Source organism: Macrotis lagotis, chromosome 6, assembly GCF_037893015.1.
Source record: "Macrotis lagotis isolate mMagLag1 chromosome 6, bilby.v1.9.chrom.fasta, whole genome shotgun sequence".
NCBI classification, from domain to species: Eukaryota; Metazoa; Chordata; class Mammalia; order Peramelemorphia; family Peramelidae; genus Macrotis; species Macrotis lagotis.
Window position 1 is genome coordinate 23868 of NC_133663.1, and position 277567 is coordinate 301434.

Genomic DNA, 277567 nt, shown 5'->3' on the forward strand with positions numbered 1-277567 from the left:
AAAGGCAGGAACTCCCTGGGGCTCTCCCTTTAAATAATACCTTTTAATAATGACTGTAAAATGATGGAATGCACAAAAAGATGGAGTGAAGGGGCAGCTAAGTGGCACAGTGGATAGAGCACCAGCCCTAGAGTAAGCAGGATCTGAATTGATAATTACTAATTCCTAATTAATAATTACCAAATTATTAGTATAAGGCCTCTTCAATATGTATGAAGGCTGTAATTGAGGCAATGACCGGTATATGAACTCACCATTTGGAGTATGCCTTATGTGATTTGGCTGTATTTCTGACATCCCAGGAACTAGCCATCCCTGGGAAAGACAAAACAGGATTGGGAGGAACTGGCTATTCTCCCAATGGTGATATTTAATAAAAAAATAAACCTTACAGCCCAATAATGGCATTTCCTTAAAAAATAACATATTGATTCAATCTATACCTGAAGCCAAAAGGGAATTGGATCCCATTCAACTTAGATGGCTCTGAGCCTTCTTTGTCTTCAAAGGTATAAAACTTGTAAGCCCCTTCTCCTCTTTGGAATCTCACCCATGGAGGAGAAGTCCTGCCTGTGATATTCAATCTCCCAATCAGAACTCAAGGGTTGATGAAAACTGGGGTTCCCCAACCTAACATCTCGATAGTTGGTGCTCCCCGAATTGGTGATGTTTTCTTTATCTTTCTCTTCTATTTTGATTATAGTATTAATAATCCTTTGTCTTTTATGTATTATCTGCTGTATTGGATGCTATTGTAAGCAATCCATTCCTTGTATTGTATAATTAAAATACTTTCATTTTTAACTGAGTGAGAGCGTCATTTGCAGGAACGAATCCTAACCTTAATGAAATCACAAAACATAAATTGACGTCACGAACAGGATTCATTGTGCAAATGCCTCTCTTTAAGAAAAGTACAGAAACCCCTGTCCCTGTCGAAGTACTGGGGTGGGAGGATGCCCCATTCTCTTCTTTAGCAAAGGTTTGGGCACAAAATACGGGTTCTTGTGAGGATTGGGGTAGCTGAGTAAGAAATGGCAAGCCACCCCAATTAACAGAATGTTTGTCAAATATTCCTGTGGAAAAAGGGAAAGAGATAACAGGTATGTGTAGGAGGGGCTGGGCTTTATTAACGGAATATTGTAAAGTATGCCAAGAGCTAGATAGAAAGGAAGAAGAAAAAGTACAGCTGGAGAAAGAAGTAGCTGAGCTGCAAGGGCGAATGTCTATGTTACAGTGTCAAAATTTTATTCTAGATGATCAGGCCAGGAATTATCAGAATGTTGCAGTAAAAGCAGTGGTGCGAGTGGCACAATATAAATATAGGAATAGGAGAGGAAAGGTTAATAAAAAGAAGGTTCATGCTGTAATTGCTTCTGCTAATATGGATTGGGATCCTGATAACTGGGATGCTGATATTTGGGATGAAGATGAGGAAAGATGGGAGGAAATCATTGAAGGAGATATACCTGATGTAGGAGAAGAAGTAAGACCCATTGTTAGGAGAAGAAATGAGAAAGATGGAAATAACTCCCCCCCCCAAATTTACTGAGATCGCTTAAGATTATTCACAACAAGAAATAACAGATTTGTTAAGTAGGTTTTCGCAGAGGCCAGGCGAATCTGCTATCTCTTGGTTTGTGAGACTGAGTGATGGAGGGGTAGGAGGAGTTTGGTTGGATTCCAAAGATTGCCTTAAGTTTTTAAGTTTGACTTCTAATCCTTTTGTTCAGCAGGCAATAAGAGATCATAGCCAAACTGCTGTAGGACAGCAGGGAGCTGGTACTAATATGCTGGCATTAGTGGCCTCTGGAATAAGTACTCAATACCCTGATACTTCCATGTGGCCAAATCCATCCCGTCCTTGGTATACATTGAAGGATGGAATACAGAGATTGAAGGAGGACATTATGAAAACAGCTGTTTTGGTGAGGGAAGCAGATTCTTATACAGACACCCCTGTTATTGCCATGCATAGAGCCCCCATAGTGAAAACTGCTCCTCCTGCTTATAAACATCTTATTTTAACTCTGTTGGTAGCCTCAACTGGGGAATCCCTTGGAGAAGTTATTGATAAACTGTCTCAATTAGGAGACTTGGGAGAATTTAGGGATATAGGAGACCAGACATCTAAGGAGTGGGCAAAACCTAGAACAGGGTCCAATAATAGGGTGTCTAGGAAGGAAATGTTTAGTGCGCTTTTAAAGGCAGGAGTTAAGAAAGAGGGAATTGATGGGATCACCACTTCAGACATGTTACAATTATATAAAAGAAAAGTGGGAAATAAAGTATCTGCTCTGAATGTTGCTCCTTCAGCCCCACCTGCCCCTTTGTATCCTTCATTAGATCATTTAAAAGGGGAATAGGATTATGGCCAAGCTTTGCGTGTCCACACGCTGCAGATGGATTACCAACCTCATGTCCCTTTAAAAATATTTTGGAAGAATGGTTCTGTTACCAAAACCCAAGCTTTGGTGGACACGGGGGCGGAGGCCACCCTAATTTATGGAAACCATACTAAATTCAGGAATGGAATTCCCATCACTATTTCAGGTTTAGGTGGACATGAGGTTAAAGCCAAACAAGTGTCACTTTCTATGCAAATAGGAACCTTCCCTAGAAAGGAATATAAGGTAGTAATAGTGCCTATTCCAGAATATATAATTGGAATTGATGTTCTAAAAGGAATGACCCTACATTTACCTGATGGTCAGTATCAATTTGCCGTGAGATCATTCAAGATTGCAGTGATACTTGGAAAACTATTGATGACTCCAGTATCTGTTCCCTCTCCTGCTTCACTAGTTAGTCAGAAACAATATAGAATACCAGGGGGAACTGAAGAAATTACTCAATTAAAGAAATGTACAGGCTTGGAACAATCCTGTCTGGCCAGTAAAGAAGTCAGATGGGTCATGGAGGATGACAGTGGATTATAGACAGCTAAAAGTTACCCCACCTTTATATGCAGCTGTACCAGATACTATTACTTTGATAGAAGCTGTACAAACACACCCTGGTTCATGGTATGCTGTAAATAGATTCAGCAAATGCCTTTTTTATCATTCCCATTAACCCTGAACAATGGGACCAGTTTGCTTTTACTTGGCAAGGCAGACAATATACTTTTATCAGACTTCCCCAAGGGTATCTACATAGTCCCACTATTTGTCATCGCATTGTAGCTGAGCATTTAGATGAACTTAAATGGTCTGATGTAAAGATAACTCACTACATTGATGATATTATGATACAAGCTGGTACAATGCAGAGTGTTGAGCAGAGATTAACTCAGTTTATAGAATATATGAAAAAGAAATGTTGGGAGATCAATCCTGATAAAATACAAGGGCCTGCTCAAACTGTAAAACTTTTAGGAATAATTTGGAATAAAGGTCATAGAGAAATACTGCCCAAGGCCCGACAAAAAATATTAGACTTTTTCCCTCCTCGAGATAAGAAAGAGGCACAAAAATTTATAGGATTATTTGGGTTTTGGAGGAACCATATTCCTCATTTAGGCCAAATCTTACAACCCCTTTATAAAATAACTAGGGAAAAAGTATGAATTTGAATGGGGAGAAAAAGAAACCAAGGCTTTTGAAGAAGCTAAGGCAACGATTCAAACTGCTTTGGATTTGTGGCCTGTGAAAGAGGGGACAGTGGAATTATAGGTATCTGTTTTAAATGGATATGCTGATTGGAGTTTATGGCAGAAGCAACAACAAAGAAATGTCCCTCTAGGATTTTGGTCTAGAAAATTACCACCTGCAGGTCAAAATTATACACCTTTTGAACAACAGTTATTAGCTGCATATTGGGCTTTAGTGGAAACAGAATATTTGACATTAAATCATGATGTTATCTTAAGACCTGCAATACCAATCATGGGATGGATTCTAGGGACCCCTGCCTCCCATAAAATTGGACATACCCAGGAGTCTTCTATTATTAAATGGAAATGGTACTTACAAAACAGAGTAAAGACTGGGAGGCAGGGAGTGTCGGCTTTGCATGAAAAAGTACTAGAGTTACCTGCTCAACAAGAAAATTTGGAAAAACCCAAAATATATGTACAGTCTCCAGTTTCTTGGAATCAGGGGCATGATACTTTAACTGAGGAACAAAAGAATCATACCTGGTTTACTGATGGTTCTGCCAAATATATCGGTTCTAAGAGATACTAGAAATCAGTAGCTTATAATCCAAAGGGAAATTTTATTCTGGAAACTAAGGGAGAGGGTCAAAGTAGCCAATGGGCTGAACTTATGGAGGCACATCAAGCCCTGCAACATGAGGAAGAGGGCCAATGTCATCTGTTCACCGATTCATGGGCAGTGGCTAATGGTTTGGTGGTATGGATGCCTATGCGGAAAGAACATAATGGGAAAATGAGGGACAAAGAAGTTTGGGGTAAGAAGCTATGGCAACAAATTTGGGACTGGTGCCAGAAAACTAACGTATCTGTGTTTCATGTAGATGCGTATGTGAAAACGGATTCTGTGGAACATGAGTATAATGCTCAAGGAGATGAACTGGCTAAGACAGAAGGGAAAACACTACAAGTAAAATCTACAAAGGAAGATGATTTAGTACTGGGAAAATGGATCCACACTACTGCAGGACACCTTGGTGCACTTGCCTCTTACGGGTGGGCATTGGATAGAGGAATTAATTTACCTCTTGACATTTTTAAACAAATTACCCAAGAATGTTCTCAATGTCAACTCTTCAGTCAGCGCCCTCTTCCAAGGAAGGTGACTGGAGAACTAGCTCGAGGAAATTTGCCTGCTCAAATTTGGCAAATTGACTACATAGGCTCATTACCTGTGAGCCAAGGGTGCCAATATGCCTGTACCTATTCTGGAATATTAATTGCATGCCCATACAAAAGAGCTACTCAAAATAATACATGTAAAACTTTAGATATTATTTCAGTATATTATGGTACCCCTATGAAAATTCAGAGTGATAATGGGACCCACTTTAAAGGAAAGGAAATTGAAACCTATTGTAATTATTATAATATTGAATGGATCTGTCATATCCCATATTACCCACAAGCAGCTGGACTAATAGAAAGAATGGTTTACTTAAGGAAAAATTAAGAAAACTAAGTGATAATAATAGCTTGAGTAAATGGAAGGAAAATCTTTTTGAAGCCCTCAAACAATTAAATAATGGACCACTGGCTGATGGAGAGAGTACTCCTTTATCCCAAAAGATGACACCTAATTTACAAATAAGGAGACTGTCAAATATTTCCACCATACAATGGTGGAAATTTCATGATAATGTTAGGGAACCTTGGAGAACCTCACTTGGGTCAGCAGGCTATGATCTATATGTAATACATGATGTGGAAATAAAACTTCAAGGCCAATTGTTATGTAATACTGGTATTGGAGTTAAATTACCTACTGGGTATTATAGTCAGCTGTTCTCTAGATCCAGCTTGGCCAATAAGTCACAAGTACATGTATTGGGAGGAGTAATAGATAGTGATTATAGAGGAATAAATTAAAGTTTGTCTACATAATTCCCATGTGTCTGAAACCTACTCCTGTAAAACTGGGGAAAGGATATGTCAAATGGTTATATTACCACATTTTATTGGACAATGGACAGAAAAAACCCAATCCCCTGATAAGACTACTAGAGGGGATCAAGGATTTGGAAGCTTGGATGAAATGCGATGGGTAGCTGAGAAGGTAATCCCAGGAACTAAAGTATGGATAAAAAGACACCCTACAGACACTCCTAGGCCAGCTGAATTAATAGCCCAAGGGAATAATAATACTGCCATTGTATGTTATCCTGGAGATGATACTTGGTATTATGTACCTCTAACTCAAATGTTTTTACTAAATTAAGTGTTTTGTAGTTCTTACACGTTGCTGTTGGATTGTCTGGACTTGGACTCCAGGAGCCAGGTTGAGATTCTCCGGGAACAAGATCCAACTGAAGTGGTGGTCATTTATTGTTCCTTCACAGGGAAATTACACCTGCCCTGCACTCACCTTTTGTAACATTGCTAATTGGACTATCACTAATGCTACATTTTATCAGACTCCTTCCTCCTATATCCTGAAAGGGCCTTCTTCTGTGAACTTAAGTTTTACTATCTCCTGGTTAGTTAACATTTCATCTTGCGTTACTACTCTTCCCTTCGCATCCCTGGCATTGCAGTATAACCAATTAGAGGGAAAATGTCCATATCTGATAGAGCAAGAGTTGGTTAAAAATTGTATCACATGGAATATAAACAATTCTACCCATAATGTGAAAATTTCCCTTAATAACCAGTATTTAATTTGTTCTAATGCTTCTGAAATAACCAATCACAGTGCCTGGATACAATATCTATTATTATTATTATCCAAAACACCACCCACCAATCATCCTCCATCTATTGTTCGTGTCGCAAAATCATGTGTTAATACCTCTATCTCTCAGCATAAAATTGTACTTCATTATAAGGTGTCTTTTCCACCTTTATTGCCCTGTAATAGATTTAAAAGAGCCTGGTATGATACCCTACTTGGCGGAGCTGGAACTGGTTTGGGTATAGTAAATTCTATCGATCTTGAGACCTTGGCCAGCAGACTGCGCAGTGCTGGGCAGGATGTATATCAAGATTTAACAGTTAATGCTAATTGGTTGCCCACGACGATCCGGCCGCACCAAAATACATTAAGATATCAAGGCCAATTTTTGCAAGTATTTAATGACAGTGTGTTAGCCAATTTTAAGTTTGATGATAATGTCACTAGACTGTTTAAATGGACCAAATGTTCTTTGCAAAACATGTACACTTTAATACAAAAAGAGAATGCTCAGAGGTTGTTACAAGTAGGAGATACCCATATTTGGGACAGTGTACTCCCTAGAATGGTTAAATATTGGAAACAAAACAAACCTGAACAAGCTCAATGTACTCCCTTTGGTGTAGTGGGACTGTAGTATATTATCAAGTTCATATGTGGAAAATTATGTGTCAATTCCATGTGACTCCTTTTGTGCTACATGATCATTTTGTTTTGCCACATGTACATAGCAACTACGTAGATCAAGACAATGTAACTCATACTTTCCAGGACTGTACTTTTACTAACCAAGGTATTGTGTGTGGGATGATGACCCGGCAGATGGAGCCCTGCCTTCTCTCACACTCCTCTAACCTATGTGACTTAAATGTATATCCTCTTTCTAACTTTTCAATGTTATATGAAGTATCTTCCCAATACATCTGTTTACCCTCTAATAATAGTACTGATTTAGCCTCTGTCTCACAAAAACCTCCCTTTTCTGGATATCTTCTTAATGTTTCTTTCTTACACTGGCAGGGTGATGATTTTTACTTTTCCCCTGATACAGATGTTGTTAGGAATTTGACTTGGGTACACAAATTGTTACCTCTTCCCTATACTTCTTTATCTCTACAACCTTTAATTGCTATTCTTGATCAATCCCATGTCCTAAAGAAACTATTAGAGTCCAACCAGCGTGCTTTGAATGAACATCGAATACAGACTCATACTTGCAGGACATGTAATCGAGGCTTCTCATTTAGTAACTTCTGATACTAATCATCATTGGTATGATTTCTTGTTTAAATCGAAAACTGCTACCAAATATTTTAACAGCTTAGCTATTCCTATATTACTATTATTGGTTTTCTTATTATTATGCATTTGTAATTGTTATATGTATACCAGAATGAAATAAATTTATAATCAATTTACTCCTGTAGTCCCATCTTCATACATCTCTCGAGGCCTTAAGGCCAAGTGAATTGATAATTACTAATTCCTAATTAATAATTACCAAATTATTAGTGTAAGGCCTCTTCAATATGTATGAAGGCTGTAATTGAGGCAATGACCGGTATATGAACTCACCGTTTGGAGTATGCCTTATGTGATTTGGCTGTATTTCTGACATCCCAGGAACTAGCCATCCCTGGGAAAGACAAAACAGGATTGGGAGGAACTGGCTATTCTCCCAATGCTGATATTTAATAAAAAATAAACCTTACAGCCCCATAATGGCATTTCCTTAAAAAATAACATATTGATTCAATCTATACCTGAAGCCAAAAGGGAATTGGATCCCATTCAACTTAGATGGCTCTGAGCCTTCTTTGTCTTCAAAGGCATAAAAGCTGTAAGCCCCTTCTCCTCTTTGGAATCTCACCCATGGAGGAGACGTCCTGCCTGGGATATTCGACCTCCCAATCGGAACTCGAGGGTCGATGAAAACTGGGGTTCCCCGACCTAACATCTCAAGAGTTGGTGCTCCCCGAATTGGTGATGTTTTCTTTATCTTTTTCTTCTATTTTGATTATAGTATTAATAATCCTTTGTCTTTTATGTATTATCTGCTGTATTGGATGCTATTGTAAGCAATCTATTCCTTGTATTGTATAATTAAAATACTTTCATTTTTAACTGAGTGAGAGCGTCATTTTCAGGAACAAATCCAAACCTTAATAAAATCACAAAACAGGATCTGAGTTCAAATGTGACCTCAGACACTTAGTAATTACCTAGCACAAGACCTTAGGAAAGTCACTTAACCCCATAGTCTTGCGAACAAAAAATAACCAAACAAAAAAGATGGAGAGAAACAATTTTTCTGCTGAAGACAACTTAGGAGGTTGGTAGGAAAGCCTATTGCACCAGAAAGGCATTAAGCATGCCAAGACCAGGCCTTGAGACACACTGAACAGCAGCAGCATGAGCTGCCAGAATTCTCAGCCTATCAGGGCATCAAACAAACCTAAACAAGTTTAGGACATTACAGGGTCTCTTTGCTAGCAGGTCTCTGGGGCTTTTCCCAAACTGGGACCCAGGGTACAATCCTGGGGGGCAGGACCAGAGGAAGGAGAGGAGGAAATATCACAGCTTGGATCATAACACCTTGGAAAACTTGAAAACAGGCAGGTCCCAGAAACAGCTTTGAAAGCAGCTGCAAAAAAACAGAGAAGCTTCATATCCCACCCTAGAGGCAGAGCCCTACCTTAGCAAAGGGTCAGTAAGCATAAATACAAGCAGACAAGCAACTTCCCCACTGGGCAAGGAATGTAGAAACCACACACAGGTGAGGGCTTCAGATAGCTTCTGGAGACAGCATTTTGGTTGAAATACCTTGACAAAGGAAGTCTGCAGAGAAGTATCACTAACCCATGAACCATTGTCCCAAGCTGTAAGCATGTATTATGATGTTGTTTTTAATTCATCAGAATCATGAGAGGTAAAATAAAGATGAATGTGGCACCTGGAGAACCTCATCTGCCTGCTATCAGGGACATTCTTAGTCTCAGCGGAAAGATGTACAGGGATCTGCTTCAGGCAAGGGAGGAAAAGGTTCCTCATAGGACTATGCCATTCTTCAAAGCAAAGCTGCCCTAAAAGATACTTTACTTCTATGAGCCCAAGCTTCATTCCAGCAAAGAAAACATTCCCTTATCACTTAAAAAAAAGTCAGCAAAACACCCTAGCTGGGGATGTAAGATATTGGATGTGTCTTTAGTAAGTTCAAGTTCATACTGCATCTGACACTGGGTGGACAAGTCTGGACAATTCACATAACCTCACAGTCTCAGTTTCCTCATCTGTAAGACAATACTAATATATCCTATATTCATATAATATTAACAATTAAGTAGCATTTATCTAATATTATAAGTCTTATAAATCACTTTGATAATAAAAGTTAACACTTAGTTTCATTTGAGTCTCATAATAAGCAAGGGAGTCGAGTTCCATTATTATCTTTCTTTTAAAGTTGAGGAAACTGAGGTATCTTAGTCTGGTTTAGAACTCAACTCTTCACTACACTAGGAACAGGGTTTTAGACCTTATTTCACTTGTCTAATTTTAGTGACATGTATGTATTTTATGCACTTAAAATATGATTCTGGAGCAGCTAGGTGACTCAGTGGATAGAGTACCAGCCCTGGAGACAGGAGGATGTGAGTTTAAATCTGGTCTCAAACACTTAATAATTACCTGTGTGATCTTGGGCAAGTCACTTAACCTATTGCCTTGCAAAAACAAAAACAAGATTCTGAGATGTGGTTGATGAGTATTACTGGCCTGCTAAGGAGTCTGTGACACATCTTTGAAGAAGGGCTCCTAAATCCTCTGAAGCAATAAATCCTAAATGATTCTCTATATTCAGTATTCCCAATCATCTCTAAGAGATTTCCAACAGAATATTCATCATTTCCAAAACAGAACTCATATGGTCTTAGATCTTCTCACCTTTTTTCCACTTTTGTATTGAAAGAACCTGCTGGTTCCCTGCCACTCAAGTTCCTTAACTCCTAGTTATAATTCCCTCCCTTCATTCTCATTCCCAATCAAATCAGTTTTCAGAAATTATTAGTTTTAACTGTATCTCTTCTGTTTCTTGTTTTCTAGATGCATAGAGCTTCCACCATAATGTATGCAGTCTTTTAATCTCAACTGTACAATTTCAAGAATTATTTCTATACTCTCCCAGTTGGCTTTCTGACCTGAAGTCTCTTCTTTGCTCAATCTATTCTCCACACAGCAGTCAAATTATATTTCTAAATCATCGATTTGGTTATTATCTTGGTCAAGAATGCCTCCTTAAGGCCTTTAGAATAGTTTTTGAAATCTTCTGATATATGAAGCTTTATATACACTGAATCAAAAATCTTTATAGCAAAGACTCTGTGACTCACTCTTCCAGTGGGGGCAAGGTTGAGTCTCCAGAGCTTAGTGCTCCTCCTTCACTCAGGATTTTTTAAGAAGGAGGAGGAGGTGGCAGGGGATTTTGGAGTGTGAGAATTTATGTGCCTTCATCATAGTGCCATTCCCATGATTATCAGCTCATAGACATTTCTCAACCAGAAATAATTACCTTGTAGGGTGGTATACTAAGTGTGGTCAAAAACACACTTAAAAGTCTGTGATACTTTCTCCACAGGCACATGTGTAAGTCAAGAGAAATTAATCACAAGTTCCGAGTGCATATATGGACAAGGGGATAACTCACAGATCTCTCCTGAAATCATTTTTCTGGAGTCCTCAAGGTGTTTCTCCTCAGGTAAATTGTGGCTTTCCACTGATCTTCCCATGGAGTCTTGAAGTGGTCTTTCCCCCAGTAAATCAACATTATCTTTGATCATGAGTATGATGATGCTGTCAGTAGTCACTGTGGTCCTGGAGACACTCCTGAATTGTCGAGGTTTGAGTTGTTGGAATCCCTGAACCTCACAAATTCCTTTTCCTTTGGGGAGACAGAGGTAAAGATTGCCTCAAACCCACATCAATATAGGGCCCTGTCAGGAGACTCACTAGAACTTCTCTCTGATCTATGCTGCCAAACAATGGAATGTTTCCAAACTGGCTTGCTATTTTCCGTAAAATCCATAGGACAAACTCTAATTTGCTTCAGCCAAGTAAATTATTTTCCTATTACACTCGATTAACATTCTTTTGAGTGACCTATTATTTAAATAAGGACACCTGGGCCTCATTCACATTTAGATCACATTTGTGATTGAGTGAAGAAATGGAGAAACACAGATGACTAATTCTTACAGGTCATGCAAGGTTCATGTCACAATCCTTTCCCAAGGGAACTGGATTTTTTCCTAATATTTCTGGCCAATTTGCCATAATTAATTGTTGAAGTATTCTGTATTTATTAATCAATGATGGTTGACACATTTAACATAATTATTTGACATGCAAGACAATATTAAAGTTCTATCATCCTTCAATGTTATATTTCTATTCCATCTTCATATCATTGCTATTTTCTGCAGTTCTCAGGTATTCTTTCTTTTTACTTTATTCAATTAATTTTCCCTCTTTCATTGAACCTAGCAAGGTTCAATATCTCACAGACACCCCCAATTCTAATTCTGTCATTGGTTCTAATATTATTTCAAAGAATTTCTATTCTGCAGAGTTACCTAACATCCTCCACCAAAAAATCTCCAGTTTTTTTGTCCCATACTCTAAGATTTATTCGTTAAAAACTCAAATTTCTATCATTGATATTTTGACATTTTCACATGATTGCTTTTCATTGAAAAATTATTCTACATTCTACATTCTACATTCATTGAAAAATTGTTCTACATTCATTTCAGCAGGACCTCTGTAGGCATTTTCTAGCATGTCCAATTTACCTAACAAGGAGGCATGCTTCTTCTCCCCTACTATTTTGACTGTGCATCTGAATCAATGTATACTGTTCAAACATCCAAATTGTTTTCATCTTTGGCTTTCCAGGATCCTCGAGCCTGTGACTGCTTATAAAAGGAAAAGAAGACATGCAGTTTATGCATAATATGAACCCCATCAACTGAGCTGGAAAGGGGGGGCCTCTCTCCCAACTCTCCCTTTTAAGCTCCATGAGTGGATTCTATTTTGTATATTTTGTCCTTTGTTCCAGGAGTTGAGGGGGATCCTCATTGGATTCAGGAATTGGAATCAGGGTCTCTTTGGAGCCAGGATTCCAAGAGGATGGTAATGTAAGCTGGCATGTTAGGGAAACCCTAAGACCTAACCATCCTTGAACCCAAAACTAAGTGGAATGGAGATTCCATAAACTGGTAGAGTATATTTGTATCAATAGGTTCCATACCTTTGAAGTCAAGACTCCTTTTTAAGCTAAGCTGACTGGGGAGCAGGAGACAGAAGCCCAGAACTTGAGGAAACTGAATTGTGATCACAGGAGGCAATGGCAGATAGCACAGAAACAGTAGGCTTTGAGAACAACCCTGGAGAGCCCTGGAGAACCCTGGGACAATAGGAAGATTCATCACACCAACATCCAAGGCAGTAGGAGGCCAAGGTACTTAGGGTTATATTCACAAAACTGGTTCTTAGACCTTTCTCTTCCTTAAGAAATTTATATTCTATTTTCTTTATTGCAAAATACTTCATCATTGAGATGATTATTTTTTCTAATTATGAATATCTTTCCTTGTAAGACTCTCATGTCACTACTAATGTTCCTATGGTATGTTTGCTATAATTTCATAATTTAAATATTTTTCATTCAGTTATCCATTTTTGAAGGGCCAACTTTTGGGTGCCCCTTTCACAATCCCTGTGCCCTTGTTTTACTTCTTATGATCCATCAGGTTTAAATGCAATCATTGGCTATTAAAGGATTAAACCTGATAGGTTTCTGAAACCACTATCACTGGGAGAATCTCAGAAAACAGTCTAGGTAGAACTCTCCACCAGATTTCTTGTCCTGCTCATTCCTGGTTCTACTTTCCACTTTCCTGGACCCCCTTTACCAATCTCTTACTTCTCCTGCCTATTGTCTATTTCCATTCTTACAATAGTATGTAGTGTTGGAAAAACAAACACATTGAAGCTCCCAATATCTTTCAGCATTATCAATATCAAATCAAAATGAATACATGACTTCAATATAAAGAGAGATATTACAAGAAACTTTGAAGGACACAGAACGTATTAACCAGCAGTTATAAGAGATGGAGCTATGTAAGTTGTAGAATGAATTTCAATGACATTAAATTAAATGGGTTTCAGATAAATAATTTCAAGATCAGAAGTAAAGCAGAAAGTTGAGGGAAAATTCATTGGCAGTTGCTCAGAAAAAGGTCTCATCTGAAATAAAGAACTTTATAAATTCTATAAAGAGTCATTCTATAATGGATTAAATGCTCAATGCAAATAAGCTGATTTCCAATAAGGAATTGAAAAACTATACAATCTAATGAAAAATGTTCCAAATATTCACTGGTTAGAGAAATGCAAATTAAAACTCTTGAGCTGTCATTGTATACCTATTGTGTTGCTTTAAATGATGAAAGGGAAAAGGGACAAATAGTGCAGGGGATGTGGAATAATTGAAAAAATAATTCACTATTGGTGGAGCTGTGAATTGATCCAACCATTCTGAAAGAGTAATCTGGAGTAATTTCCAAGGATTTATTAAACTACTTATATCCTTTGACTCAGCAACAATACTTTCAGGTCTGTTTCCTAAGATGATTAGGGAAAAAGGGTAAAAAACTCTTGTGGAATCAAATAACTGAAAAGCATAGGGATGCCTGTCAAATGAGGAATGGTTGAACAAGTTGTGGTATATGAATGAGATGGGACACTCCTGTGCTATAATGGTGACCATGAAGATTTTAGAAAAACATGGATAAACTTGAACAAAATCATGAAGAGCAAAATGAGCAGAACCAAGATAATACTGTATACACTGAAACAATATTGTTTTAAGAAAAAATGCAGTGACTATTGTTTTTGGCAATGCTTATACTTTTTTTCATTAAAGCCTAACCTAAACAAATTTTCGATACACAACTAAAACTTGTGATGCCTTACAATCTGGCTGTCAGGAAAATAAAGCAGCATCTTTTTGTTTAGAAGAGGTGGAGGTCAGACTGAGATGAAAAGTTGCTTTGCCCATAATTTCTATAAAACCTAGAGCAGGGTCTTTCAATGGTCTTTCTATCTCTGTAGTGTGTGATGGCCTGCTCACATATAAATTGATAAAGGATATGAAAAGCACATTATAGATACAATAAAGAAGAAATGTGAAGGAGTGGCTAGGTGGCAAAGTGGATAGAGTACCTCCCCTGAAGTCAGGAGTACCTGAGTCCAAATCCAGCCTCAGACATTTAATTACCTACCTGTGTAGCCTTGGGCAAGCCACTTAACTCCATTGCCTTGCAAAACCTTAAAAAAAAAGGACAAAAAAGAACAAAAAAGCTAAATGGGAGTTTTCAATATTCTGTGTAGTTCTCGTCTGGCTTTCTATTTTTTCTCCTAGCAAAAGGAAGGAGATAGTTTGGGTAGATATGTCTGTTGTCTTCACTGATGATGATTCCTTCTAACCTCAGGAAAGTTCTTCTCAATTCAATATAGTTCAAATTTAAAAACAGTAAGGGAACTGGAAGGAGTACAGAATGGCAATCTGACACTGTACTTAAAAGGTTAGTAAGCATTAAGTGACTCTAAGGGCAGGGGACTGGAAAAATGAGAAATGAATAAATAGCCTCCTCCCTTAAGGAACTCAAAGATTAATGGCAGGGATACAACCCAAACATTAAGTACAAAACACAAAATAAATCAGAGATAATAAAATAGAAGAGAACTTCCTGAATGAGAGACTACAAAAGCTTCTTGCAGAAGGTGGGATTTTAAAGATGTCAGAGAAGGCAGAAAATCAAGCTACAAAATGATGATATTGTGGACATTATTAATGTTGGAATTTTGGAAGTGTCAGAGAAAGAACCAGGAAGGAAGACAATGCCATTACATCAGAAGCAACATGAAGAGGGTTAAGTTACAAACATTCTGGAAAAATAGGAAAGGACTCTTAAAGGTCTTCCTCATCCATTCTGTGCTGTGACCCCAGGCAAGATTTTTTTCTTAGCCTGTCTATAAAATGATGACAATTGTATACATCTCATGCAATACAAAAAATGAATAATCAAGTGCGACTATCTATGCATAACATGTACTCATTCATATCAACATTGTAAACATGTGATGTGCTCATACTTACACATATGAATACAGCTATGTAAAGTGAATGGAAATGGAAATGCATTTCATTATCTTTGCAAAGAAAAACCTATGGATAATATTGGCATGACCCCATGGGGTCTCAAAAAATTAGATATGACTGAATGACTAAGCAACAACAAAGACATTTAGATATAGAATTTAATTCTGTAATACCTTATCACACACACTCATCGTCAATCAACACTAACTATTCATATCCACACTATAAACATATAGCTAAATCATCAGATTTTGGTCATCTATGTATATATGTGACACTTTCATTTCTGTTTATCATACACATATTTATTCAATAATCATTTATTAAGCACATACCTTGTTTCAAGCACTGCACTATGTGGTCAGGATATAAAGAAACATGACTATCACCTGGCTACTGACACCAGAAGTTAAAGACATCAAACTTATAAACCAAGTCATATTTTTAAAATTCAATGACAAAACCTGCAGATTCATAAAGCAAAACAATAGAACCTAGTAAATGAATAAAAGCCATGATCAAGTGGATTTAAAGATACTGGATACAAATAAAATCACACTATTTTCACTATTTTAATTTGTTTTTGCTTTTTGCTTTTTCCTTTTCAAGTTTTCCTTTTATTTTGATTCTTCTTTAACAATATGACTAATGTGAAAATATGTGTAACACAATTGTATAAATCCTATCAATTTGTCAGATTACTTACTCTCATAGTGGAAGGAAAGAAGAGTAGGAGAGAGAAAACTACAAAAATGAATGTTCAAAATTATCTATATAACACTGGATAAATACATTTTAAAAAAGAAAAAAACATGTAAATTTAAAAATTACACAGAATAAAAACTCTCAAAATATAGAGATATAACAAAAGGAATGGAAACTGTGGGAGGGGACAAGGAGAATTAAATATCATGCATTTTATCATGTCAGCTACTAGAATTGTCAGGTGTTTCAGATAATCCATAGATGATGATATACCTTTACTTATGAAAATAAAAATCATTATTTTCATTTCTATACTATTCAGGTGAACATTAGCCTTGAAAAAAAATTCTTGACCTTATGATCATTTCTATCAGTACTTAATTGCCAATAGATGTCACAAAAATACAAAGTGTTTAAAAGATTTCTGTTCATGTCACATAAGTTCAGGAGGAAAACACCTTCTACATTTTCATCTTTAGAATAATATGTCTGGGACCTCATTGATGAGAGTACTGTGTCAGAAGCCAGAGTAGAATGGGTTCAGATGGATGTTTTTGCTTAGCAAAGACATGAACTTAGAAAGGTGCTTAACTTGTCTCCTAAGAATCATCACTGCAGTGTAGTTTGCTTTTTTTACTGCAGATTTCCAGTGGCAGAGAATAGGGTTTTAAAATTTTTTATATCTGGTTTTGAGAACTAGATCAACAAAATAAACTTTAGATTTGTGAAATACAACAAAGATGCTGAGTCCAACACCATGGCAATGAGGGAGCATCATTTTAATGAACATGAGATCAGCAAAGTAACCTCTCACTTTACAGATGAGGAAATTGAGGTCTAGAAAGATTACTACCCCAAGTCACTTACCTGACAAATGTTGGAAACACTTTCTGAATCTTGATCTGCCAAGTCCAGACCTATTATTAATGTTCATGAATTTTATTCAATTGAATACAAGAGCCAAAGTTTCAAATACAAGTCATAAAATGAATGTTTATTGACCCTCTTTTATGTATTATGCACATGCCTAGGGAAAACCTAGAGTAATTGCAATTTCATGGCATTTAAAATTGAATATCCAGTACAGCATCCCCACATATTTCTGGGACAATGTGAGCCTGTGCATTAGTCATTTCTATGGATGAATACACAATGAAACTCAAGCTCCTCAGACTCATCTCTGAGGATCTTTCATCTTCTCTCCCCCCACCAAGGATCAATATCCAGAGGAAGAAACAGGACCCTCATTTGCTTTTCAGCTACACAGTTTGCTCCCAGATCAATGCTGCTAGGATCTCTCTTCAGGAGGGTCTCTGTATTAGGGTTGGCTAGATGGATGCTTCTCTAGTTAAGAAGGGTTAGCAGAGTAGCCAGGATCTCCTCCTCTGCCCTGTCTCTTTGTTCTGTACCTCAACCTGGCCCCTCATCCTGTCCCTCAAAACTGTCCCTCGACCTGTCCCTCAAAACTGTCCCTCGACCTGTCCCTCAAAACTGTCCCTCGACCTGTCCCTCAAAACTGTCCCTCGACCTGTCCCTCAAAACTGTCCCTCGACCTGTCCCTCAAAACTGTCCCTCGACCTGTCCCTCGACCTGTCCCTCGACCTGTCCCTCAAACTGACCCTCATCCTGTCCCTCAAAACTGTCCCTCAAACTGTCCCTAGACCTGTCCCTCAAAACTGTCCCTTGACCTGTCCCTCAAAACTGTCCCTCGACCTGTCCCTCAAAACTGTCCCTCGACCTGTCCCTCAAACTGTCCCTCGACCTGTCCCTCAAAACTGTCCCTCGACCCTGTCCCTCGACCTGTCCCTCGACCTGTCCCTCGACCTGTCCCTCAAACTGACCCTCATCCTGTCCCTCAAAACTGTCCCTCAAAACTGTCCCTCAAACTGTCCCTCGACCTGTCCCTCAAACTGTCCCTAGACCTGTCCCTCACAACTGTCCCTCTACCTGTCCCTCAAACTGTCCCTAGACCTGTCCCTCAAACTGTCCCTCGACCTGTCCCTCAAACTGTCCCTCGACCTGTCCCTCAAACTGTCCCTCAAACTGTCCCTCGACCTGTCCCTCAAACTGGCCCTCATCCTGTCCCTCAAACTGGCCCTCAAACTGTCCCTCAAAACTGTCCCTCAACCTGTCCCTCGACCTGTCCCTCAAAACTGTCCCTCAAACTGTCCCTCAACCTGTCCCTCAAAACTGTCCCTCGACCTGTCCCTCATCCTGTCCTTCAAATTGTCCCTCAAAATGTCCCTCATCCTCTCCTTTGATCTGTCCTTTGACCTCTCCTTTGTCCTGTCCCAAATTCTTTCCTTTGTCTTCTTCCTCTTCCTCCTCCTCCTCCTCTTCTTCTTGTAATCTATTCCCTTGGTCCCTTTACCTAGAAAATGAAAAAGTAGATTATAAAAATAAACCACTTCAAAGTCTTCAGATCAATTCTGATCCCTCTAAGTCTCCTCTCCATAGGCCCCAGTGAACTGGCAGTGGTTTCAAGTCATTACCTCCCTCTAAGCCAGGGCTAAAATCTACCTTGAGTTCGTTGGAAGGAGTATGTTCTGAAGCTCTAAAGCCTTGCCCTATTTATTTTGAGATTCAATTCTGTTGAGAAGATTTTGGACCCCAAAACATTTGTGTGTGAATCTAGTTATATAAGAATGGGTGAAGGCATGTATATTTTCACACGTGTATGTATGTGCATGTGTGTGTGCAAACACCTGTCTGATGTGCATGCACAAATGTTGGACATGCATAGATAGAGGTGCCACTAAATATGGCTATCTATACTTACCCACACATATGTTTTCATTGAACTATTTCTCATAGAATGGCATGTACATATTTCAAAAGCAAATTTATTTACTTGGCTCCTATAGGAACTCTTGCAATATCTTTCATTCATTTGTGCAAAACCTCCAGGATTTGTCATCAGAATCATGAAATGGTAAGAAATCAGACTTTGTATAACTAGTCATTCCTCTCAGAGAGGAGGCAGCTAGAGTCAGGAAGACATCATCCAGCTTCAGACAGGGCCTGACTACAGGATTTGCCTAGGCAACACACTTGACTGCCATTTGCTTCAGCTTCCCCAACTGTAAAATGGGAGACATAGAAGGACATATCTTCCAGGGAGAAAGATCAAAAGAGATAACTATAAAGCTCTGAGACCAATGACTGGCACAGAGTAAGAGCCAGTCATTGTTATATTTGCTGCTAGTGTGATCATTACATGCAAAATATCCTTTAATACTGCACAATATAGACTTTAGTATGAGTGAGTCACTGACAATCCAGGAGCTCCCGATAAAATTTTTCTTTGCATGTAATTGGAAGATTATTAAAAAATAAATGTTGAAAATTATCTCTACATATACTTGGAAAAACAAAGGAATGAACAAACAAGTAAATACACAAAAAATAAAAGTATAAATAAATGTAGCTCATCCCTAAAACAAGGGCAAAGCAAAGGAACTGATATAACTCACTCCATTTGAACTGAAGGTGGATAGAGTTAATTTGGTTACGCAGTTCATGATTTGTTCCTAGAGAAAATAAGGTGGAAAGAAATTCGAAGAAAGAGGATTCATTGAAGAGTCATTTACTGATGGGCTATAAAAATTGCTCCTGCTGTGGTGAGCTTTCAAAAGAAAATCCTCCTACCAGCAATCATTGGATGTCATCAGCTAGTCATCCTTTTCTCAGGTCATCGTGTCTCTATATACCTTCTCTTCCCCATCGGTCCCTTTTATATACTTCAATCTGACACTCTCATCTCTAATACACCCACTCTAGTTCCTTCAATTTGTTCTATGGCCTTCCTTATCTCTCCCCTCCTGCTCTTCTTCTAATGCTGACCAATCCCCATTTATTTCTCCCAGAGAAAGCACAGTGATTTGTCCATTTTTGCTTTTCCAAAACTCACTTTTGGGTCTCAGTATAGCTCCTAGTTCAGTGATGATGAACCCTAATGGTGGACCAGTGTGAATTCCAGCCTAGTAAAGGGCACAAGACCATCTTCCATCTTTCATTGTATGTACCTTTGAAACAAAGAGTAGAAAAGAATCACTTGAAGGATTTAGGAGAATAAAGACTCAGAAGCATCTAAAGTCTCTGATGTATGTCTCCTGTTCAGATGAGAGTAAAAGGCCTCAACAGCCACTATGGTGACATTGCAAGATACATGAGTTTTCCTTTAGTCCAACCAATACCTGAAAACAATGTCCAATAATACAAACAAGTGGTTATCTCACCTTAGCTTAAAGTTTTCAAATGAGGAGGAGTAGTCAATTCATCCTGAAGCAGTAGGAAAGGTATAACTTCTGAGATTTTACTTCATATTCAGTGTTTTCAAGTTGCCCATTTTTATTGTTCCTATTTTGTCCAATGGGTCCAAACTCTGCCAAACCCTCTTCCACATGCCAACCTAGCAATGCACATTAAAATAATTGTCACATGTTTTTCTGGCTTCCCCATTCTAGATTCAAAATTGGTGGTGCATTCACTTAACTCTTAAATAGTACATCCTCATGGAATTCTTTATTATTTTGATTTCTCTCCTCCAGAGAATCTTTGATTTCTCCATATTCTCTGTAAATATTCTTCAAAAAACTTAACCCAATAATATGCAAGGGGCCTAAACAACAAAAGGCAAAGGAAGATGGAAGGGAATAAGCATTTCTACAAAATCCTAAGTGACAGATATGGGTTTTTTAACATTAGCATCTCTAAAATATGTGATATTGGGGCTTTGATGACTCATTTTTTCAATTTAGAAAACTGAGGAAAGCAGGGTTGAGGTCACACAGTATCTGAATCTGTACAAAGGCATTCTCCAAAGCAGGGCTCTATCCACTGCTCTTCAGAATCCACAACTGCTAATTCTGGAAATTAAAGCAAGTTCCATCAATACCATTCATTAATTTTTGGGGTTGTCATATCTATGCCTCTCAAATGAACTAGCCCTGAAAATATTCTTCTTGGGTTTCTTCCCCACTCAGACCTATTTTCTCTCAAGTGTCTAACCTTTCTACCTCTCCATACCAAAATTACCAACAAAAGAAGGGCTCTCCCACCTAGAGGCCTAGTTCCTTCTCTCCTTCCAGCCCCCTACCTCATGGGTCAATGCTCTCTTTCAGGAAGTCTTGGTCTTAAATCCCACTCTACTCAGGAACTCACTGCTTCCCTTCCCTCACTTCTCATCATAGGGAAACTTGACATTGCTGAATCGTGGGATGTCCAGAAAGGATCCTACAAGTCCATCTGATCTGATCAAGCCCTGTGTGGGATAAAGAAGCTGTGCCTTAGAGAAATTATGCAATTCCTCTTAGATCACATGAAATTCAGAAATAAATCTTTTGATTCGAAAGCTGTGATCTTACTGACTCGAACTTGGAATGTGACCAAACCCAATGCTACTAAATAGGAAAAGAGCTATTTCAGTGGTCTCTGAGACTGAGCTAAGGGGGAAACAGGAAGATTTGGGGTACAGGTAAGTGCAATGAAGTTAGTAGGTGGTAAGACTAGGTAGAAGGGGCTTAGAAAAATAACCTATGTCCTCAGCAAGACTTGAAAAAAGAAATCTTAAATAGCAGATAGGACTTTGTATTGCTGTAACTAGATAAGGCATTCCCAGTTAATCATCATAATATTGCTGTTACTATTTACAGTGTTCTCCTGGTTCTGCTCACTCCGATTTGTATCAGTTTAAGTCTCTCCAGGTTTTCTTGAAATAATCTTCTGCATGTCATTCCTAACAGCATAATATTCTATTGCATTCATGTACCACACTTTCTTCAGCCATTCCCCAACTGATGAGCATGAACTCCATTTCCTAATCTTAGCCCCCACTACAACAACAGCTAGAAATGTTTTTATACAAATAGGTTCTTTTCTTTTTGTTTTAACATCTTTATTGGATACTGACTTAGTAGTGGTCATCTATCCTCTGTAATTCTGCAATTGCTTTTTATTCAGCTCTTCTACTCTCTTCACATCCACTTCTTTCAATACCCTTTCAATAAACCTTCGATAAAATATTCCCACTTCTCCATTTTGCTCTCAAAAAAATAACACTATCATACCATGCTTTTTTCTCTCAAATGGCCACCTCAGGACCACTGTCATCTCACTCCTTATCACCAAAGTACCCAATAAAGGACTGACATGTTCTCCCAGCATCTTAGGTGGAAAGGTTGACTCTTCATCTCAGTGAATCCTTGAGACTGAAACACATAGCATATACAAAGTATGAATGATTCAGGCCTGATGCTGAATGAAGTGAGCAGAAATAGGACAACACTGTGAATGATCAACTATGATAAACATAATTTTACTCAGTAATGGAGTCATCTAAGTTAATTCTAAAATTTCTTTATGATGGAAAATGCCATTTACATCCACAGCAAAATGGAATCTGCACACAGATGTAAGCATACTATATTCAAAATCTAAAACATGTTTAATGTTTGATGTTTTTTCCTCTTCTTCTGGTATTATTTGAAAATAGGTCTAGCATAAATGTATAACTTATAGGATTTCCTAGAAATTGCAAGTGAGAGGGCAGGAAGAGTGTGAAAAATGTGAGACTCAAAAATCTTACAAAAATTATTAAAATTTTTCTGCTCTAAATCATTGTTCATTAGAGAAATGCAAATTAAGGCATCTCTGAGGTACCACCTTGCACCACTCAGACTGGCCAATATGACAAGAAAGGACAATGTCCAATATTGGAAGGGATGTGGGAAATCTGGTACACTAATACATTGTTGGTGGAGATGTGAAATCATTCAACCTTTCTGGAGAGCAATTTGGAATTACACAGAAAGGGCAATAAAAGTGTGCATATCCTTTTATCCAGCAATACCACTTCTATACCCTGAAGAGATCATGAAAAAGTGTAAAAACATCACTTGTACAAAAATATTCATCCAACCCTGTTTGTGGTTGCAAAGAATTGGAAATCAAGGGAATGTCCATCAATTGGGAAATGGCTGAACAAATTGTAGTGTATGTATGCTATGGAGCACCCCTGTTCTATTAGAAATCAGTAGGGAGGCGAATTCAGAGAAGCCTGGAAGATCTGCATGAAATGATGCTGAGAGAGATGAGCAGAACCAGAACAACCTTATATGCCATAACGGCAACATAGGGGTGATGATCAATCTTAATGGACTTGCTCATTCCATCACTGCAACAATCAGGGACAATTTTAGGGTATCTGTGATGGAGAATGGGGAAGACCATCTATGTCCAAAGAAAGAATTGTGGAGTTTAAACAAAGATTAAGAATTTTTTAAAAAGGTTAATCTTATTATGTAATTTTACTATCTCTTATATTTTATTTTTTTCCTATAGGATAAGATTTCTCTATCAACACATTAAATTTTGATCACTATCTAGAATAGAAACAATGTAAAGACTGTCAGACTGCCTTCTGTGGGGGTGGGGGTGGGAAGCAAAAATAGGTTAAAATTGTAAAATTCAATAAAAATAAAAATTAACAATTAAAATTTTTCTTTGATTGCAATCAGAAAAAAATCTGCAAAGATAAATGTTAAAAATTATCTCTACAAATAACTGGAAAACAAGCTAATGAGTGAACATAAGAAAACAAAAAATGTGGAAATAAATGTAGCCCATCCCTAAAACAGGGGTCTAAACTATATTGGAACTTAAGCTAGGCAGAAAAAATTTGGCTAGGGCAGTTCATAGTTTGTGTGTAAAGAATCTAAGGAGTGAAAACTAACTGGAACAAAGAGGGTGCACTGAAGAGTCTTGTGCTATGGGGATAAAACTTAGTTTCCTCCATTGTTGAGCCTTGAAAAGAAAATCCTCCTTCCAGCAATTCATTGACTATGTGATCCACTGGTCCTTTGGGTCTCAGATCAATGTCCCTTTCATCTCTAATACATCTACCCTGGTTCCTTCAACTCATTCTACTGCATTCCTTATTTCTCCCCTTCTGCCTTCTACTGCTGAACAATTTTTTTGTAATCTCCCCATTTCTGATTTTTGGGCCTCAGCACAATTCCCAACTCATTATTCAACCAAAATGGTGGACTTATGGGCATTCCAGGCTAGTGAAGGGGGAAAACTCCACCTCCATCTTTCATTCTATGTACCCTTGAAACAAAACACCATCATATTGCTTTCCACTTTATATTCCCAGGGTGAGCAAGGCTCATGTGTGGAGAGGTAAATGGCCAAAGGTGCACAACCTGTGTGCTTAAAGCACATCTGTGAAGGGGCAGACACGTGAGAAACAACTGTGACTAAAACACACTTGGATTGTTAACTCACCCCTCTTAGATTCCAGAGCTGAGCATGAATTCTGGTGATGTCATCACACCCTTCTCTCCAGGTCTGCTCCCCACTGGTCGATGCTAGTGTTTAGTCCTTCCAGGTTGGTGGTCCAAGTAGGAAATGGGGCAAGTGCTGCTTAATGCCCACCAGGCATATGAATCTAGCTGTCATGCCCATGAGGCACTGCCTCCCACTGCCCCAGAATGGCCACTGCCCAAATTCCTTCCACTTTTCCCTTTGACCCACGGGAATGAGAACAGAAGATCCCAGGATCTCTAGGTGGAATTTCAGGTGTTTTATGACTAAGTGATGGGGAATAAATACAGGTCTCGAGGTTGGGGATCCACCCAATGGTGGGAATTCATGGATTCTTTACACATCCTCAAAGAGAATTTGAATCCTTTTGTTGTTTCAGAATCTCTGCCTATCTTCTTCAAGATTGATATAGCTGTGAAGAGAGACAAGGAAGGAGGCCATACCTTCCTGACATTGGCCCAGAAGGGCTAGCTCATTTCCCATTGTGTTCTCTCATTTACTCAGTCAATTTTACTCATAGAATCTGAGCACTGACTTGGGATTGTAGGAGGTCTTTATGGTTTGGGAAGAGCTCTCCTGAGGTGGTAACTAGGCTAACAAGAGGCCAGTATCACTGGATTGCTGGAAGACTAACAGAAAATTGCTCCTTAGTCCTGAATTCTTATATTACAGGGAACTCTTGGAATTCACTGTACCAGATGTAGAGCACTTACAATCCCTTTTATATTTCCTGATCTTCCCAGACCTTCGGATATGTCTGCAAATTTTTCTGCTGAAGGGAAGAAGCTAATACTCCTGAATGTTTTGTGCCAGACCAGCACAACATCCTGGTCATGAGTTTCCATCCATGGGTACTTTCTTGGAACTCTTCCTCCAGGTTTTGTATCCACAGATGTAGAGGTTGTACACACCAATTGTGAGAGTTTTTTATAAGTAGAGGTTCCTGTCTGGGATCAGTCCCAAGAGAGGAAGCCATAATTGAATGATGGTCCCATGCTCATCAGAATATGTCTTGAAATCTCTCATCTCCTCACTAAGGAGCAATATCCAGAGGAGGAAATAGGACCCTCATTTTTTTTCCAGTATACAGTCTGCTCCCAGTTCAATGCTGCTAGTAGCTCTCTTGAGTAGGGTCTCAGGGGTGACTAGTCAGCTTCTTCTGTAGTGAAAAAGGGTCAGCAGAGTAGCCAGGATCTCCTCGTATGCCATGTCTCATGCTGTCTTTTTTTTCTTTTTCTTCATTGTGAACTATTCCCTTGGTCCATTTACCTAAAATCGAACAAAGTAGATTGTAAAAACAAATCATTGCTTAGTCTTCAGATCACTTCTCATCCCTCTACCAAGCCTTCTCTCCTCTCCTTCCTGAACTGGCAGTGGCTCCAAGAAATAGCTTCCCACGAACCCAGAGCTACAATCTACCTTAAATTTATAGGCAGGATAGTGTTATAAAGCTCTGAGGCCTTGTCCTACTTATCTTGAAATGCAATTTGGTTGAGAATATCTTGGACCCCAAAAGGACTATATGTGAATATAGCTGCATATGGGAAGATATGTCCACGTGTTAATATATACATGTGAGTTTACTTGTGCATGTGTATGCATTGGAAATAGATCACATGCATAGATGGGTGTGCATCTCTACACATGGATGCATCTAGATACATACACATACATGCATACACATGTGCACATTTTCACTGAAAGTATTTCTTTCTCATGGGCAGTTCTGTGTCGATCTCAAGAAGATTTGTCAATTAGCTTCTTCAGGTGCCCTTTGAAAACTTTCAATTTCTATGTGATAAAAATCCATCTTCCTTCATCACAACTATGAAATGTGTAGAAAAACGTTGTGAAGCTAGTCATTCTTAGTAGATGTACATGCCCAAAGAAGAGGCAGTTAGCTGGCTCACTGCATAGAGCATTAGGTCTAGAGTCAGCAAGACACGAGTTGAAATCCAGCTTCAGAAAGGGACTGGTTATGAGATTTCCCTAGGCAAGTCAATTCACTGCCATTTGTCTCAGTTTCCCCAGCTGTTCAATGGGAATCACAATAGCACACATCTTCCAGGGAAAAATAACAAAAGATATATCTGTAAAGCTCTGAGACCAATGGCTGGCACAGAGTAGCAGCAATACCAAAGCTAGTCATTCCTATTGTTGGTACTAGTGCTAACATTATATGAAAAATATCCTTTAAGGCCCCACAAGACATACATGAGAATGAGGGGGTCATTGACACTCCAGGAGTTCCCTGTAATCTGAGAACTCAGGAGTGAGGAGCATTTTTCCCTTGATCTCCTGGAAATCCAGGGAATATCTCTTCTTTGATAGCCTTGTTACTACCTCAGGAGCACTCTTCCCAAACATAAAGACCTTCCACAATCCCGAGCCAATGCTAAAATTCTGTGAAACTAATTCCACCCTTAGTATACAAATGAGGAGGGGGGAGTGTCAGAAACAGAGACTAGAAAGAAACAGACAGACTAGGGGGTGGGTTGTTCCATGACAGGTAAGTGAATTGGAGTTAAAGGAGTCAGGGCTGTGCAAAGAGACCAGTCTCCCTTCCTCTTCAGGAGGGGAGGGTTGCAGAAGGGTGAGCAGAGGAGAGGAGAAGAAGGAAAGGAGGAAGGAAAGCAAATAAAGAAAATGAAAGGAGGAAAAAAAGAAAAGAAGATAGGAAGGCATTGAGTAGTCCATTTGAAATGGTAATTGGGTCCCCATTGGGATACAAAGCTACTCCAGTGGTTTTTATTAGAAGGTATTTTGAAATTTTTTAAGTATGATACAAATGCTAGCCATTATGTTATGAGGTTATTTTTTTCTACAGATTCCATATCCCTACGTGATGTCCCCTAACCAATCTGCACAGTGTGGGTATATCCACTTAAATCTCTCTTTTCTCAGGAACTTAATATGTGTATTATCTTGTCCCTCATTTTGCATCTGCCCTTGGCTCCTCCAAGGTTCAAACTGGCCATGGGAGAACCTCTAGATGTTTTCCCTCTAACTCAGAATTTCCTAATTTGTTATCCTCTTCTCTCAAGGATGGGCCTTGTAAAACTTCCTACACCCTTAAGGTCTCAAAGCTCTGCTTACTTTGGCCCACACTGACCTCCAAGTCCTCAGGCAAGATCTGGTTCTTTATCTCAGTGCATCTTTGAATCTGAAATGAGTAAGAAATATAAATTATGAATGATTGAGAACAAAGAAATCTGATGTAAGAGTGATGCTGAGTGAAGTGAGTAGTACCAGGACCACTTTGTACACAGCAATAGCAACACTGGGTGATGATCAATGATGAAAAATTGAGCTCTTCTCAGGAATGAGTAATCAATGTCAATTCTAAAAGTCTTCTGGTGGAAAATGCCATCCACCTCCAGAGAAAAATTGAGTCTGAATGCAGATCAAAGGTAATTATTTTCACATTTCTAAGACTTATTTTATGGATTTTGTTATTTCATGGTTTATCTGCCACTTACGCTATGACTCTTCTTTCACAACCTGACTAATATGGAAATATGGTAAACATTGTACATGTATTACCTATCTTGGATTTTGCTATGCTGTTGGGGTGGGAGGGGAAAAGGAGGGGAGGAAGATAAATGCAGAACTCAAAAGTTTACAAAAAAAATGTGAAAGTTGAAGGCTATCTTTTGAATGTAATTAGACAACATAAAGTAAAATAATATTCAAAAATAACTGGGAAATAGAATATCCCAGCCTTCTGCTGAGACGCCAGTGAGAATCCAACCATGAAAAATGGTTCAAATGAGAACTACAGTTTTTGAGAGCCATTGCCTGTGACTCAGAGAAGGCTGGGCATTAAAATAGAATAACAGGGCAGCTAGGTGGCCCAGTGGATAGAGCACTGGCCCTGGAGTCAGGAGTACCTGAGTTCAAATCCAGCCTCAGACACTTAATAATTACCTAGCTGTGTGGCCTTGGGCAAGCCACTTAAACCCATCGACTTGCAAAAAGATAGAATAACAATGATAGAATCTGAGCTAAAATATACCTCAATGGTCCTCTAGTCTAACACAAAACTAACAAAAATATTTCCTCTAACCCATACTTCTCAAGTGGAGATTCAACCTTTACTTGAAGAATTCCTAAGAGAAGGGTTGTCTTACCTTGTCAGAAAGCAGTCCACTACCCTTTTGGATGGCTTTAATGAATGAGACATTTTCCTGAGAAAACCTAAATTGTCCTTTTATAATTGCTCCTCATGATTCTGTACTCTGTCCCATTATTCTATCAACTTTTTCTACAGCTAATTTAGAAAGGCAAAAGAAGCCCTAGGCAAATGGCCCAGGGAATAAAAGCCCCATGATTTTCTGCATTGGGAGGGGTATTGGCTATACAAAAGGAGAGGGAGGGGATATTCTCTCAGCCTTGGATATATAAGAGCAGAAGATCCCTGTATCCCTCAAAGGAACTAGAGACATTCTAAGACTGCTTGAAGGGAAATAAGAACAGGTGTCCTTTACTGGATCCTAGATTATGAGATGCTCACTCAGTAGTAGGAATTCAGGGTTTCTTCACACATCAAAGAGGGTCAAGCTTTGTCAGAGGCTCCATTTCCTCTCATCATCAAGATGACAAATCTTTGCAAGAGTCCAAAAGCATAGTCCTGAGCACTCTCATTATGGTGAAAGGGGACAAGGAAGGAGAACTTATCTCCCTGGCATGGGACTGGATGGGATAGTTCAACTCTACTGCATTCTCTTGCTTCCTCAGTTCATCATATAATTATAGTCTGTGATAGAGAAAGAGAACCTCCAGTACCTTTTATACTTCCTGTTCCTCTTGGACCTTCTGATGCCCCTGGAATTTCTCATGTTGAGGAGAAGCTACTGATGGCTATCAGGCACAACATCCGGTTCATGAGTGGCCAACCTTAGGGGCTTTCTTGGGACTTTGATCCTCTGGATTACAAATGTGGATGTCATCTCTTTTTCTAGTTTATAATGTTATACACATCAATTGTGTAAGACAGATGTTATCTCTTCGTGGTTTAAAGAGTTGTACACACACACATACACATCAGTTGGGTAAAGTTTGTAAAAGCAAGCAGAGAGCCCTAGATCATGGGTGCCTACCTGGGATCACATGACTCAAGAAGCAGGCACAAGTGAAAATGGTCCCAGGCTCAACATCAGAATCAATATCCAGTGGAGGAGTTGAGACCTCAATTGTTTTTCAGCTAGACACAGATCAATGCTGTGAGTATCTCTCTTCAGTAGGGTCTTTCAAGGATGGATGGGTGGTTGCTTCTGTTGTGCAGAAGGGTCAGCAGAGCAGCCACAATCTCCTCTTCTGCCCAATCTCATTCACCTTTCTTCCTTCTCTTCCTCTTCTTCTTGTTGCAATGTATTCCCCTGGGCCCTTCACCTAGAATATGAGAAAATATACTTTTTAAACTAAACCAGTTCAAAGTCCTTATGACCTTTCTCATCCCTCATAGGCCCCTTGAAGCTGGCAATGGCTCCAAGTACTCACCTCACTCTAACCCAGGGTGACAATCTACCTTGAGTTCATTGGAAGAATAGAGTGCTGTCAAGCCCTAAAGCCTTGTCTTATCTACTTGGAGCTGCAATTCTGTTGAGAATATCTTGGATCCCAGAAGAATTGTGTGTGAATATGCATATGAATAGGCATCTACATATGGCTATATACACACACAAGTCAGTATGCATGTGCACGTGGATATTCAATATTATGCATGCAGAAGTAGATGTGCAAATAGACATTCATCTAAACATGGCTGCATTTACAAGTATATATAATGTAGAAAGTTTATCTTTCTCATGGAAAGGTGCATACACATTTCAAGGAAAAGTTTCATTATTTAGCTCTTTCAGGTGTCTTTTGAAAAACTTTCAATTTATTTGTGCTAAAAAACCAGCTTTTACGGTCACAATCAAGAAATGGAAATAAATCAAACTTTGCATAACTAGTCATTCCTCATACAGAGGAGGCAACTGAATTCAGGAAGACCTAAGTTCAAATTTGACTTCAGGGATGAACTGGCTATGTGATTTTCCTAGGCAAGTCACTTAACTGCCATTTACCTCAATTTCCACAACTATAAAATGAGAGTCATAGAAGCATATATCTTCCACAGAAAAAGATCAAAAGAGTTATCTGTAAAGTTCTGAGACCACGAACTAGCACTGTGTAGAAACAATGCTAGAGCTAGTTATTATTACAATTTTTGCTACGGCTGTCGTTCCCTGCAAAATATCATTCAATATCACACAATATCGACATTAGTATGAGGGAGACACTAACACTCCCGGAGCTCACTGAAATGGAAGAACTCAGCCTGAGGGACCACTTTTCACTTAGTATACCAGCAATTCAGTGAGGTTTTCTTCTTAGCCTTGATACCACCTCAAGAGATTCTTCCCAAACCATAAAGGCCTTCCACAAGCACAAGCCAATGCTCAGATACTGTGAGATTTATCCACCCCTAGAAGACAAATGGGGAAGAGGGAAAGAGGAAAAGACCAGAAAGAAAGAGAAACAAGAGAAAGGAGTTCCATGACATGCAAGTGATATTAATTAAAGAGAGTAAGGGCTGAGGAAGAACATGAAAGAAGGGGGAAAAGAGACAGGAAGCTAGGTAGGAAGTAAAGAATTGTGTTGTCCATCTGATATGACAGTCAGGTCCCCCATTGGGACAGATTCAATACTCAGCAGTTGTTATTCAAAAGAGATATATTCCTATAGATTCCACATTCCCCCTACATGGTGTTCTCCCAATCAGTCTACACAGAGCAGGTAACTCCACTTAATCCACTCAGTTATTTTCTCAGGAGCTTATCTTAGCATGATTTTTTCCCTCTTTAGCTCTGCCCCTGGCTCCTACAAGGCTCAATCTGGCCACAGGGAAAGAGAGAAATGCTAGATGTTTCCCCTCAAACTCTTCATCATTCTAAGAATTTCCCTCTTTGCTACCCTCTTCCTTCAAGGATTTGCCTTATAAAACTACTTACTCCATGTAAGTGTCAAAGTTTAACTTACCTAGTCACAAACTGACCTCCATATCTTCAAGTTTATTCTTCATCCCAGGGAATCTTTGAAGCTGAAAAGAATGGCACATACAAATTATGATTGCACACTAAGGGCCTAAGGTAGAACTGATGCTAAGTGAAGTGAGTCTTACCAGGAAAACATCATATGTGGCAATAGCAACATTGAGTGATGACCAACTATGATGAACTTAGCTCTTCTCAGGAATGGGGGGATCAAGGACAGTTCTAAAAGACTGGTACCTTTCACATCCAGAGAAAGATGCACTCTGCATGGCAAGGAAAACATACACTTTCCACATGTTAAAAACTGTTTTACATTTTATTTTTTCACTCTCATGGTTTTGTTTTCCCTTTTGTTCTGCTCTTTCACAACATAACTTTCATGGAAATATGTTTAATCTCTTAAATTACTTGCTTTAAAAGGGAAGGTGAGAGGGAAAGGAGGGAAAATATATAGTAAAAAGAATACTAAAATTATACTTCCACGTAATTTGACAACATACTTACTTAAAAATAGATGTTGAAAATTATTTCAGCAGATAACCGGAAAAATAAAGGAAGAAATAAGCAAGTAAACAATCAAAAAGCCTACAAATAAAGTGAACCCTTAAAACAGGAGTGTAGCAAAGCAGCTGCTATAACTTAATACTTATAAGCTTAAGGTAGATAGAAAACATTTGACTAAGTCCATAGATTGTGCCTCAAGAGGAGAGGGGAAAATATTGGAACAAAGAGGAACCACTGAAGAGTCTATACTATTGGGTTAGAAAAATTATAAAAATATTATGGTGACATAAGATACCAAGATGTCAAAGAATAGTATAATTCAAAGAGATCTACTCCTACAATACTAACAAAGGGTTGGCTCACCTTAGCTTAAAGATTTGATGTGGGGAGGAAGCAACTATTCATCCTGAAGGAGACCATCCACCTCCAGAAAGGAATACATTTTGAGTCATTTGTTTTTTCTTACTTCATATTCTTCTACTCCTTGCTGGTTACCCATTTTTGCAGCAGTTCATATTTTGTGCCTGGATTAGAGAGAGTGGGAAAATAATTGGAAAAGAGAGGGCTCACTGAAGGGTCTTAAACTCTTGGGTTTATAAAAATTAGTCTACTCCAGCTTTGAGCTTTGAAAATAAAATACTCCTACCAGCAATCCATTGGATGGGATCACATGGTACTTCAGTTCTCAGGGCATCAAGTCTCTTTGTCCCTTCCCTTTCCCATTGTTCCCTTTTACATATTTCAATTTGATACTCCTTCATCTCTAATAAACCCACTCTAGTTTCTGCAGCTCATTCTACTGCATTCTTATTTCTCCCCTTCTGCCTTTCTTCTAATACTGAACCATCGCCATTTTTTTCTCCCAGAGAAAACACAGTAATCTCCCCATTTCCACATCTCCAAAATTTACTTGAGGACCTCATCACTGCTGCCATTTAAATATTGATGAATAATAAAAGTGGCCTAGAGGGAATTTCAGTCTAAAGAATGGCAAAACCCCAACCTCTATCTTTCATGATATGGTAATTTGAAACAAAGAAGAGGAACAGAGATTAAGGTAAAGAGATTGAGAGAGTAAAGACTTGAAAGTTTCTAAAGTCTCTGATAATGGTATAGTGGGTTCAAGCAGGAGAGCATGTCTCCCCTTCAGATTAGAGTGAAAGAACTGAACAGGCTCATCTTCTTGTTTGAGAAAGTTGTTGACCTAGGAAACCAAGATGTCATAAACAGAATTCAAAGAGCCCTCAGTGTTCCTTTAGCCCAACCAATAACTGACAACCCAGTGACATAAGACAGACAAGTGATTATCTTACCTTATAGTTTTCTTGTGAGGAAGAATCAACTATTTGTCCTGAGACAGCCCATCCTCTGAAAGGAAAGGAATTAATTTTTGAAGTTTTGGGGTTTTTTTTTTACTTCATGATGTTTTATTCTTAGCAGGTTGCCCATTTTTATTGTTCCTCTTTTGTCCATTAGGTTCAAACTCTACCAAACCCTCTTCCAAATGACAATCTATCTAACCACATGAAAACAGCTGTAACATATTCTCCTGTTTCTAAAGTCTCTAATAATGTTATATTAGGTTCAAGCAGGAGATCATGTCTCCCCTTAAGATTAGAGTGAAAGACCTGAACAGGCTCATCTTCTTGTTTGAGAAAGTTAGTGACCTAGGAAACCAAGATGTCATAGAATATTGGAATTCAGAGAGCCATCAATGTTCCTTTAGCCCAACCAATAACTGACAACCCAGTGATATAATACAGGAAAGTGATTATTTTACCTTAACTTAAAGTTTTCTTCTTAGGATGAATCAACTATTTGTGCTCAGGCAGACCACCCTCCTGAAGAAAAGGAATAAATTTTTAGTGTTTTTTAAACTTCATAATCTTTTATCCTTGCCCAATTTTATTATTCCTCTATTGTCCATTGGATTCAAACTCTACCAAACCCTCTTCCAAATGACAACCTATCTAATCACATAAAAATAATTGTCATCTCTTCTCCTGGATTCTACACTCGAGTAAATGTCAAAGGTTCTTTCACCTGATTAAATGGAACATCCTCATGGACATTCTTGGTTTCTTTTCAGTTTCCTCCCTTAATGAGTCTTTACCTTATCAGCATTCTCTCTAAATATTCTTCTAAAAACTCAACCCAATGTCATTGAAGGGGCCTAAACAATGTGCAAAGGTAGATGGAAGGGAATAAGCATTTCTATAAGCTCTTATGTGAAAGACTCTGGTCTTTGACTCATTTTTCAGTGGAGAAAGTTGAGGTAAGTTGCATTTAAGTGATTTTCTCAGGGTTACTCAGTTTCTAAATTTGTACTCAGAGGTTTAAGTCTACACCTAGAGTACTAGCCACTGGGTCCTGACCATCCACAACAGCCTACTATAGAAATTATGCCCTAAAGCAAGCCCCCATCAATACCATTAACTTTGGTGGCGATCCTATCTTCTTGAATCATACTGAGCTTAAAGGCCTCTAAAACATCACCATCTTCATCAGAATGATTGCCACCATGGATAGGCTCCTCATATGAACTAGTCCTTGGAACCATGGCTCCTTAGGTTTCTTCCTCATCCAGAGGTATTCTCTTTCAATTTTCTATCTCTTTGAACCTCTCTCTACAAAAGATAACAACAAACCAAGATCTCTTCAAAGTACAGGCCTGTGCTTCCTTCTCTCCCTTAAACCCCTCACCTCCCAGTTCAATGCTCTCACTTAGGAAGTCTTGGTCTTAAATCCTCCTATACTCAGAATCCCACTGCTTCCCTTCCATCATTTGCCATAATTGCAAAACTTCATTATCACTGGATCATGGGATACAGAGAAAATATACTGTAAGTCCATCTGGATCACTTAGAACACAAAAGATTCAGAACCAAACCATTCTGTTCCATAGTCATGGACTTAATTAGAGTATGAAAATGCCCTCTGCTACTGAATAATAAAGGAGAAATTCCAATACAAGTCATGGCAGAACTGAATGGGAACCTGAAGAAAATAGTATTCTGGGTAAAAAAAAAGTGCTATCTATGAAGGTAGACTGAGATAAGACTATCCTGAAGAAATTTAGTAGACTAATAAGCCATGAAAATTCAACCACACAAAGATTTGAAAAATGGGAAACCCTAAGCAGCAGGTTAAAAAAATGTTAATTTGGGGAAAAAACTAGGTAAGTCACTTCCAGTTAATCATCATATGCTATTGCACTTAATGATTGCAATGTTCCTCTAGTTTTGCTCATGCAAATTTCTTTCTCTTTAAATGTTTCCAGGTTTTACTGAAGTCATCTTCTGCATGTCATATCTAATACCATAATATTCTATAACATTCAAATGCCATTTTTTATTCAGCCATTCCCTCAATTGATGGGCATGCCTTTAAGAACCAAACATTAGCCACCACTACAAGAGCTGCTAGAAATATTTATGTACAAATGGGTTAATTTCCTTGTTTTAACACCTCTAGTGGATCGTGACCTAGTAGTGGTCATCTTTCCTCTGTAATTCTGCAATTGTTTTCTGATTTGACTCTTCTATTAACTTCAAACCTTTTTCTTTCAATAACCTTGTTTCAAATCTTCCCACATGTCCATTTTTATCCAAGAAACATAACACTGTATCTTACCTTGCTTTTCCCCCTAAAATGGCATCCTGAGGACAACTCTCATCTCTCCCCTGATCAACAAGGTTGTCCATTTAGGGATTGATACGGACCCCCAGCATCTTAGATGAAAAGGTTCAGTCTTCATTTCAGTAAATCCTTGAGTTTGAAAAACATTCCAAATGCAAGGTATGAATGATTGAGATCAAAGGACTCTGATGCAGACCTGATGCTGAATAAACTGAGCTGAAACAGGACAACATAGTACACAGCAATAACAACACTCTGTGAATATCAACTAGGGTAAACTAAGCTCTTCTGATGAATGCAGTGAGTAAAGTCAATTCGAAAATGTGATGTCATCCACATCCAGAGAAAGATGGAATCTTCATGCAGATCAAAGCACGCTACCTTCACAATGTAAAAGTTATATTTTATATTATTTAGGCTCTTATGGTGTTATCTTCCATTTTGCTGACTCTTCTTTCAAGACATAACTTATTCAATAATAAGTTTAATTATTCATATACAATTTATACTTTTTGCTGTAAAGGAGAGTAAAAGAGAAGGGAGACAGGGAGAAAAATGTAGACTCAAAAATCTTACAAAATGATTATTAAAATTTTACTTTGCATGTAATCGGAAAAAGTTATAAAATAAATGTTTAAAATTATAACTATATATACTTGGAAATATAAAGTTATGAACAAAAAAAGCATGAAAAAATATATAAATTATGAAACCCATTCCTAAAACTTGGGCCTAGAAAAAGAGCTGAGGTAACCTAATACATTTGAATGGAAATTAGAATTAAATTGGTTATAGAGCTTCATAGTTTGTAGCTGGGAAAGACAATGTGGGAAAAATAATAGGAAGTGGGTAAACTTAGGAGTCTTATCCTGTTCAGATATAAAACTTGGTTTCCTTCAGTGTTGAACTTTGAAAAGAAAATCATCCTACCAACAAATCTTTGGATATGTGATCTGCTGCTCCTTCACTTCTCAGGTCATCAGGTTTCAGCCCAGTGAAGGGCAGAAGCTCAACTTTCTTATGCCACTGTATGTGCTTTTGAAACAAGGCAGAGTAGCCATGAGTATATTAAGGGGGTTGAACGAAAAAACAAGTCAAAATGGTATAAAATCTCTAATTTGATATATAGGGTTCCAACAGGAGGGCATGTCTCCCCTTCAGATGACAACAGAGGACCTCAATAGCATCTATGGCAACATAGGATACTAAGGCATCATAGAATAACAAATTTGAGGAGACCAAATGTTCCTTTAGTCCAACCAACAACTGAAACCCTAGTCCTGCAATACAAACAAGTAGTTATTTCACCTTGGGTAAAGTTTTCTAGTGAAGAGGAATTAACTCTGTATCCTGAGGCAAATCATCCTCCTCCAGGAAAGGAATAATTTTTGAATCTCCTTTTTTTAGCTTCATTTTCTTCTACTCCTTGTAGGATGCCCATTTTTACAGCAGTTCATAATTTGTGCCTGGATTAGAGAGTAGGAAAAATAATTGGAAGAAAGGGGATTCCCTGAAAATTCTTATACTCTTGAATTATAGTAATTAGTCTCCTCCAGTATTCAGTTTTGAAAAAAAAATACTCCTGCCAGCAATTCATTGGATGGGATCACTTGGTACCTCAGTTCTCAGGGCATCAGTGTCTTTGTCCCTTCACTTCTCCATTGTTCCCTTTTATGTTTTTTCCATTTGACACTCTCCATTCATCTCTAATAAACCTACTCTGGTTCCCTCAGCTCATTCTACTGTATTCCTTATTTCTCCCCTTCTGCCTTTCTTCTAATGCTGACCCATCACCATTTTTTTCTCCCAGAGAAAGTACAGTACTTTCCCCATTTCTGCTTTTCCAAAACTCACTTGTGGGCTTCAGCATAGCTCCCAGTTCAATATTTATGAACCATAATAGTGGACTGCTGGGAAATCTAGCCTAGTGAATAGCAAAAGCCCAACCTCCATCTTTTCATGCTATGTTCCTTTGAAGCAAAAAGGCACGGAGATTAAGGTAAAGAGATTGGGAGAGCAAAGACTTGGAAGTTTCTAAAGTCTCTGATAATGGTATAGTGGGTTCAAGCAGGAGAGCATGTCTCCCCTTCAGATTAGAGTGAAAGACCTGAACAGGCTCATCTTCTTGTTTGAGAAAGTTGGTGACCTAGGAAACCAAGATGTCCCAAACAGTTAGAATTCAAAGAGCCCTCAGTGTTCCTTTAGCCCAACCAATAACTGACAACCAAATGCAATAATACAGACAATTGATTATCTTTCCTTAAAAGTTTTCTTGTGAGGAAGAATCAGCTATTCATCCTGAGGCAGCTCATCCTCCTAAAGGCAAGCAATAATTTTTTAGTTTTTTGTTTTTATTTCAGGTTTGCAGGTTGCCTATTTTTATTGTTCCACTTTTGTCTATTAGTTTCAAACTCTGCCAAACCCTCTTAAAAATGACAACCTATCTAACCACATAAAAATAACTGTCACCTCTTCTCCTGGCTCCTTCACTCGAGACTCAATGTCAAAGGGGCTTTCACCCAACCATTAAATGGTACATCTTCATGGACCTCCTGGATTTCTTTTCAATTTTACTCCAGTGACTCTTTACCTTTTCAATAGTTACCTCTGTGAATATTCTTCTAAAAATTCAACTCAATAACAGACAAGGGGCCTAAACAACAAGGGTCAAAGGAGGATGGAAGGAAAAGGCATTTCTAAAAGCTCCTATGTGAAAGTCTCTCATCATTTAACATTAGCATCTCATAAAATCTGTGAAAGCATTGCTTTTATGACTCATTTTACAGTGGAGAAAATTGAGGCAAGTAGCATTCAAGTCACTGAGTGTCACTCAGTATCTGATTCTGTATTCAGGAGTTCTGAGTCTAAAGCCAGAGTACTAGCCACAGGGTCCCTAGCATCCTCAACAGCTTACTACAGAAATTATACTCCTAAAGCAAGCCCCCATCATAGAATGGGGGCTTGTCCTATCTTATTGCTCATACTCAGCTTGAAGGCCTCTAAAGCATGGACATCTTCATCAGAATGATTACCATCCATCATGGATGGGTTCCTCATCTGAACTAGCCCTGAAAACCATGGCTTCTTAGGTTTCTTCCTCATTCAGAGGTATTCTCTTTCAAGTATCTATCTCTTTCAACCTCTCCCTAACAAAGTTAACACCAAACTAAGGACTCTTCAAACTAGACACTTGGTTCCTTCTCTCCCTTAAGCTCCTCACCTCATGGTTTAATGCTCTCTCTTAGGATGTCTCGGTCTTATATCCCTGCCTTGGCCTTATATCCCACTCTACTCAGGAACTCATTGCTTCCCTTCCATCATTTCTCATAACTGGAAAACTTGACATCACTGGATCATGGGATATAGAGAATGTATATTACAAATCTATCTAGTCCCCTTAGAGCACACAACATTCAGACCCAAATAGTTTGATTCCAAAGGCTTGGTCTACCTTCCCTATGCTACCGAATGAAAAAGGAGAAAATTCATTACATATTTTGGAAGAACTGAACTGAAACTATCAGATAATAGTCACTTGTGGAGCAAACAAATGCTCTAAAGGAAGAATAAGGTAAGACCATACTGAAGGAATTAGTAGACTAATAAGCTATGTAAATTCAACTTCACAAAGAGTTGTAAATAGGAAACCCCAACCAGCAGATAAGACTTAGTCTAGTAGAAACTAGGTAAGTCCCTCCCAGTTCATCTTTGCACAAAGTTGCTGTTACTATTTACCATGTTACCCTGAGTCTGCTCATTCAAATTTCTATCATTTTAAATCTTTCCAGGTTTTCCTGAAATCATCTTCTGCGTGTCATTTCTAATACCATAATATTCTATTACATTCATATTCTATTTGTTCAGTCATTTCCCCAATGGATGGGCATGGCTCTAAAAAACAAAAATTAGCCACCACTACAAGAACTGCTGGAAATATTTTTGTACAAATGTGTTTTCTTTTTTTAACACCTCTATTGGATCCTGACCTAGTAGTGGTCATCTTTCCTGTGTAATTCTGCAACTGTTTCTGATTTGGCTCTTCTATTGATTTCACATCTTTTTCTTTAAATTACCCTGTTTCAAATCTTCCCACGCGTCCATTTTTTTCCAAGAAAAATAACTCTATACCACCTTGCTTTTCCCTCTAAAATGGCATCCTGAGGACAACTCTCATCTCTCCCCAATCACCAAGGGTATCCATTCAGGGACTGATATGTTCCCCCAGCATCTTAGGTGGAAAGGTTCAGACTTCACCTCAGTGAATCCTTGAGGATGGTAATCATAGTAAATACAAAGTATGAATGATTAAGAGAAAAGGACTCTGATGCAGGCCTGATGCTGAATGAAGTGAGCAGAAACAGGACAACATTGTACACAACAACAGCAACACTCTGTGAATATCAACTAGGATAAACTAAACTCTTCTCAGGAATGCAGTGAGCAAAGTCAGTTCTAAGAGACTTGTGACATCATCCACATCCAGAGGAAGAAGGAATCTCCATGCCAATCAAAGCACACGACCTTCACATTTTAAAAGTTTTTGTATGTTTTATATTATTTTTCCTCCCATGGTATTATTTTCCCTTTTGTTCTGATTCTTTCACAACTTATGTGGAAATAACTTTAACATACTATACCTTTTATAACTTGCTTTAAGGGGAGGGGGTAGAAAAGAGAGCGAGAAAAATGTACCACGCAAAAATCTTATGTAAATGGATATTAAAAGATGTCTTTTCATGCAATTGGAAAAAATTATTAAATAATACACTTCAGAAATTATCTTTATATATGACTGGAAAAACTAAGAAATAAAGAAGTGAACAAACAAAACAATAAGATTATAAATAAATGCAGGCCTTCCCTAAAACTAGCAAAGCAACTATTGCTACATAATACATTTGAACTTAAGGTAGGTAGAAAAATATTTGGCCACAGCAATTCATAGCTTGTTCCTGGAGAAGAAATGGTGCAAAAAGTAAATGAAAAAAAGAGAGTACACTGAACAATCTTATATTATTAGGCTACAATTAGTCTTCTTGAGTGTTGAATTTGAAAAGAAAATTCTACCAGCAATTTAGTAGATATGTGATTAGCTGGTCTTTGATTTCTCAAGTCATCACGTCTCTATGTCCCTCTCTGTGTGATACTTTTGAGGAGGGACATGGTGAAAAGACAGATAAAATAGAATAAATGGAGGAGGGGGTAACAGGATGGAAAGAAATACAGCTAGCAATAACTATGGAAAAATTGAAACAAGTTTTTCTGAAAAGACCTCATTTTTCAGACATTGAGAACTGAGTCAAATTTATAAAACATTAGAGCCATTTCCCAGTTGATCAATGATCAAGAGATATAAACAATTTTCAGATGATATTATCATTACAATCTAAATAATTTTTTAATGTGCTACAACACTTTTGATGGGAGAAATGCAATTTGGAACTATTCTGAGGTACTATGATGTTCTTATTGGAATGGCTAATAGGACAGAAGGAGAAAATGACAAATATGGGAAAGGACAGTGGCAAATTGTACCACTGATGCATTGTTGGAGGAATTGTGAAGTGATTCATTCTGTTGTGCAATTTGGAACTATACTCAAACTATACCCTACTCTTCAGCCTAGCAGTGCCACTGTAGAGCTTTATTCCAGAGGAGATGAAATATGGGGGAAAAAGAATCTATATGTATAGGGATATTTATAGCAGCCATTTTCTGATGGGAAGGAGCTGGAGATTGAGGGTTAAGGATTTGGGGAGGGCTGGGTTCCCCAGCAATTGGGGAATGGCTGAACAAAGTGTGGTATAAGATTGAGATGAGATGCTGTTCTGTTATGGGAAATGATAACCAGGAATCTGTAGGTAAAAAACCCATATGAACAGATGCAATAGGAAATGTGACTTAAGCAAGGTAACAGCAATTTTGCAGGAAGATCAGCTGTGAGGGATTTGCCTTTGCTCAGCAACATTGTGACTGAAGAGAACTCTGAAGGACTTATGCTAAAGAATGCTATCCATCCCAAAATCAAGGTGGATGGAAGGTCATCTCAGAGGAAGGCACAAACAGTGGATGAGTGGGTGAGGTACCGGGAAAGGTGTCTTGAAGAAGATGGGTCTGAGCTAGATTTGGAAGGAAAACAGGGAAGGCAGGGAACAGAAAGAGGAGGCAGAATGTTTTAGACATGGTGGACAGCAGGAGAAAAGCACAGACTAGAGAGATGGGGTCATTTGGAGAGAATGGGCCCAAGTCAAGTGACCCTCCATACAGATGTAAGTAGAGGGCAGAGTAAGGTGTAAAAAGACAGGAAACCTTGGAAGCACTCAGGTTACAAAGAGTTTTAAAGACAAAACAGAATTTGGCATTGGATCCTGGAGGTGAACAGGGAGACCCTGGAGTTTGCTGAAAGTGGCACTGCGCTGGATTTGTGAAAGGGTCAAACCTTTATTTTTGGGGAGATCCCTTTGGCAATTCTGCTTTTTAAAGCATACTTCTCCTCAGTAAGTCTTTCAACTGTTTTATCCTTTTGACCTAAGCTAGTTTTTAACACGTTATTTTCTTCAGCATTTTTTGGATCTACTTGACTAAGCTGCTAACTTCTTTTTCATGTTTTTCCTGCATCTCTCTCATTTCTTTTCCCAATTTTTCTTCTATCTCCCTAACTTGATTTTCAAAGTCTTTTTTTTTTTGACCTCTGTCATAGCCTGAGTCCAATTTCTGTTTTTCTTGGAGTCTTTAGATGCAGGAGCTTGTGCTTCCTCATCTTCAGACTGAGTGTTTTGATCCTTCTTGGCATCACAAAGTATTTCTCAATGGTGTTCCTCTTTTTTCTCTACTTACTCATTTTCCCAGCCTGAGCCTGGTTTTGAGGTGCTTCCTGAGCTTTTGAGTATTATAGGGACACACCCCCCACAAGGATCCCTGTGTGTGAGGCTCTGACTTCCCTCCTGGTCTGTGAATGACCATAAGCGCACCCCTCTGCCAGGGGGCTGAGGTGGGGGGGAGCCCTCCTGTTCTATTGGGGGGGCTAGACTGCGATCAGGATCTGAATGTGGTCAGAACCCCGGAGTCCTGTTCCAGGGACAGAGGACAGAGCTGGAGAGTGTCTCTCTCTACTCCCCTCCATAGGCTCAGCATTCATGTCCTGGGGGCTCCTGCTTACCAGCTCCACCTGCTTCTGGTTCCTGGATCTGGACTGCCCTGGCAACACTGCTTGCTGTGTTCCCTGAGGGCTGGGCTTCACATGCTCGCTCTGGCAGAGATCCCCCTGCTGATCCCCCAAGTTGTGGCTGGTGCTCCCCAGGGTATAGGTCAGGAAACTGCCCTCACTGTAGTGAGCTAAAGTTCCCAGTGCCCTGGGACTGCCTCCAGGAGACTGAGCTTCCCTCTCTCTGGTGGGCCACCCCTATAATCCTGGGGAGCAGAGCCTTTCCACTCTTTACCAGGTTAACTTGGGCTGGGGAACTCCCTTACTGTAACCCTCTGTGGGTACTGTCTATCAAAAATTTAGTTAGAGTCCTTAGCTTATAAGTTTTAAGAGAGAGCACCTAAAAGAGGATCCTCTCTTGTCACCACCTTGGCTCCGCGCCCTCCAAACGCTCTTCCAAATGACAACCTAACTAACCACATAAAAATTACTGTCACATATTCTCCTGCCTCCTTTCAGGCTCAATGTCAAAGGTTCTTACACTTAACCATTAAATACTACATCCTCATGGTGTCCTTGATTTCTTTTCAATTTTCCTCCTTCAGTGAGTCTTTACATTTTCAACATTTTCTCTAAATATTTTTCTAAAAACTCAATCCAGCAACAATCAAGGAGCCTAAAGAAAAGGGGTAAAGGTAGATGGACAGAAATAACCATTTTTGTAAGCTCCTATGAGGCAGACATCTCAGAGGGGCGGCTAGGTGGCGCAGTGGATAGAACACGGGCCTTGGAGTCAGGAGTACCTGAGTTCGAATCAGGCCTCAGACATTTAATAATTAACTAGCTGTATGGCCTTGGGCAGGCCACTTAACCCCATTTGCCTTGCAAACACATAAGAAAAATTAGTCTCATAAAATCTGTGAAAGTGGTGCTTTGATGACTCAATTCACAGTGGAAAAAACTGAAGCAAGTAACATTCAAGTCATTTGCTCAGAGTCACTCAGTATCTGTATTTGTACTCCGGAGGTCTCAGTCTAAACCCAGAGGACCAGCCACTGGGTCCTGAGCATCCACAACAGATTACTACAATAACACTAAACCTAATGCTAATTATCCTCCTAAAACTAATTCACATCAATACCATTAACTTTAGGAGCCATCCTATTTTCTTGAAGCATACTGAGCTTAAACTCCCCTGAAGCATGGACATCTTCATTAGAATGATTGCCATCCATCAAGGATAAGCTTCTCATATGATCTAGCCCTGAAAACCATGGCTTCTTAGGTTTCCTCCTCATTTAGAGTTAATCTCCCTCAAATATCTTTCTCTTTCAACCTCTCCCTAACAAAGTTAACAAGAAACCAAGATCTCCTCAAACTAGAAGCCTGGTTCCTTCTCTCCCTTAAGCCCCTCGTCTCATAGGTCAGTGCTCTCTCTCAGGAAGTCTTGACCTTTTTTATAAATTACAGAGAATACTTAGTCCAGAATGATTAAAATGTCTTTATTAAGATTTCTTAACAAAATGGTACACCTCTCTCTCATGGTGGAAGAGGGTTGGGGGAAATCCCAAAATAAAAGCTCTGTTATGGATCTTGAAAGACTTTGTTCCTACCCCTTCCTGCCCAACATAGCCTAGGGTCACAACTCTCACTGATTCAATGGTTCCTATACAAGGTCCCACTCTAATGAGCAAGAACAGATTGATCACCTTGAGCATGTTCAAAGGACAAGATCCAGACTCTAGGTTCCTCTTGGCTAGTTAACCACTAGTTTCTTCTCATCTTTGACATAGGATTAGAACTCTCCCAGTTTTGGAACTGGCTGGGGCCATTCCCCCTTTGTAATTGATTTCAAAGGGGCCCCCTTCCACACCCTGCAAAGACCAACTACACCCTTCATTCTTCACAGCCTTAAATCCCACTACACCGAGGATCTCTTTGCTTCCCTTACCTCATTTTTCATAATTGGAAAACCTGACATCACTGGATCCTGGGATATATAGAGAAAGTATGCTATAAGTCCATCTTTTAGGTTCCTAAGCTGTGGTCTCACTTGGAATATCAACATACCCTGCACTACTGAATAATAAAGAAGCAAGTTCAATAGACTTTGTGACAGAGCTGAATTGGAAACTTGAGATAATAGTAACTGGTGGGGTAAACATGTGTCCAATGAAGGGAGAATAAGGTCAGACTATGCTTAAGGAATTCAGTAGGCTACAAAGCTATGTAAATTTGACCTCACAAAGATTTGGAAATGGGAAATCCAAAGCAGCAGATAGAAACTGGTAAGCCTGGCAAAAACTAGGTAAGCCACTTCCAGTAAATCATCACACAATATTGCTCTTGCTGATTATAATTTCCCCTGGTTCTGCTCACTCAAATTTCCACCATTTTAAATCTCTCCAGGTTTTTCTGAAATCATTTTCTGGTGTGCCTTTTCTAATATCATAATATTCTGTTACATTCACATACCCCTTCTTATTCATCCATTCCCCCAACTGATGGGCAGGTGTTTAAAAACAAAATATTACCCACTACTTAAAAACTGCTAGAAATAGCTTTGTACAAACAGGTTCTTTTCCTTTGTTTAACACTTCTATTGGATCCTGACCTAATAGCGTTCATTGTTCCTCTGTAGCTGTGCAATTGTTTTTGTTTCAGCCCTTCTACTGTCCACATCTTTTTCGTTCAATAACCCTGTTTCAGATCTTCCCACGTCTCCATTTTATCCACAAAAAATAAAACACTGCCATACCTTGCTAGTCCATCTAAAATAGCATCCTAAGGACAACTCTCCTCTCTCCTGATCATCAAGGGTGTCTATGCAGGGACTAATATGTACTCCCAGCATCTTGGGTGGAAATGTTCAGTCTCCATCTCAATTGATCCTTGAGATTGAAATAACATGTGAAATACAAAGTGTGAATGATTGACAGCAAAGGACTCCGGGGCAGACCTGATGCTGAGGGAAGTGAGCAGAACCAGGACAATACTGGACAAGGCAATACCAATACTGTGTGATGATCAACTAATATAGACTTAGCTCTTTTCAGGAATGGAGGTATCAAAATCAGTTCTAAAAGACTTGTGATGCCATCCACATCAAGAGAAAGGTGGAATCTCCATGCAGAACAAAGCATGCTACCTTCACATTTTAAAACTTGTATGCTTTATATTATTTTTTGTCATGGTGTTATCATCCCTTTTGTTCACATTCTTCTTTCATAATATGGACCTCCTTGATTTCTTTTCAATTTTGCTCCAGTGACTCTTTACCTTTTCAATATTTACCTCTGTAACTCCTCCACCAAAAAAAGAATGGAGTCTACAGAAACTAATGACTCCATGAGACAGCAAGAGTCAGTTAAACAAAATCAAAAAAATAGAAAAAATAGAAGCAAATGTAAAATACCTCATCAACAAAACCACTGACCTCAAGAATAGATCCAGGAGGGGCAACCTGAAAAATTATAGGACTTCCTGAAAACACTGAACAGAAAAAAAGCCTGGACTTAATATTACAGGATTTAGTGATGAAAAACTGCCCTGATATCATGGAATTGGAGGGCAAAGTAGTTATTGAAAGAGTACATCGATCCCCACCAGAAAAAGATCCTAAAATGAATGTTGTGGCCAAACTGCAGAACTATCAGATAAAAGAGAAAATCCTGCAAGCAGCCAGAAAGAAACAATTTAAATATCAAGGAGCCACAGTAAGGATCACGCAGGATCTGGCTGCATCAACTTTAAGGGATCGAAGGGCCTGGAACGAGATATTTCAAAGAGCATGGGAGCTTGGAATGCAGGCAAGAATCTACTTTCCTGCAAAGCTGAGCCTTCTCTTCCAGGGAAAAAGATGGACATTTAACAGAATGGAAGAATTCCAAAAATTTCTGATGAAAAGACCAGAGCTAAACAGAAAATTTGGGCATCAAACAGGAGGTTCAAGAGACACATGAAAAGGTAAAAGGGGGGGGGCAGTAAAAGAAAAAAAATGCAATCCAGTAAGTTGAAACTCGCTATATCCCAGCATGGAAGTAAAAAAAAAGATTCTCATAAACCATGAGAAATGTAACTCTAACAGAGAGAATACACCTAGCCAGAAATGATGGACATTCATGACCTATCCATGAGACTACTATCTAATGGGAGGCAACTGGCTTTAACCCCACTTGGAAGAAAGATTCTAATAACTCTCAGGAATTTTGACTCTATTTGATAGAATATAGAGAACTAAAAGGGACAGACACTTAGAATTTTCTATGACTTAGATAGAATGATCTAAAAAAAAACACTACTGCCCTAAAAAGGGGGACAGGAAAGAGATGGGAGGAGGAAGGGGATTGAATAGGGTAAATCTCATTACACTAAGAGGTACAAAAAACCTATGGTAATAGTGGGGAAGAAGGGAGCAGAGGAGAAACACCTGAATCTTCTTCTCATCAGACTTGGCTTAAAGTCAACCTACACATACTCAGTTAACTTATAAAACATCTAACCTTACAAGTATTAAAAGGGGAAAGGAGGAGGGTGGACAGAGAAAGGGAAGGGGAGTGGGGGAAATAAGGGGAAATAACAAAAGGAAGGGAAGGGAAAAGGGAAAAAGGGAAAGGGGAAAGAAAGGGGAGGGTGTGATATAGGAGGGCAAACACACTGAAGGGGGTGGTTTTCAGAAACAAAAGACTGGGGAATATGGATGAAAGGGCGGGAAGGGGGAAAAATACAAACAGACGGAAGATAGCATGGAGGGCAATGAAGAATTAGTAATCATAACCTTGAATGTGAATGGGATGAACTCTCCCTTAAAACGTAAGCAAATAGCAGAGTGGATTAAAAACCAGAGTCCTACAATATGCTGCTTACAAGAAACTCATTTGAAGCAGAGAGATACATATAGAGTAAAGGTAAAAGGTTGGAGCAAAATATATTTTGCTTCAGCTGAAGTAAAAAAAGCAGGGGTAGCAATCCTTATCTCAGACAAAGCAACAGCAAAAATAGATAGCATTAAAAGAGTTAAGGAAGGAAACTTTATCCTCCTAAAAGGTACCATAGACAATAAAGGCATTTCAATATTGAATATATATGCACCCAGTGGGACAGCACCCAAATTCTTAGAGGAGAAGCTGAAAGAATTACAGGAAGACATAGACAGCAAAACTCTACTAGTGGGAGACCTCAACCTCCCGCTATCAGATCTAGATAAATCGAATCATAAAACTGAATAACCTCATTTTAAAAAATGAGTGGACCAAATAACAAATCATAGACAGAATTTGCCATTTTATCCTAGATAATGATAATAATGAAACAACATACCAAAACCTATGGGATTCATTCAAAGCAACTCTCAGGGGATATATTATAGCTCTAAATGCTTATATGAATAAATTGGAGAAAGAGGAAATCAATGAACTACACATGCAACTAAAAAAATTAGAGAAAGAACAAATCAAAAATCCCCAATTAAGTACCAAATTATAAATTCTAAAAATTAAAGGAGAAATTAATAAAATTGAAAGCAAAAAAAACTATTGAATTAATAAATAAAGCCAAAAGTTGGTATTATGAAAAAAATCAATAAAATTGATAAACCTCTGGTCAATTTAATTTAAAAAAGAAAGAAGTAAACCAAATTTCTAGTATCATAAATGAAAAAGGTGAACTCACTACCGATGAGGAGGAAATTAAAGTAATAATTTGAAATTATTTTGCCCAACTCTATGCCAATAAATTTCATAATCTAAGTGAAATGGATGAATATTTACAAAAATATAAGTTGCCCAGGTTAAATGAAAAAGAGATTAAATACCTAAACAACCCTATCTCAGAAAAAGAAATTCAACAAGCCATTACTGAACTCCTTAAAAAAAAAATCTCCAGGGCCTGATGGATTCACAAGTGAATTCTACCAAACATTTAAGGAACAATTGGTTCCAATCCTATATAAACTCTTTGGAAAAATAGGGAAAGATGGAACTCTGCCTAACTCTTTCTACGAAACCAATATGGTACTGTTACCTAAACCAGGAAGAGTTAAAACAGAGAAAGAAAATTATAGACCTATCTCCCTGATGAATATAGATGCAAAAATCCTAAATAAAATCTTAGCAAAATGATTACAACAAGTCATCACTAGGATAACACATTATGATCAAGTAGGATTTATCCCAGGAATGCAGGGTTGGTTCAATATTAGGAAAACTATTAGTATACTCAATTATATCAACAACAAACATATCAGAAATCATATGATCATATCAATAGATGCTGAAAAAGCTTTTGACAAAATACAGCATCCATTCCTATTAAAAACACTAGAGAGTGTAGGAATAAATGGACTGTTCCTTAAAATAATTTGCAGTATCTATCTGAAACCATCAACAAACATTATATTCAATGGGGAGAGGCTAGAGGCATTTCCAATAAGATCAGGGGTGAAACAAGCATGCCCATTATCACCACTACTATTCAATACTGTATTAGAAATGTTAGCATCAGCAATTAGAGAAGAAAAAGAAATTAAAGGAATTAGAATTGGGAAGGAAGAGACAAAACTCTCACTCTTTGCAGATGACATGATGGTCTACCTAGAGAATCCCAAGAAATCATCTAAAAAACTACTGGAAACAATTAGCAATTTTAGCAAAGTTGCAGGTTATAAAATAAACCCTCATAAATCCTCAACTTTTCTACATATGTCTAGCAAGAAACAGCAGGAAGACCTAGAAAGAGAAAGCCCATTCAAAGTAACCTCAGACAATATAAAATATTTAGGAGTCTATTTGCCAAGACAGACTCAGAATCTTTTTGAAAACAATTATAAAACACTTCTCACACAAATTAAATTAGATTTAAATAACTGGGCAAATATCAACTGCTCATGGATACGTAGAGCTAATATAATAAAAATGACAATTCTACCAAAACTAAACTATCTGTTTAGTGCCCTACCAATCAAAATTCCAAAAAATTACTTTAATGAGTTAGAAAAAATTGTAAGTAAATTCATATGGAGAAATAAAAAGTCAAGAATTGCCAGGAGCTTAATGAAAAAAAGTGCAAAAGAAGGTGGCTTAGCCCTACCCAATCTAAAATTATATTATAAAGCATCAGTCATCAAAACTGTTTGGTACTGGCTAAGAAATAGAGTGGTAGACCAGTGGAATAGACTCGGCATAAAAGCAGGAGATGATTATAGTAAGCTGCTGTTTGATAAACCCAAAGAGTCTGGCCATTGGGATAAAAACTCCCTCCTTTGATAAAAATTGCTGGGAAAATTGGAAGTTAGTATGGAAGAAACTTAGATTAGACCAACACCTCACACCCTTTACCAAGATAAGATCCAAATGGTTACAGGACATAGAGATAAAAAACAATACTATAAGCAAATTAGAAGATCAAGGACTAGTCTACCTGTCAGATCTATGGAAAGGGGAACAGTTTATGATTAAGGAAGAGTTGGAGAACATCACCAAAAACCAATTAGATGATTTTGATTACATTAAATTATAAAACCAATGTAACCAAGATCAAAAGAAATGTAGTAAATTGGGAAACAATCTTTACAACTAATGATTCTGACAAAGGACTCATTTCTAAAATATACAGAGAACTGAGTCATATTTTTAAAACAAAAAGCCATTCCCCAATTGACAAATGGTCAAAGGATATGCAAAGGCAATTTACAGATTAGGAGATCAAAGTAATCCATAGCCATATGAAAAAATGCTCTAAATCATTAATTATTAGAGAAATGCAAATTAAAGCTTCCCTGAGGTACCACCTCATGCCTCTCAGATTGGCCAGTATGACCAGGAAGGATAATTATCATTGTTGGAAGGGATGTGGGAAATCTGGGACACTATTACACTATTGGTGGAGCTGTGAACTCATCCAACCCTTCTAGAGAGCTATTTGGAACTATGCCCCAAGGGCAACAAAAATGTACATACCCTTTGACCCAGCAATACCACTACTGGATCTATACCCTGAAGAGATGAGGAAAAAGGGTAAAAACATTACTTGTACAAAAATATTTATAGCAGCCCTGTTTGTGGTGTCAAAGAATTGGAAATCCAGTAAATGTCCTTCAATTGGGGAATGGCTTAGCAAACTGTGGTATATGTATGTCATGGAACACTATTGTTCTATTAGAAACCAGAAGGGACAGGATTTCAGGGAAACCTGGAGGGATTTGAATGAACTGATGCTGAGTGAGATGAGCAGAACCAGAAAAACACTGTACACCCTAACAGCAACATGGGAGTGATGTTCAAGCTTGAAAGACTTGCTCATTCCATCAGTGCAACAATCGGGAACAATTTTGGGCTGTCTGCAAAGGAGAGTGCCATCTGTATCCAGATAAGGAGCTGTGGAGTTTGAACAAAGTGCAAGGACTATTCCCTTTAATTTAGAAAAAAAAAACAGATAGTTTATTGTCTGATCTTGTTACCTCTTAGACTTCTCTTTAAGGATATGATTTCTCTCTCATCACACCCAATTTGGATCAAGGTACAACATGGAAACAAAGTAAAGACTGACAGAGTGCAGTGGGGGGGGGAGGGGGGAGGGAAGCAAGATTGGGGGAAAAATGTAAAACTCAAATAATATCTTTAATAAAAATAAATTTAAATTTAAAAACTTGTTGTATGCTTTATATTATTTTTGTCATGGTGTTATCTTCCCTTTTGTTCTGATTCTTCTTTCATAATATAACTTTTTTGGGGAATAAGTTTAAATTAATTATTTACATGTAAAATATTTTTGCTGTAAAGGAGAGTAAGAGAGGAGGGAGGAAGAAAACAGTGGACTCAAAAATCTTACAAAATGATTATTAAAATGTTCCTTTGCATGTAATTGGACTGAAGAGTCTTTTACTGTTCAGATATAAAACTTAGTCTCTTCCAATGTTTAACTTTGAAAATAAAATCATCCTACCAGCAATTCATTGGATATGTGATCTGCGGGTCCTTCTGAAGGGCAGAAGCTCAACTTCCTTCTTTCACTGTATATACCTTTGAGTCAAAGAAGAGTAGGAATGACTAAATTAAAGGGAATGGAAGAAAAAAGACTCAAAATTGTATAAAATCTTCCCTATGTGATATAGGGTTGCAACAGGAGAGCATGTGTCCCCATCAGATGACATGAAAGGACCTCAACAGCACCTATGGTGACACAGGCTACCAAAGCATCATGAAATAAAAAAATTGAGGACACCTAATGTTCCTTTAGTCCAACCAACGACTAAAAACCGAGTCCTATAATACAAACAAGTAGTTTTTTCCACCTTAGTTTAGTGAAGAGGAATCAACAATTCATCCTGAGGCACACCATCCTCCTAAAGGAAAGTAATAATTTTTGAGTATTTTTTTTTATTTCATAACCTTTTACTCATTGTAGGTTGCCTATTTTTATTGTTCATCTTTTGTCTATTGGTTTAAAATGTGCCAAACCCTGCTCCAAATGACCGCTTATCTAACCACATAAAAATAACTGTCATCTCTTCTCCTGGTTCTTCATTCAAGACTCCATGTCAAAGGCTCTTTCACCTACCCATTAAATAGTACATCCTCAGGGAACTCCTCACTTTCTTTTCAATTTTCCTCCACCTACTAGTCTTTACCTTTCCTACATTCTCTCTAAATATTCATCTAAAATTTCAACCCAATAACATGGAAGGGGTTTGAATATCAAGGGGTAAAGGAACATGGAAGAGAATAATCATTTCACTAAGTTGCTATGTGGTAGACTCTGGTATTTTAAATTTTGCGTGTCATAAAATATGTGAAAGTAGGGTTTTAATGTTGCATTTTACAATGGAAAAATTGGAGGCCAGTTGCATTTTAGTCAGTTGCTCAGGGTCACTTGGTATCTAAATCTGTATTCAGGAGTTCTTTGTCTAAACCCAAAGTTCTAGCCACTGGGACCTGAGCATCCAAAATAGCTTATTCCAGAAATTATGCTCCTAAACCAAGCTCTATGAATATCATCAAATTTGGGGCCTGTCATATCTTGTTAACTCATCCTGAGTTTGAAACCCTTTAAAGCATCTAGATCTTCCTCAGAAGGATTGTCATGAATAGTATCCTCTTATGAATTAGCCCTGAAACCATGGCTTATGAGGTTTCTTCCTCATCCAGAGGTATTCTCTCTCAAGTATCTATCTCTTTGAACCTCTCCCTACCAAAGGTAACAACAAACCAAGATTTCATCAAAGTACAGGCCTGGTTCCTTCTCTCCCTTAAACCCCTCACCTCCTAGTTCAATGTTCTCTCTTAGGAAGTCTTAGTCTTAAATCCTCCTATACTCAGAATCCCGCTGCTTCCCTTCCGCCATTTCTCATAATTGGAAAACTTGACACCACTGGATAATAGGATAAGTCCATCTGGATCCCTTAGAACACAAAAGATTCAGAACCAAACCATTCTGTTCCCTAGTCATGTTCTTAACTGGAATGTGAACATGCCCTGTGCTACTGAATAATAAAGGAGCAATTCCAATAGACTTTATGGCCGAATTGAAAGGGAAGGAGGAGAAAATAGTAACTTGCTGGGTAAATATAAGTGCTGTCTATGAAAGAAGATTGAGATAAGACTATGCTGAAGGAACTTAGTAGGCTAATAAGCCATGTAAATTCAACCTCATGAAGATTTGGAAATGGGAAATCCTAAGCAGCAGATTAAAAGACTGGTAAGTCGGGCAAAAAGCAGGTAAGTCACTTCCAGATAATTATCATATGTTATTGTTCTTAATGATGGCAATGTTCCTCTGGTTTTGCTCATACAAATTTCCTTCACTTTAAAGGCCTCCAGGTTTTCCTGAAATCACCTTCTGCATGTCATATCTAATACCAAAATATTCTATTATATTCAAGTGTCACTTTTTTATTCAACCATTCCCCAAATTGATGGGCATGCCTTTAAGAACCAAACATTAGCCACCAACACAAGAACTGCTAGAAATATTTTTGCACAAATCGATTCTTTTCCTTTTTTAATACCTCATATGGATCCTGACCTAGTAGTGGTCATCTTTCCTCTGTAATTCTGCAGTTGTTTTTGATTTGGCTCTTCTATTGTCTTCACATCTCTTTCTTTCAGTAACCCTGTTCGAATATTCCCACATGTCCATTTTTTATCCAAGAAAAATAACACTCTGTTACCTTGCTTTTCCCTCTAAAATGGCATCCTGAGGACAACTCTCATCTCTCCCCGATCACCAAGGGTGTCCATTCAGGGATCAATATGGACCCCCAGCATCTTAGCAGAAAAGGTTCAGTCTTCATTTCAGTAAATCCTTGAGGTTGAAAAACATGCCAAATGCAAGGTATGAATGATTGAGATCAAAGGACTCTGATGCGGGCCTGATGCTGAAGGAAGTGAGCAGAAACAGGACAATATTGTACACAGCAATAACAACACTCTGTAAATATCAACTAAGTTAAACTAAGCTCTTCTAATGAATGCAGTGAGCAAAGTCAATTCTAAAAGACTTGTGATGTCATCCACATCCAGAGAAAGATGGAATCTCCATGCAAATCAAAGCACGCTACCTTCACAATTTAAAAGTTGTTATATGTTTTATATTATTTTTCCTATCATGATGTTATCTTCTCTTTTATTCTGACTCTTAAGAGCATAACTTATTCAGTAATAATTTTAATTATTCATATACAATTTATATGTTTTGCTGTAAAGGAGAGTAAAAGAGAAGGGAGATAGAAAATTGTGGATTCAAAAATCTTACAAAATGATTATTAAAATTTTACTTCACATGTAATTAGAAAAATGTTATAAAATAAATGTTTAAAATTATGTCCATACATACTTGGAAAAATAAAGTTATGAACAAACAAGCAGAAAAAAAATAAGTATACAAATTATGAAGCCCATTCCTAAAACTCGGGCCTAGAAAATGAGCTGATGTAACCTAGTACATTTAAATGGAACCTAAATAGAATTAATTTGTTTATAGAACTTCATAGTTTTTAGCTGGAGTAGATAAGGTGGGAAAAATAATTGGAAGTGGGTAAACCTAAGAGTCTTGTACTGTTCAGATATAAAATTTGGTCGCCTTCAGTGTTGAACTTTGAAAAGAAAATCATCCTACCAGCAATTCATTGGATATGTGATCTGCTGCTCCTTCACTTCTCAGGTCATCAGGTTTCAGCCCAGTGAAGGGCAGAAGCTCAACTTTCTTCTGTCATTGTATGTGCCTTTGAAACAAAGCAGAGTAGCAATGAGTATGTTAAAGGGATTGTAAGAAAAAAGACTCAAAATGGTATAAAAATCTCCAATATGTTATAGAGGATTCCAACAGGAGAGCATGTCTCCCCTTCGGATGACAGCAAAGGATCTCAACAGCAACTATGGTGACATAGGATACCAAGGCATCATAGAATTACAAATTTGAGGAGACCAAATGCTCCTTTAGTCCAACCAAGAACTAAAAACCTAGTCCTGCAATACAAACAAGTAGTTGTTTCACTTTGGGTAAAGTTTGCTAGTGATAAGGACTCAACTACGTATCCTGAGGCAGATCATCCTAATCCAGGAAAGGAATAATTTTTGAGTCTCCTTTTTTTAACCTCATTTTCTTCTACTCTTTGCAGGTGGCCCATTTTAACAGTAATTCATAGTTTGTGCCTGGATTAGAGAGTGGGAAAAATAATTATATGACAGAGAATTCTTTGAAAACTCTTATACATTTGAATTATAAACATTAGTCTCCTCCAGTATTTAGTTTTTGAAAAGAAAATACTCCTAGCAGCAATTCATTGGATGGGATCACCTGGTACTGCAGTTCTCAGGGCATCAGAACTCTTTGTCCCTTCAACTCCCCATTGTTCCCTTTTACATGTTTCATTTTGAGACTCTCCATTCATCTCTAATAAACCCACTCTGGTTCCCTCAGCTCATTCTACTACATTCCTTATTTCTCCCCGTCTGCTTTTTTTCTAATGCTGACCCATCACTATTTTTTTCTCCCAGAGAAAAGTACAGTACTTAGTACTTTCCCCATTTCTGCTTTTCCAAAACTCACGTGTAGGCTTCAGCATTGCTCCTAGTTCAATATTGATAAACCATAATAGTGGACTGGTGGGAATTCTAGCCTAATGAATGGCAAAAGCCCAACTTCTATCTTTTCATTTTATGTTCCTTTGAAGCAAAAAAGGCACAAAGATTAAGGTAAAGTGATTGGGAGAGTAAAGACTTGGAAGCTTCATAAGTCTCTGATAATGTTATACTGGGTTTAATCACGAGACCATATCTCCCCTTCAGATTAGAGTGAGACCTAAACAGGCCCATCTTCTTGTTTGAGAAAGTTGGTGACCTAGGAAACCAAGATGTCATCAACAGTTAGAATTGAAAGAGCCCTCAGTGTTCCTTTAGCCCAACCAATAACTGACAACCCAGTGACATAAGACAGACAAGTGATTATCTTTCCATAAAAGTTTTCTTGTGAGGAAGAATCAACTATTCATCCTGAGGCAGCCCATCCTCCTAAAAGAAAGCAATAATATCTTAGTGGGTTTTTTAATTTCATAAACCTTCACTCATTGCAGGTGGCCTATTTTTATTGTTCCTCTTTTGTCTTTTAGCTTCAAACTCTGCCAAACCTTCCTCCAAATGACAACCTATCTAACCAAATAACTGTCACTGTCCTTCACTCAAGACTCAATGTCAAAGGTGCTTTTACCTAATCATTAAATGGTATATCCTCATGGAGCTCCTTGATTTCTTTTCAATTTTACTCCAGTGACTCTTTACCTGTTCAATATTTACCTCTGTAAATATTCTTCTAAAAATTCAACTCAGTTACAGACAAGGGGCCTAAACAAGAGTCAAAGGAATATGGAAGGGAAAAAGCATTTCTAAAAGCTCCTATATGACAGACTCTGGTCCATTAACATTAGTATCTCATAAAATCTGTGAAAACATTGCTTTTATGATTCATTTTACTACATTGAGGCAAGCAGCATTCAAGTCACTGAGAGTCGCTCAGTTTCTAAGTCTGTATCCAGGAGTTCTGAGTCTAAACTTAGAAGACTAGCCATTGGGTCCCTAGGATCCACAGCAGTTTACTACAGCAATTATGGTCCTAAAGCAGGCCCCCATCATAGAATGGGGGCTTCTCCTATCTTATTGCTCATACTCAGCTTGAAGGCCTCTAAAGCATGGACATCTTCATCAAAATGAATACCATCCATCATGGATGGGTTCCTCATATGAACTAGCCCTGAAAACCATGGCTTCTTAGGTTTCTTCCTCATCCAGAGGTATTCTCTCTCTCTCTCAAGTATCTCTTTCAAATTCTCCCTAACACCAAACCAAGGACTCTTCAAACTAGAGACCTGGTCCCTTCTCTCCCTTAAGCTCCTCACCACATGTTTCAATGCTTTCTCTTAGGATGCCTGGGTCTTATATCCCACTCTACTCAGGAACTCACTGCTTCCCTTCCATCATTTCTCATAATTGGAAAATTGGACATCAGTAGGTCATGGGATATAGAGAATGTATATTACAAGTCCACCTAATCCTCATAGAATGCACAAGATCCAGACCCAAATAGTTTGATTCCAAAGGCTTGGTCTAACTTAGAATGTGAGCATACCCTGTGCTACCAAATGAAAAAGGAGCAAATCCATTAGATATTTTGGAAGAACTGAATGGAAATTATCAGATAGTAGTCACTTGTGGGGCAAACATCAGTGCTATGAAGGAATAAAAAGGTAAGAACATGCTGAAGGAACTCTGTAGACTAATGAGCTATGTAAATTCAACTTCAGAAAGAGTTGGAAATAGGAAACCCAAACCAGCAGATAGGATTTAGTCTTGTAGAAACTATGTAAGTCCCTCCCAGTTCATCATTGTACAATATTGCTCTTACTATTTACCATGTTATCCTAAGTCTGCTCACTCAGATTTCTATCATTTTAAATCTCTCCAGGTTTTCCTGAAATCATCTTCTGCTTGTCATTTCTAATACCATAATATCCTATTAAATTCACATTCTGCTATTTGTTCAGTCATTCCCCCAATGGATGGGCATGGCTCTAAAATCCATATATTAGCCACCACTACAAGAACTGCTACAAATATTTTTTGTAAAAATAGGTTCTTTTCCTTTTTATAACACCTCTATTAGACCCTGACCTAGTAGTGGTCATCTCTCCTCTGTAATTCTACAATTGCTTTTGATTTGGCCCTTCTACTGTCTTCAAATCTTTTTCTTTCAATAACCCTGTTTCAAATCTTCCCACATGTTCATTTTTATCCAAAAAAAATAACTATCATACCTTGCTTTTCACTCTAAAATGGCATCCCCAGGACAACTCTCATCTCTCTCCTGATCACCAAAGGTGTCCATTCAGGAATTTATATGTACCCCCCAGCATCTTGGGTGGAAAGGTTCAGGCTTCATCTCAGTGAATCCTTGAGGATGAAGACCATAGCAAAAACAAAGTATGAATGATTAAGAGTAAAGGACTCTGATGCAGGCCTGATGTTTTATATTATATTTCTTCTTGTGTAATTTACCTTTTGTTCTGATTCTTTCACAGCAACTTATATGGAAATAACTTTAACATAGTTAAAGATATATAAATTTTATAACTTGCTTTAAGGGGAGGGGGTAGAAAAGGGAGCAAGAAAAATGTACCACTCAAAAATCTTACATAAATGAATATTAAAGCTTTTCTTTTCATGTAATTGGAAAAAATGATTAACATACTTTGGAAATTACAATTCTGACCAAATTAAATTACTTATTCGGTGCCATACATACCAATAAAACTACCAAATAACTACTTTACAGAGCTAGAAAAAAGTAGCAACAAAATTCATCTGGAGCAACAAAAGGGCAAAAATGCCAAGAGAACTGATGGAAAAAAAATGTAAAGGAAGGTGGCCTAGCTCTAGCACATCTGAAAACTACACTATAAAGCAATAGTCATCAAAACTGCCTGGTACTGGTTAGGAAATAGAGGAATGAAACAGTGGATTAGGATAAGTTCAAAAGAAACTGCAGTAAATGACTACAGCAACCTACTATTTGACAAACCCAAAGACATCAGCCTCCAGGACAAGAACTCACTATTTGACAAAAATTGTTAAGAAAATTGGAAAACAGTATGACAAAAACAGGGCAGAGATCCACATCTCATATCCTATACTAAAATAAGGTCAATATGGGTGCAGAATTTAGACATAAAGAGTGAACCCTAGAAAAAATAATAGACAAAAATATACTTTATCTGATCTATTGGAAAGAGATAAATTAATGACCAAACAAGAATTAGAGCACATTATCACCTGCAAAATGAATTATTTTTGACTATATTAAATTAAAAAGTTTTGCACTAAGAAAGTCAATGCTGCCAAAATTAGAAGAAGAGCAGAAAACTTGGAAACAATCTTCACAACCAGAAGCTCTCATTTCTAAAATAGAGAGAATTGCATCAAATTGATAAGATCATAAGTCATTCCCCAATTGATAAATGAGCAAAAAATAGAAACAGTGTTTTCAGATGAAGAATTTAAAACTATATATGATCAAATGAAAACATGCTGCAAATTACTATTGATTAGAGAAATGCAAATTAAAACAACAATGAGGTATCATCTCACACCTATTAGAGTACCCTAGATAAGAAAAAGGGAAGATGAATAATGTTGGAGAGGGTGTGACAGGATTGGGACATTGACTCACTGGTGGAGCTGTGAATGGATCTAAACTTTCTGAAAAGCAATATAGAGGGGCAGCTAGGTGGCAAAGTGGATAAAACACCAGCCCTGAAGTCAGGAGTACCTGGGTTCAAATCTGGTCTCAGACACTTAATAATTACCTAGCTGTGTGGCCTTGGGCAAGCCACTTAACCCCATTTGCCTTGCATAAATAAATAAATAAATAAATGAACAAGCAAACAAATAAAGAAATAATGAAAAATAATAAAAAAAAAAAGAGCAAAATGGAACTGTACCGAAAGAAAAATAAAACTGTTCATACCCTTTGACGTGGAAGTTCCAATTCTAGGACATATTCCAAAGAAATTGTAAAGAAATGGAAAAGTCCTACAAATTCCAAAATATTCATAGGTGCTCTTTTGGTAGTGGCAAAGAATTGGAAATTGAGGGGATGCCCATCCATTGGGGGATGGCTAAACAAGTTATGGTACATGAATACTATGGAATATTACTGTTCTATAAGAAACCATAAATGGTCAGACTCTAGAGAAGCCTGGAATGAATTACAGGATCTGATGTTGAGCAAAAGGCATAGAGCCAAGAGCACAGTGTATGCATAGACAACATTATGAGATGAACAACCTTGATGGAAGCAACTCCTCTCAACAGTCCAGAGAACTAAGACAACTGTATTTGACTAGTGATGGACTATATTAGCCCCAGGCAGAGGAAACAAAACAAAATACACAGAAAAAAATATAACCCTTCCAAATCTGATGCACACTTTATAAAAATTATTGTTGGAAGGCCAGAAACACTCTTACCAAAAAAGACTAATTTATGGAGAACTCACAAAGGACAAGCATTCACAAGGGGATAGAAGAAGCAATGCCTGGACACCCTGAAGGACTCTATCAAGAACATTCGAATTGAGAGTACGACATAGGAGACACTGGCCCAGGACTGCCCAACATGACAAGCTTTCCTCAGAGAGAGGGCTGTGTGCAATGAGAAGAGCAGAATGGCTGTAGCTCAAAGGAAATTTGATATATATATAGTACTAGAAAGAGTACCCTGGGTGTTCACAAGAATGATTTGTACCCACACTGTGGTTGATTGGTCTGATCAGCCACAGTTGGACAGTCTGGGATTAGTCTCAAGCTTAATGACATCATTTTAGTACTCTTCAATAAGGAAGGAAAAGAACCAACCATCACCCTGCAGTTCTCTGGGCCCTTTGCAATTCTCTGCTGTCCTCTAAAGTTCTCTGCTGCCCTCTGCAGTCTTCTGCTGCCTTCTGCACTTCTCTGCTCTTCTGTCTCCCTCTGGCAGCCTCTGGGTCCTTCTGCAGTTCTCTGAAATACTCAGTTGCCCTCTGCAGTCTTCTGCAGTTCTGCTTCCCTCTGCATTTCTCTGCTGCTCTCTTGCTGCCACCTGCTCTTCTCTGCTGCCCTCTGCTGTTCTGCTTTCCTGATAGGGAGCTGCCTAGCCTTTTCAGGGTTACTTTCCACCTTTGATGTCTGCCTGAGCCACCAAACTCTCATTTGTGGCTCCACGGGATCATGATGACTTTGGAAGAGAGTGTGATGCCAAAGACTTCATACGACTCTACTTCAGTTAAATCCAATTTACGTACTCATCAAAAAATATCGCCCAAAACACAAACATTCTTTCAAAGTCCTTGGAATACAAACAAGTGATGAAGCACACTGGAAGCTGTAGTCACAATCCTGCACAGAGGCACCCCAGGCCATAGGGTCCTTTCCCTACTGAAAGTAGCCCTCTGGGTGACTGAGCAGCCCTTTGAGGGATCATACTGTTCACCTCATGGTGTATGGAAGGGGCTAGAAAAGCGCTAAAAACTGTCTGCTTACCTAACCCTGGCCTGATTGTCTCAGCAGACAGGGATCCCATAGTATGGTTGAGACAGAAAAAGATCGAAAATATCTTCTTCAAAGAAGATTACACATGCCATCGGTGCATGGAACAGGCACACACTCATAGACAACACAAGAGCCAATAGATCTATCTATATATTTTACCTCTATAAAGTGAAAGGGAAAAGATTGTTCTGTGACAATCACAGGGGTGTTTCTCTTTTAAACATTGCTGGCAAGATTCTTGCCAGATTACTTGTCAATAGGCTGATTCTTCACCTGGATGACAGTCACCTACCTGAGAACCAGTGTGGCTTCAGAAAGGGTAGAAGATCAGTCGACATGGTGCTTGTTGCCCAACAACTCCAGGGATCTGACCAAGACCTGATAGCATCAAGGTTTATGAAAATGGTCAGATGAAAGAATCTTAGAAACTGAGTCTAGGGAGGAGAAGGTTCTCATTTGTGACAATTATCTTCATATAGTTTGATAGGTTGGTATGTGGAAGAGGGTTTGGCAATATTTGGACCCAATGGACCAAATAGGAGCAGTAAAAATGGGCATTCTGCAAAGAATAAATGGGTATGAAGTCAAAACTAACCTCAAAAATTATTCCTTTCCTATTGGTGGTTGTACTCCATCAGGATAAATAGCTGATTCCTTCTCACTAGAAAACTGTAAGGCAAGGTGAGATAATTACTAGGTTGTATTGTAGAACTGCCATTTCTGTTACTGGTTGGTCTAAAGGAACATTGAAGGCTCTTTGAATTCTAACATTCTGTGACATCTTGGTATCCTAGGTCACCAACTTCTCAAACAACAAGATGGAAGTGTTGAGTTCATTTGCTTGTATCTGAAGGGGAGACTATAAAAATTAGTCTTCTCCAGTGTTGAGCTGTAAAAAGAAAATCCTCCCTGAATTCCCATCCCTTCTGCTTTCTAGAAAAAAAAATGTTATTGTAATTCTGCTATATATCACTCTTTATGTTTCATCCTTGGGGATATGATTTCTCTCTCATCACATTCAGCTCAGATCATTGCATACTATGGAAACAATGTCAAGCCTTCTGGGGGGGAGGGGGGAGAGGGAAGAAAGATTAGGAAAAAATTGTAAAATTCAAAATAAAATCTTTCTTTAAAAAAAAAAAAGAAAATCCTTCTACCAGAAACTCATTGGATATGTGATCAGCTGGTCCATCAGGTTTCTATGTCCCCTGTCTTCTACATTGTTCACTTTCACATTTCAATTGGACATGTTCTCTAATACAACCACCTTGTTTCCTTCAAAATATTCTACTACATTCTTTATTTCTCCCTTTCTGCTTTTCTTCTAATGTTAGGCCATTTCCATTTTTTTATCCCAGAAAAGGCACAGTAATCTGTGCACTTCTGCTTTTCCAAAACTCACTTTTGGATCTCAGGACCATTCCTAGCTCAATACTAATGAAATTCCAGGCAAGGAAAGTGTTGTATCCAGTTTTTACATACCTTTGAAACAAAGAAGAGTTGCAGAGATTAAGTTAAAGTTACTAGCAGAATAAATACTCAAAAGTATCTAAGGTCTCTGATAAGAGTATAAAGGGATCAGACAGGAGAGCATGTCTTCCCTTCAGATGAGAGTTAAAAGACCTGAGATGCTTGGGGATCCAGGATACCAATATGTCATAGAATATTAGAATACAGACAGATCTCAGTTTTTCTTTTGCCCAAGCAATAACTAAAAATCCAGGACTACAATGCAAAAAGTGATTATCTCACCTTAGTTAAAATTTTCTAGTGAGAAGTAATCAACTATTCATCCTGATGGAGTCCATCCTTCTATAGGAAATAAATAATATGTTACTTGTTTTAATTTTTTAGCTTTGACTTTTTGCAGGTTGACCCTTCTGATTGTTTCTATTTTTGACCATTGGGCTCAAACACTGTCATACCTCTTATACATGCCAACCTTTCAAATCACATAAACTTTGGCAAATGCTCCTGGTTTCACCACTCTAGACTCAATGCCTGAGATTCTTTGACCTGACTCTTAAATGGTACATCCTCATGGAACTCTTTCCATTTTCTTCCACTACAGAGTCTTCAGCTTCTCAATATACTTTCTAAATATTCTTTTAAACTCAACTCAAATATATACTATGGGCCTAAATAGCAGATGGAGAAAGGAGGGGAATACGTATTTCTAAAAGTTCCTATGTGATAGACACTGAACTTTCAATATAAAATATGTGAAATTAGTGCTTTCCTGATCCTCATTTTATAGTTGAGAATACTAAGACAGCATTTAGGTTACTTCCTTAGGGTCCCTCAGTATCTCAATCTGAACTCAGGTGTTCTAACTACAAACCCATTGCTCTATCCCCTACTCCTGAGTATCCAGAACAGCTTATTCCACATATTATGCTCCTAAGGCAAGCCCCCATTGATACCATTAACTTTTGGGGTTGTGGTGCCTTGTTGTCTCAAACTGAGATTCTAGGCCCATAAAAATAGACATCTTCAGCAAAATGATTGCCATCCATCATGGACAGAATCCTCATATGACCTAGTTCTGAAAACCAGGCTTCTTGGGATTCTTCCTCACCCAGAGGAATTCTCTCTCTCTCTCTCTCTCTCTCTCTCTCTCTCTCTCTCTCTCTCTCTCTCTCTCTCTCTCTCTCTCTCCCCAAAAGTTACCAAAAAATCAAGGGCTCTTCAAACTAGGGAACTGGTTCCTTCTCTCCCTTAAGGTATACTCATCATGGATCAATGTTCTCTCCTGGGCAGACTTGGCCTTAAATTCCATGACTCTGAATGGGAAATATGAGAAATTAGTAAGTTTTGGGGTAAAGATAAATGTGATGAAGGAAGTGAGAGGTAAGACTATGTTGAACAGGCTTATGTAAATTCAATTTCACCAATGGTTGGAAATAAGAAATCCTAACCAGTGGATAGGACTTTGTATTGTTGAAAAGAGGTATGTCAATCCCAGTTAATTATCAGACAATATTGCTATTACTGTGGACAGTGGTCTCCTGATTCTGCTCAATCAAATTTGTTCCAGTTTAAGTTGCTCCAGGTTTTCCTTTAATCATCTTCTGCATGTTTTTTCTCGTAGCACAATATTCTCTTACATTCATAGTCCCCAATTTCGTCAGCCACACCACAATTAATGGGCATGCCCACATTTGCCATGTAAGGAATCAGGTTGCAGAATCAGGTCAACATTGTACACAGCAAGAGCAACATTGTGTGATGATCAGCTATGATAAACTCAGGAATGCATCATCTCAGGAACGCGTCACCTCAGGAATGCAACAAAGTGATCAAAGTCAGTTCTAAAAGGCTTGTGATGGAAAATGCCATCCATATCTAGACAAAGATAGAGTCTGGATGCAGATCAATACATACAATCTTAACAGTTTACAACTTCTTTTATGTTTTCTTTTTTTCCTCTCATAATGTTATTTTCCTTACTGTTTTGATTCTTCTCTCATAATAGAACTTTTCTGGAAATAAAGTTAATATAGTTATACATGTCTAACTTACATTGTTTTCTTTAAATGGGAAGTGAGAGAGAAGTGTTAACCAAAAAAAATAATGCTCTTTCATTCCTTGCTTTTCTCTCTCAAATGGCCTCCTCAGGACAAGTGTCATCTCACTCCTGATCACCAAGGTTGAGCAAGTGGGGATTGACATGTACTCCCAGACTCTTAGGTAGAAAGGTTCACTCTTCATTTCAGGGACTCCTTGAGGCTGATGAATATAAAAAATACAAAGTATGAATGATTGAGAGCAAAGAACTCTGATGCTGAATGAAAGTTGAAGAAAGAGGACAACACTGCACACAGCAATAGCAACTTTGTGTGATGATCAACCTCTTCACAGGAATGCAGAGATCAAAGATGGTTCAAAAAGACTTGTGATGAAAAATGCCATACACATCCAAGAAAAATGGGATCTGCATAGTGACATCAAACTCTACTTATCATCAAAATATAAAACGTTTTTTGATGTTTTATAGTTTTTCCCCTCGTATGGCATTATTTTCCTTCTTGCTCTGATTCTTCTTTCACAACATAACTTGTTTCAATAGTACAGTCATGTAAAACTTATATTGCTTGTTATAAAGTCGAGGTGAGAGACCAGGAAGGGAGGTAGAAAAATGTAGAATGAAAAAAAATCTTAGCAAAATAGATATTAAAATTATTTATTTCATGGGCTCAGAAAAAAAAAATCTTAAAATATAAAAGGTGAAAATTATCTCTTCATATAACTGGGAAAAAAACAAAGGAATGAGCAAACAAGCAAGTAAACCAAAAAAAGAAATGTATTAGTAAGGTAGCTCTCCTTAAAACAGGGTCCCCAACAAAGATGTTTTAAGTCACAGCATTTGAACTGAAGGTAGATAGAAAAACAATTAGCTACAAAAGTTCATAGTTTGTACCTGGAGAAGAAAAGTAATTGGAAGAAAGAGTGTACACTGAAAAGTCTTATAAAAATTGTCTCTTCAGTGAAGGGGAAAATCTCTGCCTCTGTCTTTCATTGTATGGACTTTTGAAACAAAGAAGAGTAGCAGAGTAAGGTAAAGGGATTAGGAGAATAAAAACTCAAAAGTTTCTAAAGTCTTTAATGTGTTATATTGCATTCAAATAGGAGATAAGGTCTCCCCTTCAGATCCTAGCAAAAATACCTCAATAGCTTCATCTTACTTGAGAAGGGTGATGACCTAGGCTGCCAAGATATCATAGACTATTAGAATTCCAAGAGACCTCAGTGTTCCTTGAGCCCAAACAATAACAGAAAATGCAGGCCTACAATACAACCAAGTGTTTCTCTCACCTTAGCTTAAGGTTTTGCAGTGAGAAGGAATCAACTCTATATCCTGAGGGAGTCAATCCTCCTAAAGGAAATGAATAATTTTTGTGATTTATTTTGACTTCATACCCCCTTACTCTTTGCAGGTGCCCATTTGTATTGTTCCTAGTTTGTCCATTAGGTCCAAATGCTGCCAAACCCTCTTCCACATAAAAATAACTGTCACATATTCTCCTGCCTTCTCCACTCTAGACTCAATGTCTAATGTTCTTTCATCTGACCATTAAATGGAACCTCCTCATGGACTGCTTTTATCTTTTCAATTTTCCTCCTCCATAGAATCTTTAGCTCTTCAACATGTTCTATAAGTATTCTTCTAAAAACTCAACTCAATAATATGCAAGGGGCCTAAACAGCAGAAGTCAAAGGAGGAAGGAAGTGAATAAGGAGTTCTCCAAGCTCCTATGTGACAGACAATGGTCTTTCAATATAAGCAGCTCAGAAAATAGGTGAAATTGGTACTTTGATGACTCCTTTGACAATTGAGAAAATTGAGGGAAGAAGGGTTTAAGTTACTTGTTCCCAGTCACACAGCATCTGAATCTGTACTCAGGTGTTCTAACTCCAAACCCCATCCACTGAGCATATACAACTGCTTATTTCCAGAAATTATGCTCCTAAAACAAGCCCCCATCGATACCATTAACTCATACCATATCGATACCATTAACTCATACCATATCGATACCATTAACATCACATCTTGTTGACTCCTACTGAGCTTGAAGAACTCTAAACCATAAACATCTTCATCAGAATGATTGTCATAAATCAACAACAGGCTCCTCATATGAAGTAGTCCTGAAAACCAGAACTTCTTAGGATTCTTGCCCACTCAGAGGTATTCTCTATCAAGCATCTATCTCTTCCTACCAAAGGAACCAACAAATCAAGGGCTCCTCAAACTGGAGGACTAATTTCTTCTCTCCCTTAATCCTAATTCCTCTTAGGTCAATGATCTCTCTTGGGAAGCCTTGCCCTTAAACACCATGACTCTACTCAGAAACTTACTGCTTCCCTTCCTTCATTTCTCATCACAGGGAATCTTGACATCACTGGATTGTGGGATATAGAGAAAGGATTCTACAAGTCCAAATGGACAACCACTTTGTGAGATAGATAAAGAATCTGTGACCCAGTGAAATTAACTAATTCCCCTTAAATCACACAAGATTCTCAAATCTTTCCATTCCAAAGTTGTATTCTATCTTAGAATGTGAACAAACCCTGTACTTAATAGTAAAGAAGCAATTTCAAAAGACTGTGAGACAGACTTGAATGGGAAGGATGAGAAAATAAGAAGTTTGGGGGTGAACCTAAGTGCTATGAAGGAAGTAGAGGGTAAGACTACAATGAAGGGTCTTAGTAGACTAACCTACGTAAATTCAATCTCACAAAAGGTTGAAATTGAAAAATCTTAAAAGCAGATGAGACTTTGTCTTATTGAAATTAAATACATCATTCCCAGGTAACCATCACGCAATATTGCTGATACTGTTTACAAAGTTCTCCTGGCTCTGCTTAAATTTTTATCACTTTCAGTCTTTCCTGGTTTTCCTGAAATCACAATCTGCATGGCATTTCTTATAGCAGAATATTCTAGCACATTCACATAACACAATTCGTTCAACCGTTTTCTCAGTTGCTGAGCATTCCTTCAGTTTCCAAGTATTAGCCAAGACAACAGTGTGAGAAATATTTCTGTCCAAATAGATTCTTTTCCTTTTTTAACATCTCTATGGGATCCTGAATTAGTAGTGGTCATCTATCGCCTGTTATTCTGCAGTTGTTACTTTATTCAGTTCTTCTACCCTTGTCACCTTGATTTATTGGAATAACTTGGCTTGACACCTTCAATATCTCCATTTTCATCCAAGAAAAGTAGCATTCTCTCATACCTTGCTTATCCCTCTCAAATGGCTCCTCAGGACAACTGTCATCTCACTCCTGATCAACAATAGTGTCCAAGCAGGTATACACATGTAGCCCCAGACTCTTGGGTGGAGAGGTTCATTCTTCAGCTCAGTGAATCCTTAAGACTGAAAAACATAGCAAATACAATGTATGAATAATAGAGAGCAAAAGATTCTAATGCAGGGGGCAAGAACCAATCATGTCTTAGGCACTCTTTCACAAAACTTATAAGCTAAGGACTCTAACTAAATTTTTGAGAGACAGAACCCATAGAGGGACCCAATGAGGCAGTTCTCCTACTCAAGGTAACCTGGAAAAGAGCAGAAAGGCTCTGTTCCCCGGGGTTGGAGAGGCAGCCCACCAGAGGGGTGGCCCGATAAAGCGAAAGAACTTCAGCCTACTGGAGGCAACCCTAGGGTGCTGGAAGCTGCTGTGAGCTGTGGAGGAGTTTCATGAGCTACGCCCCAGGGAGCACAAGGTACAAATTGGGGGAACAGCGGGGGACCACTGCCAGAGCAAGCACATGAAGCCCAGCCCTCAGGGCACACAGAGAGCAACTTGGCCAGCACAGCTGAATCCAGGAAACAGGAGCCCCCAGGCCATGAGCCCATTGAACCTAGGGAGGGGAGTGAAGACAGAGACTGCAGAGCTCTGTCTCTGGAACAGGACTCTGGGGCTCTGACCACATTCAGATCCTGATCACTGATCGAAGTCTAGGCCCCCCATAGAACAGCAGGGGCCCCCTCCACCTCAGCCCTGTGGTGGGGGAGGGGGGTGCATATGGTCATTCACAGACCAGGAGGGAAGATAGAGCCTCATACATTGAGACCCTTGTGGGAGTGTCCCAAAAGCTCAGGAAGCACCCCAAAAACAGGCCCAGGCTGGGAAAATGAACAAGCAGAAAAAAAGAGGAACACCATTGAGAAATATTTTGCATATGAGCCCAAGAAGGATCAAAATACTCAGTATGAAGATGAGGAAGCACAAGCTCCTGCATCTAAAGACTCCAAGAAAAACAGAAATTGGACTCAGACTATGACAGGGCTCAAAAAAGACTTTGAAAATCAAATGAGGAAGTTAGAAGAAAAACTGGAAAAAGAAATGAGAAAGATGCAGGAAAAACATGAAAATGAAGTCAGCAGCCTAGTCAAGGAAATCCAAAAAAATGCTGAAGAAAATAGCATGCTAAAAACCAGCTTAGGTCAAATGGATAAACAGTTCAAAAAGTTATTGAGGAGAAGAATGCTTTAAAAAAGCAAAATTGGCCAGATGGAAAAAGAGATAAGAAAACTCTCTGAGGAGAACAAATCCTTCAGACAAAGAATAGAACTCAGGGAGATTGATGAATTTATGAGAAACCAGGACTCAATACTTCAAAACCAAAAAAATGAAAAATTAGAAGAAAATATGAAACATCTCATTGAAAAAACAACTGAACTGATATGGAAAACAGACTTAGGAAAGATAATTTAAAAATTATTGGAATACCTGAAAGTCATGATCAGGAAAAGAGCCTTGACATCATTTTCAAAGAATTACTACAGGAAAATTGCCCTGATATTCTAGAAGCAGAGGGCAAAATAGAAATGGAGAGAATCCACCAATCCCCCCGAGAAAGAGATCCCAAAAAAACAACCCCTAGGAATATTATAGCCAAGTTCCAGAACTCCCAAGTCAAAGAGAAAATATTACAAGCAGCCAGAAGGACACAGTTCAAATATCGTGGAGCTGCAGTCAGGATCACACAGGACTTAGCAGCAACTACTTTGGAAGCTCATAGGGCTTGGAATACAATATACTGGAAGGCAAAAGAGCTTAGAATGCAGCCAAGAATGAACTACCCAGGAAGGCTGAATGTCCTCTTCCAGGGAAAAAGATGGACTTTCAATGAACCAGGGGAATTTCAAATGTTCCTTTTGGAATGGCCAGAGCTGAACAGAAGGTTTGATCTTCAGATGCAGGACTCAGGTGAAGCATGGAGATTGGAGGAGAAGGGGAAAATGTGAGGGACTTAATGATGAACTGCATGTATTCCTGCATAGAAAAATGACACTGATAATACTCATATGAACCTTCTCAGTTAATAGAGCAGGTAGAGGGAGCTTTTATAGTTGAAGCACAGGAGAAAGCTGAATTCAAAGATAAAATATGGTGTAAAAATGGAGTCAATAGAAAAAAGGGAAATGTAATGGGAGAAAGAAAAAGGAGAGGGGGAATAGTCCAAGATATTTCACATAATAAGATTTTTTTATTACAATGAGCTATTGCAATGATATGGAAGCAGGGAGGCAAGGGGGAATGAGGGAACCTTTGCTTTCATCAGAGATGGCTAGGAGAGGAAACAGCAAATATACTCAATGGGTTATAGACATCTGGAGTAAGAAGGAGGGGGGAGCAGGGGGGGAAGGGGTGGGGATGTGAATAAAGGAGGAGAGGATGGACCATGGGGGGAGAGTGGTCAGATATAACACATTTTCTTTTTTACTTCTTGCAAGGGGCTGGGATTGGAAGGCCTGCCCAGGACCATAAGGTCAGGTGGATTCTGGGCCTAAGGGGTGGTATGGGGGCTCAGGGCTTCTTGGCCCCAGGACCAGGGATCTGTCTGCTGCACCACTCAGTGACCCTACAGCAGAGTCAGAGTGAAAGGAGAGAGAAAATATAGTACATGGCAGTGGAGAAATAAGAAAGGAGGGAGTTGCGATCAGCAATGGCAACGTTGGAAAAATATGGAAGTAACTTTTGTGATGGACTTATCATAAAGAATGTGATCCACCCGTGACAGAGTTGTTGGTGTTGGAACAAAGACTGAAGCACATTTTTTGTTATTATTATTTGGGAGAGAGTGCATGGCAAGTGGGGCTGGGTGGCCTGCCTGGGGCCACATAGCAGGGTGATCTTTGGGTGTCTGGGGCCGGATTTGGACCCAGGTGCTCCTGGCTCAAGGGCCAATGCTCTGTCGGCCACCCAGCCACCCCTACTATTATTACTATTTTATTTTATTTTGGGTCTTTTTTTTTCCTTCTTTTGGTTTTTGCAGGGCAGTGAGGATTGGGTGGCTTCCTTGTCACATGGCTGGGTGATTGTTGGGTTTACGAGGCTGGATATGGACTCGGGTGCTCGTGGCTCCAGGGATGCTGCTTCGTCCATTGCACCACCTGGCCATACCTACAATTATTACTATTATTTTTTTAATTTTAATTTTTTTCTCTCCCCTTTACTTTTTTTTTTGCCCAAACAAGTCTATCTATATTCAGGGGGGGGGAGGGTATTTTGTTTACTTGTAAACAAGAATATTTTATTAATGTAAAAATAATTTGTACAAAATGAGAATAAAAAAAATTAAAAAAATATATTACAAAAAAAAGTACTGGAAATAGTTAACAATTTTAGAAGAATATGTGATAAGCCCCACAGCATGTCTACATATTACTAATAAAATACAGCAACAAGAGGTTGAAAATCTCATTTAAAATAACCTCAGATAACATAAAATACTTGCAAGTCTACCTGCCAAGGCAGACTCAAAAACTTTTATGAAAACAAGTATAGAACACTTCACACAAATAAAATCTGATCTAAATAACTGAGAAAATATCAAGTTCTCATGAGTAAGCCAAGCCAAAGGAATAATAATGAAAATTCTACCTAAATTAAATTACTTATTCAGTGTCTTATGAAACTTCCAAAAAAATATTTTAGTGAGCTAGAAAAACCATAACTAAATTCATACAGAGGACCAAAAGGTCAAGAATATCAAGGGAATTCATGAAAAAAAAAATGCAAAGGAAGGTAGCCTAGCCATACCAGACCTAAAATTATATCAAAAAGCAGCAGTCATCAAAACAAATGACAGTAAATGACAATTGTAATCTACACTTTAATAAACCCAAAGATTCCAGCTTCTGGGATAAAAATTCATTCTTTAATAAAACTACTGGGTAAAATGGAATGTTATGGCAGAAACTAAGCATAGATCAACATTTCACATCTTATACCAAGATAAATTTGAAATGAATATAGGATTTAGACATAAATGGTGTTATTACAAGCCAATTAGGGGAACAAGGAAGAGTTTATCTGTTAGATCTATTGAAAGGGGAGCAGTTTATGACCTAAGAAGAGCTAATGAATATTATTAAAAACAAAACTATTGTAATTAAGATTAAAAAGAATCTAGTAAGTTGGGAAATAATTTTTATTACTAGTATTTCTGACAAAGGACTCATTTTAAAATATGTATAATTTTAATATAATATATATATAATTTTAAAATATACAGATAAAAGAGTCAAATTTATATAAAACTAGTCATTCTCCAATTGATAAATGGTCAAAGGATATGTAAAGGCAATTCTCAGATGAAGAAATCAAAGCTATCTATAGTCATATGAAAAACTAATCTAAATCAGTTTTGATTAGAGAAATGCAAATTAAAACATCTCTGTGCCTACCATCTCATACCTTTCAGATTGACCAATATGACTACAAAGGAAAATGAACAATGTCGAAGGGACCATGAGAAAATTGAGACATTAATGCTTTGTTGGTGGGGTTCAGAACTGATCCAATCTTTTTTGGAGAGCAATTTGGAATGATGTCCAAAGGGTAACAAAGAAGTGCATACTCTTTGATCCAGCAATACCACTACTGGTCAGTAACCAGAAGATATCACAAGAAAGGGTAAAAATCCCACATGTACAAAAATATTCACATCATATTGCTGAACCCAAAGAGCAAGACGGAGACCAAAATTGGATAAGTTTGAAGATCTTTAATTTCTTGGGGACTTCCTGGGGATGAAGAGGACTCAAATCAGACAGTCCCTGAGTGTTCAGGGGATAGGGTTTTTATAGTGTTTTGGGAGGGAGGGGTACTGAGAGCAAGCAGCATCCAGAAGCAAAGACAGCAGTTAGGTATATTTTCTTGTCATACTACTACAAACATATGTAAACATATGGTCCACTATAGATAGGGGACTAGACAGAGTGGGAAAGGGTCAGGGTCTCTGTGTTATATCTGAACATATTTCCTGAGACTGAGGGAGTGACATATTCATGGGCTTCCCACACGTTTGAGGGAGTGGAACTTACTGTCTTATGGTTCCAGCCACATCTGGGGAAGGGGAGGATGTCCTGGGAGGAAGCCAGAATTTTACAGATACAGCAAAATAATGAGGCTAACAAGGGGGCTTTGTGAATATTAGACAAATTGATAGAATATCTCTGACCCCCAGAGTCAAGCATTTGGGTCCTGTCAGATTATTTTCAGACCCAAAGGCACCAGCCAAAGTTCTATTTCTGAGGAGTTTCTCAGGGCTCCTTCTATACAGGGATTACACAAATATTGATATTGTACTTCAATATCTTTTTGCAATGGCAAAGAATTGGAAATTGAGGGGATGCCCATCAATTGGAGAATGACATAACAAATTGTGGTTTATGGATGTGATGGAACACTATTGTTCTATAAGAAATCATGAAGGATGAGATTTCAGAAAAACCTGAAAAGACATGCATGAATTGATGCAGAGTGAAATGAGCAGAACAAGAATTTATACACATTAACAACAGGGGATGATGATCGACCATGATGGATTTGTTCATTTCAGCAGTACAATAATTAAAAGCAATTTGAAAAGACTTGTGATAGAAAATACTATCCATATCCAGAGTAGGAACTGTGGAGTTTAAATAAAGACCAAACCTTATTATCTTCAATTTTTAAAAGTTGTCTTATTTCTCTCTAATGTTTTCTTCTGTTTGGATCTGATTTATCTCTCACAACATGATCAATATGGATCTGTGTTTAGCATGTTTTTATTTTTTATGTTTTTTGAATTTTACAATTTCCCCCCCCATCCCCATAGAAGACAGTCCAATAGTCTTTACTTTGTTTCCATGCTATACCTTGATCAAAATTGAATGTGTTGAGAGAGAAATCATATCCTTAAGGGAAAAATAAAATATAAGAGATAGCAAGATTACACAATAAGATACCTTTTTTTAAGTCTTTGGTCTTTGTTTAAACTCCATAATTCTTTCTTTGGATACAGATGGTATTCTCCATTGCAAATACCCTAAAATTGTCCCTGATTGCTGCACTGATGCAATGAGCAAGTCCATTAAGGTTGATCATAACTCCCCATGTTGCTGTTAGGGTGTACAATGTTCTTCTGGTTCTGTTCATCTCACTCAGCATCAGTTCATTCAAATCCTTCCAGGCTTCCCTGAATTCCCATCCCTCCTGGTTTCTAATAGAACAGTAGTGTTTCATAAGGTACATACATATACCATAATTTGTTCAGTCATTCCCCAACTGATGGACATTCATTCAATTTCCAATTCTTTGCCACCACAAACAGGGCTGCTATGAATATTTTTGTACAAGTGATATTTTTACCCTTTTCATGATCCTTTCAGGGTATAGACCCAGTAGTGGTATTGCTGGGTCAAAGGGTATGCATATTTTTATTATCCTTTGGACAGAATCCCAAATTGCTCCCCAGAAAGGTTGGTTTCATTAGTGTCCTATATTTCCCACATCCCTTCCAACATTGATCATTGTCCTTTCTAGTCACGTTGGCCAATCCAGCAAGTTTTTTAAAATAGAATCTAGGGATGGCTGGGTGGTGCAGTGGATAGAGCACTGACCCTGGTTAGGCGAGTTCAAATTTGGCCTCAAACACTTAATAATTACCTAGCTGTGTGGCCTTGGGAAAGTCACTTAACCCCATTGCCTTGCCCAAAAAAACCCAAATAAATATAGAACCTATATCATATTGCTTTCTGTCAAGGGGAGGGGAAAGGGAAGGGAAGGAGGGGAAAAAATGTAAAATTCAAAAACTTACCCAAAAAATGATTGGCTAAAAACTACCATTGCATGTAGTTGGAAAAAAGAAATCACAAGGCTCTTGACTCAGGAGAATAAGAAAAGGCATAAATTTAAATTCAAAGATCACTGCAAAGAGTTACAAGTTAATTTACAGAATTCTTTAGGAAGGCAACAAGGTCAAGAGAGTTTTCTGAGGAGATAGTAAAGTTTCACCTAAGAGGAATAGTTACACCAACTCAGTAGGAACATCAAAGACAGTTAAGGTGGGGAAAAGGAGCAGTCACAAGATGGGTGTCTGGGCTAAGATCAGTAGAGATCCAGGCTGGAGGAGAGGATAAGCAGAACCTTCATAGGAAGCCTTGCCCATACCTTGGCAGAATTACAGTTGAGGGAAGGGGCTGAGATTGAATTTATGTTTCAGAAAAGAGTTAGAAGGAAGAAGTCAGAGACCCACAGAAAATGCCAGACAAGCAGGGATAATAGTTCATTAATAGTACAGAAAAGTTTGTAATGTAATCCTAAAATTAGGGAAAATATTTCCCTAATATTTCTCCTTGGATGAAGGGATGGTATGTGAAATTATATCTTGGCTTTCTTTATAATTATATGGGTTTATTGATATTTAATAGCACTATTCCCAGAAAGGGTCAGGACACAAAAGTAGTTAAGTACCCCCATACACAGAGTTTCTCTCCAAACCTTGCTTTAACTCAGGGATAAGAAGATTCCAAGACCTGGGGGATTTCAGAGCAGAGAGTAATCACAGGATTTGAACACAGACTAGGATGATCCCAGTTTTAAGAAATTCCTAGAATAGAAAACTTCCCTAACCTGACCAGTTAGCAAGCAGTGATGTTTCTGCATCTCAAGATCTCATCGGTTAGGGCAGCACAAAATGTAGAACAAATATTATGTCGAAATTAGGAATGCCTCCTTTCTCCCCTCTGGGATCTCAACTCTGCTTCTTGTGAAGCCAAAGATAGGGAAGAAACCTGGGATCTCTTCCCTCTCTGCCACCCTGTTGTGGGGTACGTGAGGCAGGCCATCTCAGGCCTCAGTTTTCTCATCTGGCACTTTAATGTATCATTTGATACAGCAATGTATTCTGATACATTGTAACTAAAGAGTTTATGTGTACAAGTATGAAGACATCAATGGTTCTAATAAATGATCACTGCTCTGCTGGCCTCGTTTCCAAGGGCAGATGCCAGCTATTTCCAAGGCTTTGCTCAAAGTGGGCTGTTCACCTCCAGCCAGTCATCTCCCTGCCTAGAGCCTCATAATTCTCCCATCTATTTCCCAGAAGACCTGGGAGCAAGGAATACAGCTCAGTGAAAAAGCCTCAGGGAAACTCCAAACCTCCCACTGGGAACTGAAGTCACCCTGTCGGTGGAGGACCAGCAGTAACCATCCAAAGCTCTTTTTCTGATAACAGCAGTGTGTGAATACCAACAGGCCTCCTAGAACCCAGGATCCCCCCACCAAGATGAATTAGCAACATTTCCCAGACTCCTTGATCCCTGTCCTCAGATCTACATAACTATCAAATATTTAACAGACTTTACTGGTTTGGGAAGGGTACCCCATTCCCTCTGGGGACCCCATCATGGTATTCATGTCTATCCAGGAGTCCAGAAAAACCTGTTTGCATTGTATTCTTTGACTTCCCATCATTTTGTGACTACCTTCCCCTCTATAAAGCTGATTTGCTTTAATATCTTGGAAATTCTGTTTCTATGCACTGGGTCCTTGGGATTGTTGTGGGAGAAATTGAGGTCCCCATTAAAGATTGAGAGCTCTTGATGGTGAAAAGAACATTACTAGCCCTGGTCTTGAAATAGCTCAAGATTTTTATTTTACTAGTCTGCAAAGTTCATAGATTAAAACTTTTTTTTTCTGAAAAGATAGTAAGCTGCTTGGAAGTGACTTGAGCACAGGCTGATTAACAAAGCTCTAGGCAAGGTGCCTGAAGGTAAGAGAGGAAGGGAAAACAACCATAAGAACTGGTTGGCTTAGACTGAGGTGAGTCTGGCCACATGGAATAAAGACCGTAATTCTCCAGCAGCCTAGGCTAGGAACACATGGTTCTAGCTTAGAGAGAGGAAGTGGACATCCTGTAAAGAAGAGGAAAGAAGGAAAAAGAGAATTTTTTTTCCAGGATGCCTTTCTTAAATGCATTTCTATTGGGTGGGACAATAGTGGCATTTGGGGAGTGGTCTGACACCTGGCTCCAGATATTCTCCACCATACATGCCACAAGGCCAGCCTTCCAAGAAGTGACCAAGACGGTACTCATTGTGCTTGGCTGGCATCAGACGCATTAGTCTTTCCTCTCCCAACGTGTGTGATGTTTTAAGTCCAACAAAAATCATTTCTTGTATCCTGCATCAAGATCCTGGACATTTTTTAATCTATGCTAAGAATGTTGGGTAGGGATGAGTCCCTGGGCATGGGGAAGTCACAAGACAGAAGGTTTACTAGAAAAAGACATCAGGGAGGAGGAGAGAATGTCCGCTTCATAACAGTATTCTACATTGAGCTGTCATTGATGAGCCTGTATCATTTCATCCTTTCCTGCCTGAAAACTCCTCAGTTTTTAGGGTTCCCATTGCATCCTATATTACCTGATCAGTAACTGCCACTGTATCCTGGATATGCCAGAGCACTGCCTGGGGAGCAAGTACCTGAAGAAAGGTAAGTGAGATCAAAGGATAGGAGACACTTCCAATGTCCCACCCTTTTGACCTCAATGTTACCTCTCTGCTAACCCCATCTTTGCCTCCATCTTCTCCCTGAGATTCCCTCTACAGTCACCCCAGACTGTGCTTCTCTCCTAATCCTTGTTTTTCTTCACCCACCTCTGCTTTCACCTATCCCTCAGCAGCCAAAAGGGTCAAGACCTTCTGCTATGAAGAAAGGAATTTGGAGAAAGGAATATGAAAAGGAAGCAAAGCAAATATCAAAATTACTAGATGTTTTCCATATAACTACTTCCAATTTTTAAATATAAAAGAGAATTTTGGTCAACTAACCTGAGCCTGTTAGTATCCTCAGGCAGCATCAGTTCATGAGACTGTCTTGCCCAGCCCCTGCTGCATCTGAACTTGTTCTGTGTACATGAAATTAATGTGTGTATGAATTAAAAGGACTAAAACATCTGTTATACTATACCATCCCTTATGTTTCTCAACATCATTCCTTTGGGGCAGTGCATTTAGTACAACCTATTCCCCCTTCCTACTATTAACTGTGCATTGGCTCAGTTTTCCCTCTAAGTTAGCCACAAACTGTTCCTGCTCAAAGAGACACACTCTACTCTCTTGATATTAATTCTTCTACTAGTCATTTTGCCTTGGGGCCGCCACTTTGGTTGAATAAGCTGTTGTTCATTTGCCATCCTTGTTTCACTCAGGGTTGCTATTTGGATATGAGTTCTCTCACAACAACAGATGTTGGTCTTTCAGGTCTATTGGATATGAATAGTCCATGAGTGTGCACACATTCTATGCATTGAAGGTGAGGGGAATTATCTTTGAAAAATTTTTGATAGATTATTTTTTGTGACTTAGTTGTACTATAGGATCCCCACATATTTGCCTACCTTAGTAATCAGGTCAAGGTTGGGTAAGCAGGAAATTTTAGGGTACCTTTTCTAGTAACCCCCTCACATCAGGAGGTGAGTAGTGCTATCTGCCAAATCCCACTGCTGCTTTCAGTGAGGAAAGGTGGTCGGGACCACCTGTGTGCAGGGTTGTGACTGCAGCTCCCAGTATATCTGCCTCTGCTGCTTCACAGGACTTTGAAGAAAGGGAAAGTATGGTTGATGCTTTTTGTTGCATGCATAAATTGGATTTAAGTGAGGTAGAAATGCATAAAGTCATCCGCATCACTCTCTCTTCCAAAGTCATCATGATCCAGCATGACAAGACAGAGTCAAGACAATTGGGGATGGCTATAAGATACAGTGGATGACCTTGGCATCTTCAATGTCTAACCAAGCTCTAAATGCTCCACAGTACCTGCTTCAGCTAGTTTTCTCACCATTGGAATGAATTGTTCTCATCCATCCATTCCACCAGTGGAAGACTTCACGTGCTTGGGGTAGAAACCCCCCATGACTCTCCAATAAGTTTGAGACTTCCTCAGTTACCCTCAACCTGGTTTAGCCCACCTGCCAAACCAGTTTACCGGTATGTAACCAATGTGCATATCACAGCTTCTTAGAGCACAACTGAGAGTTAGATGGCTCTGGTGGACATCAAAGGTGGAAAGCAGCCCTAAAAGGACTCAACAGCCCTCACACCAAGTTACTAGTCTTAAACACACAGGGACACATAGACAGACACAGAGGAGCACATGGACAGACACAGAGGAACAAGACAAATATACAGATAGGCCTTCTGAGAGTCACATAGACAGACAGACAACCGGCATTCTGAGGGCCACACAGACAGATAGACCAAATGGAACACATCCCTGGGAGGAAGATGAAGAAAGAGAAGAGGGATAAAATGGAAAGGGGGCCTGCCAGGCTGGATATAAGCAGGATAGGGGAAAGGTAACAGCACCAATCCACCTCTGTTTGCCTGCACCTTGCCAGATTTCCAAAGCTTTCCCACTTTTGCAATCCCATCTTGCTGCTGCTGCTGCTTCTGCTGCTGCTGCTGGTGGTGGTGGTGGTGGTGGTAGCAGTAGGGGCAGTAGGAGCTGCTGTAGTTGTCTCTTAGCTTGACTTCAACTTGGCATGCTCCCTATCTTATTCTGCCCTCAAGAATCCTGGGATGGGGGGTGGCTAGGTGGTACAGTGGATAGAGCATCAGCCCTGGAGTCAGGAGTACCTGAGTTCAAATCTGACCTCAGACACTTAATAATTACCTAGCTGTGTGGCCTTGGGCAAGCCACTTAACCCCATTGCCTTGCAAAAAAAATCATAAAGTCTTGGAATAGGGAAGGACCTGGAATATCATTTGGTCTAATCTAAAACAACCTAAAAAAAAAAAAAAGAATCATGGGATGCACAAGCAGGATCCTCTTTTTTAGAAAAGAGGCTAATGGATTTGGAGCTTAAAGGGCCCTAGACATCATCAAGCCCAATCTTCTCATTTTACAGAGGAAGAAGTTAAGGTCCAGGAAGGAAGAAAGTGCCCCGAATCCTAACCTAGTAATCTTTCCACACAGCTCCAATGAACACGCATTTCTAATGCCCTACTACAGGATAAACAGGAAGCTGGGGAATCAAAGAAAATAGGAAAAATGATTCCTGCCTCCAATAAGTTTTTATTTAAGGAGAGGATACCTCTTCTAAACAAGTTAGCACAAGATGATTCTAGAAGGGTGAGAATTGTAACAAGTAGGGCAAGCAGGGAATGACTCCCAGGGGAGATGACACCTGACTTGAAACTTTAAAAAAGCCAAAAGGTGGAGAAAATAAAAGGAAGAGCCTTTCAAACATGGAGGACAGGGATGGATGTTGGAGACCAAGTGCCAAGGTCAGGAAATAGCAAGTAGGTTGATCTGAATGGAGTACTGTCATTGGTAAGACATTAAGTCTTGACACACTCTTTGTGACCCTATTTCTATGGGATTTCTTGGCAAAGATACTAAAGTAGTTTGCTCTTATCTTCTCCAGCATCCCAATTTTAAATTTGAAGGAACTGAGGCAAATTGAGGATAAATGACTTACCTAGAGTCACACAGTTAGTAAGGATCTGAAATTTGAACTCAGGTCCTCCCATCTTAAGGTCCAGAACTCTGTTCCGCTTCACCACCCAACTGCCCCCATGAATGGAGTTCAGTAAAATGAAATATCAGGGAAAGGTTGGTGCTTTAGTTGTCAAGCAATGGAGTTTACATGTTATAGTAGAATGAATAGGGAGCAATTGAAGAGAATTTTAGGGCATGAGTGGGGCAATTAGAAATTTCTGTTTCCTTTTTGAGAAGAATATTTTGGCAGTTGGTTGAAGGATACATCACAGAGAAGAGTGAATATATGGAGGAAAAAATAGGAGATTATCACAAAAGTCTAGGCAAGAGGGAATAATGCCATAAATAGTGTGGTAGTCCTCTGGGTAGAGAAAAGATGGAGACTAGAGATGGTTAGGAAGGGAGAAAGAAGATGATTGTAAGCTTATGAATTTAGATAAGTCAAAGATTGTGGGGCCCTCAACTGAATTTGGGAGTTTACCAACTAATGGGAGAGAAAATGAATAAATACATATATACAAAGCAAGCTAGATATGGTATAAATAAGAAATAATAAATTGAGGGAAACACTAAAATTAGGATTGAGGAGGGCTCCCTGTGATAGGATTTCAATGATGATGGGAGGTGATGCCATGACATGCACAAGAATAGGATTTGAATGAGGGAGTGGAGGCTTAAAGGCAGCCAGAGAAGTCAGTACAGATGGAGGGTGATGGGAAAGGGAAAATATCCTAGCAAAACTGTCATGGCTTCACCTGCCTGAGAGCATGGACTTCTTTGAGAACAAAGGACAAATTTCACCTGCATTAGCAGACACTCAGAACTAGGAAATGGATCAATGCAACTTTGGAGAGGATCCTTAATAACTCTTAAGAACTACTATACTGACAAACCCCAGGCCACTTGCACTATCTAAGGGCAATACCAAAAGATGAATAGTTACTATTCAAAAAGAAGGGGAAAAAATAGATAGCCACCCTCAGAGCACATGGTAATCAGGATAAAAATGCCCAGAAATCCTTTTAGAACAAGTGGCAGTGAAGTGGTACAGTGGATATAGAAGATTGAGATTGGAGTCTGAAAGACCTGACCCTAAATACTCACAAGCCACATGTCCCTGGGCAAGTCATTTTCACCTGTTTGTCTGGGTGTAGGTGGGGGGGGGGGGGTGTTGTTGTTATTCTTCAGAAATTTCAGTCATGTCAAGTACTTCACAATTCATTTGAAGTTTTCTTGGCAAAGATACTGGAGAGGTTTTGGGAGCCAGGGTCTCTAAGCTGCTTGACACAGTCACAGCAAGAAGACTCAAGGTGGCCACACTGCCTGACGGAACAACATTTCCTTCTTCAATATATATAGGGATTCCATGTATGCCAATATTTGTAGGATTAATATTGACTGCAAAACTTACTCATCCTAATAGTGGAATGACTATAAAGGAAGTATTCCAGAGAAATTCCTTGAATAAAACAGATTGTAAACTCTGTTCAAATTTAACAGGAATGCCTCCCCCAAGGCATACAAAAGGTTCTAACATTATGAAATCTTTGGAAAATACAGCACTGGGAGACATCAGAATATATAGAGGGAAAACAGATACAAGATGGATTAGGTAGAATTTCTTGGAAATCAACAGCTTTGTCCCCCTTACCATATACAGGAATATATGATAAAGATGGTGAAAGAATAGTCAGTATAAGTGAACAATATGTGAACTTTAACAGCCTTAGTTTATTGGGAAAGAATAAAAAAGTCAGAGAAACTGTGGTTTCTATCAACAAGGGCTGAAAGGAAATTGGTTATTGTAGGAGTCAACGGATGGGTGGACAAACATAACACCCCTTACTATAGGTTGTCAAGGGAGCGACCGTATCGAAAAACATTACATACACAGAAACATAAAAACATTCCATTAAATGAATTATATCAGAGATTATTATTAGGAAGGCTCTGCTTAATTAATAACTTTAAACGAATTGCTTAATTAATAACTTTACAATGCAGCAATAAATTAGGTGACAGACAGGTTAAGGTCATCACAGTCTGAGCAGGGATAAGATTAAACTTGTAACCACATAATGAAACTTGTAACTACATGAACTACATGATTAAATTTGTAACCACATGAATTATATGATTGATAATGAAAATCGTAAACTTTTGTAACCAAGGAAATGATCTTAGCTTGCTTGCTTGATGCTTATATGATTCTGAGACTATAAAAATAAATCTGAGCGCAGACAGTCAGTCAACCTGCTTCTGCCTTCAAACCCTTGTGTTGACTCAATTCCTTTAGCCGACTCTATCCCTCCTGTCAGGTTCCAAGGACCCCGCAGAGGCTGGACCACTGCAGAGAGGTTAGCTGGGTTCCAACTCATTTTAAGAGATAAGGAAACTGAGACAAACAGGATTAAAGGGTCACACTTGCCTAAGGTTCCTCAACTGAAAAATGAGGACAATAACAGCACCCAGCTACCAGGGTTGTTGTCAAGACACTATTTGTAGAGAACTTTACGAACTTTAAAAGGTTTTATAGATGTTAGCAATGATAATAGACTCATTCTACAAATTGGCCAAGCCCCAAAAGTAGACTCAACAGACTTCCCTGGGAAGGAACTCATCCTATGCCTTGTCTGACTTTGAAATGAACTGCAAGGTTCGTGATAGTGATTAGGAGCCGGCCATCATCACCAGAAATTACAGATGACTTGGTCTGTAAAGGATGAGTCTTGGGGACAAAGGATCCAGCCCCAACCATATTATGATGCATTTACTCATTCTACCTTTAGCTCCACCAGTGCTCTGCTTCCAGAAAGGGGGGGGGGCAGCCTTGCTCAGTCTTGCCCTTGGGGTCTGAAATTCCTGACCTTTCCTTTCTCTCCTGGGATTAAGGCCTGGGATCTTTGAGGTTCAGAGAGCTGGATCTTCAGGGTCCTCTCTCTGGTATCTCAGGACCCCTAAAGCTGAGTAATCTGAGGCAGAGTGCTTCAGCAAAGCCAAAATATTCTCCCTTGAGGCTTTTCCAACTTTATATTTTTTTATATTGTTTTTTAGGTTTTTTTCCAAGGCAAATGGGTTTAAATGGCTTGCCCAAGGCCACACAGCTAGGTCATTATTAAGTGTCTGAGACCGGATTTGAACCCAGGTACTCCTGACTCCAGGGCTGGTGCTTTATCCACTGTGCCACCTAGCTGCCCCCCTTGAGGCTTTTCCAAAGAAAACTTTCTCTCTTGCTGCCTCAGAACAGAGAGACTTCTGGCCTACCTGTATCTTTTCTCTGGTCTGACTGTTGGGTTGAAGGACCCCCCTTTCCCACTGCTCACATGAATCTGGAGCTGATATGGAGGTACAGGAGGGTCTATCACCCCCTCAGAAAGTCATCTTGGGGGGTGGAGCCAAGATGGCGACAAGAGCGGATAGTGTCTTAGGCACTCTCTCATAAATCTTCGAAACTAAGGACTTTAACTAAATTTTCGAGAGACAGAACCCACAGAGGGACCCAGTGAAGCAGTTCCCCTACTCAAGGTAACCCGGAAAAGAGCAGAAAGGCTCTGTTCCCCGGGGTTGGAGGGGGGCCCCATCAGAGGGGTGGCCTGCCATAGCAAAAGAACTTCAGCCTCCCGGAGGTAGCCCCAGGGTGCTGGGAGCCGAGACACAAATTGGGGGAACAGCTGGAGGACTTCTGCCAGAGGGAGCATGTGAAGCCCAGCTCTCAGGGCACACAGCGAGCAGCATGGCTGCAGCAGCCCAGATCCAGGAACAGAAGCAGGCAGAGCTGCTGGTAAGCAGGCACCCCCAAGGCATGAACCCATTGAACCTAGGGAGGGGAGTGAAGAGAGAAAGACTGCAGAGCTCTGCCCCTGGAACAGGACTCTGGGGCTCTGACCACATTCAGATCCTGATCGCAGTCTAGGCCCCCCCATAGAAGAGCAGGGTCCCCCCCACCTCAATTCACAGACCAGGAGGGAGGACAGAGCCTCACACACTGAGATCCTTGTGGAAGTGTCCCAAAAGCTCAGGAAGCACTCCAAAACAGGCTTAGACTGGGAAAATGAGCAAGCAGAGAAAAAAGAGGAACACCATTGAGAAATATTTTGCCTGTGAGCCCAAGAAGGATCAAAACACTTAGTCTGAAGATGAGGAAGCACAAGCTCCTGCATCTAAAGACTCCAAGAAAAACAGAAATTGGGCTCAGGCTATGACAGAGCTCAAAAAAGACTTTGAAAATCAAATGAGGGAGTTAGAAGAAAAACTGGGAAAAGAAAGGAGAGAGATGCAGGAAAAACATGAAAATGAAGTCAGCAGCTTAGTCAAGGAAATCCAAAAAAAAAAAGCTGAAGAAAATAGCCTGCTAAAAACCAGCTTAGGTCAAATGGATGAAACAATTCAAAAAGTTATTGAGGAGAAGAATGCTTTAAAAAGCAGAATTGCCCAGATGGAAAGAGATAAGAAAGCTCTTTGAGGAGAAAAAATCCTTCAGACAAAGAATAGAACTCAGGGAGATTGATGAATTTATGAGAAACCAGGACTCAATACTTCAAAACCAAAAAAAATGGAAAATTAGAAGAAAATGTGAAATATTTCATCGAAAAAACAACTGATATGGAAAACAGACTTAGGAAAGATAATTTAAAAATTATTGGAATACCTGAAAGTCATGATCAGGAAAAGAGCCTTGACATCATTTTCAAACAATTACTACAGGAAAATTGCCCTGATATCCTAGAAGCAGAGGGCAAAATAGAAATGGAGAGAATCCACTGATCCCCCCAAGAAAGAAAGAGATCCCAAAAAAAACAACCCCTAGGAATATTATAGCCAAGTTCCAGAACTCCCAAGTTAAAGAGAAAATATTACAAGCAGCCAGAAGGACAGTTCAAATATCGTGGAGCTGCAGTCAGGATCACACAGGACTTAGCAGCAACTACATTAAAAGCTCATAGGGCTTGGAATATAATATACCAGAAGCGAAAGAGCTTAGAATGCAGCCAAGAATGAACTACCCAGCAAGGCTGAATGTCCTCTTCCAGGGAAAAAGATGGACTTTCAATCAACCAGGGGAATTTCAGATGTTCCTTTTGGAATGACCAGAGCTGAACAGAAGGTTTGATCTTCAGATACAGGACTCACATGAAGCATAGAGATTGGAGGAGAGGGGGAAAATATGAGGGACTTAATGATGATTAACTGCATGTATTCCTGCATAGAAAAATGACACTGATAATACTCATATGAACCTTCTCAGTTAATAGAGCAGGTAGAAGGAGCTTTTATAGTTAAAGCACAGGAGAAAGCTGAATTTGAAGATAAAATATGGTGCAAAATGGAGTCAATAGAAAAAAGGGAAATGTAATGGGAGAAAGAAAAAGGAGAGGGGGTAGGCCAACATATTTCATATAATAAGATTTTTCTTTATTACAATGAGCTATTGCAATGATATGGAAGGGGGAAGGGGAGGCGGAATGACGGAATCTTCGCAGAGGTGGCTAGGAGAGGAAACAACATATATACTCAATGGGGTATAGGCATCTGGAGTAAGAAGGAGAGGGGGGGACAGGGGAAAGGGGGGGTGTGAGTGATGGAGGAGAGGGTGGACTGTGGGGGGGGAGAGTGGTCAGATATAACACATTTTCTTTTTTACTTCTTGCAAGGGGCTGGGGATTGGATGGCCTGTCCCAGACCATAGAGCCAGGTGGATGCTGGGCCTAAGGGGTAGTAGGGGGACTCAGGGCCTCTTGGCCCCAGGGCCAGGGATCTGTCTGCTGTGCCACTCAAATACCCTACAGCAGAGTCAGAGTGAAAGGAGAGAGAAAATATAGTACATGGTAGTGAAGAAATACGTAAGGAAGGAGTTGCGATCAGCAATGGCAATGGTGGAAAAATATGAAAGTAACTTTTGCAATGGACTTATCATAAAGAATGTGATCCACCCACAACAGAGTTGGTGGTGTTGGAAAAAAGACTGAAGCACATTTTTTATCATTATTATTATTTTTGGGGGGTGCAGGGCAAATGGGGCTGGGTGGCCTGCCTGGGGCCGCATAGCAGGGTGATCAGTGGGTGTCTGAGGCTGGATTTGGACCCAGGTGCTCCTGGCTCAAGGGCCAATGCTCTGTCCGCCACCTAGCCACCCCTACTATTATTACTATTTTATTTTATTTTAGGCCTTTTCTTTTCTTTTTTGGTTTTTGTAGGGCAGTGGGGTTGGGGTGGCTGGCATGTCACACAGCTGGGTGATTATTGGGTGTACAGGGCCGGATATGGGCTCAGGTGCTCCTGGCTCCAGGGCTGGTGCTCATCCATTGTGCCACCTGGCCATTGCTACAATTATTACTATTTTTTTATTTTAATGTTTTTTCTCTCCCCTTTACTTTATCGCTCAAGTGAGTCTATATTTTTGGGGGGGAGGGGTATTTTGTTTACTCTTAAACAAGAATATTTTATTAATGTAGAAAAAAAACATTATTTGTACAAAATGAGAATAAATAAATTAAGAAAAGCCATCTTGGTGGGGAGTCCTGGAAATAAATTGAATGAAATAGCCCCTAACTGCAAGGTCCTTGTGTTGTCATGAGAAAGACAACCAGTACATACAGAGTAAATCTCAATGTAAGTGGGATGTGTGTGGTCAGTGTCTACATAAAGACACCTGGGGCATGGAGAGATAGCCCATCTCAGGTCTATCCCAACCTATCTCCAAGAGGGGACCTCTTTTTCTATCTTTGTAGGGAGAAGGAGGGCTGGGGTTGGACCTGGCTCCTGTCCTCACCTACCTTCCAGAGGGCTTAATGGGCCCACTCCCACATATCAAAAACAATCATAGCTGCATTTATGTGGCACCTATTGTATTCTAGACATTGTTGAGAACATCATAAATATTAAATAGTTTTATCTTCATAATGATCTTGTGACGTATCATCCCCATCTTAGAGATGAGGAAACTGAGGTAAATAGAAGCTCCCTGGTATGTCAACCAAAGTTCTGATCCTAAGGAATTACAAATAAAAAGCATTGGGCGGGAATCGCTAAACAACATCATCAAATATCACTGTAAGATGTTACAGAAAATGTACCCCAATATGGAGAACATGGGAAAGCCTACCTCAAAGCTGCAGAATGCATCGAAGAGAGAGAGATAAGAAGAGACCCATTGACTTCAATGACTGATCACCACAAGACAATTTAAAATGAATGTTGGAAATCTCAGAGAGAATAATCATGACTGCAAAGAAGAAATTCTAAGGAGACCACTCCTTCATAGAAGGGAGATTGAGGAGCATAAAGGGAAGGGAAGAGGGAAAAAGGGGTATCTCAAGGGTGTAAAACATTGCATCGCTCCAATTTTTTCCATGTATTAGTGGATCTGCTGAATTTTGTTTTCTTTTTCCTTTAAAAAATATCCTTTGTGATTCAAGAATGACTCTCCTCTTGAGTCTGGCACAGTTCAGGTGAATTCAAAATCTTTCCATGGTCTCTCCCTTTTTCCTTGTCCATTCAACAGCGGCCTAGATCTGAGCTGCAGAGGTTCCCCACTAGGCTCTCCCCATGTATACATACACACATATGCATGGAGAGAGAAGGAAAGGTCCAATGGGAACCCCAGTCAACTGCTTGGCTAACATGTTTAGTTGGCTAATCATCAGCCCACCCACCTTAGCCCCCTGCAGCAGCAGGAGACAAAAATCAAGTCCTCACCTATATGGGCTGTTGGTTAAAGTAAAACTGGGAGAAAAAAATGAGCATGCCAATTAACCAATTAGAAGAAATGATACAAAATCTAAAGGAAGAAAATAACTCTATTAAAGGTAGAATTGGGAAAGTGGAATTGGAATTAGAATATCCCAAGATAAAATTAAACTTGTTTTCTTTTTCTAGTCTTAATAATTCCAGTGCCTATCTAATAAATCCTTCCTAAATTGAGATATAACTTCCTGAGGGGCTGTAGTTGTGTCACTTCAGTCTCATCAGACTCCTTGTGACCCCTTTTTGGGTTTTTTGGGGGAAGATACTAGAGTGATTTGCCATTTTCTTCTCCAGGTCATTTTACAAGTGAGAAATGTAGGCAAAAGGCAGTAACTACCCAAGAATCACATAGTAAGTTCACAGTTCATATTTGAACTCTGAAAATGAGTCTTTTTGGCTTCAAGCCCAGTCTTGCCAGGAAGGGACAAGAGATTTAATAATCTTGTTAAAAATGATGATAGTCTCTGAGGAACAGTTTGGGTAACTTAATATTGGGCGACTTTCATGGTTATACCACAAAGGAGATTAATGATTTTCCCTATTCTCTGTTTCTGTATAAAAATCAATCAATTCCCAGTCCAAATGTGGTCATTTCATGAAATTACATCCACCTTAAGGTTAAAAGGTAAGATCTTAAGAGAAGAAAACTTAAAAATGTCTAATCTATATTTTCTATCATTTTATTTTAACCCTAAATTTTTAAGGTTCTTAAATTTTAGGGTTGACAGACCTTACCCTCCATAAAGCCCCATAGGCCAGCCTACTGTCCAGGAAGAGAAGGCAAAGACCTTTCCACCTCAGGGTCCTTCTTCCTCCTCAGCTCAGTCTGCAGAGGACCAAAGCCTGACACAAGCAAGGAGCCGGGAGCCAGAGGGAATGGTTTCTGGGTGCTCCAGAATCCCAGGCCAGGTGAGTGCAATCTGACCAGAGATATAACCAGTACCAGTGATTGAAGCCATTTCCAAAGACATGGAGCATGTCTATGGAAGCTGACACCTTACTTAGGAATCATTTCTTTACAAAAACTGGCAAGAGGGGCAGCTAAGTGGCGCAGTGGATAGAGCACCAGCCTTGGAGTCAGGAGTACCTGGGTTCAAATCTGACCTCAAACACTTAATAATTACCTAGCTGTGTGGCCTTGGGCAAGCCACTTAACCCCACTGCCTAGCAAAAACCTAAAAAAAAAAAATTGGCATGAAATTGAATCCAGTAGTAACCCCCTGCCCTACTCTCTGTTTCTGGGTTTCAAACTGATTCTGTAGCACCTGGTATCTTGACCACTAACTCCTCTCCCCCAAATGGTGCCCCCCCCATTTGTGTTTTAGCTCTCCCTCATTTCAACTGACTCACAAGGACTTTGACTTCACTCTTTGATCTCTGTTTCAGAGGATCATGTCTTTTCTCTCTTTGTGCCTGCCTAGCATCCTTCCCCAAATCCATAATTCCTCCCTCCCTCTTTTGTTTGGAGGGGAGGAGAAATTAGCCCATCAAAGTTACATAATCTCCACCACACTCTATATATCCACCACACTACATATATTCCTTCTAGTTGCTCTTAGAGTAAAAAAAGTTGTTAAGATAATAAATAATATCTTGCCATGTAGAAATATAAACAGTTTAACCTTATTGAATATCTTCTGTTTCCTCTTCTTTCCTTGAGTCTTGTATTTGGAAGTTCAATTTTTTCCTCAATTGTAATGCTTGAAAGTCATCTATTTTATTAAATGTATATTTTTCTCCTGAAAGATTATATTCACTTTTACTGGGTAAGCGATTCTTTGGTGTAATGCTAACTCCTCTTCTTTCAGGTATATCACATTCCAAGCCCTTTGATTCTGGATTGTGGAAGTGGCCAAATCTGTATCATCCTGACAGTAGTTTTATGATATTTGGCTTTTTTTTTGTCTGCTTATAGTGTTTTCTCCTAGATCTGTGAGCACTGGAATTTGGCTAAGATGTTCCAGGAAGTTTTCATTTTACCATCCCTTACAGCTAGATCAGTGGATTCTTTCAATTTCTGTTTTGCCTTCTGGTTCTAAGATATTCAGGCAATTTTCTTTGATACTTTCTTTAAAAACACTGTCAAAGTTTTTTTTGGTTGTTGTTTTGATTTGGTTTTTTTTTTTAATCAGGATTTCCAAATTATCTCTTCCAGGATCAAACATAAAATTTGCTTGATTTTCAAAGGCCTTCCTAACATGGCCTCCTCTTACCTTTGCACCCTGCTTCACCTTGCATTCAGTGTCATAGACCTACTCACTTGCTCACACTTGGTAGGCCCTACCTGAAATATTCTCTTTTCTCTCACCTCCTGGCTTCTCTGGCTTGTTCCTTCAAGACAGAACTTCAATGTCACTTTCTGCTTGAGAGGACTTTTTTCCTGGCCTTGCTGCTGCTGCTCCTCCTTCTCCTCCACTCCTCCCCCCAGTAGCTTTCCTTGGATACTCCCATGACCCCATAGGGTTAAGGACAACATAACTGGTGGTGGAGTTGAGGTACAGGAAACAATCTAATCCACTGGAAGACTGGTACTGAAGGCTGCTCCCTTGATGGAGGAAGGCAGAAGCAGCTTTATTAGGACCTGCCCTCTGAAAGAGCAATTATAAATATTCCCCAGAGCTCCATTTTGGGCCCAGTTTTCTAGCCAGATTCTATGCATGTATAATCTATAAATTTAGAGAAATTTAATAAATGTACATTTTACCTGATTCTGTTCATTCTTGAGGCTAAATTCTAGAGGCTAAGGATGGTCCTTTGTTAGGGCTCTGGAGGTTAACCCCATGTATTTTAATTTTTTATTAAAGAAAGGTCATCTGAAAAAGGGTAAAAACATCACTTGTACAAAAAATATTCCTACCAGCCCTGTTTGTGGTGGCAAAGAATTGGAAATCAAGTAAATGTCCTTCAATTGGGAATGACTTAACAAACTGTGATATATATATATATATATATATATATATATATATATATGTGTGTGTGTGTGTGTGTGTGTGTGTGTGTGTGTGTGTGTGTCTCATAGAACACTATTGTTCTATTAGAAACCAGGAGGGAATGGGAATTCAGGGAAGTCTGGAGGGATTTGCATGAACTGATATTGAGCAAGATGAGCAGAACCAGAAAAACACTGTACACCCTAACAGCAACATGGGGGTGATGATCAACCTTGATGGACTTGTTCATTCCATCAGCGCAACAACAATCAGGGATAATTTGGGGCTGTCTGCAATGGAGAATGCCATCTGTGCCCAGAGAAGGAACTGTGGAGTTTGGGCAAAGACCAAGGACTATTGATTTTAATTTAGGGAAAAAAAAAACTGATAGCTTATTGTCTGATCTTGCTATCTCTTATACTTTATTTTTCTTCCTTAAGGATTTGATTTCTCTCTCATCACATTCCATTTAGATCAATGTATAGCATGGAAACAAAGTAAAGATTGGCAGATTGCCTTCTGGGGGGGTGGGGGGAGGGAAGTAAGATTGGGGGAAAAATTGTAAAACTCAAAATAAAGAAAATCTTTAAAAAATTTTTTTTCAAAATAAAGAGAAGTCATCACCACAAATTCCTAATTTCCACCCCTCCAGTCAAAAAGTGTACAGTGGGGAGAAGATTCTGTTTTTCTAAGTGAAGCAATGCCAAAAAGTGTATCCAATTAAAGTATCTATCACAATAGCAAAGTTTATCAGGCCTTTAAAATTTTACTCAATAATTTTCTTTTGTCTTCTCTGAGAGCACCTGGGCCCAGGTGCTTAGTTCTCTGTTAGAAAACTATTTGCATCCTGAATCTGTGTCTCCCTCCTAGGAAAAGGACAGGAAGTGGCAATGGAGTTTGTTATTCAACAATTCATGAGGAACATGTGAATTGGATTTGGGGGGGGGGGGGGCTGTGCTAAGTCCGTCTCACTTTGCCTTCCAGAACAATCTGGGTCCAGTGACCAGATATGGATCAGGATGACTGGAGGGGACCCTAGATGGGAGGTAATCAGGATTAAGTGATTTGCCCAAGGTCATAGAGCTAATGTCAAGAGTCTGAGGCTGGATTCAAACTCTTGTCCTCCTGACTCCAAGGTGAGTGCTCTAGCCACTGTATCATCTAGCTATGGTCACATCACCTGGGGATGTTTTGCCAGGGGAACAAGCATGAAGCACACTAAATTTTCTTTAACTTTATTTTTCTTTCTTTCTTTTCTTCCTAGTCCCCATGGGTTTTTTGGTTTGTTTGATCTGTGTTGCATTTGTGTAATCTATAGCTTCTTCAGGGAGGAGGGGAAGAGAGAGAGAGAGAGAGAGAGAGAGAGAGAGAGAGAGAGAGAGAGAGAGAGAGAGAGAGAACACATCTGAAACTTTAAAAGGAAAAAAGATGTTCAAAATTGCCTTTAAACATCATGGGGGGGGAGGGAGAAAATATCAGTCACAAAATCAAATAAACAAAACTAATGTGAAAATTGTTATTCCATCAACATGGGGGGGGTGAAATGTAAAAATTTTTACTTGTGCAAACCAGACCCCACAAAGAAATGACTGAAGGGCAGAGCCATAACTGAAAAACCTGGGCAGAATTCCACAACCCAAAGCAAAAGGAAGTGAGCAAAAGCAGGTAAACAATGGGCAAGCTTGGCCAATGACGTGCCAGGATGGCCTGAGCTTGGCTCTGTTCTTTTCAGGAGCTTAAGGATCCAAGACAGTTATGAAGGTTTCATAATGAAAAATGCCAAGCACTACAGAAAAAGATCTCATGGGGGCTCAATACAGATGAAAAAAATACAATTTCTTTCATTCTTTCTTTTTTTTTCTGTCTTCTCCCCCACCTTTTCCCATTTGCTTTTCCTTTTGTTTTTAGATCTCTTTTGCACATGATTAACTTGTATGAAATTGAGAAGAAAAGACAATATGGTAGTAGGGAAGGAGGGAGGGAGGGAGAAAATGAATCTGAAACATTTAAAAGTGAATATTAAAGTTATTTTATATGTAATTAGACAATATCAAGTATGAAATAAATATTGCATATGGTTGGTTAAAAATATAAAATAGGACAGGATAATGATTCTTTCGGTGGGGTCACGCAAAATACTTTTCCACCTTAAATGAAGAAATAAATAAAGCAAAATAAAAATCAGCAAAATAAAGTGAAAAACAATTGACTTTTCCTCTGCACTCAGACTGATTTGGCTCTCTTCTCCCCACCTCCACTCCCCTTTTTCCTTTTGAAGTTGAGAGCCCAAGTATTGGCTTGAAAATTAGCAAACCACAAGAACCAAAGTGGTCAGCCCCTGGCTGAAGAGGGAGGATGCATTTTCTAGAAAATGGGGAAAGGAATGAGTGTTTGGGAAGAAATTCAGCAAGTGGATCACAAGACTTGGCATGTCTGTATCAGGATTTGGAGGCCTGGGCCCATCACATTTAGGGGTGCCATCCCTACCCAGCTACAGAAATGCTTTCCCTGCCTTGGAATGTTGGGGAGAGAACTTAGGGAGTGAGTGCTTCCTTCTTGCAGAATCTATTGTTTACCAAGCTGACAAAAACAAGGAATTCTTCCCCTGGCTCTCTCTTTCCATGGCCCCAATTGCCCTAAGTCCAGGTCCTTAGTTCTGTTTTGCATCCTGTATCTATGCCTCACTCTTAGTAAAAGGAAGGGAAGTGGCTATGGAGGTTTTTTGTTTTGTTTTTTTGTTTAGGTTTTTGCAAGGCAATGGGGTTAAGTGGCTTGCCCAAGGCCACACACCTAGGTAATTATTAAATGTCTGAGGCTGGATTTGAACTCAGGTACTCCTGACTCCAGGGCTGGTATTCTATCCACTGTGCCACCTAGCCACCCCTAGCCAATGGAGTTTTAATGCGCGTGTTATTCAACAAGGAAAAAATTCCAAAGCAAGCATGGCTGAGTGGATCAGACCTCAAGAGCAGAGAAGGGTCTTAGTTCTCATTCCTAGCCCCACCTGAAACCTTCAGAGGAATAGCAAGGGCAGGAATCCCAGTCCAAAGGGCAGTTTCCACTCCTGTCCCTCTGAATCAGTGGAGCCTTCCAGATGGCCCAGCAGCAGTCTTCTGGAACTCCAGGTGGGGCAAGGCCATAGTCCAGTGCTCAGACTTCACCCCTGTTCAGAAACTGGTAGAGCTCAGACTTAAAAAGCAGTAGTGGCAATGGCAGCAGACATTCCCTCCAGAAAAACAGAGCCAATCCTAATATTAAGTCTGAAATCAGGAAGTAGGTTGATGCGCTAACAGAGATCCTCAAGACACGAATCCAGAAGAGAATAATTCAAAAAGAATCTGTTAACAAGTTTTTACTGAGTCTGAGCATAGCTGAGTAGCCAGAGGCAGGGCCAGTAACCCAGCAAGGAAGTGATTTACAAATCACAATGGTGCAGTCTGGAACTCAGGTTGAGAGCTAGGGTTCAAACAAAGAACGGATTTCATAAAGACTCACAACTCCAAAGCTATAAGGGACAGATTTGTTTGAATACACAGGTACAAGGTTGATGCAGATGGGCTTCATCCCTAAAGAATAAGTATCTAGCAGAGGGAAAAAGTAGGATTTATATAGGGTTCAGGGGATGGCCTACATGCTGGGGTTAGTGCAAGTGGATTCTAAAATATTATGTTAGGATATTCAGGTGTTACAAAGGTTCATTTTGGAAAACCAAGTGCTAACCTTTTGTTATCATGATATACTATGATGGGCTCTAGCTTCTACCTCCCTGTTCTTATAGTCTCTTTTCTCAGTGGCAGTATTCCCAGAGAACTGTTATCAATTCAAAGTCTGGTACAAAAGAGGCAGTTAGGGATGTTATGACAATGTTTCTATAACATACTATTTCTTAGGAATGGTGTGACATAGTTTGCTCTATGACATACTTTTCATAAGGCATAAGGTTGATGGCCAAGGTCAGCCTTGGAGTCTGACTCTGGAGGATCCTAGCACCCTGAAGCCCCTATTTAGCTTCCCCCCTGAACCAGCAAAGGTGGCTAGGAGTACTCTGCCCCCTCTCTGATTGGACCCAGAGAGGATCTCACCTTCCCTGGATCTATAGCCGGCATGGTTCCCTTCTTTTTTTTAATTTATTTAAAGCAATGGGATTAAGTGACTTGCCCAAGGTCACACAACTAAGTAATTATTAAGTGTCTGAGCACTCCCATCCTCCTGACTCCAGGGCTGGTGCTCTATCCACTGTGCCCCACCTGAATGGCTCCCTTTTCCAAAGTGCTTTTGGTCAGTCCTGCTATAATTCTCAAAGAGAAGTGCAAAACTTCATGTTCTTATTTTACAGATAAGGAAACTGAGTAACAGAAAGATTTTGGGAAGCAGAATTTGATGACTTCAGGTCACCTTCTCCAGTCTTTCATTTTTAAGATGAGGAAGCTGAGTCACAGACAAAAAACATCAAAGGCAGAATTCAGATTAAGGTCACATGATTCCAGGACCAGTGAGTGGCCTTTCCACCTCACAGGCTGCCTCTCTCCTTGCCCAAGGTCACTTGTCAGTAACTGGACTCCAAGACCAGGTTTCTCTCCTGAGCTCCTACTACCTACCCTCCACTAGACTGGGAAGCTCCCTGATGGCAGAGCCTAGATCAGTCTTCACACCTGCATCTCCTACACTCCAAGGCACCCTAGACACAGAACACATGTTGGACAGGTTTATAGAAGACAGTCCTCAGTGGGTCCTGAGCTAGAGTAGGGAAAGAATTGGGCCCATAACCAAGGAGGGGGTCCTTCTTCACTGAAGACTCCCAAGCCTGATCCAGACTTGATGCAGAGGAAAGAGAAAGGGAATTATGAATGTAGAACTTGGGTGGAGATGTTTTGATGCTGGGGAAGATGAATGTACAAAGAATTTGGATGGAGATGTAAATTGATTCTTAAGTAGATAATTATGATTGTAACAGAAATAATTGTAATCTTGGGTGGAACCCTCCCATTCTTAAAGTATCATTGTTTAATGTAAAATTTGTATCCGGATCTCCTGGGGCTTTACTCTCTACCTAATTCTGGGTATAGGAGAAGGGAGTTTACCTTTAGCCCGCAGGAGAAAGGAGCTGGAGTTCAGTTCAGGGCTGGCAGTCTTCTTTTCTGACAACGGACCAGCTAAGACCGCTTGGCTGTTCTTTTCTCTCTCTGTCTCTCTCTGTCTGTCTCTCTCTGTCTGTCTCTCTCTGTCTGTCTGTCTCTCTCTCTCTCTCTCTTTCTCTTTCTTCCTTCCTATGTCTTGTAACCTTTTTAATAAATTTTTGTTTTATTTCCACCCATGCTTTCCCAGTCTGAATAATGATTCCTCATAGGCAGAACCAAACCCAAGCAGCTACAGACTGACCCCCAGTTGCTTCTTCTGACCAAGTGGAGAGCAGGAGGCTCAACCCCCGGCATCCTACTGTAAGCAGCTTCCTCCCCATAGTTCAGTTTAACTGACTTCTCAAGTGTAAATTCCCAAAGCAACTTCAGGCCCTTCCCCTACCCCTCCTCCAGGTATGGGACTCTTAGGCTTTCCTGGAGTGACTTGATCCCCTCCCCTTGACTTCTCACTTAATGATCTTGTCCACAGCTATGTATCTATATAATCTCTATGCAGAGCATTCTTCTTGTCCAGTCATACCTCTTCTCTCTGCTGATCTCCAATAGCCCTTCAGACATTTCAGACTGGGGGTCCAGTAGGCATCTTCATCCCAAACATGTTCAAAACTGAATTCATCTTTCTTCCAAAACCCTCTCCTCTCCCTTACTCCCCTATTATTATTCTTCTCAGATATGTAAGGGTCCTTCTCATTTCCACTCACCCATCATATCCAATCTAGTGCCAAGCTCTGTTGATCTTACCTTTGTGACATATCCCACAAACACTTCTTCTCCTCTGACCCTGTCACCACCCAGGGCAGTCCTCATCTCCTCATGCTCAGACTTTTGTCACAGCTGATTGTTAGCTCCTTATTTCTGGTCCCCATTCAGATGTCAAAGTGATCTTAAATTAGCTTAGATTTGACCATGTCACCCCCTCTCACCTTCTCAATAAACTCAATGGCTCCCTGTCCCCTCCAGGACCAACAGTAAACCCTCTGTTTTGGCTCTAAAAAGTCCTTCCTTTGCTCACCTTCTTGCCTTTCCAGTCTCCTTACACTTCATTCTCTATCCCCCTGCCCCACCCCATTCTGTCCTTGCAGATCCTTGAACAAAATCTTCCCAGTCTCACATCTGTACATTTTCATTTCTGTTTTGGAACACTCTCCCTCCTTGTCTTTAGTTTCCTCAGGAAAGCTGAAAATTAGAAAGCCTGAAAACTGGTCCAGCCCTCATTATCTTTCATATCCATGAAGAGGTAACATTTCATTCTCATTGAAACTAGATAGCATCATAAGTATGATAGCCTTTGACAAGCAATGGTGCAAGTTAATATTGTGTGACTTCATAGACAAGACTCCAAGGAGATTTAATGATTTCCCTTAGCTTTTGTTTATGAGTAAATATTTCATTCTCACTCATTTAGGAGAGACATCTTGGACAGATGGCTTCCACCTAAATGTGTCACAGTAAATCTCAGTAAATCTGTCATTTTTACAAAATCTATATCATTGTTTCTTAGAACAATTGAGGGACAGAGGACTAAGAATGAAGTTATCCTGACATACACGATTGCGCAGCTGACAAACACAGACCATGAAATCTCTTCTTCCACAGAAAATGCCATGGAAAATGCAAACACATCTGGAATTCAATCTTCAAATATTGATTCTATTTCATCTTAGAAAACAACAGATTCTGATCTTAACCCCCTAAAATCATACCTCAATACACTGGGAGGAGAATTAGCCATGGTTACAAGTTGGCAGACATAGCAGCAACAAAGGCAGCCAGGTAACTACATTTTGTTAAAAGCAATTGATGGAGCAACTGAACCTACATTACTAAACACTGTTGTATCTAAATTCTTAAGAAAACTTAAGTGAATTACAAATAGAGATAAGCTAAGAGGAGCAGTTGTAGACTTGAATCATCCCCTCTTTGAACTAAATAAATATAAACCAAAAATAAATAGAAAAGAAGTTAAGAAAGTGAGTAGAATTTTAGATAAACTTGATATAATAGCTAACTGTAGAGAAGAGGATGGACAAAGAAAGGAATACATCTTTTCTCAGCAGTTTGTGGTACCTTTACAAAGTTTGGGTATATATCAGTAGATAAAATTATTATAATTAAATATTGAAAAACACAAATATTGAAAGGATCCTTTTTGGACTATAAAGTAATAAAAATTATATTTAATAAGGAATCAAGAAAACAAATTAAATAGTAATTGAACATTAAACTATCCAGTTTTAAAGAATGAGTGTTAAGGAACAAAGAAATAATCAATAATTTCATTAAAGAGAATGACAATAATGAGAAGACATATGAAAATCCATGATATATAGCAAAAGCAGTGATTAGAGGAAAATTTATATCTCTAAATGCTGTATCAATAAAATAAAGAGAAATTAAAAACTAGAAAGAGAGCAAATTAAAAATCCCCAATGAAATGCTAGATTGGAAATTCTAAAAAATTAAAAATGAGATTAATAAAATTAAGAGTAAAAAATCCCACTGATTTAAAAAATAAAACTAGAAGTTGGCTTTATTTTATATATATATATATATATATATATATATATATATATACTTGATTAATTTCATTTTTAAAATAGAAGAAACCAAGCCATTAGTGTCAAAACTGAAAAGAAGGAATCTACTACTGATGAAGATGAAATTAACAAGAATTTATTTTGTCCACTCATATGCTAACAAATTTAATAATTTAAATGAAGTAGAAGAATAAATATTTGCAAATATATAAATTGCCTAGATCACCAGAAAAGGGAATTGAATATCTAAATAGATCTATCTTAGAAAAAATAATTTGAATAGCTTTAAATGAGCTCTCTAGAAAGCATGCATTTATGTGAGTTGGTATACACAGATGTGTTTGTCTGTTTAATGGTTTGCAAGTTGTCTCCTTTTCTTTTTCTATTCTGAATAATTCTGCGCTCTATCAACATATTTCCTGGTATATGAGATGCTTTTCAATTCTTCCTGACCACTCAATCCTTGAGAATATGAACTTCCTGAGGGGTTGTTGTTGTGGTGCCAGTTCAATCATATCAGATTCTTTGTGACCCCATTTGGGGTTTTCTTGACTGAGATACTGAGGAGCATGGCCATTTCCTTCTCCAGTTCATTTTACAGATGAGGAACTGAGGCAACCTGGGGTAAGTGATTGGTAGTAAGCATCTGAGAACAGATTTGAACACATAACAATGAGTCTTCCTGACTGCAGGCCCAGGGAGGGACATTTAATCTTTCTTTGTATCCTCAGTACTGAAAACCTGAAACACCTAATAAATGCTTCTTGAATTAACATGATTGAGTTCCCAGTCAAAGACAATTGGAGACATTTCTTAATTTTCTGTAACCCTAGATAAGACAATATCATCTCTGGTCTAAGAAGGCAAGCCATTGTGAACCAAGCCTGGGGTCTGTGGAGACTGAGGCAGCTTAAAGTCTATCACTTCAATATAATTATTCCAGGTGGGATTTTATAATGTCCATAATCAGTAACCTGACAAGCCATCAGACAAAAGTCACTTCTCTATTGAAGAATGGTTTCTCCAAAATCCCAACAGGAGAAAAATGAAACGTCTAATAGTAACATAGACAATGTGAGAAATTTAAAACATGAAACAAAATGACAAATGCATGTCTGAATTATCTTACATAGAAAGAATTACTTCATCCATCTATTCATTTGACACTGATTACATTCAGAAGAGAATAGACTAATTCTGATCCAATTACATATAACTCTTTTCCCAACAGCTCCTATGGCCCACTGCCAAATGTTAAGTCTATTTAGCATGAAGATCTGATCTAAGGGTCAAAGATCCCAGGTATCAATAGAGAGAACTCATCTGACTTTCAATAAACATTTTGATTAGGAGCTACTCAGTCTAATCAAATCTACATTTATAGTTATAGTCTATAAGATTCCAGTTTTCCCAAGGTCCCTTTGCAGTCAGTCCCTCAAAACTTGTGTCAGGGAGTCTGGTGCCCACATTTTATCTTGGCAGCCTTTCTGCTCAGAAGGGGGTGGGGAGGGAGGCAGAATGGGGGAGGAGTCGCCCTGAGATTTGAAGCTTGGTGGGAGGTGAACCGGGTAGATGGAGGCGGAGTTTGGAGGCCCAGGAAGAGTTGAGGGCAAAAGAGGTTTCTTTGGCCAAGGTCAAGGCATAGCACGTGAAGGAGGGCAGGCATGATCCTGAGGTCCTGGCCCTGGTTATAACTGAAGGAAAGGCCCCTCCTGAGTCCCTCAGGGCTGAGCAGGGACGAGCTCTGGAGAAGAGAAGCTGCCTCCAAAGGAGAGATCACTCAGCCTTCCAGAAGCCTGTGGATACAGGTCCCAGGTAGGTCTGAGCCAGCTCCCCCTCCCCCCCTCCCCCCCTCCCCGCCCATCCCAAACCCCTCTTAGCTTCTGCCAGTTTCCCAGGCCACTGGGTCTTCTCCTCCCTCTCTGATCTGGTGCATGTAGCCTCACTCTCTGACCTGGCTCCTGGACCAGCTCCTCTTTCTAGATGCCCAAACATCTGGCCTCAGTCTCTCTCCATATTTTCCTGGAGTCAGGAGTACCTGGGTTCAAGTGTGGTCTCAGACACTTAATAATTACCTAGCCATGTGGCCTTGGGCAAGCCACTTAACCCTATTTGCCTTGTAAAAAAAAAAAAAAAAAAAAAGGAATTCCAAGACTAATTCATACTCCCCAGCTCTTAGTAGGTCCCAGTCCTGCTGGTTCCCCCTGGTCATTCCCTGGAGACTCCATTCCAGAGACCTCCCCATCCTCCACTTTATCTGGCTTCCCTCCTCCTAGATCAAATTATCATCTAGATAATGGTAGAGGGAATGCTGGGTGGGCAGAGGACCAGTGGGAGGGGAAGCTCTGGTTTCACTCCATTCCGGATCTCAAAGCTCCTGCCTTTTGAGTCTAGTATGGGGGTGGGGGGGCAGCTGGCTGGTGCAGTGGATAGAGTACCAGCCCTGGAATCAGGAGAACCTGAATTCAAATCCAGCCTCAGACACTTAATAATTACCTGAGTGACCTTGGGGAAGTCACTTAACCACACTGCCTTACAAAAAGCCTCCCCCACCAAAAAAAGAGCATGGGGCAGGCAGGCAAAAGAGAAGGGAGAAGAGAAACTGGGTCTTTCTGTAAGGACAGTCTTCATTTTTTCAAGCCTGATTCTGCCTGCTGCTTCCCTCCCTTTGCAGAGTGGAGTCTGCCTTTCTAACTCCTGTGGGACCCCTCCCCCCCTGTGCCTCCTGCCCAGCAAGAGAAGGCAAGATCTCTCCCCCTCTGGGATCTTTCTCCCCAACACAGTCTTCAGAGGACCAAGGCCTGGTGCAAGCAGGGAACCAGGAGCTAGAGGGAATGGCCCCTAAGAGCTGCAGACCCTCTCCCCAGGTGAGTGCAGTTTGTCCACAGACTTGATCAATATCACAATCAAGGCTATTTCCATAGACATAGAGGATGGTCCTCAAAGCTGGCAAGTTTTAGTTATGGATTGTTTCTTTATAAAATAGTCATGAAATCGAATACAGTAATAACCAGGGGCAGCTAGGTGGCGCAGTGGATAGAGCACCGACCCTGGAATCAGGAGTACCTGAGTTCAAATCCAGCCTCAGACACTTAATTACCTAGCTGTGTGACCTTGGGCAAGTCACTTAACCCCATTGCCTTGCAAAAACTAAAAATAAATAAGTAAATACAATAATAACCACCTTGATCTTTTCTCTGCTTCGGTGTTTCAAAGTGATTCAGTGACACCTTGGTATCTAACCCCTCTCCCCCAAACAGTTACCCCACTACTGTTGTCTTTTAGTTCTCCTGACTCACAAGGACAACTTCAATCCTTAGTCTCTATTCCAAAGGGATCATGTCTTTTCTCTTTTACCTGCCTGCCCATGCCCCCTCCCCAATTATACAGCTTCTCCACCTTTTCTGTTTCTTGTGGCCAAGATCTCCTTTGTGACAACTGAAGGTCCTGGAAACCCCTTCAACCTGAGTCTTGTGTGGACAGGCCTGGAGCAGAACCTGAAGTATTCTCCAGCTCTTATCCTTTGCAGGATCTAATTTCCTTCCTTATCTCTTTTAATAAGATCTTTTTTGCTTTTATTTTTGTCTGAGATGATGATTGCTACCCTGATTTCTACCTACCCCTTACCTTTACCGTATGTATATCTCTCTGCTGCAAAAAGTTTCTTGTAAACCACATATTGTAGGATTCTGGTTTTTAATCCATTCTGCTATCAGTTTCTGTTTTATGGCTTCATCCCATTCATATTTTTAGATATGACAACTGTATATTTCCCTCCATGCCATTTTTCACTTGTGTATCCCCACCTTTCTCCTCATCTGTGAATCAATCCCTCCTCTTTCTATTATAAAAGTCCCTTTTCTTCCTTATAGATTAAGCTAGATTTCTCTATCCATCTGAGTGTCCATATTATTCCTTCTGAGTAAGTTTTAATGAAAGTAAAGTTTAAGCTTTGCCACATTACCATCCCATCTTCTTCTCCATTATAATAGCTCTTTAATGCCTCTTTTATGTGAGATGATTTACTCCATTTAATCTCTTCCCTCCATTTTCAGCTCAGGCACTTTCTTATTCCTTTATTTTGGTTGGGAGGGGGAATATTATCCCATCATAAGAGCCACACTCTGTCTACATATTCTCCTTCTAATTGCTCTTATAGTCATAAAGTTAAGAATTACAAATATTATCTTGCTATATTGAAATATAAACAATTTCCCCTTATTAAATTTCTTATGTTTTCTCTTGTTTCTTTTTTATTTGTAATGTGGAGGTCCAATTTTTTCTTCAACTCTAGTCTTTTAATTAGGAATGCTTGAAAGTCAACATGTCCCACTTTTGTTAGCTAGGTGATTCTTTGGTATAATCCTAACTCCTCTGCCTTATTCTACAAAGTTCCAAGCCCTCTGATTCTTTCAAATTACCAAATCTGTGTAATCCTGCCTGTAGCTCCATGATACTTGGATTTTCTTTTCGGTTACTTGCAGTGCAACCTTGATCTTTGAGCACTGAAATTTGGCTGTGATGTTCCTAGGAATTTTGGGTTTTGGGGTTTTGTTTTGTTTTGGTTTTTTAGGTTTTTGCAAGGCAAAGGGGTTAAAGTGGCTTGCCCAAGGCCATACAGCTAGGTAATGAGGTCATATTTGAACTCAAGTCCTCCTGACTCCAGGGCTGGTGCTCTATTCACTGTACCACCTAGCCATCCCCCTAGGAGTTTTCATTTTGGAATCTCTTTCAGCTAGATCAGTGGATCCTTTCAGTTTGTCTTCTGAATTCAAATATATCAGGGCAGTTAGGGTTACTTTCTGTAAGGACAGTCTTCATTTTCAAGCCTGACTCTCCCTGCTGCTTCCCTACCTCTGCAGAGTGGAGTCTGCCTTTCTAACCCCTGTGGGACCTCCCCCTCTGTGCCTCCTGCCCAGCAAGCGAAGGCAAGATCTCTCCCCCTCTCTTGGGAAAGACTTCTAGGTCTAAATTTCAGCAACTGACAATTTGTAAAAGTATCATCTGCTATATAACCCCATTGAGCCTAGATATACTAGCATTGCTTTGCTTGGAGCTAACTTACAGTTCACCCTTTATCTAACTCCTTGCTCACTCTCTCCTGCAATATCCTCTGGCCAAAAGCAATAATTCCAACATGCCCAAGAGACCCATGGGCAGTCATCATATACCTCCTGTCATCCCTAAGGCCATCTGAGCTGTGTTATCCACCTTGCTGTTGCACTTTCCCTCTGCCCTGTGGAGAGAATTTTCTATTAAGCAGAATCTCCTTCACTGACACTAGGCATCTTCTAAGGTATTTAGGGTGTCTTCTTTGGGAAGATCCTTTCTCTGCATTTCAGTTACCTCCTATATACTGATGATCCTTCAACTCGAGGAATTCTAAAGCATCCTTCAGCTCTATATCTTATGACTTTTGATAATTTAGGAGTTGGTGACATTCAAGGATGTGGCTGTGGACTTCACTCAGGAGGAATGGGGTCTCTTGGACCATCATCAAAAGGAGTTATACAAAGAGGTCATGCTGGAGAATGCCCGGAACTTGCTCTCCCTGGGTAAGGACTCTTACCATGGTAACTCTCAGTCTCCATTCCCTAGTGTACAGGATTTGGAGCATTTACCAATTATCAGAAAAAGAAAATTGGTGGTTGCCTGTGTCCAAGAGACAGGGTTCTGCTGCTGTCCAATTGTCCTGGAAAAGGTCTTTGTGATGTACAATAGCAAATTGAGGGTTTCCTTTGTTGCTTCTGAAGTTCTAAGTAGCCTCAACTCAAAGATCAAATCAGGTAGGAGCATCTCAGATATGGAACTGATCTCAGATGTTATTTAATCTAACCTCTACTTATTTCCTTTATCATCCCTGCTGGAAAATTCAGATACACACTTGGAACATAATGGAGCAATCCTGAAAATGGAGCAGCTCTGGATCCACAGTCCTTTCCCTAAAGATAACTAAGTTACAGATTTTTCTCCAAGCTCTTCCTAACTGATTCTTTCTGCTCAGGGCTTCCTGTTCCCAAAGAAGATGTCATCTCTTATCTTGAGCAAAGGGGGACACCTTGGATGCCAGAGCAAGAAGGCCTGAGAAGCTGCTGTCCAGGTAAGGGAGGTGAAGGCAGGTAGGAGACGGTTGAGATTTGTGTATGTTAGATTTGAGAACAGGAGAACTGATCTTCAATTTCTTTTTAAGATTTTTAAGTAGTGACTTCCTGGGCAAGTCCCTGAACCTGTGAGCAGCCTCATTTTCCTCATCTGTAAATGAGGGGATTGGACTCCAAGGCCTTTCAGCTCCTGATCCTGTAAGAAGTCATTGTTTGGAATAAGGAGTTAAGCTAGGCAATATGTGGTCTTTCTTAGATCTTCAAGTCAACAAACATTTATTAAGTGCCTGCTACATTCCAGGTCCTAAGTCCTGGGGACATAGAGACATATACAAGGACCTTCCCCTGCTCTTACGGAGTTCATAGTCTGGAGGAGCAGATGACACATGATTGCAAACCAAGGGTTTCCTTTGTGCTTCTTAAGCTCTAAGTAGCTTCAAGTCAAAGATCAAATCAAGTAGAAGCATCTCAGATATAGAACTGATCTCAGATGCTAAATACTCTAACCTCTACTTACTTCCATTATCATCCCTGAGGGGGATATGGAAACCTACTATACACAGGATAATTTGGAGCTGTTCAAGAGAGGGAAGGCCCTAAAATTAAGGAAGACTGGAAAAGGCTGATTGTGGCATCTGACTGGGGCTTTCTGGGGAGGAAAAAGGGAGGAAAAGCCTCAGAGTCTGGAGGAGGAGGAATATCCTGTTCCCAAAACTGAAAGGAGGCCCCTACCATTCAGGTGGGAAAAAAAAAAACCTGGATGAATAGGAGATGAGATGGTGATAAAGTCCTAGAGAGGACTATATATTTGATCCTTTGGGGAGCCACTCAGTAAGTAGTGATATGGTCAGGTGAGAGCTTTAAGAAGATGAACTTGGCAACTGAGTGGAGAAATGACTGGATTGGGGGAAGACTTGAGGCAAATAGATCAACCAGCAGACTCATACACAGGTAGAATCATGTATGTGACTTTGGAACAGATTGAACATGGGAGTAGGGAGTATGACTGTGGGAGTCAAGGAATGGATGACACTTCATTTCTAAGCCTGGACTATTGGGAGGATGTCTCACATCATATTAGAAAAGAAGGGGAAAAAAGGGTGATTGGGGGAAAACAGATGAGTTTCCTTTTGGATATGGTAAAAGGAGAGTTACAAGGTAGATGATGGGATTATTTGAACACATAAAGGGATTTTCTTTAGTAAACCTACCCATGATCTTTTCATCTGACCCTGAGTCCAGAAAAGGAAAAAAGGCATCAAATTCATGTGAGTTGAGGAGGAGAAACTAATTCTTGATAAATATTCAGTTTTTTCAGTGAAATATTGAGACCAATTTCTCAGGTGAGAAAGTAAGGATGGGGAAAGAGGGGTTCAAGTTAGCTATAAGGGAGAGTGGGGAGTCAAATGAAAAGATCTATTAAAGCTGCTGTGGTAATTTCCACAATGAGTCAAACAGGGACATGTCAAAGGATTGCCCTGACACATCAACTGAGATGTAGCCTAAATTGGCAGTAGATTCAGGCAGCCTGGTTTCAAGATTTTCTGAGTGAAGGGAGCTAAGGGTAAGCTTTGCATAAATCATCAGCCCAAGTCCCTTCTTTGATCTCTATCCTACTAGAATCTTTGGCCAAGTTCATGTAGGTGACCATGTTGGTTTAGGGAGCTGGAGAAGTAGAGATTCCCAGGTGTCCCATGTAGAGGACCCTTCAAGAGCTTAGACAGAAGCTTCTGTGATAGTCAGGATTGGGTCAGGTGCCATGTGAGTTAGAATGTGACAAAAGAAATTATTTAAAGAAAGGCAAAATCCAGTCCCCATGGTCACTGAGCTCACAGTCTACTATAGAAATATGGAGAGAGTTGAAAAGATGCATCAGATCATGAAACTCACTCAGCTAATCTACTAGAAAAGAGTGTTTTGGAATGGAAATATATTTAGCTCGACAGGGAAATAAGGACATAAGAGAAGTAATAAGTTTAAGGTGAACAGTTGGGGAAGAAGGAATAAAAGCAAAACAATAATGATGATAATAATAGCACAGGCATTTTGTTGTTGTTCCATTATTTTGCATTCTTTTCTTGCTCTTTGTGACTCCATCTAGGGTTTTCTTGGCAAAGTAGTTCCCCTTTCCTTCTCCAGTTTATTTTACAGATGAATAAACTGAAAGGATTAAGTGACTTGCCCAGGATCACACACTTAGTGTCTATTGCCAACAAACTCAGGAACTCAGGAAAATCAGGGCCTAGTGCCCTATCCACTGCTCCAACTAGCTAGCATTTAAATAATACTATCTATGGTATAAGAAATATGTGCCTTTCAAAGAACTTAGAACTACCATTAGTGAAGAAAAGAAAATCCTTTCTTTGTGTCATTCTAAAGAATAGTGACCTTAAAGAGGGCACACCTTTGGAGCACAAAGGCTCAGCTTTATAATCTCTGTCCCAAAAGGCAAATCGATCCTCTGGTTCCCACTGGCTGGGTACTATGTAAGTCACAATGTTATCCAGAGTACCTGGTCCCTTCCCATGTGAATCTCTGGTACTGATCAAACCTCACCTTCCCCACAATTTGGTGACCCAGGCCCTTAGGTTCTTCTGCCCTTATTTGGATGTTGGCACAAGTTTATTCATTAATTTATCCTAACATTTCTATTCTAATATTATGTCATCTTTTTATAATTCAACCGTCCCCATTTTTATAGAAGCAGCTTCCTCTTTGTTTATTGTTCTTGTATCCCTTAGTGTAAATTAGTCTTTTTTTCTATAGCAGTAACTTCCTCTTTTACTTTAATCATTTCTTTCATCTGAACTATTTCAAAATGACCCTAGGAGATAGGTGCTGCTATTATTCCCATTTTACAGATGAAGAAACTGAGGGAAAAGAGGTCTTTGACCGGGGTCATGGGATTAGCAAATCAGTGACATTGGAATTTGGGTCTTTCTGACTTGAGGCCCAGCATGCTATTCATTGTACTACTAACTGTATTCTGATTTTTAAAGAGGACACTGTGAAAAAATTCACACATGAATGGGCTGGAAAATGGGAGAAGAACTGGGCAAGCTCTCTTGCTGAGGGATGGAAATGCCTATTTATTTTTTATTTTTAGCTCACTAACCAGTCAATAAAATGAATTACTGGTTTCTATATAAAAGATTTATTTTTATATCAGCTCATAACAATGATAAGTGGACATGAAGGTCAATTTATTTTTAAAACCACTTTTGTAAGATTAGAATTTTTTCACTTGTTTATTTTTTCTACAGCTGGCAAACCAGTTACACACTTTGTGACACTCTGAATGACTGAATGACTAATCTGTATTTCCAGACATTTCCTTGGAGAGATTGCCAAGAAGACAAATAGTAATATAAGTGGAAGATAGGTTCCAATAAGAAGAGTCCATGCATGTCAGTGAAATTTGCACATGGAAGTTTGGAATTTTTGGTAACAATAAGATGTCAGTTGGATTGGCTATATTGAACTTGGGCTGAAGCAGAGTATAATATACTCACTTCTTGATTCCCTAAAAGCACTATATGCCTGATCACAATGGTTTGGAATCTTTGTAAACAGAATCCTATTATGGTTGAAACAAAAGATTGTTTGAAGGGGAAAATATGAGGCTATTACTTACTGCTTAAGGTGCCAGTAACAAAATTTTAGCACAATCCCCTTGATCTAGAAGCTTCAAGGACTTTGTGAACCACTCACTGGGAAGGGCTGGAAGAGGACTATTAGTGAAGGATGCTGTCCATTTCCCTTAAGTCCCTTTATGAGACACATATTTTCATACATGGGAAATGCCACGCATTTTTAAAGTTGTGTTTATTACAAGGAATTTATTTTTGTTTTAGTGTGTAGAGACATTTAAGGAAAAATTTTTCAAAAAAGAACTAAGTAAGGGTTACCCCCCCAAAAAAAGTAATGATTCAGAAAAAAATCCTTATCTCAGGTAAATATTAAAAAATAGTGCTACCATTTATCAGGTGATCTCAGATTCTGAAACAGAACAAATACAATTGAAATTGATAATCAAGGAAATTTCAATATGCTCAAGATATAAGTTAGATTGTGAAATAATAGGAATGTTTAGTATTGGTGCCCCAAATGAGATAGTGTTTATTAAGAAAAGGCTGAAAGTGTAGTCAATGAAAGTCAACAAAGTAAAGCTTTAAGAACACCCAGTCACAAGGTTTGAGATCCTGTCTCAGCTGCAGGAATTTGGTTCCATTCTTTGAACCATTCTGGACTCATGACCTGAGTTGAATGCAATGCAAATACCAGCCTGGCCTGTGTCAGCAGTTTGTTGTGAGGATGCAATGTGATTGTGTATGAAGTTTTTTGTAAATGAAATCATCTTTTGGATGAGACTTAAAGACATTTTCAAATGATTGATTCTGCCTATTTAAGTTTGAAGACTTTTCTCTTTGCCTGGGGAACAAACATGTAAATCAGTTTATGTTCTACCAGTGGAGGGAAGGGGACATAATTAGTGTGCATATGTGACTGTATAACTATATTTAAAATCTGTTTCTTTTAGGAGACATCAGACTTGAAATCAAAGAGATTGCTGCAGAGATAAGCCTTTCGAAGGAAAAAACTCATAAGCAAAGACTCATGAATGATGGTCCTAATGTCTACCCATGGAAAGAAACCAGCACTGCACATCAGAGAATTCATACTGGGGAGAGATCTTATGAATGTAAACACTGTGGAAAGACTTTCACAAAGAGGTCCATTCTTGATATACATCAGAGAACCCACACTGCAGAGAAACCTTATGAATGTAGTCATTGTGGAAAGGCTTTTATTCAGAGAGCTACTCTTGATGTACATCAGAGAATCCACACCAGAGAGAGACCTTATGAATGGAATCAGTGTGGAAAGACTTTCACAAAGAGCTCCAATCTTACTGTACATCAGAAAATACACATTAGAAAGAAACCTTATGAATGTAATCAGTGTGGAAAGACTTTTACAACAACCTTCTATCTTGCTATACATCACAAAACCCACAATGGAAAGAAATCTTTTAATCACTGTGGAAAGACTTTCACAAAGAGTTCTAATCTTATTGTAGATCCGAAAACCCACACTGGAGAGAAACCTTATGAATGTAATCAATGCGGAAAGACTTTTATTCAAAAGGTTCTTCTTGCTCAACATCAGAGTATCCACAATGGAGAGAAGCTTTATAAATATAATCATTCCAGTAAAGACTTCAGTAACAAGGCTTCTCTTAATTATCATCAAAAAACTCCCAGTGGAAAGAAATCTTATAAATGTAATCAGTGTGGAAAGACTTTCATACAGAGGGCCATTCTTGATCTACATCAGAAAATCCACACTGGTGAGAGACCTTATGAATGCAATCAGTGTGGAAAAACTTTCACCACAACTACCTATCTTTCTGTACATCAGAGAATCCACACTGTAGAGAAACCTTATGAATGTAATCTATGTGGAAAGACTTTCATTCGAAAGGCCCACCTTGCTCAACATCAGAGAATCCATACTGGAGAAAAGCCTTACAAGTGTAATGATTGTGGTAAAGACTTCAGTCACCAGGCATCTCTTAATTATCATCAAAAAACTCACAGTGGAAAGAAGCCATATAAATGTAATCATTGTGAAAAGGCTTTCATTCAGAGGGCTACTCTTGATGTGCATCAGAGAATCCACACTGGAGAGAGACCTTATGAATGTAATCACTGTGGAAAGGCTTTCATAAAGAGCTCCAATCTTGTTGTACATCAGAAAACACACACTGGAGAGAAAACTTATGAATGTAATAAGTGTGGAAAGACTTTCATTCGAAAGGCCCATCTTGCTCAACATCAGAATATTCACAATGGAGAGAAACTTTATAAATATAATCATTCCAGTAAAGACTTCAGTCACCAGGATTCTCTTAATTATTATCAAAATACTCCCAATGAAAAGAAACCTTATGAATGTAATAAGTGTGGGAAAACTTTTACAACAACTTCCTATCTTGCTATACATCAGAGAATCCACACTGGAGAGAAACCTTATGAATGTAATCACTGTGGAAAGACTTTCATTCATAAGTCCCATCTCGTTGTACATCAGAGAATTCACACTGGAGAGAAACCTTATGAATGTAATCAATGTGGAAAGACTTTCATTCATAAGTCCCATCTTGTGGTACATCAGAGAATCCACACTGGAGAGAAACCTTATGAATGTAATCATTGTGGAAAGACTTTCATTCAAAAGACCCATCTTGTTCAACATCAGAGAATCCACACTGGAGAGAAGCCTTATAAATGTAATGATTGTGGTAAAAACTTCAGTCACCAGGGATCTTTTAATTATCATCGAAAAACTCACAGTGCAAAGAAACCTTACAAATGTAAACAGTGTGGAAAGACTTTCACAAAGAGCTCCAATCTTGCTGTACATCAGAAAATACACACTGGAGAGAAACCTTATGAATGTAATAAGTGTGGAAAGATTTTTCACAACAACCTCCTATCTTGCTGTACATCAGAGAACCCACAATAGAAAGAAAACTTATCACTGTGGAAAGACTTTCACAAAAAGTTCTAATCTTACTGTAGATCAGAAAACCCACACTGGAGAGAAACCTTATGAATGTAATCAATGTGGAAAGACTTTTATTCAAAAGGTTCTTCTTGCTCAACATCAGAGTATCCACAATGGAGAGAAGCTTTATAAATATAATCATTCCAGTAAAGACTTCAGTAACCAAGCTTCTCTTAATTATCATCAAAAAACTCCCAGTGGAAAGAAGCCTTTTAAATGTAATCAGTGTGGGAAGACTTTCATTCAGAGGGCCAGTCTTGATCTACATCAGAAAATTCACACTGGAGAGAGACCTTATGTGGAAAAACTTTCACCACAACTACCTATCTTTCTGTACATCAGAGAATCCACACTGGAAAGAAACCTTATAAATGTAATCCATGTGGAAAGACTTTCATTCGAAAGGCCCATCTTGCTCAAGATCAGAGAATCCACACTGGAGATAAACCTTACAAGTGTAATGATTGTGGTAAAGACTTCAGTCACCAGGCATCTCTTAATTATCATCAAAAAATTCACAGTGGGAAAAAAAACCTTATAAATGTAATCATTGTGGAAAGGCTTTCATACAGAGGGCTACTCTTGATGTGCATCAGAGAATCCACACTGGAGAGAGACCTTATAAATGCAATCACTGTGGAAAGGCTTTCATAAAGAGCTCCAATCTTGCTGTACATCAGAAAACACACTGGAGAGAAACCTTATGAATGTAATAAGTGTGGAAAGACTTTCATTCGAAAGGCCCATCTTGCTCAACATCAGAGTATCCACAATGGAGAGAAACTTTATAAATATAACCATTCCAGGAAAGACTTGAGTCACCAGGATTCTCTTAATTATCATCAAAAAACTCCCAGTGGAAAGAAACCTTATAAATGTAATCAGTGTGGAAAGTCTTTAACAAAGAGCTCCAATCTTGCTGTACATCAGAAAACACACAATGGAAAGAAACCTTATGAATGTAACCAAAGTGGAAAGACTTTCATTCAAAAGGCCCATCTTATTCAACATCAAAGAATCCACACTAGAGAAAAACCTTATAAATGTAATCATTGTGGTAAAGACTTCAGTCACCAGGTATCTCTTGATTATCATCAAAAAACTCACAATGGAAAGAAACCTTATAAATGTAATCAGTGTAGAAAGACTTTCACAAAGGGCTCCAATCTTGCTGTACATCAAAAAACACACTCTGGAGAGAAACCTTATGAATGTAATCAATGTGGAAAAGTTTTTACAAGGAAGCACTGTTTTACTGTGCATCAGAGAATCCACACTGGGGAGAAACCTTAAGAGAGTAATCAATGTAGAAAGACTTTCACAAAGAACTCCCATCTTACTGACCATCAGAGTATCCATCCTGGAGAGAAACCTTATGGATTAATAAAAGTTGTACATGTACATTTATGTTTAACATATTTATATTTTTGTCATTTTGTATAAGAGGAATTAGGACTAAGGGAAAAGAAAAAACCATGAAGTAGGAAAGAAAAACTAAGAAGTTTTTTTAGAAAGTGAACAGAGTATACATAATTTTTTCCATGTTTCTCTGGAGTCTGACCATTCATAGTTTCTTATAGAACAAAAGTACTCCATAACATTCATATACCAAAACTTGCTCATCCATTTCCCCAACTGATGGGCATCCCCTCAATTTCCAATTCTATGACCCTTTAAAAAGAGGCTGCTATGTGGGACTTTTCACATTTTTAATGATTTCTTTTGGATATAGGCCTAGTATTGGTACTTCTGGATCAAAGGGTATGAACAGTTTTATTACTCTTTGGGCATAGTTCAATAGCTCTCCAGAATGGTTGGATCAATTCATAACTCCACCAGTAGTAGAGTTAATTTCCCAATCCTTCCACACCCTCTCCAACATTGATGATTTTCCTTTTTTGTCAGCTAATCTGATAGGTATGAGGTGGTACCCCATAGCAGTTTTAATTTGCATTTCTTGAATCAATAATGATTTGGGGAATTTTTCATATATATGTACTTGCAAGGTAGTGGGGTTAAGTGACTTGTCCAAGATCACGGAGCTAGTTTAACAAGTGTCTGAGATTGGATTTGAACTCAGATTCTCCTGACTCCAGTGTCAGTGCTCTATCTACTGTGCCACCTAGCTGCCCCTCTAAATATTTTAGAAATGACTCCTTTATCAGAAACACTAGATGTAAAAATTGCTTCCCAGTATTCTGTTTTCCTTATCTTGACTGCATTGGTTTTATTAGGGCAAAAGCTTTTAATTTAATATAGTCAAAATCATTCATTTTTAATTTATAATGTGCTCTGTTAATTGTTTGGTCATAATTTCTCCCCTTTCTATAGATCTGACAGTATTTCTTCATCTATTAATTGGTCTGTGGTATCAATCTTTATGTCTAAATCTTGTACCTAATTTGTGGGCAGCTAGGTGGTGCAGTGAATAGAGTACCAGCCCTGGAGTTGTCAGGAGGACCTGAGTTCAAATCCAAATTCAGACACTTAATAATTGCCTAGTTGTGTGACCTTGGACAAGTCATTTAACTCCATTACCTTAAATAAAATAAAAAATTAAAATTAAATCATATACCCATTTTGATCCTATTTTGGAATAAGGTGTGAGATATAGGTTGAGACCTAGTTTTTGACATAGTGTTTTCCAGTTTTCCCAGCAATTATTGTTGAATACAGAGTTCTTATCCAAGAAGTTAATGTTTTGGGGTTTGTCAAATATTAGATTACTATAATCAGTTATTACTGCTTCTTTTGTACCTATTCTAATCCACTGGTCCATTATTCCATTTCTTAACCTGTACCAGGTAGTTTTGATGGCTGCTATTTTATAGTATAGTTTTAGATCTAATATATCCAGGTCACCTTCCTTTACATTTTTTCGTCAGTTCTCTTGATATTCTTGACCTTTTGTTGCTCCAGATGAATTTTGTTACTATTTTTTCTAGTTCTGTAAAATAGCTTTTTGGTAAGTTTGATTGGTTTGGCACTGAATAAGTAATTTAGGTAGAATTATCATTTTTATTATATTAGCTCAGCATAACCATGAGCAATTGATGTTTTTCCAATGGTTTATATCTAACTTTGTGAAGTTTTGTAATTGTGGTCCTATAGTTTCTGGGTTTGTCTTAGGAAGTAGATTTCCAAGTATTTTCTGTTGTTTACAGTTACTTTAAATGGAATTTCTCTTTCTATCTCCTGCCTTTTGGTTTCATTGTTCATATATAAAAATGCTGATGATTTATGTGAACTTATTTTGTATCCTACCACTACTTTGTAGCCTGCTGAAATTATTTCAAGTACTTTTTAGTTGATTTCCAGGATTCTCTAAGTATACCATCATATTGTTGGCAAAGATTGTAAGTTTTGCTTCCTCATTGCCAATTTCTTTTTCAATTTCTTTTTCTTCTCTTATTGCTAAAGCTAACATTTCCAATATGATATTGAGTAGTAGTAGTGATAATGGGCATCCTTGTTTCACTTCTGGTCTTATTGGAAATGTTCCTGCTTTATCTACATTACATATAATATTTGTTGATGGTTTTGGATAAACACTACTTATTATTTTAAGAAAAAACATTTATTTCTATTCTCTTTTTAAAAAAGGAATGATATATTTTATCAAAGGTTTTTCAGCATCTATTGAGATAATCATATTTCTGTTGGTTTTCTTATTGATATGTTCAATTATTTTGATTGTTTTGCTAATATTGAAATATCCCTACCTGCCTGGTATAAATGGAGGGTCACTCTTTATGTACATCAGAATCCACATTGGAGAGAAACCTTATGAATGTGATCAATGTGAAAAGACTTAACACAGAGGGATAATCTTATTGTGCATCAGAGAATCCATACTGGAGAGAAATCTTATGAGTAAAATGAAATGAGGAAAAAATTTCAAAAAGCACTCCTATCTTGATGACCATCAAAGAATCCACAGTGCAGAAAAATCTCATTAATATAATCAGTGTGGTCAAGTCTTCAGGCAAAAATCAGTCATTTTCCATCAGAGAATTCATACAAAATAGAAATCATATCATTGTAATGAATATGGAAAGACATTCAAATGGAATACAGTGCCTCTTGGCAGAAAATTCACTTTGGGTACAAACCATATTGTGAATTCAATGTGGGAAGATGTTCAGCCAGTGATTGTCTCTGCATCAGAGTAGTCATAGAGAAGTCTTTTGAATGTGCTCAATGGAACATGCCTTTCTCAGGCAAATGGAGATTGCTGGTAAAGAACTACATTTTTAAAAAATTTTTTAAATTTATATTTTTATTGATTTGCACATTACTAAAATAGTCTTCTTGTAAGAATAAACAAAATTCCCACTCCCCACAAAAATAAAAAACCTCACAAGAAATAAACAGAGGGGCAGTTAGGTGGTGCAGTGGAGAGAGCACTGGCCCTGAAGTTAGGAGTACCTGAGTTCAAATTTGGCCTCAGACACTTAATAATTGCCTAGCTGTGAGACCTTGGGCAAGTCACTTAACCTATTGCCTTGCCAAAAACAAAAACAAAAAGATAGGTTTAAAAAAAGAGGGAAAAAAAATTGTAGTTCAGTCTCTGTTCAGATACCCTCAGCTCTGTCTCTAGGGTGGATCATATTCTTTATTATTAATCCATCAGAGAAGTTACTTCCATATTTTTTCCCACAGTTGCTATTGCTGGTTGTTCCCCTCCATCCATTCCTTTCCTCTTCCATTTATTCTATTTTCTTTCTCCTTTCACTCTGTCCCTCTTCAAAAGTGTGCTATGGACAGCTGAATGGCACAGAGGACATCATCAGCCCTGGGGCTAGGAGGCCTGGAGCCCACATCCCATCCCAGACACCTAGCAACCACTCAGCCATGTGGACCTGGGTGGACCACCCAACTCCACTTCCTTGCCAAAAACATAAAAAAAAGTGTTGTATCTGACCATCTTCTCCCATGACCTACCTTCTCCTGTATCACCTACATTCCCCCTCACCTCCCCCATCCCCTTTCTCCCATCCCTTTCCTCTTCTTTTTCCTCTAGAGTAAAAGATTTCTATACCCTATTAAGTGTGTATGTTGTTTCCTCTCTGAGCCACTTCCGATGAGAATGAAGACTCATTCCCCTTCACCTTCCCCCCTTCTACTCTATTGCAAAAGCCCATTCTTGGCTCTTTTATATGAAATATCTTATTTCCCCTTTCTTCCAAAACATTCCCTTTTCGCTCATTGACTCCATCTTTACAATATACCTTCATATTCAACTCCCTCTTGTGCCTTGTCTAAATATGTGTCTTCTAACTGCCCTAATAAATGAGAAGAATAACTGGATATGAGTATTATTAACATCATCTTCTCATGCAGGAATACACACAGTTCAACATCTTTAAATCCCTCATAATTTACCCTTCCCATCCACCCTCTCTATGCTTCACCTAAGTCCTGTACTTGAAGATCACTCTTTCCATTCAGATCTGGTCAATTCAACAGGAACATTTGAAATTCCCCTATTTCTTTTTTTTTTAAGGTTTTTGCAAAGCAAATGGGGTTAAGTGGCTTGCCCAAGGCCACACAGCTAGGTAATTATTAAGTGTCTGAGGCCGAATTTGAACTCAGGTACTCTTGACTCCAGCTCTGTCCACTACACCACCTAGCTGCCCCATGAAATTCCCCTATTTCATTGAATATCCATCTTTTCCCCTGGAAGAGAACCAATTTTACTGGGAAGTTGATTCTCAGTTGCATTCCAAACTCTTTTGCCTTCTGGAATATTATATTCCAAAACAAGCCCTTAATGTAGATGCTGCTAATACCTGTGTAATCCTGATTGTAGCTCCACAATATTTGAATCATTTCTTTCTGGCTGCTTGTAATATTTTCTTTTTGACCTGAGAGTTCTGGGACTTGATTATAATGTTCCTGGGGGTTATTTTTTTTTTGGATCTCTTTCAGAAGGAGATCAATGGATCTCTCAATTCCTATTTTACCCTCTGTTTCTAGGATATAAGGTCAATTTTCCTATAGAAATTCTTTAAAAATGAAGTCAAGGCTTTTTCTGATCATGACTTTCAGGTAGCCCAATTATTTTTAAATTGTCTCTCTTGGATCTGTTCTCCAGGTCAGTTGTTTTTTCAATGAGATATTTCACATTTTCTTCTAGTTTTTCATTCTTTGGTTATGTTTTATTGTTTCTTGATTCCTCGCAAAGCAATCAGCTTCCCTTAGCACCATTCCACATTTGAAAGAGTTGTTTTCTTCAGAGAGCTTTCTTAACTCTTTTATACTCTGGCCAATTCTGCTTTTTAAGGTATTCTCATTAACTTTTTGGATTGCTTTTTCCATTTGATCCAAACTGTTTTTTTTAACATATTGTTTTCCTCAGCATTTTTTTAATCTCCTTGGTTAAGCTGCTAACTTGGTTTTCATGTTTTTCCTTCATTGCTCTTATTTCTCTTCCCAATTTTTCCTCTACATCCTTTGATTTTCAAAATATTTTTGAGCTCTGCCATAGCTGATTTTCTTGGAGGCTTTATATACTAAAGCTTGGACTTTGTCATCTTCTGAGTGTGTGCTTTGATCCTCCATGGGACTAAAGTAATTGGCTATGGTCAGGTTCCTTTTTTTCCCTGCTTATTCATTTCCCAAAGCTTTGCCCTGGTTTAGAGATACTTCCCAAGAGTTTGACTGTTATTGAGACAGCTCTGCAAGGATTTCAATTCCTTCAATGTCTCATGAGAGACTGACTGCTCTCCTGACCTGTGCTCTGGTCTGTGGATAAGCACAAGCACTCCCCTCTGTCCTGGAGCTGTGAGGAGGATTCCTGTTCTATGGCAATGGGAAGCCCTAGACTGCAACCAGGGTCTGAATATGGACAAAGCACCAGAGTTATGTCTTAGGGACAGAGGAGAGACCTTTACAGTCTCTCCCCAACCCCTTACCTTCCAAAGGCTGGGCACTCTGGAAGCAGCTTCTGGGTGGCTTCCTGCTAGGTGGCTCCACAGGCCTGCTTCTGTTTCCCAGGATCTGGGTTCTGCTGAAGGTCACAGCTGCACTGAGTACCACCAAATAGCTCAATTCTTACACTTAAATCTTACCATAGTAATTCAGATGCAGTTCAGCATTAATCTGATCTACCTATTTTCATTAATACTAAGTATCTAACATGAATATAGAAATTTGCTATAAAAGAAGGACATAGTTACACAGTAAAGGAATAAAGTTCCCCTAACTTCATGACAATTTCAGGCAAGCTAAATAGATAAAAAATCACATTGAAGTAGGCTTAAAGTCAGCCAGGTAGGATATTTTCAATTCGAGAGGAAATGAGTCAGGAGATTGCTTCCTCAGCCCATGACAACAGTTGTTTCCTCAACCTTTCCCAAGAGAACTCCACCTACAGTTCATGGATGTCAACCCCATAGGATTACTGGCATCAACTCCATTCCTCAATGATCATATCTAGAGTCAGACTCAGAATAATATCAATTACATTTCAATAAAGTCAAATTGAAAGTTCCAATCATCAGCTTCAGGTTGATTCAGTGCTCAAGGATCACTTATCCTAGATAATTAATTCATTATGAAAAATCACAGCTTATTTTAATATAACTAGTACTCACAGTAAGTAAATTCTTTTTCATCCTTGGGTTCAACATTACAAAATTTTGCTTTAAGGATGCTTGTAACAAAGACTTGGGACAGGATGTGTAAATGTAATAATCATAAATTATATACAGAGAATAGCTTATATGAAAAGTTGTCTACAATAAGTTGTTCAATTATTAACCTTGTTCAAAGGATATAAACAGACTACTACTCTCAGAATCCCTTCAAATAATGGGAACATCTTTCAGGTGACTCAAGTAGTTTGTATGCATTTCATGACATGCTTTTCATAAATGTTCTAAAGCTAGATTAAATAACAAGTAAAATCAGATTTAAAGTAACACAATAAAACATAAATTACTACTTTTCATTAACATAACTATTGAAGTCTTTTTTTTGGTTAGGTTTTTGTAAGGCAAACAGGGTTAAGTAGGTTGCCCAAGGCCACACAGCTAGGTAATTATTAAGTGTCAGACACTGGATTTGAACCCAAGTACTCCTAACTCCAGGGCCGGTGCTTTATCCACTATGCCACTTAGCCGCCACTATTGAAGTCTTTTTACTTAAAACGAAAACAAAAGGGGGCAGCTAGGTAGCACAGTGAATAGAGTCCAGCTGTGGAGTCAGGAGAACCTGAGTTCAAATCCGGTCTCAGACATTTAATAATTACCTAGCTCTGTGACCTTGGGCAAGTTACTTAATCCCACTGCCTTACAAAAACAATAGCAAAAATTATTTACCAAAACAAACAAACAAACCCCCAAAATAAATTATTTGGCCAAAACAAAAAAGCTTCCTGATTTAACCACACAATTTAATAAATTCACATCATTGTTTCTCATGCTTCTCTACCTTTGACTAATTATACCCATATCATTCTAAAAAGTAAGATATTTTTAAAAATGAGATACTTCAGAAATTGAATTTTATACACATGAGAAGTTTGAACACTAATTTAGTTCTTGCTTAGGTCATAAAATGACAAAAAATTCAGGTCAAAACAGTAAGATCTTTCCCACTTGCACCTTATTACATTAACTCTGATATCTTAGTAAGTCTAATAACTAATATATTCAGGATTTCAATGGCAAACGTTCTCCACCTTGATATCAGAAATATCCTATGAGAGTTATAAAGAGAGACAGTTATAATAGTATTAAAACTGGTCCTTTAAGTAGCCTAGTATTTGGAACTAGCTCAACAGATTTCTTGTATGGGAACCTTAGATCTGATGTCCCTGCCATTGAATTGCTGACTGTTGATGTTTTTCTTTAAGTTTATTTAGTATTTTATTTTCCCTTATATTCTAACTCTAAAATAAAGCAAAAAAGAAAATTGTTTCCATCTGTATTCAGAGACCATCAGCTCTTTCTGATTTCTATACCCAATGGAGTGGATATGTTGGGGTTTTTTTGTTTGTTTGTTTTTGTTTTTTGCAAGGTGATGAGGTTAAGTGGCTTGCCCAAGGCCTCACAGCTAGGTAATTATTAAGTGTCTGAGGCTGGATTTGAACTCAGGTACTCCTGACTCCAAAGCCAGTGCTCTATCCACTGGGCCACCTAGCTGCCCCATGTTGGTTTTTAACCCAATTGTACCTCTCCCTCTTCCTTTCTCCCATTATATTCCTCTCAGCCCTTAATTTTATCTTTTTCAATATCATCCCTTCAGATTAAAATCGCTCTTCCCATGATACATACTTACATATATATGTATAATATATATATATAATATACATATATATATATTATATACCCCTTCTAATTATCCTAATGAATTACAAGTATTATCTTCCCATGTAGGAAGGTAAACAATTTAACCTTTGCTTTCCTCATTCACAACTGATCTTCCTGCAATAGTGCTGTTATTTTGTACACAATTCATTTCACTTTGTATCAGTTCATGTAAGTCCAGGTTTTTCTGAAAGTATCCTGCTCATCATTTCTTATAGGACAGTATTCTATCATAATCACCATACCACAATTTGTTCAGTTATTCCCACTGATATCCCCCCCACCATTTCCAGTTCTTTGCCACCAGAAAAGAGCTGCTATAAATATTTTTGTACGTAAGTCCCTTTCATTTTTTTCTTTTTTTGCAATGCAGACCTAATAATAATATCGATAGGTCAAAGGGGATGCATGGTTTTGTAGCCCTTTGGGCAAAGTTCCAAATTGCCCTACAGAATGGTTGAATTGTTCACAACTCCATCAGCAATCCATTACTGTCTCTCTTTTCTCACATCCCCTCCAACATTTCTCACTTTTCTTTTCTGTTCTATTAGTCAATCTAATAGGTGTGAAGTAGTACCTCAGAACTAACTTAATTTGCATTTCTTCAATCAATTCTAAGCATTTTTCATATGCTATGGAAAGCTTTGATATTTTTTCATCTGAAAACTTTATATCTTTTGATCATGTATCAATTTGGAAATGGTTTGTGGTTTTTCAAATTTGACTCAGTTCTTTATAGTTTAGAAAAATTTGCACAGTTGTTATTGCTAACTGCATTTCCCTCCAACCTAGTCCCCTGTTCATTCTATCTTTTCTTTCTCCTTTTACCCCTTCTCTGTACTGTTCTAATAATTATAAAACTCTAATTAAATAATTAGAAAACTCTTTATTATTAACTATCCTTTAGGGTTTCCATTTACTGGTTATCTTTTTATGCCTCTCTCTCTTTTTTTTAAGGTTTTTGCAAGGCAAACGGGGTTAAGTGGCTTGCCCAAGGCCACACAGCTAGGTAATTATTAAGTGTCTGAGGCCGGATTTGAGCTCAAATACTCCTGACTCCAGGGTTGGTGCTCTATCTACTGCGCCACTTAGCCACCCCCTTTTTATGCTTCTCTTAAGTCTTGTATTTGAATGTCAAATTTTCTGCTCAGCTCTGGTCTTTTCATCAGAAAAGTTTGAAAAATGTCAGTTTCATTGACTGTCCATCTTTTACCCTGAAAAATTATTCTCAGTTTTGCTGGATAGTTGAGTTTTGGTTGTAAACCAAACTCTTTTGCCTTCCAAAATATCATATTCCAAGTCTTTTGATCCTTCGATGTAGAAACTGCTAAATCTTGTGTTATCATAATGTGGCTCCACAATAATTGAATTGTTTTATTCTGGTTGCTTGCAATATTTTCTCTTTAACCTGGGATCTCTGGAATTTTTCTACAGTACTCCTAGTGTTTTCATTTGGGGACTTTTCAGGAGGTGAGCAGAACTGGGAAGAAAAAGTAGAAATCATAATAATAATGATAAAGATAATAGTACACACATTACATTGTTGCTCAGTCAATTGCCAGTTATTTCTCACTCTTTATGGCCCCATTTAGAATTTTCTTGACAAAGATACTGGAGTAGTTGCCATTTCCTTCTCCAGCTCATTTCACTGATGAATAGATTGAAAGGTTTAAGTGACTTGCCCAGAATCACACAGTTAGGAAGTGACTGGGGCCAGCTGAATTCAAGAAGATAGGTAGAGGGGCAGCTAGGTGGCGCAGTGGATAAAGCACCGGCCCTGGAATCAGGAGAACCTGGGTTCAAATGTGGTCTCAGACCCTTAATAATTACCTACTGTGTGGCCTTGGGCAAGCCACTTAACCCCATTTACCTTGCAAAAACCTAAAAAGAAAAAAAGAAAAAAAATTAGGTAGACAGGTAGGTAGGTAGTGTGCCATTCATTTTATAAATATTATCTCTTTGGATCCTCATAATAACTCTAGAAGGTAGATGCTATTATAATGCTCATTTTACAGATGAAGAAACTGAGACAAACACAGGTCTTTGACTAGGGTCTCAGAATTAGCAAGCTGGTAGAATTGGAATTTGGATCTTTCAGAATCGAGACCTAGCACGCTATTCATTGTACTACCAAGTGTATTCTGATTTCCAAACAGAACACTGTGTTAAGTTTCACATATGTATGGGGAGGAAAATGGGAGAACTGTGCAAACTCTCTCACTGAGGTATAGATGTTTTTGTTACTGTTCTTAGTGCCCTAACCAGTCAATAAAATGAATTACTGGTTAGGATAAAAGATTTATTTTAGTATTGGCTCATGACAAGTCATATAATGATAAATGATAAATGAACATGAGAGCCAATTGCACATATCACTTTGTTGGGGGGGGGGGTTAAAACAATGTTTTGTAAGGACAGAATTTTTTTTTGTAAGGCAATGGGGTTAAGTGGCTTACCCAAAGTCACACAGCTAGGTAATTATTAAGTGTCTGAGGCCAGATTTGAACTCAGGTACTCCTGACTCCAGGGCCTGTGCTCTATCCATTGTGCCACCTAGCCACCCCTGGGACAGAATTTTTTAGATGTTTTTTTCCTACTACTGGAAAACCAGCTCTACTCTTTTGACACTGGCTGAATGAATGATTAATCTGTACTGTCAAACAATTCCTTGGAAAGATTGCCATGGAAGTGGAAGATAGGTTCAATAAGGAGGATCTATATATATACTAGTGACAACTTGCACATGGAAGTTTGGAAATAATTAGATGTCATGTTGAAAAAACATGGAGCGGCTAGGTGGCACAGTGGATAGAGCACTGGCCCTGGAGTCAGGAGTACCTTGAGTTCAAATCTGGCCTCAGACACTTAATAATTACCTAGCTGTGTGGCCTTGGGCACGTCACATAACTCCATTGCCTTGAAAAAAACTAAAAAAAAAAGAAAAAGAAAAAACATGTTGTACTTAGTATGAAGCAGACTATGATGTCATCACTGCATGATCCCCAAAAGCCTTGTATTTATATGCCTGATCATGATGTTCTAGAATCATTTCAGACAGAATTGCATTATGGTTGAAACTGTGCTTGCTATCTGCAAAGAAAAATGTCTTTGTACCAAAATCAGGCTATTATTCACTGTTTAAAGTATCAGTAACAAATTCTTAGAACAAACCCCTAGAATTTTCAATGACTTTCTTTTCAGACAACAAGCAAGGTTTCAACCATAATAGAATTCTGTCTGAAGTGACTCCAAAGCATCATGGTCAGGTATATAAATTTCCTTCTCATTGGTAGTGAGTTTATCTTTGTCATTTATGATACTAGCAATCAGGTTTTCTTTTTTTTAATCAAATTCACCAGAGGTTTATCAATTTTCTTAGGTTTTTCATAAACCAACTCTTGGTTTTATGTATTAGTTCAATAGTTTTCTTGCTTTAAGTTTTATTAATTTCTCCTTAAATTTTTAGAATTTCTAATCTTTTTTTTTAATTTGTCCTTTCTCTAATTTTTGTGGTTTCATGTTTGGTTTATTGATTACATCTTTCTCTAATTTATTCATGTAAGCATTTAAAGACATAACATATCCCTGGATAATTGCCTTGGCTGTATGACATGGTCTCATTATTGTCATTATCTAGGATGAAATCATAAATTCTTTCTATAATTTGTTGTTTGATTCTTTAAAATGAGGTCATTTAGTTTCCAATTAGTTTTAGGTCTATTTCTCCTAGGCCCATTATGGCACGTGATTTTTATTGCATTGTGATCTGAGAAGGATGTATTCACAATTTCTGCATTTCTGCATTTGATTAGAAGGCTTTTATGCTCTAGGACACAAGTCAGTTTTTGTGTGCCATGTACTGCAGAAAAAAAGGATATTCCTTTCTATCCCCATTCAATGGGGAGGGAGGGGTGAAGGTAATGAGTTAAGGTCACCCAGTAAGTATTAAGTATCTGAGGCTGGATTGGAACTCAGGTCCTGCTGACTCCAGGCTCATTTCTCTATCAACTGAGGTAGCTAGATGACTGGTTGCAAGATTTTGTTGGCAGATGATGGGGCACTCAGTGCTGCCTCTGAAGGGAAGACCTACAAAGTTCAGATCTGCTGCTTGGGCTCATTTTGATCTAACAAGGAACAGCAAGGAGACCCAGGGGCTACTTCAGCCAGCCAAGAGGAACCTTTAATTACAACCAATGAAGCTGGGACTTCTGTGGACAAGTTCACTCACCTTGGCAGTGTCCTTTGGCCGGAGGTTCACATTGACAATGAGTTAGATGTGTGCAGTGTTTGGGGGGCTTCCAAAGAAAGTGTGGGAGAAGAGCTGGATTAGCCTGCCTGCTGTTGGCCTGCACCCCCAAACTGCTGCCATTGCAATTGTCTTGAGCCGCCCAGCCTTCCCAAGGGACTCCAGAGAGGGCAGCTGCCAGGGGCTTCCCTGGGCTGGAGAATGCAAGGCCACAGAGCAAGCACTGGGGGGGGGGGGGTGCAGAACTTTGGAACTGATTGGGCAGATGGGAGACCCTGGCCCGGGAGCAACCAGCCTGGGGGTGGGTTTTGGTGGGTGAGTGAGGCAGAGCTGAGAGGAGCCCCCCCCGGGGTTCCCAGCTGGCCTTGTCTGAGGTCTAGGCCTTGGGCAGGCTTTCTGCCCAAAAGGGGGGGCCTGGGGGGCACTGAAGAGGCTCCATTCCAGAGTCTACCCCCCCCATCGTTTACCTTCCTGGTTTCCCTCCCTCCTAGATCAAGCTGTTTTAGATAATGTATATGTGTTATTGGGGAGAAGGAATGCAAGGAGGGCAGAGGACCCATAGGAGGGTGAGCTCTGACTCAAGAGCCACTGACGTTCTGACTGCTCTAGGATCCCCAAGCCCCTTCTGCCTCTTGGGTCTCTGTTGGAGGATGGAGCTGGGGAGAAGAGAAGGAGAGGAAGGGTTTTCCTGTTCAGACTGTCTTGGTGTCCAAGCCTGACCCTCCCTGCTGCTTTCCAACCTCTGTAGGGTGGAGTCTCTGCCTGAAGACTGGGGCCTTGCTAAGCCCTTTTGTAAATCTCCTTAGGTCAGCCTCCTGCTCAGGAAGAGAAGGGAAAGACCCCTTTCCCTCTGGGATCCTTGTCAATCCCCAACTCAGGCTGCAGAGGACCAAGACCTGGACCCAGCAAGGAACCTGGAGACAGAAGGAATGACACCCAGGAGCCACAGACCCTCATCCCAGATGAGCACAGTCCATCCATAGACTTGCCCTTCATCAAGGTTGAGGCCATTTCCCTAGGCATTGAAGATGGTCTTTGAAGCTGACAATGCCCCAGTTATGGATTGTTTCTTTATAAAATATAGTTATGAAATTGAATCCAGTAGTAAGCCCCCCACCTGCTCTCTGCTCATATCTCCAGCATTAACCCCTCTCCCCCAAATTGCTACCCTCCCCTAGTCTTCCTCATTTGAGCCAACTCACAAGAAAGACCATTCTTTATTCTCCCCCCTCCTCTCTCTGTTGTAGTCAAGCTCTCCCAGGAAACCCCTTCACACTTATCCTAGCATGACCAGGACTGGGGCAGAGCCCTGAAGGCTGCCCCCCCAACTCTTGTCCTTGGCAGTGCTATCAACAGAGCAGATGTTGGCCTCTTGGGGCTGCCCATGGCCTGCTTCTGGTCTCACCCACTTTCCCAGGTTTATCTGAATCCTTCTACTTTCCCAGTTCTGACATTCAATCAGTAAGGATTTAGAAAGATCCTACTGTGTGCCAAAACTTCAATGAATTCAAAACTATAGTACCTTCCCCCAGAGAGCTCCCAGTCTAATGGGAAGCCAGTCTGCTAGCAGCTCTATCCAAGCCAGCTCCACCAAGGAGAAGTGGGAGGTCCTCTGAGAAGGAAGGCTCTTATAGCTTCAGAATTCAGGAAATCCCTTTTTCAGAAGGCTAAATTTTAACTGAAACTTGAAGGAAGCCCACACCTGTGAGACAGCCCTTGGAAAGGCACAGTCAGATGATGGGCACTGGTCAAGGATCAGCTAGGAAGGTCAGTGGCCCTGGGTCAGAGAAGAAGAAGACTAAGAAGACCCTCCTTCTGACTATACCTCTGTAGTATATATGCCCCTCAAGAAAGCTCAGCTTTTTCCCCTTTCATGTAAACCTTAAAAATATAGGGTTATTTTAACCTATATTTATAACCCTATATAAAATGACAGAAAATATAGCTTAGGCATGAAGTTTAATTTTCTGAGATTTACCACAAATCTATAGGTTGAGGTCATCTGTCCAAGATGACTCCTCAACAAAGGGAGAAGGGAATTTTGTCCAAAAACAAAAAAGGCTAGGGGTGGGGTGGGGAAGAATCATTAACTTCCTTGAAGGCCTTTCTATGAAGGTTACACCATATTTAGTTACCCAATTGCTAGGCAAAGATGATCATCTTTATACAATACCATCTGAAAACTTGTTATCTTTTCCTGGATTTAAAGCATCCTGAGGGCAGGACAAATATTCCAGCTTTTTAATCATTTGTCTTCCTGAGTTTATAATTAACTGTTATAAATGGCTCATAAATACTTAGTCCAGCATTATTAAAAATTTTTTTATTAAGAAATCTTAATAAAAAAGGCACAACTCTCTCAAGGGGAGGGGGCCCCAAAACCCCCAAATGCTAGATGTTATATGCACTTTCAAAGGCTTTGTTCCTGCCCCTTCCTGGATCACAAATCTGATTGATACATTGGCCTTCCATACATTTTTTCCACCCTGCTCCTTATACTAATGGGCAAGAACAGCTACTTGCTTCTCCAGGGACAAGGGACAATAGCACAGACTCCCATTCAAACCCTGCAAAGTTATTTCACCTTTTCCCTTTGTCTTAACTCTTTTCCTTCCTGTAAACAGGTTGGCATCCCTTGAGTTTCCACAAGGACCAGACCTCCTGGCTTTTGTAACATATTATCCTCACAGCCATCTGTGACACTCTCCCCTTTCTCATCTTCATGAAAGCAAAACACTTGATTCTTTCCCACATTAAGTAGGGCAGATCTTGATTTCTTACCTTCTGGCTGATGACTGATTCATGAAGGTGGAGTATTGCTAAAGAAATCAATCTTTTTAACAGGAATATAGTTTGAGAAACTTATACTTTGACACAAACTCTGGGGCCTGAGTGAATAAATCCATGCCATTGTCCTAGCTTTGTCTTTTATTAGCCAAAATCTAGGATCATTTTTTCCCAAGAAAACCCCAAATGCGATCAGGAAGAGCTGAATATGACTGAAATAACTGAACTCCTAGGACTTGAAAGGCAGGGCTTGGTAAGGAGAGACAGGCAGGGTCCTGCAGTTCTGTCGTTGTTTGTCCTTTGTTCTCCTAGACCATGACATCAGGGAGGTGAATTGGATGGGGGGGGGGGGGGCTGTGCAGATCCTCCTGGATCCAGCAACCAGATATGGATCAGGACTGGAAATGGTCCTGGATGCAATGAGAGACCTTGGCTTTTTAAAGCTAGGTCTTCCCCTGCTCACAGCTTGACTAAGACAATGTCTGTTCAGTCATTAATTTTAGGTAAATGAGAGGTGAGAAGAGGCCAAGAAGGGATCACCCTTCCAGAAAAGAAGAAAAAAACCAATTTTGCCGGGGGGAGTATAACCCTTGGGGTTTCTCAATGATTAAGGCCAGTAAGTAAGAAATCAATCAGAGAGGGGAAGACTCAGGCTTTCTGGACAAAACAAAAATAATTGCTATTTACCTTCACTCTGAACCAATTGCTTTGCCTTCCAGGAGCCTGCTGTGTGAGTGCAGGTCCCAGATAGCTCTGAGCCAGGCACCCCTCTTAGCTTCTGCCAGCTTCCCGGACTATTGGGTCTCTTCCAGGTTCATTTGATCTCATAGTGAGTGTCCTGCAGGTCTTCTGGGTGCATGTCTCCCTCCCTGGCCAGGCTATTAGACCTGCTCCCTGCCTCAAACTCTTTTCCAGACTCTCAATCACTTCTCCAATGTCTGAACTCACCCTACCCAGATTTAGCATTGGATCACACTTTCTCAAACTTTAGACTTTGCCTATATGGACTCAGATTGTCCTGCTTTTAGCCTTCTCATCAGGACTCACTTGTCCTGTCTCCCTGCCAAATTTAAACCCTAAATTAGGCTGTCATCTTCAGGCTTGACCCCTGGAAGGATCTACAAGTTCTGCCTTCAGGACCCCACACTGGATGCAGGAACCAAAGTTCCTGCCTGGCCCACCTTATCTGGATCCATGATTCTTGGGCTAGTTCCTATCAGATCCCAGGCCTTGCCTTCCTGTCTCATTTGTTGCTGCTAAATCAATTGACCTGGCACTGCCAGTATAACTGGTGAGACTTGAAATTCCATAAATCTAGGAATTTTATAGGAGTGAATTAAATGTTTTATTAAATACAGCAGGCAATATAAATATTCAAATGGCCCTTGGCAGAAAAAAATGTTCCCCATCCCTGCTGTGAGGATTCCAAGCCTAAGCTCTACTGAGAGATCCCAGGTGTCCTCCCAGGACACAGCCATTCTGCTTTCCCAGACTCAGTGTCCACATCTAGTATCCCTGAACTCCCCACCTTGAGCTGGGTTAGACTCTCCTTCTGCCCCCCCCCCAGGAGACCTTCTTTTGTTTCCCTTCCCTCTCTTACAACAGAGTCCTCAGGGCTGAACCCCAATCTAGGTTTTGTCTTCCAGTCTCTGACTTCTTCTGGCCATTCCCTGGAGGCTCCATCACAGAATCCTCCCCATCATCTATCTATCCTGGCTTTCCTCCCTAGATCAAACTATTACCTAGATAATATGTGAGTGTTAGTAGGGATGGAGAACTCTTGTCCAGGAGGCTCTGACTGGTCTAGGATCCCATCTGGAAACCCAAAACTCCTTCTGCCTCTTGGGTCTCTGTAGGCAGACGAGGAGGGGGCACAAAAGGAGGAACAGAGGGAGGGTATTCTGTACAGTCTTCATTTCCAAGCCTAACCCTTCTTGCTGCCTCTCTCTCTCTCTCTCTCTCTCTCTCTCTCTCTCTCTCTCTCTCTCTCTCTCTCCTTCCTCTGTAGAATGGAGCCTCTATCTTGAGGACTAGGCTAATCCTAGTGGGACCTCACTCTCTATAAATCTACAATGGTCAACCTGCTGCTTAGGAAGAGAAGGGCAAGACCACTCTGGGATCCTTCTCCCTCTGCAACTCAGACTGCAGAGGATCAAGGCCTGGCCAAGCAGGGAGCTTGAAGCCAGAGGGAATGGCCCCTGGGAGCTACAGGCCTCCAGCATAAGTAAGTATAGTCCATCCACAGACTTAATGAACATTAGTAATTGTGAAAACTTAAGAATTAGGTTTTAAAATAAAACAAAAGTAATTTAGGTTAGACATAAAGTTTATTCTCTTTAAGATTTACAGAAAATCCTTAGGTGGTGACTATTATAGAAATGTCTACCCAGAGCAAAATGAAAAAAGAGTATAGAAAACACACAGAGTCAGATAAACTTTTGAACCAATCAGGTTCCACTTGAATGCAGAAAAGTGTCATTGATTACTTTATAAACCTCTTCCCCATCCATGAGGTCAGAGTGAACAAAGATCCAATTAGCAGCAGGACTAGTGTGTCCTTCCTAACTTGATATTTTGTGTTTATGAGACCTGCTTCCTGCCCCAAACTCTTTTCCAGACTCTCAATCACTTCTCCAATGTCTGAACTCACCTTACTCAGATTTAGCATTGGATCACACTTTCCCAAACTTTAGACTTTGCCTATAGGGACTCAGATGTCCTGCTTTTAGCCTTCCCATCAGGACTCACTTGTCCTGTCTCCCTGCCAAATTTAAACCCTAAATTAGGTTGTCATCTTCAGGCCTGACCCCTGGAAGGATCTACAAGTTCTGCCTTTAGGACCCCACATTGGATGCATCTTATCTGGCCCATCTTATCTGGATCCATGATTCTTGGGCTAGTTCCTATCAGATCCCAGGCCTTGGCTTCAGATATGTTATAGACTTATAAATCCTTTCCAAAATATACTAAGTACAGGAATAGATTTGAGGCTCTTAGAGAAATAACCAGATTAGTTTCCTTTTCTTAGGATAGTCTCCCTCGAATTGTCACAACTAGGAAAGGCAATATAGTTAGTAGAGGAACACTGGGCTAATTTGCCTAGACAAGGTCAACTTTCAAACTTCTAGCTGGAAAGACACAAACCTTGACAAGGATGAAGGTGAAAATTCAGTCTTATAAACCTTAATTAAATAAAGCATGATTTGAATAGAAGTTTAATTTTTTAAAATGTATTAACTTGCACACCATCAAGGCCATTTCCATAGATATAGAGGATGGTTGATGAAGCTGACAAAGCCTCACTTAGGAATCAGTTCTTTATAAAAATAGGCATGAAACTGAATGTAGTGGTAATAGTAACCACACTGCCCTGCTCTCTGCTCCTGTCCTAAGCTCTTTGTGCTCAGGCTCAGGGGTCTTCCTACTAGTTTTCACTGGCCTTCAGGGCCTCATTGTTTGCTCTCACTGTAGCAGAGACTTTCCTTTCTGCCTGTGAGGTCTCTCCATTGGCCTCCTCTGGGTGTAGGGTGCAGTTGTGGCATTCCCTTCTAATTTGTAAAAGTTCTTGTGTTTAATTTGTTTGTTTTTCTAATTTTTCAAAGGTTGGAGTATATTCAATTTGTTAATCTTCTCTTTTTCTATATTTTTAATATATGATAAAGAATGACTTTAGCTGAATCCCAGAAATTGTGGTATATTGTTTCATCATTATTTTCTTTTACCAAGTTATAATTTTTGGGATTTATTGACACAGTCACTATTGTTTTTTTTAGTTTTTGCAAGGCAATGGGGTTAAAGTGACTTGCCAAAGGTCTCACAGCTAGATAATTAATAAATGTCTGAGGTTGGATTTGAATTCAGGTCTTCCTGACTCCAGGGCCAGTGCTCTACCTACTGTGCCACCTAGTTGCCCCTTTTTTCCTTTTCACATTCATTACTTACTATGTTATTGGTTTGGGTTTATTTCTTTAGTTTGTGGTCTCTAATTTAATTTCTATTCCTACTTCATTAAGGAGTAAAAGAATGTATTCATTATTTCTGTCTTTTAAAATTTGTTTTCACTGTTTCTGTGCCCTAGTGGTTCTTTAGAGAAGTTTTATGTGATACAAAGAAATATAGATATTCTTAGGTTGTCCTATTTAGAAGATATTCTAATCTTTTTACTTTAGTTTCTTCAGAAACTACATTTTAACTTGTTTTTTCTTCTCAGTTCTTCATTCCTATCTCCCCCCATTAACTAGTCCTGCTCCTTAGTTTTTTTAATTTCATCCATTTTTATGCTCCTTTCCATAAAGGATTTCTCTCATTCTCTTCATTATCCATCTTTCATATAATTCTCTGATTCATAGCCCATCTAATCATCTGTCTCTCTTTTCTTTGTAGGCCATGCAATGAAAAGCCCCAATTCTCCAAAGTCTCTGTTCTAAGTTCTGCACTCCCAGTGCTTCCAGCCCATGGAAGTCCCTTTTCCACATCTCTTTGCTTTCAGGATAATGTGCAGCAATGCAGGTCTCAAAGAGGAGAGTGCTCCATTCTCTCCTGATCTAGATATTCTCTTTCTGCAGGGAACCCAGGTTCAGGAAAATGAAATGACTTAGCTAAGTTCACCCAGTTCCTTCAAGTTAGGAATGGAAAAATATATATATATATATATATATGTATATATATATATATATATATATATGTCCATGTATAGGTAATGTATGCACAAATTTCTATAAATTACAAATCATGTCAAATCCAGTTGTCTTTCAGCCTCACATTTCTTGTTCCTCATTCAGGATGCTCACATTCCAACTCTAAGCCTTTTTACTGACTGGTCTTCCAGTAAGTAAAGCTCTAAAGCTCCTTCCCTCTTCCAGGATCTACCTGTTTCAACTTTACTCTCCTGCCTGGTCTGTAGAATTCAGGGACACTGACCTCCTGACTCTTCGTGGCCCTCCTTACTGAAATGCTCTCTCTTCTTCTCTCTGCCCCTAGGCTTCTCTGGCTTCTTCTTTCAAGCCAGAACTTCAATGCCACTTTCTTATAGAGTCCCTTTTCCTGGCCTCTCTCTTCCATCATCCTTTTCCCAGTATCTTTCCTTTGAGATTCCCATGATATTATAGAATTGAGGGCAATGTCATAGCTCATAGAGCTGAGGCATAGGGAACAATCAGATGGATTGCAAATTTGGTAAGGAGGGAACAACTTCTCTTGAGTCTAAGACGTGACCCTTGTTTGAGTCAGGTAAAAGACTGGTCCAGATATTTGAGCAGCAAACTCGGTTTCCTTTAAGGTGTCTTGGTGGTATAAAGATCTTCGATTTATCTCCATTGTGTTCATATGCATTAAAAGGATTTTTACTGAGCAAGTCTCCAACCTGGGCTAAAACAACAGGCTAGGCACAGCAGTCAAATAGCTGCTTAGTGAATTCCTTGCATTGCAAGGGAGAGATTTGCAAATCGAAATGGTTCCACTGTGCTGCAGTTAAGGCAAAGAATATATGCATGAATCCTAGTTGTAAGGGATGACAATCAATGCAACGATCACAATCATTTCTGGTGCTTTTATGGCTTTCTCAGGACAAGCTCATGACTATACAGGTGTCCTTGAGTCCTGTGGGAACTGTTAGGTTGACTATTTAGTCTTTGGCTACTTCAATATTTTGCTTGGGAACAAAATGCATTATATAGTTTTCTGACGCTCTTCACTTTACACAGGCAAGTGCAGGTCAGGGAAAGAATGCAGGTAAATCAGGGTTAAACAGATTACCCTAGGCTGCTTGTTCTCTCTGACTCCCAAGCCAGAGTTTCCTGGGAAAAGGATCTCTAAGAATGAAATTATATGAAACCTAATACTATAAAAACCTTAGAAATGTAGGGATAAAATAAAGTGACAGAAAATATAGATTAGACATTTTTTTAAGTTTTAGTCTCTAAGACCACTAACCTGTAGGTGATGGTCATTTATAAAATGATCACACTTGGACTGGAAGAGTTTGAGGTTTTGTACAAAATCAGAAAATGGGGTAAATTATTTTTTTTAATTTTTATTAAAGATATTGAGTTTTACAATTTCCCCCCAAATCTTACTTCCCTCCCCCCACCCCCTGACAGCAATCTGTCAGTCTTTACTTTGTTTCCATGTTGTCCATTGATCTAAATTGAGTGTGATGAGAGAGAAATTATATCCTTAAGGAAGAGACAAAAAGTCTAGATCTGACAAGAAGATATGGTTTTTTTCCTAAATTAAAGGGAATAGTCCTTGAACTTTGTTCAAACTCCATGGCTCTTTATCTGGATACAGATGGCGCTCTCCTTTGCAGACAGCCCAAAATTGTTCCCGATTGTTGCACTGATGGAATGAGTGAGTCCTTCAAGTCCTTGAACATCACCTCCATGTTGCTGTTAGGGTATATACAGTGTTTTTCTGGTTCTGCTCATCTCACTCAGCATCAGTTCATTGTAAATCCCTCCAGGCTTCCCTGAATTCTCATCCTTCCTGGTTTCTAATAGAACAATAGCATTCCATGACATACATATACCACAGTTTGCTAAGCCATTCCCCAATTGAAGGACATTTACTTGATTTCCAATTCTTTGCCACCACAAACAGGGCTGCTATGAATATTTTTGTACAAGTGATGTTTTTACCCTTTTTCATCATCTCTTCAGGGTAAAGACCCAGTAGTGGTATTGCTGGGTCAAAGGGTATGCTCATTCTTGTTGCCCTTTGGGCATAATTCCAAATTTCTCTCTAGAAAGGTTAGATGAGTTCACAGCTCCACCAACAGTATAATAGTGTCCCAGATTTCCCACATCCCTTCCAACAATGATCATTATCCTTTCTGATCATATTGGCCAGCCTGAAAGGTGTGAGGTGGTACCTCAGAGAAGCTTTAATTTGCATTTCTCTAATAATTAATGATTTAGAGAAATTTTTCATATGGCTATGGATTGCTTTGATCTCATCTGTAAATTACCTTTGCATATCCTTTGACCATTTGTTAATTGTGGAGTGGCTTTTTGTTTTAAAAATATGACTCAGTTCTCTGTATATTTTAGAAATGAGTCCTTTGTCAGAATCATTAGTTATAAAGATTGTTTCCCAATTTACTACATTTCTTTTGATCTTGGTTACAGTGGTTTTATCTGTGCAAAAGCTTTTTAATTTAATGTAATCAAAATCATCTAGTTGGTTTTTGGTGATGTTCTCCGACTCTTCCTTAGTCATAAACTGCTCCCCTTTCCATAGATCTGACAGGTAGACTAGTCCTTGATCTTCTAACTTACTTATAGTATTGTTTTTTATGTCTAAATCCTGTAAACATTTGGATCTTGTCTTGGTAAAGGATGTGAGGTGTTGGTCTAATCTAAGTTTCTTCCATACTAACTTCCAATTTTCCCAGCAGTTTTTATCAAAGAGAGAGTTTTTATCCCAAATAGCTGGACTCTTTGGGTTTCTCAAACAGCAGATTGCTATAATCATCTCCTGCTTTTGCACCTAGTCTATTCCACTGGTGCACCACTCTATTTCTTAGCCAATACCAAACAGTTTTGATGACTGATGCTTTATAATATAATTTTAGATCAAGTAGGGCTAAGCCCCCTTCTTTTGTACTTTTTTCATTAAGTTCCTGGAAATTCTTGACTTTTTATTTCTCCATATGAATTTACTTACAATTTTTTCTAACTCATTAAAGTAATTTTTTGGAATTTTGATTGGTAGGGCACTAAACAGGTAGTTTAGTTTTGGTAGAATTGTCATTTTTATTATATTAGCTCTACCTATCCATGAACAGCTGATATTTGCCCAGTTATTTAAATTTGATTTAATTTGTGTGAGAAGTGTTTTATAATTGTTTTCAAAAAGTTTCTGAATCTGTCTTGGCAAATAGACTCTCAGGTATTTTATATTGTCTGAGGTTACTTTGAATGGGATTTCTCTTTCTAGCTCTTCCTGCTGTATCTTGCTAGACATATATAGAAAAGTTGAGGATTTATGAGGGTTTATTTTATAACCTGCAACTTTGCTAAAATTGCTAAATGTCTCCGTTAGATTTTTGGATGATTTCTTGGAATTCTCTAGGTAGACCATCATGTCATCTGCAAAGAGTGAGAGTTTTGTCTCTTCCTGCCCAATTCTAATTCCTTTAATTTATTTTTCTTCTCTAATTGCTGAAGCTAACAATTCTAATATGATACTGAATAGTAGTGGTGATAATAGGCATCCTTGTTTCACCCCTGATCTTATTGGGAATGCCTCTAGCCTCTCCCCATTGAATATAATGCTTGTTGATGGTTTCAAATAGATACTGCTAATTATTCTAAGGAACAGTCCATTTATTCCTACACTCTCTAGTGTTTTAGTAGGAATGGATGCTATATTCATGTCAAAAGCTTTTTCAGCATCTATTGATATGATCATATAATTTCTCATAGGTTTGTTGTTAATATAATTGAGCATACTAACAGTCTTCCTAATATTGAACCAACCCTGCATTCCTGGGATAAATCCTACTTGACCATAATGTATTATCCTAGTGATAACTTGATAACTTGTTGTAATCATTTTGCTAAGATTTTATTTAAGATTTTTGCATCTATATTCAACAGGGAGATAGGTCTATAACAACACCATTTTGGTTTCATAGAAAGAGTTAGGCAGAGTTCCATCTTTTTTTTTTTTTTTTTTAGTTTTTGCAAGGCAGTGGGGATTAAGTGGCTTGCCCAAGGCCACACAGCTAAGTAATTATTATGTGTCTGAGGCTGGATTTGAACTCAGGTACTCCTCACTCCAGGGCCGGTGCTCTATCCACTGCACCACCTAGCCACCCCTCCATGTTTCAATAGGGGAAATTATTAACCTTTTTTGTGGCCTGACACAATATCTTTGCCCAATATCTTTGCCCAAAACTACTCCACAAAGATTATCATCCTTGTACAATACTATTCGATTTCTTATTGTCTCCCAGCATCCTGATCATTGTTCTCCTGAGTATTGGCTAAGAAATAGAGAGGTGGATCAGTGGAATAGACTAGGTGCAATAGCAGGAAATGATTATAGTAATCTGCTGCTTGATAAACCCAAAGAGTCCAGCTATTGGGATAAAAACTCTCTTTGATAAAACCTGTTGAGAAAATTGGAAGTTTGTATGGAAGAAACTTAGATTAGACCTACACCTCAAATCCTATACCAAGATAAGATCAAAATGGACACAGGATCTAGACATAAAAAACAATATTATAAGCAAACTAGAAGATCAAGGAAGAGTTTATCTATCAGATCTATGGAAAGGGAAGCAGTTTATGACCAAGGAAGAGATGGAGAACATCACTAAAAACAAACTAGATAATTTTGATTACATTAAATTAAAAAGATTTTGCACAGACAAAACCATTGTAACCAAGATCAAAAGAAATATAGTAAATTGGGAAACAATTTTTACAACTAGTGTTTCTGACAAAGGACTCAATTTTTTAAAAAAGACAAGCCATTCCTCTTTCTCCAATTTATTCATGTAAGCATTTAGGGCTATAATATATCCCCTGAGAGTTGCTTTGAATGAATCCCATAGGTTTTGGTATATTGTTTCATTATTATCATTATCTAGGATAAAATGGTTAATACTTTCTATAATTTGTTTTTTGGTCCACTCATTTTTTTAAAATGAAGTTATTCAGTTTCAAATTTGTTCTGGGTCTATATCTCCTTGGCCCAGTATTGCATATGACTTTTATTGCATTGTGATCTGAGAAAGGTGTACTATTTCTACCTTTCTGCAGTTGATCATTAGGTTTTTATGTCCTAGTACATGGTCAATTTTTGTATAAGTTCCATGTACTGCAGAGAAAAAGGTATATTCCTTTCTATCTCCATTCAGTTTCCTCCATAAGTCTACCATATCTAATTTTTCTAACAATCTATTTACCTCCTTAACTTCTTTCTTGTTTATTTTATGATTCAATTTATCTAGATCTGATAGCAGGAAGTTGAGGTCTCCCACTAGTAGAGTTTTGCTATCTATGTCTTCCTGTAGTTCTTTCAGCTTCTCCTCTAAGAATTTGGGTGCTGTCCCACTGGGTGCATATATATTCAATATTGAAATGCCTTTATTGTCTATGGTACCTTTTAGGAGGATAAAGTTTCCTTCCTTATCTCTTTTAACGCTATCTATTTTTGCTGCTGCTTTGTCTGAGATAAGGATTGCTACCCCTGCTTTTTTTTACTTCGGCTGAAGCAAAATATATTTTGCTCCAACCTTTTACCTTTACTCTATATGTATCTCTCTGCTTCAAATGAGTTTCTTGTAAGCAGCATATTGTAGGATTCTGGTTTTTAATCCACTCTGCTATTTGTTTACATTTTAAGGGAGAGTTCATCCCATTCACATTCAAGGTTATGATTACTAATTCTTTATTGCCCTCCGTGCTATCTTCCCTGTTTGTATTTTCCCCCTTCCCCCCCTTTATCCATATTCCTCAGTATTTTGTTTCTGAATACCACCCCCTTCAGCGTGTTTGCCCTCCTATATCACACCCTCCCCTTTCTTTCCCCTTTCCCTTTTTCCCCTTCCCTTCCTTTTGTTATTTCCCCTTTTCCCCCCACTCCTCTTCCCTTTCTACATCCCCCCTCCCCTTTTAACTGAATATGTGTAGATTGACTTTAAGCCAAGTCCGATGAGAAGAAGATTCAGGTGTTTCTCAACTGTGCCTGTCTTCCCTCCGCCATCTTGGCCAGAAATCCTGACAAGCCATTCCTCAATGACAAATGATCAAAGGATTTGCAAAGACAATTTACAGATAAGGAAATCAAAGCAATCCATAGTCTTATGAAAAATTGCTCTAAATCACTAATTATTAGAGAAATGCAAATTAAAACATCTCTTAAGTACCACCTCACACCTCTCAGGCTGGCCAATATGACCAAGAAGGACAGTGATCAATGTTGGAAGGGATGTGGGAAATCTGGGACACTGATATATTGTTGGTGGAGCTGTGAACTCATCCAACCTTTCTGGAAAGAAATTTGGAATTATGCCTAAAAGGCAACAAAAATGTGCATCCCCTTTGATCCAGCAATACCACTACTGCCTACTACCCTAACCCTGAAGAGATGCTAAAAAAAAGGGCAAAAACATCACTTGTACAAAAATGTTCATAGCAGCTCTCTTTGTAGTGGCAAAGAAATGGAAACAGAGAATGCCTATCAATGGGGGAATGGCTTAACAAACTGTGGTATATATATATATATATATATATATATGTATATATGTATATATATATATATATATATGGAATATGTGTGTGTGTGTGATGGAACACTATTAGGAATTTGGGGAAGCCTGGAAGGATTTGCATGAACTGATGCTGAGTGAGATGAGCAGAACCAGAAGAACATTGTACACCCTAACAGCAACATGGGAGTGATAATCAACCTTAATGAACTTGCTCATACCAACAGGGCATCAATCAGGCATAATTTTGGGATGTCTGCGATGGAGAATGCCATCTATACCCTAAGAAAGAATTGTGGAGTTTGAACAAAGACCAAAGACTTTCTATGTACCTTTAATTTAATTTTTTTTAAAAAACTGTCTTATTATGTAATAATTCTGCTATATCTCATACTATATGTTTCTTCTTTAAGGATATGATTTCTCTCTCATCACATTCAACTTAGATCAATGCATACTACAGTAATGATGTAAAGACTAACAAACTGCTTTCTGTGGGGGTGGGGGAGGGAAGCAAGATTGGGGCAAAAATTGTAAAACTGAAAATAAATAAAACCTTTCTAAAATTAAAAAAAATGTATGCCATATACAAAAGAAAGCAATCACAAAGCAAAGGTATAATCTGTTTTGGTAATGACACATCATCTCCAAAGTGAACTCAGGCCCTCAATGCAAGATCAGATAACTCTTCTTCACTTGCCTTAGAATCATTTCATCAGTGCAACTCAGATTCTGAATAATAAAATCTCATTAGAATCTTCATGTTTTCCATCCAGATAAGAGCTCATTTCAGCCATTTAGGGAAAAAACTAGGACTTTTCTTTAACTTTGTCTTTTAAGTGATCTCATAAAACTTTCCCCTAGAATAGGGAGGAATTCCCACTGTTCTAGTTAGCTTCTCACAAACTCATCACAGAATTTTTTAAAGAATATATCACTTGGGTGGCTAAGTGGAGCAGTGGATAAAGCACCCACCCTGGAGTCAGCAGTACCTGAGTTCAAATCCAGCCTCAGACAATAATTACCTAGCTGTGTGGCCTTGGGCAAGCCACTTGACCCCATTGCCTTGCAAAAACTTAAAAAAAGAAAAAAAAGAATATATCACTTAGGGGCATCTAGGTAGCATAGTAGATTTAGTACCAGCCCTAAAGTCAGAAGGACCTGAGTTCTAATCCTGCCTCACATACTTAATAATTACCTAGCTATGTGACCTTGGACAAGTCACCTAACCCCATTACCTTGCAAAAAAGAAAAAAGAACATATCACTTTCATCAGTCTAATAAGGAAAAAATCTCACATCATATCCCTTTTTCCCCCCCCACAGACAGAACACAAACTTTCTTCCTGATTCCATAGGGAGACATTTTTCAGCTTTTTCTCAATTGATCATTAGGCCTTTCCCGCTGATAATTTCAAGTGTTAACTCTAACACTCATAAAGGTTGAGAATTCCCCGTGCTTCAGTTTCCTCTTATAAACTGATAATGGCTAGACCAGAGGAATTCTGAAGCATCCTTCAGTTCTCTGTCCTATACTTTTGAAAATTTAGGAGTTGGTGACATTCACAGATGTGGCTGTGGACTTCACCCAGGAGGAATGGGGCCTCTTGGATCATCCTCAGAAGGAGCTGTACAGAGAGGTCATGGTGGAGAATGCCCAGAATCTGCTCTGGCTGGGTAAGGATACTTCCTCTGGTAGCCCTGAGTCTCCATTCCCTAGTATGTAGGGTTCAAAAGTATTATTATTATTATTATTATTATTATTATTATTATTATTATTATTATTATTGTAAAGTGAAAAATGCTGGTTTCCCAGGTCTGAAAGACAGGGTCCTCCCACTGTCCAATTTTCCTGTCAATGATGGTTTCATTGTGTGATAAGAACCTGAGGCTTGCTTCTGTTGCAGTGATGATGTTTGTCTTTTGTTCTCAAAGAAGATCACAACATCAGGGAGGATGGTGCCATGACAAACACATGAATTGGATTGGGAGGGACAGAACTTTGCTAAGTCATCAGTCTCCCTTTCTCTGGGATCAGAGGCCAGATGTAAATAAGAGAACTGGGAATAGCAAGGCAATCGGGTTAAGTGGCTTTTCCAAGGTCTCACAGCTAGTTAATGTCAAGTAAATGTCTGAAGCTGAATTCAACCTCTTGTCCTCCTGACTGTAAGACCAGTGCTCTCAACAACACCATCTAGCTGCCAGGTCAAAGACCAAGTCAGTATGGAAGCTTCTCCAATGTGGAACTAATCTCAGAAGTTACTTAGTCTAAACAATATTTCCATTATCATCACTGATGAAGGAGTTCAGGTACATTTGCTTGAACAAAATGGAGTGATTCTGAAAGTAGAGCAGCTCTGGATCCATAGCCCTTTCCCTACAGAGAACTAAATTACAGGTTTTTCTCCAAGCTCTTCGTAACTGATTCCTCCTGCCCAGGACTTCCTATTCCCAGAGAAGATGTCATCTCTTATCTTGAGCAAAAGGATGCACCCTGGATGCTGGAGCAAGAAGGCCTGAGGAGCTGTGGTTCAGGTGAGTGAAGTGAAGGCAGGTGTGAGAAAGCTGGGATTGTAAAAGGTTTGTATGTGTTAGATTTGGGGACAGGAGAGCCTGCCTTGAATTTCTTTTTCAGATCTTTAAGTATTGACTTCCTGGGCAAGTCCCTGAATCAGTGAATAGCCTCATTTTCCTCATCTGTAAAATGAGGGGATTGGATTCCAATGTCTTTCAGCTCTCTTTCAGTGCTCAATCTATGATCCTCTAAGAAGTCATTGTTTGGAATTTTGGGGTATAGAACTTTCCAGGAAGTGTAAAAAAGGGGTTAGGCTCTCTACTGTGAACTCTTCCTTAGATCTTCTTCAAGTCAACAAACATTTATTAAGAGTCTGCAACTTGCCAGACTCTTAGCCCTGGGGACATAAAGAGATGCAAGGACCTTCCCCTAGTCTCATGGAGCTCACAATCTTGAGGCGCAGACCACATACCAACAATTATGTAGAAGCCCACCAAGGACAGGATAAATTGGAGCTGATCAAGAGAGGGAAGGCCCTAAAGTGAAGGAGGACTAGCAAAGGCTTTTTGTGGAAGGTGACCTCTAGCTGGGGCTTCAAGGAAGGCAGTACAAGCCTTCTGTGCAATAAGGATAGGGAGGAAAAGTCTCAGGGTCAGGAGGTAGAGTATTCTGTTCGCAGATCAGAAAGGAGGCCCCTACCCCTGGATTATGGAGGAGAAATGGGGTGAAAGAGATGATGTAGCCTAAATTTGTAGGAGGACCAGGCAGCCTGGTTTCCTGATTTTCATATGAGGAATGAAGCTGCTGCTATCCTTGGAAGTCATCCAAGGCTTATATTTGCATCAATCATCAGCCTGAGTCATGATCTCTGTGGCTCAATCTCTGTTCCATTCTTGGAAAATCATGTAAGTGACCAGGTTCATATAAGTGACCGGGGAAGTAGATTGCCAGGTGCTTCATATAGGACATCCTTCAGGGGGCCTAAAGAGTAGCCTCTGTGATCTTCAGGGTTGGGTCTAATCAGGTTCCCTCTGGATTAGAACCTGACAAAGGTGATTACTTAAAGATGGTTGAGTGCAAGCGAAAAACAAAAATATGACTGAGGCCAGAACATGCATTTGACAACTAGGGGAAAGACCAGAATGCAAGGACTGAGGGTAAAACCTGGCTCCTGGTGTCAGCCTGGGGCCCAGTCAGTTCATCAATCAATAAACATTGATTAAACACCTTCTGTTGTCAGCCACTGTGCTAAGCCCTGAGCATTCAAAGGAAGGTAAAAGACAGTCCTTGCTGTCTACTATACAAACATGGAGAGGTTTCAGAAAAAATAAGGAGATAATGAATCTTATTCTTAGCTGATCTATTCAAAAAGAGTATTTGGATTGGAAATACATATAGTTCAACAAGAAAATAAGGAAATATGAGGAGTGAGTGTAATAATGGTTTCAGAAGGTGAGCAAAATTAGGGAAGAAATAGTAGAAATCAAAATAATAATAGCACACACTTTTGTTGTTTGTTCAGTTATTTCTCACTCTTTGTGTGACCCTATTTAGGTTTTTCTTGACTAAGATATTAGAATGGTTTACTATGTTCTATTCCAGTTCATTTTACAGATGAGTAAACTGAAAGAGTTATGTAACTTGTCTAGAATCAAACAGCTAGTGTCTGAGGCCATAGTTGAATTCCAGAAGACGAATCCTGTTAACTTTAGGCCTGCTTCTCTATCTACTGAACAAAATAGCTAGCATTAATATTGCACTGACTATGGGCCATGGTCTTTATAAATATTACCTCAATAGATCTTCATAATGAACCTAGCAGTTAGGTACAATTATTAAGTCCATTTGACAGACAAAGAAAGTGAGGCAAAGAGAGGTCTTTGACTAGGGGTCACAGGTCTGGCAAATTGATGGGATTGGATTAGTCCCAGCATGCTTTCATTGTAGTTCTAGTTGTAGTCTGATTTTTAAACCAAACACACTGAAAAAGCTCACACACGCATGGGCTGAAAATGGGAGAAGACTTGAGCAAGTTCTCGTGCTAAGGGATGAAAATGCATTTTTTTGGCTTTGTTTTTAGCTCCCTATCCAGTCAGTAAAATGAATTTCTGGTTACTATATAAAAGATTTATTTTAGTATTGGCTCATGACAAGTTCTATATTAAATGATAAATTATCTTGGTCAATTGCACATATTACTTTGCTGTTGCCATTTTTAAATAATGTTTATTTCTTTTTTATATAGGGTGTTTTTTTTTTTTTGCAAGGCAATGGGGTTAAGTGGCTTGCCCAAGGCCACACAGCTAGGTAATTATTAAGTGTCTGAGACCGGATTTGAACTCAGGTACTCCTGACTCCAGGGCCGGTGCTCTCTCCACTGTGTCACCTAGCCACCTCTAACAATGTTTATTTCTAAAATCACCTTGGTAAGGATAGAATTTCTTCAGACTTCAGTTTCTTTTTTCTGTTACTGACAAACAAGCAATCTCTTACTGAAATTCTACTGAAGGACTAATCTGCCAAACAATTCCTTTGACAGACCACCAGAGCAATAGTCACATAAGTGGAAGACAGGCTAAAGTAAGGAGGGTCTGTGCTTGTAGGTGAAAATTTGCAGGTGAATGATGAACATTGCTGAACTTTGGATACAATTCAATATCTGGTTGAAAGAATACATTGCACTTAGTCTGAAGCACAGGGTATGATGTAATCATGCTGAAATCCCCAAAAGCATTATGTGCTTGATCATGCTGGTTTGGAATCATTGCAGAAGGAATGGAGGGAAAGGTGTATAATTATGTGTATGCATAAGTGACTGAAAGTATATTTAGTATTTGTTCCTATTAACAGGAGTGATCAGACTTGAAATAACAGAGACTCCTTCAGAGATAAACCTTTCAAAGGAAAAAACACCCAAGCAAAGATTCATAAATGACTAGCCCTATGACTACATTTGAAGAGAAATTTGTGTTGTACATCAGAGAATCCATACTAGAGAGAAACTTTATAACAGTAATCAGTGTGGAAAGACTTTTACAAAGAAAAGTGGTCTTGTTCATCATCACGGGATCCACACTGGGAAGAAACTTTATGAATGTAATCAATGTGAGAAAACTTTCAGTCAGAAGGCAAATCTTATTGTACATGAGAGAATTCACACTAGAAAGAAACCTTACAGGGGCGTCTAGGTGGCACAGTGGAGAGAGCACCGGCCCTGGAGTCAGGAGTAACTGAGTTCAAATCCGGCCTCAGACACTTAATAATTACCTAGCTGTTTGGCCTTGGGCAAGCCACTTAACCCCATTTGCCTTGCAAAAATACAAAAAAAACCCTTATGAATGTAATCAATGTGGAAAGACTTTTGGAAAAAAGATACACTTGCTGAACATCAGAGAATCCACACTAGGAAGAAAGCTTTTGAATGTGGAAAGACTTTCATTCAAAGGGCCCAACTTGCTGTACATGAAAGATTCCACACTGGAGAGAAATCTTATGAATGTAATCAGTGTGAAAGAGTTTCACAACGAGCTCCAATCCTACTGTCCATCAGAGAATCCATAGGGGAGAGAAACCTCACCAATGTAATCAGTGCAGAAAGACTTTTAGATACAACTCCAATCTTGCTGTACATCAGATAATCCACACTGAGGAGAAACTTTATGAATGTAATCAATGTGAAAAAACTTTCCAAAAGAAAAATAAACTTGCTGAACATCAGAGAATCCACACTGGGGAGAAACTTCATAGATGTAATCAGTGTGGAAAGACTTTCTTTCACAAGGCCTATTTTACCATTCATCAGAGAACTCACACTGGAGAGAAACCTCATAGATGCAATCAGTGTGGAAAAGATTTTCATTCAGAGGGCCCATCTTACTGTATATGAGAGAATCCACACTGGGGAGAAACCTTATGGATGTAATCAGTGTGGAAAAACTTTCTGAAAGAAAGATACACTTTCTGAACATCAGAGAATCCACACTAGGAAAAAAGTTAGGAATATAATCAATGTGGAAAGACTTTCACAAAGAGCTCTAATCTTGCTGTACATCACAGAATTTACAATGGAGAGAAACTTTTGAGTTATCAGAGGATTAGCTTCAGGCAAAAGTCAACTCTTATTTCTACTAGATAGAAATTATGTCACTAATGAATGAGAAAAGTCTTTCAAATGGAGTACAGAGCTTCTTAGCAGAAAATTTATTCTGGGCACAAGCCATCTACAGATTTAGAGTAGGCAGGCAGAGATCATCTCTTACTTTACATCAGAAGATTCATACTGCAAAGAAACCACATGGATGTGCTCAATGGAAGGAAATTCTCCATTTCAAAGAAGTCTCAATTCACAGTCATCTGGTTCTCTCTGGCAACATCTCCTACTGCCCTCTGCTTTGGGAGTGATCTCAACAGCTTCTAAGCTGATTAACTCGCTAGTTCAGGTCACCTGAAAAGTGCTTCTTTTCTGCTAAAAAACCTCCTACAAAAATTGATTGTAACACCATTTTAAATATACTTTGCTGACAACCAGATCAAATAGTGAAAGTTAGTTCAAACCTTATGTCTCTAGTACTAGATAATCAAATTTGGAATCTTTCAGATCAGATAATTTACATTTTTTAATTTAGCCAGTTACCAAGTTGGTACAGTCAAGAAACTCAGATGTAAACTGAAAATCAGAACCCAACTGGCACTATTATTATTATTTATTATTTGGCACCCCATTAGGAGTATGAAATTCTGCTCAAGAATTAATAGCAGAATATGTTTATAAGATGAACTCTAATACAAAAAAAGAATTCATTTAAACATTGCCAGATTAACTTTAGTTGTAATAAATGTTCCAGGATGGGATATGTGAATACATTGACTAGTCAATTGTAAAACAGTGCACATTAAGTAAATTATTTATAATAAAACAGTTTCAACTTCTAACCATGTTCAAATGAATAGGCCCTAGGAAATGTGGATGTCTTTTTATGTCACTCATAAGATAGACAAGCTATTCTTCTCTTGAGATCATTAAATGTGCTTTTCATTCACATAGAACTTAGACCATGAGGATATTATCCTCATGAAATAACAGAATTATATCCTTGTTTCACATTTATTTCCATAATTTACCTAATTATCTTCATAGCATTATGAGAAATCAAGGACTTTATCTTATATAGAATTATAGAACTAGTAAAAGACCAGTGGCAAGACTCAGTACTTAATTACTTTGTTATTTGCAATACAGAAAAGACTAAAATTCTAGAATAGCTCAGATCTAACACCTGCATCTCACTATAGTAACTCAGATGTAGCTCAGCATTAACCCAAAAGGTCTGCTGAGTATCTAATATAATAGGAATTTGCCATAAAAGAAGTGACATAGTTACATAGGAATTGAATCTTTACATGTGAGAAATTCAAACACTAATTTGACTCTCACCATGGAATGACAACAAATTCATATCAAAACAGCAAGATCATTCCAACTTGCAGTTTATTACAGTAATTCAGATGCCTTAAAATTAGTCTAATACCTAATAGATTCAGTATTGCAATGGCAAGCTTCTGCTTTCTCTACCCTAATTACAAAAATTTGCTGAGAATTTTAAGCAGGGGCATAGTTCTCACAGCATCAAAACTGGTCCTCTAGGCCTGTACCACTCTAAGTAATCTAGTATATGGAATCAGGTGTCCAGATTTCTCCTATGGGAAAATTAATTAAGAGTCCAACTTTAACCTTCCCAACATAACCATATTCCTAGGCTACATATTCATCAGCATTAGATTGCAGTTGTCACTGCCATTGCCTACTAACTCCTGATGGTTTTGTTTTATTTGTTTAGTTAGTATTTTATTTTTCCCTAATTAGATATAAAAGCGTTTTTTAACACTCATTTTTAAAACTTTTAGATCCAAATTCCTTCCCAATTCCCCTCTCCATATTCCATTGAGAAGGCAAGCAATTCACTATAGACCATATATATGTAGTTATGCTAAACATTTTTATGATAGTCTTGTTGTGGAAAAAAATATATAGCAAAAAAAGAAAAAAAGCAAACCTTTCCCATAACCCTATCCCTAAAATAAAAGTAGAAAGTAGGCTTCAAACTATTCAGACACCATCAGTTCTTTTTCTGTGGATGCACAGCCTATTTTTTAAGCAAATTCTCCAAAGTTATCTTGGATCATCATGTAGCTGAGACTAGCCGAGTCATTCATAGCTGAGCTTCTTGCAATATTACTGTTATTTTATATACAGTGCATTTCACTTTGCATCGGTTGTTGTAAATCCAGGTTTTTTGGAAAGCATCCTCCTCATCATTTCTTACAGCAGAATAGCTTTCTATCACCACCAGATTTTATCCTGGCAGTCCTGTGTAGGAGGAAGGTCTGAGACCCAGAGCAGGGTAAAAGAGGGAGAGATGGGGGGGGGGGGGGGGAGGCAGAGCTTCCAGGAATAATCTGCCTGGTGGATGGTGGCCTAGCTGGAGTTCTATCTTGTGGTGGGATTTACAGGTCCAGGAGGAGCCTGGAGGAAGAAAGAAGTTATTGGGCTCTTAAGGAAAACTCAAGTACTAGGGAGCAGGAAAAACTTTTTCCCCCCCGGAAGGTGAGTTGTTAACTGAAAGACCAGGGCTCTGAGGTGAGAAGGGAGAACATTCTAAGCATTAAAGATGGAGGGATGGCTAGGTGGTGCAGTGGATAGAGCACCGGCCCTGGAGTCAGGAGTACCTGAGTTCAAATCCAGCCTCAGACACCCAATAATTATCTAGCTGTGTGGCCTTGGGCAAAGCACTTAACCCCATTGCCTTGCAAAAAAAGAAAAAAAAAGATAACCATTGGAAAGGCATGGAGTCAAGAGATGGAGGGTCATGACCATGAATCAGTCAGGACAATATCTCTGGGTCAGAGAGGAAGTGAAGTATAAAACCAGAAAGGGGGGGTGGTGGAGAACATGGTCCAGAGATCCTTGCTCAGGTTCCCTTTGGAGGAAAGAACTCATCCTGGAACACTAGGAATTGAGCAGGGTGGAACCCTTAGGACTGGGAACACTAACTCAAAGTGGGCTGGCTATAAGCAGGAATCCTAGGAGCTGAGATTACTGCCCTCTGCCAGTCAGCTCTCCAGGTACAGGTTCTATTTAAGGCTGGATCCTATAAGTCACTGGGTTCCTGCTGGCTCCCCTTTCCTTTGGGCCTCATGCTCTCCCTCTACCTCCTGGTGGGTGTTATGTCTAGCTGTCAGGCATAGTCTTTCCTTCTAAGTCTAGCTCCTGCTTGGGTTCTGCCCCTGAATCTTAGGTTTTGTTTTATTTTGTTTTTTGCAAGGCAATGGGTTAAGTGACTTGCCCAAGGCCACACAGCTATGTAATTATGAAGTGTCTGATGTCGGATTTGAACTCAGGTCCTCCTGACCCTAGGGCCGGTGCTCTATCCATTGCACCACCTAGCCACCCCCCTGCCCCTGCATCTTAACCAGATTCCCAATTATATCCAAAATGCCCCAGAGTACCATCCCAACTTCACCATTGGGTTACATTTTCTCAACCTTCAGGCTCGAAGAGACCCTGATGTCCTGTATCCCTGACTCTAGTTCCTGGTTAGAGGTTCAGTTTTCCTGCCTTCATTTCAGGCCCAATGAGAATTGAAAATTAAAGAAAAGGGCATGCATGCTTGGTTCTTTGAGTATTTATTGGGAAAGACTACAGCATGAAACAGGGTAGCAATCACAAAAAGTGATGAGGGATACAGAGGCAGAGGATGTCACTTATGAACAGGGAATGGGATGAAGGGAGGCAGAATGGGGAAGGGGATTAACCATGAATTAGAGATGGGGTTATAGGGGTGGTACAGTCCCCATGGAGGAGAATGAAGGCTGTGCGGTGGGGGGGGGAGTTTGAGGTTTCAGTTTTATGTTAGGGAGGTGGAGCAGGAGACAGTCCAACTCTTTTCTTGGAATCCATTCATAACATACCCAGATCATCTCAAAGTCCTCCTCCCAAAGGATCTTTTGATGTCCTGTTGGTCTGGAGCTGAGGGGGTCTGCACTGGCCCTGGAATTTACACATTCTAGGACCAGAACCCTTAAAAGCAGCATCTTCCAGATGGTCCTTGCTGAATCTACACATATTCCTAAGAAGGTGAATTTTATTTACCATAGGATACAAAGTAGTTATTATAGGCTATTATGCTCCTTTGATCTTTAGGATGGTTTGTACATGACTTCCAGTTTCCCCTTTGCAATCTTATTTCCTGCTAAAAGGGGCTTTTAGGGTGAAGGGGGAGAAGGGAGAAGGGGAGGGAGTGACCAGGGTACAGGACAAGAGACACTTTTCACACAATCCACTCCCTGGTCTTCTGACCACCATCCTGCACCACGATGTCTGAGAATTAAGCTAAACAAAATCACAGCAAGAACAATGATCTGTGATGGGTGAAAGGTGAACTAACTGCAGAAACAAAAGATGGAGCTTTTGTGCATATGGATTTATTAAGTAATGTATACCAATTGCAGGTCTCCTGAACTAGGGACCAGACTTGGGGAGACAGACACATTAAAAGGAAATAATATGGGGCAGCTAGGCGGCATAGTGGATAAAGTACCGGCCCTGGAGTCAGGAGTACCTGGGTTCAAATACGGTCTCAAACACTTAATAATTACCTAGCTGTGTAGCCTTGGGCAAGCCACTTAACCCCATTTGCCTTGAAAAAAAAAAAGGAAATAATATACAGAAAATAAACCAGGATACAAGATTGCATTATCTGATTTCTAATTGGGGAAAAAAAAAACTATGACTTTCTGAATTGTGAGGGAAAGAATGAAAAGGCGCAATTTCCTGAAATCAGAAAAAGGTACAATACTTCCTCCCCTACCCACCATTCCCTACATCCTCACAAAGCATTTGCTTTCAAAGGAACAGTGAAACGTTAACTGGCTGACTACTAAGGGGTCAGTTATCGATAAGACATCGGAGGTGTTTGAGAAGTAGAACTGAGAGAAAAATCCTTGCATCTGATGCAAGGATTTTTCTCTCAGTTCTACTTCTCAAACACCTCCGATGTTATTTGACTTCCCAGATACACAAGGTTAGGTACAAATAATGCAATAAGGTTTTCTTAGAATTCTGATAATTGAATCAAGTTTTCTCACAACAGAGAACAATAATCGAATAGAAAAGGCACTAAGCTAGATCCAGAAGTGAGTCACAAGATAGTCAGTATAGTTCATTCAATTCCCAGAATTCCCTCACTCTCCAAGGTACTCAACAAGCTCCTTGGAAGTAGTCTCTCCAACTTGAGCAACCCCAAAACCACCACAGAAGCAATTAGATAGTACAGTGCATAGAGTGCATGGCCTGGAGTCAGAAAGACCTGAGTTCAAATCTTGACTCAGACTCTCTTTCTAGCTTTCTGACCCTGGGCAAGTCACTTAAGTCACTGTTTCCTCGTTTCTAAAATGAGCTGGAAAAGGAGGACCAAACACTCCAAATGGGGTCAGGGTAACAAGACTAATCAACTTAAAAACACCAAAAATAAAATCATCCTGTGTTAAATGGGAGTGAGGGCAAAAAAGAAAAAGGAATATTAAGAAAACACCTCTCTCCTTCAGAAGCTGGGGGTCCAGGAGACAAGGTTACAAAGAAGTTTCAAAGGTCTTAAGAAGTAGGTAGGGCAATTTTCTCATTTTTACAAATAAGACGAATATGACAAATGGTATTATTTCCTTTATGCTGAGAATAACAAAAAAATCATCATGTCAAACTTAAAATGTTATCCAAATTCAGCTTTCTAAATTCAGGCAGCTATTTACTTAATGAGTCAATTGAATTTCTTTAAAAAAAAAACATTTTATTTTACTTCATTTTTTCTAATTATGTGTAAAGATAGTTTTCAACTTTCTTCCTTTTGCAAACTTTTGAGTTCCATATTTTTCTACCACCCTCCTTTCTATCTCCCTTCCCCAAGGCATCAAACAATCTGATAAAGGGTGGACATGTTTAACATATTCCCATATTATGATGTTCATCCTTCATTCTTGAAGAAGACCATGGGATCAGGGAGGTGATACCATGGCAAATACATAATTGGATTTGAGGGGGTACTGTGCTAAGTCACCAGCCTCACTTTCTCCTCCAGAGTCATCTGGATCTAGTGGCCAGATATGAATCAGGACAACTGGAGATGGCCCTGGATGTGAAGCAATCAAGAGTTAGGTGACTTGCCCAGGATCACACAGCTAGTGAGTGTCATGTGTTTGAGGCTGGATTTGAATTCCCATCCTCCTAACTCCAAGGCCAGTGCTTTTTCTAGTACTAGGTGGTGCTGTGGAGAGATCACTGGCCTTACTTAGAATGTGAGTTGGAATGCAGCCTCAGACATTTGACACTGTGTGTGATCCTGGGCAAGTCACTTAACTTTTAGAATTAAGTCTTTTGGAATTGTCCTGGATCACTGAACTGTTGGAAAATGCAAAGTCTATTATAGTTGATCATCACACAATCTTGCTTTTAATATGTACAATATTGTCCTAGTTCTGCTCATTTCATTCAGCATCAGTTCTTGCAGTCTTTTTAGCACTTGCTCATGATTTCTTTTTTTGACTTTTGGCAAGACAATGGGTTAAGTGTCTTGGCCAAGGTCATACAGCTAAGTAAATATCAAGTGTCTGAGGTTACATTTGAACTCATCTTCCCGACCAACTCCAGGGCCTGTGCTCTATCCACTGTGCCACCTAGCTCCTCAATGCTCATGATTTTTTTTTTTTTAGATTTTTGCAAGGCAAATGGGGTTAAGTGGCTTGCCCAAGGCCACACAGCTAGGTAATTATTAAATGTCTGAGGCCGAATTTAAACCCAGGTACTCCTGACTCCAGGGTCAGTGCTTTATCCACTGCGCCACCTAGCCACCCCCTCATGATATCTTAAAGTACAATAGTACTCTATAACATTCATATATACCATAACTTTTTCAGCCATTCCCCAATTGATGGGTTTCCCTTCAATTTCCAATTCTTTCTCAGCTCAAAAAGAACTGTTATAAATATTTTAGTATATGTGACTGGATCAGTTCACAACTCTACCAACAATGCATTCACTAATGCTCCAGTTTTTTTTATCTCCTCTTCAACATTGATCATTTTCCTTTTTTGTCATTTTAGCCAATCTTATAGTTAAGAGGTGGCACATTACAATTGTTTTAACTCGCATTTCTCTAATCAATAATGATTTGAAGATTGTTTTTTACTATAAATAGTTTTAATTTCATATGAAAACTGCCTGCTCATATCCTTGGATCATTTATGAATTGGGGAATGATTTGTATTATTATAAATTTGACTCTCTTTTCTATGTATTTTAGAAATGTGTCCTTTATCAGAAACACTAGCTGTCAAAATCATTTCCCCAGCTTTCTGCATGCCTTCTAATCTTTGTTGCATTGATTTTTTTAGGGTACAAACACATTTTAATTTAATGTAGTCAAAATTATCCATTTTATAACTTGCAATGTTCTCTATTTCTTTTTTTTTAAGGTTTTTGCAAGGCAAATGGGGTTAAGTGGCTTGCCCAAGGCCACACAGCTAGGTAATTATTAAGTGTCTGAGACCGGATTAGAACCCAGGTACTCCTGACTCCAGGGCCGGTGCTTTATCCACTCCGTCACCTAGCAGCCCCGTTCTCTATTTCTTACTTGGTCTTAAATTCTTCTCCTCTTCAAAGATCTAACAGATAGGTTATTCCTTGTTCTTTTACTTTGCTTATGTCTAAATCCTGAACCCATTTTGACCTTGGTATATAGAGTTTGGAATGTTGGTCTATGTCTAGTTTTTACCAGGTTTTCTATTTTCCAGTTGTTGCAGCACTTTTTGTCAAATAATGAGTTCTTATCCCAGAAGCTAAAGTCATTGAGTTTGTCAAACAGTAAATTACTATAGTCATTGGCTAAAGTTTCTTTTTTTCTAAACTGATCCACTTCTCTATTTCTTTTTTTTTATTTTTTGTTTTGTTTTGTTTTCACTTCTCTATTTCTTAATGATTTTTGGTGACTCATTTTATCAATATAGTGTTATATCTGATCTGACTAGGCCACCTTCAAAATGAAAAGGATGACCTCACCACCAATGAGGGGGGAAATGAAAGTAATAGTTTGGAAATATTTTACCCAATTGTAAGCCAGCAAATCTGACAATCTAAATGAAATGGATGAGTATTTACAAAAATATAAACTGCCCAGATTAACAGAAGAGGAAATAAAATACTTAAATAACTGCATTTCAGAAAAAGAACTTTAACAGCCATCAATAAATTCCCTAAGAAAAAATATCTAAGGCCAGATGGATTTACAAGTGAATTCTACCGAACATATAAAGAAAAATTAATTCCAATTCTATATAAACTATTTGAAAAAATAGGTGGACTTTTATGATATCAATATAGTACTGATACCTAAACCGGGAAGAGTCAAAACAGACAATGAAAATTACAGATCAATTGTGCTAATACAGATGCAAAAATTTTAAATAAAATTTTAGCAAAGAGATTACGCCTAGTTATCACTAGGATAATTCACTATGATTAGGTAAGTTTTATAACATGTTTCCAGGTATGATTCAGCATTAGGAAAACAATCAGCATAACTGACCATATTAATAACAAAATTAAGAGAAACCATATGATTAGCTCAATAGATACTGAGAAAACCTTTGACAAAATGCAACACTCATTGGATTTCTACCCAAAGTCCCTCACAGCAAGCTTTTGATCTAGTTAGATGGCTAGACCCTTAGTAAGAGGGGGGGAGAGGCAGAAATACCTGGAGATTTTCATGATAGTACAAAAGTGGATAACATTTACTTTCTCATTGCAAAACACTTCTACATCTGAATATCTGCAAATTTTTTAACTTTCCTGGAATCAAGTTCAAAAATGCAAAGGAATGGAAAAGTTATAAGGGTTGTATGACTTTGGGCAAGTCACTTGATCCTTTGGTGTTCAGTTTCCTTAGGTCTAAAATGGAAGGATTAAATGTAATGACTTTACAATAGTTTTCCAGCTATCGTACTTGTCGAGAAGTAAAGATTAAAGGGACTGCAGAGCAAAGAAGAGAGATACAAATTTGGAAATGAACAATTATGAAAAGAGATAAAATAAAAGCACCTCTGTGCCTATAGGAAATTAACTATTTGGGAAAAAATATACTTACAGTATTATTGTTGGATTGTAATAGTCTGTTTTGTTCTTCTTGAAGAAGATCATGACATTAGGAAGGTGATGCCACGACAATCAAGTGAAGTGGATTTGAATGAGGTGTGCTGAGCTGAGTCACCAGCCTCACTTTGTCTTCTGGAACCACCTGAGTCCAGTGGCCAGATTCAGGATGACTAGAGATGACCCTGGATTGAAGGCAATCAGGATTAAGTGAATTGTCCAAGGTCAGTCAAGTATCTGAGGCCAGATTTGAAATCAAGTCCTCCTGACTCCAAGACTGGTACTCTACACTCTGTACCATTGAACTGTGAATTTATCAGCTAGGTGGCATGGTGTTCCAGACATAGAGGCAAGAAGACTTGAGTTCAAATCTCATCTCAGATGTGAATGTAGCTGTGCTACTTTGGGCAAATCACTTAACTGCTCTCAACTTAGTTTCTTAATACTTTGTAAATGGGATGCTTCTTCAGAACTAGCTAACATCAATGTCTCTAATGACCAGGGACATGTGTATCTGCCTAAGATTGTGAACAAAATATTGATAGTAAGCTTTGCATGATCAGTTTGTGTGTGTGTGTGTGTGTGTTTTGCAAAAGACATTTGAAGCAGAGAGATATATACACAGATGAAAGGAGTAAAGGACTGGAGTACAATATATTATGCTTTAGCTAAATTTAAAAAAAAATAGGGGTTAGCAATCCTGGTCTCAGACAAAGCAAAAGCAAAAATAAACTTTTAAAGGAGCAAAGGAAGAGAACTACATCTTGCTAAAAAGTATCAAAGTCAATATAATAATACCAATATTAAACATATATGCATTAAATGGCATAGCATCCAAATTTTTAGAGGAAAATTTAAGAGTTACAGAAATAGACAGCAAAACTATACTAGTAAGGGACCTCAACCTCCCTCTCTCACCATTAGATAAATCTAACCACAAAATAAACAAAAAAGAAGTTAAGGAAAAAGAGTAATGTTAAGGAATCACAACTTCCCCAAAAAAAATCATGAAAAAACTTAAAAAGGAATTAAAAAACAAAGAAGGAATAAGGATAGATTAGACAAAAAGAAAAGAGTTGGAAACAAAATAAAAGCAATCTAAGAAAATTATGAAAAAATTAATCAATATAAAAAAGGAGATACAAAATCTTAATGAAGAAAATAACTTTATTTTTTTAGATTTTTGCAAGACAAATGGGGTTAAATGGCTTGCCCAAGGCCACACAGCTAGGTAATTATTAAGTGAGACCAGATTTGAACCCAGGTACTCCTGACTCCAAGGCCGGTGCTTTATCCACTACGACACCTAGCCACCCCAAAAATAACTTCTTGAAAGATAGAATTGAGCAAGTGGAATTTTTAATTTTAATATCTGAAGATATAATCAAACTAGAAAAAATAGAAGAGAATCTGATATATCTCACTAGAAAAAAAAAACAACTGATCTGGAGAACAGTTCAAGGAGAGATACTGTAAGAATTGTTAGATTACCTGAAAGTTATGATCCAAAAAAAAATATCTGGACACAATATTACAAGAAATTATAAAGGAAAATTGTGAAGTTCCAGAACAAAAAGAAAAAGGGAGGGAGAAATAGAAAGAATCCACCAATCCTTAGCTGAAAGAGATCCTAGGAAGAAAACATCTAGGAATGTCATAGTCAAGTTTCAAAAGTCCTAAATTAAAGACAAAATATTGCAAGCAACCACTACAAAAAAGAATTTAAATACTGCAGCAAAGTATTGAAGATTTCACAAGATCTAGAAGCTTCTACACTAGAACATTATATTTCAAAGAGCAAAAGAATAACTTAAATGAATAAATAACTTATCTGGGAAAATTGAATATAATCCTGAGGGGAGGGGGAAGGGTGATGATCTGAAAGATTTTCAGGTATTTGTAACAAAAAAGACAATAGTTCAATGAAAAAATTTATATAACAGATCCAAAAGACAAACTATGTCCAAAGAAGATGTTATCAGGATTCTTAAAATTGTTATCATTACTAGGGCAGTTTAAACAAAAGATTGTGGATGAGTTGTGTATGATAGGATGATTATTCTGCAAAACAAAGAGGATAGGAAAAGGTAAAACTCATCATCTGATAAAAACGAACTGTCAAAGAACTGAGGGTCAGTAATGTGGAACCTTGCTCTGATCTGAGATGAAGAGGAGACAAAGTGTGCAAAGGAAGAGCTTTAGAAATACAGAGGTGAGACACCTGAGGTTCAGGGTGGGCTAGGAGCTCTCCTTATTAAGTTTTTACAAGGCAGTGGGGTTAAGTGGCTCGCCCAAGGCCACACAGCTAGGTCATTATTGTCTGAGGCCGCATTTGAACTCAGGGCCTCCTGGCTCCAGGGCCGGCGCTCTGTCCACCCGCTAGGACTTTTGAAGGGTACTGAATTCATCTTTGTGGGCCTGACTCCGGCCTTGAGAGCATGCGCTTCCTGGGGGGCTGTGGTGTGGCCCACCTGGGGTCTTCTTGGCCCAGGTGCCGCAGTGCCATCTCCTTTTCTGGCCCATTTTACCGACGAGGAAGCGGGGCGCTCGCGGGGTCGGGGCGGTCCGCGCCCGGCGGCCCCTCCGCGGCCCGGGCCAGGGGCACTGGCGCCACTTGCGCGTGCTGCACCCCAGCCCCGGCGGGTCGAGGCCGGGGCCAGGGGTGGCCGCGTCCCGTGCGCACCCGGGGGTCCGGCAGGGAGGAGGGAAAGACGAAAGGCCGGAGGCTGAGAACGGAGCCCGCCGTCCGGGGGCGCCCGGGTCGGGCCGCGCGGTCCGCTCCTCCTCCCGGGCCGCCCTCTCGCCCCCTTGGGCCGAGGAGCCGAGCACCGACTAGGCAGACAGGTCGGGGCCGGGGCCGCTCAGGCCCACCGGCGGCAGAACCGCCCTCTGCCACCAGGGGGCGGGGCCGCGTCCCGGAGGGGCAGGCGCGGGGAGGAGCCAACGTTAATGAGCCGCGATTGGAGGAAGCGGCCCTTCCGGGGGCGGGGGGCGGGTCCTGCTCCAAGAGGGAATTCTGGGAGCCGAGCTCGGCGGCGGCCGCGGTGGCTGGGCCTTCCGGCGGCGCGCACTGTGCTTGCAGCCCCAGGTAGGTCGGGGCGGCCCCTCCCCCAGCGAGCCTGCTCCTGCAGTCTCCTCCCTTCCCCTCCCCCGCCCCCTGTGCGGGCGCCCCTCCCGTGCTGCGGACTCTGGCCCGGCTCTCAGCACCCATCTGGCCTCCGGCCGGCCCAGGACCCCTCCTGGGCAGCAGGGACCAAGGCGGCCTCCGGGCCTTGGCTGCAGCTTCCCGGTGGGGTCCCCCCGCGCCTAGGGGGGCCTCACACTCGGGCATCCGGCTTTTTTCCAGGCGGAGGGCCCACCTGGAGCCCTGCCGCTGTCCAGGGTCCCGGCCCGCTTTGCCCGGGGCTGGGCTGGACCCTCCGTCCCCCCCTTTCCCCGGGAGCATCTCCTGCTCCCCCCTTCCTGTCAGAGCCCTCTGGGCCGAATCCCAGGCCTGGAGACCCAGCTCAGGGCCCCTGGGCACCCCCGGAGGCGGCATCCGGAGCCCAGTGCCCGGGCCCCCCGCCTCCGCCCTAGACCAAGCTGTTGAGAGACAGAGAGAGTGCTCGTGGCAGAGAGGGCAGAGGGCCGACGGGCAGGAGGCATTGAGGCTCTGCCCGAACTCAGCAGGCTTCATTTCCCAGCCCGGCCCTCCGTGCCACCCCCTCTCTCCCTGTGTCTCTGCCCTGAGAACAGCGCCAAGGTCTTTCTCACCCCTGAGAACCCTCACGCTCTGTAAATTCCCAAATGCCAGCCTCCTGCCCACGAAGAGAAGGGAAAGACATCTTCCCCTCTGGATCCTTGCCCCTCCCCAGCTCATCTGCAGACCTGACCCAAGCAGGGAGCCTGGAGCCAAAGAGAATGGTCCCCGGGGGCTACAGACTCCCACCCCAGGTAAGTGCAATCCATCCACAGACTTGACAGGGACTGAGGACATTTCTGTAGGCATGGTCTATGAAGCTGGCAGTGCTACTCATATGGATTATTTCTTTATACGAACGGGCATGAAGTTGCATCCACTAGTAACCACCCTGCTCTGCTTCTCTACTTCTAACTGATTCTGTGACACCCTAAGATCTGGAGTATTAACCCATCTGCCCCCAAATTATCGTCCTTACCTGTTTGTTAAATTCTCCCTCATTCCAGCAGACTCACAAGGACAACCAGTTCATTCCCTAATCTCTGTTCCATGGGAATCATGTCTTTGCTTTCTTTATGCCTGCCTAGCTCCCCCTCCTCTCTATTTATTGTGGCCAAGCTATCCCTTGTGGCAATTGAAGGTTCACAAAACCCCTTCATTCTCAGTCAGACCTGAGTCAGAGCCCTGAAGGCTTCCCTAAGTCTTGTCCTCGGTAGGATCTGGTTTCCTTCCTTATGTCTTTTAATTTTTTAATAGGTTATCATCCCATCTATGTTAGTAATAAAATTGTTAAATATTACAAATATTATCTTGTCATAGAATTACAAACAGTTTACCCTTATTGAATTTCTTTTACTTTTCCTCTTTTTTGGTTCTTTTTTATTTTCCTTGAGTCTTGTATTTAGAGGTCAAGTTTTTCTTCAGTTCTAATCTTTTCATGAAAAATGCTTGAAAACTCTCTATTTTAAATTTTTTCCCTTTGAAAGATTATATTCACTTTTCCTGGGTAAGTGATTCTTGGTTGTAATGCTGGCTCCTTTGACTTCTGGTATATCACCTTCTAAGTCCTCTGGTATCTTAATATGGTAGTTACCAAATCTGTGTAATCCCACCTGGAGCTCCATGATATTTGAATTTTCTTTTTGGCTGCTTGCAGTACTTCTTCCTTTTTGTGATAATTGCTTTCAGCCAGTATAGTAATTCTTTCATTTTATCTTCTGGATCTGTTTCTCATTCCAATAAGAAACTAAATATTCCCTTTTTGAATTTTTTTGATTTTGTTTTATCCTATCATAATGTCTTATACAGTCATTAATTTTTACTTACTCAATTCCAAATTTTAAAGAATTATTTTCTTCATTTAGTTTTTGTACTTTTCCATTTGGCCAACTTAATATTATATGGATTTATTTTCTTGGGTAAATTTTTGTAGATTGTTTCATCATGCTATTGACTTTTTTATGATTATTTTGTATTAGTCCCATTTTTTCTTGCAATTTTTCTTTTACTTCTCTAATTTTCTTTTTTTAAAATGCTCTTGGAGCTCTTCTAGGAATTGTTTTAGGACCTGTGACCAAATTACATTTTTTGGTTGAGGCCTCACATGGAACCATTTTGACACTATTGTCTTCTAATTATTCCTTCTTCTCTTAATACTATAATAACTTTCTGTAGTCAATTTCTTTTTTATTGTTATTTGCTCATTTTTTTGGCCTTTTTTAAACTTGTTTTTTTTTAAGGTTTTTTTTTGTAAGGCAAATGGGGTTAAGTGGCTTGCCCAAGGCCACACAGCTAGGTAATTATTAAGTGTCTGAGACTAGATTTGAACTCAGGTACTCCTGACTCCAGGGCCGGTGCTTTACCCACTTCGCCACCTAGCCACCCCTTAAACTTGTTTTATGTGAAAGTTGGACTCTGGTCCTACATTGTCCTATGCTGTCTATGTTGTGGTTCAGGATCTTACTGCTATTTCTCACTGGGCTTCAGGGCTTAGTTGCTTGCTTTCATTATAGGGTAGGCTTTCCCATTTGCCCTGGTATGGTATTATTTCTATGCTTATTTTAAATGTTTTTCTAATTTTTTTCCTTTTTAAAAAAGGTTTTAAAAATTTATTTTCCAACTGAATGCACAAATAGTGTTCAACATTCATTTTTTTGTGATGTATTTGAGTTCCACATTTTTCTCCCTCCTCTTGGCAACAAGTAGCTCAATATAGGTTATACGTGTGTAACTATGTTAAACATATTTCCATATTAACCATGTTGTGAAAGAAAAATCAGAACGAAATGGAAAAAGCATGAGTGGGAAAAATAACATAAAACAAATTTTAAAAATTGAAAATGGTATGCTTTGGTGTACATTCAGACAGTACATTCAGGAACAAAAGTTCCTTCTCTGGATGTGTATATTTTCCATTACAAATCTGTTGGAATTGTCCTTGATCACTGAATTGTTGAGGGGAATTAAGTATGTCATAATGGATCATCACACAGTCATGCTGTTCATGTGTACAATATTCTCCTGGTTCTGCTCACTTCACTTAGCATGAGTTCATACAAGTTTTTCTAGGCTTTTCTGGAAATTTGCCAATTCATAATTTCTTACAGAACAGTAGTAGTCCATCACATTCATAAACCACAGTTTGTTCAGCTATTCCCCAATTGATGGGGAATTTCCAATTCTTCATGCTACAAAAAGAGTGCTATAAATATTTTTGTACATATGGGATTTTTTTCCCTTTCTTATGATCTCTTTGGGATATAGATCTAGTAGTAATATTGCTGGATCAAAGAGTATGCACGGTTTTATTACCCATAGTTCAAAATTACTCACCAGAAAGGTTGGATCAGTTGTCTTGCTAAGTTTTAAAAGTTTATATTCATTTTAGTAATCTTTTCTTTTTCTATATTCTGAATGTATGGTAAAGGGTTGCTTTAGCTGAATCCCAGAAATTTTGATAAGTTGTTTAATCATTATTTTCAGATTTTTTTAGATTTTTGCAAGGCAATGGGGTGAAGTGACTTGCCCAAGGCCACACAGCTAGGTAATTATTAAGTATCTGAGGCCAGATTTGAACTCAGGTATTCCTGACTCCAGGGCCAGAGCTCTATCCACTGCGCCACCTAGCCAACCCCCAGATTTGTTTTTTGACATTATTTTATAGGTCATTGTTTTCGATTTGTTTCTTTTGTTTATGGTTCCTAAATCAATTCCTCTTCTTATTTCATTATGGAATGAAAGGCTGTCTTGATTATTTCTGTTTAAAAATGTGTTTGTAATGTTTCATTTTTGTAGAAGATACATGTGCTGCAAAGAACTATGCATGTTCCTGAGTTGTCCCATTAAGAAGATGCTGTAAGGCTTTGAACTCTAGTTTCTTCAGAAATTCCACATTTCTAACTCCTTGTTTTTCTTCCCACTTCCTCCTGTAGATTCCCTTTCCTCATTTACCCTTCAACTAGTCCTGTTCCTCAGTTTTTAAATTTCATTTATTTGGGTGCCCTTTCCACTAAGCATTTCTCTTATTCTCTTCATCATTCATCCTCTCTTTGTTTTGCTTCAATTCTCCTTTTCTCATCCATAGCCTGTCTAATCATCTGTTCTCCCTTATGTCTGTGGATTTCATGCAATCAAAGCCTCCAAGGTCTCCATTCTAAGCTCTGCCCTCTGGGTGCTTCTTGCCTCTGACTTGTTATACTAGCCCTATGAAGGTCCTTTTTCCATGGCTCCATTTTTCCAGATGTCAGAGAGGACAGTGCTCCATGGCAAGGAGCATCTCCTCCTGATCTTAGCCCTCCCCCCACTTTTTCTGCAGGCCCCGGAAAATAACCTTAACCTAAGTCACATATATCCTTAGAACTAGGACTGAAACACACACACACACACACACACACACACACACACACACACACACACACACACACACACTTATGTATATGTATGTACAAAGCTATATAAATTACAAATGATGTAAATAGAAAGATCAATGGATAAATACAGTTGCCTATCAGCTGCAAATTTCTTATTCCCCCCACAGGATGCTTTGTATTCCAACTCTTCACCTTTCTACTGGCTAGAATTCCCTTGCCCCAAGTAATCTAAAGACTACTTGTCTCTTCCAGAATGATATTTGCTTGACTTTCAAAGCCCTTCCCAACATGGCCCCATCTCACCTTTCCAACTGTCTTCACAGCTTGAATGTCCTGTGTGAAATAAAGAATACAAGGACACTGACCTGTTGATGAGTAGTAGCTCAGTGGTGCAGTGGACAGAGCACTTGCCCTGGAGTCAGAAGGACCTGAGTTCAAATGTGCCCTCAGACATTTGCCACTAACTAGCTGTGTGACTTGGGCAAGTCTCTTTTCCCCAGTTGTTTCATATGGGTCCATCTCCAGTCATCCTGAACCTTCTCTGGCCACTGGATCCAGTTGGCTCCAGAGGAGAAATTAAGGCTGGTAACTTAGCAGAGTACTCACCTCTCCAATCCGATTTTTGTACATGTTCTAGCATCACCTGCCTGATATCATTCATGGTCTTCTTGAAGAACAAAAGATAAATATACTCATCAACCTTATCATCATCATCATTATTTCTGCTTATATCTGGTACTCCATACATGAAATGTTCTCTCTTCTCTTTGGGCTTAACTCTGATGGGCTTAACTGAAGAGTTTGGACTTAGAAATGAAAGAGTTAACTGTGATATTATATAGTACTTAGTTTTGTGTGGAAAGAGGTCCCAGACAGAATTGCTAATATAAGCATGTATGTGTATGCTAACCTCATTATGAGACTATGTTCTCAGACAGAACATAATCTTGCTCCTTGTCTCAAAGGCTCCTAGCTCTCCCTTCCTTCCTCTCAAATTTCATCCTTAGAAACTTGCAAATGGGCTAGTAAGGTCCAAAATTTTTCATTATTAGCAATCCCTTTCCCTTCTATAGTCAGTCAGCTAGCTTCTATCCTACTTGTCTCCCCTTTGCTTTTTATGGATTAACAAAAAGCTTTGGCTAAAACAGAATCCTGTCTACATGAGTTCTCCTATAATGTCTTTGAACAGGGAGGCGGGGTGGGGAAGGAGGTGGCTAGAACTTTTCTGAGTTCCTTCTCTCAACACCTCCTGGCTTCTCTGGCTTCTTTCTTCCAGAGAATAATTTTTTCAAAACCTTCCTCTCTTCCATACTTCCCCAGTGCCTTTCCTTGGAGATTTCCATGATCTCATAGGATCAAGGACAATATAATTGGTTACAGAACTGAGACACAGAGAACAATCTGATTGGATAGAAGTTTGGTTACACAAAGCCAACGGTGCTCTTTCTTCTTCTGAGTACAAGAAATGATCCCTGTTTGAGTCCAGTGCAAAGTTGTGGCCCAGATATTTGGACAGCAAATTAGGCTTCCTTTTAGGATGTCTTGGTGGCATCAAGACCCTAGATTCATCTCCATTGTGTCCACTTTGGTCAAAATAATTTTTACTAAACTAATCTCTAATCTGGGTGAAACAGAGCAGATCAAAGACAGTAATCATGTAGCTAATTAATTACTTTCATTGCAAGGAACAGGTTTGCAAATCAAGATTGCTCCCCACCTTGCTGCAATTAAGGTAGAGAAAATATATATATATATATATATATATATATAATAGTGGGAAGGTGGATCACAAACAATCATTTTGGCAACTTGTGTGCTTTTTTTCAGGACAAGTTCATTAGTGCAGGACAATATAAGTTTCCTTGAGTCCTCTAGGAACAGTTGATTGTTGGTCTTAGGGGTACTTTATCATTTTGCTTGGTAAGGAACAGATTTTACAGTTTTCTGATTTATACATGCAAGTTCAGGTCAGGGAAAAACATGCAGGCTTGTCAGGGTTAACAGATTACTCCAGGGTGCTTCGTTCTCTCTGACTCCCAAGCCCAAGTTTCCTGGGAAAAGGATTTCTAAAACCTAAGTTATTAGTAAATCCATTGCACATATCATATTGATCAATTTGAAAACCATAATTCTCTTGACATATGCATCCCCTAATGTGAGCCAATTCCTTGAGGCAAAAGTAGAACAGTGATTAGCAAAGGGGATTTTTATACTTGACCCATTCCTGACCAGCTAAATATTGAACCAAATTCAAATTCGGAGGAAAAAAAACCACTTAATTTTAAGTTTATTGTAATCTGAAATAAATGATAGTGGATCAATTCAATCTTCTTACAGGATAGGTCACCTTGGGATACATTCTGGGCTCCAAAGCTCTCTGAAAACATTCTTCTGTTCCCTCCTTGGGAATAGTCTTTCATTATTCCAATACCTTATGTAGAATTTTTATTTCTGAATTGAATTATTAAATTTAACCATTATCCCTCCTGGAATTTGCAGGGATTCCTGAAAGTGACCTGTGAATTCTTTCAATTGGAGTTCCATTTTCTTTTCTTTTTTTTAACTTTTTTTTTGTATTTTGTTTTATTTTATTTTTTTAATTCTCATTTTGTACAAATGGGGTTTTTTTACATTAATAAAATATTCTTGCTTAAGAGTAAACAAAATACCCCTCCCCCCATGAATATAGACTTTCTTGGGTGATAAAGGGGAGAGAAAAAATTAAAATTAAAAAAAATAATACTACTAATTGTAGGTACGGCCAGGTGGCGCAATGGACAAAGCACCAGCCCTGGAGCCACGAGCACCCGAGCCCACATCCAGCCCCGTAGCCCCAACAATCACCCAGCCATGTGACATGCAAGCCACCCGAACCCCACTGCCCTGCAAAAACCAAAAAGAAGAAAATAAAATAAAATAGTAATAATAGTAGGGGTGGCTGGGTAGCAGACAGAGCATTGGCCCTTGAGCCAGGAGCACCCGGGTCCAAATCTGGCCTCAGACACCCAAAGATCACCCTGCTATGTGGCCCCAGGCAGGCCACCCAGACCCATTTGCCCTGCACCCTCCCCCAAATAATAACAATAAAAAATGTGCTTCAGTCTTTGTTCCAACACCAACAACTCTGTCATGGGTGGATCACATTCTTTACGATAAGTCTATTGCAAAAGTTACTTCCATATTTTTCCAACATTGCCATTGCTGATCACAACTCCCTTCTTTCTTATTTCTCTATTACCATGTATTATATTTTCTCTCTCCTTTCACTCTAACTCTGTTGTAGGGTCTCTGAGTGGCGCAGCAGACAGATCCCTGGTCCTGGGGCCAAGAAGCCCTGAGCCCCCATACCACCCCTTAGGCCCAGAATCCACCTGGCCCTATGGTCCGGGAAAGGCCTTCCAATCCCAGCCCCTTGCAAGAAGTAAAAAAGAAAATGCGTTATATCTGACCACTCTCCCCCCATGGTCCATCCTCTCCTCCTTTATTCACATCCCCACCCCTTCCCCTTGCTCCCCCCTCCTTCTTACTCCAGATGTCTGTACCCCATTGAGTATATATGCTGTTTCCTCTCCTAGCCACCTCTGATGAGAGCAAAGGTTCCCTCATCCCCCCTTCCATATCATTGCAATAGCTCATTGTAGTAAAGAAAAATCTTATTTGAAATATCTTGGCCTATTCCCCCTCTCCTTTTTCTTTCTCCCATTCCATTTCCCTTTTTTCTATTGACTCCATTTTTACACCATATTTTATCTTTGAATTCAGCTTTCTCCTGTGCTTCAACTATAAAAGCTCCCTCTACCTGCTCTATTAACTGAGAAGGTTCATATGAGTATTATCAGTGTCATTTTTCTATGCAGGAATACATGCAGTTCATCATTAAGTCCCTCATATTTTCCCCCTCTCCTCTAATCTCCATGCTTCACCCGAGTCCTGTATCTGAAAATCAAACCTTCTGTCCAGCTGTGGCCATTCCAAAAGGAACATTTGAAATTCCCCTGGTTCATTGAAAGTCCATCTTTTTCCCTGGAAGAGGACATTCAGCCTTTCTGGGTAGTTCATTCTTGGCTGCATTCTAAGCTCTTTTGCCTTCCAGTATATTGTATTCCAAGCCCCACGAGCTTCCAATGTAGTTGCTGCTAAGTCTTGCTGCAGCTCCATGATATTTGAACTGTGTCCTTCTGGCTGCTTGTAATATTTTCTCTTTGACTTGGAAGTTCTGGAACTTGGCTATAATATTCCTAGGGGTTGGTTTTTTGGGATCTCTTTCTCGGGGGGATCGGTGGATTCTCTCCATTTCTATTTTGCCCTCTGCTTCTAGAATATCAGGGCAATTTTCCTGTAGTAATTCTTTGAAAATGATGTCAAGGCTCTTTTCCTGATCATGACTTTCAGGTGTTCCAATAATTTTTAAATTATCTTTCCTAAGTCTGTTTTCCATATCAGTTGTTTTTTCGATGAAATATTTCACATTTTCTTCTAATTTTTCATTTTTTTGGTTTTGAAGTATTGATTTCTGATTTCTGGTAAATTCATCAATCTCCCTGAATTCTATTCTTTGTCTGAAGGATTTGTTTTCCTCAGAGAGTTTTCTTATCTCTTTTTCCATCTGGCCAATTTTGCTTTTTAAGGCATTCTTCTCCTCAATAACTTTTTGAACTGTTTTATCCATTTGACGTAAGCTGGTTTTTAGCATGCTATTTTCTTCAGCATTTTTTTGGATTTCCTTGACTAAGATGCATACTTCATTTTCATATTTTTCCTGCATCTCTCTCCTTTCTTTTCCCAGTTTTTCTTCCAACTCCCTCATTTGATTTTCAAAGTCTTTTTTGAGCTCTGTCATAGCCTGAGCCCAATTTCTGTTTTTCTTGGGAGTCTTTAGATGCAGGAGCTTGTGCTTCCCCATCTTCAGACTGAGTATTTTGATCTTTCTTGGGCTCATATACAAAATATTTCTCAATGGTCTTCCTCTTGTTTCTCTGCTTGTTCATTTTCCCAGCCTGGGCCTGTTTTTGGGGTGCTTCCTGAGCTTTTGGGACACTCCCACGAGGGTCTCAGTGTGTGAGGTTCTGTCCTCCCTCCTGGTCTGTGAATGACCATATGTGCCCCCCTCTGCCACGGGGCTGAGGTGGGGGGAGCCCTGCTGTTCTATTGGGGGGCCCTAGACTGCTATCAGGATCTGAATGTGGTCAGAGCCCCAGAGTCCTGTTCCAGGGGCAGAGGACAGAGCTCTGCAATCTCTCTCTTCACTCCCCTCCCTCAGCTCAATGGGCTCATGCCCTGGAGGCTCCTGCTTACAGGCTTTACCTGCTTCTGTTTCTGGATCTGGGCTGCTGAAAGACCAAACTGCTGGCTGTGTGCCCTGAGGGCTGGACAACACTTGCTCACTCTGGCAGAGGTCCCCCGGTGTTCCCCCACTTTGTGCCCGGTGCTCCCCAGGGTGCAGCTCAGGAGACTCCCCTGCTGCTGGACTCCCAGTGTCCTGGGGCTGCCTCCGGGAGGCTGAAGTTCTTTCCCTCTGGCAGGCCACCCCTCTGGCGGGCCACCCCTCCGACCCCGGGGAGCAGAGCCTTTCTGCTCTTTTCCAGGTTACCTTGAGTAAGAGAACTGCCTCACTGGGTCCCTTTGTGGGTTCTGTCTCTCAAAAGTTTAGTTAGAGTCCTTAGTTTCAAGTTTTATCAGAGAGCGCCTAAGATTTGATCCCTTCTTGTCCGAGTTCCATTTTCTAGATGCAGAAGTTCTGGCAGTTCTCTTGATTATTTTGTTCATGATTGTGTTCATGTTTCCCAGTCAAGTTTGAGGCCTATGATCCTTAAATTAACTGTGCATCCTGCCTTTGAATAAAGTATGTTTTCTTCAGTAGTGGCCAGATTTTCTTTTAAATGTTTTTGGTTTTTGCTTCTCTTCTTCTAGGTTGTCCTTCACTTTTGTGATTTCCAAACTATTGTTCTCCCTTTTCTTTGGAGAAGCTTGTCATAGCAGATTAAAGATTTTTTAATTCCCCTAGCCTCAAGTCACTGACAGTTTAATAGAAGAAGAATACTCAAAAGAGGGAAAGAAAAGAAAACAGTGAGAGAAGATCCCAGTATAGGGGCATGGTGGACAAGTCAGTCAGAGAAGTCTCAAAGAAGTAGAACCACATGAGAAATGAGGAGATGTCTGAGATGAACTTTTTTCTTCAAAGGAGGTTTGGAGTTTGATGGTTTCAAATGTGGATTCTGACATTCATAAAGGGTGTCAATTTTCTTCTGTAATTTGATGATGGTCAGACTAGAGGAATTTTGGAGTGTACTTCAACTCTATGTCCTATGACTCTTGATAATTTAGGAGTTGGTGACATTCAAGGATGTGGCTGTGGACTTCACCCAGGAGGAATGGGGCCTCTTGAACCATCCTCAGAAGGAATTATACAAAGAGGTCATGCTGGAGAATGCACGGAATCTGTTTTTTGTGGGTAAGGATTCTTCCCCCAGGAACTCAGTCTCCATTCCCTAGTGTGCAGGGTTTGGGGCATTTACCAATTATTAGGAAGAGAAAAAATGGTGGTTTCCTGTGTCTAAGAGACAGGATCCTTCTGCTCTCCATGTGATGTAAAAGGGCTTTGCATTGTGTGATATAGGTTTCCATTGTTGCTTCTGAAGTTCTAGGTAGCTTCAGGTCAAAACTCAAAAATCAATTTGGAAGCATCTCAGATGTAGAACTAATCTCAGGTTATTTAATCTAACCTCTGCTTCCTTGCAATATAAGCACTGGTGAGTGAGTGCAGATACAAATGTTTGAATACAATGGAGTGATTCTCAAAAACAGCAGTTCTGTATCCATAGTCTGTTCCCTAAAGAGAAATAAATTACAAGTTTCTTTCCAAGCTCATCTTTGATTCCTCTGCCTAGGGCTTCCAGTTCCCAGAGAAGATATGATCTCTTATTTTGAACAAAGGGAAGCCCCCTGGATGGTGGAGCCAGAAGGCCTGAGGAACTGTGGTCCAGGTAAGGGAGGTGAAGGCAGGTATAGGAGAGCTGTGATTACAAGAGGTTTGTATGTGGTGTAGGGAAGCACATTCTGGATTTGGGGTTTTACCTTGGATTCCTTTTTTCAGCTTTTTTTTAGTGGTGGCTTCCTGGGAAAGTCCCTGACCAATGAGCAGCCTCATTTTTCTTGTTTTTAAAATGAGGGGATTAGGTTCTATGGCCTTTCATTTCCCTTCTAGTGATCTATGTTTGAGTTTGTAAGAAATTATTATTTGAAAATTGGAGGCATGGACCTCTCCTGAAAGTGTAAAAAGGGGTTAAGTTATCTAATTTGAGCTTTTTCTTAGAACTTCTTCAAGGCAACATTTATTAAGAGCGTGCAACAGGCCAGGCCCTTAGTAAAAAAAAAAAAAAAAAAAAAAAAAAAAAAAGATTGATTTTAGCAGTGGCACATGACAAGTAGTATATTAAAGGATAAATGAACTTGAAGGTCAATTGCACATATTACTCTATTGGTTTTTAAAAACAATATTTTTATAAACCATCTTTGTAAGGGTAGAATTTCTTCTACTTTTTTTTTCTACTGCTGGCAAACCAGCTATACTTTTACTGAAACTACTGAATGACTAATCTGTACTGCCAAATAATTTCTTAGAGAAACTGCCAGGGAGACAGTCACATAAGCAGAAGATAAACCTGCCTGCTGGCAGGTCACCTTGCCTCAAGTCTCCCTAATCCAGTCATTCCTCCACCACATTGTCAGGTTCATCCTTCTATAGCTTTCACCAGACCGTCACCGCCTAATCAACAACCTCCAGTGACTGCCCAAAGGTTCAAATATATAATCCTCTCTAGAGCAGCCAAAGCACTTTACTACCAACCCTTCCTTTACCCTTCTGGTCTTCTTTTATTTTATTTTCCCTCCATAAGGAGGATTTGGGCTTGCTGTTGACAATTTGCAGGTGAACAAAGACACCTTCCTGGAAGTCTGGAAACAATTAGATGTCAAGTTGAAAGAATATGTTGCACTTTAGTCTGAAGCAGCATATGGTGTGATCATGGCCTGGTCCCCAAAAGCATCATATGTTTCTCTTTACCTGGGAAAACAAAATGTAACAGTTTACACTCTGCTGATGAAAGAAAGGGGATTTAATTATGAATGTGTGTATAGGTGACTGGCTATGTGTATTTAGTATATGTTTTTTTTTAATAGGAGAGATAAGACTTGAAATAAAAGAGACTCCTGCAGAGATAAGCCTTTCTGAGGAAGAAACTCAGAAGCAAAGATTCATGAGTGAGGATCTCTATGACTACACTTGGAGAGAAATCAGTACTGTACCTCAAAGATTCCACACGGGAGAGATACCTTATGAATGTAATCAATATGCAAAAACTTATAAAAAGAAAGATACACTTGCTGAACATCAGAGAAACCACACAAGGAAGAAATCTTATGAATGTAATCAATGTGGAAAGACTTTCATTCAGAGGGCCCATCTTGCTGTACATGAGAGATTCCACACTGGAGAGAAACCTTATGAATGTAATCAGTGTGGAAAGACTTTCACAACAAGCTCCAATCTTGCTGTACATCAGAGAATCCACAGTGGAGAAAAACCTCATCAATGTAGTCAGTGTGGAAAGACTTTTAGACACATCTCCAGTCTTGCTGTACATCAGATAATCCACACTGGGGAGAAACCTTATGCATGTAATCAGTGTGGAAAGACTTTCTTTCATAAGGCTTATCTTACTGTACATCAGAGAATCCACACTGGAGAGAAACCTTATGAATGTAATCAGTGTGGAAAGACCTTTAGACACAACTCCAGTCTTGCTGTACATCAGAGAATTCACACTGGAGAGAAACCTTATGAATGTAATCATTGTGGAAAGATTTTCATTCACCGGGCCCATCTTGCTGTACATTTGAGAATCCACACTGGAGAGAACCCTTATGAATGTAATCATTGTGGAAAGACTTTCACAAACAGTTCTAGTCTTCTTCGACATCAGAGAATCCACACCGGAGAGAAACCTTATGAATGTAATCAGTGTGGGAAGACTTTCATTCAGAGGACCCATCTTGCTGTACATGAGAGATTCCACACTGGAGAGAAACCTTATGAATGTAATCAGTGTGGAAAGACTTTCACAATGAGCTCCAATCTTGCTGTACATCAGAGGATCCACAGTGGAGAGAAACCTCATCAATGTAATCAGTGTGGAAAGACTTTTAGACACAACTCCAGTCTTGCTGTACATCAGATAATCCACAATGAGGAGAAACTTTACGAATGCAACCAATGTGAAAAAACTTTCCAAAAGAAAAATAAACTTACTGAGCATCAGAGAATCCACACTGGGGAGAAACCTTATGAATGTAACCAATGTGGAAAGACTTTCTTTCAAAGGTCCTATCTTACCGTTCATCAGAGAATTCACACTGGAGAGAAACGTCATGAATGTCAGCAGTGTGGAAAGACTTTCATTCAGAGGGCCCATCTTGCTGTACATGAGAGAATCCACACAGGGGAGAAACCTTATGAATGTAATCAATGTGGAAAGACTTTTAGACACAACTCTAGTCTTGCTGTACATCACTTAATCCACACTGGAGAGAAACCTTATGAATGTAATCAGTGTGGAAAGACTTTCATTCAGAGGGCCCATCTTGCTGTACACGAGAGAATCCACATTGGAGACAAAACTTATGAATCTAATCAATGGGGGAAATCTTGCTGAAAGAAAGATACACTTTCTGAGTATCAGAGAATCCACACTAGGAAGAAAACTTATAAATGTAATCAATGTGGAAAGCCTTTCACAAGAGCTGCAGGTTTGCTGAACATCAGAGAATCCACAATGGAAAGAAGCCTCTTCACTGTAATCAGTGTGATAAGGCCTGCAAGCAAAAAGTCAACTCTTATTTTCCACCAGAGAATTCATACTAGATAAAAATCAAAAGAGTGTAATGAATAAAGTAAGTCATGGATTTGGAGTGGGAAAGCCTTCAGCCAGAGATTGTCTCTTACTTAAACGAGAGGATTCATACTGGAAAGAAGCTTTATGATTCTGCTTAATGGGGACATGCCTTTCTCAGACAGATGGAGGTTGCAAAATTGATCTTAACATCATTTTAAATTTACTTTGCCAATAACCGTGTCAAATAGTGAGAGTTCAAACCTTATGTCTCTAGTACTAGAAAATCAAATTTGGAACTTTTTAAACCAGAGAATTTCCATTTTTGTTTGCCAGTTTCCATGTTGAGGTAGGGAGGAAACTCAGATACAAACTGCAAATTAGAACTCAGTATTTATACTTGGTATTACTCATTTTCCCAATTGGAGGATAAGATTCTGGTAAGGAATTAATAACAGGATATGTTTATAAGATATATGTGGCGTCATGCAAAAAATTTCCATATTAATCATGTGAAAGAAAATATACACATACAAAAGAAAAAGACTCAAACCCTCTATCCTAACCTAATATTCCTAAAATAAAGTATACTTCAATTTGTATTGAGACACCATCAGCTCTTTCTCTGGAGATGAATATCATTTTTCATCCTAAGTCCTTCAGAATTGTTTTGGATCATTCTATAACTGAGAATAACTAATTCATTTAGAGTTGATCATCTAATATTGCCATTACTTTGTACAGAGTACATTTCAATTTGCATCCGCTCATGTGTTCAGCCATTCCCCAATTAAATCTCTTACAATACAAATCTTCTGGTGGTATTGCTAGGTCAAAGGGTATGTGTGATCTTATAGTCCTTTGGGCATAGTTCCACATTGCTCTCCAGAATGGTTGAATCTATTCACAACTCCATCAACAATGCATTAGTGTCTCACTTCCCACATCCCCTCCAACATTTGTCACCTTCTTTTTCTGACCTGTTAGCCAATCTAATATGTATGAGGTAGTATATCAGAATTGTTTTAGTTTCTATTTCTCCAATCATTACTGAGGTGAAACCATTTTTCATATGGCTATGGATAGTTTTGATTACTTCATCTGAAAACTTCATCTCTTTTGATCATATATGTTTCCTATATATTTGAAAAATGAGACCTTTATCAGAGAAACTTACTTCAAGATTTTTAAATTAACATTGCTATTGTTAATATTGCTAACTGTATTTCCCTCCATCCTATTTCTTTCCATTTATTCTTTTAACTGTCTTCTTTTACCCTGTCTCTCAAAACTGAGAATAGTTATGTCATTCACAGCTGATCATCTTGAAATGTTACTGTTACTTTGTACACAATACATTTCAATTTGCATCAACTCTTGTAAGTCCAGTTTTTTCTGAGAGCGTCCTGCTCATCATTTCTTATAGAAGAATAGTATTACATTATCAGCAGCATATCATCTGTTTCAGCCATTTCTCAATTGATGGGCATTCCTTCAATTTCCATTTCTTTACCACCAGAAAAGAGTTGCTATAACTATTTTTGCACATAATGGGTTTTTTTTTTAAATCTCTTTTCCAATACTGTGTTACTAGGTCAAAAGCTATGGCATGGTTTTATAGTTCAAAATTGTTCAATCTAATTCTACCATTCCCTCTCAGCCTTTAATTTTATTTATTAGATATGAGCAATTTATATTGAAAGATAAGGCCTGCACTGCGCTACATTTCTTTCTCTATCTTGTGGATAAGACCTTCTAAATTATCTTAGGTTGGAAATTTTTTCCTTTAGTCTTTTTTCTGGGTTCTGCCACTCTAGAATTTTCTTAAAGGTATTTGGAAGCATTTAGGTGAGAAGGAGAGCTTGGATGGGTCCCTGCCTTTATTCCACATCTGATGTTTTTCTTTTTTTTCTCTGAATGTCATTTTACTTTTTCCAATTACATGCAAAGGTGGTTTTTCACCATTTGTCTCTTTGTAAAATTTTGAGTTCTATTATGACCCCATTTGGGGTTTTCTTGGCAAAGGTACTGGAATAGTTCTACCATTTCCTTCTTCAGCTCATTTTACGCATGAGGAACTGAAGCAAAATGGGTAGTAAGTGACTTGTCCAGAGACACTTGGTTACGAAGTATCTGCACTCTCAACAACAATGAGTCTTCCAGATTTCAGGCCCAGGACTGTCCATGGCGCCAAGTCATCCCTCCTTGAGGGGAGAGACAGTTTAATCTTTATATCCTCGCCACTTAGTCTCCAGCCTGTCACATAGTAGGTGCTTTGTAACTGATTGCTTAATAAATTAGCAATTTATTACTTGATAAATTAATAAACTAAAAGTAACATGATCGAGTCCCCAGTTCAAGAGAACTGGAGGCAGTTTATTTTCTGTATTCCTACTCGTCCTCCCAAGTCTAGGAGTCTGTAGAGATTAAGGGAGCTGCTCCGTGTAGGTCAATACATAGTGTGGCGAGGTGATTTAATGGATTTCATAATCAGTGGCCAGGCAGTCCATCAGATCAAAGGCACTTCTTTCCCAAAAAATCCCAACAGAAGGAAAAGGAAAAGCCTAAAAGTAAGGTCGGTACATGCAGCAAAGTGGCCAAATGACCTCGGGTCAAGCCGAGTGCAGTGGTGACTTCTCGGACACAGCAGTCGCCGGCTCCAGGCAGGCGCCGGACACGGGCTGCACTGAATTCAGAAGCGCATCGTAATGACCCCAGAGCTCATGCGTCCGGCGCGGCGCCCGGGCAGGGCCGGGGGCAGGATGGCCCAGTCCGAGGCCTGCCAGCCTGGGCTCGGACCTCCGGGCGAGGAGGGGGCGGGGAGAGGCCTCATCCGGGGGCCCAGGCTTTGTCTGCGGGGGCGGGGCCGGATGGGAGGGGCCCTGGGGGAGGCCGGGCGCCCCGCCCCGCCCCCTTCCTGGCCTGTCTGGCCTCCCCGCCCCCCACGCCCGCGGCGCCGCAGCCAGGCCCCGCCCCGCGGCCCTCCTGCCGCCAATCCCCGCCGCCCTTGCGGGCCGGGGGCGGTCCCTCAGCCTGCACAGGCGCACTGGGCTCCGCGTCACCTCCCCCTGACCCTGGGGGCGTCCCCCGCCTCCTTCCACTTGCGGGGTGCGCTCCTCGGCCCCTCCCTCTGCCCCCCGAGCTCTGAGGGCCCCTCCTCGATGGGGGTGCTGGGGAGGGGGCTGCAGCTGGGAGCCCGGCGCCCGCCCCGCCTCTCGGGAGGGGAGCAGAGGGGGGCAGACAGGGCCAGGGGCTCCCCGCCCCCCCGGGCCTCGCCCTCCGCCGCCCCCCGGGCCCGCCTCCCGCCCCGGAAGAGAGAGACGCTGGAGACCCCTGCCCAAGGGGCCTTGCCTGGGGGCCCGGAGGCCGGGGCCATGGCCCCCGGGACCCCCCGCCCCCCACCCCAGGTGAGTGCGGCCTCGGGAGCCGGGGAGAGACGGCCCCCCGCCCCCCGTTGTCCGCCACGTGCCCCCGCCCGCGGCCCCGCCTTTGTTCCCCGAGGGGCCCCCAGCCGAGTCGGAGCTGCCTGCGGACCCCCGACTTCCATCTCGGCCTTTCCCGCGAAAAGCGCGCTCCGGCCTAGCCCCGGGCCCCCGGCGCCCCCCAGCCGGGCCAGTCCTTGGGGGCCCGGCTCGGGCCCGGCCGGGGGGCGCCTGCAGCGCCGGGACCGAAGCCCCCGTCCTGAGAACGCCCCCCGCGCTGTTCTCCCCTCACCCCGCTGCCCCGCTCGCTGTCAGTCCCCCCACCCCCTTCTCTTGGCCCCCTGGGAGGTCAGAGGAGGTTTCTGTGTCCCGAATGTGGCGTCTTTGGAGCCAATCCAGACTGCCCCCCCCCATTATAACTGCTCTTCTTGTCGCACGATTTGCCCCATTTTATCTCCCTCCCTTTTCTTCCAGCGCAGTTTTCTTCCTCATTCCTTTTTGTGTGTGTGTTGTTTTGTTTGGGGGGGACAATAACAAAAGTCATTTTATCTGCACATCCTCATTGCTTTTTGCCTTGGATAGTAAGGATTGTGAGAGTTACAAATAGGATCTTGCCATAGAGACATTGTTTTGGAATTTCTTACTTTTTCTCTTTCTTGGTTTTATATTTCCCCTGAGTCTTTATTTGAAAGATCCAGTGCTTTCTTCAGCTGTAGTCTTTTAGGTAAGAATGCTGGAAAGCCCTCCATTTTTTTTCAGATCTGTTTTTTCCTTGAAAGATTATATTTGCTTTTTCTGGGCAGGTGATCTTTGGTTATAACTCTGACTCTTGTCTTCTGATAAATTACATTCTAAACCCTCTGGTTTCTTAAAATGGAAGCTGCCAAATCTCTATAGTCCTGACTGTAGCCCCAGGATATTTGAATTTTCTTTTGGAGTGTTCATAGGACTTTTTCCTTGATCTCCTAGACCTGGAGTTTGGCAATGATGTTCATGGAAGTTTTCCTTTTGGGATCATGGATTGTTTCCATTTCTATTTGCCCTCTAGTTCTAATATAATAGGGCAGTTTTAGTTGATAATTTCTTGAAAAATGTTGTCCTGACCTTTTTTTTAAGTCATAGCTTTCAGGTAGTCCAGTAATTCTTAAACTGTCTCCCCTTGATCCATTTTCTAGGCCAATTGGCTTTCCATTGAGAAATTTCACATTTTCTTCTTTTTGAAAGTTTTTAATTTTGTTTTTAAATGTCTTATAGAGTTATTAGTTTCCACTTGCTCAATTCTAAATTTTAAGGAATTATTTTCTTTACCAAGTTTTTGTGCTTTTCCATTCCACCAATTGTCTTTAGGGAGTTATTTTCTTCAGTGAATTTTTGTATAACTTTTCCCATACTATTAACTCTTTTTTTTCACGATTCTCATTTTCTTCTCTCAAATTTTTCCTCTTTCCCTAATTTGCTTTTCACACTTTTTTTTCCATTTTATTTAAGCTTCACCACAATCCTGTGAAGTAGATTTCAGAGGAGTGTTACTGTTGTTTAGTCCTGTCTGACTCTTTGTGACCCATTTGGGGTTTTGTTTTTTGGGGTTTTTTGCAAGGCAATGGGGTTAAGTGACTTGCCCAAGGCCACACAGCTAGGTAATTATGAAGTGTCTGAGGTCAGATTTGAACTCAGGTACTCCTGACTCCAGGGCCCATACTCTATCCACCTCGCCACCTAGCCACCCCCCTAATTTGCTTTTTAAAATGCTTTTGAAACTCTTCCAGGAAATCTTTTGAAGACTGAGGAACATTATATTTTTCTTTAAAGTTTCACATTTCAACACTTGATTTCTTCTAAGTTTATGCCTTCTCCCTCCCTATCTCCATAGTAATTTTTTATAGGTAATTTCTGGGTTTTTTGCTCATTTTTTTCTGCTTTTTTTGTGACATTGTATTTTTATATAAAAGTTGGTCTCTGGTCCTGCACTGTCCCATACTCTTTGTCCTGGGGTTCAGGGCCATATTACTGTTTTTCACTGGGCTTCAGGACTTAGTTGCATCTTTATTTTTTCCAATTACATGCAAAGATAGTTTTCAACGTTCATCTTTTTTTATAAAAATATAAAATATTTTTATAAAAAATTTATTTTGAATTTTACAATTTTCCCCCTAATCTTGCTCCCCACCCCAGAAGGTAGTCTCTTAGTCTTTACATTGTTTCCATGGCATACATTGATCCAAATGGAATGTGATGAGAGAGAAATCATATCCTTAAGGAAGAAACATGAAGTTTAAGAGATAGCAAAATTAGACAATAAGATATCAGTTTTTTTTTTCTCTAAATTAAAGGTAATAGTCCTTGGTCTTTGTTCAAACAATAGTCCTTGGTCTTTGCTCAAACTCCACAGTTCTTTCTCTGGATACAGATGGTATTCTCCATCGTAGATCCCAAAAATTGTCCCTGAGTGTTGCACTGATGGAGTGGGCAAGTCCACCAAGGTTGGTCATCAACCCCATGTTGCTGTTAGGGTATACAATGTTTTTTCTGGTTCTGCTCATCTCACTCAGCATCAATTCATGCAGATCCTTCCAGGATTCCCTGAATTCCCATTCCTCCTGGTTTCTAATAGAACAATAGTGTTCCATGACATACATATACCACAGTTTGTAAATCATTCCCCAATTAAAGGACATTTACTTAATTTCCAATTCTTTGCCACCACAAACAGGGCTTCTATGAATATTTTTGTACAAGAACATTCCTCTTTTGGGGGCGGCTAGGTGGCATAGTGGATAAAGCACCAGCCTTGGAGTCAGGAGTACCTGGGTTCAAATCCAATCTCAGACACTTAATAATTACCTAGCTGTGTGGCCTTGGACAAGCCACTTAACCCCATTTGCCTTGCAAAAACCTAAAAAAAAAATGCCTCTTTTTTAAAAGCTTTTGAGTTCTCCATCTTTCTACCACTCTTGTGTCCCTTCCCCTTCCTCATGAGTAATCTGATATAGGGTTTACATGTACAATCATGTTTTAGATATTTCCATATTAGTCATATTATCAAAGACTAATCAGATTTTTGTACAAGTTAAAATTAAAGCTGGTATTACTGTCTTGAAAAAAAAAGACTAATCAGAACTAAAGGGGGGGAATGATAAGGAAAAAAAGAAAAGTTTTAAAAAGTGAAACTAGTCTGCTTTGCTCTGCATTCAGACTCCATGGTTCCTTCTGTGCATGTGGATGGCATTTTCCCATCACAAGACTTTTAGAATTGTCCTTGATCACTGAATTATTGAGAACTAAGTCTATCATATTGATCATCACACAGTCTTGCTTTTAATGTGTACAATGTTCTCCTGGTTCTACTCACTTCACTCAGCATCAGTTCATGCAAGTCTTTCCAGGCTTTTCTGGATGTTTGCTTGTTCATAATTTCTTATAGAACAGTAGTACTCTCACATTTATATACCATACGTTGTTCAGCCATTACCCAATTGATGGGCATCTTCTCAATTTCTAATTCTTTGCTACTGCAAAGATAGCTTCTATAATTTTTTTTTGTACATGTGGGTCTTTTTCCTTTTTTTTAATGCTCTCTTTGGGATAGGGTTATGCACAGTTGGATTGCCCTTTGGGCATAGTTCCAAATTGCTCTCACAACTCCACCAACAATGTATTAGTGTTCGTTTTCTCACATCCCTTCCAACATTGATCATTTTCCTTTTTAGCCAATATGATTAGTATGAGGTGGTACCTCAGAGTTATTTTACTTTGCATTTCTCTAATCAATAATGATTTGAAACATTTTTTCACATGACTATAGATAGCCTCAATTTCTTCATCTGAAAACTTCCTTCTTCCTTTTTCCCTTCAACTAGTCCTGTTCCTCAGTTTTTTAATTTCATTCATTTGGGGACCTTTTCCAACAAGAATTTCTCTAGTTTTCTTTTTTATCCATCTTCTTTTTCTATTTTATCTAGATTCTCCTTTTCTGATTCATAGCCCCTCTAATCATCTTGTCTCTCTCTTTTCTCTGTAGACTTCATGCAATCAAAGCCTCCATTCTAAGCTCTGCCCTCCAAGTGCTTCCTGCCACTGTAGGGCTAAATCCCATGAAGGTCCCTTTTCCATGGCTCCTTTCTTTCAGTATAATGTGTATTATTGCAGGTGTCAGAGAGGACAGTGCTCTATGGCAGGGAACATCCCCTCCTGATCTAAATCCCCCTTATTATGCAGGCCCAGGAAAATAAAATGACTTAGCTTAAACCTTATGTACAAATTTACATAAAATACAAATTATGTAAATGAAGAAAGCACTAAATAAATTCAGTTGTCTTTCAGCTATAGATTTCTTGTTCCTTACACAGGATACTCCGCATTCCAACTCTTTACCTTTTGACTGTCTGGGATTCCCCCTCTCCAGGAAACTATAGGTTCCTTGTCTCATCCAGGATCAATTATAAATTCCCCTGCTTGATTTGCAAAGTCCTTCCCAACATAGCCCCATCTTACCTTTCCAGCCTTCTTCAGCATGACTTCCCCAGGAGCACTGACTATTGCTCACCTCTTTCTCTTTGCCTCCTGACTCCTATGGATTCTTCCTTCCAGACAGAACATCAATGCCACTTCCTTCTAGAGAGGAGTTTTCCCCTGACCTCTCTCTTCTTCCTCCACCTCTCCTTCAGTGCCTTTCCTTGGAGACCTCATAGGATTGGGGGCAATGTGATGAGTTTCAGAGCTGAATCCCAGGAAAGCAGTCTAATTGGTTGAAAGTTTGGTAATGAAGGGTAATGATCCTTCTTCTGAGTCTTAGGAGGTTATCCTTGCTTAAATCCAGGTACAAGATGGTGGCCCAGACTTTGGATAGCAAACTATAGTTCCTGATATGATATCTTGGTGGTATAAAGATCTAGATTCATTTCCATTGTATTTATGTGTTAACAGAATTTTTACTGAGCCAGTCTCTAACCTGGGTGAATCAGAGCAGCAATTTAATTAATTACTTCCATGAGAAAGGACAGATTTGTAAATGGGTATTGCTCCCCTTTGCTGCACTTAGGACAGAGAATATATCCATGAATCATAGTGGAAAGGGAAGGGGAATATGGATCACAGTCATTTTGGATTTTCTCAGAACAAGTCCACTAGAGCAGGACACTAAAGTTGTTCTTGAATCCTGTGGGAATTATTGATTGTTTGGTCTTAGGTGGTACTGCCTTTTGAGTTCAGTATGTTTTCTTCAATAGTGGACAGAGTTTCTTTTAATGTTTTTGGTTTTTGCTTCTCTTCTAGGTTGTTCTTCACTTGTACATTATCATTGTGTATTGTTCTCCCTTTTGTTTTTTATTAAGAGGCTTGCTACTGCAGATCTAAGGTTTTTTTATTCCATAAACCTCAAGTCACTGACAACTTAACAGAAGACAACATACAAAGAAGGAAGAAAAGGGATTAGGGTGAGAAGGTATCAATTCAGGGACATGATGGAGAATTCAATCAGAGAAATCCCCAAAAAAGTAGAGTCACATGAGAAATGAAGAGATGTCTAAGATGAACTTTTTCCTTTAAAGGAGCCTTGGAGCCTCACCCTATGATGGTGGAGAGCACTCTTTAGAAAAAGGTTTAGAGTAGCTCTTGATTGGTGTGAGTTGGAGATCACTTAATCTTCTATAAAAGAACTGCCTTTACTGAGAACCCATATGATGAATATTGTGCAGTGAAGAAGAGTGACTCCTGGGACCCTAGAGAAAAGGAAAGATTTCAAAATTCTTGGGAATCTCAAAAAGTGTAAGAGAACCATAAGTTCCTCAATGAAAAGTAAAATATATATTATAAATAGACTATAAGTCAGATTTATAAAAAAAAACTTTTAGAATTTAATAAATTTAACTTTCCCTCAATTATGTTAAACGATTTTTAACATGTTTTTAAAGTTTTGAGTTACAAATTTTATCTTTTCCCCTCTTCCCTACTCTTCCTACCCCCTGAGAGAGTAAGCAAACAGATAAAGGTTATACATGTGCACTCATGTAAACCATTTCTATATTAGTCATTTTGTATAAGAAAATTCAAATCAAAGAAAAAGAATGAAAGAAAGTAAAAAAATAGCATGCTTCAGTGTATATTCAAATAGTTCTTTCTCTAGAGGTAATTAGTATACTTCAACATTAGCCCTTTGGATTAGTCTTGGTTCATTGTATCATTGAGAATGTTTAGGCCATTCACAGTTCTTTATCATACATTATTGCTTTTACTGGTTCTGTTCTCTTCACTTTGCATCAGTTCATGGGAGATTTCCCAAGTTTTTCCAATCAGAATTTTAAAGAAGAAATCACAATAATGAATAACAAAATGGTAATTTTATGTATAGGATGGAGGATGGTTCCCAAACCTCAGAATCTGTGATAAAGTGAATTATATCCTTATGCTAAAGATGGAAGGCCTAAGTTCTAAACACATTGGCACAGCACATATTAGATAAGTAGTAGGTGGGAAATATAGATGACTCTTCCAAGTATCAGGTTATTTTAGATTCATCCAACCTCTCCTGTCCATGACCCATCTGTAAGCCTGTTAAGTCTTATTCTCTCAAGGTTCTAGAGTTCTAGGGGTACGTTTAGAGGATTTACTTCTCATAAAGAAACTGTCAACATTTTTCTGTTGTATTAACTCATCAAAATCTGAGGTAATTAAATATTGCTTTTTTAATTAATGAAATCAACCCTTCCATGTCATAGTTACTCTTGTTTCCGTGTAATAAAATATTATAATTAGGGAATATGTGCCATAGAAAAAGAATAGCAATCATAAAACTAAGGTATAAGTTTTTTTGATTATCATATTATCCCCCAAAATGAATGCTATCCCTTAAAGTACCAGCAGATAACTCTTTGCTTATCTGGGAACCTGTTTCTGCTTAATAATACCTCTTGAGAATCTCTACGTTTTTCATTCAGATAGGATCGCTTTTTCATCTATTGGGAAGCAAACTAGATCTTTAACATTATTTTCTTTTATGTGATAACATAAAACTTCTTCCCCCCCCCAAAAAAAAAATCAAAAGATACTCCATCCTAATCAGCTTCTCCTAAACTTTTCAAAGAATTTTTCTTAGAATATATATCACTTAAATCAGGTCTGAATTTTCACTTCACTTTCTCCCTTTCTCTCTCATAGATCCTCCTATTTCACAGATAGAACACATACTTTCTCCCTGATTCCATAGGAAGACATTTCACAGTGTTTTTCCAAATGATCATTAGCCTGACAATGATTTCAAGAGTTGACATTGACACATAAAAGATAGGAATTTTGGACAGATCCCTTCTCTGTGCTTCCATTTTCTCTTGTCAATTGATGATGGTTAAGACTAGAGGAATCCTGAAGCATGCTTTAGCTTCATGTCCTATATTTTTGATAATTTAGGACTTGGTGACATTCAAGGATGTGACTGTAGACTTCACCCAGGAGGAGTGGGGCCTCTTGAACCAACCTCAGAAGGAGTTATGCAAAGAGGTCATGCTGGAGAATGCCCGGAACCTGTACTCCCTGGGTAAGGACACTTTACCTAGTAAGTTTGAGTCTACATTCCCTAGTGTGCAGGGTTTGAAGTATTTAAACAATTAATAGGAGAAAAATGCTGGTCTAAGAGACAGAGTTCACCTACTGTCCAGTTCTGCTGTCAAAGGCTTTTCATTGTGTGATTAGAACCTGAGGGTTAGGGGCAGCTAGGTGGCCTAGTGGATAAAGCACCCACCCTGCAGTCAGGAGTACTTGGGTTCAAATCTGGTCTCAGACACTTAATAATTACCTAGCTGTGTGGCCTTGGGCAAGCCACTTAACCCCATTTGCCTTGCAAAAAACCTAAAAAAAAAAAAAAAAAGAACCTGAGGGTTTCTTTTTGTTGCTTTTGAAGTGCCAAGTAGCTTCAGATCAAAGAACAAATCAGTGCCAAAGACTCTCAGATGTAGAGCAAACCTCAGACAAGTTATTTTTTCTAACCTCTACATACTTCCATTATCATCCCTGATGGGGAGTTCAGATACATATGTTGGAACATAATGGAGCAGTTCTGTATCTTACAGCCCTTTTCCCTACAAGAACCAAGTTATAGATTTTAATCCAAGCTCTTCCCAACTGATTTCTCCTGCACAGGTCTTCCTGTTCCCAGAGAAGATGTTATCTCCTATCTTGGGCAAAGAGAAGTACCTTGGATGCTGGAACAAGAAGGGCCGAGGAGTTGCAGTCCAGGTGAGTGAAATGAAGGCAGGTATAAGAAAACTGGAATTACAAGAGGTTTGCATGTGTTAGATTTGGGGACAGGAGAATCTGCCTTGAATTTCTTTTTCAGATTTTTTTTAGCAGTGTCTTCTTGGAAACGTCCCTGAACTAGTGAACAGCCTCAGTTCCTCATCTGTAAAATGAGAGGATTAGACTCCTTGGCCTTTCAGGTACCTTTCAGTGCTCAATCTATGATCCTATTGCCAAGATTTTGGGGGCATGGAACGTCCCAGAAAGTATAAAAAAAGGGTTAGGCTATCTCCTATGAGCTCTTTCTTAGACTCCTTCAAGTTACCAAATATTAAGAGCCTACTACATTCCTGGCCCTAAGCCCTGGGGACATAGAGAGAGGGGCAAAGGACCTTCCTCTACTCTCAGACTCCATTTAAGGTTGACTTGGCAAAACTACACCATTTCCTTGTCCAGCTCATTTTACAGAACAAACTGAAAAGATTAAATGACTTGCCCAAGATCACACAGTCTGTAAGTGCAGAGGCCAACTCTGGAAGATGAATCTTCCTGATTTCAGGCCCAGTGCTCTATCCACTGCCCCAACTAGCTAGCATTTATATTGGACCATCTATGGGCCTTACACTTTATTATCTCATTGGATCCTCATAATAAACTCAGCAGTTAGATGCAATTATTCTTTTCATTTTACAAATAGAGAAGCTGAGGCAAACAGAGGTCTTTGACTAGCAAGTTATTGGAATTGGAATTTAGATCTTTCTGACTTGAGTTCCAATAGGCATTGTATTACCAGCTATTTTCTTTTAAACAAAACACTGGAAAGGTTCATACATGTATGGACTGGAAAATGGGAGAAGAATTGAGCAAATTCTCTTGCTGAAGGATGGAAATACATTTTTTTTAGTTCCATAACTAGTCAATAAAATGAATTACTGGTCACTATATAAAAGATTTATTTTTGTATTGACTCATGGCAAGTAATATATTAAATACAATAAAGGGACTGGAAGGTCAGTTACACAAAACACTTTGTTATTGTTTTAACAATGTTTATTTTTAAAACCACACTCTTACTGATACACTGTTGAATCTGTGCTGCCAAACAATTCCTTTGAGGGATGGCCAAGGAGACAAATAGTCATACAAGTGGAAGATAGGTTCAAATAAGGAGGGTCTGTGCTTTTCAGTGATTTGCAGGTGAATAAAGAACCTTTATGGAAGTTTGGAAACAATTTGATGTCACATTGAAAGAATATTTTTCACTTAGTCTGGAGTAGAGTATGATATCATCATGGCTTGGTCCCCAAAATTCTTATGTGCCTGATTGTGATGGTTTGGAATCACTACAGGAAGAACCCTTTTATGGTTGAAACATGTGCAGGCTTATTATCCAAAAGAAAAACTATCTGTCACAAGTGGACCATTATTTACTGCTTAAGGTGCCAATAAAAAAAGTTTTAGCAAAAGCCCCTGGGACTACTCTCTAGAACCTCCTTGGGCTTTGTGAATCACTGAATGGGAAGAACTGTACAAGAATTAATAGGGAAGCCTGCTGTCCACTTCCTTATAAAAGGATGATGGACTTGTGTTACTTTATGAGACATTTTCGTATCTTAAAGTCCTATGGTGAAAGACATTGAAATGTCATGCCATCCATATTGATTATAAAGAATTTATTTTTATTTTAATGAGCAGAGGCATTTTTGAGATAATTTAAAAGAAAAAGAAATGTTGAGTAGCTCCAAAAAATAATGATTCAGAACAAAATCTCTTATGCCCTGGATAATACAAAAAAATAGTGTTTGCATTCATCAGGTACTGCAGTAGAACAAATGATTTTCACTGTTGGAGAATGAGTTAAAGTGTATTGGACTGTGACTGATCAATCTGGTACCATCTTAGTTGGGTACAAATAGTCCATGTGAAATACCAGGCAAGGATACTCTAAATTTGTGCATTTCAGGTTTCCTTTAAACTGCTTCCATTCTGCCTTGCTTGTAGAGAGCAGCAACCTCGCTGATGAGGGCATGCCATGCTGGGCAGTCATGTGCCAGTGACTCATGCTGCACAATCTGTTCCAAAGTTCTTAAAAGAGAACTTCAGGGTGTCCTGGTATCACTCCTTCTGACTTCCCTGTGACCTCTTGCCCTGTCTTGAGTTCTCCATAAAATGGTCTTTTTGGCAAGCATATATTTGGCACTAGAACGACGTGGCCAACTCATCATAGTTGTGCTCTTTGTAGTAACATTTGAATACTGGCAGTTTAGCTCAAGAAAAGACCTCAGCATCTGGTACCTCCTCCTACCAGGTGAGCTTCAGCATCTTTCTAAGACAATTTAAATGGAAGACATTCAGTTTCCTGGCATGGCGCTGGTAGACTGTCCAGGTTTCACAGGCATGTAACAATAAGCTCTGTAGACCTTCAGTTTAATATTCATTCTAATCCCTCTTCTCTCCCACACTTTCTTTTGGAGCCTTTCAAATACTGAGCTAGTTCTGCCAATACATTATCAGTGTGTACCTCCCTGGAAAGTACTCTGAGAAGTACCACAGTATTCAGAACTTTGCCATTTTTTTGTAATCCATAGTTCCACATATAGATGGTGTGGGACTAGCTGATGGAGCACCTGTATTTTCTTGCTGTTAATTGTTAGACCAAAGTTAACACAAACAGCAGAAAGTTGATCCATACTTTGTTGCATCTCAGCATCAGAGGCTGCATTGAGTGTACAATCATATGCAAATAAATGATCATGTACCACCACTCCCTCCACTTTGATTTTGGCTTGTAGCCTTTTCAAATTGAAGAATTTACCATCAGCACAGTAGCTAATTGAGGATGCCATGTTCATTCTCAGTGTAGGTGTGTGATGACATGGATGAAAACGTCACACTAAAAAGCATGGGAGCAAGGACACAGCCTTGTTTCACTCCATTGGTGACCAGAAAATCTCAAGAGCATCATCCACCCTCCAGAACATGGGCAAGGATGCCATCATTAGACTGATGTTACAATACTGATTAACTTCTCTTGGCAACCAAATTTTGGCATAATTTTTCATAGGCCTTCATGACTGATAGTATCAAAGGCCTTGGTCAGATCTCCAAATGTTGTATACAGACTTCTGTTCTGCTCCTCACATTTTTCCCATAGTTGTCAGGCCATAAATACCTTACTGAGTGTTCCCCTATCCTTTCTGAAACTGCACTGGCTCTCAGGGAGGTGACTATCTTCCAAGTGAGGGAATCAACCTATTAAGGAAGACTGGCAAGAATCTTACCAGCTTTGACTGTGTCTTTCACCATAGGACTTTAAGATACGAATGCTAAAATAGTTCAGGTGGTATCTTTTGATTGATGCATAACCTGGATTTAAGTGAGGCAGAGTTGCCCAAAATCATCAACCTCACTGTCTTTCATATCACAGTTCAGTGGCAAATCAGTCAAGACAGCTGGTGATGGCTCTGGAGGCATTGGATAACCTTGGCATCTTTGATGTCTAACCAAGCTATAAAATACTCCATAGCACCTGGTTCAGCTGCTTTTATGGCTATGAATTGTTCTCATCAACTCATTCTACCAGTGGAAGACTTCACTTGCTTGGTGTAGATGCCCCCTAATTCACCAATAGGTTTGATATGCCATGGCTTAGCCTCAACCTGGTTTAGCCTGACAGCTAAAATGGTTTACCAGGGTGTGGCCATGGTGTATGGTACAGCTTCTGAAAAGGGCTTGGCAATCCTCATACCAGAGGTACTTGTCTTCCTTAACCAAAATCTACACCCCAACAAATAAGAACAAATTAGACTGAAATTGATCACCAAGGAAATTACATTATACCTATAGATAAGCTAGATTATGAAATAATAGGAATAATTTTGTTTGTGCACCAAATGGTATGTTTATGAAGAAAAGATTGAAAATGTAGACAATGAATGTGATAGTAAAGGGGCAAGAGTCAAAGTGGAAACAGTTTGTCTGGTCCTATGGACAGAGCATACCCTGTCACAAGATTTGAGTTTTAGTCTCAGTTGCTGAGTCATTCTGAACTTATACCCTGAGTTGAGAGTGTGATGAGAATGCCAGCCCTGCCTTGGTGTCACTGGCTTGTTGTGAGGATTCAAGGTGATTGTCTGTATGAAGCTCTTTGTAAATAAAATCCTTCAGATGTTAGCTAATGACATTTTGAAATGATTGATTCTACCTATATATGTATGAAGACTTTTCTCATTGCTTGAAGAAACAATCAGTTCACATTCTGCCAGTGAAGGGAATGGGATACAATTATGTTTGTGTATATGTGATTGTGTATATTTATTTAATATTTGTTTCTTTTAGGAGGAGATATCAGACTTGAAATAGAGACTCCTGCAGATATAAGACTTTCAAAGGAAGAAACTCACCAGCCATGTTTTGTGAATGATGGTGCCCATGACTATACTTGGAGAAAAATCTGTACTGTACAGAAAATCTACAGTGATAAACCTTATGAATATAATCAATGTGGAAAAACTTTTACGAAAAAGGACACTTTGACTATGCATCAGAGAATTTACACTGGGGAGAAACCTTATGAATGTACTAAATATGGAAAGACTTTCACTCAGAGGAACAGTCTTGCTGGACATGAGAGAATCCACACTGAGGAGAAACTTTATGAATGTAATCAGTGTGGAAACACTTTCAGATACAAATTCAGTCTTGCTCTTCATCAGAGAATCCACACTAGAGAGACACTATATGAATGTGATCAGTGTGAAAAGACTTTCATGCAGAGGGTCCATTTTGCTCTACAGCAGAGAATCCACACTGGAGAGAAACATTATGAATGTAATCAGTATGGAAATACTTTGACACAGAGCTCCCATCTTGCCATCCATGAGAGAATCCACACTGGAGAGAAACCTTATGATTATAATCAGTGTAGAAAGACTTTCATGCAGAGCACCAGTCTTGCTGAACATGAGAGAATCCACTTTCTGGCAAACTCTTATGAATGTAATCAATGTGGAAGGACTTTCAGTCAGAAGACCCATTTTACTATACATCAGAGAATCCACCCTGGAGAGAAAATTTATGAATGTAATCAGTGTGAAAAAACTTTCACAATGAGTTCCAATCTTGCTAAACATCAGAAAATTCACAGTCAAGAGAAATTTCATCAATGTAATCAATGTGAAAAGACCTTCACACACAGGTTCAGCCTTGCTGCACATAAAAGAATCCACACTGGGGAGAAACCCTATGACTGTAATCAGTGTGGAAAGACTTTTAGATGCTACTCCAATCTTGCCAAACATCAGAAAATACACAGTGGAGAGAAACTTCATCAATGTAATCAGTGTGGAAAGACTTTTACACACAGGTTCAGTCTTACTGCACATAAAAGAATCCACACTGGGGAGAAACCTTATGAATGTAATCAGTGTGGAAAGACTTTCACACAGAGCTCCAGTCTTGCTAAACATCAGAGAATCCACACTGGGGAGAAACCTTATGAATGTAATCAATGTGGAAAGACTTTCATGCAGAGAGCCAGTCTTACTGTACATGAGAGAATCCATACTGGGGAGAAACCTTATGAATGTAATCACTGTGGAAAGACTTTCACTCAAAAAGTCAGTTTGGCTTTACATGAGAGAATCCACACTGGGGAGAAACCTTATGAATGTAATCATTGTGGAAAGACTTTTATGCAGAGGGCTACTCTTGTTGTACATGAGAGAATCCACACTGGAGAGAAACCTTATGAATGTAAGCAATGTGGAAAGAATTTTAGATGCAGCTCTACTCTTACTAAACATCAGAGAATCCACACTGGGGAGAAACTTCATCAATGTAATCAGTGTGGAAAGACTTTCACACAGAGCTCCAGTCTTGTGGCACATAAGAGAATCCATACTGGGGAGAAGCCTTATGAATGTAATCACTGTGGAAAGACTTTCAGATGCAGCTCCATTCTTGCTAAACATCAGAGAATCCACACTGAAGAGAAACTTTATGAATGTAATCAATGTGGAAAGACCTTAACAGAGCACTCCAGTCTTGTTAATCATCAGAGAATCCACATTGGAAGGAAAATTTATGAATGTAATGAATGTGGAAAGACTTTCATTTGGAGGGGTAGTCTTGCTCGACATCAGAGAATCCACACTGGAGAGAAACTTTTATGAATGTAATCAGTGTGTAAAGACCTTAACAGAACACTCCAGTTTTGTTAATCATCAGAGAATCCACACTGGGAAGAAGCCTCATGAATGTTATCACTGTGGAAAGACTTTCACATTCATGGGTTCAGTCTTACTAGATGTTGGAGAATCCACATGGAGGGAAACCTCTTGGATGAAATCAGTGTGGTAAATCTGTTAAGCAAAAGTCAGCCTAACTTTTCATCAGAGAATTCATACTGGAGAGAAATCATATCACTGTAATGAATGAAGAAAGTCATTCAAATGGAGTACAGAAGTTAGTAGAAAATTCACTCTGGGTAGAAAGTATTGTGGATTCAATATTGGAAGGCCTTCAGCCAGAGATCATCTCTTAATTTACAACAGAGTGTTAATACTGGAAAGAAGCCTTTTGAATGTGCTCAATGGAGTCCTGGCTCTCTCTTATAGTTGGAAGTTGCTGAAGGGCTAAATTTTGATAAGGAGACATTATAGCTTAAAGGTGCAAAGGGAAAAATAAACAGTGAATGAATGAATTTATCCATTTCAAATAATTTTACTTTAAAACCTTGTATAACAAACAATAAAGGATTTGGGACAGAATATGTACATATTAATAATTCCAAATTGTATACAGAGAACAGCTTATGTACAATGTTGTTTATTAAAATGGTCAGTTATTAACCATGTATAAATGCACATAAGCAGACTATTGCTCTCAGAATCCCTTTAAATAATGGGAACATCTTTTAGACGACTGTTAAGTAGTTTGCATGGATTTCGGGACATGCTGTACCACATATTCTAATCCTATATTGAATAGCAATCAAGTAAAATCAGATTTAAGGTAACACAAAATAGCTCTCTGGTAGCATAATTGAATATTGAAATCCTATTCCTCAAAATAAAAATAAAAGAGGTTCCTAACTTTAACATTATAGCTTAATAGATCCACATCTGTTTCATATTCTTTTCTACCTTTGTCTAATTATACCCATATTCTGAAAGAACGAGATACTTCAGGATTTGAATCTTAGACATGAGAAGTTCGAGTATTAATTTGACTCTTGCTTAGGCCATGGAATGACAACAAATTCAAAACAGCAAAATCTTTCCCACTTGCAGCTTATTACAGTAATTCAGATATCTTAGTATTAGTCTAATAATTAATGTATTCAGTATTACAATGGCAAATGTCCACTCTGTCTACTCTCATTAGAAAAATTTGCAATGAGAGTTAAAAGACAAAGTTTTAATATCAGCAAAGCTGGTCCTCAAGGCCTATGCCACTTTAAGTAATCTAACATATAAAACCAGGTGGACAGATTTCTTATATAGGAATATTATGAGTCCAACCTTAGTCTTAGCAATGTAACCTCCTCACTTTATTCCTAGGAATAGATATTTGCCAGCCTTAGATCTCAGATGTCATTCCCACTGATCTTCTGACTACTTGTGGGGTTTTTTTTAAGTTTATTTAGTATTTCATTTTTCCCTGGTTACATGTAAAAACAATTTTTAACATTCTTTTTAAAACTTTCAGCTCCAAATTCTCCCCCTTTATTCCTTCCCATCACCTTGACCCTTCCCCCCCCACACACACAATTCAATTTAGGCATTAATCTATGTTCATGCAAAATATTTCCATAATAGTCATGCTGTGAAAGAAAATATACACCACATAAAAATAAACTCTAACCCCAATTCTAAAATGTGGGGTTTTTTAATAAGTACTTTAATCTGTTTTCAGATACCATCAGTTCTTTCTTTGGTGAGGGATGGTATTTTTCATCTTAATTCCTTTAGAGTTAAAGTATAGCTGAAAATAGCTCAGTCATTCATAGCTACTCATTTTGCAATATTGCTGTTACTTTGTACGCAATACATTTCACTTTGTATCTGCTGATATAAGTCCGGGTTTTTATGAGAGCATCCTGCTCATCATTTCTTATAGAGTATTCCATCATAATTATCATCCACAATTTCTTCAGCCTTTCCGCAATTAAATCTCTTGCAAAATAAACCAAGTAGTGGTATTGTTAGGTCAAAGGGCATACATGGGTTGCTCTTCAGAGTGGTTGAATCAATCTACAACTACCAGCAGTGCATTAAGTGTTTCACTTTACCCATATCCCCTCCAACATTTGTCACCCTTTTTCTGCTCTATTAGCCAATCTAATAGGTATAAGATAGAACTTCAGAATTAATTTGCATTTCTCTAATAGAAGAGCAATTTTTCATTTATCTATGGACAGCTTTGATTACCTCATAAATTGTTATAATTTATCAACTGGGAAATAGCTCTTATTTTTCCAAATTTGATTCAGTTCCCTGAATGTTTAAGAAATGAGAAATTTATCAGAGAAAACTGCTTCAAAAAATGTTTTTACAGTTAATATTCTAACTTCTATCCTATTTCTCCCTGCTCTATTCTCTCCTTTCACCTGTCTCTCAAAAATGTTTTGCTTCTAACGCCCCCTCCTCCAAATCTACCCTCCCTTCATCCCTTCTCTTATTCCTCCCCCCTTCTTTCCCATAAAGATAGATTCTCTGCTCAATTTAGTGTTTATTTGGTTTTTTACCCAATTCTATCTCCCTCTTTACCTTTCTCCCAGTATATTCCTCTCACTTATTAATTTTATTTTTAAGATAATCAGTATACTCTCCATTTATATATACATACACATATATAGATATAGTATGTATGTCCTAATAATGAAAAAGCTCTTACTAGTTACCAATATTTTCTTCCCATCTAGGAATGTACAGCTTAACCTTTTTAAGTCCCTTATGATTTTTTCCTTTCCTGTTTAGTTTTTTTGTTTCTCTTGAGTTTTGTATTTGAAAATCGCATTTTCTATTCAGTTCTGAACTTTTCATCAGGAAAGTTTGAAAGCCCCCTATTTCATTGAATATCCATCTTTTCCCTTGGAAAAATTGGCTTAGTTTTGCTGAGTAGTTGATTCTTGGTTATATTCCAATGTTTTTTCCAGAAAATCATATTCAAAACCCTATGATCCTCTAGAAAACTGCTAAGTCTTGACTTTGAGTGTTATCCTGACTGTAGCTCCATAATACTTGAATTGTTTCTTTCTAGCAACTTAGACTATTTTCTTCACCTGGAAGCTCTGGAATTTAGCTATAATTGGCTGGGAGTATTCATTTTCGGGTGATAGTTTCTTTCCATTTCTATCTCACCCTCTAGTTATGGAATATCAGGGAAGTTTTCCTTCATAATTTCTTGAAAGGTGATGTCAAGGCTTTTTTTTAAATTGATATTTTATTTTTCCAAATACATGGTATGAAAATTTTTCAACATTCATCCATATTCATGTGCACATTTTTAAATTACAAAATTTCCTTCCACTCTCCCTTCCCAACCCACTCCCCTCAGCAGTGAACAGTCAGGTTAATATTGTACATACACATTTGTGTGAAAGATGTTTACAGATTAGTCATTTTCAATATGAGGAATTAGGGTTAAGGGAAAGAAATAGCTAAGATGTTTTTTTTTTAAAAAGTGAATGTAGTGTTCATCAGATTCTGAAGGGTTTTTTCCCTTTGTTTTGTTTTTTATTCCTCAGAATGGGGATAGCATTGTCCATAATTGCTCTCATAGCATTGACCTAGCTCTCTGAACTGCTGAGAGGAATTGCATCCATCAAGGTTGAGCATCTCACAATGATGTTAATGTGTAGAATGTTCTCTTTATTCTGCTCCTGTTGCTCAACATCAGATTCTGTTATTCCATGCTTCTCTAGAGTCCAACCATTTATGGTTTCTTAGAGAACAGTAGTATTTCATAATATTCATATACTGTTAACTTGTGCAACCATTCCCCAGTGGGCATCCCCACAAGTTCCAATTCTTTGCCACTACAAAAAGAGCTGCTATGAATATTCTGTAACATGTGGGACCTTTCCCATTTTTTATGATATCTTCTGAATATAGGCCTAGAATTGGAATTGTTGGGTCAAAGAGTATGAAGTTTTATTGCTCTTTGGACTAGACTTTTTTTTTGGCAAGGCAATGGGATCTAAGTGACTTGCCCAAGGTCACACAGCTAAAAAGTGTCTAAGGCTTGATTTGAACTCAGGTACTCCTGACTCCAACTGCCCCTAGGCTCTTTTTTTAAAATCATGGCTTTCCAGTCCAAAAATTTTTAAATTCTCTCCTGAATTTATTTTTCAGGTCATTTGTTTTTCCAATATTGCACCTAGTCTATTTTTTCATTCTTTTAGTTTTGTTTGTTTCCAGGTTTCTCATTAGCTTTTATTTGCTCAATTCTAATTTTTAAGGAACGGATTGCCTTCCTTTCCCATTTTGCCAATTTTTTTTAAAGAATTCTTTTCCTTATTGACTTTTTGTACCTCTTTTTACCATGTGACATGTCTGGGTTTTGCGATTATTTTTTTTTCAGTATTTTGTGAAACTTCTTTTTCTTAACCTTTTTTTTTGGAGAATTTTGATGTAGGCATATTGACTTTTGATTGTTTTGATCTCCCTTGTCACCATAGTAAACGACAGGTTCAGAGCAGAAGTCAGGGGTCCACTTCACACTGTCATTCCACACTGGACTGTCTTTGACGTGCCCACCTGCCTCCTCGACTCTCCCTGCCTTGTTTCTTCTTTTCCTGCCCCAAAACTCCTTCCAACTTTCCCACTGTCTCCTTCACCACCTGCCCAGTGCTGCCACCGCTGCCACGGCATCCTGGATCTGCCAGAGCTCTCTCTGCCTGGGGAGAAAGGACCAGTGGGAAGGTGAGAGAGGCCGAGGGCTAAGGGACTCAGGAGACCATCCCCCAACCTTCCTACAGCATTGTCACCTCTCCCCTTCCCCCATCCATGCCCCCCAGGACCCCCTACAGCGCCCCCAGGCTGTGCCCCTCCCCAAGCCTGGCTCTTCTCCACACCTGTCTGACATCCAATCTGGCAGCCAGAGTGTAGGATCCTTTTCTTAGAGGGGGGGATGGGATGGGGCAGGTGAAGGAAGCAAAGCTATTCCCCAAATTCTGGACCCTTTCCGCCCCGCTCTTTCAGCCAATCACGCTGAGCCTGACAAGTGGCGCCTGCATCACCCTCGGGCCGCCCTTGAGCTGGTTCTGTGCCCCTGAGGTGGAAAAGCTGGGCAGGCTGCCCCGTGGGACCGGGCACTGCCCCTGGCCAGGACTTGGCCAACACTAGTGTAGGGAAAAGGAAGGCTGAAGCCCCCCTGCGCCCGCCCCCTGCCCCTCCTCAGTATCCGCACGTCTCGATGTTGGGGCGCCACAAAATGCCTCCCGCACTCCGCCGGCCCTAGGCCCCCCAAGAGCCCAGGCCGCGCCGCCCGGAGGAGCCGAGAGCCAAGCAGCTCGGGGGGGCGGGGCCGAGCCCGGGCCGGGGCGGAGCCGGCGTCGCATTGGACGGGCCTCTGGGGGCGGGGAGGGGGCGGGGTCTTCATCCCATTGGGCACAGCGGAGGGAGGGCGGGGTCTGGGGCGGGCCTGTGGTCCCGGCCCGGCCTGGGATTGGGCAGGAAGGGGAGCCCGAGTGGCTCTGCCTTCCGGAAGGTCGGTCAGGCCCCCGCCCCCACCCCGGGCTCCCCCCGGCCGCGCCCCGTCCCTGGCTCCCTCAGAGATTCCAAGCCCTAGCTCGACCGGGGGCCCAGGAGCCCCCTCCCGAGCCAGGCCCGGAGCCCCCCCCACCTGCCCCGGCCCCACCAGGGGGATGAGGGCAGAGGACCAGTGGGGGGCCTCCCCTGCTGCCTGCCCCCCTGCCCTGAGCCCCCTAACCTCTGCAAACCTCCCAGGCCTCCTCCTGCTCGGGAGGACACAGGCACAGTCGCTCTCCTCCTGGCACCCCCCAGCAGAGGACAAGACTGGACCCAGCCGGGACCCGGGGCCAGAAGGGATGGCACCTGGGAGCCACAGACCCCCTCCCCAGGTGAGTTCTGCCCGCACTTAGGCTTAACCAACAGCAGCGATTGAGGCCCTTTTCCTGGGCCTAGAGGAGGCTCTGAAGGTGGCAGGACCTCACTTACAGACCGGTTCTCTAAAAATGGGCATGAAGCCGAACCAGCCTGCCCAGCTCTGTGCTTCTGTGTTTCAAACTGAGTCAGGGGCACCCTGGCATCTGAAGTACTAACCACTTCCAGCCCCCCCCATCGCTGTCCTCTTCCATTTTTTTTTATTTTTTTAGGTTTTTGCAAGGTAGTGGGGTTAAGTGACTTGCCCAAGGCCACATAGCTAGGCAATTATTAAGTGTCTGAGTCTGGATTTGAACTCAGGTACTCCTGACTCCAGGGCTGGTGCTCTATCCACTGTGCCACCTAGCCTCCCCCTTCCATTTATTTTTTAATAAATAAATTTCTCCTTACAATTGACTCAAAGGACAACCAAGTCACCCCTTGGCCTCTGTTCCATAGGGATCATTCCATAGGCTGTCTTTGTACCTGCCCGCCACCCACTCCTCCTCCACAAACTTCTCCCCCTCCTCTTTATGCTTGTGGCCAAGCTCTCCCTTGTGGCAGCTGAAGGTCCAGGAAACCCCTTCACACTGACAGGCCCAGGGCCCAGTTCCTAGCTCTTGCTGGATTTTTACTGAGATCATGATTGTTACCTCTGCTGTCTTTGCTTCAGCTCAAGCATAATGGTTTCTGCCAGGCCCCTTAACCTTTACTCTGTGTGCATCTGGTGAGGCCTCCAACACTGTCTTCTCTGAGCTTGTTGAACTCCCCAAAGACAAGATGTTTTCAGCCTAACACATCCAAAGTCCAGCCACCCTCCTAACCATATCCTTGCACCTGCCAACTACCAGAACCCCCCACCCAGCATATTTCTCTGCTTCAAATGTGTTTCTTGTAAACAACCTGCTGGAGGATTCTGGTATTTAATCCATTCTGGTATCAACTTCCATTTTAGGATTTAGTTCATTCCATTCACATTTATACTTATGATAATGGGTTTTTACTTTTTGATCTCCATCCTTCCATCTCTTATGCCTCTCATTCTTTTCCTCCTCACCAGTATTTTACTTCTGATCACCTCCTTCCCCAACATACCCTCCCTTTTATCAATCCCTTCTCCCTTCCTCTGAGGCAATTTTGATGGGAGTAAAGTTTAAGCTTTGCCTGCTACTCTCTCATCTCTTCTATTATAATAGCTCTTTCATGTGGGAAAATTTGCCCTGTTAATCTCTGCCCCCCCCCCTTCTCTTCCAGTGCCATTTTCTTTCTCATCTCTTTTTTTAGGGGAGGGAGGGTAATCGATCCCATAAAAGTCACTTTATATCCACCCTCTCTATCTACATATTCTCCTTTTATTTTCTCTTATACTAATAAAGGTAAGAGTTACAAATATTATCTTATCATATAGAAACAAATAATTTACCCATTTTTGAATTTATTTTTGTTTGTTTTTTACTTAAGATCCAATTTTTTTTCAGCTTTGGATGCTTGAAAGTCCTCTGTTTTCTTAAATGTCTATTTGCCCCCAAAAGATTATATTCTTTTACTGAGTAACTGATTCTTATATGACAGTCCAGTCTCTCTGCTTCCTTAAAATGGAAGCCGTCAAAGCTGTGTCATCCTAACTAGCCCTATGATCATTGAATTTTCTTTCTGAGTGCTTTGCAATGCTTTCTTCTTGATCTGTGAGACCTGGAATTTGGCCATGATGGCCCTGGGAGTTTTCATTTTGAGATGTCTTTCAGGTGGTGATCAATAGATTCTTGCAGTTTCTATTTTGCCCTTTGGTTCTAATATAATAGGGCAGTTTTATTTGATGATTTCTTGAAAAATGTTGTCCAGGTTTTTTTTAATTCATTTCTGATAGATTTCAGATAGTTCAGTAATTCTTTTATTATCTTAACTGGAGCTATTTTTTAATGGAAATTTTATTTTATTTTTCCAACTACAGGCAATGGTAGTTTTTCAACATTCATCCATTTGGAAATTTATGAGTTCCATGTCTTTTCCACTATCCTCCCTTCCCTCTCCCCTCCCCATGACCTTGAGCAGACCAGTAAAAGTTATACATGTACATATGTGTTTAATATATTTATGTCTTAGTTATCCTGTGAAAGAGGAATTAAAACTAAGGGAAAAGAAAAAAAAAGGAGAAAAAAAAAAGGAAAAACTTAAAGAGAAGTTTAAAAAAGTGAACTTAGTATACATTCAGATTCCATGTTCTTTTCCCTGAATATGGATGGCATTGTCCATAATAGGTTTCTCAGGCTTGTCCTTGGTCTCTCAACAGCTGAGAGGAGGTACATTCATCATGGCTGATCATTTCATAAGGTTGTTAATGTGTTTAAGGTTCTGGTTCTGCCCATTTCACTCTGCATTAATTCATGCAAGTCCTCCAGGCTTTTCTGAAATCTCATCCATTGATTTTTTTATAGGACAATAGTGTTCCATCACATACATAAACCACAATTTGTTCAGTCATCTCCCAGATTGATGGACATCCCCTCAATTTCCAATTCTTTGCCACTACAAAAAGCGTTGCTATAAATATTTTCCCCATTTGTTTATGATTTCTTCCAGATATAGGACTAGTATTGGTATTGCTAGGTCAAAGGATATGATCTGTTTTATTGCTCTTTGGTCATAGTTCCAGATTGGCTGGATCAGTTCACAGCTGCAACAGTATTGCATTAATGTCCCAATTTTCCTATATCTTCTCCAATACTGATCATTTCTTTTCTTTTTTTTTTTGGTCAACTTAGCCAATCCAATAGGCATGAAGTGGTACCTACCTCCTAGTTGTTTTAATTTGGATTTCTCTATCATAATGATTTGGAGCATTCTTTCATATGACTATATAGAGCTTTAATTTCTTCATCTGAAATCTGTGAGTCTATTTTCTAGGTCAGTTGTTTTTCCAGTGAGAAATTTCACATTTCCTCCTTTTGATTTTTTTATTTTGTTTTACCATATTTTGATATCTCATAAAGAAATTAGCTTCCACTTGCTCAACTCTAAATTTTAAGGATTTATTTTCTTCACTGTGCTTTTGTACTTTTTGCATTTGGCCAATTCTATTTTTAAGGAGTTATTTTCCTCAGTCAATTTTTTAAATGACTTTTCCCATACAATTGACTGTTTTTTCATGATTCTCTTGAATTATTCCCATTTCCCTCTCCCAGATTTTTCATCTACTTCCCTAATTTGCTTTTAAAATTGCTTTGGAAACTCCCCCAGGAATTCTTTTGGGGACTGAGGCAAAGTATATTTTTCTTTAAAGTTTCACATGTAGCCATTTTGACACTATTGATTTCTTCTAAGTTTTTGCCTTTTTCCTCCATAGTAACTTTCTAAAGTCAATTTCTTTTTTGTTTCATTACTCATTTTTTATGCCTTTTTTGTGACTTGGTGTTTTTATGAGAAAATTGGTCTCTGCACTGTCCCTTACTCTTTGTGCTGGAGTTCAGGGTCTGTCTTCTGTTTTATACTGGGGTTCAAGGTTTAGTTGCTTGTTTTCACCCCTTCCTTGGGGTCACCCTGTGGCTGTTGGCTTTCCCTTCTAATTTTTAATAGCTCTTATACTTATTTTAAATTTATTTTTCCAAATTTTTTAAAGTACATATTCATTTTCTTAAACTTCTCTCTGGTTACATTCTTTTTAAATGTTATTTTATTTTATTTTTTCCAATTACTTGCAAATATAGTTTTCATTAGTGATTGTTTTGTAAGCTTTTGAGTTCCACATCTTTCTACCACCCTCCCTTCCTTTCCCCATTACTCATGACAGTGAGTAATCTGATATAGATTATACATGTTTAATCATATTTTACATATTAGTCATGTTTTAAAAGAAGAATCAGAACATGTGAAATGCAGAAAAAACATAAAACACATTTTTAAAAAATGAAAATCGTATGCTTTGCTATGTATTAAGAATCCATAGCTTTTTCTCAGCATGAGAATGGCATTTTACATCACAAGTCTTTTAGAATTGTCCTTCATCACCAAACAGTTGAGAAGAATTAAATCTATCAGAGCTGATCATCACACAGTTTTGTTCTTAATGTGTACAATGACCTCCTGGTTCTGCTCACTTTACTCAGCATCAGTTCATGCAAGCCTTTCAAGGCTTTTTTTGAAACTTTTCCCATTTGTGATTTCTTACAGAACAGTGGTACCACATCATATCCATATCTATGGCTTGTTCAGCCATTGCCCAATTGATTCAGTTTCTAATTCTTTGCCACTACAAAAAGAACTGCTATAGATATTATTAGACATATGGGTCTTTTTCCTTATAGTCCTAGCAATAGTATACCAAAGGGTATGCACAGTTTGATAGCCATTTGGTCACAGTTCCAAATTGCTCTCCAGAATGGTTAGATGATTTCAAACTCCACTTTCAGTGCTTTAGTATCCCAGTTTTCCTACCTCCCTTACAACATTGATCATTTTTCCTTTTTTCATTTTAACCAATCTGATAATTATGAGGTGGTACCCCAAGATTGTTTTAATTTGCATTTCTCTATATGACTTGGAGAGTTTTTCCCTAAAGACTACAGATAGCTTTAATACATATTTTTGAAATGAAACACTATCAGAAACACTGTCAAAATTATTTCCCGGCTTTCTGCATTCCTTCGAATCTTGGTTGCATTAGTTTTATTTGTGCAAAAATCCATTTAATTGAATGTAATCAAAATGATCCATTTTGCATTTTATAATGTTCTCTGTCCCTTACTTGGTCATAAACTCCTCCCCTCCCCATAGATCTGACAGATAAACTATTTCTTGTTCTCCTAATTGGGTATAATATCACTCTTTATGTCTAAATCATATACCCATTTCGACCTTATTTTGAGATAGGATGTTTTTCTGTATTCCTATTGTACGATAAAAATTGCTTTAGCAGAATCCCAGAAATTTCAGTATGTTGTTTCATTATTATTTTCTTTTACAGAGCTGCCTTGTCTGGGATTTGCTCTTTGACATAGTCATTATTTAATTTGTCATTGTTTGGGGTTTTGTTTTTTTCTTTGTGTCCTACAAATTAATGTCTCTTCTTATTTCATTATGGAAAGAAAAGATGAATTGATTATTTCTGCTTTAAAAATGTGTTTATAATGTTTCTGTGCCTTGGTGGTTCATTTTCATAGAAGTTCCATGTGATGCGAAAAAAATATGCATATGCCTGAGTTGTCCCATTTAGAAGATGCTGTAAGGTTTTGAACTTTAGTTTCTTCCAAAATTCTACATTACTTCCTCCTCCTTTTCCTCTCAGTTCCAGATTATATTCCCCTTCCTCTCTTCTTCTTCAACTAGTCCTGTTCCTTCATTTTTAATTTCTTCCATTTTGGGGCCCCTTTCCAACAAAGAGTTTCTCTCCTCTTCATCATTCATCTTTTTTTCTAGGTTTTTTGCAAGGCAAATGGGGTTAAGTGGCTTGCCCAAGGCCACACAACTAGGTAATTATTAAGTGTCTGAGACTGGATTTGAACCCAGGTACTCCTGACTCCAAGGCCAGTGCTTTATCCACTGTGCCACCTAGCCACCCCCATTTATCTTCTCTTTCTGTCTTGCTGACATTCTTCTGTTATGATCCACAGCCCCTCTAATCATCTTGCCTCTCTCTTTTCTCTGTAGTCTTCATATAACCAACTCCATTCTAAGCTCTGCCCTCCCAGTACTTACTGTGCCTCTGACATGCACGGTTATCCCCATAAAGGTTCCTTTTCCTTGGCTCCTTGTTTTCAGCATCATGGCTGTTATTACAGAGGTCAGAGAGGACAGTGTTCCATGGCAGGGAACATCCCCTCCTGATTTAGACCTTTTAGGCAGGGAACTCAGGCCCACAAAAATGAAATGACTTAGCCTAGGTCAAACATTTCTTTAAAGCCAGGATTGGAACACACAAAGATTTACACACATCCACATACATGTATGTGAATGTACAAATTTATGTCAGTTAAAAATAATTTAAATGGAAAGAGCATTGTCTAAATCCAATGTGTTTCAGCTACAGATGTCTTGTTCCTCACCCAGCATGGTTCATATTCCAACTCTTTACCTTTTGACTGTCTGGGATTTCCCCTCCTCAGGAAGCTCTAAAGATTCCTTGTCTTTTCCAAGATCAATTATAAACTCCCCTGATTGACTTTCAAAGCCCTTCCCAATATGGCACCATCCTACTTTCCAATTTCAGTTTGACTCCCCTGCCTGAACTATAGAATACAGGGGCACTGACAGTTGCTCACCCTAGCATTCCCCTACCTGAAATATTCTCTCTTCTCTTTGCTTTCTCATTTCTCTGACTTTTTCCTTCAAGATAAAATATCAGTACCACTTTCTTCTAGAAAGGATCTTTTTCCTGGCCTCCCTCCTCCTCCTCCTTCATCCCTCCCCTAGTGCCTTTCCTTGGAAATTCTCCAGTCTTCAGAGGGTTAAGGCCAATATGCTTGGTTATAGAGCTGAGGCACAGGAATCATTTTGATTTTTGGGGAGGTTTGACAATGAGGGACTTGAGCAGATAAAGGACAAAAATAGTTAATTGTAAAAAGGGTCAATAAATAAATGATTGAGGATCAATTCAATCTTCTCACAGGATAGATAGCCCTGGCCTACATCCTGAGCTCCACTGCTCTCTTGAACAATTCTTCCATTTCCTCTTCCTTTCTAATGGGCTAGGGATAGTCTTTCATTATTCTGACTTTTTGCAGGACTTTTTATTTCTGAATTGAATTCTTAAAATCTAACCATATCCCTCCTGGAATTTACAGCCTTGGGTTTGTTTGTTTTTTTTCTGAAGATGATTTCTGAATTCTTTCAGGCAGAATTTCATTTTCTAGGTGCAAAAGTTCTGACCAGTTCTCTTTATTTCCTTAATGATTGTGTCCTTTTTATTCACTTATATTCTTCTGGGAGGTCTATAATCCTTAAGTTATCTGTGACATCCTACCCTTGAGTTCAGTATGTTTTATTTCAGTGGCAGGCAGATTTTCTTTTAAAGTTCTTTTTTTGCTTCTCTTCTAGCTTGTCCTTCACTTTTTTTGTATTGTCATTCCCAATCTACTCTCCTTTTTGTTTTCTTGAGGGATGCTAGCCAGGACAAATTCAAGGTTTTTTATTCCTTAGCCTCCAGTCATTGTCAATTTACAGAAGAAGACACCACATAAAAGAAGGGAAAAGGGATTTGGGTGAGGAGAAGGTCTCAATCCAGGGGCTTGGTGGAGAAGTCAGTTAGAGAAGACTGAGCTTTCTCCTTTAAAGGAGATTTGGAGTTCATAACCCCACCCCATGGTAATGCAGGGTGACTGGGGGAGACACTGGAGAAGGAAAGTTTCAGATGAGTAGGAGTGAGGGAATCAATTAAAGGTCAATTAACTTCCAATAAATAGACTGCCTTCCTCTAATGAAAACCCATACTATGAATACTGTACAGGGAAGAAGAATAACTTAAGGGATGCTAGAGAAAAGATATGATTTCAAAATTCTTGGGAATCTCAAAAAGTATGAGATGTAAGGACAGTCATGTAAACCATTTCCCTATTAATAATTTTGTAAAAGAAAATTCAAATAAAACAAAAACAATGAAAGAAATAAAGTAAAAAATAGAGAATTTATTTCTCACAAAGAAAAATAACATATTGTAGTGGGCATTCAAACAATATCACTTCTTCCTCTGAATGCTTCATCAGTAGTCCTTTGGATTAGTCTTTTTTTTCATTGTATTGTTGAGTATAACTAGACCAATCCCTGTTCTTTATCATACAATATTGCTCTTATAGTATTCTCCTGGTTCTGGTTAGTTTGCTTTGCTTCAGTTCATGCAAGTTTTTCCAGATTTTCCAATCAGAATTTTTAATGAAGAAATATAATAATGAACAATAAAATGGTAATTTTATGCTTGGATTCAAGAATGGTTCCCAAATATCAGAATCTGTGATAAAGTGAATCATATCTTTATGATGAAAATGGATAAAAATGAAATGGAACATTATCAAGTTCTAAGACACAGCACATGTTGGATATGTAGTAGGTGGGGAAATAGAGATGACCCTCCCAAGTATCAGGGTATTTTAGATCTGGCCAACCTCTTCTGGAGATGGCCCATCTGTAGTAAGTCTCCTAAATCATTCTCTTGACTCTTGTTCTCCCAATATTCTGTTTGGGTATGTTTAGAGCATTTACTTCTCACCAAGAAACTAGCAACATTTTCCTGATGAATTAGGTCATACAAAATCCAAGGTAATTAAATATTGCTTTTTCAATTAATGAAGCAACCCTTGCTTCTTCATCATCATTACTCTGTTGTTGTTGGGGTTTTTTGCAATGATATAATTAAAGTATATGTGCCATAGACAAATCATAAAGCAAAGGTATAAGCTGTTATGGCTTTGAGATATCCTGAGAATGACCTGAAGCCACAATGTAACAGCAGATAAGTCTTCTTCATTTGCCTAGGAACCCTCTCCTATCACCCAGTGCAATCCAGTTTCTACATAATTATATCTCTTGAGAATCCACTTCATGGTTTCATCCAGATAAGAACTCATTTCAACCATTTGTAAAGCAAAGTAGACCTTTTCTGTAACTTTGGTCTCTTTTAAGTGATCACTTAAATCAGATGTGATGAGTAAGAAGTTTCACCTTCTCCCTTTCTCTCCCCACACATCCACCTATTTCACAGATAGAACACATACTTTCTCCGGGATTCCATAAGAAGACATTTCTCAGCTTTTTTTTCCAAATGATCCTTAAGCAATTCATGATAATGTTTCAGTTGTTGACTGTCATAGTCATAAAGGATGTGACCTTTGTGCAAATCTCTTCTCTGTGTTTCAGTTTCCTCCCGTTGATTTATGATGGTTAGACTAGAGGAATCCAAAAGCATCCTTCAGCTCTACCTCCTATATTTTTGATAATTTAGGACTTGGTGACATTCAAGGATGTGGCTGTGAATTTCACCCAGCAGGAATGGGGCCTCTTGGACCATCCTCAGAAGGAGTTGTACAGAGAGGTCATGCTGGAGAATGCTCAGAACCTGCTCTCTGTGGGTAAGGACTCTTCCCCTGATAACACTGAGGCTCTATCCCCTAAGGTGCAGGATTTGTAGCATTTACCAGTTATTAGGAAGAGAAAAATGCTGGTCACCTATATCTAAGAGACAGAGTCCTCCTGTTGTCCAGTTTTCCTGTCAAAGGCTTTTCATTGTGTGATCAGAACATGAACTTTTCCTTTGTTGTTTCTGAACGTATTGTGATTTTAGTGAGGTTCAGATTCGTTCCTGTAAATGACACTCTCACACAGTTGAAAATGAATGTATTTTAATAATGCAAGGAATAGATTGCTTACAATAATATTCTATATAGCAAATAATATATAGATATATAAGAGAAAGGATTATTAATACTATAACAAAAGTAGAAGAGAAAGATAAAGAAAACATCACCAATTCAGGGGAGCACCAACTCTTAATCAGTTTGGCTGGATAATTCTGGTTCGACAGCCATGAGTCCCAAGTGGGAGAGTCAAAGGCAGAATGTCTTCTCCATTGGTAGGATTCCCTTTCTTCTGCTTCTTCTTCTTCTTCATCTTCATCTTCATAATGAATGATTGGAGTCTCAGGATATTTATTAGGGGAGAACAAAGGTTTGTTGCCAAATTCAATTGGAAAGGATCCCAGAGTTCTTATCATGAATGTAGGAAGTCAGTAAATGTTATGATGTTAGGAAGATGTCATATGGGGCCACAAGACACAACATAATTAAGATCAGTACTGTTTATGTTCCAAGGAATGACTAGTTCCTGGGACTCTAAGAACACAGTCAAATCACATAGAACATGTTCCAGGGGGGAAGGACACGTTCTCATACAGGCTTGAGTGAACTTACTCATATAAGAATTTCATTTTCTTATACATTTGGCCTTAAGGTCATGAGAAATGTATGAGGATGGGTCTATGGGAGTAAACTGATTATAACAATTACAAATGCATAATAATAGGAAGAAAATCATTAACAATAATATAGGAATAGCTAACCTGTTAAAATATTTAGTATAAAGAAGTATAGGGGAAAGGTAACAATTTGGGTACCCAAGTCAAATTCTTAACAACATCTATATCAGGGGAAAAGTAAAAATTGTCACCCTGCCAGAGCAAATTCTTAAAAACATCTGTATCAGGGGAAAAGTAAAAATCATCACCCCAACAATGGAGATATGTACTTCATCCACTTGGTCAGAGTAAAAATCATCACCATGCCAGTGTAGGAAAGAGATGTTAGCAAGACATCCAGAAAAAGGGGGTTTCTGTGAGACAGAGGCTAAATCAGTACTATTATTAGAGGTTAAACAAATGTATTAGGAAGATACTTCATATAACACTGAAAAGTTATAAAGAGGATATACAGTTAAGTCACATAGGTTAGAGTAGTGTGAGAGAAGGCAGGGCTCCATCTACCAAGTCATCATCCTGCACACAATACCTTGGTTAGTGAAAGTACAGTCCTGTAAAGTATGAGTTACATTGTCTTGATACATGTGGCAAAGCAAAATAATCATGCAACACAAAAGGAACCACATAAAATTGACACATAATTTTCCATATACAGGCTTGATACTACAGTCCCACTACACCAAAGGGGAAGTACATTGAGCTCATTCAGGTTTGGTTTGTTTCCAGTATTTAACCATTCTAGGGGGTACACTGTCCCAAATGTGAGTATCTCCCTCTTGTAAAATCTTTGGACATTTTCCTTTTGTATTAAAGTGTACATATTTTGTAAAGAACATTTGGTCCATTTAAACAGGGCACTTATCTGGGTATCCATCTGTATATTAGCTAGAATGCTATCATTAAAAACTCATAAGAATTGGCCTTGGTATTTTAGAGTACATTGGTGTGGCAGGATCGTTGTGGGCAACCAATTAGCATTAATTGTTAAAGCTTGAGATACATCTTGTCCAGTACTGCACAGTCTGATGGCCAAGGTCTCAAGATCTATAGAATTTATTATACCCAAACTGTTCCGGCTCCACCAAGTAGAGTATCATACCAGACTCTTTTAGATCTAGTACAGGGCAATAAAGGTGGGAAGAACACATTATAATAAAGTACAATTTTATGTTGAGCAATAGATACATTTACACAAGATTTAGGAACTCGTACTACTGAAGGAGGATGCTGATTAGGTGGAATCTCTGGTAACAATGATATATATTGTATCCATGCAGTCTCTTTACCTGATATATATTGTATCCATGCAGTCTCTGGTAACAATGATATATATTGTATCCATGTAGTTCGATTTAACTATAGTGGAAGCATTAGAGCAGACTAAATACTGGTATCTATTTTCAGTAGTAACATTTATTATAGGTAGAGTTATCTATATTCCACTGTGTACAATTCTTAATTAGTTCTTGTTTCATTGTTGATGGACTACTTTCAATTAATCTGTTACACCGTGAGGCCGGGGATGCAAAGGGAAGAGTATAATACAACATGAAATGTTAACTAACGAAGAGATAGTAAAACTTAAGTTCACAGAAGAAGGCCCTTTCAGGATATAGGAGGAAGGAGTCTCATAAAGTAGCATTAGTGATAGTTCAATTAGCAATGTTACAAAAGGTGAGTGCAGGGCAGGTGTAATTTCCCTGTTGTGAAGAAACAATAGACAACCACCACTTAATTGGATCTTGTTCCTGGAGAATCTCAACTGGGCTCCTGGAGTCCAAGTCTGTACTGCAGCGTAAAACCAGAAGCCTATAAAGCACTTAATTGCGAATAAACATTTGGGTTAGTGGAACATGATGCCAAGTGTCATCTCCTGAATAACAAACAATAGCTGTATTATTATTCCCTTGGGCTATTAATTCAGCTGGCCTAGGAGTGTCTGTAGGGTGTCCTTTTATCCATACTTTGATTCCTGGGATTATCGTCTCAGATACCCATTACATTTCATCTGAGCTACCAAATCCTTGATCCCCTCTAGTAGTCTTATCAGGGGATTGGGTTTTTTCTGTCCATTGTCCAATGAGGTATGGTAATATAACCATCTGACATATCCTCTCTCCGGTCTTACAGGAGTAGGTTTCAGACATATGGGAATTATGCAAACAAACTTTAATTTCTCCTCTATAATCATTATCTATTACTCCTCCCAGTACATGTACCTGTGCCTTATTGGCCAAGCTGGATCTAGAGAATAGCTGACCATAATATCCAGTAGGTAGTTTGACCCCAATGCCAGTATTACAGGATAATTGGCCTTGAGGTTTTATTTCCATAGCATGTACTACATATAAATCATAGCCTGCAGACCCAACTGAGGCCCTCCAAGGTTCCCTAGCATTATCATGAAATCTCTACCATTGTATGGTAGGAGTGTTAGATACTTTCCTCATTTGTAAGTTAGCAGTCATCATTCTGGACAATGGAGTACCTTCTCCATCAGCCAATGGTCTATTATTCAATTGCTCCAAAGCTTCAAATAGATTTTCCTTCCATTTGTTTAGGTTATTATCCCCCAATTTCTTTAATCTTTCTTTTAACAGGCCATTCATCCTTTCAATGGGGCCTGCCGCCTGTGGATAGTAAGGGATATGATATATCCATTCAATATTATTATATTCACAATAAGCATTAATTTCCTTTTCCTTCAAAATGAGTTCCATTGTCACTCTGGATTTGTATAGGGGTTCCATAGTATAAGGAGATGATATCTAAAGTCCTACAAGTATTCTTTTGAGTTGCTTGTCTGTATGGGCAAGCAATTAGTATTCCTGAATAAGTGTCTACACAAATATAAGCATATTGGCACCCTTGATTTAGAGGTAATGGGCCTATATAATCAAACTGCCAGATTTGGGCAAGCAAAGTACCTCTAGCCAATTCTCCAGTTACAGTTCGAGGTATGGAGCACTGACTGAAGAGCTGGTATTGGGGGCACTCCTGAGTTATCTGTTTAAAAATATCTAAGAGAATATTATTTCCTCTAGCCAGTGTCCACCTGTAAGATGCAAGAGTGCCAAGATGGCCCGCAGTGATGTGAATCCATTTTCCTAGCATCAAATCATCCCTATTCTCCAGGGGCATCATTTGCAGGCATTTTCCTTCTACTTTTGAAAGTTCATTGGCTCGAGTATTATACTCACATTCCACCAAATTAGCTTTCACATGGGCATCTACATGAAACACAGACACATTAGTATACTGGACCCAAATACATTTATCTTTCCACATTTTCATAAGCCCAAACTTGTTTCCCATAAAAATCTCAATTTTTTTGCATGCCACGTGATCATCTAAGTGGTTACGCCATTTGCCATTACCCAGGTGTCTGTAAAAAATATGACATTGTCTCCCTTTCTCTTTTTTCAATACTTGACATACAGCCATCAGTTTTGTCCACTGACTGCTTTCCTGTTCTTTCTAAAATATTATTTGTTACAGCCTTCCAATACCTAATTTGTCCTAAATATCTAGCAGAGCCATCCAGTAAACCAAGTGTTTTTCTTTTATTCAGGACTCAAGGCATCATATCCTTGATTCCATTTGACTGGTGAAACTGCCTTCTGAGGGGGAGTGGTCAGTGGAGACTGCACTGAGGTTAATTCAGATACTTTCTCAGGCAGGGGAGAGACACCAGATTCTCCTGGCTTAGTTCTGTTCTGTATGTACCATTTCCATTTAATTATACTGGACTTCTGTGCATGTCCTATTTTATGAGAGATCAGAATCTCCATTTATCCAGCTCATAATAGTTATTTGGGGCCTTAACAGAACTTCATGATTTAAAGGGAGCTGTTCAGTTTCTACTAATGCCCAATATGCAGCTAACAATTGTTCAAAAGGAGTATAGTTCTCTCTCACAGGTAGCAGTCTAGTATTAATTTTTTTTAATTGCACCAATCACTTTTAAAAACATATCTCAATTTAGTACAAATATGGGTTGCCCAATCCCAGAAGAAATTCCATAACTTATTAGTTGATTCATAGCTTTCTATGTTCTTTCCTACTTTACATTAATTTTAAAATCAATTTTCAAAACTTCCAAAACCAGTATCTTATTTATACAACGTCAAACTTGCTCATACCTTTATTCTACATGCTTTAGCTTCCATAAATTAAAAAGAACCCAACCTTCTCTATGCCTCTTCATTTTCTTTGCACCCCCTTTCATTATTCTCTTCACAGGTGCTTAAATCCAGCATTCAGACTGCACAACTTGCATTTTCTCTTAACATACTACTTAAGCATATTACAGCCTTTATTCACCCCTCCTTTCTTCTTCTTTTATTTTAACACATACTGTTCATGACCAGATCCAATGATTTATTTAAAACCTTACTTTTGCAGCTAAATAGGCATAGTTCTATTTACAAGTTCTTGGGCAAGATTTTTCAATGTCCTTAATTCCATTGTATACTTAGAATTTTACAGATTGTAATGGTCTTTGTACTTTTGCAAGAATAATTTCTCATCAGATAAATTGAGAGTTATCCCCCTTAAAATGTACTAATATGTACTCTGGGAGAAAGGGTACAATCATCACTGAGTACTCCTTTTTTGGGGTAATTGACCTACCTTCATCATTATTTTAACTTGTTTTACCTAAATTTCTTTTTCCTCCCAAGCCTGTAATTTTAACAGACATTCCATTTCTAAATATACTAGGATTGCCATCCATCAAAGAGGTCTTGCCCCAATTTCAAAACAAAACAAAGAAGCAAACAAACTTTAGTAACCGTTGTATATACATTTTTCCAATTTATAATTAATTAATCTTATGAGAGACCGATAGTTCCTCGGTCTGATCTCCCTTACTGGGGTTTGTTCCTTATCTACTATTCTCCTTTAAAATGTTCTAATGAGGGATACAAGGAGGGAGGGGGAGGAAGGGGGGGGTGGAGCAGTAGGCTCCACATTCAAGGTAGAAACTTTTCCTTTATCTCCCACTTTCTTATCCAAAGCTTTCTGCAAATACCATTCCTCTCCTTTCCCTTTTCTATGGTAATTTTACTTAAGCACTCAGGAAGTTGGGGAGGCTTTTCAACCCTAACATGGCTTCCCCAATCTTCACACCAGCCAGTATTTTGAGCCCAGACCTTTTGCTAAAGTAGAAAAGGGAGGGTCTTCCCATCCCCGTACTTCAACAGGGACGGGGATATCTGCTGTTTTCTTAAATAGAGGCATTTACACAACGAATCCTGTTCATGATGCCAATTGAATGTATTGTGATTTTAGTGAGGTTCAGATTCGTTCCTGTAAATGACACTCTCACACAGTTGAAAATGAATGTATTTTAATAATGCAAGGAATAGATTGCTTACAATAATATTCTATATAGCAAATAATATATAGATATATAAGAGAAAGGATTATTAATACTATAACAAAAGTAGAAGAGAAAGATAAAGAAAACATCACCAATTCAGGGGAGCACCAACTCTTAATCAGTTTGGCTGGATAATTCTGGTTCGACAGCCATGAGTCCCAAGTGGGAGAGTCAAAGGCAGAATGTCTTCTCCATGGGTAGGATTCCCTTTCTTCTGCTTCTCCTTCTTCTTCATCTTCATCTTCATAATGAATGATTGGAGTCTCAGGATATTTATTAGGGGAGAACAAAGGTTTGTTGCCAAATTCAATTGGAAAGGATCCCAGAGTTCTTATCATGAACATAGGAAGTCAGTAAATGTTATGATGTTAGGAAGATGTCATATGGGGCCACAAGACACAACATAATTAAGATCAGTACTGTTTATGTTCCAAGGAATGACTAGTTCCTGGGACTCTAAGAACGCAGTCAAATCACATAGAACATGTTCCAGCAGGGGAAGGACACATTCTCATACAGGCTTGAGTGAACTTACTCATATAAGAATTTCATTTTCTTATACACTGAAGTTCTAAGTAGCTTCAGGTTAAAGATCAAATCATTGTCCATGTTTCTCAGATGTAGAACAAACCTCAGATGTCATTTATTCTAACCTCTACATACTTCCATTATCATCCCTGATAGGGAGTTCAGATACATGTGTTGGAACATAATGAAGTGATCCTGGGAACGGAGCAGCTCTGGATCCATAACCCTTTTCCTAAAGAGAACTAAGTTACAGATTTTTCTCCAAGCTCTTCCTAACTGATTTTTCCTAATCAGGGCTTCCTGTTCGCAAAGAAGATGTCATCTCTTATCTTGAGCAAAGGGAAGTACCCTGGATGCTGGAGCAAGAAGGGTTGAGGAACTGTGGTTCAGGTGAGTGATGTGAAGGCAGATGTGAGAAAGCTGGGATTATAAGTGGTTTGTATGTGTTAGATCTGGGGACAGGAGAACCTGCCTTGGATTTCTTTTTTTTTTCAGATTTTTAAATAGTGATTTCCTGGGCAAGTTCCTGAACCAGTGAATAGCCTCATTTTCCTCATCTGTAAAATGAAGGGATTTAACTCCAAGGCCTTTGAGCTCCCTTCAGTGATCAATCTATGATCCCCTAAGAAGTCATTGTTTGGAATTTGGGGGCAAGGAAGTTTGCAGAAATTTTAAAAAAGAGATTAGGTTATCTATGAGTTCTATCTAAGAACTATAAGCTCTTTCTTAGACCTTCTTCAAGTCACCAAATATTGAGAGCCTACTACATTCCAGGCCCTAAGCCTTGGGGACATAGAGAGAGGCAAAGGACCTTCCCCTGCTCTCACAGAGTTCATAGTCTAGAGGGGCAGACCACATACCAATAACTATGTACCATAGACAGGATAAAATGGACCTAGTCAAGAGAGGAAGGCCCTATAGTGACAGGCCTAGCAAAGGCTTAGTGTGGAAGATGCCTGAAGCTGGGGCTTCAGGAAAGCCAGTACAAGCTTTCTGGGCTATAGGAGTAGGGAGGAAAAGTCTCAGTGTCAAGAGGTAGAGTATCCTGTTCACAGATCAGAAAGGAGGCCCGTACCCTTGGATTATGGTATATGTGGAGGGGAAATGGGGTGAAAGAAGACTGAGAGAGTTGGAGAACAGTTGGTTTAGAAACCTAGAAGGGATTTTATATCTGATCCTTTGGGGAGTCAGTGGAGCTTGTTGAATAGGTGGTGACATGCTCAAGTGAGAGCTTTAGGAAGATGAACTTGGCAATGAGGTGATGGAATAACTGGAACTGGGGAGATTCTTGAGGCAACCAGACCAACCAACAGGCCTTTCCTTCCTCAGGAGTGAAGTGAATGGGTCTGAACAAAGAAAGTGACTATGCTGACAGAGAAGGGGGTGTAGGGGAGAAATGTCACACAGATGGAGTCACAGGACTTTGGAACAGATTGATCATGGGCATAGGGAGGCTGAATGTGGGTGAATGGCTGGGCAGTGAAGATTCTTCATTTCTGAGCCTGCACCATTGGGAGGATGCTAATTAGATGGTGTAAGGAAAGTAGAAAGAAGGGAGGGTTGGGGGAAAGAGAATGAGTTTTCTTTTGGATATGGTGGAAGGGAAACTAGGATGTAGATGATGGGATAGAATGGGATTATTTGCATACACACACAAAGAGATTTTCCTTAGCAAGAGGAAGGATTGATCTTTTCCTCAGATTCTGAGGTCAAGAAGGAAAAGAAGTTATCTGATTCCTGTGAGATGAGGAGAAAAAGATAATTCTCAACAAATACCCAGTTTTTTCAATGATATATGAGAACAAGTTCTCAGGTGAGAAGTTGTTGAAGAGGGAAGAGGGGTACATGTTGGCCAGAAGGGAGAATGGAGGTTGAATGAAAACATCTGGAAAAGTTTCTGGGGTGAGTTGCCCAAGGAGTCAGTCAGGGAGATGTTAAAGGATTACCTTGCCAGAAGAGGGCCCAACTGAGATGATGTAACCTGAATCTACAGGGGATTCAGGCAAACTGGTTGCATGATTTTTCTCTCTCATTCAGCAGCACATGAGGAGGAATAAAGGCTTGCTACCATTCTTTGAAGTTATGCTAAGCTAAGTTTTGCATAATCATTTTTGATTTCTGTGGCTCAATCTCTGTTCCATTCTTGGAGAATCATTGTTCAGGGTCATGTAGGTGACCACCCCCACAGTTTAAGGAGCTGGGAGGTAGAGATTCCCAGGTGCCCCATGGAGGAAACACATCAGGAACCCTAACAGAAGGCTCAGTGATCTTGAGTATTGGGTCTGGTCAGGTTTCATCTGGATCAGAAAGGTGATTACTTAGGTAATTGAGTGCCAGGAAAATTAACTGAGGTTGGAATATGCATTTGATGTCTAGGAAAGAAAACAGAATGCTGTGACTGAGGTAGAACCAATGAAGCCATCTATCAGTAAACTTGGGTTAAACTTCTCTGTCTTAAGCATTATGCTGGCCCTGAGCATCCAAAGGAAGACTTTTGTGTTACTGAGCTCACAATCTACTATACAACAACAGATTGTGAATCTCATGCTTACTACTCAAAAAGAGTTAGTTTTATCCTGATCTATTCAAAAAGAGATGTTTTAGCTTGAAAATAAATTTAGTTCAATAGGGAAATAAGGAAATCCAAAGAATAAGTACAATAATGGTTTAAGAAGGTGAGCAGAATTGGGGAAGAAAGAGTAGAAATCAAAATAATAATGAAATTGATAATGGTCTGTTATTATTCACTCTTTGTGACTCCATTTAGGGTGTTTTTGTCAACAATACTGGAGTGGTTTGCCATTTCCTTCCCCAGCTCATTTTACAAATGAGCAAATTGAAAGGTTAAGTCACTTGCCCTGGATCACACAGTCAGCAAGTGTCTGAGGCCATAATTGAACTCTGGAAGATGAGTCTTTCTGACTTCAGGCCTGGCATACCATCCTCAGCCCCAGTTAGCTAGCATTTATATAGGACCATCTATGGGCCATACACTTTATTAATATTATCTCATTGGATCCTCATAATGAACCCAGCAGTTAGGTGCAATTATTCTCTCCATTTTATAAATAAGGAAGCTGAGGCAAACAGAATCTTTGACTAGAATCATGTAATAGCAAGTTATTAGAATAGGAATTGGAATCTTTCTGACTTGAGGTTCACCATCCTATTCATTGTACTATCAGCTGTATTCCAATTTTTAAATCAAACATGCCTGGACAAGAAAATGGAAGAAGAATTGAGCAAGCTCTCTTGCTGAGGGATGAAAATGCATTTTTTAGTACCTTGACCAATCAATAAAATCAATTGTTTTTACTGTATAAAAGATTTATTTTAGTATTGAATCATAACAAGTAGTATATTAAAGCTTAAATGGACTAGAGGGTCAAATGCACATATTATTTTGTTGTTTTTAAACAACATTTATTTTTTTATTTTTATTTTTTTTTAGGTTTTTGCAAGGTAAATGGGGTTAAGTGGCTTGCCTGAGACCACACAGCTAGGTAATTATTAAGTGTCTGAGATCGGATTTGAACCCAGGTATTCCTGATTCCAGGGCTGGTGCTTTATCCACTGCACCACCTAGCTGCCCCAACAATGTTTATTTTTATAAACACCTTTGTAAAGATAGAATTTCTTGAGATTTTTTTCTGCTGCTAGCAAACCAACTAAACACTTACTGAAACCCGACCGAATCTTTTTGCCAAATTATTCCTTTGAAAGATTTCCAGGGAGACAAATAAGTCATATAAGTGGAAGATAGGTTCAAATAAGGAGGGTCTGAAGTTTGGAAATAATTTGGTGTCAAGTTATAAGAATATGTCGCACTTAGTCTGAAGCAGCATATGATGTCATCATGGCACGGTTCCCAAAAGCATTATGTGCCTGATTGTGATAGTTTGGAATCACTGCAGAAAGAATGCCCCTTCTGAATGAAACGTGTATGCTTTTGTCTCAAAAGAATACTGTCTTTGTGACAAAATTGGGCCAGTATTTACTGCTTCAGTTGTTAATAACAAAGTTTAGCACAAATCCCTTGTACCATTGTCTACAACCTCCTCAGGCTTTGTGAACCATTATCTATATGGGAATTGCTGCAAGACTAATTGGAAAACCTGCTGTCCACTTCCTTATGGTAGGATGATGGACTCATGTCATTTATAAGACATTTTTTTTAGGTTTTTGCAAGGCAATGGGGTTAAGTGGCTTGCCCAAGGCCACACGGCTAGGTAATTATTAAGTGTCTGAGACCGGATTTGAACCCAGGTACTCCTGACTCCAGGGCTGGTGCTTTATCCACTGCATCACCTAGCCACCCCTTATAAGACATTTTTAGACATGGAAAGTTGTGTTTATTGAAATGAATTTATTTTTATTTTAGTGGAGGCATTTTCAGATAATTAAAAAAAAGAAATACTGACCAGCCAAAAATATAATGCATCAGAACAAAATGTCTTATGCTTAATGTAAGACAAAAAATAGTGCTTGCATTCACCATATGATCTCAGGTACTACAGCAGAACAAATAAAAATGATTGTCACCAGGGCAATTATATTATGCTTACAGATAAACTAAATTATGAAATATTAAGAATGTTTAGTATTTATGCACCAAATGGATTGTTTATGAAGAAAAGACAGAAAGTGCAGTCAATGAAAGTGAAAGTGAAGGGGCAAGACTAAAAGTGGAGACAATTTATCTGGTCCTGTAAATAGAGCATGCCCCATTACAAGGTTCGAGTTCTAATCTCATCTGCTGATATTTGAGTCCAGTCAGTACTCATGACCTGAGTTGAGAATGTAATGAAAATGGAAGGCCTGTTGTGAGGATCCAAGGTGATTGTGTATGAAGCTCTTTGTAAATAAAATAATCCTTCAGATGTGAGCTAATGACATTTTGAAATGATTTGAAATGCCCATTTAAGTTTGAAGACTTCTCATTGCCTGAAGAAACAATATAAATCAGTTCCAATTTTGTCAGTTGGAGGGGAAGGGATACAGATATATTTGTGTTTATATGTATCAATGTATGTATAGTTAATATTTGTTTCTTTTAGAAGGGGATATCAGACTTGAAATGAAAGAGACCCCTGCAGATATAAGCCCTTCCAAGGAAGAAACTTCGAAACAAAGCTTCATGAATGGTGATGACTATACTTGGAGAGAAATCTGTGCTGTACGTAAGAGAATTCTCAGTGATAAGAAACTTTATGAATGTATTCAATGTGGAAAAACTTTCACTAAAAAGGGCAGTTTTTCTGTGCATCAGAGAATTCACACTGGGGAGAAACCTTATGAATGTAATCAATGTGGAAAGACTTTCATTCAGAGAGCCCATCTTGCTGGACATGAGAGAATCCACACTGGAGAGAAACCTTATGAATGTAATCAATGTGGAAAGACTTTCACTCGGAGGGACAGTCTTGATGAACATCAGAGAATTCACACTGGAGAGAAACCTTATAAATGCAATCAGTGTGGGAAGACTTTCAGTTGGAGGAACCACCTTGCTATACATGAGAGAATCCACACTGGAGAGAAACCTTATGAATGTAATCAGTGTGGAAAATCTTTCACACGGAGGGTCAGTCTTACTGTACATCAGAGGACCCACACTGGTGAGAAACCTTATATGTGTAATTTATGTGGAAAAACTTTTAAATATAGTTCCAATCTTGCTGACCATCAGAGAATCCACACTGGAGAGAAACCTTATGAATGTAATCAATGTGGAAAGACTTTCATTCAGAGGGCCCGTCTTGCTGTACATGAGAGAATCCACACTGGGGAGAAACCTTATGAATGTAATCAGTGTGGAAAGACTTTCATTCAGAGGGCTCATCTTGCTGTACATGAGAGAATCCACACTGGGGAGAAACCTTATGAATGTAATCAGTGTGGCAAGACTTTTACAAAGAACTCCATTCTTGCTGAACATCAGAGAATCCACACTGGGGAGAAACCTTATGAATGTACAGTATGTGGAAAGACTTTCATGCAGAGGGCCCATCTTGCTGTACATAAGAGAACCCACACAAGAGAGAAACCTTATGAATGTAACGAGTGTGGAAAGGCTTTTAGACACAACTCCAGTCTTGTTGGACATCAGAGAATTCACACTGGAGAGAAACCTTATGAATGTAATCAATGTGGAAAGACTTTTAGACACAACTCCAGTCTTGCTGAACATCAGAGAATCCACACTGGAGAGAAGCCTTATGAATGTAATCAGTGTGGAAAGACTTTTACCAAGAACTCCAATCTTGCTGTACATCAGAGAATTCACAGTGGGGAGAAACCTTATGAATGTAATCAGTGTAGTAAGACTTTCATGCAGAGGGTCAGTCTTGCCATACATGAGAGAATCCACACTAGGGAGAAACTTTATGAATGTTGTCAGTGTAGAAAAACCTTCCAAAAGAAAGATAAACTTGCTGAACATCAGGGAATCCACACTAGGGAGAAACTTTATGAATGTAATCAGTGTGGAAAGACTTTCATTCACAGGGATAGTCTTGCTGAACATCAAAGAATCCACACTGGAGAGAGACCTTATGAATGTAATCAGTGTGGAAAGGCTTTCACAAAGAATTCCAGTCTTTCTGTTCATGAGAGAATCCACACTGGGGAGAAACCTTTTGAATGTAATCAGTGTGGAAAGACTTTTAGACACAACTCTAGTCTTGCTGGACATCAGAGAATTCATTCTGGAAAGAAACCGTATGAATGTATCCAGTGTGGAAAGACTTTTAGACACAACTCCAGTCTTGCTGGACACCAGAGAATCCACACTGGGGAGAAACCTTATGTATGTAATCAGTGTGGAAAGACTTTCACAAAGAGCTCCAATCTTCTTGTACATCAGAGAATTCACAGTGGAGAGAAACCTAATCAGTATAATCAGTGTGGTAAAGCCTTCAGACCAAAGTCAGCTCTTCTTTCCCATCAGAGAAGTCATACTAGGTAGAAATCATATCACTGAATATAATGAGGAAAGTCATTCAAATGGAGTACAGAACACCCTAAGCATGAGCTATCTATGGATTCAGAGTGGGAAGGCCTTCAGTCAAAGATTGTCTCTTACTTTACATTAGAGGATTCATACTGGATGTGCTCAGTGGAACCATGCAGTTCCTTTCTCTGACAGATGGAGGTTGCTAGTGAAGGACTAAATTTTGATAATTCGTTATCAGTAAAAGGCGCAAAGGAAAAAGTAAACAGTCAATGAATGAATGAATTAATGAAATTGTCCATTTCAAAAGTCTCATCTCATATAGTTCTCTGGTTCTTTGGAAACATCTTATAAAGCCCTCTGGTTTGGATCTGGTCCCAGCAGTTTACAGCCAGCTGACTTTTTCTGGTTTAGGTCATTTGTAGAGAATTTCTTCTCTGCTATAAAAACTATTACAAAATTGGTCTTACCAGCATTTTAAATTTACTTTGCCAATAATCAGATCAAATTATGAAGGATAGCTCATACCTTATATCTCTATTACTAGAAAATCAAATTTGAAACCTTTTAGACCAGAGAATTTACATTCTTAGTTTAGCTAATTGCCATGTTAATATAGCCAAGAAACTCAGATGCAAATTGAAATTTTGAATTCAATTTTTATACTTGGTATTATTCATTCCCCTATTAGGAGTATGAAATTCTGCTCAGGAATTAATAACAGAACATGTTTATAAGAGGATGAACTCCCAGTCAAAAAAGAATTCATGTAAAAATTGCCAGATTTGCCTTAGCTGTAACAAAGGTTCCGGAATGTCATATATAAATACAATGAGTAATCATTTGCAAACAGTGCATATGATGTAAGTTATTTATAATAAAAGATTTTCAACTTCCAGCCATGTTTTAATGAATAGCCCCCTAAGAAATGTGGACATCTCTTTAAGTCATTCATAAGTTAGAACACTAATCGTTATCTTAAGATAATTTAAATGTGTTGCTATTTTTTTCATTCACACAGAACTCAGACTGTGATGATACTGAACTCATTAAATAACTTTATTTTGGTTTTACAGTCTTTCCATCATTTGATTAATTATATCCATGCAATTATGAGAAATTCAACAACATTATATTACACAGAAATATAGAATTATTAAAAGACAGGTGGCAAGGCTCAATACTTACTTGGTTTGGGATATAGAAAGGACTAAAATTCTAGACCAAATAGTTCAACTCTTATAGCTGTATCTCACTATAGTGAGCATTAACCTAATTCTTGGGTTGCATAAAAACTGAGTAACCTAACCTGATGATAGAAATATGACATTTTTTAAAAAAGGATATAATTAAGCAGTAAGGGAATAATGCTTCCCTAACTTCATGACAATTCCAGGCAGTAGTTATACAGCTAGCCAATTGCATAACTACTGCCTGGAATTGTCATGAAGTTAGGGAAGCAGGCAGGACATTTTCCATTCAAGAGGAAATGGGTCAGGAGAGTACTTTGTCAACCTATACAAAACGTTGTTCTCTCAACCTTTCCCATGAGAATTCCACCTGCAATTCATGGCTGTCAAGTCCATGGGATTGTTGGCATCATGGATCATCAACTTAACATTTCTTGATAATTATACCTGAAGTCAGACTCAGAATACTGTCAATTACAGTTCCAAAAAGTCTTTTTGTTTAGTTTTGTTTTTACAAGACAATGAGGTAAGTTATTTGTGTATACACATGTATACACAGCTAAAATGTATCAAGTGTTTGAGACTGGATTTGAACTCAGGTGCTCCCAACTCCAGGACTGATGCTCTATCCACTGTACCACCTAGCTGCTCCTCCATGAATAGCCAGTTATAATAAACAACTTCAGGGTGATTCAGCTCTCAAGGATTACATATGCTGTATAACAAATGTTGACTATAATCTCACATTGGTAACAGTAATAATTTCATCAAAAAAAATCATATGGTAGGTAAAAAAACCTTAGGAATAGTTGAACCTATTCCTAGGTTCCATTGCACAAAAATTTTTACTTTATGCTTTATAACAAACAAAAGACTAGGGACAAAATGTGTATATATTATAATCCCAGATTCTATACAAAGAACAGTTTAAATCAAAAGTTGTCAGTTAATAATTAACTGTGTTATTCTACAATGTTCAAGTGGACATAGACTGCTGCTCTCAGAATCACTTTAGTCAATGAGATCATCTTTTAGGAGATTTAAGTAATTTTGCATGCTTTTCAGAACATATATAGTAATCTTAGATTAACAAGTAAAATCAGATTTAAATTAAGCTCATTAGTTACTACTCTCCAGTAACATAATTGAATATTGAAATCTTCATTAAAACAAAAATAAAAAGGGTTCCTGACTTTAACCTCACACCTTAATAGATTCACATTTTAATTTTACATGCTTCTCTATCTGTGTAATTATACCCATATCATTCTGAAAGGATGAAATGCTTGGGGCAGCTAGGTGATGAAGTGAATAGAGCACTGGCCTGGAGTTAGGAGGACCTGAGTTCAAATTCGGCCTCAGACACTTCATAATTACCTAACTGTATGACCTTGGGCAAGTCAATTAACACCACTGCCTTGCTGAAAAAAAAAATAAGATGCTTCAGGAATTGCTCTTATACACATCTTTTACACAAGTCCAAACACTAAATGGAATTAAAAGGAATGATAAATTCAGACCAAAATAGCAAGATTTTCCTCCTTGCAATTTAATGACAACCACTTTGTCCACTCTAAATACAAAAAATTTCTAAGAAAATTTTAAGCAAGGACAAAGTTATATAACAGCATCAAAACTAGTCCTCATGGCCTTTACCACTTTAAGCCATCTAGCATATAAAACCAAGTAGACAGATTTCTTATATGGGAACAACTAAAGTCCAACATTAATCTTCCAAATGTAACCTCCCTACCTTATTCCCTGGGATAGATATTTGCCCTCCTTAGATCCCAGAGGTCACCCCCATTGAGTTGCTAACTGCTTGTGGTTTTCTCTTTTTAAGTTAATTTAGGATTTTCTTTCTTCCTCAGTTACAAAGAAAAACAATTTTTAACATTTAGTCTTAAAACTTTTTTGAGTTCCAAATTCTCATTATTCCTTCTCACTACCCCCAGAAGGCAAGCAATTTGATATAGGCTGTACATGGGTAGTCATGAAAAACATTTCCATGAGTCAGATTGTGAAAGAAAATATAGACAAAAAATAAACAAACTCTTAAACAACCCTAATCCAAAAATAAAGTTCTAAAAAGGTATACTTTAATCTGTATTCAGATACCATTTGAACATTTTTTATTGTTGTCCTTCTGAGTTGTCTTAGATCATTGTATTGCTGAGAATAGCCAAGTCCTTAACAATTGACCAACTTGCAATATTGCTGCTATTTTGTACATAGTCCATTTCACTTTGTATTAGCTCATGTAAGTTCAGGTTTTTCTGTTAGCATTCTACTCCTTTCTTATAGCACGATAGTATTTACTTCATCATACTCACCATACCAAAATTTATGCAGCCATTCTTCAAATCTCTTTTGGTTTTATAGTCCTTTGGGCATAGTTCCAAATTGCTCTACAGAATAGTTGAATGAATTCACAAGGCCACTAACTGTATTATTAATGTCTCTCTTTTCTAACACCCCTTTTTAAAGGTAATTTTAAAATTTTTTATTTAAGGTAATGGGGTTAAGTGACTTGCTCAAGGTCACACAGGCAATTATTAAGTGTCTGAGGTGATATTTGAACTTAGGTCCTCCAGATTCCAGGGTTGGTGCTCTCTCTACTGTGCCACCTAACTGCCCCCTCACATCCTCTTCAATATGTATCACTTTCCTTTTCTGTTCTATTGCCCAATCTAATAAGTATGAAGTAGTACAGATTGTTTTGATTTGCATTTCTCCAGTCAATAGTGAGAGTATTTTTATAGGGTTATCTCTCAAAAATGTTTTGGTTCTGACTCCCCTCTCTCCCAATCTTCCCTCTCTTCAGTAACCCCAACCCCTTCTCTTTATCCCCTTCCCCTCCTACCTTCCTGTAAGGTAAAATAGATTTCTATACTCCATTAAGTGTGCTTGTTGACTTTTTGTCCAATTCTACCTCTCCCAATCCCCATTTCCCAATATATTCCTCTCACTCCTTAATTTTATATCTTTATTCCTTCATATTCAAATCACTTCTGTACTCTCTGTGTATACAGATAGACTTCTAAATGTCCTAATGATGAGAAAGCTCTCATGGCTTACCAATATCTTCTTCCCATATAGGAATGTAAACAACTTAGCCTTATTCAGTTCTTTATGATTTTCCTTTCCTATTTACCTTTTTATGCTTCTCTTGAGTCTTGTTTTCTATTTAGCATTGGTCTTTTCACTAAGAAAGTTTAAAAGTCCCCTGTTTCATTAAATAGCCATCTTTTCCCCTGAAAGATTAACCTCAATTTTGCTGAGTAGTTGATTCTTGGTTGTCATCCAAGTTCTTACTTTCCACAATATTATATTCTAAGTCCTATGATCCTTTAATGTAAAAGCTGCAATATTTTTTCTTGACCTGGAATTTGAATGTAGAATTCATTTTGGACTCTCTTTCAGTAGGTGATTGGTTGATGCTATCAATTTTTATTTTACCCTCTAGTTCCAGAATAGCAGAGCAGCTTTCCTTGATGATTTGTAGGCTTTTTTTTTTATCTTTCGTAGTCCAATAATTTTTCAACTCTTTTCTAGATTTGTTTTTCTGGTCAGTTGTTTTTCCAATGAAATATTACACATTGTCTTCTTTTCCCCCAATCTTTTGCTTTCATTTTGTTTCTTAATTTCTCATAAAGGCAATAGATTTCATTTGCTCAATTCTAATTTGGGGTTTTTTTTTTAGGTTTTTTGCAAGGCAATGGGGTTAAGTGGCTTGCCCAAGGCCACACAGCTAGGTAATTATTAAGTGTCTGAGGCTGGATTTGAACTCAGGTCCTCCTGACTCCAGGGCCGGTGCTCTATCCATTGTGCCACCCAGCCGCCCCTCAATTCTAATTTTTAAGGAATGATATTCAGTGAACTTTTGTACCTCTCTTCCCATTTTGCCAGTTCTACTTCTAAAGACATTTTTCTCATTGCTTTTGAACTTTTTTTTTTTACCATTTGTCCTCAAGGTGATTTTCTTTAGTATTTATTGGTCTTTCACCAAGCTTTTGCCTCATTTTTCATAATTTTCTTGCATCTCATTTCTCTTCTTAGTTTTTCCTCTCTCTCTTGCTTTGACTTTCATAATCTTTTTTTTATTTTCATAATCTTTTTTGTGCTTTTACATGGCCTGAGACCAATTCATATTTTTTTGGAGGCTTTGAAGTTGGAATATTGATTTCGAGTGTGTTTTGATCATTGTCACTGTAGTAACTTCCTGTGACCAGATTTTTTTTTCTGTTGGCTCATTTTCCCAGCCTCTGACTTGATTTTAACTTTGTTAAAGAAGGGCACTACTTTCAGGGTGAAGGGTTGAAAAGTCCCAAGCTAAAAGGCATTGGCTTTAATTCCCAGGTTGCTATAAAAAGTTCACAAGTTAGCTTCTTTAACAGGGTAAAGGAGGTGAGTTTTTAAGAAGATATTAAGGTTAAGCAAAGAAGGAACAATTGTGGGAAAAGAACAAAAATGGTTACAAAGGGGAAAAGGAAGCAGTCAACAAGACTGACTGGTCTTAGATCAACCTGGATCTAGCTTCATGGAGCTGGATCACATGGATCCAGCATGGAGAAAAGAGAAGGAAAGGAAACTGGGCCGGCCGGACCCTCCTTAAATACACTTCTGTGGTAGGAAGAACAGAGCAGCATTTAAGGAGTAGTTAACACCTGGTATAGTTGTGGAATCTACTGTGCATTCTCCAAGGACAATGTTTAGTGAAGGCCTGTGTGAGGTCACATTTACTGTGTATGAGTAGCATCTGCTGCACCTACCCTCAATGGGGAGTGTAAGTACAACAACCAAGGTCAAGCATGTGCCCAGCTACTGGTGAGTCCACAGTGATTGAGGATTAAAAGACATAGGGATACATAGGGGGTATCAGTTCCCAGGTTTACTGCTAAATGGGGTTTGCAAAAGCCAGAAGGGAAAAACACTTTTAACAATACAGAAAAAATTGCAGGATTTATTTCCAATACAAAAAGATTACAATCTTTCTCTATGATCAGAGTTCCCCTGCTACATATCCCCCCGCCCCAAACAATTTGGACCCAGATTCAAAATTGGGATGAGGTCAGAATTCTGTAACTTCAGAGCTGGAAGGGGACATGCTGACCCTACCTATCCTATTGGGATCCATTTGAAGGGGAAATATATTGGAGTTGAAACTCTATTGGGATAGCAACTTCCAAAGGTTATTGACTGGCAGATTTGGGTAGAGGCTGGTATCTAGTAGAGGCCACCTTCAGAGATGCATTGCTTGTAGCCTAGAGGAAACAAACCTCAGAAAAAAATTAAGCAAATAAACAAACTCAAAAGAGGGACAATTAACAGGGACCAATAAGGAAGAAAAAAGTCAGGAGTCTCAGAGGGACTTGGGAAAAACAGCAATGCACAAGAATAGAGAGAATAAAAATCATACTCCAAAAACCCAAGACTGGATCATTTGGTAACTGAACCAGTGTATGTAACCTATCCAATCTGGCTTTTATCTTAGAGGTTTCCTGCAACTCAGATTAGTTGGAGAGAAACATTGGTTTCTAGGTAAAGGACATTTTATCACAAATTCTTTTTGAGAAATAATCAGGCCCATTCCTCAAAAAATAATCTTGCTGGCAATAATTAAGAGAACTTCCTGTGATTGTCAGAGGATAGTCTATTCCCTTTACCTTTTTACAGATGGACAATGGAGGCATCCTTGAATTCATAGGGGGGTAACCTGCTCATGCCATATAATCCAGAAAAGTTCAGTCATCTTTTATATGAGAATGGACCCCCTACCTTGAAAACTCAGCTGGAATAGAATCCACATCAGGTGTTTTGTCATATCAGTGTAGCCTAATGGCATCTAGAACCACTTCTTCAGTTGGAATTTCAGCTAGGGATAGACTGACTTCAACTTAAGGTCAACGGCTTCGGCATTGCTGGATGAGGGTCTGTTGAGAACACTATGGAAGCGTTCGGCCCCTTCTCCAGGTTCACGTTCCTATCACTAAACAATGTGGCTCCATCAGCACTGAGCAGCTGGGATGCAGCAAAGATCTGACTCACAAATAGCTTTCAGGGTGTCAAAGCACTTTGGATTGTTAGTTTTTAGATGGAATTTGCAATGGGATATAGAGGTAATGAAGACATGGATGCTACTGCTATTGGGGTGGAGAGGTCAGCTGAAGGGGTGACTAGTGACCCCAGGGGTTGTTTCTGGGCTGATAATCATCACACACCCCACCCGAGGAATAGGAATAAAGGGGCCTTTGAGTAGGTTGAGGTGTACAGGAAGGGGCTGGCTACCCCTACTGAGGCAAGGGAGTCTGACCAGGTTAGATGAGAGCCAAGGAGTTTGACATCAGACTCAGGCAGAGGCCAGTTACCAGTAGAGGATCCCAAAACAATATTTGTCAATAAGGAAGCCTTGGGATCTCCGAACCAACACCCCCCCCCCCAAACACACACACTTCTGTCCCATCTAGTTTGTCAGCTAAACTCTACTGAGATGTTAATGGCTGATAATGACTTCATGGGGTCCTCCCCCCATCCTGTTAAACACTTGTTCCACAAATGACCAAATGGTAGCCAGGGCCTGGGGCCTTTCTGGAGAGGCTCTGGGCCTGGACACAGAAGTGTCTTGGGAGTTGTGGATGTCCAGAGGTCTCTGGCCTCCCTCCTGACCTCTGACTCTGCCTCTGTCTTCCCTGCCTGCACTTTACCGACACCTCAGGCCTGACCTAGACCTGGTGAAGAAGTCTTCTTGGTGCTCTCTAACCTTCCAGACATTGACTAAAGGGGCCCAGGGTGCTCTGAGCACCAAACTTCCTGCCTGTCACCCTGGGAAAGTCACTTCCTAAGCTCTTCATTTGTAAAATGGGGAGGCTGAGCTCAATGGGAATAACTGAAGTTAGCATGGCTCAACTCTTCTGACCACATGGCCAGGAGCAGCCTGGGATTCTGGTCCCTGGATATTCTGACATTGGAGTTCAGTTCTGCCACAACTCTTAGAGGGAGTATAAAACTTCATGGCCTTATGTTACAGATAAGGAAATTGAGTAACAGAAAGCTCTTGGTTGACTTCAAGTCACCTAGTCCAAACCATTTTTCAGATGAAGTATCTGAGTCAAGGGAAGGTTGAGGGTTTTGCCCAAGATCACACAGAAAAAAACATCAAAGGCAGGATTTGAGCCCAGGTCATGCGACTTTCCATCTCACAGACTGCCTCTTTAATTGCTCAGGGTCACACCACATGTGTGACTGGAATGCTAGCCTCTGGACTCCAAGGCTAGGTCACTCTCCTGCGCTCACACTTCCACCACTCTAGTAGACTGGAAGTTTCCTGAAGGCAGTCTAGGCCATTCTTCATGTCTGCTTCCTGAATCCCCAGCAAGCTTCCCTGGACACAGCAGGCACTTTGTACATATAGGACAGACCTCAGTGGGTCATGGGCCCACAACGAAGGATGGGCTCCTTCCTCACTGAAGACCCCCCAGAAGAGACAGGAGGCTCATCCCCCACATCCTGCTATAAGCAGGACAGCCAGGTGTCCCTGGAACTAAAGGGAGGGTTAGGAGAGAGGGGGCTGGGTAATCAGTGCCAAGTCCCCCTCCCTAGCCCTTACTTGAACTCTTGCAGGCAGGGCAGCATGCTGAGGTCATAGGGGGCTACAGGCCTGCCAGTGGTCACCCCAAATATGCCATAGAAGGAATGGAAAAGATTATGTAGAAGGCTTGAACAGGGCAGGAGGAGTTCTGTCTCCCTAATTCATTTCCTCTCCAGCCCTGATCCTGGACCCCAGGCACCCACCCAACCCTGGGAAAGCCAGCCCCTGACCTCACCAGACCAGTCCCCCTGATTCCAGTCCCTCCCAAGACTATCCCCAGCATCTGCCTGGCTCTTGTTTGCCCCAATTCACCATCAGTGCTTCCCAAACTCCGAGTCTAGGTCTCCAGAGAACAAGGGTCCAGCCTCACAGGCCCTTGGGTCTCTCAGAGGATCAGAGCCTCACTTTTGACAGCTGGAAGGCTGGGGGTTGTGCACTTCAATCCCAAGGAGAGATGGTTAAAGGCCTGCCACCACCCCCACAGAGCCTTGAAAACCTTGCCTAGCAGCCATCATCCTCAAAGATCCCAAGGCTCCATTCTACAGAACCTGCCATCCTTTTCCCCAGGAGCCCTCAGACCCAGGCCTGGCCCTGAGTTAAAAACAGGGGATTGGGGGTTCATTGTTTCACTTCGAGGGCTCCCTACTGTGTCCCATGTGATTGGGGGAGGAAGGAGTCTTTGAGGTAGACAAAGAAAAAGGTCTCCACATCACGGTCCCAGGACATCAGTACATTCTCCAAGCCCCAATGGGCTCCCAGGAGTTATTTTGGACAGTCACAGGTCAATGAATTTAACAATTTAAATGAAATAGAAGAATGTTTACAAATATAAATAGCCCCTATTAGCAAAAGAGGAAACACACTACTTCTTTTAGAAAAAAAGAATGGAACAGGTCACATAGGAGTTCCCTAACAAGTATGAATATATTTGGGGCCTACAGATTTGTTTAGTGATTACCAGCCCTGCTTTTTCCATCCTTGCTAACTCCAGTGCCTACTAACATGTTTCTCAGGCTAATCCTTTAGCATGTGAACTTCCTGAGGGACTCTCTTCAGTAATGCCAGACTCTCTGTGACTCCATGTGGGTTTTCTTGGCAGAGGTACAGTGGTAATTTGCCTTTCCTTTTCCAGATTATTTTACATATGAGGAACAGAAGTGAACAGGGATAAGTGGCTGGCCTCACAGATGGGGTCTGAGTCCAAATCTGAACTTGTGAATCTTCCCAATTCCAGGCCCAGGGTTCTATCCTCTGTTCCAGGTAATCCCTCCTTGATATCATCAGCACTGTCAAAGTATAAGTTTCTCCAAACTACATTCCTGACAAAAAGGTTGATTTCTTTAGAAACTTGGAAAGTCTTCAGCCTTCCCTTACAGTAGCTAAGAAGTCCAGGTCCATGAATATCCCCACCACCACCATGTTACAAACTCAGGATACTGGAAAACTTGTCCTGTCCTCATGATGCTTCAAGTCCAGGAAGAGATAACTTGTCAGAGAATATAGTATAAGGATGATAGTTTTTGAGGAGCAATTGGGCAACTTAATATTATGGCACTTTGTTTTTGGATAAATATTCTCCTCTCTGGGTTTGAGGTGGTCATTACCATCATGGCCTCCATCTATAGGTTTATGATAAATCCTAGAGAATAAAACTTCATATTTTCTGTCATTTAATTTTTTTTTGCAAGGCAAGGGGTTGGTCAAGTGACTTGTCCAATGTCATACAGCTAGGTCTAGTCTCTTGAGGCTGGATTTGAACTCATGTTCTCCTGACTCCAGGGCCAGGACTCTACCCACTGCACCACCTAGCTGCCCTTCTGTCATTTAATTTTGACCCTATATTTTTAAGGTTTGATGCTGTGGAATAATAGACAGGGATTTGAAGAGGGACAAGTCCTCCTCCCAATCATGGCTCAAGTTGGGTAAATTATTGCCTGAAGAAAATCGTAGCCTTGAAAGAGGTCTGTAACTTTTCAAATCTCTGCTCTATTTCAAACTCCTGGTTTAGACAATAGGTGTACCATTTTGATTTGGAAAAGGGGTAGAAATCCTTTTTAATAACACTGCATGAAGGGATTCCCAAAAGGAGCTAGGACAGAGTTTGAGCCTAGCCAGAGCTGACCTTACAATGAGGTGTCTACCACTTTTTCAACTCAAGGTCTATTTTGGAAACTTTGTTTTGCGTGAAGTTGGAATTTCCCTCTTGAATTTAACGGGAATTCGTACCTCTTTGGGGGGTAGGAACTTTCTGTCCGGCCCCTGATGCCCCTGATGTTTTTCAGGTGTACTCTGTTATGTTTTTTCAGTGGGTAGTGCCCAGTAAAATAGATTTTGTTCATGTAGCCCCACCCCTTCCTTTATTTCTGTTCAGGTATCTCTGGTTGTTCCTTTCTGTTACTAACTCTAGCACTAGAGTTTAGAACAAGAGCTTAAGAAATGGAATTTCTTGACGTGGACTTCAGCCACTTGCTTCCAATTCCCCTTCACAAAAGACCACCAGCGCCTTTAAATAAGGCACCAACCAAAGGGGTGGGGGCCCCCTAGGAAAGCTTATAGTCATCCTGCCTTTATTCCCTGAAGCTGGTGAATACTAAGATGTTTTTAAAAATTTTTCTTTGCTCTCTTAAAAATCTGAATTTTTTGTTTTGGTTTTCTCTGTGCCTTGTCTATTGTATTTTCTCTGTCCCAGTGGGTCTGATCTGCCTTGTATCTACCTCCCTGCCCCACCCCAAGTGATTTCTGGCCACCTAGCATTGCTCTGACTTTTGAGTTGGAAAAATGGGAGTAAATTGGAATTCTTTCAAAATTGCAATTTTGGCATGCCCTGGGGAATTTTTAATCCAGAGATTAGTTTTGGAGTTCAGAAGTCTATTTCTAAGTTCTAAGGTCAAATCCTCATGGCCCATTCACTTCTTATACCTTGCTCTGGAAGTGCAGCAGCACAGTTCTCATTTCATTTGGAAGGCTGTTCTGTTCTCGCACCTGAAGCTCTCTGTAAATCGAAAAGACAACAGCACAGACTAGAGGCTATTCTGAAACTCAGAAGTTTAAGAAAATAAGACATAAAAATAAGTATTTGGGTTTTAATTGGATATTTTAAAGCTTATACAAGTTAATGTAAAATGTATTAATTGAGACATTTGGGAAATTTGACATTTTTGCTGCAAATTCTATATGAGACTTCTATCCATTTTAAAATTGTATCTTTTGGGTTATGTCTTGATCCTCACAATACAAGAAAAGGAACTTGAAAATGTTGTGTTGCTACTTTTGTGAATAATTTATCAGAATTTGACTTTAGATTCTTAAAAGCTTTTTATTTTGATTTTTAAAGTTATATAAGTTAAGAAATCAGTGTGGAACCCAGATGTGAAATGGTTTAGGATGTGCTCATGTTGGGGACATATTAAATCCTAACATTATTTAAGTCAGCACAGTGCAGGTTTGGGGAGCTCTCAGCGAGTAATCAAGTCTTTGGTTTCAGAATAAAGGATAGAAGGTGAAAATCTATTTCCAAATAGTGAATCTGCTTTCTCTATTTGACACCGTTTGGGAAAAATAAGATCCATGGGCAATTGTGTTTAATTTCTAGCCCCAGTCTAAATGAAATCAAAATTCTAAAATATGGATTACTCCTTTTGTTTGGGCTTTGGATTTAAGTTTTAAAATTAGTAATAGCAGATGTGAATGACTTACCTTTTCTCAATAGTGCTGTGACCAAAGACAACTCCAAAAGACTTATGGTAAAAACTACTATCCATACCAAAGTCAGAACTGATTGAATACAATCTGAATACAGATCGGTAAATACTTTATTTAAAACTATTTTTCTGGAGGTTTTCTTTTTGGGGGGAGTGGGAGGTTATAAATGTCTTACAACATTATTATCTTTATGACTACACATTTCTAATCTATACAAGTAACTGGCTTTCTCTATGAGGAGGAGTGTGGTGGGAATTAGGGAGAGAATTAGAAACTCATGGTTTTAAAAGTAAAAATAATGGATTCTTATCTAACTTAGGACATCATTTTAAAGATTTCAGGGCCTAGCTCCAGGCTAGAGTATTTTAAAGGCTAATGATTTTACATATATGAGAAACTGCATAATCTTTCCTTTAGAAATCAATTAGTAGGGGCGGCTAGGTGGCATAGTGGATAAAGCACCGGCCTTGGAGTCAGGAGTAGCTGGATTCAAATCCACTCTCAGACACTTAATAATTACCTAGCTGTGTGGCCTTGGTCAAGCCACTTAACTCCGTTTGCCTTGCAAAAAAACTAAAAAAAAAATTAGTAAATCAGGTTTAAATTAGGAGAAATAATTGTCCATTTTCAAAAAAAGACCATGACATCAGGGAGGTGATGCCATGCTAAGTACACAAATTGGATTTGAATGAGGGGGTGTTGTACTACGTCACTGCTCTTCTCCAGAGCCATCTGGGTCCAGTGGCCAGATAGGAATCAGGATGACTGGAGATGGTCCTTAGATGCCAGGCAATTAGGGTTAAGTGACCCCAAGGTCACATAGCTAGTATCAAGTGTCTGCTACTGGATTCAAACTCCAGTCCTCCTGACTCCAAGATCAGTGTTCTGTCCACTGAACCCCCTAACTACCCAAATTAGGAGAAAGAGTTCATGATAAAAATCTTTAGGAAGTTTTTTGAAAGTAGCCACACCTTGTTTTAGCAAGAAAGTAATTTTCCTAGAGTCAAAAAGGTAATTTATGAACTACAATTCACATGTATATAAAGGAGAGAAAAACATGTAGTAAAAATTGTTCAGATTTGCTTTGCTTTGGCCAAATTTTAGTCCTGAAGGTGTAAGGTTTAAGTCGTTTGGCCCAGATGTGAATGTGGATTTTCCTTAGTGGTCTAGTTTTATTGGATATAATTCCCAGATTTGGATCTTCAGTTAGTAATGGTTAGATAATAAATCAGATGTAGAGTCCTTATTTGGGCTTGGAAGTAGCTATCATGTAAGTTGTTTATACTTGATAATTCTGTCTCAGATTGCTGGCTTTGTTCTAGGACCTTACAGATGTCCAGACTAGGGGGCAGACCATGCAGAGAGCAGACAGTGGGTCAAGTGTGTGAAAATGGGGCCGTGAAAGCGATACCAAGTAGGCTTGCTGTGAGTGGACAAGGGGGAAAAGCAGACTAGTAACTTGGGGCATTGAGAAGCAAGCTTGGTGGACTTGACCCTGCCACTGACTGTATGAGTTATCTAATCGAAGGGGACTGCCCCCTTTTGGATCTCTGTAACTTTCCCCTTGATTCTGTAAATGCTTCCTCCATCCTTCTGTCTGCTGCCTGCCCATTCTTAACCCTAGAGTTCCAAGAGATGCTATAGCTCCTCATAATATGATGTCATCTTTGATCAAAATGGAAAAGTTTCTTAAAACTATAACTAAAAAAGGCTGATATATATATATATATATATAATATAACTATAACTCTAAACTAATATATATATGATATATATAACTATAACTCTCTCTAACCCATGGTACTGTAACTATAACTATGTAACTAAAGAAGGCTGATTTTTTTTAAAAAGTCCTCAACCTTCACTTGGTCACCTTTGCCAGTAGGTGAGAAGTCAGGAAGACTATGATCAGGATGTTAGAAAACTTATCCTGTCCTCATGATGCCTAAAGTCCAGGAAGAATAACAATTCACCAGACACTATCAGGATGATCGTCTTTAAGAAGCAACTGGGCTACTTGATACTGTGCAACCTCCTTAATTAAGCTACCAAGATGATGATTTCCCCATCCTTTAGTTTTGATACTCACTTAGTTTGGGGTAATAGTACCATAATGGCCTTTACCTATGGATTTATGGTAAATCCTAGAGAAACTTCATGTCTAACCTCTTATTTTCTGTCATTTTAACCCTTTAATTGTAAGACTTTTAGCACTTAGCCTCCTGCCCTGTCACATAGGTGCTTTATAAACGCTTCATATATAAGCAGAATGTATTCTCAGTTCAAGGGATTTGGAGGAATTTTCTTATTTCCTGCATTCTTAGATACGACACCACCAATACCAACTTAGCCAAGGTAGGAACTCCATTGTGAATCAAGTTTGGGGCCTGTGGAAACTAAGGCAGTTCAACGATCTAGCATTTTGATATATATCCAGATGTGATTTTCTAATGTTCATAATCAGATTAAGTCATTTCTGTATTGAAGAATGGATTCCCATAAATCTCAATAGGAGAAAAGTTTTCCTATTGTAACAATGCTACAGATTAAAAACGTGCAACAAAATGGGCAAATGACAGCTGAATGCATTTCTGACTTCTCATACATAGAAAAATCACTTCATCTATTCATTTGATACAAATCAAAGGAGAATCGAATAATTCTGATCCAATATTTAATTCAGCCTACAGCCTTAATGCCAAATTTGAAGATTTAGCCTGAAGATCTGATCAATGGGTCAAAAATCCCAATTATCACCTGGGAGAACACATCTTTCAAACTCAGGTCAATCAAACCTGTATCGACAGATATAGTTTACTGAATCCCAATTTCCCCAGGGGTCTCTTGCTGCCAGCCCCTCAGAGCTCAGGCTCTGCTGCTTTCAGGGAGTTTGATGCCCATGTTTTATCCTGGCAGTTTTCTGCTCAGAAGTGGGAGGGGACAAGTCCTGGAGGGCCAAGGCATGGGTAGGAGCTGACCTTAAAAATAAGCCTAGGGGCGGCTAGGTGGTGTAGTGGATAAAGCACTGGCCTTGGAGTCAGGAGTACCTGGGTTCAAATCCGGTCTCAGACACTTAATAATTACCTAGCTGTGTGGCCTTGGGCAAGCCACTTAACCCCGTTTGCCTTGCAAAAATCTAAAAAAAAAAAAAATAAGCCTAGTGGGGGGGGTGGCTTTAACGGATAGAATTCCATCCCTGGGGTGGACTTTGGAGGCCAGGGAGGAGTCTAGAGCAAAAGATGCTTCAACCCAGTGGCCAAGGCATTGCCCTTGAAGGGCAGGGCTTGGGGCAAAGAAGGCAAGAGTCTGGAACCTCAGGCACTGAGCAGAGTGGGAGGACTCAAAGCAGGAATTTTGGGGAGCTGAGATATCTACACCTTCTTCCCTTTATGGCTGAGATCTACCTTCCCAAAGCCCACTCTGTGGGGGCTGGTCCTAGGTAGGTCTGAGCCAGTTTCTGAATACCTCTAAGTTTCTGCTAAGGTCCCAGATCATTGGGTCTCCTCCTCATCCTACCTCACAAATAATCCAGGTCCTCCAGGAGCATACCTCCCTCTGGGCCTGGCTACTTGGACCAGCTCTCTGGCCCTTTTTTCCAGACTCCTTGCTCCTAGCTCCTACCTAGACTTGGCCTCTGGAAGGATCCCTAAGTTCTGCCTTCATTCCCTCAGAACCCTTCCTTGGATTCCACAACCCAAACTTCTGCCTAGCCCCCATTATCTGGATATGGGAACTCTTGTTATTTCCCATCAGACCCCAAGCCCTGCAACCAGGGGGTCCCAGAAGTCCTCCCCTGTACCTAGTTACACTTCAGGACACAGTCATCCTGCTTTCCCAGGCACTCCTATCCCTGTCCAGTGTCCCTGACCTCTCTGTCATGAGCTATGTTACACTCTATTGCCTCACAAACCCTCCCTCTGCCCCCCTTCCCAGGTGCTCCCTTGACCCCTCTAATCTCAAAGCTCTCAGTGCTAAAATTCCAGGCCAGGTTTTTGTCTCCCAGTCTCAGACTTCCCCCCTTCATTCCCTGGAGGTTCCATACCAGAGCACTCTCCATCCTCTACCTGCCCTGGATCCCCCCCCAGATCAAGTTAGCTAGATAATATGTTGAGGAGAGGGGATACAGGGAGGGCAGAGGACCAGTGGGAGGGAGAGCTCTGACCCAGGAGCCATTGGGGCTCTGACTGCTTTCATTCCATCTGGGATCCCAAAGTCCTTTCTGACTCTTGGATTCTCTAGGAGAGGGTAGGGAGAGATGGCATAAAAGGAGAGAGGATCATCCTGTTCACTATCTTCATTTGCAAGCCTGCCTCCCTCCTTCTGTAGGGGAGACTCTCTGCCATGATGACAGGGCCTGGGTCTTTCTAACCCATGGCACTGTAAATCCCCATAGGCCAGCTCCCCCTCTGGGATCCTTGTCCCTCCACAAATTAGTCTACAGAAGATCAAGGGATGGCCCAAGGAGGGAACCTGGAGCCTGAGAAAAAGGGTCCTAAGGAACCACAGACACCCATCTCAGGTGAGGATGGTCTATGAGGCTGGCCATATCTCTCTTATAGTTTCTTTATAAAAATAAGCAGGAAATTGAATTCAGTAGTAACCACCCTATCCTGCTTTCTGCTGGTGTCTCAAGCACTAACTCCTCTCCCCCCAAATTTCTGCCCTCTCATTTATAAGTTCTCATTACAACTGACTCACAAGGACGACCACTTCACATAATCCATAGGGATCAACTTCTTCCCCTCTTCTCAGTTCTTCCAGTCAGGCTCTCCCTTGTAACAACTGAAGGTCCAGGAAACCCCTTCACACTGAGCCTTGTATGGACAGGCCATAGGGAGAGTCCTGAAGGCCTCCCCAACTCTTAATACTTGGCAGTGCTGTAAGTAGAACAGACAATGGTTTCCTGGTATTGCTCAAGTCACACCAACCTTTCCAGGTCTCTCTGAATTCCTCTCAGGACAAGTCAATAAGGATTTAGAAATGTCCTACTGTGTGCCAGCACTGTTCAAAACTTTCATGGCCACAGAGGTACAGGGCCTTTCCTCAGGTAGCTCCCAGTCTAATGGGGAGACCTATCAGCAGCTGTCAAAATCAGCTCAGAGAGAGAAGGTGGGAGGTCATCTGAGAGCAAAGGCTGACAGTTTCGGGGTCATAAAATTCCTCTTTCAGAAGATGAGATTTTAGCTGAAACCTGAAGCCTGGGGGCATGGTGAAGAAGCACAACTTCCCAAACTTGGGACATAGCCATTGCAAAGGCACAGAATTAGGATGTGGTGAGTCATGGTCAAGGACCAGACTGGAGGTCAATGTCCCTGGGGCAGAAAAGAGGAGGAGAAAGTGTAAGAAGACTTGAAAAAGGGGTGGGGACTGGGGCCCCTACTGTGGACCATCTTAGGCAGCTTATGTTTTCTTATTTGATCCTGTTGCTGGAGTTGTCAGGGTCCTTATTGGTGACAGGCTGAATAAGGCAGCACAGAATGCAGCCAGACAGGTAGGCTGCCATTTTTTTTTTGCAAGGCAAACAGAGTCAAGCGTCTTGCCCAAGGCCACACAGCTAGGTAATTATTAAGTGTCTGAGGCTGGATTTGAATCCAGGTACTCCTGACTCCACCACTACGCCACCTAGCTGCCCCAGGCTGCCATTTTTAATTGTTTATCAATTGTTTCTATGAGTTTTTCTTTAACTCATTTATTTTTTCGTTTAGATAAGTTTCCAGTTAATTTTTAATCTCTTGTGTTCCTTCTCCATTCTTGAATTTAAGTTTTATTGCATTGCGATCTGAAAAGGATTCATTTACTATTATTGCTTTTCTGCATTTGTGAGGTTTTTTATGTTCTAACATATGGCTAATTTTTGTGTAGATGCCATGGATTGCTGAAAAAAAAAAAAGGCATATTCCTTTCAGTTTTTTTTCCAGGGATCTATCACATCTAACTTTTCTAGAATTTTATTAACCTCAACTTCTTTTTTTATTTTTTTGGTTAATCTAGTTCTGAGATAGGAAAGCTAAAGTCCTCTAATAATTTAGTTTCTGCATTCTCTTGTGATGTCTAAGGTCTGATCTCTAACTGAAGAACTGCTCACATTCAAAATACTAATTAGGTTTCCCTCCATTATGAATCCTCTGATGTTGAGTAAACTGGGAGCTGAGGCGAAAGGACTTCCCACATTCATTACATTTATATGGTTTTTCTTCAGTATGAACCATCTGGTGTCGATTAAGTCCTGCCCTCAGACGGAAGGCCTTCCCACACTCATTGCATTCATAAGGCTTTTCTCCAGTGTGAACTGTCTGATGCCTAGTAACTTCTGCCCTTAGCCGGAAGGCCTTCCCACAGTTATTACACTCATAAGGTTTCTCACCTGTATGGATCATCTGATGTCCAGCAAGGTGTATACTTTGGCGGAAGGCCTTTCCACATTCATCACACTTAAATGGTTTTTCTCCAGTATGAATTCTCTGATGCAGGGTAAGCTCTGTACTATGGTAAAAGGTCTTACCACAGTCTTTACATTCATAAGGTTTATCTCCAGTATGAATTGTCTGATGGCGAATAAGATGTGCACTGAGGCGGAAGACCTTTCCACATTCATGACATTCATAAGGTTTCTCTCCGGTATGAATTCTCTGATGTTGGGCAAGCTTTCCACTCACATGGAAGGCCTTCCCACATTCATTACATTTATAAGGTTTTTCTCCTGTATGAATTCTCTGATGCCGAGCAAGCTGGGCACTCAGACGGAAAGCCTTCCTACAATCATTACATTCATAAGGTTTCTCTCCAGTATGAATCCTCTGATGCTGAGTAAACTGAGAGCTCAGAAGGAAGGCTTTCCCACATTCATTACATTCATAAGGTCTTTCTCCAGTATGAACTGTCTGGTGTCTTGTGAGTTCTGCTCTCAGGCGAAAGGCCTTCCCACATTCATTACATTCATAAGGCTTCTCTCCAGTGTGAATTGTCTGATGTCGAGTGACTTCTGCCCTAAGACGGAATGTCTTTCCACATTCATTACATTCATAAGGTTTCTCTCCAGTGTGAATCATCTGATGGCCAATAAGGTGCACACTCTGACGAAAGGCCTTCCCACACACATTACATTCATAAGGTTTCTCTCCAGTGTGAATCATCTGATGGCCAATAAGGTGCACACTCAGGCGGAAGCCCTTCCCACATTCATTACATTCATAAGGTTTCTCTCCAGTGTGAATCATCTGATGTCCAACAAGGTGCACACTCTGGCGAAAGGCCTTCCCACATACATTACATTCATAAGGTTTCTCTCCAGTATGAATCATCTGATGTCCAACAAGGTGCACACTCTGGCGAAAGGCCTTCCCACATACATTACATTCATAAGGTTTCTCACCAGTGTGAATAGTATGATGCCGAGTAACCTCTGCCTTCAGGCGGAAGGCCTTCCCACATTCATTACATTTAAAAGGTTTCTCTCCAGTATGAATTTTCTCATGTCGGGTAAGCTTCCCAATAACAAGAAAAGTCTTCCCACAAACATTACATTCATATTGGTTTCTCTCCAGAATGCAACCTCTGAGGTTGTGAAAACTGTGAACTCATTTGGGTAGTCTTCTCAAATTCATTATACTCAAAAGATTTCTGTCCAATATGAATAATCTGGTGGCAATTTAACTCTGTGATCTGGCAGAAGGTTTTTCCACAGTCATGGCATTTATAAGGTTTCTCTCTAGTATGAATTATCTGGTGGCGAATAAGATGTGCTTTCTGAGAGAAGATCTTCCTGCAATCATTACATTCATACATTTTCTCCTCAGTATGAATCCACTCATTGGAAGTAACAGATGGAGGCTTTCCACACTCACTGTTTCCATGATCTTTCTCTTCAGCATAGTGAGTTCCTTTATATTCAGTGAGTTGTAGCTTCTCCAGCTCCCTGCATTTATAGGCTTTTTTCCCAGTATCAATTATTTGCTGGGAATTAATACGAGAACCGGGTGTGTATTCATATCGATTCTCTACAGGACACAGTCTATCACAGTCAGTGTATTCTAATTCAGAGCTCAAAGATTTCTTGCTTTTATTACACTTGGGAAACATTCTCTTTAGGGATGAACATGAATTGAAGTTCTTATTCTGTGAGTCATATGCACATAGATTTTCTACCACAGACATTTTCTGTTGTGAAAAAAGGACCGGCCCTACATGGAAATGTCTTCCATACTTAGATTCAAAGTCTCTCAATTTATCATGAATTTTTCTTTTGGCAATTCTGACATTACCAGAATGTACCTCTTTATTATTCTTTTGTATATCTAATCCACCTTCACTTTCCCAGATTTTTCTCAAGCAGGAGAGATAGAAATCATTCCTTGCTGAACTTTTATGAGATGATGGTTCCATAGAAATTCCCTTGACTTCAGGTCTAATCTCCCAATCTAGAAGAGATAAGAAATGTAAATATTCCCATATCCATCTGCTATTTACTAAGGCCTGTCTTTTGTCTCCACCAAAAAGAAATATTGTCAAATATCAAGGGGAAAAACACCATGTGGTTGAAAACCTTTTAAATTAGTCTTCACAACTATTTTGTGATATATAGAATTTATTAAACTTTATAAATGACAAAAGGGATGGTTAGATGGGCAACTGAATAGAAATCTCAAGAATGAAGAAGACCCCTGGGTTAGGTGCTTACTAGTTGTGTGACTTAAAACTCACTTAACTTCTTCATATCTCAGTTCTGTCATCTACAAAAGGTGGGAGTTTACTCTGGAAAGCATGAATAAATAAAGTGTTTAAAATATCCGTACTCTTTGACCCAGAGATTCAGGAGGGGAAGAGAAAAAAAGAAGTAGAAGCAGGAAGAAGGGACAGAGCAAAGTGAGAGATGAAAAGGAGGAGGAGGAATAGCTAAAAAATTTAATATATATATATATATACATACACACATATATATAGTATCTAAGTAAATATATAAGAATATAAATGTAATGGAAAATTAACAGATATGATGAATACATAGAAGCATGGAAACACAATCATGAACTGATACAAAGTGAAGTAAATAAAACCAATAAAATAAACACAAATTTAGAGTTAAGAGTTGGAGGCAATTACTGAACCAACATAAATGAAAAGAACACAAAACAATGAAAAATAAGTGTTACCCAATGAGCATTATGAAACTTCAAAGAAATGTGAATTTTTTTTTAGATTTTTTTTTGCAGGGCGATGGGGTTAAGTGGCTTGCCCAAGGCCACACAGCTAGGTATTTACTAAGTGCCTGAAGCCGGATTTGAACTCAGGTACTCCTGACTCCAGGGCCTGTACTCTTTCTACTGCACCAGCTAGCCACCCCGAAACATGAATTAAAAAAAAAGACAAACTTTTCCCTACTCCTCTGTCTTTAATATTCAGTCTATCTTCATTTAATTCATCCAATAATCCCTACCCTTTCTGTCTATTAATATGGCTAGATCACTACTATCTTTTTAAAAAAAATTACAAACCTCTAATTTCCTCAGGATCTTATCCTGCACATTTCCTTTCTCAACTAAATTCCTAGAAAATGATATATATGTTAATTTCTCCACTTTCACACCTCTTCAGTCCCATTGAATAAAACATCTTATCCTATGGCAACCAACAACCTCTACTGCTATCATTGTCTGAAACAGCTGACCTTCCTCAATTTAGTTTGTTTCATGAGTTTTCTCTTTTTTCCCCCCTCCTATATTAAAAGAAGATTTTATTGAAATCACAGTCCCATTAAACACAGAGCTACTGAAAGGCAATTCAGTCAAGGGAACTCACTTCAAAGACTGCCTCTTTATTTGATCATCATCTTGGGATACCAATTGATGGAATAACCAAAGTTTACCAACAATGTGCTCAATGCAGGTATTTATGGAAAAAACAACCAAGTTCTTGATTTCAAATGGGGGGAGGGAGAAGGATGAGGGGTAGAATGGCATGTATGGATATAAATAAAAATAACTGAGACTTAAGTAGAGGGGACAGAAAGGAGGAGGAAGAAAATTCAAGGAATGGGCACAGCCAGAGTAAAAATATGACTACTCTTCCCTTCTACCTAATACACAAAGATCAAAGCCCAGGATACTCAGCTTTACCTGCTAGTCCTTCCTTTGCTTTCCTGCAGGAATTGGTACTTCTTTTTTTTTTTTTAGGTTTTTGTGAGGCAGATGGGGTTAAGTGGCTTGCCCAAGGCCACACAGCTAGGTAATTATTAAGTGTCTGAGACCGGATTTGAACCCAGGTACTCCTGACTCCAGGGACAGTGCTTTATCCACTGTGCCACCTAGCTGCCCCAGGAATTGGTACTTCTAAGAGAGATACTATAGAAAATCATGAATCAAAGAAGAAAAGTCTAGAATAAACAAAAAGGAACGAGAACAGAGAATCCTTTTTAGAAAAAGATGAGAAAATGAAATTTTTTTAAACTAACAAAAATACATTGAAAAAAAGCAGAGGAAGAGGTATTTTATAATACTCCTTAATTGAAAGATAACAGAAAAGGGGGATAATTAGATAAAAGAATGGAAGCTACCTGTAAAGTGGGAAGAAAAAACTTTACCAGGTTTTCATTTTATGAGGGAGCAATAGTGTACAGAACTATAAACTACTATTGATATCAATCCAACAATTTTAAATAAAATCCTGTCAGACTATAGTAATTCATGCAAGAATCATTCATAATGACCAATGTGAATATATAACAAGACCATAAGGATGGTTCAACATTAGGGAAGCAATCGACATAATCATATTAGAAATAAAACACCTAAAACCACATGATGATATCAATTGATGTGGAAAGTCTTTGACAAAGTATACTTAAGGAAAAAAAGATATTGAGTGACCTTAAGAGAAAAGTCACAAAAATATTTATCTAAAACCAAAAGCAGGCATGATATACAATGGAGATATACTAGAAATTGCTGTTGTTCAGTCATATTTGACTTTGTGATCCCATTTGGGATTTTCTTGGAAAAGATCCTGGCAAAGTTTGCCATTTCCTTCTCTAGCTCATTTTACAGATGCAGAAATGGTGAAGTGATTTACCTGAGGTCACACAGTAAGTGCCTGAGGACTTTCGAACTCAGGAAGAACATGTTTCCTGATACCAGGTCATGCACTTTATCCAGTGCATCACCCAACTGCCACATACACTAGAAGCTCTCCAAATACATATATATATATATATATAGGAGTAAAGCAGGGATACCTACTCTCAACTATTTTATACAGTTTAAGGAATGTTATCAATAGCATAAGAGGAAATAACTTAAAGGTGTAAAAAAGATAAAGAGTAGATAAAATTATCTGCTAATGGTTTACATAGAAAATCCAGGAAATTGATAAAATGCTGATATACAGCATTCCAGGTTATAAAATAAACCCATAAAAATAGAACATTCCAAGTAATTACATAATGTATAAAACATCTGGTGATTGATAAACTAAAGCACTCAAAATACCTCTGTTTATAAATATAAATTTGTTTTCAAAATTTCTACCATTCAGTAAGTAAAATATTCAATGGAAAAAATAAGAGATTTAGAATATCAAGGGAAAATAGTGAAAGAAAAATAACACTTCTTTAATTCACACCATATTATGAAACATCAAGTAAACAAAACCACCTAGTTTTGTTTGAAAATATTGGTTAAGGGGGGCAGCTAGGTGGCACAGTGGATACAGCACCGGCCCTGGAGTCAGGAGGACCTGAGTTCAAATCAGACCTCAGACACTTAATAATTACCTAGCTGTGAAGGCAAGCCACTTAACCCCATTGCCTTGCAAAAACCTAAAAAAAAATATTGGTTAAAAAAATAAAGAGAGGTATATTAATGGAGCACACTAGACAAGGCAAGATCAGAAACAATTGAAGTCAATAAACCAGTGTTTGAGAAACCTGAAAACAAACTTAGAAGAGAACATATCTGATAAGAAGTTCTGGAAAAGTGGAAAAGCAGGCTGGCAGAAATTAGGCTTAGATCAATACCTTGCACTGTTTTCCACAAGATACTTTAAATATGCATCTTAATATTAAATATCATACTATAAAAAATTAGAAGAGATTATATAATTTTCACATCTTCCAAAGCTATGAGTAGGAAATAAATTCTTAAACAAGGGGTGGAAAATAAGGAATAGAATGAGTTAAGTGAGTGAATGAATGATTAATTTAAGTATACATAAAGTCCTTACTACATATAAAGTACCATGATAAGCTCTAAAGAAACACATAGGAAAGTAAGATCTCCAAGCCTCTCATTTTAATGTGGGAAACAATATATATGAAAGGGTCAGTCACAAGTAGAATGGATATTATAATTGCAAAAGATTAAATATATAATATTACATGCAATTGAAAATCTGCACAAACATAATGAACTTATGCTAAGAAGAAAAATGTTTTTCTGGGGAAAAAAATTATCAGATTTTGCTGATAAGTCCAGAAGATTATTATAAGCAACTATTAGGGAATTACTTTTCTTCATACATATACAGAGCTAAAAACTATTCCCCATTAGATAAGTGGTCAAAGAATATAATGAAGACGTTCCATATATCCACATATGTTCCAAATCACTAATAATGAAAAAATGCAAATCAAACCAACCCTGAGGTCTCACCTCACACACTAAAAACTGGCAAACATCATAGGAACTGTCAATGTTGGTGCATTGTGGGAAGACAGACACATGCATTGCTGGTGAAGAATCATTTAGGAAATCATTTTGAAATTATGCAAAACTAGTGTCTAAAATGTCCAAGCTGTTCAATCCAGAGATTCCACTCCTAAGCTTATGTTTAAGAAAGTTATTGATATTAAAATCCCCATGTGGGGGCAGCTAGGTGGTGTAGTGGATAAAGCACCAGCCTTGGAGTCAGGAGTACCTGGGTTCAAATCCAGTTTCAGACACTTAATAATTACCTAGCTGTGTGGCCTTGGGCAAACCACTTCACCCCATTTGCCTTGCAAAAAAAAAACCTAAAAAAATCCCCATGTACAACAAATATTTACAATAGCCCACTTTTTATGATAGCAATGAATCAGAAACAATGTAGATTCCCCTTGACTGGGGAACAGCTAACTAAATTGTGGTACATGAATTTTTGGAATATTACTCTACTATGGTAAATGTAATGAATGCAGAAAAGCATGGAAAGGTTTATATGAACTGGTACATAAGTATCATACATTGTAAATATTTATAAGCTTTTTTGATGAATCAATCAGTTATTTTTTTAGTAATTATTTGTTATATGAGATGGGGAAGGGATAATGGGGAAAATATGATATGAAAAAGGACATTAATGAAAACTCCTAAGAAAGAGGAAAATTAATAAATTGTTGTAGTCTAATTACCAAAGCAAAGGACAGATGAAAAATCACATTCTTTCTTAGAAGAGATTGGGGAAGATAAGTGCAGAGCACTAATCAGAATGGTGGACTTCGTGAATGTATTGGTTTGTTTTTTCTGAGTGAATTCTTCCTCTTAAAACAAATTGTTATCAGAGGTGGCCCTCTGGGAAGCAAGACAGGCTGGAAAAACTGCTATACCTCCTCTTGCTGAGAACTGTGTCTCAGAGGTAGATTACTAAGACATGTCCAAAACACAACTCATTCCCTTTCCCCCACAACCTTCCCTTCCTGTTCCAGGCACACCCATTGCACCCAGCTCAGTATCCTGGGCACTATCCTCCACTCCTTAGTCTCCCTATTTCCACATCTGGCTGCCATTTTTACCTCCACATTTTCATTCAGAAACCCTCTCATATATACAATTTCAATTCAGGTCCTCATTGCCTCTCACCTAGATTACTGCATCAAGGGAAACAATATATATGAAAGGGTCAGTCACAAGTAGAATGGATATTATAATTGCAAAAGATTAAATATATAATATTACATGAAATTGAAAATCTGCATAAACATAATGAACTTATGCTAAGAAAAATGGCCAAAATGTTTTATAGTATGATATTTAATATTAACAATACATATTAAAGGGTCAGCCACATCTCCTTACCTTGAGATTTCTAGCACAATAATCCCTTCTACCTTGCCTTAAGCTCAGATATGATCATCTCACTCTAAACTCCAAGGACTCATCTCTAGACTCAATAGAAACTCCTGTTTGGCTTATTATGCCTTTCAAAAGTAGACTGAACTTCCCCTTCTGTACAAGTTGGCCATCTTTCTGCTCCTCCCACACAACACTCAACCTCATATCACAAGAATTTGGAACTTATTTCAAAATATGTGAAAAGGAAAAAAAAAAACCTCATCAGAAAGAGAACTAGAAGTGATGTAGAAAGAAGAAGGCAGAATCAGAATATGCATAAGCCCTACAACAAAGGAGGGGAAAAAAGGTGGCAAATTACTAAAAACAGACAGAACCAAGAGCTTGGAGGGTGATATACCAGATAGAGCTTATTCTAATTCTATTTGAAGCAATGATGAAGAGAGGTAAAGCAAAGGATGGACAGTAATAACTTGCTAGGGAGAAAGAGAGACAGAAAGAGAAACTGAGGCAGGGAGAGAAAGAAACAGAGACAGAGAACATGGAGAGGTTGAAGAAGGGGATGATGGAGGGCTGGATTTGTATCCTGGCTCTGCTACTTACTCTTCACCGTATAACCTTGGATAAGTCATGACGTTCTCTGGACCTCAGTTTTCCTAACTTTTAAAATATGGACATTAGACTGGATAATCTAAATCTATGATCCTATGTCCTACTCCCTATTGGGGGTCCCATTTTTTTTCCAAAGGCTGAAGGGACAACTGATTCAGAGTTGAAGAACCAGATTTGTCCTGGGAAAAGATCAGGCTCCCTGAAGGAGCTCATCCTATATAGGCTTAGCTCTTCTCCCCAGGCCAGGGACCTTCAAGGATGACTCCCTGGCCAACATTTTAGAGAATGCCAGACCTGGGAGTCCAGCATCTGACACTTATTAGCTATCTAACTCTGGGCAAGTGACTTAACCAGCATGGGTATCTCCCAAGGTGGCTGGATCAGAAAGAAAATACTTTGCAAGTCTTAAAATATTATGCAACCACTGACTATTATCATTATCATTAATGATCCAAGAATTGCTTTTTGCAATGACCAATCTGCCTGAAGGTCGGTCACTCACCTGGACAATTGCCTCCTGAGACTTCTCTCCAAGGTGCTTCCCCTCGTTCCAACTGATGGATCACATCTGGCTTGAAAACGGCAAGTCCTGCTCATTGGAAATGGAAAGTGCTGGGGACAGGGAGCCCCCTCTGATCCATCCCAGATCCTTTGAGAAAAAGTGGGCTTTCTCAGATGGCCCAGATTACTACCAAGGCCCACTGAAGGAGGCTCTGTATTCTAACCCTAGGAATTTTAGGGAATGGGTCCCAGATTGCATCAGTCAATTTGCCTCATGCCCACTAAGAGGCAGAAAATTTTTCTTGTCTGCTGTTTCCTCTTCACATTGGGACTTTAGGGGACCTGAGGAAACAGGGATAACATTATCAAGCTCCCAGTTTCCTGTTGCTACAAGCAAACACCTACTGTAGAATGTCAGCTCCTTGAGGGCTGCCCCATGTCTTTTTCTCTTTGCCTGGCCACACAGGAGGAGCTTAATAAATGCAGGCTGGATTGCAGAAAGGACTTTCCCCTGGGCGGGGGGGGGGGGGGGGGGGGGGGTAGAGAGGCAGCTAGCACAGGGCACACCGAACACTAATAGCTCAAGAACTGTTCCTCACCTAGGCAGACCAAGTTCCCGTAGTTCTCCAGCATCACCTCCCTGTAGAGCTCCTTTTGGGAATGGTCCAGTTGTCCCCATTCCTCCCAGGTAAAGTCAACAGTCACATCCCTGAATGTCACCTGTACCTGAAACATCAAATCCAAGTCCCCTTATTCAGAGATCATTCCTCTGACAGAGCCCAGGAAGGAGCAGAGCTGGTAGAATTACTGAGGGTCCTCCTTGCAGGGTTAAGGTTTTAGTGGATTCCAAGTCACAAATTGTTTCTTTACCTACCAGGCCTCACTTGGTTACACACCAAATTAAAAACTCAAATGTTATGTGAAACACCCCAGTGCAGGGTCTGAGCTCACAACCCACCTCTGCCCCAGCCCACTGGAGAAGCTATGGCTCATGGTCCTGTGTAGAGAGGCCTTCAGTGTCTGTGGACTCCTTGCATTTCTTCTTGTGAGAACTGCCTGCTCCTCTCTCCCGGGAAAGTACAACCAGATGGTTGGGAAAGGCTGAGTGCATAAGGCAGAACAGCTCAGAGCTGAGACTGAATCCCATCTTCTGACTACCAGGCCCTGCTTCCTCACTTCTATCATACTCCCTCTGGCTCTGTCTTCTCATGTCCTATCATGTCTTCAGTTTGCACCTTGTTTATAACTTGTCATTTTAGGGGAGGGGGGCGGGGGGATGCTCAGTATCACTTGGCAGGGTCAAAGCGGAGACTTGGAGGCCAGTTATCTGCTTTATGATGCCTTCCTTCTGCCACCAGTGCTTCTATTCATTACATGGTACTGTCACTCGCACATTTTTTAGAATCATGAAATCCTAGATAGCTTGGCAGATGAGCCACCCAAGGTTCAGAGAACAGCGTCTCACTCAAAGTCCAGCAAAGATCTGATCTGCCATCCAGGAGAGATAGGAAAGACCAGGCCAACTCTAACCCTATAGGGATTCCTCCCCACCTCCCACCCCAGCCTCTCCAACCATAATGCCGGTACAATAGTCAGCTATGACATCAAGCTCCCCTTACATTTGTTTATCTTACTCAAACCAAAGATTGCATCATAACATTTGTGGACAGAGAGGCATCAGGAGAAGTGGCTGCCCTGAGATGGCCCTCCAGAAGCCTTTTTCCACCATAGCTCAATCCTATTTTGGAATGCTCCAGCTGCTCTCCTTCCAGACCCTCAACATCTTGAGCTGCTCCTGACACAGCCCCTGTATTTTTAAACACATGTCTCAGGTCATCCTTGGATGGCTGTGGCTGATTCAAGGAAAGTCTCTTCGGCTTGGTTCTGACTGGCTAAATGAAGACAAAACTTGTTTTGGTGCCAGGGGACAGCCCAGAGCTGTCTTCTCCAGCTGTGGGAACCTCCAGAGTTGCAAACACAGTGCAGAAGCCTCCTTCAAGGAAAGCTTTTTTCCAAATTTCATGGAGCCCTCCTTCCCTCTTGCCACCAGAGCTGCCCTGTGCCATGGAACTTGTTAGATAATTCCTTAGAGATGCCAATTATGCTATTTCTTGCCTGCTACCCCCACCCCCTAGATCACCCAGGACCCTCTTCCTCCTGGTCATTTCTGGGTTCCACTTCCAATCCGGTCTACATATACAGATACCTTCAACCCAATGCTGGCCTTCTCTGAACACTGTTGAGCCAAGCACCTTAGAGGTCTCAGACTGCATGGGTGGGTGGGGGAGGCCTGCATGTTAGGAGCCCCAATTCAAACAGGACAATGCCTGGGCAAGCAAAACATCTAAGACCAAGGGGACACACACACCACCCCGGATTAGGCATTTGATCCTGACAGTCACTAATCCAGGAACAGAACTTGCTGGCTCTCTCCTCTCTCTTTCTGTGGTTCTATAAAGAAACTGTATGACCTTAACCTGTGTCTTAAAGAAATTATGTGGAATTCCCTAAATACCAACTTTTTTCTTTTCCAAGTAATTTTCTTTTTTTCTGGAAACAAGAAACAATTGTTTTTTATGAGAAAATGTCACTCCACTTGAAGTGAGCTGACCCCAGGGCTAGGCTCTCTATTCTTTCCTTCCTCCTGAGATCAAATAGCAGAGGCCTTAGCCTTCCAGTCAGGCCAACCCCCCAAGTCCCAAATTATACATACTTAGCATGTCTATGAACCCTATGTGGAAGGATACCTTGGAGTTCTGCCAAGCTGGACTCTACGTGGAAAAGCTTCTAATACTTCCTGTTAGTGTCTCAGGACCTCAATGTTTTCATCGGGAGAAATTAGGGTGGCAGTCCTTTTAAAGCTTACAAGCTTTCTAAGTTGTACAATGTAGAAACCTTAGCTTTATTTCTGTAGCTTCCTTTAGCATCTCTGGTAGCACACTTTGCCCTGAGAATACAAGCCCAGGACCTCCTGACAAATGAATGAGGTGGGGAGTGAATGGTGACTGGAAAAAAGGGATGGAGGGAAGGGAGGTGCATTCCTATGATGTAGGGAGATAGGGAAGTGAGGCACTATGAAGTACCAGAAAGAGCTCCCTTTGGAGTCCACAGACCTGCATCCAAAACTTAGCTCTGTTCTTCTCTAGTTGCAGGACTTTTTGGCAAAATTCACTTGGCCCAAGCTCTGACAGAGTAAGATTGGATGAATTATCCTTCAAGTTTATGATTCTGATAGTTTCTTCCCCAAGAGGGCATGGGACAGAAATGTGAATGCACTGCCCAAAGATGGCATTCCAGAAAGCAGCAAATTCCCACTCACCTGGGGGGTCCTGGCTGTCAGGAGCATGGGAGTCATTCCTGCCTCTGAGTTCTTGGAAGACAGATCTGGGGAGGAAAGGGGAGTCACCAGAGGACAGAGAGATGCCATCCTGGCAGGTGCCAGGAAGACTTATCACTCCACTCACATCTTCACTGTGGGCTTGGGCATGGGGAGAGGTAACCTAGGGCAGAGAAGGCTGCCCTAGATGTCTGTGGACTGCAAAGATAGTTTGGACACATAGTGGCAGCCCAGAGCACCTCCCTAGAATGATATGGCTGGATTCCTCTGCTCTGGCTGAGGGTCAGAGTTAGGGTTCGAGCCCCAGGAAATAGTCCCTGCTCTGAGTAGCTGAGAATGGGGGAGGGGAGAGAAGGAAGAAGAGGGGGCACAAAGAAGAGATCAGATAGAAGGAGGGAGAAAGGTGACTACGAAGAGGATAGGGAGAATCAGAGAAAGGAGGAAGGAAAAGGAAAAGGAGGCCGGAAAAAGGATGATGAGCAGGAGGCGGAAGAAGAAGGAGGAGGAGAAAGAAGAGAAAGATGGAGAGAAGGAAGAAGAGGAAGAGTGATGGAGAAGGAAGGATAAGAGGGTGGGGAAGGCGAAGAAGAGATGAGGAGGAAGGAAGGTGCAACGTTTAGGGAGGAGGCAGAGAAAGGAGGAAGGGGAGGAAGAAAAAGATGAACGGGAGGAGGAAGAGGAGAAAGATGGGAGAAGAAGGAAGAAGAGGAAGAGTGATGGAGAAGGAAGGATAAGAGGGTGGGGAAGGCGAAGAAGAGATGAGGAGGAAGGAAGGTGCAACGTTTAGGGAGGAGGCAGAGAAAGGAGGAAGGGGCAGAAGAACAAGATGAACGGGAGGAGGAAGAGGAGAAAGATGGGAGAAGAAGGAAGAGTGATGAAGAGGAAGGAGGGAAAGAGGAGGGGGAGGAGGAAGGAGGGGGAGGGGAGATTCTGGGGAGACGAGACGGGGGGCAGATGAGGAGGGGGAGGGGCCTTGAGCCCCACCCTCTGAGGGAAAGGGTTCGCAGGGGTGGTCCTCGGGGCAGGAGCGCGCCGGACGCGGCGGGGGTCCCTGGCACCGTTAGATGCCCCCCGAAGGCGGCTCAAGCGCCGACTCCGCGCTGCCCCCTGCGGAGATGCTACCGGAAGTGCCCGCCCCAGGAGCCGGAGGCTTCCGCGTTCCCATGACAACAGGCGAGCGAACGCCCCTGGGAATCGTAGTCTCAGCGGCTGGAGGAAGCGGAGCGGCGCCCCCTGCTGGCCGGAGCGCTTCTGAGCCCATGCTAGGGAGGCAAGCCCCCAGACGCAGTCGGACGGCTGGGGCGAAGCATGGGGCCCGCGATCACAATCCCAGCACAAAAAGCGCAGTCGGGGCTCTCCTCCCTCCACCCCAGGGGCAGAGCTCAGCAGTCAAAAGGAGCCTAAAGCCAAAGCGCGCCGGTCACAGAAAGCTACTGTGCAGGGAGAGGTGGTGAAAAAGCCACCTCGGAAGAAGAAACCAGGACAAATGACCTACATTCATACACTCAAAGGAGTCTGTGAAGTGGGCTCAAATCCAAACCCTCATAGAAGAGTTTAAGAAAGAATTTAAAAACTAAAAAGAGAGGAGGAAGAAAAAGGGGAAAAAAACAAATGAAAGCCCTGAATTATGAAAACTGACCAAAGAAAGCAACTCCTTTAAAGGTAAAAAGAGCCAACGGGAAATAGAATTCAAATCTTGACAAAATGAAATCAACCAACTAGAAAAGGAATGTAATTCATCCAAAACTCAAATCAGCCAACTGGAAAGGGAATATGGCTCAGCAAAAAAGTAAAATTAACCAAATGGAAAAGGAAACACAAAAGCTTACTGAAGAAAATCAGCCCTAAGAAATGAATATTGGGCAAATAGAAACTAATGAATCTATGAGACACCAAGATTCCGTCAAAGTCAAAAGGCTGAAAAAATGAAGAAAATAGGAAAACAAACAACTGGAAAATGGATCCAAGAGAGATAATGTACAAATTATTGGTCTACTACTAGAAAGCCTAGATCACAAAAAGCCTGGAAAATATTTTTCAGGCTATTATCAGGGGAAACTGTCCAAATATACTAACTAAAGAAAACAGAATAGCCCTTGAAAGAATACACAGAACACTGCCAGAAATGAGACCTCAAGATAAAAACTCAAGGACTATCATAACCAAATTCCCATATTCCCATAGAAAGGAGAAAATATTGTAAACATCCAAAAAGAAGCAATTTAAATATAAATGAAGCACAATCAGAATTACACAGGACTTATCAACTTCAACATTAAAGGATCAGAGGGCCTGCAATATATTTTGGAGGGCAAAGGACCTTGTATTACATCCAAGAATTTACTACCCTGAAAATTCAACATTCTGTCAGGGAAAAGATGGATGTTCAACAAAATTGAGGACTTCCAAAATTTCCTGATAAAAAGATCAGGAAAATTCTATCTTTGAATATAAGACTCAAGAGATACATAAAAAAGTAAACAGAAAGGGGAAAAAAAGTCAAGTGTTAACCAAGAACATTAAATTGTATATAATCATACAAGGGAAGATAATACTTGTACCCCTGGAGAATAGTATTGTTCTTAGGATAGTTAAAAGGTTGAACATAGTTGAGATTTTATTTAGAGGATATAGGTATGGTTGATTCTTGTTCTTCAATATTGAAAAAGACAAAAACAGCATTATGTTTGAGACAAATTACAATCAATGCATTGGACTGTGACTGATCAGACCAATATAACCTTGGAATGCGCTACCACAGGTTGGGCACAAATAATCCAGGTAAACCCTTGGGGTGTTTAAAACCTATGTATCCTACATTTCCTTTGAGCTACATTAATTCTGCCTTTCTCATAGAGCTCAGCATTTTCTCTCAGGAGTGCATCCTCTGCTAAGTGGTCCTCCCATCCCATATAATCAATGCTAAAGCATTTAAGAGAGATCTTCAGGGTGTCCCAGGATTAAAAGTACTTAGAGGCTCTATACATAATTAAATAAGAAGTGACTTTACATTGCTAGATACTTAGAGGTTTGTAGTATCATAGTTGGGGTGCTAAAGGGACAGTGGGAGAGAGTGTACCTGATCCTTTGGTTGGGGAAGGCTATAAAGCTATAGGGCTATGATTGGAGTACTACAGGGTTTGAAATGGAAGGAGACATTATACTTAGACTGGATATGAAAACACCATGAAGAATTATGCTTTGCTTGATTTGGTTACAATTGGAAGGAGTATGCTGGGGGGGGGGGGGTTACAAATAATTCCTGAAATGATTTGGCTTTACATGTTGCTTTGGCCCATGAGCATTATCTTGTGTCCATGGAGGGTACTAGAAAAAGGGGTAAGGTATAAAGTGATTATAATTTGATGTGATTCATGACTCTTGAGAAGTGTATTTCTTTCTCTTTTTTTTTTAGGTTTTTGCAAGGCAAATGGGTTAAGTGGCTTGCCCAAGGCCACACAGCTAGGTAATTATTAAGTGTCTGAGACCGGATTTGAACCCAGGTACTACTGACTCCAAGGCCAGTGCTTTATCCACTGTACCACCTAGCTGCCCCAAGAAGTGTATTTCTAATGAGACAGAAGGGAAAGTATTTAGTGACTATGAGGCCATGCTGCTTATCAAGCAATCAATTAACCTTTGAAAAATAAAACTATCAGGGTAGATAAAAGGAGTATATTTTGACAAAGGGATATAAAGTACAATTTAGGATTAAAACAATAACATAAAAAGAAGGACCACACTAAGAGAAGGCTAGGCATTGGTGGATAAATAACACTAGGTGAAGAGGCACTAGGATCTTTTATACTAGAAGAAAGAATGATTGAATAAATTCTATTCAATAGATTTGGCCCAGAGAGGAAATAACATACATTCTCAATTGGGCTTAAAAAAATCTATCCTACCCCTCAGGGAAGCTGGGGGGGGGGGGAGAAGGGAAAGAAAAGGGAAGAAGGGACTGACAAAAGGGAAGGCAAAGATATAGATGAAAGTAAACTTAAAGTTAAATTTTTTTTTAAAAAAGTTAAAGAGGTAGGGAACAAAACATAGGTAAGGAAGAATAAAGGAGGGAAAGGAAAGAGAAAAATGTAAACAGGGAAGGATAATATGGAGGAAAATAAAGAATTAGTAATCTTAACTGTAAATGTGAATGGGATGAATTCTCCCATAAAATGGAAGTGGATAGCAGAATGGATTAAAAACAAAAATCCACAATGTGTTCTTTACAAGAAACACATTTGAAGCAAAGAAATACATACATGGTAAAGGTAAAAGGGTGGAGCAAAACATATTATGCCTCAGTGGAAGTAAATCAGGGGTAATGATCCTGATCATAGACTAAAGCAACAGCAAAAACAGACCTCGAGGCAATGATATTATTAAACATATATGCACCTAGTAGTCTAACATCCAAATTCCTAGAAAGAAACTGAATTACACAGAGACAGAAAGCAAAACTATAATGTAGGAGACCTCAACTTACCTCTAGAACTTGATAACTCCAACCATAAAATAAACAAGGAGGAAGTTAAGAAGGTGAATAAAATCTTAGAAAACTTAGGTATGATAGAAACAATGGGGCTACAAAAGAATATGCCTTTTCTCCTCAGTTCATGGCACCCATACCAAAATTGACCATGTACTAGGGCATAAAAACCTTAGTCAAATGCAGAAAGGCAGATCATGATGCAATAAAAATTATATGTAATAAAGGGCCATGGAAGGATAAATCAAAAATTAATTGGAAACTAAATAACTTAATTTTAAAGAACAAGTGGATTAAATAACAAATCATAGAAATAATCATTTCATGGAAGAAAATATAACAATGGGAAATCATATCAAAATTTATGGAATGCAGCCAAAGAAGTTTTTAGGGGAAATTTTATATCTCTAAATGCTTATATGAATAAAATAGAGGAAGAGGAGATCAATGAATTGAGTATGCCACTAAAATAGCTAATCATAGAACAAATTAAAGATCCCCAATTTAATACCAAATTTGAAGTTCTAAAAAAAAGGAGAGATTAATAAAATCGAAAGCAAGAAAATAATCTAATAAGACATAGTTGGTTTTCTGAAAAAAGGAGGTAAATCATTGATTAATCTGATTTAAAGAAAGAAAGAATACAAAATTACCAGTATCCCAAATGAAATAGGTGGGGGCAGCTGGGTGGCAAAGTGTATAGAACACCAGCCCTAGAGTCAGGAGTATCTGAGTTCAAATCCAGCCTCAGACACTTAATAATTACCTAGCTGTGTGGTCTTGGGCAAGCCACTTAACACCATTTGCCTTGCAAAAACTGGGGGAAAAAAGAAAAAAGAAAGAAAAATGAAAAAGGTGAACTTAACACCAATGAGGAGGAGATTAAAGATGTAATTCAGAGCTATTTTGTCCAACTGTTTACCAATAAATTTGATAACCTGAATGAAATGGATGAATATTTACAAAAATACAAACTACCCAGATTAACAGAGGAGGAAACAAAATACTTAAATAACCCATTTCACAAAAAAGAAACATCAATAAACTCTCAAGAAAAAATTTCCAGGTCCAGATGAATTTACAAGTGAATTCTACAAACATTTAAGGAACAAAAACTATTTTTAAAAATAAGAGGAGCTCTGATAAATTCCTTTTGTGATTCCAAAGTTATAGACCAATCTCCTTAATTAAAATTGATGCAAAAATCTTAAATAAAATTTTAGCAAAGAGATTACAGCAAGTTATTACTAGGCTATCAGATAGGATTTCTACCAGCTAGGCAGGGATGATTCAATATTAAGAAAATACTCAATGTAAGTTCAAACATAATCAATAATAAAACCAACTGAAAACATGATTATCTCAAAGATGCTAAAAAAGGCTTTGACAAAATAGAACATCCAGTACATCTAATACAACAAAGACTAGAGAGTATAATAAATGGAGTTTTTCTTAAAATAATAAGCAGTATCTATCTAAAATCAACAACAAATATAAGTAATGGAGATAAACTAGGAGCATTTCCAATAAGATCAGGAGTGAAACAAGGAAGCTCATTATCACCATTACTATTCAATATAGTATTAGAAATGTTAACTTTAGCATTAAGAGAAGAAAAAGAAATTGAAGGAATCAGAATTGATAATGAGGAAGCAAAGCTTTTCACTCTACAGATGATATGATGGTTTACTTAGAGAATCTGAGAAAAGCCTCTAAAACAATACTTGGAACTCTTAACAAATTCAGCAAAGTAGCAGATATAAACTAAACCCACAGAAATCATCAGCATTTCTATATATGAACAACAAAGCCCAAGACCAGAACTATGAAGAGAAATTAAACTCCAGACAACATTAAATACTTAGGAATCAACTTCCCAAGACAGACCCAGAAACTGTATGTACCCAATTACAAAACACATTTCAAAGTCAGAGCTAAACAATTGGAAAAATGTCAATTGCTCAGGTTAGGTTTAGGTTGAGCTAATACAATAAAAATGATACTTCTACCCAAATTAAATTATGTACCATACCAATCAACCTACCAAATAACTATTTTACTGAGCTAGGAAAAAATAGCAAAATAAATCATCTGGAGCAAAAAAAAAAAAGGTGAAGAATATCAAGGGAAATGATGGGGGAAAAATGTAAATGAAAGTGACTTAGCTGTACCAGATCTAAAACTATACTATACAATGTCAGTCATCAAAATTGCCTGGTACTGGTTAAGAAATAGAGTAATGGATCAATGGATTAGAATAGCTACAAAAGAAACAGTAGTGAATGACTATAGTAAAGTATTGTTTGACAAACCCCAAAAACATTAGCTTCTGGGATAAAAAAATTGAGAAAACAAAAATAGTATGGCAAAAATTAGGCATAGATGTGGGTCTATGTCTAATAGATCCTATACCAAATAAGGTCAAAATATGGGTTCAGGATTTAGACATAAAGAATGATGCCATAGATCAAGTAACAGATCAAGAAATAATCTGTCAGCTCTATGGGAAGGGAAGAAATTTATGACCAAACAAGAAATAGAGTACATTATAAACTGCAAAATGGATGACTGACTATATTAAATTTAAAAGTGTTTTTGCACTAATGAAATCAATCTTGCCAAGAATAGAAGGAAAACAGAAAACTGGGAAACAATTTTCTACAAGTAGGAGTTCTGATAAAGGTCTCATTTCTAAAATAGAGAGAGAATTGAATCAAATTTATAAGGCTCAAGTTATTCCCCAATTGTTAAATTGTCAAAGGATATGAACAGGCAGTTTTCAAATGAAGAAATTAAAGCTTTATAAAGCATATGAAAAAATGCTCCAAATCATTACTGATTAGAGAAATGCAAATTAAAACAACTATGAGATTGTTTTACCTGTCAGACTGGCTATGATGACAGAAAGAGAAAATGATCAATGTTGGAGAGATTGTGGGAGGACTGGGACATTGAAGCACTGTTGATTGAGTTGTGAACATCCATCCTTTCTGGATAGCAATATGGAACTATGCCCAAAGAGCAATAAAAGTGATCATACTCTTTGATTCAGTTATACCAATAGTAGGCCTATATCTAGAAGAAATCATAAAAAAATGTGAAAAGTCCCATATGTTCTAAAATATTCATAGCCTTTTTTGTTGGGGCAAAGAATTGGAAATTGAGATGTCCATCAACTGGGGAATGACTGAACAAGGTATAATATATGAATGTTATGGAGTACTATTCTATAACAAATTATGAATGGTTGGTCTCTATGGAAGCATGGAACTGATGTTGAGAGAAGGAGCAGAACCAAGTGGACATTGTACACATTAAAACATTGTGAGATGATCAACCCTGATGGATGCAGCTCTTCTCTGAGAAGTTCAGGGAGTTAGGACAATCCTGGTGACCAGTTATGGACAGTGCTATCCCCATGCAAAGAAAAACAAAACCAAAAAATGAGCACTACCTACACTTTTTAAAAATTTCTCATATTTTCCCCTTCCTATCCCATGGTTTTCTTTTCCCTTAGTCCTAATTCCTGATACAGAAAATAACTAACATATAAACATGTTAAATACAAATGCATGTACAATATTCACTAGACTGTTCACTGCTGTGGGGAGGAGGAAGAATGGAAATAAATGATGTAACTTATAAATATGCATGTGAATGAATGTTGGAAAATTTTCATAACATGTAATTGGAAAAATAAAGTATCAATTAGGAAAAAAGAGATTAAAAAATACTTAGTCCCAAAACCGATGAAGAAAAAAGACCAGATAATGAGAGTGTTTTCTGTCATACTAAACTATTCTGTGAACAAAAAGCCCTTTTACAACATCAGAATTCTTTGGTGGATGATATATACTGCAAGATAGAAGACAAAATTTCTGAAAAATCAAAACTGAGGGTGATGAAAGAGCAAAAAGAAGGGTGTATGATGGCCTTCAACACATTGCAGTTTTCTTGTTTTGTTTCTGTAAGGCAGTGGGGTTGGTGACTTGCCCGTCTGAGGGTGCATTTGAACTCAGGTCCTCCTGCCTCCAGGGCTGGCGCTCTACCCAGCACGCCACCTGGCGGCACCCCAGGGTTTTCTTAGTATTGGACTTGATTGCAAGAAGCTGGGGAAAGCTAGTGATCAGGAAACGTGACTGTAAAAGAAAGGGGGATGGGGAGGGGGAGGAGGAAGAGAATGAGGGGAGGGGGAAGGGGAGGAGGAGGAGGGGAGGGGGAGGAGGAGGAGGAGGGAGGAGGAGGAGGAAGAGGATGAGAGGAGGGGGAGGGGGAGGAGGAGGAGGAGGAGGATGGGGATGGGGAGGAGGAGGAGGGGGAGGATGGGGGAGGGGGAGGAGGAGGAGGAGGAGGGTTAGGGTTAGGGTTAGGATGGGGGCGCGGTCCAGCAGGATGCCCCTCGCCTTGGGTGAGGGCAGGACGCTTGCGGGGTCCCCCCCTCTCCCCAGGGTAGGGCCCCTGGAAAGGAGCAGAGAAGGGGGTCCGCATGGAACAGCCTCAGGCTGGGGGGGAGGGAAAGGGGGAGGGTCAGCTCCGGAGCCCGCAGGAGCCGGGGCGCCCGGGGGGAGGGGGGCAGCGCGCACGCGCAGACAGGCCGCCTCGGGGCTTGGACTACATTTTCCGAAAGGCCTTGCGCGCCAGCGCCGCCCCTTCCTCGCCGGGCGGTTGTCATGGAAACGGCAGGACGCAACTCCCGGGGGAAGCAGGAGAGCCGGGGGCGCTGTGGGGTGACTTCCGCTTCCGCTCGCCGCCTCGTGGGCAGCGGTCCCCCCTGCTGCCGGGGTCCCCCCGCCCCTCCCCCATCCGTAGCCCCGCCCCGCGAGGGGTGCCAGGGGGTGCGTTGAGGGGACGCTTCGGCCCCCCCGCCCCCGAAGCCAGGAGACCCCCCCGGCGCGGGCATGGCCCCCGCGCGCCTGCCGGGCAGCGCCCCCCAGGTGAGTCGGGAGCCCGGGGGGTGCCCCGGACCTCGGGGGGCAGATCGGGGGCCGGGGAGACGCGGCCTCGTGGGCACCGAGGATCCCGCCTCGGAGGAAGGACCGGGGAGCCCCCCGGGAGCCCCCGGGCAGGCCTGCGCCCCGCGGCGGGGGGGTCCCCGCCACCTGTGTGGTGGCCCCGCAGGTGACCAGCTCCTCCGCTTCTGACATCCGTGGCGCCGTGAGCCGGCCCCATGGGAGCCCATATGTTATTGGGGTTGCGGACCCCCATCACACGCCTTCAGCTCCCAGACCCCGTGTTTGCATAGCGGTTTGGGAAAGGTTTGCATTTAATCTTAGAAGAAGCCTAGATCCGATGAAAATAAACGCCCGTTCTCCTGTTCGCTTCTGGGCCAAACTAATGGCACTTTTTGCTTCGATGGTCCAAGCCAGAAATGCACGAGAGGAGATCCACAGATCGCCCAGCGTTGTACGCTATTTCTAGGTCTGCACTCTAGGCGCTCTACACTGCCTCAGGCTGGTCTTGGGGACAGCCGTGGGTTTCATGCTCAGCCCCAGTCTGTAGGGTGACCCCCCCCCATTCACCACAAATTCCACTTTGGTGTGTGACAGCTTATCTAGTTCAGCATATCTAAAGCCAGGATGTCATCTGATGAAAGCCGAAAACCATGGCAGAATCCAGTCCTGGGCTGGTGGAGCTCCTGGGGGAGAGAAGTTGTCTACAGGTGCCATTGATCTTGACCTTGGGAATGACTAAGCGTAGAGGGAAGAGAAGAGGATCTCGTGCTGGATCTGCTTACTGGCTAGTCTCTACACACTGGGAATAACAAATCCCCACCCTCACTGCCTTGGTGAGAGAGAAGCTTTTCCCTAAGCAGATAGGTGTTATAGGAGCTTTACATCTCTGCAGTTGGGAGAGGCCTTAGAAATCACAGCATCTAATGCCTCATGCTTCAGATGAGAAGGGAAGGGACCTGACCAAGGTCACAGAGGCAGTAAATAGCTGATAGACCCTCTGGCTTCAAATCCAGTGCCCTTTCTACTATGACTGGCTGCTTCTCTAGATCACAGTGAAATCAGAATACTAAGAACTACTCCCCTAACCATTCCATTCCCTCATTTCTGGCCTCTCCCCCACCCCAAGACCATTTGAGGGCTGGTCCCTAGATAATCAAAAATAAATTCATTTGGTATTTTAGGGGCCAGTAACCTTCCAGGATGTGGCAGTGGTTTTCACACAGGAGGAGTGGTATTACCTGGACCTCTCTCAGAAGGAGTTGTACCGAGATGTGATGCTGGAGAATTACAGAAATCTGCTGTACCTTGGTGAGGACAGTCCCCTCTTTCAAATAGACTTTCTGGCCTCCCTAGGGCTGAGACATGAAGGTCTTTGGCCTTTCTGACCAGGAAATTCTTTCAGTTACTCACCAGACATTTCTCTGGCAGATAACGCTGAACCTTAGAGGAACTTCCCAATTCTGCCAGGACCACATGAGGAGTGAGGGCCTGTTAATGAGGGCACTTTATAAAGCAAAGACCCCTGGAAACAGTGCTGAGTGAAGGAGATACTCAGGATGTTATAAGAAGAGTCTGGGCACAAAAAAAAAAGAACAGTCTGGGCAGCTGGGTAGAGGACATGTTGGGAGGAGACTTGCTTTAGCCCCTTTGACCCATTCCCAACCATGGCACTGTAGATTTCTGACTTCAGTCCTAGACCAGGAAGAAGAACTCAGTGGTGTTTCTTTGGGGGTCATTTTCCAGCTCTACTGCATTTGGTGTTCTTTATCCTCCTCGCTGCAGTGATTTTTTTAGGGCCATCAGGGTGATTGGAACCTCTGCTGTCTTTAATAGAAGACTCTTATTTCCTTTGAACAGGACTTGTAGCTTCCAAACCAGATGTGATTTATCAGTTTGAACAAGGCAAAGCCTCTTGGAAGCCAGGCAGGAGAATCCCAGGAAGCATCTGTCCAGGTAAGTGAGTGATCACCAGGCAAGTGAGTCCCTGAGATATGTAATCTCTAATGGTCAGTAAGAGAAAACTCCTCTACAGTGTTGGAGCTTCCTGGCCTGTGTATGCCAGGAGAGCCCCATCATTGCCTCCACAGGCGTTTATCTCACCATCTCTCTACTCAGAGGAAGAGATGCTACTCTCAGAATTTTTGATTTAGAGCTGAGAGGTTTGGGAATGAGGAACAGCCAGAGAAAATGCCCAGAACCAAGATATGGAGGGCCTTTTTCATCAAGCAGCCAGGAGGCTGGCATCTCTGGATCATAGAGGACATGTTGAGGAGTAAAGTATAAGAAGAACAGATAGGATTTAGGGGTTAAGGTAATGAAAGAACTCTGAATGCCAAGCAGAATGTTTTGCTTTTGTTCCTAGAGGCCATAGGGAACCACTAGAGTTTATTGAGTGAGGAGTGCCATGATGAGACCTGATCATTTTGATGGCTGAATGGGGAGAGATGAGACAGGCTGACACTCTAAAAGGCTAGGGTAACAGTCCAGGAATAGTGATGAGGAGAGAAGGGGGCATATTAGAAAGATGCTGCAAAGTTGAAAGCAGCAGGCTTTGGCACCATTTTGAATAAAGGAGGATGTAGTTAGAGATAGTGAGGAGTCTAGGAAAACTTTTAGGTGGGAAACCTGAGGGTCAAAAGAAAAGTGTTGCCTCCACAGTTTAGGGAAAGCAGAAGTTGGAAGGTTTAAGGGAGAAGTCTGTGAATTCTGCTTTGAACCAGTTGAATTCAAGATATTCTAAATGACAGTTGGAGATCCAAGATTGAAGGTTAGTAGAGAGAATGGGGCAGGATCCATAGATTTGAGAATTATCAGAATAGAGATGATAATTAAATTCATGAGAATTTAAGAGATCATCAGGTGAAGTAGTAAAGAAGAGAGGCTCAGGACAGAATCCTGGGGGACACTTATGATTAGAAAGCATGACCTGGAGGAGCATCCAGCAGAAGCTGCTGAGAAGGAATAATCAGAGAGGAAGGAGAGAACCAGGAGAAATTGATGTCTTGAAAATTTAGAGGGAAGAGATTATGAAGGAGAAAAGAATGGTCAGCTGTGTCAGAGTCTGCAGAGAAGTTGAGGAAAGGAGAAAAGGTCATTGGATTGGGGAACTAAAAAAGCATTGCTGACTTCGCTGGAAGAAGGTCAGAAGCCAGATTATAAGGAATTAGAGTGATAGAATAGGAAATGGGGCATCTGTTATGGATGGCCTGGGAATGGAAGGCTCAAATGAAAGTAGTTTGAAGATGGGTGAGACAAGGGCATGTTAACAGACTATAGGGGATGAACCAGTAGATAGGGAGAAGTGAAAAATGAAAGAATGGGGATGGCTTCCGAGCAGTGGGTTGGAATGGGATCACTTGTCAACACAGAGTTGGCCTTAATTGGGCGTGAACTCAACTTCAGCATGTGAGGCAGGAGAAGGAGGAAAGAGGACAGACAGCAGATAAGTGATAGATGAGGAAAAGGGCAAGGGGGAGCTCATGGCAAATGGCCTCCATTTTTCCTGTAAAACCTGAGGCAGGGTTCTCAACTAAGAGTGGGAGGAGAGTTGAGGTTTGGAAGAGCTGCAGTAAAGAGAGGGAGGGGGTAGTTGATAAGGGAGTATACCAAATCAGAATGGTTGAAAGATGTTCACTTTCCTTCAACAACAGGTGTATATAAGCAAAGGTAGGAGATGTAGGAGGGATCCAAGGAGGAGGCATGGCAGGGTATGATCAAGTGAAATGATCAGGGAGCCTGGGATTTAAGAATAGGACAGTGTAAAGTTGAATTGTTTCACAAAGGGGTCAGGATGTGAAAAAGAGGAGAGAGTGACTGGTACAGAGATGATCTGGGAGAGAACTGAGGGATCGAGAAATTGGAGATCACGTTGAAGATGAATGTAGGGTTCTGTAAGGTAGGGCTGAGGAATAGGTAGTTTGCCACTAGATTAGGGTCAGATAAGGAGATTTTGGAGTACCTGAATGTGGTTAATGGCATGATCCATCTTTAACTACCTTTGTATGTGGTTGAGGAAGGATGGGAAGTGAGTAGGATGAGGAACTAAGTAGTGGTTAAGGTTTTCAGGAGAGGATCTATACTGTATGGTAAAGTTCCCTGGTAAGAAGAAAGAAAAATAGTAAGCCATATACTATATAGCTTCCTCATTGAGGAAAGAAGGGAAGTGACCTGGGGATTTGAGGACAAAAGATATCAGGATTTTGATTGAATGATAGAGATGAATTGCCAGAACCTCAAAGGAGGAAGGTTGCTGATTGAGGTGAGGGGGGACTTTGAAATGGCAGTGAGAAACAAATTGGATGCCAACTCCCCTGCCTTGACTGTTGAGCTGAGAAGAGTGAGTGAAGGGACAGCCAGGAGTGGAAAAGGTTGTCAGGGAGGCTGTGTCATGAGGGAAGGAGCCAAGTTTCAGTGATAGATGGAAGGAGTGGGAAAGATTTAGGATGAAGGAACCTTTATTGTCTATGGAAAAGGCATTCCAGAGGGCACATTGAAGATGGTAGGTGATGTTTGCTTGGAGCTTTGGGGTTAGGAGAGTCAAGAAGAATGGGAATAAGGAATCAAATGCTGGATATTGGAGAGCAGGGTTTGGATGATAGCCTACAAGGGTTTAGAATTTCTGGGATATGGAGGGCATGACCAAGTATGAGTTAAAAGCAGCTCTACTATCCAAGGAGACTGGAGATAAGGCTCTAGAGAAGTACAGCAGGAGTTGGCAGGCATAGAGTCAGACAGGAGGCCCTGTTTCCATACACTCTTTCTAAGGACTGGAGATTAGGGAGGAAGCAACATAACAGAAGCAAGTCATTTCTCCTGCCCCCTACCTCTGCCCCAATTTTTTTTCTTCCTCTTCCTCTTCCTCAAGAGACAAAATAGCAGAAGAGGGAAAGACTAGAGTCAAAGGAAAGATTGCTTCTCTTTCCAACAAAGGTTCTCCACAGTGAAGGAGGTTGGCAGCATGAGGTAGATTTTGCCTTGTATTGACACAGATGGAAGTCACTCTGCCTGCCCCTTATCTTCCTCCTTCAGCAGACAGAGGCAACAAGAGGTAGAGGGCAGGCAGAGAAAGGTCTTACTCTTCTTCCCTTGAACTGAACAACAGTTGTTGCAATAAGAAGCTCATAGAGAACTTGTTTTGGAATAGGCAGAAATAACCCATGCTATGCTATGCTAGAAAGGTTTATTCTTACAATGGATCATGCAGAATTAAATTACACTTTAATTCATTTCTATTAAAATAGCCTATAGTTTTGGTTTGATGTGTCCTTTATTAAATTACCTTTTTACTGTCCATATTACATATGGAAAATAAGCCCATTGTATCTCTTTTCCTGTTCTAAGCATAAAAAAAATTTAGAATCAGAATTGTATTTTTAATGAAATTGTAGAGCAATCCAATCAGGTTCTCCAGTAACTTAGAAATGCTTTCTATGTACTCCCTGACAGCTTCTGACTTCTGATAAAATATTTTCACATGCTGAGTTTTTCCCTGCCATGAGAGATCTGCACAGCAAGAAGACCATGAGGTTAGAAGGCTATAGATCCACATTCTGTTGTGTGCAACTAATTAACTATGTGGTCTTAGAGAAGTCATTAAATTGTTCTGAGTCTCAGTGTTCTTTTTAAAAATATAATAACTGTCTTATCTCTCTCACAGTATAGTCTTCTCAGTTTTATATTTGTTTCTTTGTTGGGTTTTTTTTTGGCAGGCAGTGAGGTTAAAATGACTTGCCCATGGTCACACAGCTAGATAATTTTTTTCTTTTTTTTCTTCTTTTTTTTGTTAAGAAACCAATGTTTATTTTCCATCCGCAGTTTTCCAACACTATTAGAGCATCTGGGTAAAACTTAGGACCACTCTGTGGTAGTTCCTACCCATTCAGTGGCCTGAGCAGTAGGAGCTGCAGACCAGTCCTCAGTAGCTGGCTGAGCACTCCAATCTTCAGTAGGGAACTGCTGAATGGGCACAGATGGCACCTGGATGCCCTCAGACCAATCAGCCACCTCTGGCTGAGCAGCAGTGAATTCTGGGGCAGGTGCAGTCCATTCACCCTGAAATTCCTCCTTTGTCACTGCCTTCTCAGCTGCGGCCTGCTCTTCCTTTTCAATCTCCTCTGGATCTCTGTAGAAGTAAAGATCAGGCATGACCTCCCATGGGTGCTCATGGGAGATTGTACCACGCATCCGCAGGACTTCTCGGGCCAGCATCCACCACATCAGACCCACTGAGTGAGCTCCCTTGTTGTTACATGGAATGGCGATGTCCACATAGCGAAGTGGGGAGTCTGTGTTGCACAGTGCAATGGTTGGAAGGTTAACATATGATGCTTCAGTCAAAGGCTGATGATCTGCACAAGGATCAGTGACCACCAAGAGGCGAGGCTCCCTGAAAGCTGCCTGGATCTGGTTAGTGAAGGTGCCCGGGGTGAAGGGTCCAGCAATAGGTGTGGCGCCAGTGGCAGCAGCAAATTTCAGAACAGCTCTCTGGCCAGTGTTCCTGGATGAGATGACACTAACATCAGCTGGATTTTCAATGGCAACAATGGCACGAGCTGCCAGCAGAAGCTTTTCCCAAGTTGTCTTCAAATTAATGATATAGATGCTGTCACTCTTCCTTTTATAGATATACTGTTCCATCTGGAAGTCCAAATTGGTGCCACCCAAATGGGTGCCCACAGCAAGGAATTTGAGGACATCCTCCTCCTTCATCTGCAAGACATCCAGGGCTCCGGACATTGTGAAAGTTTCCCTTGAAAGTTACGACGGAAACCGTGAACAATGCCGTATGGACCCCTCTTCTGGGCAGCGGAAAGGGCGATAATTTTTTTTCAAGTGTCTGAGGCTGGATTTGAACTCAGGTCCTCCTGACTTCAGGGCTAGTGTTCTATCCACTGTGTCACTTAGCTGCCCCACAATATGGTCTTGAATCTCACTATGAAAGTTTTTTCTTTTATTAACTAAAAGACCCAGGTGTTTTTTTTTTAATTCTACTGTTTAAGGTTTAACAGGTCTTGTTTCTGGAAGATACACAAACTAGAACTATTTGTTTAGCAGTTAAGTAAAGTCTCAATTTCTGTTTTATTTCTTTCAGATGGGGAGAATGTGCTTGAATGCAAGGAGTCAACTACAAAGCTGAACCTTTCTGGGGAGCATTTTTCCTTAAATAGACTCACAGGGTCTGGTCTTGGTGACTTCAACTTGAAAGAACCCTGGGAATTGGATGTTGGATTAGGGGAACAGAAAAGCATTGAGGAGAAAAATTCCCAGGAAGTAAAAATCCTTCAGAAAAAAACTTTGAAACAGGTGCTTATCAGTGAATGTAATAAATACAGCCAAAACTTCAGTCAAGAACCAAAATTTTTTCCACAAGAAGTATCTATAGAAAAGAATCTTTATAGATGTAATGTCCACAGAAAGAACTTCATTCTGACATCAGACTCAAGGAAATGTAATAGAATCTGCTCAAAAGAGACATTTTCTCAGGATAATGAATGTGGGAAATGTTTTGATGCTAAACTAGATTTTATTGAATATCATAGATGCTATCCTGGAGTAAAAACTAAGGATTATAATGAACATGACAAAACCATCCATCTTGGTCCGTTTACTCATTCCTATCAGTCAATTGATATTGAAGAGAAAACTCCTAAATGTAATAAATTTGGGGAGACTTCCTCCCAAACTATAAAACTTAATGAACAGAGAGTTCTCACTGACGAAAAACCTTATGAATGTAATGACTGTGGGAAGGCCTTCCGCCTGAAGGAACCCCTTCTTCAACATCAGAGAATTCATACTGGAGAGAAGCCTCATAAGTGTAATGACTGTGGGAAGACCTTTAGCCAAAGAGGACATCTTACTCTACATCAGAGAATTCATACTGGAGAAAAACCTTATGAATGTAAAGAATGTGGAAAATCTTTTCGCCTGAGAGATCCACTCATTCAGCATCAACGAATTCATACTGGAGAAAAGCCTCATAAATGTAATGAATGTGGAAAGGCTTTTTCTGTGAGGACAGATCTTACCAGACACCAGAGAATTCATACAGGAGAAAAGCCTTATGAGTGTAATGAATGTGGAAAGGCATTCCGTGTAAGGGCAGAGCTTACAAGACATCAGAGAGTTCATACTGGAGAGAAACCTTATGAATGTAATCAATGTGGCAAGGCCTTCCGCCTGAGCAAAGATCGTACCCGCCATCAGAGAATTCATACTGGAGAGAAACCTTATGAATGTCATCAATGTGGAAAGGCCTTCTGCCGGAGAGAACCTCTTATGCAACATCAGAGAATTCATACTGGAGAGAAGCCTCATAAATGTAGTGAATGTGGGAAGGCCTTTGGCCTCAGAAGACAGCTTATGGAACACCAGAGAATTCATAGTGGAGAAAAGCCTCATAAATGTAATGAATGTGGGAAGGCCTTCTTTGTAAGGACAGATCTTACCAGACATCAGAGAATTCATACTGGTGAAAAACCTTATGAATGTAATGAGTGTCAGAAAGCCTTCCATGTGAAAACAGAGCTTACTAGACATCAGAGACTTCATACTGGAGAAAAACCATATGAATGTAATCAATGTGGGAAAGCCTTCCGCCTGAGTAAAGAGTGTAGCCGACATCAGAGAATCCATACTGGTGACAAACCTTACAAATGTAATCAATGTGGGAAGGCTTTCTGTGTAAAGACAGAGCTTACCCTTCATCAGAGAATTCATACTGGAGAGAAACCTTATAAATGTAATCAATGTGGAAAGGCCTTCCGTCTAAGCACACAACTTACCCAACATCAGAGAATTCATACTGGAGAGAAACCTTATAAATGTAATCAGTGTGGGAAAACATTCCGCCTGAGTACACAGCTTACCCAACACCAGAGAATTCACATTGGAGAAGAACTTTATGAATAATTAATTGGAAAGGCTAATGATGCAAAAAGCCAAACATTTTACCTGATAATTTTATTCATACCTGACAGCAATATTATCTTTAATGGGTGTGAGAATGCCTGCCTGAGTATTTATGTGGCCTAATATAAACCCATAGTTTTAGAGCTAAAAGGGACCCTGGAGGCTGGTTTTCTCATTTTATAATTAAACTTTGGCCCAGGAAGATAAGTGACTTATCCAAGGTCGCACAGATGGGGGGGAGGGGATATGAACTCAGGTCTCATGATCTTAGTTCAACATGCTTCTCCTGAACCATACTGCCTCATCCTAAACATGAAAGAAAGAAAGAAATCATTTCAGGTGGAATGAATGTGAAAAAGGTTTATTCCAAAGTATAGAGATTTCTTGACATCGAGTATTCACATCAGAAAAGCTTTTACATTTGGTAATCTTCAGTGCTTCTTCATTGAGTATCTGACCCCAAGTCAGAGAATTCATCTTGGAGAGAAATTTTATAAATGTAATATGGGAAAGCCACTCTAGGAGATCAATTTTCTCAACCCTGGAAAATTTATTTAAGAGAAAACTTATGAATATATGAACATAGGACAATATTCTGTATGAATGCAGAGCCTACTTAACATCACAGTATTTATACCAGAGAAAATTTATTTTAAAGATCATAGGCCTCTTAATAGGGTAAATATTTTATTCAACCATTAGTTTGTATTGGAGAAAGAAACATGATTTAAAAAAAACCTTTCCATCAGAAGTTATACCTTTAATTGATTGAAAGATAACAATTTGCTTTAAAAACAGAAAGGATTTTTGCAATCATGTGGGCTCAAGAAAGACTTTTTCTGCCCTATGAAAAATATCCATGAGTTTTCAAAAACCCCTTCAGCTACACCATATCAACTTGGAACACATGCAATTCTAGGGTGTTTGTATGTATACTTTTTGAGACTTTACAGGAAAGAAAAGATCATTTCTCAAAAAATCGATGAATAAAAAGAATCTCTTAAATTCTTAATATATGTTAAATACTGTGGATACCAGTACAAAAAAGGAAACGGGGTTAGGATGAGAAGACTGACTTCAAAATGCTTACATTCTTACAGGAAGAGACAACCCAGTGTAGTTGTATCTAGGTGTTCTGGTCTGAAGAGTAGAGGCATAGGGCAGTTGATCAAAATGGTAGTGATTTGATTACCATATAGCCAGATCTAGCTTAGACAAATACTACATGTGCACAAATAGTTACTTGGTGCCAGAATAAATGTGGCCTACTGTGGGATATTCTCACACATCTGCCAATTACAATATATATATTTGTAACAATTTTATGATACCCCAAAATTGTCGTCATGGGTATATCATTGATTGGACTAAGGAAACTGGTGTATTAATGTAATTTAATGTTTTTTGTGCCATTAGGAATTATGAATGTAGGAAATTTTGTGATTAGGGAAAAGGGTACAAAGAACAAAAGAATGACAATAATGACCACAGTAGTATAAAGGAAAACAAACCTAAAAGATTTCAGAATTCTTTGTGGCTTCAAAGAACAGATAGTGAAGCATGCCGCTTCCATTAAAGTAGTGGTTGCAGATATGGTGAACATTCAGATATGGCAATATGTTCATTTAATCTACAAAGAAGGCATTCACTCTCCATTAATGGGCAGATTCTGTCATCATCTGGATAGACATCCCCAAGCACATGTGAGGGTTTCCTGTGTAGATGGCTAGAATATACTTTTCTGAGAGATTATGACTACTGTCAAAGAGGTCCTGCAGTAAGTGTCCTGGGGTTTGCTTTGAAAAGCAGGGTCATCCACAAATTAAAACATGCAAAGAACTTCATCAAGAAATTATTCATCTTGAACTTTTTCGTGAAAATGTGCTGCCATTTATGCCTCTGCTGATAATCTGAGGATCATTGAACATATTATGTAATAAAAACACTCTAAAGGTCACTAAGTGACCTATAAGGGCATCATACCTCCAGGAATGTTGGAAGCCAAATCCAGGATAGAGAGAAAGGTTGGTTTGAGCTCTCTGGGCCCTGTGATTACCAATTGCCACAATAATGAATATTAGCATAAGTTTTCAATGCATTTTACATATAGCTTTCTTTTGATCCTTATCCAAAATTCTGGGAGGTGACTATTGTTCCCATTTTACAGATGAGGAAACTGGTGCAAATAGGTTAAATGACTTACTCAAGGACTCGGCTACTGTCTAAGGTCAGATTTAAACTTGAGGCTCCCTTACTAGTAGACTATACTCTCCTGTGCCACCTAGCTGCCTGATTCCCCCATTAGGCATGAACTTCTTAGTCGATTTGTGAATACTCTCCAGCTTCCCAGTGACCTTCCTAAAACCAGAAGATCTGAGGATACTCTAAGTTGGTCAACACAGCCTGAGACCACTTTGAATTTTGCTGGCTGCCATCTCACAGTCATAGAGCTGGGATTGTTGTGGCCCTTGGAGTTCACCTAGTGCTCCAGACCTTTGTAAGTCAAATTGTGGTATAGCCCATCCCTTCCCATCTTGTGTGTCAGCCCTAGTGTCAGGAGGACCTGAGTTCAAATGTGGCCTCAAGTTACTAGCTGTGTGACTTTGAGCAAATCACTTAACCCTATTTGCCTCTGTTTTTTCATTGGAACTGGAGAAGCAAGTGGCAAACTACATCAGTATTTTTGCCAAGGAAACCCCAAATGGAATCACAAAGGGTCAGACACAATTAATTGACTAAACAACAAAATATGAGTCTTTGGATCTAAGTCACTAGTTACTAATCTATCTTACTGCTGTATGATCTAACTAAAACTTCCTTTTTTTTTAACTCAGGATCACCTAAAATTAAAAATTATTGAGGAGCCTCCCTAAACAATTTTTGTTTATGGTGAATATTTATTATATTATAAATTAAAACATCTTAGTGTTGTTAAGAAAATAGGTTTAACATGGCAAACATTTTAAAAGGGTTAAATCAGTCAATAAGCTCTGGGGATTCAAAGAAGGGTAAAAATCAGTTTCTATCATTAAGGAACTCACAATCTAATGGTGGGAAAATGCAAGTGGGGATCCCTAGATCAGTGATCTAACCTTTATCTCTTCACTTCTTCCATCATAGTATAAAAGAGTATCAAAATTTGCTAAAATCTAGGCCAGTAACACTACCATTTTAGCTATTCTGTACAAGAAGGAAATAAGATTGATGTTACATGCTGTGTTCTTGATGAAACCACATTTGTTTTCTGGGGTCACTGCTGTTTATAAAAATTCAGTCATCAGTGTTTTGATATCACATCTTTAAATTTTAAATTTTGACTGAAAACAATGTATGTCAAGCTATCCATTGCAAATTCTGGTCTTTCTATTAAAATAAATTAGGACAAATTTCTCTTTCCTCATTCCTGAGATTCCACTTCCATCTCCAAGGTCACTTTTTAAAAGGAACCCTTCTGTCTCCGTACATCAGTGTCCAATGCTGAGAAAGGGGTGATTTTAATTAGATTTTAATTCCTTCAAATTCCCAGAAGATTTTGTCTCTGAATGAAGTCTGTGATTTAGGGTGAGGGAGGTAAAGGGGCTAAGACAGACATCAGACTTTTTTGGTGACCTGTGGAGAGGGATATGAATAAGAGTTGGACCTTATGGGGGTTTAGTCTGGGAGCAGGCTTAGCTTTGTTCATCTTAATGACAGAATATGAACCAACATTCCCTTCCTGCTTCCAATTAGTCATTGATTGACCCTTTTACCCAAGAAAGAATGCTTGCCTGGGGTTTTTGGTGAACAGGAGAGACCAGGAATATGAGTAAAGGTTTCTTTTTTAGAATCCCACCAGCTTCACTATGACTTCACTTTGGCATAGAAGGATACCTTCATCCAACATCTTTACCTAGATGGTGGTTACATGATTGACTGTGAGATATACCAGTAGAAGTCCTAGACTGATATTCCAGAGAACCTGAAGTAGGACACAAAATGAGACACAGGTCTCTGAGGTCTGGGAGAAGGAGCCTGGGTACTTGAGAAACATGGAACAAGAATTTAGGGGGAACCTTTCAGAAGATAAAAAGACCTGGTGCCACAAAAGGTCAAGAATAACAAGACAATTGATGAAAAAAACTGCAAAGGAAGGTGACTTAGCAGAATCGGATCTACAACTATATTATAAAGCAGCAGTCATCAAAACTGGGGTCAGCTAAGAAAAAGAGATTAGTGGACTAGATTAGGTGCAAAAGAAAAAGCAATAAATGACTAGTAATTTACTGTTTGATAGATCCAAAGACTCCAGCTTCTGGGATAAGAACCTTCTATTTGACAAAAGCTACTGGGAAAACTAGAAAACAGTCTATGCCTAAACCCACATTTCACACTCTGGGCACTATGCCTAGACCACACATTCACACTGGGCAAACAGCAGATTCCTGCTCCAGGGAGAGCAGAGAGACCTCTGCAGTCTCTCCCAACCTCCTTACCATCTGTGGACTGGGAGCTCTGGAAGTGCTGGGTGGCTTCCCCAGTTCCCACTGCAGATTCTCACTACAGGGCTGCTCTGAGACCAGGAACTCCTCTGCTTGCTCAGGGCCCACTCTGGTGTGGCAGAGTTATCTCACCACCCCTTCCAATCAAAATAAGATTGAAATGGGTACAGGATTTAGACATAAAGGGTGATACCGTAAGCCAATTAGAAGAAGGAATAGTCTTTGTTAGATCTATGGAGAGTAACAACATTATAAATTAAAAATTGGTTGATTTCAACTATGTTAATTTTAGAAGTTTTCATACAAACAAGCAAATGCAGCAAGATTAGAAGGAATGCAGAAAGCTGGGAAACAATTTTCACAGCTAGTGTTTCTGATAATGACTCATTTTTAAAATATTTAGAGAACTGAGTCAAATTTATAAAAGTTTAAGTAATTCTCCAATTGATAAATGGTGCAAGGATATGAACAGGAAGTTTTCAGTTGAAGAAATTATAGTCATATGAGAAAAGTCTCTAAATATTCTCTAAATTGATTAGAGAAATAAAAATTAAAACATCATCTACCAGATCGACAAAAATGACGAAAATGATAAATGATCGATGTTGGAGAGAATGTGGAAAAACTGGGACACTAATGCACTGTTGGTGGAGTTGGTGGAAAATTGATTCAACCATTCTGGAGAGCAATTTGGAACTATGCCCAAAGGGCAACAAACCTGCATATCTTTTGATCCAGCAAAACTATTACTAGGTCTACATCCCAAAGAGATTATATAAAAAAGGGAAAGAAGACCCACATGTACAAAAATATTTGTAGTAGCTCTTTTTGTAGTGACAAAGAATTGTAAAATGAGGGGGATGCCCATAAATTGGATAATGGCTGAACAAATTATAGTATAGGAATGGAATGTTTGTTTATTTATTCTTATTTTTGTACAAATGATGTTTTTTATATATTACTAAAATATTCTTGTTGAAGAGTAAACATAATACCCTCTCCCCCCAAAAATATAGACCCACATGAGCAATAAAGGAAAGAGAAATAATTAAAATTAAAAATAATAAGAAGGGCAGCCAGGTGGCGCAATGGATGGAGCACCAGCCCTGGAGTCAGGAGCACCCAAGCCCAAATCTGGCCCCAGACAATCACCCAACTGTGTTACCCTGGGCAAGCCACTCCAACTCCACTGCCCTGAAAAAAACAAAACTCCAAAATAAAATAATAATAATAATAATTATAGTAGGGGCGGCCAGGTGACCCAACAGACAGAGCATTGACTCTGGAGCCAGGAGCACCTGGGTCCAAATCCAGCCTCAGACACCCAACAATCTCCCAGTTGTGTGGCCCCAGGCAAGCCACCCAACCACATTTGCCCTGCAACCCCCCAAGTAATAATAATAATAAATAAATGTGCTTTAGTTTGTGTTCCAACACCTCCAGCTCTGTTGCAGGTAGATCACATTCTTTATGATAAGTCCATCCCAAAAGCTACTTCCATATTTTTCCACTGTTGCCATTGCTGATTGCAACTCCCTCCATTTGTACTTCTCTACTACCATATAATATATTTTCTCTCTCACTCTGTCCCTCTTCTTAAATGTGCTATAGGGTAGCTGAGTGGTACAGTGACAGATCCCTGGCCCCAGGGCCGAGAGGCCCCGAGTCCACATACCACCCCTTTGGCCCAGCATCAGCCTGGCCCTATTGGTCCTAGACAGGCCACCCAATCCCAGCCCCTTGCAAGAAGTAAAAAAGGAAATGTGTTATATCTGACCACTCTCCCCCAAGGTTCACCCTCTCCTCCATCACTCACATCCCCCCCTTCCCCTTGTACCCCTTCTCTCCTTCTTACTCTAGGTGTCTATACCCCAATGAGTATATATGCTATTTCCTCTCCTAGACATCTCTGATGAGAGTGAAGGTTCCCTCATTCCCCCTTGCCTTCCGCCCTTCCATAACATTGCAGTAGCTCATTGTAATAAAAAAAAAATCTTATATGAAATATCTTGGCCTATTCCACCTCTCCTTTCTCTTACTCCCATTACATTTCCCTTTTAGCCATTGACTCCATTTTTACAATATGTATCTTCAAATTCAGCTCTCTTCTGTGCTTCATCTATAAAAGCTCCTTCTACCTGCTCTATTCAGTGAGAAGGTTTATATGAATATTATCAGTATCATTTTTCTATGCAGGAATATATGTAGTTCATCATCATTAAGTCCCTCATATTTTACCCTTCTCCTCCACTCTCTATGCATCACCTGAGTCCTGTATTTGAAGATTAAACTTTCTGTTCAGCTTTGGCCATATCAACAGGAACATTTGAAATTCCCTTGGTTCATTGAAAGTTCATCTTTTTCCCTGGAAGAGGATATTCAGTTTTTCCAGGTAGTTGATTCTTGGGTGCATTACAAGCTCTTTTGCCTTCCAGAATATTATATTCCAAGCCCTATGAGCTTTTAATGTAGTTGCTGCTAAGTCATGTATGATCCTGACTGCAGCTCCATGGTATTTGAATTGTGTCTTTCGGCTGCTTGTAATATTTTCTCTTTGACTTGGGAGTTCTGGAACTTGGCTATAATATTCCTGGGGATTGTTTTTTGGGGGCTCTCTTTCCAGGGAAGATCGGTGGATTCTCTCAATTTCTATTTTGCCCTCTGCTTCTAGGATATCTGGGCAATTTTCCTGTAGGAATTCTTTAAAAATGATGTCAAGGCTCTTTTCCTGATCATGACTTTCAGGTATCCCAATAATTTTTAAATTATCTTTTCTGAATCTGTTTTCCAGATCAGTTGTTTTTTTCAATGAGATGCTTCACATTTTCTAATTTTTCATTCTTTTGGTTTTGAAGTATTGTGTCTTGATTTCTCATAAAGTCAGCAGCTTCCCTCAGTTACATTCTACTTCTGAAGGATTTATTTTCCTCAGAGAGCTTTCTTATTTCTTTTTTCCATCTGGCCAATTCTGCTTTTTAAAGCATTATTCTCCTCAATAACTTTTTTTTTAGGTTTTTTTGTAAGGCAAACGGGGTTAAGTAGCTTGCCCAAGGCCACACAGCTAGGTAATTATTAAGTGTCTGAGACCAGATTTACACCCAGGTACTCCTGACTCCAGGGCCAGTGGTTTATCCACTATGCCACCCCTTCCTCAATAACTTTTTGAACTGTTTTATCCATTTCACCTATGCTGGGTTTTAACATGTTGTTTTCTTCAGCATTTTTTTGTATCTCCCTGACTAAGCTGCTGACTTCTTTTTCATGTTTTTCCTGCATCTCTCTCATTTCTTTTCCCAACTTTTCTTCTATCTCCCTCACTTGATTTTCAAAATCTTTTTTGAGCTCTGTCATAACCTTAGCCCAATTTCCATTTTTCTTGGAGTCTTTAGATGCAGGAGCTCATACTTCCTCATCTTCAGATTGAATATTTTGATCCTTCTTGGGATCATATACAATGTATTTCTCAATGGTGTTCCTTTTTTTCCTCTGTTTACTCATTCTCCCAGCCTGTGCCTGGTTTTGAAATGCTTAATGTGTGAAGCTCCGTCTTCCTTCCTGGTCTGTGAATGACCACAAGCGTACCCTTCTGCCATGGGGCTGAGGTGGGGGGTGGGGGGCTGCTGCTGTTCTATGGGGGGCCTAGACTGTGATCAGGATCTGAATGTGGTCAGAGCCCCAGAGTCCTGTTCCAGGTACAGAGGACAGACTTGGGAAGTCTCTCTCCATTCCCCTACTTAGGCTGAGTACTCAAGCCTGGGGTCTCCTGCTTACCGGCTCCATGTGCTTCCGGTTCCTGGATCTGAGCTGCCCCAGCCACGCTGCTTGCTGAGTGCCCTAAGGACAGGGCTTCACATGCTCACTCTGGCAGAGGACCCCCTGCTGATCTTCCAAGCTGTGCCCAGTGCTCCCAGGGGTGTGGGTCAGGAAACTAACCCAGCTGCCATAAGCTATGGCTCCCAGCACCCTGGGGCTACCTCCAGGAGGCTGAAATTCCTTCACTCTGGCAGGCTGCCCCTCTAACCCTGTAGAACAGAGCCTTTCTGCTATTTTACAGGTTACCTTGGACTGGAGAAGTACCTCACTGGATCCCTCTGGGTTCTGTCTCTCAAAAATTTAATTAGTCCTTATTTTATAGGTTTTGAGAGAGAGTACCTAAGAGAGACTCTTCTTCTGTCGCCATCTTGGCTCTGCCCCCCCCCCCCAGTATAGGAATGTTATAAACTACTATTGTTCTGTAAGAAAGCATGAGCAGCTGAACTTCAGGAAAAACTTGGAAAGACTTGCATGAACTGATGCTCAGTGAAGTGAGCAGGACCAGGAAAACATTGTACATAGTAATGGCAACATTGTGAGATGAATCAGTTATGATGGACATAGCTCCTTTCAGCAGATGAGGGATCAAGGACAATCTCACATGATTTATTGTGGAAAATGAGGGATGGCTAGGTGGTGTTGGGGCGGCTAGGTGTTGCAGTGGATAGAGCACTGGCCCTGGAGTCAGGAGTACCTAAGTTCAAATCCAGCCTCAGACACTTAATAATTACCTAGCTGTGTGGCCTTGGGCAAAGCCACTTAACCACATTGCCTTGCAAAAAGTAAAACAAAAAAGAAAGAAAGAAAGAAAGAAAGAAAGAAAGAAAGAAAGAAAGAAAGAAAGAAAGAAAGAAAGAAAGAAGGAAGGAAGGAAGGAAG

At 39.7% G+C, this 277567-nt stretch overlaps 5 protein-coding genes, 2 long non-coding RNA genes and 1 pseudogene across 47 annotated transcripts; 5 read left to right on the forward strand and 3 right to left on the reverse strand.

Annotated features, from left to right (window-relative positions):
- Positions 1-164: 164 nt before the first annotated feature.
- On the forward strand, positions 165-8450 carry LOC141490496 (uncharacterized). Its single transcript, XR_012469221.1, has 2 exons — positions 165-663; positions 4480-8450. It is a non-coding gene; the product is annotated as an uncharacterized LOC141490496 (long non-coding RNA).
- Positions 8451-17220: 8770 nt separating this feature from the next.
- LOC141490503 (uncharacterized) lies at positions 17221-157936 on the reverse strand. Of its 38 annotated transcripts, none has more exons than XR_012469256.1 (24): positions 157544-157936; positions 155068-155257; positions 68227-68367; positions 65000-65206; positions 55018-55123; positions 54071-54277; positions 51847-51923; positions 37071-37228; positions 35757-35891; positions 34554-34750; positions 33904-33964; positions 33437-33491; positions 32487-32647; positions 31606-31666; positions 29679-29970; positions 27692-27742; positions 24541-25848; positions 22323-22463; positions 21353-21517; positions 20750-20875; positions 20493-20665; positions 20165-20279; positions 18432-18625; positions 17221-18140 (listed from the first exon to the last, which is right to left on the reverse strand). It is a non-coding gene; the product is annotated as an uncharacterized LOC141490503 (long non-coding RNA). The 38 variants fall into 38 exon arrangements; XR_012469244.1 differs by having other exon boundaries at positions 17221-18333; XR_012469247.1 differs by having other exon boundaries at positions 17221-18237; positions 18383-18625.
- On the forward strand, positions 100729-114044 carry LOC141490497 (uncharacterized). Its single transcript, XM_074190475.1, is given in 7 exon segments — positions 100729-100939; positions 101799-101991; positions 104553-104679; positions 105129-105224; positions 109766-111692; positions 112083-112338; positions 112660-114044. Coding segments are annotated over 6 exon segments (3018 nt in total). The 5' UTR covers positions 100729-100939; positions 101799-101958; the 3' UTR covers positions 113239-114044.
- A 737-nt stretch (positions 157937-158673) lies between the features above and the next one.
- LOC141490501 (uncharacterized) lies at positions 158674-172425 on the forward strand. The gene is made up of 4 exons (XM_074190483.1): positions 158674-159005; positions 168945-169071; positions 169508-169603; positions 170799-172425. Exons 1-4 carry the CDS (start codon positions 158859-158861, stop codon positions 172328-172330), a joined length of 1902 nt encoding a protein of 633 aa, XP_074046584.1. The 5' UTR covers positions 158674-158858; the 3' UTR covers positions 172331-172425.
- A 3151-nt stretch (positions 172426-175576) lies between these two features.
- LOC141490499 (uncharacterized) lies at positions 175577-219188 on the forward strand. 4 transcript variants are annotated; one of them, XM_074190481.1, is made up of 5 exons: positions 175577-175914; positions 183331-183457; positions 184060-184155; positions 188494-190202; positions 217380-219188. In XM_074190481.1, the coding sequence occupies exons 1-5, from the start codon at positions 175669-175671 to the stop codon at positions 219096-219098; spliced, it is 3897 nt and encodes a 1298-aa protein (XP_074046582.1). In that variant the 5' UTR covers positions 175577-175668; the 3' UTR covers positions 219099-219188. The 4 variants fall into 4 exon arrangements, with proteins under 4 accessions (XP_074046582.1, XP_074046578.1, XP_074046580.1 ...); XM_074190477.1 differs by lacking the exons at positions 175577-175914; positions 183331-183457; positions 184060-184155; positions 188494-190202 and adding exons at positions 195955-196243; positions 205192-205318; positions 212426-212521 and having other exon boundaries at positions 217189-219188; XM_074190479.1 differs by lacking the exons at positions 175577-175914; positions 183331-183457; positions 184060-184155; positions 188494-190202 and adding exons at positions 196161-196243; positions 205107-205318; positions 212426-212521 and having other exon boundaries at positions 217189-219188.
- Positions 219189-234189: 15001 nt separating this feature from the next.
- On the reverse strand, positions 234190-250838 carry LOC141490498 (uncharacterized). The gene is given in 5 exon segments (XM_074190476.1): positions 234190-239092; positions 239094-239980; positions 246714-246800; positions 247312-247438; positions 250032-250838. Coding segments are annotated over 5 exon segments (2643 nt in total). The 5' UTR covers positions 250140-250838; the 3' UTR covers positions 234190-237658.
- Positions 250839-259724: 8886 nt separating this feature from the next.
- Positions 259725-271860, forward strand: LOC141490500 (uncharacterized). The gene is made up of 3 exons (XM_074190482.1): positions 259725-260795; positions 261345-261440; positions 266578-271860. The coding sequence occupies exons 1-3, from the start codon at positions 260762-260764 to the stop codon at positions 268395-268397; spliced, it is 1950 nt and encodes a 649-aa protein (XP_074046583.1). The 5' UTR covers positions 259725-260761; the 3' UTR covers positions 268398-271860.
- On the reverse strand, positions 265250-266264 carry LOC141490502 (small ribosomal subunit protein uS2 pseudogene; annotated as a pseudogene).
- Positions 271861-277567: the final 5707 nt, after the last annotated feature.

Coding starts and splice junctions, on each gene's coding strand:
- LOC141490501 (XM_074190483.1), top strand. CDS start 158,859: ATGCCAGCCTCCTGCCCACGAAGAGAAGGGAAAGACATCTTCCCCTCT. Junction 169,072..169,507: donor ACGGAATCTGTTTTTTGTGG/GTAAGGATTCTT, acceptor TCCTCTGCCTAG/GGCTTCCAGTTCCCAGAGAA. Junction 169,604..170,798: donor CCTGAGGAACTGTGGTCCAG/GTAAGGGAGGTG, acceptor TTTTTTTAATAG/GAGAGATAAGACTTGAAATA.
- LOC141490499 (XM_074190481.1), top strand. CDS start 175,669: ATGGGGGTGCTGGGGAGGGGGCTGCAGCTGGGAGCCCGGCGCCCGCCC. Junction 184,156..188,493: donor GCCGAGGAGTTGCAGTCCAG/GTGAGTGAAATG, acceptor TGTTTCTTTTAG/GAGGAGATATCAGACTTGAA. Junction 190,203..217,379: donor TAACAGAGCACTCCAGTCTT/GTTAATCATCAG, acceptor TTCACTAAAAAG/GGCAGTTTTTCTGTGCATCA.
- LOC141490500 (XM_074190482.1), top strand. CDS start 260,762: ATGCTGGAGAATTACAGAAATCTGCTGTACCTTG. Junction 260,796..261,344: donor CAGAAATCTGCTGTACCTTG/GTGAGGACAGTC, acceptor TCCTTTGAACAG/GACTTGTAGCTTCCAAACCA. Junction 261,441..266,577: donor CCCAGGAAGCATCTGTCCAG/GTAAGTGAGTGA, acceptor TATTTCTTTCAG/ATGGGGAGAATGTGCTTGAA.